General features: G+C 40.9%; 5 protein-coding genes across 17 annotated transcripts; 2 read left to right on the top strand and 3 right to left on the bottom strand.

Moving 5' to 3' along the window:
* Positions 1-99,641: 99,641 nt before the first annotated feature.
* Positions 99,642-109,893, bottom strand: atg4c (autophagy related 4C, cysteine peptidase). Of its 2 annotated transcripts, none has more exons than XM_085436823.1 (10): positions 109,507-109,893; positions 109,021-109,104; positions 108,262-108,486; positions 106,116-106,455; positions 105,246-105,316; positions 103,272-103,474; positions 103,009-103,087; positions 102,161-102,237; positions 101,566-101,685; positions 99,642-101,183 (listed from the first exon to the last, which is right to left on the bottom strand). In XM_085436823.1, the coding sequence occupies exons 1-10, from the start codon at positions 109,580-109,582 to the stop codon at positions 101,016-101,018; spliced, it is 1,443 nt and encodes a 480-aa protein (XP_085292949.1). In that variant the 5' UTR covers positions 109,583-109,893; the 3' UTR covers positions 99,642-101,015. The 2 variants fall into 2 exon arrangements, 1 of the variants encoding a protein (XP_085292949.1); XR_014916003.1 differs by lacking the exon at positions 99,642-101,183 and adding an exon at positions 101,937-102,044 and having other exon boundaries at positions 101,621-101,685.
* A 1,418-nt stretch (positions 109,894-111,311) lies between these two features.
* dock7 (dedicator of cytokinesis 7) lies at positions 111,312-158,250 on the top strand. 7 transcript variants are annotated; one of them, XM_085436927.1, is made up of 52 exons: positions 111,312-111,458; positions 115,597-115,696; positions 117,586-117,761; positions 118,969-119,037; positions 119,142-119,271; positions 119,412-119,624; positions 119,772-119,857; positions 119,963-120,029; positions 120,531-120,680; positions 121,080-121,160; positions 121,420-121,582; positions 122,022-122,164; positions 122,272-122,365; positions 122,484-122,646; positions 131,268-131,385; positions 131,563-131,633; positions 134,264-134,402; positions 134,701-134,802; positions 135,061-135,147; positions 135,905-136,136; positions 136,224-136,388; positions 136,579-136,599; positions 137,883-138,052; positions 139,180-139,272; positions 140,835-140,924; positions 142,189-142,284; positions 142,432-142,572; positions 142,832-142,945; positions 143,227-143,394; positions 143,500-143,639; positions 143,782-143,951; positions 144,201-144,379; positions 144,473-144,655; positions 145,132-145,291; positions 145,565-145,661; positions 146,711-146,728; positions 147,702-147,798; positions 147,909-148,043; positions 148,137-148,289; positions 148,578-148,736; positions 148,895-148,995; positions 149,144-149,336; positions 149,462-149,605; positions 149,694-149,825; positions 151,184-151,198; positions 154,256-154,381; positions 154,473-154,562; positions 154,659-154,895; positions 154,980-155,123; positions 155,225-155,331; positions 155,581-155,748; positions 157,420-158,250. In XM_085436927.1, the coding sequence occupies exons 1-52, from the start codon at positions 111,421-111,423 to the stop codon at positions 157,460-157,462; spliced, it is 6,471 nt and encodes a 2,156-aa protein (XP_085293053.1). In that variant the 5' UTR covers positions 111,312-111,420; the 3' UTR covers positions 157,463-158,250. The 7 variants fall into 7 exon arrangements, with proteins under 7 accessions (XP_085293053.1, XP_085293052.1, XP_085293054.1 ...); XM_085436926.1 differs by having other exon boundaries at positions 154,247-154,381; XM_085436928.1 differs by lacking the exons at positions 136,579-136,599; positions 146,711-146,728 and having other exon boundaries at positions 145,156-145,291.
* On the bottom strand, positions 123,871-127,767 carry angptl3 (angiopoietin-like 3). Its single transcript, XM_085436935.1, has 7 exons — positions 127,113-127,767; positions 126,846-126,956; positions 126,584-126,695; positions 126,365-126,478; positions 126,038-126,133; positions 125,106-125,378; positions 123,871-124,947 (listed from the first exon to the last, which is right to left on the bottom strand). The coding sequence occupies exons 1-7, from the start codon at positions 127,638-127,640 to the stop codon at positions 124,763-124,765; spliced, it is 1,419 nt and encodes a 472-aa protein (XP_085293061.1). The 5' UTR covers positions 127,641-127,767; the 3' UTR covers positions 123,871-124,762.
* Positions 158,251-158,336: 86 nt separating the features above from the next.
* usp1 (ubiquitin specific peptidase 1) lies at positions 158,337-168,246 on the bottom strand. Of its 2 annotated transcripts, none has more exons than XM_085436933.1 (9): positions 167,897-168,246; positions 167,175-167,415; positions 166,702-166,846; positions 163,955-164,056; positions 163,389-163,570; positions 162,213-162,937; positions 161,752-161,910; positions 161,421-161,622; positions 158,337-161,198 (listed from the first exon to the last, which is right to left on the bottom strand). In XM_085436933.1, exons 2-9 carry the CDS (start codon positions 167,345-167,347, stop codon positions 160,400-160,402), a joined length of 2,487 nt encoding a protein of 828 aa, XP_085293059.1. In that variant the 5' UTR covers positions 167,348-167,415; positions 167,897-168,246; the 3' UTR covers positions 158,337-160,399. The 2 variants fall into 2 exon arrangements, with proteins under 2 accessions (XP_085293059.1, XP_085293060.1); XM_085436934.1 differs by having other exon boundaries at positions 166,702-166,843.
* Positions 168,247-171,058: 2,812 nt separating this feature from the next.
* Positions 171,059-265,628, top strand: kank4 (KN motif and ankyrin repeat domains 4). Of its 5 annotated transcripts, XM_085436207.1 has the most exons (15): positions 173,099-173,400; positions 240,096-240,169; positions 240,752-244,255; positions 249,009-249,102; positions 251,727-252,002; positions 254,239-254,323; positions 254,417-254,636; positions 254,756-254,898; positions 255,255-255,455; positions 262,927-263,111; positions 263,206-263,698; positions 264,179-264,304; positions 264,556-264,664; positions 264,770-264,891; positions 265,034-265,628. In XM_085436207.1, the coding sequence occupies exons 2-10, from the start codon at positions 240,151-240,153 to the stop codon at positions 263,065-263,067; spliced, it is 4,683 nt and encodes a 1,560-aa protein (XP_085292333.1). In that variant the 5' UTR covers positions 173,099-173,400; positions 240,096-240,150; the 3' UTR covers positions 263,068-263,111; positions 263,206-263,698; positions 264,179-264,304; positions 264,556-264,664; positions 264,770-264,891; positions 265,034-265,628. The 5 variants fall into 5 exon arrangements, 4 of the variants coding, with proteins under 4 accessions (XP_085292331.1, XP_085292333.1, XP_085292330.1 ...); XM_085436205.1 differs by lacking the exons at positions 173,099-173,400; positions 262,927-263,111; positions 263,206-263,698; ... (2 more) ...; positions 264,770-264,891; positions 265,034-265,628 and adding exons at positions 171,059-171,111; positions 256,913-260,235; XM_085436204.1 differs by lacking the exons at positions 262,927-263,111; positions 263,206-263,698; positions 264,179-264,304; ... (1 more) ...; positions 264,770-264,891; positions 265,034-265,628 and adding an exon at positions 256,913-260,235.
* The last annotated feature ends 22,730 nt before the right edge of the window (positions 265,629-288,358 follow it).

Here is a 288,358-nt window from a genome sequence, read left to right as displayed (position 1 = left end):
TATCATCACAGTAAGTTACTACGCAGCCAAACAGGAAGGTCATGCCTTTATGCTGTGACCTCAGCTCCAGCCCCATAGCAACAAGACATCACTGTAACATCAGTTTCCTCCCAAACATCATTTTGCACTTTCTCAAAATGTTGCCTGGCTGCGACAAAACGATGAGCCTCCGATTGTAGCACGTGGGCGTGCAAAAGGAAGCAAAGTGAGTAAAAGAAGTGTGTGTATTGCTCGTTTTTTCCCCCCAAGTTGGCAATCCTGCTTAGCCTCAGAGATAATGTCTGATAATGGTGGTCTAATGATGCCGGGCTGATTGAATTAGGCCAGAGGTCCAGTGGGTCAGAGCCCTGGAGCCTACGAGTGACTCACCTTCCCCCCGCAGCTCCGCACACACACACACCCTCCTGGGAATGGCAGAGATCGGTGTTTCCCCCCCGGTCCCAGTTTTTACAGCTCAACCAAAATTCTCATGGCGCTAAAATCAATGTTGCCATTGTTGGGGCCAAACGGCACATCCTGACCATGGCCAATGCAAAGAATTCCAAGTGGCAGGGCCTGCTGGCCTGTTGGGCCCTGCAGATTTGATTAGAAGGAGGGCTAACGTTGTTTTTCAAGCCTGTCACATAAAGGGGGTCTTGTTCAGCATCAGGACAATGGAACCTCTAAGTGGCATGTGAAACTGACCCGACTATGTGCAATAATTCAAGCCTTTGATTTGACAAATGTTGTTGTGCCTTCCTCCACATCTGCAAATACCTCCACTTTTCTCTAAATGCTCCTTCCCCCCCGTCTCTTTCTCTCTCTCGTCTCTTTCTCAGCAACAACTGGCTTACACAAGATTTACCTCACCCAATGAAGGGGCAGAAAATCAAAAGAGCAAAAAAAAAAGGACTTTGGTGCAAAAAAGGACTCATTGTGTTGAAGGCAAAATGTTGGGAACGCAGATAAGTTTGGCTGTTTGGCTTTTGTTGTTTGAATTAAAATAAAGGTTTCCTTCTCCGCTGTCACATTGCATTAGCGGCAGCTGCGATGGCTGCTATCAGCCCCGCTTCTGGCTGCAGCTCTGTGTGGAGCGAAGCTGACGGTGTGTGGAAACTAACACAGGCACTGTGCTGTGACCGCGTCACCTGCAATCAGGCCCAGCAGCCAGCTAGATTAATCATGACAGTAGGCAATATTTCCAACATTATTAGAAGAGAAACCTAATATTTTGGGACATCAGGGATCCCGGTGCCGGTGTCCATCAAAGTGAGAGCCTTCATTTAATGCTCCTTGGATGGGTAACCCTGGCACTTAACCCCTTTTAGATATTCCATCTCTCTCCTCTCTTCCTCTGCACACACACACAGACACACACACATGCACAGGCACACACACAAACACATATACAGGCTTATGGCTTATGATGAGGCATCCCTCCCAAACAGAAGTGATGCATTTATTCCCAACACAATTTCTCACTGCCATTACACCATGTTTTTACAAAGCCAAACAAGGAACTGTACACCTATATCTGCCCCGTAACATCAGTCCTATTTGCTGGGGATTGTGCAAAGGGTATGGGGGTTAGTGAAAACAAAATGGACCTGCCACACCTGTGTACATGTGTTATTGTGTTTGCAAGCGAGGGTGTTCGTGCGGCGTGTGCATGTGTGTTTCAGTATCCACTCTGTATTCTTTTCAGGTGTGTGTGTTGTAAGGATTTTTTTTTTTTAGCGGTGTGTCTAGAGGTCCTTATTGCACTTTTTTGTACACCCTTATTCTTTTGTGTGCGTGTGTGTGTGTCCAACTGAGTTTGATTTGATGTGATTGCGTGTGGCATGTAGTGTGTGCAGGTGCTGTGAATCGTAGAGTTCCTAATCGTGACTCATCCCTGCTCTTTTCCCCCATTCCCGGGATGTTTCACCCCTCAGAAGGTCTGTCGATGGACAAGGTGTTTGCATATGGATTAACAAATGCTCAGACTCGGATACAAACACATGCGCACACACTTGTGTGAGATACAAACAAGTCAAAGCGCGATGTGTATCTATATGATGTGGCGTATACACTCGTGTGAGTGTAAGATGTGCTCATACATACATACATCTGGACCTTTTTGGATTTCTTCTTAGAGAACTAAAAACATCACTGAACTAAAGAATAGTGTTTTTCTAAAAGTTGGTACACAAAATGCATACACCCCCCCACCCTCCCACCTCCACCACCCATCTTATTAGATGCTTCAATCACATTACACGCTTATGTACTCCCGTTGAGCAGACGGGGGTTTCTAAGCTGTCATGGGTTTGAGGATGTTCAAATCTAATTTTTCTGAGCACTTTAAGGTCTTCTTATGTGTGTCTGCTTTAAAACTCATTGATAACCTTGGAAGCAGCAGTTAACATGTAGAATCTGCCCTGATTTGTTTTTTTTGTTTTTTTCACAATGGTCCTGGTCCTCTACATTGGTGCTTCAGTCCCGAGGTCCTATAGTTTGCATTTCTAGTTGTCTTTGGGCAACTTAATAAACCCCATTAACTGTGTCCATTGGTACATAAGTGTGTGTGTGTGTGTGTGTGTGTGTGTGTGTGTGTGTGTGTGTGTGTGTGTGTGTGTGTGTGTGTGTGTGCTTGTGTGATAAGAAAAAATAGCATTAGAAAGTCCTGTGTGGATGTGTGGATCAATGGGTAAATGCACTCAAAACATAACGCCGCGTCCTCATCCATAATTACTGTATATAACAGTAAATATGACTTATATAATAATACTCAGTTTAGATGTATTGAGCAGGTATTATGACTTTTATTACATCTATTCTTATCATTAAACGCACTACATTGCATTCAGAGCTGGATATGTTTTCTTCCAGCTTGGCGATGCCTGAACATTTGACCCAAAATAACTTTTCTGTGGTTTCGGTGCACCGGCCAAAACATTCATTCTGGCTAGTTAGGCAAATTGTCCAATTTCATTTCATCCACACCCAAACGCCAACTGCTGGCAGCGTGAAGATAACATTATTTTCCCAAGCAAAAATTGGCACTCATGAATATCCCTACATTGATGAATCATATTTCAATCGTACTTTGCCTCTTTTGCCTCTATCTTTGCAATAGTTAGGATTAGTTTAAAAATAATAAAAACACGTTTTTCATCGATATGAGCAATGCTGCTGAGCCCTTCTACTGGCAGCAGTGCTCACTCACTGACATCCATCCTTTGACCTGCTGTGCTTTCACAGTCTGTATACATACAGTACAGCGAGATGCCGCATCAACAACTGAATGACATATCAATCACATTGATCCAGAGAATCGGTGCTGTTTATTTGCTTGTCAAAGGACTTAATTGGCAATCAATGCATGGTTAGTTTCATTTTCTTCATTGACTGACCACAGCATGTATTTGTGTGTGTGTGTGTGTGTGTGTGTGTGTGTGTGTGTGTGTGTGTGTGTGTGTGTGCATCACACATGGCATTGTCCCCCTCATTTTCAGAGCCTTGTTTAGGGGAGAAGAGGAGAGGGACACAATGTTGTCCTGCTGGCGTGTGCCTGGGCTGTGTTCATCAGGGGGTTTGGGGTGCCTAATACACCATGGCGGTCCTCCATTTGTTTAATTTGTAAGGCTCTGACATCAATTGTTGAGCTTCATTTGCCCTGTCGAAACGTCACACGTCACAGCTAATGGGCCAAGCTGTGCATGTGCAACGTACACATGTGAAGAGGATGTGCATGTGTGTGTGTGTGCATAAACACAGCAGGATGAAAATGTGTGCGAGGGCTGCTGGAGGTGGTTTTTAAATTTATGTGTTAGTTTAGAGCTGCAAATTTCCTTTCAACCTGTGCTCATTTACTGTAAGAGGGCATTCAGTCTAGTACACAATTTTCAGTTCTAAGGTTTTACATACATAATCTGAAGCTCAACAGGTCTTAAAATCAGGTAACTACAACTTCACATAAACTGCAAATTCTATATTACACCATGTCACTTTTTATTTATTTAACAAAAAGTAAGATAAAAAAAAAAAATGGAATAGCACTGTATGAAATTTGCACCCCACAATTCAATAGTCGTAAACCATTTTCAGCAGCACTAACTCGAGGTAATCATTTTCTGTATGGCTTTATAAGTCTCTTGCATTGTTGTGGAGGAATTTTGGCCCACTTTTCTTTACAATGTTGCTTCACTTCATTGAGGTTTGCAGGCATTCGTTTACTGCTCTCTTAAGCTCCCACCACAGCATTTCAATCAGTTTGAGGTCAAGACAACGACTGAGCCCCTGCAACACTTTGATTCTTGCCTTTTTAAGACATTCTGTTGTAGATTTGCTGCTGTTGCTTGGAATCTTTGTCCTTTTGCGTGGTTCAATTTTGACTGAGCTTTAGCTGTCAGACAGATGGCCTCACATTTGGATCTAAAAAAAACTTTGGTATAAAGAGGAGCTCATGGTCAACTCAATATCTGCAAGGTGCCCAGGTCCGACAGCCCAAACAAGCCCACAGCATCAACTCTCAGGATGGCGTGAGGTGCCGATATGCTTTGTTTGGTTTCCCCTAAGTTTGTTCAGATGCAGCACTGCAAATCTAAGCCATGCTCCCATGTTTTTTTTAGAGAGATTTAATTTTTTTTAAAGTTTCTCTGAGCATTGTTTGCGCTGACATTGGGGTAAATTTCCTGGGGCATCCACTTCTGGGAAGATTGGCATCTGTGTTGAATGTTTTCCATTTGTGAATAATTGTTCTCACTGTAGAATGAAGCACAGTGTGTGGAAATGCCCTTACCAGAAACAATTTCTTCTTCAAGATCATTGTTGATGTCTTTCCTCCTAAATGTTCAAGACCTGCAAAACTGATCTGAAGAAGGAATTTGTGCTTTTTGAAGACGATGTGGCATCATGGACACAATTTTTGGACAGCTGCTTCTACAAACAAGCATGTTAGCTAAACCTTTAAAGACTGTGGTTATGGCAAAAATTACAGTAACTCCATCATACTGTAAATCTGTCTGGTAATGATACAAAAGTCCAGTTTTGATTGTGATGACTATGATGCACTTACATGGATTTCACAGGGAAATCTTCTATCAGTCTTTACATTGACAGCATCCCTACACAGAATACATCCTCCACAGTAAATTCCTTCGATTAAAACATTATGCGCAGGTTGGCAAATACAAGAATTTTCCTTTGAAAAGCGTGTATCGACATGATTTGAACGATGCAGATTTATTTTGTATATGACTTACAGGGATTCTGGGTTATATTGGCCAAAAGAACAGATTGTTTGGTCCTGCTGGCTGTTCTGGATGAATTAATTGTGTTTAGCAGGGCTACTCAATGGACCTTCATGAGAACTCACATTTGCACAGATGCTGCGTGTGTGTGCTAATGACCAGTGGTCTGCTTGTTGTTGGAAAAGATGACTTCAGAGTGGTCTGCCACTGTGTGAGTGTTCGTCTGCTGGTCCATTCCTCTCCCCAGGCTGCGGTGACACACACACAAACACACAAACACACACAGACTCTATATTGTCACAAATGAGCATATGCATGCCAGTATTAACACCCACACATACATATACACGCTCACGCACAGGCACACACATATAAATCCGTTAGTCAGACAGTTAAAAGGAAAGCGCAGAGATGGACAAACAGTGCGACTGAATGCCCACGCACCATGGCGATAACCCTGTCGCATGACTCAATTCAGGGAATATGCTCAGTCACATCAAAACACGCTCTTTGTCACCAGACCCCGAAAAACATGTTTGTCATGTTGCCCTCTGAGGGTTATGTGTTCCCCAACTTGCAGGTCCAAGTATAATTATTCGGGACTGAATGATCACCATTCATCCTTTTCTTATGGCACAGCATCGCCCGGAAGTGATCTAAACATGACCGCGGGAACCTATCGCAGAATATTTGAAAGCAAAGCGGGGGAGTTCAGGGGCATAATTCTGTTGAGAACGGCTAATGCATTCACACCCACACAGATTGACTCACCCCGACAATAGAGGCTGTGTTGTCTATTCTAGGCAGCTGGGCAGGATGGTCAAACTTGGAATCCTTTGTAGGACGGAAGAAAAGTCTGTCTTTGTCGCATTTTTACAGAGTGTATTTTACCATACGCCTTTGTATGGCTGGTCAGGCATTCAGCGTTGCAACAAGGCTAAAGAAAGTTTGCATAGATTAGCAGTGTTATTGCAAATGTTGAGCCCACTTACGTGTTAATCAAGCCTTTTTGAACTGAAGGCTGTGTCTGTTTGAAGCAACCTTTTGAGAACTGCGAACAGGCAAACTGCACAAATAACAGTGATGATAGAACCATAATCAAAGAATGACCAATTTGCTTTAAAGGTAGCTTTTACTTCTAGAAATTCAGATCACCCAAACATTACATACACATGCATTTTGAGCTTCTGCAAAGTTTTCAACAGCATTTTGAAACACAGCTGTCACCCAGGAATACCAGGTGCTCAGATCTTATTTGCAGTCATCTTTTCAGTTTTTCTCAAAGGTGTTGGAACAACTAAAGGCCTATCAACTTTTTGCACACTATGCTGGGAAAATAACTTCTTGATGGTCTTGGGTTTGTGCAATGTAATGTTAAAAGTATTATCGTACGGCCTGAATCACACAGTTGGCTGTAGCATTAAGATTCTGTGTAATTAAAACCTGCCCAACTCATTAAAAACCACCCCAAACCATAAACATGGAACACTTTCATGTGAGTGAACATAAACTCGTGGCCATATATTATGTAACATTCAGCAGATGTGAGTACCTGAAAATCCCAGATGTGCTATCATCCCACAAAATGTTAAGTGTTTGCAAAGGGACGTATGAGAAGCTTCTGACCTAAGGAGAGGACAAGGTCATGGGAGCCAGTAGTGCAGCTCACTGCAAGTGTTCAGCTTCCTGTACTTGTCTTCTTTACAACACTGTTCTGTCTGTGCTGTTACTTATTCCTTGTAGGTCAGAAACTCGCCATTTCCTGCTTGTCTTCAATGCAGTAATAGATAGGGAGTATCCTCGCTGCCAATCAAAATGAGCCTTTTGCCCTCGGCTGGGTGGAGATTGTTGCAGTAGCACTGAAGCATCCTGTTTAGTTATTCAATTACCATAAAGGCCTGTTACCTCAAAACAAGTTTATTGAGTTATAAAAAAAAAGAAAAAAAAGAAAAGAACGACCTATTTTACACAAAGAATGCAAAGATTTGTAAAAGTTGAAACCCTGCTTGGTTTGTGACCTTTGAAATATCTTTTTGAACTGTACTGTAGATGTGCTGTTTGTCTGCTTTTGTTTCTTAGTACGCAGGGAAACAGCTTGAACAGTACAACATGGCCTTCGGTGAGAAGACAGAGATGAAGAGGAAAAAGGGAAAATGAAAGAAAAGCAGAGAGTAAAGGCTCAGATAAATTAAATGCTAATATGTCTCTGTAATAGATATGTTTTCCCATGGTGTTCATGCTACAATTTTTCTTCAAATTCGATTAACTTAATCTAATCTTACTCTGAATACCTTACATTTTTCATTGTCTTCTCTGTAATTTCTCCCCACACAAGAAAAGGCCCATGAGGAATGTGTGATTTGAGACTATCTGCGCAGGTGTGTGTGAGCGTGGACCACAGGTGTCTATGCACGCGTTTCAGCATGCGTCTTGATTATGTGTGCGTCTGTTTTCTTCTGTGTGCTTTGTGTTTTGTAAGAGACACAACTGGCTGTCACAATACATTTAGAAGCTCTCATCCAGTAGGAAATGTTTAGTTACTCTGTCAAACCTCTTTGGCACGGGGCCCAAGTTTCAAATTAATGTATAACTCCTATGCACCTTGGTGATTTGTTTTCCAATGGGCTGTTTAAATAAGGACTTAACCAGTGGTATCAATCTGCTAACCAGGCTCACCCGTTTTTAGCATTTACAGCGTCTATCAAGAGTCTCAGCTCGAATCGCATCCGTTCATACTTAGCAACATCATTTTCCACTACCTGCCCCCCGCACGTACAGAGCAACAACAGTTTGACTTTTCTGAAACATGATAATTGTGAAGACTTTATGTGAGTTTGGATTTGGAATAACAGTCTTGAATTAAGTTCGACAAAATGTGTGAGAGAAAGTTGTGTGTGGTCTGCTGCATAGTGTGTACCCGAATAACCCACAAAATATATACACTGACTTCATTCTATAATTATTTCTCTGCCTGCTTACAGATGAGAAGCACATGGCTTTTCCCTGATGTTCTGAAATAGTCCTTGCTCCCTTTCAGCATTATTAAGTTAGAAGTATATGATTTACTATAATATTTTTGGTGCAATACTTCACTGCTCTTGTGACTTTTATTTATGTGACAGAGTGTGGTGCTCCTGATTTTACAGTTAGACATTTTCATGAATAAAGTCGATGCTGTAGTTACCGTTCAAATGGATTGCATTACTCATAACGTTGGTGATGCAACTCGAAAACGTTGGTGTACAGTACTCTTCAAAGGTCTTGAGCTGCACCTCATTTCTTTACATTTTTTTAGGAAAATGCAAAATAAGTACAGTGATACATTGAAACATGAATGGAAATGGAGTATATAAGGGGAAAAAACTGTTTTTACAGTTCTAACAAGCTTGTTGAGGCCTGGACTTTGGAGACGCCAGTCCGTGGCTGATAGCGTTCCACTGTGTTTTTCTCTTTTGAAATTCTTTTACTGCACTGGCAGTGTGTTTAAGATCACTGTCATTGCCAATCAGATGTTTTCTGGATGGTATTTCATGGTGGACTTAAACCTGATGGTACTTTTCTGTGTTTATAATTTCATAATTTTGAGAAGATTGAAACGCCCCAAACTATGACAGAGTCTCATTGTCAATCATTGTCAATTAGCCTTTGTTCAATCCTTTCTTTAATCACCTTTAGCAAGAAATATAGCCTCAAGTCTTTTTGGGAATGAATCAAACCTATATATTTTTTTGCTCCCACTTTTCTTTGCAGAACCTGTCAAGCTTCATCATATTGGATGGGTAGCATCAGTGCAAAGCCATTGTCCAGTCAAGTTCAATCAGGTCCAAGTCTGGGCTCTGGCTGGTCCACTCAAGGACCACTCCTTTGTTGGCTAGGTTCTTAGGGTCATTTTCCTTTTAGAAGATGAACTTTTGCACCAGTCAGAGGTCCAGAGTGTCTCCTGTTCCTGCTGCTAAAACATATTCCCACAGCATGATGCTGCCACCACCATGCTCACCATAGATGGCATTTGCCAGCTGATGAGCGGTGTTTCACCCAGACACGATGTTTGACATTCAGGCTAAATAGTTCATCTTTGTTTCATTAGCTCATTGTGACATTTAATGCTGCAGAAGTTTTTCCATATCCTTTCCGGATCTGTGCCTCGATAAAATCCTGTAAAAGAGTCTTTCAGACTTAATGGCTTGGTTTGTTCTCTGATGTGCACTGTCAACTCTGGGACCTTTGCCTTTCCAAATCATGTCCAATCATGAATTTACCACAGATGAATTTCACTTAAGTTGTAGAAGCATTTCACAGATGCTCACTGGGAAAAGGATGCAACTGAGCTCAACTCTGAATAGCAGGAGCTGTGAATATTTGTGTAGATGTAATATTTCTGTTTTAATTAACTGCAAGAACTTCAAACTTTTTTTCACTTTGTCACTGTGTGTAGAATTTGATGTGAAAAATGAACTGAATCCAATTTCGAATAAGGTTGTAACATGATAAAATGCTGAACAAGTGCTGTGAATACTGATCATTTGCAGTAGTTTTCAGGACCAGGCACTTCATCTTTGGTGTAAAAGAAAAGCAGCTAATATCCAAAGACCTTCAGAAAACCTACAGAATTATTACTCAAGACGTCTTTAAAAAATAACAAGAAAGATGGGAAGCAAAATATGAAGAAATTGAGTTGGCTTAAGACTTTTTGCACAGTACTAGAGTTTGGTCAAACATTTGCCGAAATAGAAAAGCTGTACATACACAAGTATAGGAAGGCATTTAATGTAATTGTAGAATAACTGTTTATCCAGCTGATTATCATTATACAACATCAGCATGTGACCACATCACATCAGCAATTGATGTGATCTTGTATCATGCTGTCATTGCCAATTCTGGTAGTATCTGAATAAAGATTTCCGACTTGACCACAGGCTCCAGTGTGACACGCAACATTTTGTGACATTCAGAAAGTGAAATGCTGGAAAATTATGATTTACTGAAATGCCACACCCACTTTAATTAAATCATCACCCTTCACCTCCAATTTTTATTAATCAGCTGAGCCACAACCCTTGATCATGCAAAGCAAACGTAATTGAAAACCATGCAGTCGTTTACAAGCCTTTTCTTGTCTGTGGTATCCCCTAGAGATGAAGCACAAGGGCTTTTGTGAAGGTACCCAGAAATGAGAAAATAATACCTTTACACGTTCAAGAGGTAGGGAAAATTACATTGATTTACCCCTTCTCCTTGTATAAGTTAAACAGACTTACTTTCCAAAACAGTTAAGTTGGTGAATGACACTTGAAGAACAAGTTTCCCGGAAGGATGAATCTGTGGCGATGAAAAAATATGAAACTTCTTTTTTTTTTTTTTTTAATGGATGAACTAAGCTGCCCAAACAGATGCTAATAACAAATGCAACTTTTTGTGTTGCTCAAAGCGATTGCCTTGCCTGATCTGACATCAGCATGCTTCGTGTTCTCCGGAAATTTCTCCCTAAAATGACTTTTGGCTGCTCATCAGCTCCCCTTTGCCCAAAATTGGCCAGCATGAGACTGCAAGCCTCTCTGTCTTCTCCAGAGATTTCTGCTTCCTGAATTGGTAGCACTTAAAGATGTGATTTCACTTTGAACAGACTTATTTCTTGAGAAAATACCACATATATTGAATTTAATCCTGTATTAAATTTGGCCACATGGGCTGTATAATGATAATCAATTGGATTAGTGTTTGCCTTGTCTCTGATGCTAAAGAAACTGAGAGAAATAGGCCTGATTTGATGCGAGCCTGAAACCCTTGCGGGTTTGTCACATGTCAAAGTATATGAATCAACTTAAATAATTAAATAAGTTCAAGATTAAATTAGTGCTTAGAAATTGAAGAGAAAAGCCTCAATTGTGACACTGCATTTCAGAGCTGGTATACTCAGACTGGAGCCACAAAGACAAATTTAACATCTGAAGCCATTCACATTTGTATCTTTAGAAGTTTTTGCAATGTGCAACTTTTAAACTGCGCACACAGTATTTTCACCATGCAGCTCCCATGTATCCCAGTACTCTCTCTTTGTGCTAATGAAATTGGCTTTTTGCTCTTGAAACCTTCCTCAACTGCGCTTTAGTTATATACTGCGCTTTAGTTATATACTTTTTTCCGTTCCTGGGCATGCAGCAAATCACCAGCCACCTGTTGCAATCACAGTATAGTCCCATCTGGTTGTATTCCAGTCCTCATGTTAACTAATGATGTTTCCACTCCGTTTCCCCATCTAAGTGATTAAGGCTGTCGCCTTTTTAAGCGTGATAATGCTTTGTGTTTTACTTTATTTAATAAAAACATGTCCCACAGAAATAATCATTGGCCATTGTTTGGCCAGCTTTTGATTAGGAGTATTAATGTGGCACGCGTCTTTAAGCAAAGTTTTTAAAAAGTCACTCTGTTCACTACATCCCATCTTGGTGACCCAGACACCAAATATTTGAAGAGTTTTCAGAAAAGAATCACCCTCGGGCTGACTAGGATTTCAGTGTGGACATTAAGCTTAGGGTCAGGCTTTTTTTATAACGAGTAATCCAAACCACGCAGCAGCGTATTAATGACTAACCTCATGTTGTAGATGGTCTCAGCTCAGACATTGTCTTGGATAAAGTTTGGTTTGCTTTCAGTGTTTCTTCGTGCCATGTGATGGTGTTTGTCTCTGTTCATCTGGGACCCTCAAAATGACCTTTTGTTGAGAACAATTTAAACCTCATCCTATGGCTTCAATATGCTAATACATTATTATTAGTCTAACCACTGTTCTGTAGCTAACCACCAGATAGCACATAATTATCTGTCAGCTAGCAGTAACCCTCCAACCATCACTGCTATTTAGTTTTCTGTCTTTGCCTATGTAAGTATGCAGCTGTATATTTACTTTATTGGAAATATTTAAGTCAGAACATAGTATTTTATATTTAAGAAGAAACTAGCTAGCTAGCTTCCTGCTAACTTCTAACCTAACCGCTAAACCTTGCAAACCCTCTTTTGCATGGGTGCTTTGATGTTAAACTTTATTGTCACACCCGGGAAAACAGCCGCAGTTCTCATTGTACTAATGCAGAAGGATTCTGGGCCGTTTCACATTTTGTTTGCAGAGTGTTTGGATAAGGAAATTGCTAATGAAGTCAGACTTGAAAAGAGGATTAGAATAGATTCTTTCACATTTTCTCTTACCAACAAGTTATTAATATCAGTTTTATCACATCAGGTTAAAAATATTGAGAAATGTTGATTTTAGTGTTTGATCAGGCTTGATAAATGGGTTTGGAAACAAGCATGTGGTAAACTGACTTTTGAAACGACCTTTGTTAGCAAACCACAATTTTACCATAAATGTGAAATTTTAATAGAAATTATTGTTTTACCCACTGAGATATTGAATGAATAAAAATTAAGGTGCATTTAAATTACTAGAATTATATTGGCAGTCGAGATAAAAATCAGCATTTTTGTTGTTTTCCTGCTATAATAGGTTAGATTTTTCATATTTCTATAAAGTGTTTTGTATATTATATATTTAAGAAAAATTGATTGAAAAATTGATCTAAGAACTTCACATATCTTAGTTTCAGAGAGAAGAGAACATTCACATTACCTCTTTACCCCCTTTGTAACAAACCCTACCCATCCAGCTGTGCAGAAAAGTTCAAAAAAAGACCCTAACCTAACCTCAAAACAATAAAGGATGTGTGTCTTGTACACCATTGCCATCTTGGTGTGGGTCAAAGTGCTAGCCATCTTTGCTCCCTCTCCTGCAAACAGTTGACACATCATGATGAGTGAAAGGTGTGCAGAGAACCAGGGAGCGGGGGCGGCATGGTGTGAGTGAGGGTACGTGACAGAGAGGTGAAGAGAGAGCTTTGTTTGGGCCTGAGTGTGTTTCGGGGCAGCTTAATTGAAGGATGTTTTAATGCTGTCGCAGGATGGCAGGTTGGAATAATCATAGCTATTTGTTTACGCAGCAGACACCCCAATTGACTTTTAATGGCTGCAGCCTGTGTAGTGTTTCCAAGTGCCCTGGTGGATTTGACTTTCATTATGGGGTGGAACATTCACTCGTCTCTTCTGCTTTTCTCTTTTGGTTTACATGAAGATGTTGGATTCTGCATAACTGATGAGGGAACTTTGAGGTTTGCTGGTTTGAGAGTTTTCCTCTCACACTGCAAGGATGCACAGCAAATGCTGTACGCCTTTCCAAATTCCTACCTTCTGTACATTTTAGAAACTTAAAGATCGCCTTTGTCCTGAGTTTCAGAAGCACTGATCACAGAACGGGTGTTAGCATAATTTAAAAAAGGTTTTCTGAGCTTTGTTTTAGGCTTACTTTCTTTTAATAGATTTTAAACTTCAAAAGGATTTTGCTAAAACAAAATTCTATTACCTGGAAGATCTTCTCTCCATATGTCTACCACCAGTGTTTCCTCCGGTAATTAAAAAATCAAGACATCTACCACTTTGCTAGAGAATGCCGAAGCGCTGACTGTAGGCGATTATTAACATAGCGACTTTAAAAGGGGCCAGTTTGTTCATTGAGGGATAAGTTTTGTCTGACCTTCTCTGTGGCAGGGTCAGGGGTCACATCACTAAATAGGATTTAAAGATGGCCGCTGCTCCTGCTGCTGTCCGTCTTCACTTTAGCCTCCAGGGCAGAAGCTTCCTGTTAGCCAAATTAACAACAAAAGCATCCTTGTTGTCATGCATTATTACTACAAAGCACATTTTAGGACATTCTGAAGTCACTGTGACTAGGGCAGGTCCTGTAATCTGTGGGGAGTCAGTTTAGCTGGAATTGACCCTCTTTTTTTAATCTTACCAATCTCATCCTCAGTTTCTAATGGAGCATTGATCAGCTGTTGGGCGTGAGAGGTGTAAAACAGTACTGTTATCTACTTAATGACCTTATATAGAGGATGCACTTTAAGGCTTTTAATGTACAAAAGCACTGACGTGAGTGTGGATGGGAACAAGACACAATGAGTGTGCGTATTTCTGCAAATTTATCAGCACCCTATGAAACATGCATGCATTGATTGTTGGTTGATTGCAATGAAAACAATAGCCATAATATATGTATATTGTCTAAATTCAACTACAACTATCGCCACACACAACAGCGACCGTTCAGACACAGTCATGCACACACACACACACACACACACACACACACACACACACACACACACACACACACACACACACACACACACACAAAGAGAGAGAGAGAGAGTACTGGATGTTTAATTACATTAATATGCAATATCAGCCATTAGTAGCTCTTTAATTATGAATGGAGATGGAATGACACTACCATTAATATTTAATTAAAGGGCAATAAAGTGTTATTTGGCAGCATTACAAAACTAGACACTAATAAAGGAATCTCTTTAGCCAGTAATCACTGGAGACAGAAGAGCCCCGTCCCTCTTAAAAATTGACTGTGTGAAACAGTAAAAAACACAAAGGGCACGTCAAGGTCAAACGTGTGGCACTTGATCCAAAACAAAGAAGCGTGTCACTGGTTCTTCACATCTTTCCACTGACAAAACACATCAGAATAGCAGAAGGAAAAAGGAAGCAAATTAGGCACCATAGTAATGCTACCATCTCCCACTGCATCCCCAAGAATATTCAGACACCCCCCTCTCATCCACAGCTAAAGCCAGGTCAATAAAGTCATTGAATTGACAGCTTCCTTGGACAACACGAGGTCAGTACACTTTGCTGTTGCATTTTTGCTTTGAACAAGAGCAAGTTTTAATATGTAGGCTACAGAATAATTCTGACAATATAATTATAAATCCTCACAAGAAGTCCCACTGCAGGCAGATTTGTGTCCAACGTTTGCCCAGGCAGGAATGTGTGATGCCAGCAGGAACAACGCATTACTTAGCAGCAGACTCCCATGCAGTGACATTGAGATGCTAAAGCTGTAGCTTGTTTACACAAGTTTCCCCCTTTTCTCCTTTGAGAAGCCACCATTTAGCCAGACAATAGGCACAATGTGGCCCTCATCTGTGAGTGGGCCGGTCTGACAAGGCAAACAGTCAGCTGGGGCACTCTGGTTTGCTCTGGAGTGGATGTTTAGATCAGTGGGACGAAGCATTGTTTTAACCTAGAGGGCCATGATACACATACAAATTTCTGAGGCAATAAAGTGCTAAATCTTGTTTGCCACCATAAAGAACAATGTTGTCATCTGTGTCATCATTTAAAGCTTCTGTTATAGTTTTTAATTTCTCAAATTTGCACACGTATATTTGCAAATTTGAATCGAAATAAAAAGCAAACTTCATCATTTGGATTTCATTTGTTTTCTTTGTGATTTCTAGCTTCACTTTGTCACAGTAAAAGAGACCCACAAGAATTTGAACAGCACTGTAAAACCTTTTGCTGTCATAGTCTGAGCAGGTTTTATCTTCTGTTTTTTTCATGTCTCTCTTTTGTTCTCTCTCTGAGTCTCAGGTGGAGGGCTGGGCAGGCTTGTCCATTGGGCGGAGTCATCACTATTGAGTGATCGGTCAAATTTGGTGGTCACTGAAAAATTGTTTATTTTGCTACCATATACAGGTAAATGTTAAGGAAGATTGACTAGCAAAGAAGAGCAGGATATACATCAGTTCAACTGGAATAAGTTTTATTTATAATATAAAAGAAGATCATGTAAAATGAAATCTGCGGATGCTATCATATAATATTTCCCTTGCTTGTTAGTGCACCTATAAGAGGCTGTGTACATCTCTGAGCTAACTTCTTACAGAGTGCGAGACTGACAAGCAGGCCTCAGCACTCCCTCGGCGTATATTAAGTCCAGCTAATGAGCTGGTCAATGTGACAAGAGGCGGCTGTGATCGATGTCCCCTCTAAATTGATGGGCTCTGCCAACGAAGGACACTGACCCACCGAGAAATGTTGATGAAGTAACCGACTGGAAACTCACACTTCCTCTCGGGCTGCGAGAAGCCCGTGCACAGAATTAGCAGGACATGCGGTTATTTTCACTGCACATGTGCAACATATCATCATCGCTTGCACTTTCATTAACAATTTCCAAAACCTAATGAAAGAGTTAACTATGACATGCAGTGACCACATGATAGAAAAAATCTTTTTAAATGATTTTGATGTGCATTGGAGAATGATGTAAAATGTTATTACATGTCACATCCAAAAATCTGCTGACGTCTGATGTGTATTGCAGATTTCACTGTGTTAGCATTCTTTAAATTTTAATGAGTAATTTGAATGCTGATGTCATGTGAAATTTCACATTTAGGGGTATTAAAATTTGCACTCATAAGCTTATGCTACAAAGCAGATATATTTATTCTTTTGTGACTATCAAATAAAGGTTAGATTATGTTTCTTTAATGGTGTGACACCTGATATGCACTTCAGCTTCTTTCAGCGTCATCTAATTGTGAGCAATGTATGGGTATCTCTGTTTTTGCCCATTTCAGGCCCAGTGAAAGAGACCGGGACCTGAATCTGCATATAGTAATCATCAGAACATTTCCCAGCAGAATATATTTGCATAAGATTATTACTCATTGGCAGTGACCCCGATTAAGGATGAGCCACATTACTAATAGGCTTCTCTTAATGCTAAAATATAAATCCTGGGATATATATCCGCTTTGACATTAATGACTAAATGTTACTTCTCAGCCTTGTCGCAGCGATGATCAAAAGTACTTCACTTCGCTTTTTTTTTAACCCCTCCTCTCTTTAAAATTTCAGTTCTGTCTTCCTTTTCCGACTAATATTGTGGATAAAAGATTTCTGTGTGTCAGGCTTAAAGAGGGGAGATTTTTCAGCTATTCTGGCAGAGAAAGTTTTGATGGCATGAGAGGGAAAGTTGTGCATGAACTTGGAGGGAATGCGATGAATCAAGTATAAAGTATAAAAGCTTCTCTACTACCAACTCAGCACATGCAGGACAACAAGATATTGCAATTGTTTGCTGCGTGTACATTTATACATGCATACATTAATGCCTGAGGAGTCTATCGCTTTCTTCCTGTCTCTGTCTTCTGGCACATTCTCTGTCCCGACGTTAACCAATAAAGATGAAATGTCTTCAAAAAAACAGCCAGTGTCCCAACAGACTTTTTCAGCCGTCCGCAGGTCCTGTTCAGTATGCAGCATGGGCAACAACTCAATTAACCAAAAGCCCCTAGCCATCACAGCAGCAGGCTGCCTCATAATATTTCCTATAATGTTTCATCCAATTTGGAGAGTTTGACGTTTACCCCCTGCAGGACTGCAGCAAGAGACAGTGACTGAAGGCAAGGGGGCACTGAGGTGGTGGTGTGTGCGAATGGTAATGTGGCCTGGAAATCATTGCCCGGGCCTGCAGGTGAGAATGCATCATCACCATTTTTTTAAAATCAACTCTTTCAAAACTTTGCAGGCACTAGAATCTATTTTTCAATTTTTTCGGCATAAACTTAAGTCCTCAAAAGAAAAAAAGAAAAAGTAGAAACAGTGTGGATAGTGTATGCATGAGAGAGTGTGTAAAAAATTATTTTGTGAAATATTGCACACGCTGCAGAAGTAATAGACTGCCGAGAATGGGTGAGGGGGGTGTTTATAGCACTGTGCCATTGGATAAAGATAATGTTTTAGGAGAGTTTCGCAGGGCTAGCAGCCGTAAGATCGTCTGCTCTAAAGCGAGATTTTATTTTTGAGAAGCCCGTGAGCCACTTTAAGACGTCCTATCATTGGCATGACCCTGCTTTTACCTCTCTACCCTCTCCAACAGCCCTCCCCATCTTTCCATCTCTCCTTCTCTCGGGCAGAAGAGGACTCTGCGGCTCCTAAGTGACGACAGGAGAGTCACCCCGGTGGAACTGATGCCCCCGATCAGTGATGGGCTGGAAAAGCATAAAGGCGGAAAAGGAAGGTGAAGGAGGGTTTGGTGGGGGGAGGGGGGGGGAGAACGAGGATAACGCTGATACAGCAATTTCCCTTACCCACAGAGGGAGAGAGCGAGGGCAGTGGGGTAGAGTGAGGGAGGTTGATAGAGAGAGGTGAGGATGGAGAGAAAGACAAGGAAGGGGAGGGGTGGGGAGGGGGTCTCATTTATGATTAAAAGATAGGCCAGATAACCCTGCGAGCCTGACCCATCACTCTCCTTTAAAATGAGGTTCTAATGGCACCTGGGGAGGAAAGGGAGGCTTGGGCATCATTAACCAGAATCTCTGAATCCTTATACCAGGGTGGGATATCTCTTGGAAAAAAAGCGCACCTAGCTTGGAGCACTGGGTATGTGAGAAGCATTTGCACTGCATGCACACTGTCGAGTGTTCAAATTGTGTACATAGTTCACATTGACAAAATCATCAAAATGCCTCAGAGCCATCAAGATAAGAGGAGGATATATGTGTGTGTATGCAACTGGTTAGATGTATATATGTGACACTGCATGTCTGATCTTACTGTCTCTCTGGAACATGTCGCTCCTAATGAGAAGGTGATTAACGGTAATGTGTCTCATTACTTAAAACAGGTTTCATCACGGCACAAAGTGCTGCTAAAGTCACCACTCTGTTCAAATATGGTTTCTTACAGCTGGCGGGCTCAAGTCTGGTCTGCGATTTTCATCCACAAATCGAAAGATTGATTTGAGCCTATGTTCTTCTTTTTTTCTTTCTTCTTTTTTTATTCACAAAATGTGTGAATTAATAGTCTCAAGATGAAACACATCACACAGCTTTTGTTAGTTTTCCATTCTTAATGAAAAAAAAGAAAAAAAGATTTCCTCTTGGACTTCTGCTGCAACACGGGTGTCAAATATAAGGCCCAGGAGCCAAAATCGGCTTGGCAAAGAGATCAGTCTGGCCCACTGGATGGCTTTGTAAAATGTGGAGGACAGGATACATTTTCGGACTTTTGGACTTGGAGTTTTTCTTTTTTTTCCCCCTGCTGATATGACATCTACAGCTGTTCATATAAGGGCAGAGTCATGAAGTACAGCAACAGATTTACTATACCGTGTGGAAAATCTGGAACAGACTGTTGGAATTGCACATCTTTTTTTTTTTTTTTTTTACATCAGGGATTAAATGTGTAGTTAAACTTCTATAGATGGATAGAAAGAGGAGTTTTACTGGTCCAGCCTGCTTAAGGAAAGTGCTAAAAAATGGGTTTGACTTCCCGTTGCCATTAGAATGCAGGAAAAACCCTGCATTCTCTACATTTTTCAACCCATCTTCTCCAGCATTAGGGTCTACCCTGCGTTCTCCACCCTGGTCTAATTATCTTTGGTCCCTCTCCTGCCTGTTAAAAGACAAAAGTGCAGTAGACAGCCCATCTTATGGTCTCTCTTCATAGGAATGCTAACAGTTTGCAACCTGACCCAGTGTCTCTCTGGTGCTACCCAAACAGGGCTGTCCGACTATCCTGAAACCAACACCATGAGTGTTTCCATCACTCATATTGAGATATCAGTGTCTTTATAGTTAGAAATCCTCCATATATTATCAGTGCTTCTCCAGCTGCCATCATAACTCTTGCTTTCCTGGACAACATATCTATCTTATTTTGGAGCTCATATCCACAGAGTGTTTCAGTCTGAAAGAAGACACGGTGCCACAGGAGGGGGCATACTGGATAGATGATGTACAAGACTTTTCATTTCAGCAGCTTGGGAACTTACTGATAAGTCCAATCCCTTTCAGTCCAAACCCACATTGTAATGACCCTAAGTGAAGCCAAATTTGATCAACATAGTTTATTTGCTTTCTTGACATCTGTCACCAAACATTGTGCTTTTACTGGATGCCTATCATGGTACCCTGCATCTTAATATAAGACTTATAAGCCTTTTTTTTCTCTGAAAATGACTTTTTGCTCCTCTTTTGAAATATTTCACGTAACTATAATTCTAAACAAATTATACAGAATTATGAACGATATGAAACTGTCTGCAAACAGAAAATAGACTTTACCAACACCCCAATAACTGATTTCACAAAAGCTAAAGAACATCAGTGTTTTGTTGTTTCAGTGAAATGGCACTAAGGGTTTGTGAATGCTGCAATGTGTATATACAATAGCACAGTGTGGTTAGGTGCCTTGAGAAACATTTGCCTTTGGCAATTACACCAAATTAGCATGACTGCAAAATGTCTACCTAACATCAGGCTCAGTAAACATTATGTGGCACGAGTTGTACAAAGTATATGTTAGTAAAACAAACCAGGTTTACACCTACTCTGAAGAAGCCAGTGTTAAAAAACAAAAATGCTGACAGAGAATAGAAAGCTGTCAAAATGTTCAAAAATATTGTGTTTAGTGACTTCTGTGCTCAGGTTTGCATTAGAACACGGTTTATAGAGCATGTTTGCCATGTTAGACAGTATTTCACATTATCCAAATGAGGGGCAATAGACAGCTTTTTATTGTCTGCAACATTGCATGAAAAGCTGCAAGTAGCAAAAAGACACAAGCCAACCTTTTAACCTTACACTGTACTGGGAATAATCATTTCCTCAGATTACGATGAGTCCATTTTTTTGTTCATGCAAATAGTGAGATAATTTGTTCAGCAGTGGCTGGATTAAGACGTTCAGTCGAGCGTAATATTCTAGGGAATCATCAAAGTAGTTTTTTTTCCTGATATCACACAAGACCACTGTGTGTATAACTTTAGGGTGGATGAAAAGAAAATTCAGAAGTGATAAATAACAGAATCTGTATTGGAAAGGACAAGGAGGACAAACAGTTGCGGAGTAGCAAGGATTGTTTACCCCACATTGTGTGTTTCCATAATGCCCCTCTGGACAGTCTGGTTGTGTGCCTGTTGGGAGGGGAGATGTTGACAGTGGGCAGTGGGGTTGGTGGGGTCCCTTTTAGCACATTCATAAAAGCAGCATTTAGCATTGTCACAACAACTGCTTAGGAAAAGCCAAGCCTCCATTAAACAAGGGCAATGATGCACTACAAAGTTACAGCCCCTCAGCCCCCCCACCACCCGCCCCAATCCGAGTAACTTTCTGCCTGTTGTATACAGCTTGGTACACGGCAGGATGAGAGAGTTTTTCTGAGTGATTTCCAGTGTGAAGTTATGGTGTTGATTAGCGCAGTGACAGCTGCCATGATTAAAATGGCTGATAGTAATAGTGCAGCATTCATGCATTGACAACTTTGCTCTGCATGGCTTTGTGAGTGGTGATGTATGACACCATTAGGGTAACCTCAGGGCCCTGGAGGACACTTATCTTCCTCGTCACGTCCTTCACACTTTCCATTCTCCCTCTAACAAAAGGACGCCTGCTCCCCAGTCTGCATGCTTATGAATTGTGTGTGCACACGAGCTTGTGATACGCATCTGTGTGTCTGCTCGCTGTCCATCTTTGTTAGTGAAAACAAATGCTGTAGAATATTTGGGTGAGCCTGTGTATATTTTTGTTGTTTGTAAAGCTGAGTCAAGGCTTAGGCTTCTGGTACATTACAAACAAGACCTTTATACCAAGCTGTCTTTTCTGTGCTTATGCTGCTCTAAATCCTGATTTATAATCACGCACATACATAGTTTAGTTCCTACGTGTATATTTTCTGAACATAATGGCATAATTTTCTTTCTCCTTGTGAAGTGATTAAAACATTCTATCTTTACCCAGATTATTAAATAATTAAAAAAAGAAAATACCACAATTTCTAGAGAATTGTTTTCCAATTTATCTTCTCAAAAACAATACGAAAGTCTATGTTTAAATAGACAACAGAAAAAACTTTCTTCACTTCTTTGAGGTACATAGTGAGTGCTATCTCAAGGAGATTGTTGCACAGCCAGGCTCAGCTTTTGCACAATGCTAATGAAAATTACATAGCTGAGTCACTAAATATTTTTAAGCTGATGTTCTCGATTTATTATTTTGGAAGGTAACATTTTATTGTAATAATAATATATGACAAAAAATTTAATAGAGACTGTTGTGTGTGTGTTTTTTAACTATTTCTTTTCTACTGGGAGTGCTCAGATCATTGAAAGACCTGGTTGTTTCGTAGAAACAGTGGTAAGATTAACATTAGAACACACAATTTATTATCAAAAGGTACTCAGAACAGCGTCGTTTAAAAGATAAGATAAGATAACCTTTATTAGTCCCACATGTGGGAAATTTGTTTTGTCACAGCAGAAAGTGGACAGTGCAAAGTTATATAGCAAAAATTAGAATATAATAAGAATAATATACTGTACACAACTGTACAGAATAGAATAGAATAAAATAAAATACTATATACAGTAGAATAAAATAGAATAAAATGTACTATAGGATAAAAATAGAATGCCAATGCTATGTACAACTGAGTGAAAATACAACTTTGTCAGAAAAGAGTATTGCACTTAGTCTTATTGCACATGTGTGGGTTTGTGTGTTTGATCAGCTGCAAAAGTCTTTGTTGTGGAGTCTGACAGCAGTGGGGAGGAAAGACCTGCGAAATCTCATTGTAGACTAGAAAGCAAACATCATCTTCACGTGGACATGAAACAGAACTTGTGCTGCGTCCCGTAAACATCGGAAGTTGGATTTCAGTGCTGGGAGCAAAATAGGAGCAAAATAACTCCCAAGCTGAGAAAGAGGATTTGTTTTGCTCCTTAGTTATGCACCCATCACTAGCAGCACAGTGCAGTACTTGTTGTTTTCTGTGTATAAAAAAGCACATTCATGGATGGAGTATAGTCAGAGCTCTACATATGGATTATTCAGCCAGTCAAAAACAGACAAACATGTATAGATGACAAGTTTGTGTTCACGATCATGGATTGTGAACTCGGATTGGTGAGATTCCTCTGACATGAGTGGGCATTCCAGTTTAGATTTCCAACTGGGAATTCAGAAATTCAGTCTTCCAACTTCAGATGGATTGCACCATTGGGCCAGGGTCTTTAAGAGCATTGTGAGTGGGTGTTCGGGGCGCAGCTGGATGGATTGTGGGGTTCCCCTTCTTACTGCTCACCACTGGTCTTTGATGTCTCCCTGACTATGTGGGCACCTCATAATTCTAAGGTGTATAGCTGGATGTTTTGGTGTGGTTGTTTGGAATGACTTGGGACACTTTGGGGGAGGGCTGGAAGGGGCTCTGCTAGGTTCTCGATTGCTGGGACTGTTGCAGTCGGCTGCTAGTTGCCTCTGGTTCTCTGGGGCTTGTACCCTTTGGCCGTGTGGGCTCCATCAACCTTTGCAACCTCTCCTCTGGTTTTCATCAGGATGTGTGGCTACTTGGGTGCGTTGTCGTGGTTTCTCACCCTAATTATCAAGTTAGGGTTCTTGCCCAAGGACACTTCAGATCAGCAGTCTTCCACTTCAACGATTGTGCTCACTTTAACAGATACTAGAATGTTACACAGCTCATGTCTGACAAAGGTGTTACTCCTTTAAACAGGAGCCATAACCAGAAGTCATAAGCCATAAGTTTTATCACAAGAGACAGCATGTCTTAGTGTTTTTGGTCTAAACCACTTGTGAGGCACAACAACAACTTACAAACGGCAAGATAACTATAAACACCTCTTCATGCCCATGGGGCCTGTCTGTCGCGCTGCACTAGGCAAATGTTTGTGAGAACACCTCTGTAAACATGCGCATCCTTGGAGGGGTCAGCCAAGCGGTGGCTGACACCTAACACACCCACGCCACTGATACTGCAGTCATGTCAACGGAAGTGTAAGGCAATACCCAGTTTTCCTAACAAGTTGAACCTCACTAGATTCACCCTGGCATCCCAGGACTCCAAACATATGTCCCCTTCCCACTTCAGAAATACACACACTCTTATTTTTGGCGGCATGCAACCCCTTAATTATTTCAGAGGGCTGAATTTGAGACGATTTGGTTCGTAAGGTTTTGCAGAGGGCACGGAGTCAAGATCCCAAGGAATATCAAGAAAGACGCACCGAAGGCGGCGAGATATTTAAGGCAGAGGGGTGTGGGAGTGGTCGGTAGAGATTTAGAGGATAGACACGTTCGCTCACACAAGCGCCGTCGCATGTACAAACTGCTGTCACTGTCTCTCTTGAGCCCCTCTCTCCTGTCCTCTAGCTGCTACCCTTACCACTGCTGATGAGAAAAACAGACACGAGTGCTAAGCTCTGTCTTTGCCTGGGATTGATAACATTTGTAATTGAGGTGCTTGCTATGGAGTGCCAGCTTCCTCGCTTCTTGGACGGTAGTTTCCAGGTTGTCTCAAGCGCAGAGACGAGGAGGCGATGGGGGCGACGGGAGGAATTTGAATGTGTTAAGAGTGTGCGGTGTCCACACGGCCGTTAGCAAACAAACTCGTGTGGGGAAAGCTAAGATCAAATTCAGTGCCATCTAAAGGCCTGTTCTGTGATTTATGCCAGCCCTTTTTATTTGGGCGAAATTATCCACATTGTTACCGAAGCAGAGAGGGAGAAAAAGACTGTTTGATGAAAGCTGATTACAACAGAGACTTGGACAAACACGGATCCTGTCATAATTAAGCCCACTTATGAAATTATTATGTTTATCAGCGTGTAAACAGTACCCTTAGATGTGTTGACATTAGTGTCAGCATTTGCAAAGGAATGAGTGCATTGCAGCACAAGCCATGCTGACACTGGACTCCAGATCGAGCCATTTTCCGAATGCTTTCAGATACTGTTTTCTCTAAATTGCTTTTACTGATTTCAAAATTTAAATGAAATACATTTATATAAAAAATTAAAGTGCTTAATGCTTGTAGAATATAAAGAAAATATCGATATTATAGATATGTGAAAATGTAGAAGATGTGAAACCTTAATGTTCCCTGTCATGTCACAGTGTGATGGAAGGAAGCTGTGTGTTTCTTATATAATAAGAAAGAGTTATTTCTTTAAAGTGGACACTGAAATAGGTAGCTGGACCAGTTATGATAAACATCGCCATAATAAAAAATACTTATGTTTACATTTTAATAAGCTAAATAAATGCAGACTAAATTAAAAAAGTAAAACAAACTCTGAGATTTTGGAAATAATGAGAATTTTAAAAAAGGACCAGAATAATCTTCATTCAAATTTCGTGTTCATGTCACGCGTGTTATTCGGTTGCAAACACCTGTTGTTTGCCTATGAGGATAGTTGTGCGGTGGTAGAGTGATGTAATGGAACAGCACGAATATAATTAGAGTAATGATGCATGGATATGTAGTCCGATGCCCAAAATTGTGCAATGAAGCTAAACTGGGTTCAGTTGATCTGCCCTGTAAAACAAATTTCTATTATAAACGTAAATCAGTGATATGTTGGCAGGCACGTAGTAAATTTAGTCAATTTAGTTTTTAAGTTCTCTAAACACATTTTCTATCATAAACATTTTAAACCACTCCAACCTGCAATATAACAACACAGTGAACAAGACCATTTTTGTTATTAAATAATCATGTTTAGCAGGGAAAATAGCCATCATGTCTTAATAAGTTCCCCTCAGTCTAATAAACACCAGGAGAATCTCATCAGGGCTAAAACTGCAGATCAATACAGACTGAGAGAGAGTAATAGCTTTCACCTTACAAGACACATATTTCAATTAAGCACAGTTTTCAAGCAGACGTGACATTTTGTTAGTGGTTAAATAACTTCTTCTATGATGAATCACTGATTATTTAAGACAAATTTTGCATAGAGAAGGAAATAGGACCTCCTGATGAAAAAAAGGTAAAATGATATGCAGCTGATTTCATCTTGGTTATGTCCAAGTATCTACATTTATTCCTTACCCAGGATCAAAGTTTAGAAGTAAGTTGTACAAATGACCTACAGAGATTGTGGCTTCCAAATGGCAAGTCTAAAAGGAACAACTCTGATAAATCATAGCGCGAAACATGAGTCCGTGGCTGTTGTCGGAGATTTATCGGCAGCTGTATTTTTCTAGTGTCAACTGATGTTCCATGAGACTTAGCCAGCGTCTTACATTGCTTCCACCCATGCTCACTCCCCACCAACACATACACACACACACACATACTTGCACTGCTCTCTGAAATACACACTACACTTCTCCACTCCATCAACAGCTGCCCAGCATTTAAATTCGAGAGCTATTCCTGTGAGACTGTTAAACACGACAGATTGAGATGAGTGGCAAACCTCTAGTGCTAGCATTAGCCCACTTATCTTATTAGTGGGGCAGCTCTAATACATTTGATACCCCTCCGGCTACTGCTGGTGTGGCCTCAGGGAACCGGCAGCGTCTTCAAAGACCAGATCTGGCGTCCTGGAGCCTCAGCATGCTGAGAGGCATACCACAACCATGTCGGTTTGAATTCAGTCTGCAGTTGCTGCACATCTTACTCTCACTGTATTTTTCCATTGACCAGTCAATGCAAACTATTTGATGAACAAGAATATGCTAAAAATAGACATGTTCTAAGTATTATTATTTTTGGTTCACTTTTAACTTTATATGGCCTAGGTATATCCTCAACATGGCACTTTAACAGAATTTTATTTTTAAGTAATGCTTGTACTGTACTGACAGTGCAGATTGAACCTAGACTAAAGAAATTGAGCTATCACATTATCCCTGGTGGGAAACAGTTGTTTATTTCTCAGTGTGGTGTATTAAGATTTTCACTTGAACCACTTGAAAGACTAATTTCTTCTTTACAATTGCTTTATTCCAGCGCACTATCTTGTGCAATGCCCAAATGCACCCATATTAGTATTGGATTAGTCTTAAATCAATACAAAGCGTACACAGAGTTATTACACTACAAAAAGCAAATTATCTTCGGCTGAGCTCTACAACGAGGTACTTGTATGATAATGTTGCAATAGTTCCTAATAAGATGTTGGACAGATTAGGCCAGAAGGATCATCCTGTAATTAATTTACATTACATCACTGAGAGGATGCAATGTTCATACTGGAGCCTTCTGCTGCATGAATGAGAGCTTAGGCTCACTGACAGCATTTCTCAAACCTTGGCTGGTGACCTCGCCTAATTCTGGTCAGAACACACATAGCAAGAGTGCAGATTGTTTGCACGAGTGTAGGCTGCAAGTTGAGAACTTGTTTCTTTGAGTTAGGTTTATTTACCATTAACTGGTTGATTGTTTTTTAGTCTTGTTATTATGATTAAATTGATGTTATTTTATTAGAAAGGCATTGTTAATCTATGCATTAGCTAAATTTAGCATTTAGAATTTAGGCTAAAGTTACTGTACAGTGCTTAACACATTTATTACACTACCAGTCAAATTGGATGACACAGCTGCCTTAAATTATAATATTGGTTGTGTTGCTTCCGTAGTTGTTAACCCACCAGTATTCACAAGCTCTTTAATAAAAAAAAAATTGTAATATTAAAATATAATAATTGGTGTTATCACAATAATAATAATAATAATAATAATAGAGCACATTATTATTAATATTATTTAATTTAATTTAATTACAGTTATTTAAACTGCTTTCCCAAACAGGAAAAGCAGTTTAAATAATAAATAATATATAATATAAAGATGTGAATTCTGCTTGTTAGTGATCTAATAAATAACAAGCAGAATTCACTTTTCTTTTCTTTTCTTTTTTTTGAAGTTTTGAAGTTTTTAACAGATTTTTTTTTTTTTTTTTTTTTTTGTGGGGGGGTCAGATGCACTGCAAAACCAGCAAAAGTTTGACATTTTCATTGGGAAATAACCAAATCAAAAAGATCAACATAGCTTTTTTTTTTATTAACTGAGGTTTGACCAGAAAATATTAAAAAGTGATCTCATAGAAGAAGAAAAAAGCTTAAGTTGTAATAAAATAGATATATTGCATAGTTAATTGTAGTCTTATTCTTTTATTTTTATTTTATAAATAATAAAGAAATATAAAAAATAGATATAAAATATTATAGCAAACAAATATTATTCACCAGCTTGATTCAAGCATATGTAGAAGAAAAAATGAGCATTGTCAAGATGTATTCAGGTGACATTTTCATATCATTTACACTCGACTGTCAGGAATCCCCTTCTGAAGTGGTGTTATTTAGTAACCTACTTCGTGGTTTTGGTGTGATTGACAAGTAAGTTCTGTAGTGGTAACGATATGGTGTAAAGAAGTCCCTGTGTGTTACTGTAAGCAGCAACACATAAGTCCAACCTTTAGCTGCTAACTGAAAACTGAGCTGAGGAGAGCTGCTTTGAAGATTTGAACCCTGTGCTTACGCATCAAGAGCGCATACAAACACGCGCAGCTACAGCACAGGCAGAGCCACACACAAAGCCATGCAAATATGCTTCAGGTTATTTTTCAGCATCTAGTATAGTATACTACACCTTGACTGCTGCCTCCACTTTAAACCCTCACAACAAAAAAATAAATAAATAGCGATCCCTCTGAGAAAACTTCCTGTTAGTACTTCTGGTGACAGGTGAAAGATAGCCAACTGTCTTCGTTGCCTTTCTTCTGTTTAGTTACTCTGATGGCCCCATACGCACACATACATACATAGTTACACAATCCTCTCCATCAGCACCCTGGAGTGTAGAAATTGCTTACCAAGACTCTTTGCTATTCTTAAAGGAGTCATGTCAACATGTTGGGTGGGCAGACAAGCACTTTACTGCTCACCTGCCTTTCTTTAGCTTCACTCTTTCTTTCTCACACTTTCTTTTCCCCCACTACCTCGCTCTCTCTCTCCTCACCGCACACACAGACACTTGTCACCATAAAACAGGTTGTGTTGTCAAGTTGCCTGTCACCATGCTTGTACCTCTGTGCCATATATGAGCTCTCTCAGCTGTTCCTCACACTTGAACCACAATTAACCCCTGGCATATGTATGCCCATGTGCACGCTCTTGCATGCACATACACACACACACACACTTGCAGACATCTACACATAGTTTGCACTCTCTTTTGCTCTTTCTCACTGCGGCTGCCCTTTCACTCTCAGCTCTCAGGCTACAAGCCAATCCGTGCCAGAGGGTCATTCTCTCTGTCAGTCAGTGTGTAAACCTGTTTTCACACATGTACCACAGCCCAGAACCTTTCCAGATCTTACCCCTCACCTAAACCAGAGAATTATATACGGTCTAAAAATTGTAGACTGTATATAAAAAGATGGATGTACCTACCATGACCTTATCATTGCCTTTTGAGACTCCCTGTTCTAAAGCCATAACTTGTTACATACATTTGGGATACTGACTGGAAATGTGAGCTAAGGCTAGCTAGCTTTGTTAGCAATGTGAATGCACAACTTGTTTGGGACGACAAACAAGCAAAGATTCATGCTAATTAATTATTAAGTATGATGCAAATAAAATCCTAGGATTGAATCCTTGGATGAACTGTTACACAGTGACAGGCTGATTTAAACACTCTGACTTCATTGCATAAGGGTTAGAATTTGGAAATTAATTTAGAATTAATGTTATTAGTGTTAATACAAACCTTATGAGCATGTCTAATCATTTTTTATAGTATTTGTTCAAATGTTGTTATTCATCCTCTTAATGTTGTGTAAGTAAATTATTCTTAACCACATCAGAGTATTTGGGGTTGTTGTTTTTTTGGGGGTTTTTTTGTTCTTCCTGTTTTCTTGGACTTTGATCCAATATATGTATTCAGCAGTTTTTCATAGTGGAATGATTTTTAGTGTTCAGGGCACTACAAATGTGAGGGTGGGGAATAGAGGTGTTAGTTGCTCGGCCTAGGCCCGATATTTTGCACCTACCATATGTTGCCTTTACATTTGCCAACCTCTTTATTAGGAAGCTTGTTAACTACTCATTAACTTAAATATCTAGTCACCCAATCACATGACAGCAACTCAATGCATCAGGCAAATAGACACGGTAAAGATGAAGTTCAAACAGAATGCGGTTTAAGTGACTTTCAATGTGGCACGGTTGCTGGGTGGGGTGGTCTGAGCATTTCAGAAACTGGGATTTTCCCACACAACAGGCTATAGGGTTTACAGGAAACGGTCCAAAAAAGTGAAAATATCCATTCACCTCTATGAGGGAATACGCCAGAGGTCAGAGGAGAATGATCACACTGCTTCAAGCTGATAAGCTGGTCTGATCAGTTTCTTTTATTTCTGTTGCTACAATTGGATTGTGGGGTCAAAACATGAAAGCATGGGTCTATCCTCCCTTGATTCAGTGGTTTAAGGTGGTGATGGTGTCGTGGTCAGAACTTATGGCGTGCACCTCCATTTGTGCGTCTTCCATGTTAGGGTGACAACAGCGATGTTATGTGGGAATTACCTTAGGCTGGGGGAGTTAGCTGACAGAGAGAAACTTGGTGTTTTGAAACTCCATGACACTAAAAGAGGAATTTACTGGAAATTTGTGTATCTGCTTGAGGTAACTGATGTTACACAGCTTTTCCGGCATGAGTGAAAGCCTTGTGCAGTTAAATGGGCAGTGATGAGCGTATTTGTCAACACACACCGTCTCCTGCAGCAACACTTCGTGGCACAGCCAGAGCGCCGTCTAATTAAGCACAATACAGTCACGGAAAACATTAAAATCCCCCTAACTCACTCCATCACCATTTCCAGAGTGATCTGATGGAGATATTACCTAAATGGCTGGCAAGCTGTGGGCTGCTAACTAAATGCTAATATGTGTCAGAGCCTGGGTGAGGATTTATGGCTCACCATCTGCTCACCAGCATACAGTACAATGTTAGCTTTAGATGTTAGCTTTGATCAAGACCACCCTGTTCATTCGTCCTAATCATTCATCTGAGCAGGAATTACACCCAAGTTCTTTCTCTCCTCAACTAATCATGTTCTCAGACTTATGCTCCTCTTCTGAGTCGTAATCAATCTGCATGCCGTGGGATGTATATTTGTTTTAGGGGTTTTTTTTAAGCATATGTGCAAAAATAGTGTTGTTTTTCATTTCAGGCTTTTATTAGGGGGTTTCCTCCAGGGTTCTCCTTAACTTTAGCTACTTTTAATCAGTTTCACTATTCACTACCATAAACCTACGCAAAATGTATTTGACACCAAACTTTGTCTCTGAAAACACTGTTGAAAATGTCATTTGTAGGGCGAATACTTCAGTGAGCTCTGTACTTGTAGCTCAAACACTGTGTGACATTTAATAGAAGCCACATAATGAACTAACCATTCACTAGTGATCTATATGGATCTGTGAGGGAAAATAGTGAACTTTGTGAGGAATTCTATCCAATCCATCTGTCTAAACAAGTTTATTCTAGCATTTGTCTTCCCAAAGAAACCTCCAGGCCCAGAGCATGCCTAATGCCATTTGATGAAACAGTAAAGATTCTCCATATCTTTTCCACAGTAAAAGGCTAATTGCTGGGCTGCAGTCAGATTTACGTCCTCCCCATTCTCATTTATGCACGCGGCATCTGTAAGCCCTTACGCTGCCAGTCTCCAAAGGGGTGTATGTTATGATCCCGTGTCAGCGAAATCAATCCTTATCAATTTTAAAGTTCAGATTTTTATTTCATGGCTTTCAAGGGAGCGCCTCTCAAGCGAAAATGACTATTCCAGCTCTTCTTTTTTTCTGCCCTCACCTCTCTTTCCATCTGAGTCCATATTGATTGTCTGTGTGCGCAGTTCCCCTGCGGTTTTTAGCCCCGTGGCAGCCCCTGGACTGTTGTAAGCAGTTGCCTGAAGACATTGCTGAGTTAAATAATGTTAACTAGAGCCAGTAATCTGTCACAGAACTACTTCCCAGCATTAACAAGCTCTGTCATTCATGTCTGCACAGTGTTAAGGAAGAGACCAACAAAGGTCAGATGTGGCACTAGAGATTATCTTTGTTGAATAAAGTTAAATATATGGATTAATTGCATTCTTTTAAAAATAGACACTCTCTGCATTCTATTTTTCCCATTGTAAATGTTGATGTCACTGATTTTTGATTCTTTTAATCAAAAGTTCAGTTAATACATGTTGTGATGGAATTAGTCTGATTATATTCTTCCAGTGAGAAAGCTAGAAAGCTCAACACAGACAGAGTTTGGGTTTTAACCTGTGCGTGAGTCAAAGTGTGTGCTTGAATAAAAGGGGAAGCTGGGAAGCTGCATATCTGTGTGATTCAGATACTAAAAAAGGATCCTTACTGACAACACAGACACACAAACACAATGAACACGTAGAAAACAATTAAAACATTCTGTCTCATCCCATGCTGAATCACAAAATCCAAGCATGCGATAGACATCAAATGTAACGGCTCATACTGAAACCGCCACCTTGAGCTCCGGTGACCCTCCCTTTACACAATAACAGATCTTTTGGGGAAAAAATGCAAAAGAAGCTAAGTTTACTGTGCCTATAGTGTCTTGACCTGCTTCTATTACAACAATAGAGAAATGGTTTCAGATCAAATCTAAGCGTTTACAGGCAGCCAACAAAGTTTACCTCCTCGGTTTCTTTGACTCTTTTCCTTTTTCAACTTGTGTCAGGTAAACACTGAAGTGCTGAAGATTAGGCAGTAGGGCTGGTGTCCACATTGTGTGTGTCAGAGTCTGTATGTGTGCGTGTATACTGTGCAGGGGAGAGCTGTAAGGCCTCCAAACAGTAAACTAATGGTTCAGCGCTAACTGCCCACTAAGTGGGTGGGACAAGGATGGCCTGACCCTACTGGCCTTCCCACCAGTCCCCTCTAACAGCTTTGGCCTCAGGGTCAGCTCAATTTCCCCACTGCTGAGTGGTCATTACGGAGCACGGCTTTGATAAATGCTCACGGCTGCTGCAGCTCCCGCTGGCTAGAGTCGCTGTTCATCTGCCAGGCGCAGAAATCTCTACTGTGCAGCCATAAAGGCAGAAAGGAGGGGAAAGAAATAGGGAAGCAGAAAGGGCTGAGGAGGAGAGGAGAAAAGAAAAAGGATCAGAAGGGGAAGTGAACCATCAGGAAGTGGATATGGAGAAGAAGACAGTAGCCAAACCCAAACAGGACCTGAATCCCAGTGTTAGGAGCCTCCACGTGTCCAGTGTTGCCTAGCAACGGGATGATCTGAGTCTGCTCCCATTTTCACTCAGCCAGAAAAGGTATAGCAGGAAAGAAAAGAGGCAGTGGGGGTAGTGGAGAAAAAAAACAAATCAGATGAAGATTGTTACAGACCCTAGTGACAGCGGCTATCTCTCTCCCTCTCTCTCTTTTTTCTCTCTTTCTTGTTCTGCCTGAGTGTTGATAAAAGAAACCTCTGAATGTAATCATTTTACATTCCCTCTAATATACTAAATGCTCCAGTGTGCCATAGTTTGACAGCTCAGGGCACCAGACAGATTTGCTCTGCTGATCTTCACGGCCAGTGTGCCATATTCTCAGCACGGCTTCATCTCTGCCAGCGTGACAGTAGCAGTTGGTTCAAAACAATAACACAGGTGCAGTGTAACAATAAAGTATTTTAAAATATCCCCCTGAAGAATAAAGCCTTTCTGATAAGAAAGACGTCACAGAGTTCACCAAATCATTAGTATATCACAGGCTGAGCACTGTTCACTCTCATTGTAATCTAAGGCAGTTTAGGTGTTTGTGAAAGCCAGTCGCTGTCTCCATCTCTTAAAGCTAAAGAGTTTATAAGTCTGTCCGGAAGGGAAAGTTGAAAAGCAGTGGAAAGGACTGCGGTCACTGTGTTTGAAGTCGAAAGGGCCTTGCTTACTCACGCAAGCTTAACTTTAACAGTCGCATTAGGAAAAAATAAAGACAAGCCAAAAAGCTTGCTAGTCACATATTGACTGTTCCACTGCTGCGCCAGCACAAAAACACCCGTCTCGTTCCCATATTGTCAGGATTCTCACCTTGTATGCCCTCGATTAAGGTTCTGAAGATTTAGTTGACAGCCAGACTTGTACAATGCATTGTATATATTGAAAAAGAAAAAGGAAGATAACATATTTTTCCCCCTTTGGTTTTTGTTCCTTTTCTTTAATGAGGAATCAAGCCTGAGGGGATGCCACGTTACAGTCAGGCTACGATTGTTCGAGGTTCATTATGAAAGACAGTGCCATTCCCACTGGAAACATAAACCGCTGAGATGCAAGGCAGGGGGAGTGTTTATGGTGTTCGCTCTGTTTGCCTTTGTCAACCACAAAATAAGGTAGAGTTGATTACACGCAGACAGAAACACACACACTACCATTCACCCTCAACACAATCAGGAGGGTCCTTTCAAGGCCTCATACCACGATGACAGCGAAGCAACCAAGAGGATCTGAACATTGCATACAAACAGTTGATGGAAGGCAGACCAACGGGAAAAAAAACAAATATCTTTATCTTCCTGCCCCTGTCTTTCTTTCTTTCTTTGCTGCTCAAACTCTCCTTTTTCCCTCTAACCACTTTGTTGCTTATGTTTACGCTGGCCTTTCTATCTATTATTGGACTGAGGTGGTTTGTGTTCAGATGGCATTTACCAAAATGCTAACAAAATGTTACTTTTATGTTTTTATGTACACTCCAGTGTTTTGTTAAATCTTTATCCTCTGCTTGCTGGCAACCGTGATGCTACTGTGATTATGATAATGAGGTTAGTTTACTTACTTATATGGAATGAGTCTAAATCCCTTTATTTAAGGTACCTTAAATATGTTATATGCCACCTGCACAGTGGCTAATACCTGTTACAACATTCACAATACCATTTTTTTTGCCCAGTTTTGTTAATTTGCCCGGGGGCGGAATGTCCTGTTTAAAATGGCAAATTTAAACTCATCTGTTACATTTTAGTGCAGATCTTTAGGACATTGTTGATATTTATTTCATTATCTGCTGAATGCATGTTTCAGTGTTTGTGTTTGTGGATGTTTGGAGCCTGAAGAAGGGATTGATGTGGTGCAGCGAGCTAAAGTAGTCTCACACCTCCCCAGCTGCTGTCTCTGAGACAGAACGATGCTCAGTCTGAAATCAAGCTGGAAACACGGATAAGGTTTGGATTTTAAAAATATGCAAGTCTATATACATCCCTCATTGCTTGTTTCCCCTATAAACTGTTCAAAATAGCTGAATTAATGTGCCACCTTTTTTCAACATGACAAACGCACTATGATTATTAGCTGATGACTCTGGAGCAGGGCCACTTCCATACTGCCCCCTCAGGTAATTTGCATATCTTATTTAGTCTAACCACTGCCTCAAACATCAGCCTCAAACATAAAGCAAATAAAAGATCACTCCCTGTAATGATCCTTAGATTCACTTGTGCTTAACACATTTATCAGACCACAAAACAAATGACTACAGAATTCACATTTTACTCAAATTTGTGCCAAATCAGAAATGAATAAAGCATAACATTCAACCACTGAAACTGTAACTACTAAAAGGACTGTTATTTTCCATCTTAATAAAAAAAACAACAATGAGCATCATCATTATTAATATTATTATTGTTGTTTTTATTATTAATTGTAAATTCATGTATAACAACAATAATTAATTTTTAGCAGTAAAATTAGTGTTTTGATTGAAGTGCTTTCACATGCTGGTGGATTAACCATAACATAAAAAATAATTTGGGTAATTACCATTACTGTTAATTTAGTGCAGCTGGATGAAACCCGAATCCTTACACTTGGTGGTGGCCTAATAAATATCTTAAGCACTGTAAATGACTCAAACCTGTATCTAAATCATTAACGGTATAGTTTTAAGGGACAATTTTTTGTATGCACACATGCATCACTGCGGCGCGCGCGGGGGGTGGAAAATCCTGTGCGAAACATCAGAGTTAACTGAGCCTCTTTTTCAATGTGTTTAAAATTTGCTGAAGAAGTCTTTGATGGCATTTTGAACTGAATCTGTTTCCCCATGTCTCGCTCTCTTTCCAACATTCGAGGCATATGGGTAAATAAAAGCCACATGTTCTCTGGTGTTAACACACTTTTTGCACTGTATTTGCAGTTGTGTGTAAATTTACACTGACTCAAACACAAATTAACAACTGCATGGACTCTAAAAACAATCACAGACATGAAAACTAAACCACATGTACCTAAGCATTAGATCATCATCAACGCTGACTAGAGGTAAATTTAGTCCACATGCAACTTTTTTTGTTGTTTTTGTTGTTGTTGTTTTTTAATTAAATGGATTCATATGAGCACGCTGTTGTTTTTGACCTGTTTTTCCCAGGCTGACAAGCATCTTTCGACACAGACTTCCCTCTCCCATCAGTATATTCTTTCCTGTCTTGACACAAATACTTTACTAAACAAACCAGATAAAAAAAATATGCCTACCGTGAGGAACACACTGAAAAGTAAAGTGAAATCTGAGCAAATAAAACACATCACATGGTTTGTCTCGCTATGACTACACATGTACATTTAGAATACCATAAAAACTGTGGAGAAGACAATTTTGGTATATATATATATATATATATATATATATATATAGATAGATAGATAGATAGATAGATAGATAGATAGATAGATAGATAGATAGATAGATAGATAGATAGATAGATAGATAGATAGATAGATAGATAGATAGATAGATAGATAGATTAGTATAATAGCAAAATAATCTGTAACTGCATAAGATTAAATTGTTGTGCCATTACTTTTCCAGGTAAATTCTGACAGGTCAGCGAGCACAAGCAGATATTGTACAACATGCACTCGCACTAACTTCCAGGAAAATAGCAGTATCTCAGTGTGTGTGTCTGCACAGATGTGTGTTTGCAAGTGTAGTTACACTTAGTGAGAGAAACAGAGACTGGGAGGGAGGTGTATGTGTGTGTGTGGTGGTGTGTGCGTGTTTTTGAGGGGGGGCAGAGGCGGGGCTGCGAAGGTAACAGATTGGCTGTGAAATATTGTGGAGTCTGCCAGTTGCACCATGATGTATTGGGAATCACTCGCTCACTAATTACCTTAAATTAACAGTAGAGTTGGGTGTGACAGTTCATGTAACTGTTTTTTCTGCTGCTACAGATGAATGGGCTAGGGGAGTTGATGCCAGAATGCTGTTGACAATCGAATTCTCCTTCATACTCCTCCCAATCAATGCCCCCCTCGCCACTACATTCGAGCAGGGGAGAGACACAGATGGGCCCTTGAACCTGTGACGAGGTTCAAAGATTTCTGTAGCAGTGATTTAACTGTGAGAGTTGCAGTTTGACGATATCTCTGTTTATGAATTACCATCGCTGTCGCTTGAACAGAAGATGGCTCTGTAATCACGTACGATCTACTAGCCAACATTATTTTGGCATGTGCCTGTTGGGAGGAATACTTGCCTCATGTTATCCAAAGCGTCAGCATGTGTGTGTCCCTATGTGTGGGAGTTTACTCCTACTTGTGCATTAATGAGTGTATGTTGGTACTGAATGTTGTGTGAATCTTGTAAGCCTCCGCCAGCATGTTCACTTTCACACCTCCACACATACACAGAGAGAGTACATTATATCTGACTCCCCCCTCTAAGAGAGCTCAGGGAGGATTTGTCGGTCTGTGGAAAGGACCAAGAAAAATGTTTTCTGATAAATTATTCACCGTCCCACAATCCCTTTTTGGCAGAGTGTTGCATTGCACTGTGTGACGCATTACACCTTCAAGTCTCTGTCTCTGTCTCTCTCTCTCTCTCTCTCTTTCTCTGTGTTGCCCTCCTCCATCACTCAGTCACTCTTTCAATGTGCCCTTTTTCTCCCGGCGTCTTCGCTTCCTTATTTCTCTCCCTGCACTTTTTTGTATGCTGCAACGCTGGGCCTCACGCCCCCAGAGAAGGGCCCGGTTCTTGGGCAAGCTGTCGCTGATAATGGCCGCAATTAATAACATGTCATAATCCTGCAGAGAGAGAGAGAGAGCGAGAGAGGGAGACTGAGCATGTGTGTGACAAGCCAACACCAGTGGGAGTGTGTGTTTCAGGGAGAACATCCACTTGTATTTTGTGACTGGATGTCTAAGAACTAGTGAGATGCTTTGGAGACACATACAGCATTAACATGTCTCCTGTATATGCTTTGATTTATTGGATAAGACACATGAATGTGTGTGTGTGTGTGTGTGTGTGTGTGTGTGTGTGTGTGTGTGTGTGTGTGTGTGTGTGTGTGTGTGTGTGACACAGTGAGACAGGAAAAGGGATGAGTTTCACAGCTGCAGGTCTTTAGCACATCTAATGCTTAGTGGACACAGGTGTTGTACACATCTGAGGTCAACCCAGTTCCGTACACGCAGACACATACACACACACATAAAGGCTTCAGAGCTCACTGCCAAGCCACGGGCCAAGTCGCACCATATTGGTACATAGCTGAGCATAGAGCTGGACTGAATAGAAAGGATGGTTTTGGCTTTTCCCTTTGACATTCAGAGTCTGCAGAATTTGCTGATCGAGCATCAACGTACAAAAAGTAATTCAAGAAAGCAGCTTGTAAAAAACAAACAAACAAAAAATGCTGGATTATTAAAATTTGCCAAACATCTGTATGATAGTGGTTACTGTTTTATCCAGTTAAAGGGTCCTTATATCTGAGATGCAGTTTCATACAATTATAAAGATAATGCTACTTCATGAGCAGCTGTTTATTCAGGGCACAGAAGATATTGATTTACTGGGATTAATATAAAGCTGTTGCACCGGTTTAGAGCATCACAGACTGCTCTGATGTCTCTTTTTCAAGGCACTGTGTGCAATCCAAGTCTGAACAGAAGATTATGTTCAAACAACTAAAAATACATTATGCTACCACCAGTCTGTCAGTGTTACTAGTGTGGGATTGTCCTGAAATAGTCAAAATTTATAGAAAAAAAGTGAAAGAAAATGGGTGGATGGATACAATATCATAGTTTGCAGGTAAAACATGGAGCAGTATTTAAACTTCTATATCTTGTTGTTCTATGTATGTGCGGCCATCAAGTCCAGGTGCACAGGCATGCATAGACACTGAATGCCTGTTGTGCTTCCCCACGCCTCGGTGCAAACTGCAGCAAACAGGTGTGACTCTGAATACCCTTCTTTAGCCCATACACACTCAATCATACATATAGATATCTGCATCTGTTTCCTAATGGCACACATGCTTTGTGCCACTTGAGGCATGTAGCTACATAAGCAATTATATAATTGTGTACTCCTAATAAACATCAATACACACTTTTTTTATCATCGTAATTAAAATTATTGCCGTACCCATTATCACGTACTGTAACTTAAGTGTTCAAACATATAGAATAACTTTGTGGCTTTAGTGACCTCTGTCACTGTGGTACTTTTCCAAGCTGGGCACATGTGTGTCCTCTGATGTTGTAGCGTGATAAAATAACTTGTCCAGGAGAGAGGACAGAGTGATAGGGCAGGATCAGAGAACAGGGTGTAACATTCCTTCCTCAGCCTGCACTTGCCCGTCTTGCAAGATCTCGAGACCTCTAAAAGATTAAAAGGAGTCAGCTACTCCGTTGAAAGTTAATATTGAGCATGTCTGCGTGTGGTTATGCTACTGTCTCAGTATTTATAGATCCCAACCTAAATGTGGTTTGGCTAAGGTTACGCGACTTGGTCAAACAAGGCATTTGAATGCGTTCAAGTATGGTGTGGCATTTTAAAACTCCAACTTTTACAAAAAGATAGTGGCGAGAGTGATGTTGTCAGTGTGTTTGGAGCCCATTTTTCTCAAACTCCCATACAAGTCTCAATAAAGGACATCTCCCAGCTTCTAGCTATCTATTACCTGTGTTGTAGGTGGAACTCTCCTCCTCCTTGATTCAGTCCCGTCCGTCATCCCAGCGCACCGCTGTAGTGTTGATTTAGTTTCCTTACCTACGCTACTACAGAAAATCTGCCTGCAAACCCTGGCTGCACCTACCCCAAACAGACAAAGTTTACAAACCTCCAGCAATTTGTACACTCCTATTAGTGGCCAGGGAAGGTGCATTAGTAACTGTCAGCGCGCCCTGCCCGATGCACTGCTCTCATTTGACCCAATTCATTCCAGTGGGTGTGTCTCACTGGCAGTGATATATACCCCCTGTGATTTTACTGATGTATAATCACTCAGCTCTTTCACATCCCACAGTTATCTTTACCTCAATAGGCTGAAGAAACAATGAGAGCGCCATACATAAGCTTTCCCAGAGGCTGGGGCAAAAGGGGATTTGTTGTGGTGTGTGGGTGCATACAGTAGGGGTTACTGCAGAAAAGCGAAGCTGGCTTAAAACAAACTAGCCAGTTGTACACAAAGTGATAGAGCCACTTTTAAGCAGCCAAAATTATAGTCCTATAGTTTCTTTTACCACAACACTATAACTGATTGACTTTGTCCACATTATGTACTTTTTAAAAAATAGCTTGTAAAAAACACGCACACACATCATAAAGTCCACTTTTGAAGTGACATAATTCGCCACAGGTGTCTCTGCTGCACTGTTACTGCTTTGATGTCATCACTGAAAAAAACAGAAAAGAAGACAGATGTAGTTCTACTCCTCCACTCCTTCCAGTGGGATTTTTACTGCACTGAAATATTCAGTTTTCACATGTCGATGGTGTTGGTAACTTGTTGGTAACTTGACCTTTTGAGTATTGCACCTCTGTTTTTGTGCTTTGTGGTAATTTACATTACTGGCATTGACTATGTGTTAATAGACCTCTCTGCATTAAGTCGTACTTGTTATTAATCTCCGTCTCTCTTCCACAGCATGTCTTTATCCTGTCTTCCTTCTCTCACCCCAACCGGTCGCAGCAGATGGCCCCGCCCCTTTCCTGAAATGAAAAAAGTTGCGCTTTGCTGATTTACTTTCATTACTGTCTTCATCAGTATTGGGTTCAAAGATATTTGGATGATATTTGGTTGACCTATCCATCTATCCATTGTCTTCTGTTTATCCAATTCAGGGTCATGGGGTCTGGAGTCTATTCCAGCTTTTAGTACACCCTGAACAGGTTGCCAGCACTGTTGCATGTCTAACGCAGAGAGACACACAACCATTTGCACTCACATTCATACCTAAGGGCAATTTAGATTTACCAGTAAATAACCTAAACCCACTTGCTATGAAGAAGCTGGAGAAAATATAAACTCCAAACAGAAAAGCAAGATGGTGGATTTAAACCCAGGACCTTCTTGCTGTTAGGTAACAGTGCTAACCACAGCTGTTTCTTAACAGAGGAAATAGGTCAAAGCATACACATGTGTAACATGTGTACCTCTTAGACCGATGTCCTTTATTTTTTCATTCACTCGCTGGGCCCACGTCTTCATTTTAGGTTTGACAGCGTTTTAGTAGACAAAGTTGAATAGCTTAAACATGAATTGAGCTGCAGTTTGGGGAAAGCCTGGAAGGGGACTGGCGGCAGCTCCTGGGCCTGGCAGATCCCCGTGTAAACAGAAGGGAAGGTAGAGTGGGGCACGAAAACAAGAACGAACAGCTTGTAGAACTGGGGGATCATACTGGATCAACTGGAAGGAGCGTGTTTGGAAGGTGTGGTCCCGCTCCTGAAATTCAGACACTTTATCTCCAACTATTGCTCACGCTAGTTAAAACTGGACTCTTTAACTAAACCAAAATGTTTTTATATCTAAGATTTTCTCCACATAGATGTAGAAAGAAGCTATTTAGGGTTGCAATGACATGGAAGCAGCAGTCTTAGCTATACCTGTCCCAGTATTTGTTTCTAGCCACATCTATGCTTAAAAGTAATTTTAGCATGGATATGGGAGTACTGGGATAAATGTTCACCGTGCATCTTGGATAGACTTCCCAATTCTGTGGAATTCTGTGTGTTGTGGCAAAAGCGCGTCCCGTTTTCTCCCCAGTGTTCCTGAAAAGCTCCCGTTGTTCCTTTTGCAGCGTGTTTGTAATTCTTATGGCATAGTGGACAGCACCCAGTGTGAGAATTGCATGAGATTCATCTTAGCCTCCTTCCGACCCCAATGCAAAACAACAACCTCTGCCCCTCTGAGCTGTTTCATCCCACACCCTTCATCTGTGCTGCCTCTCTATTGCTCTGCATAGCATAGCATAAATCAAACTATGTGAGATCCGTTCTCTCTTCCAGCTTCCAGAGTCGCACCCCTTCTCCCCGCATTACATTTTATTCACAGATTTAGTGGCATTGTAAATAGACAAACACAAGCAACATCTATCAATAGAACTCGAAGAGAGGGGTCTGTAATCAGAATGCCGAGCCGTTGGCCGACGAGGGCTATCTCCATTTACCTTGGGATAAATCCATTGGTGTGACCAACGCAAGCACGCAGGAGGATCCTGACAAATCACCCAAGTCAGGCCACAGGGCTCCTGGGCCTTATTGGCCTGGCCTTTAAGTGGTCTTCCCCTTCAGCGGAAAGGATGGGCCCTGTCAAGCAGAGGCAGATTAAAAAGCATACAGTGAAAGAAATGATTTGTTATTAAAGAATGCCCTATTGTGAATCTTTAACAGGGGAAAAATGGAGGGTGAGCTGTGGGTCCACTGGAGGCGCTTTCGTGTGTCCCCTTTTCGCTTCCTTCCCGTGTTTTTCCGCTTTCTCTGCGTGTACAGTGTTCTTGTCTGCAAATGTGTCTTGGATAGAGGGATTTTGAGAAAAAGCGGGAGGATATTTGTGTCATGGGGGTGGGTAGTGAGGGGTGAATGGGTTGAGAAATTCTATTACAGTGGTGAGGATGGGTTTAGGAGGTTAAGCACAAGCAGGCATAATGGTTTAGAAAGCAGGAAAATGGTTTGGTATGTGTCTGAGACCATTATCAGGCACGCACTTTGTTACCAACTCTATGGGGCATTTTAGCATTTTATTTTGACAAGACAAGTGCAGTTTCTCACCGATTATTATTTAAAAGTATTTTTTAAAGGCATAAAAACGCCTTTTTTTTCTAACATTTTTTCTTGAACATCTAGTCATGTTTTTTTGCAATGGACCCGATGAATGGAAGAATAGTCGTTACTGTGGTAGTAACAATGGAGAGCCTGTACGATTATATTAGAATTATGCAGTTTGCTTTAATGGGTCATTCAGTTAACCACAACATGTGTTGAGATAAGCGACAAAAACTAGGATTTGCACAAATTCCTTGTCCTCAAGGTGAAAAGTTGTGTGTCAATGTCAGGATTTGAAAGTAATAAAGAATCAGAGGCAACGTTGTTTCCGCTCTCATTCAAAGGCAACTTGAACAGATCATGAGGGAATTTGTGAGATATATGAGGTACCGGTATACTGACAGCGTGGTTAAGAACGGGGCCAGGGCTGAGAGAAAATAAACATTATTTCTCTGTGGTTTACCTGACGTTTGACTTTGAGGGCTGAGATTTAGTGACACTTTTGCGCCAAACACTCTGTAGACACACAGCAGTAAATTATCTGAAGGTTGGGGGGTATGCACAGTCTTGCTAACAGAAAATATTAGGTGCTCTTTTTTCCCCTTGTGCGTGTTTCAGAGTGTGTGAGCATGGGACACTGACAGCAAGAGCGAGACAGCACGTGTGTGCCTGTTGTAGCCATTTCACACCTCAGCGGTGCCCTATTGAAACTCTTCCAATGGACAGGATGCCCGTTAAGTACATTTCATTTGTGTTTGCATCATTTCAGATGAGTAAAATATTTATTAGATGTGAGCAGTAAAAAATCTTTTCACTGGAAAGTTGGCCAGTGACTTTGACACTGGGGACAAAAAGGAGAAAGCCTGTTTCTCCACAGAGCGTTACACCATCTGTGCTCTTCACTTGCCCAAGAATGATTCGAACTCCCCAGAAAACACAAAACTCTTAAAACAAATAGAGCTTCTCACATTTTATTATTACAGTAAAATGGCCTGAGAGGAAATACTTTGTAGTTTTTAGTCCCTGCCCCTTCCAGAAAGTTTGTCATAAAGAAAGAAAACAGACAGAAGAAACAACATTTACTTAAAAATATTCCACCTAAACAGCTTTTCAAAGCTGGACAAACATGTGCTCGTTGAATCAAACTGTTTGCAGATGGAATTCGCAGTTAGGGCCGAGGGCAGTGACGAGAGGAAGAGAGGGGCAAACTATTTGTCATCACTGGGTTACAGAGGGCTCAGCTTTTTATCGGTACCCGAGATGCAAGCGTGGAAACACATAGGTATAAGCGCACAGACGCACATAACTGTGATGTCTCAGGTCATTTCTGATGGTCTCATTCTCAAGCGTACCGTCACATACCTACATGCACTGAGACAACACAGCTGGAGGAAAGGCCAGAGGTTACAGAAGTACCAGAATACAAGTAAACTGAAACTCTAAGACTAGACAAGTACTTTCATTCAGAGGTTCAAAGAGGGGAAACGTGTGCTGAACATAATTATACAGCACTACACGGAAGTTATAGTAGGTGGTTTACATTCATATGGCATCAGCTTCATTCTGCAGCATGGCAAAAACCCAGACATCCAACCTTAATTGTGGAGAATGAACAGTAACGCTGTTCATGTTAAAATACATTAAATCAAAGTTACAAAATGATTTGCATGTCAATGTCAAAGCACCTGACTGTGTGCCCATGTGACACACAGACTACAATCAGTCAGTCAAATACAGATACTCCTTATGTGTAAACGGCACACCTGTTCACAAAATCAGTTGCTTCTATTCCAGTTATTCCAACACCATAAGCAAGACCAAAGAGCTGTCAAAGGACATCAGGGACAAGACTGTAGACCTGCACCAGGCTGGAATGGGCTACAAGACCATCAACAAAAAGCTTGGTGAGGGGGTGGCAACTGATGGTATGATTATTAAGAAATGGAAGAAATATGACAATCGGTCACCCTCAGTGTGGAGTTCCATGCAAGATCTTCCCTCGAGGATCAAGGATGTCCACAAGGAAGCTGTGCAGTTTTGGATCAACCCAAAACTACACGGGAGGAGCTTGTTAATGATCTGAAGACAGTTGAGACCACAGCCTTTAAGAACATCACTGCTAACACACTACATTGTAATAAACCCCTTTGGCCATGAGCTATCGCCTGCTGGTCCAAGTCCCCTGTCCCTGCTTTGGGAACTAGTGGTCTATAGTACTGCATGTCCAGACAGCTGTTTAGCAGTTTAACGGAATGTCTAGGACACATGTTTGCTTTGCAACAATGTTGCATAACTAATTATGCGACCAAAGATGTTAAATTAGTTGTTTTGCCAAGGTGCCCTTGAGCAAGACACATTACACCAGCCTCACACATGGCTGTAGCTGACCTCTGACCTCAATGAAAGGTGAGGACAAGTGCTTGTTTGGAGACCAATAATAACATTATTTACTATTGTGTAATGCTCTTTCTTAAAGAGATGTGATGGTTTAAAAGTAAATTTAGTCAATATTGTAGTTTTTACTTTTATTTTCAACTTCAACAATCGGTGGTTTTGTGGTCTTATCACAATTTTTTTTATCCTACTAAACACATATGTTTACGATAATACAGCAGCTCCTCAATAATTAAGAAAAATCAAACAACCGAAGGAACGTTTATGAGGTAAAATGGGATCTACTTCCCTAACACTCTCTTCATAAACTGAGTAAATTACTTCTAAGCAGACCACTCGCTCTCTGTTTCAGTAACCTCCGAATGGACAAGCGTACGTACTCTCCACGGTTCTGTAAAAAGGTCCATGAAGTGTGATTGAAATTTGCTTTATTACCTTGTATGCAATCCCCATTTTGTGGCCAATCCGGTTTATTTATTGTTTGGCTGAGCAGTGGTATGCCCCCGTCAAGCTCCGGAGGAGATTACCTCTGCAAAAAACTGGAAGAAATAGAAATAGTAGAGGCGAAGGATGAGAGTGGCAGACAATCTTCAGGGACTATTACCCTAATACCCTCCTTCTCCCTCTGTCTCTTGCTCTGTTTTTGCACTTTTACTTCCTTTGTTCTTTGCTGTTCGTTTTTTTTCTCTCTTTTGTACGAGCTTCATTCGAGCACCAACAGACTATGTAGCCTACAGTCTGTCTGCTTTTCCTTTGCTAAGCGTACCTGTCCCCGTCACCTGTCCCTGCCTTTATTATTACACTGGAGGAAAAATCCATGTTAACAAAGTCTCTAATAATAATATTTTACATGCTCCGTTTACTCACATTCCATGAAAATTATTGTCTTTTTGATTGTTTGTTTGTTTGTTTAGTTTTGCAAATGTACACTTTGGTTCTTTTACCACGTTCTGTTTGAGAGAGCTGTGCACAGATTGAGTGATTTCCTGATTGATATAATGAACTTTGCTCCCTTTTCGCTCTTTGGGTGCGCTGAGCTTGGTCACATGACTTTTCATTTATTTGTTTATTTATTTATTTTTCGGGTCAACTGATTGATTGATTTTAAATGTGGTCGGCTTAATTGGAACAATGTGACATATTCAAAATAAATGTGTCTTCCTCAGCGGTTATTTTGGCTTATCTCTTATCTGTAAGTAGAGAGACCAGCACCTCTGAAATTTGGTTTAGGCCTGTTGATTCCATTTGAGGTCTTTGTATGGAGTATTTTTGTTTTGTTTGAGCTTTTTAAACTGAATAGAGCTGGAATATTTGGCTCCCTGTAAAGGCAACTAGTGAGACTGGCAAAGCAGCAGATCCCTATAAAGGATGGCTGTTATCACCCCTAATAAAAAAAAAAAATATTTATGAATTCTTAAGGTTTTTAAGTTGTCAAAGTAAATAGCCAGTTAGTTTTAGATAAATCTGGTCACCATGGCTTTGAGACCTTTCAGTTACTAACACAGTGCATCATGTGATACTAAGTCTTACCTATATCTCTACCTACAGTAGATTTAGTAGAAAATTCCAGTAGGATAAAGACTATTTATCTGCATTTAAGCTTTCAACACTTCACCAAACAACACACTAAAAAAAGAGAAAGGCAGTGGCATTTCCCTGTAGTGATGCCGCACTTACCTCAGACTTATTAGCCCATAAAATCATCATATTTGGTCCCTCTGTGTTTGTTTGATTACATTTTCCTCCACGTCACCGAGAATATGTGAGATGTTATGTTACACCCTATTGATTACCGGTGCTAATTAAAATTTTAATTAAATTTTTTTTTATGGTCAGCATTTCACTTGCGATAATATTACAGAGGAGAGAAAAAAATACGGCAGCCTTCATAAATCTTGTCTTTATTTGCAGTGGCTGGCCATCAACAAATACAACTGTGTACATAAAATTTTACTAACATTGATTTTGAAAATATTAATATTACTTTAAACATGGGAGATGTATTATTCAATTTAGAACCGCAAAGCATAAAGTCCTGGTGCTATAACTCAGTTAATGAACAGGAAAAGTCCATTACAGACCTATCAGTAGACGCATCATCTGATCCACATAAGCGGCAGTGTTACAAGCAGAATCATTTACTTTAAGCTGCACAGAAGACTCCTTTAATAACAGCGGGCGAAGTATTTTGAAAGCAATATAAGGACAGATGAATGGCTGGTTTTTCTTGTGTCTTACGAATACAGAAGACATCGTAAAAACTAAATTTCATTTCTGTCTTGTGCATCTATCATGTAGATTACTGTGTATGATTGCACGGGTATCATTCAACACCCCAGAGTGAGTTAATGTAAAAACTTCTTAGGCTTTAAGCGAAGAAGAAAAATCAAAGTGTGATTTCTTTCTATTTTTTTAATACTTGCCTCTTGCACTCTAATGGAGCTAATTCTGTCCCAGTGTAATTGGTTGATATGATAAATGAATAAACATTTACCGCATCCAATTTGTTGGACAAACTGTTTCTTCAGATTCTGATGCAGCCATGTTTCCTCCTACTCTTTATTAGCTATCACAAGACCAAAAATAAAGCGAGTCTGAACTCTAATTGTGTTGGGAAAATAGTACAAAAGTATGCTCTCTTTATATTGTTGTCAACACAGATGCTTTTATTTCAAAAAGCTGCTGTCGGGAGGAAATTGCCACAAAGCAGGAAATTAAATTACAGGTGAGAGCAAAAAAGAATGAAGAGTCAAAGAAATGTGATGACAGAGACGCATAATTGAGTAAGCGGTAAAAGCAAGGGGGAGACAGGGCTCTGTACTGGCTCATCTGTACCCAGCAGTGTGTGTTAATTAGAGGAATGTGAGTTTTAAATGAAGTGCTGAGTAGCGTGGAGTGGTAATGAACAGAGACTGGCCCGGCACTGGGTAATATGCTGGAGGCCTTATGGTATTTATGACCCAGGGGGCTGTCGGTGCATCCCTGGTCTCCTCGATTCCTTTCAGCCCCAAAACATTACTCTGCTTTATTAGCTCCTTTTTGACCTCTCGGGCTAACCAGCTCTTTACCTTTCTAGATAAATATAAAATAATTTGATTTTACCATCTTCCCTTAATCCTTACACTTTGTCCTTACATACAGGAGTCATGAATATTCTGTATGAAGATGCATGTTTGTTTTAATGCCTTCAAGATACAAACTCTATAAATGGTAAAAGAAAAGATATATATGTAAAAAAAATATTCAAAGCACTTTTGTTTTGTGCTTCTGTTGAAGTGTGAGGAATTTAATGTCACCAACTACACGTAAAAGTGGCTGCAAACAAATTACTTATAAGAGGTGCTTGTGTCTGCCTTATTGTAAAGCCCCTGTTATTTATAATCAGTTACATATAGAAAGACTTAACCTCCAGCACCTTGTGAAGCTGTCTTCTTCCACTTTGGGCTGTGAAAAGAGCCATTCCAATTGGAAGGCGTTCCCAATGGGACAGCACCATGGGGGGATCAATGCCCCCTCTCCCAGCCATCCTTCTCTTCCAAGGGTCTGACTGATGTGACCTGGCATTGTTTTCCAGGAGGATCATTGAGTTGCGTGTTGTTTTAAGGGCTAAGCTCTAACCGAATGGCTCCATTGTATGAGCCATTCTGCCTTTGGCTGCTAACAGCCCAGAGGCAGAGCCAAACAAGATGGACCCATTTTCAGGCTTTATGACAAGCTCAGTGGTGTCCAGCTTTAACGATGCCTTGAGTTACTCAATTACAAACGGTCCTCATTCTAAGATTCCTCTAACTTTTTCACTTATTTGAGTGATAATGTTCATTTTAAAATAGGAATGTTAGTTGTTTTAGTGAAAGCTTGTGATGGTACACCACAGTTTCCTGTAATAGCATTTTTTACCCTCACTAATATAGAATATAATTCTACGACAACACAGTTCAGTCTATTTCAATACCCGCAACCAGCACTTAAAAGGGTTTCCAATGAATGATACTGTACAAAATGAAAAGCAGAATTCAAATGATAATTCAAATCCTATTTAACGATATAAAATTGCAACAAGCAAGTAACAAGATTATGTAAAATTGGGGAAACAACTGAAGGTAAACCATATGTGTACTAAAAGAATCCAGAATGCTCTCTGCACACAAAGGCCACTCTTCAGGCCTTCAGGGGGCAAACATTCAGTGACACTTGTGAAAACTATTATAACACAGTTTGTTGGTACAGCCTCAAATGCAAGTTAAAACTTTACCAGTGCAAAGAAAGAGACACACATATACAAGGTCCCGTAATGTAGCCGCTCTCTCAGGGCCCATGGTGCTTTAAGATGGACTGAGGAAGAGTGGAAAATTGTGGGTACACTCATACAACTAGCATCTGGTCATTGATTCTGAGCCGTATATGCAAATTTACCTTTGCCATGTGCACAAATAATTTTTCAGGTATGACCTTGCTTATTCAGCAAGACAATGATGAACCACATGCTGTTCGTATCACAACAGCATGGCTACATAGGGAGAGAAAAAAAGCCTAGGTGCTAACAGACTGCAACAAACATCAGCAAATAGAAGAATGCACGACAGAAGAAGAATAAAACTCAATGTAAGTAGAAAAATCAAAAACTCACAAACACAACTGAAGTGTTTCTAGGGAGGCTTAACGTGACAGGACAGCTGTGGAAGTGACAGAAACCGAAACATGAGACATATTGCAATGAGACAGGCTAAAAACAAGCAGTGTTGTGATGGGAGAAAAACATGCAGGTAATGTGTGTTTTAATCACATGACTCATATATACTGTAGATACATGTTTGCTATCAGCTACCTACTGTTAGCTTGTCCCTCCCGTAGCTGATCCATCACATTATTGTCTCCCTGAAAACATTTTCGTTGTATTTTGTGAGCTTTTTTTAAATTAGCTTTTTCAATCACACTTTGAAAAGAGAAGGATTACAAATCTGCACTCTTTTGTAGTCTTCATAGCTAGTTTCCTCTATAAAACAAGAATGGAAAAACCTTTGGCTTTTAAAACTGCGGTACAGAGGCGACTCCTTTCCCAAAGTGAAGCGCTTGTTTGAGTTCCAACCTCTGCAACATTATCTTTGGTACAAATTTCAATCTGTTTATACACAGACACACACACAGGGACACGTTAGCTTTTCACACACAAGCTCATATACTGGGACACATACCATAAATTCTCCCTCACACGTACACTTTACATGAACTGTGTCTGATCAGCAATTCTACTAGAGGTGAGTATTGACAGGCTTTGTTATTCATAGCATATTCAAGCTATTATATTCTCTTCTCTGCTGCCATAATGTTGTCAGTGTTGCGGAACATATTGGTAGCTATCATTCGCCAGCTCTTTTTTAAAAATACGTCTTGAGGCGTGACATTATTACCCATGAGCAATAAGGAGCCTTTTCAATGCCCAAACAGGGTCAGTTGTTCTTTTTATGGCCGCCACGCTCTCGGTAAGCGCAGGGGTTCAAAAGGGCATGGCCTCTCTGCCCTCGCAACACGCAGACACCGTCTTTTTATACCTCCTTTAATCGAAACACTGTGTCCTACATCGCAGTTATGCTTTGGGCAAATTAAGGTCGCTATATTGATTTCATATTTGTCATTATACACCAGGCACTCGTGTGCTCACAAATCGTCCTGTTTGCCTTGTCCCTGTAGACATGTATCCCCCTTGTCCTGCAGTATATCATCTTCATAGAGCCATATTTGTACAAGAAGTGCATCGTATCTCCCTTTGTTTTGGTGTAGCAGAGCTTTCCCAGCTTGGGCTGTTGTCACTTTTCAAGGCTTCGTCCTTCCCAGGAGTCACTTAGCGCTATAAAAGAATCTAGTCAGGCGAGTGCTTTAAACATAGATTTGTTGTCTAGTATTTGTCAAAGGTCAACAGCAAACAAGCCCTTCGGTGGCCATTTAACTCTGCCACCGAACTTGTTCTTTTTCTCGCAGCGATTTGTGATTAGGAAATATCTCCAACTTCACTCAGCCACTCAGCTCGGCTCAAAAACAGGTGATTCATAACGGGGCTAAAAGGTCACGTCAAGTGGCATGTTAGTATTTCACTTAAACTTTGATTAAAGATTTTTGGAAAAGATGGGAAAACGACTTAATATCGTTGCGGCCCTCCCCTCTTCTCGCTCCATGCCCAGGGTTCTATATTTTCAGCAGAAATCAATAAGGTGGGAACTGAAGAAACTATTGCTGTGCTCTCTCTGGGAGCACTGATCATTCATTCATCCTCAGCCTCTCTAATGGATCATGGGAGCTCGCAGGGCCATACAAAAACCGACAGAGCTCTCTTATCCCTGCCTTCTTCTTCAACAACACAGAAAAGCAAGTTTCAAAGCAGAAAAACATGTTTTTTAGATTATTTTCATTACTCATTTAAGAATTCAACTAGATCATTCGCGGATTATTTTTAAATATCCCACTGCTGCGTATAGCTGAAGTTTCAGAACTTACACGTGAAAACTTTTAACACTGCTGTGGCTTAAAGTGAGTGCAAATTATTAACCAAGTTTATTTCAGGTTGATGCAGCCTCCTGTCCTGTGGCATGCCGTGGTTAAAATACTTTGGGAAGCCCCTGGCAGATGATCTAGCTTAAAGATGGAAAGTTCAGTCATAATCAGTTAATTATATCTATGCAGAGCTGAATAAGATTATAGGAGAAGCGAGAGAGATTGATGTTCTCAAAATCCCCCTTGTTTTTCTGAATTTCAATATTTTAGCCCTTTTATTTGTAGAAATCTGTAAAATGTGACATACTCACAACTGCAGTACATGTCGACATGTCGCTTTTGGGCGACCTGCCACATCCAAGAGTGTGAGATACAGTATTTCACGATTTTGAGGTCTCGTGTAATGACGGCAATAAGGAGGCACTTAAAGGTCCTTAAGAGTGACTGCCTGTCAGTACCGATGAGGGGAAGTCTCATTTACACTTGTCTTCTATTAGCTTCTATTAGTCTCATTCATTCGTGAGACAATGGTGAGAGACCAACATACTCACCGAACGCTTGAATAAATGCATACAAATAATCGCTGCACTGTAAGCCTCTATGATTTACTGGATTATTCTGCATTCACAGTGGATATTGCACACATGCAAGTTCTCACATTTATCATGTCACATTCAGCACACAAAAGGTCCAACGCCCGAGGCCTGGATAGGCTAAATAGACTCTGTGGCCCTCTCAGGAGTAATAGAGCGATAGAAAGAGAAGAAAAGGGGGGTATTGCCTGCCACCTCCCCAGTAGACTTTCTTTTTCCTTTCACTGCTTGCTACTGTATCTGACCACCGAGAACAAATTTCCAATGGGGCCAGGGGGAGCGGAGGTGTTACGGGACAATTTGTTAGCCGCTTGTTCATTACTGTAATATGAATGTAACTGTACGCGCACTCCAGGGACTTGGGCGCCAGCCACAATTACCGCTGACCCTGATGTAATGGGAAACAAATTTGTGGGAATATTGCCTGCCATTCGTCTTTATTTACACGTGGTAATGAGCCAGTGTGTTAAAGTGTTCTGAGACTGTTCTGGTGGGAGACTTGGCCATCAGGGGAGGAGAAAGAGCAGCAAGATGTGGGGTCAGGATATGCGGAAATGAGGGTAAACAAGTAGGACACAGTGGACTATAGACAGAGGAGACAGCAGGTGTGGACACCACTGCAACCCAGATGAGGAGAGAGCTAGTCAAATATGCAAAACCCCAGAAAGTCTCTCTAACAAAGCTCTATATTTTTTTAATTCTAAACTATTTATTTGAATTAAAGCCAGCGATTCTACATTTCCAGGGAATTATATTGAATTGTACATTGAGCTGATAGAATAGTCTAAAATGAATCAATTGCTCAGCAGCCACACTGCCTATTATCGATCTCGCAGCATGAGATGGATGTGTTCTCCAGAGCGCCCACCTGCTTCCTGTGGATTTGTTTCTTTACTTTTATGATATACTTTTGAAATGTGTTTTTAAGTGTTCAGCTACAGTTACCCTTAACAAACTCAAATGGAGCTTCTTTTTTTTTGTAGCCTGTTGTGAACTCATCAGGCTTCACGACCTTCATCTCTGTGAGGGTTATCTAAAAACATTTTTTTGGCCTCCATCAATCTGAGTAAGAGTTTTTAGATGTATATAATCATATTTTGAGGCAATCAGTGTGCTGGTATATAACACAGAGCATCTCTATAGTCTGCAATAATGAACACACTCCACCCCACAAATGAGCACAACTGAATGAAAGCACACATTTAAGCAAAATATTTTCTTAATTAAAATAAAGCTCATCATCATCGGGCCTTACTTTATTGAAACATTCAGACATCACTGAGGACTAAGTTCCTCCTCATGAGCATAAACCTGTTTGTGAATGAGTCCCTGTAAATATACTGTATGCCCACCCCCACCCCTCTTCTGCACGCTCCAATGCTTTCTGAATAAGCGTCACTAAAGCAGCATTCAGGAGGACATGTTCCTGTCAAAGATGCTAAACCATGCAAGTCGGCGCTCGGGTTCTCTACATGAGTTCCCTGAAATGAGATGTCCGTGGGGATAATAGAACAGCTTGCTTGCAAGCTCTGTGTGGCTCTTTTCATGCCAATTAGACTCTGTGATATAGTCACAGCAAATGCACGGCTAGCACCGGGATGCCCATCTGATCACCGGCTCTGATCGCACAACGTGGAGCTGAACAGAGAGAGAGGAAGAGTTTATGCACAATTTGTTTTTTTTGGTTGAAAAAAATTGCCAAGAAAAATTGAAATGTAAGGTGGGTTTAGGCTAGATTCTCATTGTCTTTATTTTTGCTAAAACAGCGCTCATATCACCCAGCACATCCCGCAATAAGAGCAGATTCACAGTCCTAAATTTCAGCATAAAAAAGACAAATCAGTTATCGCTGCTGTCAGTCTAAACTCCATCACTGAGCTAGATTTTAAGTGAGCGCTTCTCGCATCCTCTTTCAAATACTGCCAGTGTGACTGAAAGGTTGATGATGTTTAGTTTTAATTCTTGCCCCTTACATCTCTCTAGCTCCCTCTACTGTCCCCTCTAACTGCCCCTGAGGTGTTTAATGTGTCACTGAGAACATTAGGCCGTAGACAAAAAATAAAATGGCCTGTAATGGCCCTAATGAAGTGTGACAAGAGCACAGAACATCCCTTGCTGGCACACAGGGCCCCCGAAATTGGATTAGTGATTAACCATGTTGTCCCGCATTGAGTCAAATGGCTGTGGCGACTCAAAAGTGCTCGGCGCCTACTCTTCTGGCCCACCCTGCTGGGAAGGGATGCCCCAGGAAAAGAGAGGAGGGGAGGAGGAGGGGTGAGTGGAGAAATAGGTTGAGCCAAAGAGAGAGAGAGAGAGAGAGAGGGATAGGAGACAAATAGGGAAAGGACTGAAGGAGGGAAAGGAGAGAAGTGCAGTAAGGTGGGAGGGGGGTATCCCCGGGGCACATAGTGGTGCCATGTCTGGAGGCCCCACTGTGCAGTGAAATGAGAAAGGCTCCGTGCACCTGAGAAACCCAGGAGGGGCCTGGGGCAATGGGAGAGCCTGAGCAGGATCCTCCCCTCCCTTCTTCCCTCTTCCATCCTCCTCCACCAAGCCGCTCCTGACATATATCTTGCCACAAGACAAGAGCGCTAGTGCAAATCAAACCCACTACCAATAAATTACCTCTTTCATTCTCCCTTTAGCTCTCTCCCCACCTCCTCCCACCAATGTCCTCCTTTGTGCCTGTTACCCCCGCGTCTTCCTCCCTTCCTTCCTCCCTGCCCGACTCCACTCAACATGCAGCTTCCCATTGCAATATAAACTTGGCTGTCAGAGGGGCAGTTGCGATGTGGCAAACTTGCCATTGTAACGGACAGCTTGACAAATGCAGGGGGGTGGTAGAGCGTCGTGGTCCACATACTATACCTCCTCCCTGTTACCCCCGGTGCACTGAGGAGTAGGAGAGCAGGTGATGCTAGGAAAGGAAGGGCGGAAGGAGATGAGAGGAGAGAAGAGGAGCCAGGGTGAAAAGAGATGTGTAGGGGGAGGGAGGGGGGCAGAGATAGAGAGAGTGACTTTCAGAGGGATAATGAGCCTTTGAACGATGGCTGAAATGTTGCCGTCAACCTGCCCTTCTGCTGCTGGGTAATTAGGTAATCAGTAAAGGCCTAATTATGGGATCAAGGTGCAGGGAAACAATTAGCAGAAAGTATTGCCACATAAAACGGAAATTTACGTTCTGCCAAAGCATGTTTAATTCCTGGATGTGTGTGTGTGCGTGTGTGTGTGTCGTCCTTCCTAAATAACCACATAAAAAAGGACATTTCCCTCGCCTCCTACCTGCCAAGTGAAAAGGTTAATTTTAATGAGCCAGTCGGCATTTGTGAATAAATATGGAAATTTTGTGGGTATATGATTGAATTGAATTTTGAAAAGAACTGTGGAATCTTCTGCTAAATGCATTTAATCGCTGTGTTAAATATCTTGAAATTCTGCATGTGTGTGTGTGTGTGTGTGTGTGTGTGCGTGCGTGTGTGCCCGCCTGCATGACAATTACAGGTTTCTGTGTAAATAGATGTAATGTTAAGTAGCCTCGTTGGTTTGGTAAGTGATTGCAAGTAAATTGTGTTGCAGGGGCCCCCCTCTGACTCAGCCACCCTGTGTGTGCTAGAATTTGGTTAAAGGATGGAGGCTTTGCAAAGACAGAAGGCAGAGAGGGGAAAAAAAGGATCACTCAGTGCGCTCAACAATGCACTGGCAGCCCATACAAACATAAAAAGGGAGAGGAAGAAAGAGAGAGCGCGAGAGACAAAATTGAGCTTAACAGCCTGATTCTTAACTATTATTTATCCATTATGGGGGGAATGGAGCTGAGGCACCGTGCGGGAGAGGATTAGAGAAGATTTGTGGGCTTTGCAAGGCCCTGTCCTCCCATCCGCATCGCTCCAGCTCCCAGGGGCTCCGCAGCCAGCGCCAGCTCAGCTTGTCTGATCATTTATCCATAATTAGAAAATTAATATTTTAGATGGCGCTATGATGAACCCATTATGGTGATGGGCCCCGATATCAATTATAACTTCAATTTCAATTTCACTTACAGCCACGGCAGCAAAATGGCTCCGGGTGGCGGAGTCGAGTGATGGGCTCGGTGCCACGGAGCATGACGAATACAGATCACTGCACATTAGGATGAGCAATTATTTGAACATGTATAAAAACTATTTACAAGCAATGTAATTGACCGGGGTCAGGGGGAGATGCGGGAAAAATGGACAGGTTGACAAATTTTTGTTCCTACCAAACAGAAAAAAAGGAGGGATTTATTAATTTCTTTGCGCCTGTAATTGAATTTTTGAGAGGGGTTTCTTGTTAAGTCTCTCCTGTGGTCCAAGGGCTCATCTCCCACTGTGACCTTACATACATCTAACGCCAAAGACTGTCTGCCCACCCCCCATCCGCACGTGCACACACAGATAGCCCCACACATGAGGGCGGGGAGCAGAAGAAGAAGAATAAAGAAGAAAAACAAGGAAAAAGAGAACTGTAGTGGAAAAGCTTATTCCTACATGTGCCTTAAATACAATGGGAATGCCTGTTAAAGAGGTTGAGCTGTTTATGAAACTAGATAATGCTAAATCATATCTTAAATCTTATTATAAATTTAAAATAGACAAAAATATTTATTAAACTGTATTTATTAACCCTGAGTGACAAGTTAGGCACCTTAACATATATTATTTCTGGCATATGAATAACCATATTATTGACTACTTCTGATTGGATTAAATCAATATAGAGTAGATTAGATTAGATTAGATTAGCATCATTATTGTTTATCTATCAATAATCTACCTTACCTGCATGCATGCGTGTATAACCCAACAAGCATTTTCCCCATATTATCACATTCTTTCATAAATTTCAGGCGTTGTTTTCAAAAACATTTGTGCAAACATGTTTTAGCAAGCCTGTGCTTCTCATAGGGTTGCAGCATAAAGCGAGATTATGATCCATCATTCAGTCCCATCCGAGCATAGCGGAGATATTACTATCTCGCCACTGCTCCAACAAGGTGAGATGAATCCCTGTAACAGCCCTAATCATACACACACTTCATCACCGAGGCTAAACCACTGCACGTTAATTATGTAGACATCACTCAAAATACACCGCTACACTGGGCCCTGCACCTCGGAGAGCTCATTCATCAGCTCTGTGTGCGTGCATGTGTGTGTGTCTCTTGGAAACGGAAAACAAAAGGTCAGTCAGGTGGACATGATTTTAGATAGCGTGCTTGTTCACTTAGTGGTCCATAAGGCATTTTGTTTTGGCTCTCGCGTCTGAAGAAAACAATGTTTTAGATAGCACAGCATAATAATAAGCCCATAAAATCTCCTCGTCTGTTTGACACTAACATTACTCACTTACACTATATCACAAATAGATTCAATTTATTTATTCCTTTAACCAAATATTATAAATATGCTAAATCTGAATGTCAGGGTATTTTTTGGTTGGGAGGTAAAATCAAATTTTGTCCATAAACCACATTATTTTTTATCTGTCATTTTTTATGTTTCCTTATAATTTAATGAGGCCAAACAGTTGTTCAGTGTAACTACTAATCCAAACATAGTTTTGTTTAAAAAAAAAAAGGCAACTGTTTCCTGTTATTAGTCCCGACCCAGGCTTTGAACCCTCCTCTTGCCCTATGGGCCCGGTCCTTGTATGCCTGTTCGACGCCTTGTTTTCCTCATGTCAGTTTAATTGTTCACTGTCAGGGGCAGAGCAGCGGATAACAAGCTTAGCAAATGATGTCTGCTGTTGCTACACATTGATTAATATTTTACATGTTATTATCCTCTGTCCATTACCACAGCAAATTAAACTATAAATCACCCCCTCTGCCGGTGTCACCGGATCATAAATTGTCTCTCCCCTAGCCGCGTGCTGCGCTGTGCCATGCCGTGCAAGGTCTTCTCTTTGGTGAGACAACAAAGTGGGGAAAGTGCCTGTGTTCTTTAGCCTGAGTTATGGACTAGTCACGGTCACCATATACATCAGAGCCGTGAAAAATGAGGAGTTTGTTCTGCTATAAAACAAAAAGAAAAGCAGGCACCCTGCTGTTAAAAGTTTGTACCTGCTAGAAGTGGAAGTAGTTTTTATTAAAGTAGGAAGTGTGCATGGAAGGATAACAGTTACTTTTGTTTGTGAGCGCAAAGTGTTTTAGATGTAAACATAGCAGTTCTGATCTTAGCAGTGCGACTATTGGCTCTGGTTTTGAAATTGATGCAAGCAATTTTAACATTCAAATTTATTTCCAGTATGTTACGGGTTTGTTTGCATTTATTTGTGATACCAGTTTGCTAAAAATCCGCTACAGACATAGAGCATTTTGCTTCAGACGGAGGCGCTGCTGCTGGTTTTAAATGGAAATTCAGATGGAGCTGTAGATAAATATTTTTTCCGTCACTGCTTAGACCCATTTTTCCCTGGATATCATCTAAGATATCAGATGACCTTTCCTTCCTTGTCATTTTTTTTCTCATTTTCCCCACGCCACTGGGAGAGATGCAAAGGTGCTTTACCGGCAGCTGGAAATCAATTTATACAGTCTTGCGTTGCATGTAGGGAGAGATGGAACAGAGCAGGCCCGATATAATGACACGGCCAATTGCATTGTGTTGGGCTGCGGGGGTCAAGTGGGGTCTGAGTGTGCCACGGATGCTGGCTTTGTTCGTACGAGGGGCATTAGGGAGGAATTACACAGTGGGGTCAAATGACCCACACCCGAGGAGGCAGCTAGCACCTTGGGCCCCCTAGCCCCCTCATCATCAGGCTGGGGAGATGAGAGTGACATGGGATGACACTCCAAGAGGAGGGGGTGGAGAAACACTCTCACTAAACACTTCACCTACTGATAGGTGCCATTGACCCTTCCTAAATCTCATCATCGTTGCGCCCAGCGTAGGGGGAGATGGCGTGGGATTTTCTCTGACATCCACTCCTATACCCCCTTTCCCCCCTTTCCCATTCACACTATCAGCTGCTGTCCCTGTCTCTCTTTTACAGGCTCACTCATTTGTATACAGACACATAGCCCTCGATTTATTTATCTGTCTGGCGGATGTAGCGGATGTCCCCTGCTGAAGATGGCAATACTCACAGACTGATCCCCTCTAAAGCCTGCTTAGCATCTCCCTGCAGATACAGTCCCTCAGCGTATTTCAATGATTTATCAATTTATAATGTTTGCTAAGATAGCTTTACCGCGGTGTCCCAGCAGCTCAACAGGCAAAAATGACCACGTGTACCGGAATCGCTTGGAAGTCTAACACAGCCGATCTTGTTCTGTGCATTATCTCGTCTGTCATATTGTTTAAAGAAGTCATAAATGTATTATTAAGATGGTTAATTTGCTTTCACATCAATGAAGGGTGGGGATCTTATAGTTTCCAGGGGGCGCCTGACCCTCTCACAGTCCAATGGAGTGCATAGATCTGGGGTTAAGTCATCTGACCTGGCTGGCTGGTCAGTTGCATGCTTTTCCTCATAATTACTGCACAGACAACAAAACTTTTCCCCCTTTCCCGCTCTTCAATAAACACCAATCCATCCCTCAGACCTGCCATAACCTCTTGGCTTTCAGGCTCTGACATAACCTCTACCTATTGGTCTTGCAGAGTCCATCTGTCAGATTCTCTTTGAGTCATCAAATGAGACACTTTAGCACAAGGTCTGAGTTTGTTTGTTTGTTTTTAAAAAAAAACACACTATGCGCTTTTAGAAAAAGTCGAAATCCCGTTTGGATGTCTTGATATATGACAGCTGCTTGAAAGCATCAGAAAAGTCAAGTCAACTTTATTTGTATAGCACATTTAAACAACATAATATATATCAATATATACACACCTATGTACAAATGCATATATATACACACATTTAGACACATACAGACATGCCTACATCATTCAGTAACGTTAAGCCACAATAAATATAGACAGAACTCAAAAGCCTGTGAAAAATGGCAGGTCTTCAAGAAGAGCTGTTTGATGTGTCGCACAGACCTTTCTTGACTTGTTTTGTAAAAGCTTTATTGAAAATAACTTGTGACCTCTATATCGGCCTTATATATTCAAGCCAGAGCAATTCAGAGCCAAGCAGCTTGTTCTCACTGAGTTGTTTATTCCAGCATAAAGACACACGCATATGTAACTACTGCTGTCCGCCTGATCTAAGGTGCATGCAAAGAAGCTGGGATAAGGCGAAACATGGCTGCCTCAGAGTGAAAAAAAGACACAAAAATGAAAGCTAGATTAACGAGCTAAAAGAAGATAAAACCACAGCAGAAGAGAAGGAGATGAGAGAGTGCAAGCAAATGAGAGAAACATGAAGTAAAAGAAAGAAAGAGCAGAATGGCTCCTGTCAGCTGAGGCCCGCTGCAGTGAAACACTAACTGTAGCGACAGGCTGATGAGTCAGTGTCTCTTTAAATGGCAGCTTGTCGGGCCTTCAGCTCTGAGGTGGGCTGCCGACCTGTCAGGGCCCTCACCACATTAACCAGCTGACCCTATCATCCTTAACATTGCTCCACCGCTCAGCCGTCTGTCACTAACTCTGCCATTTGGCTTTCCAGAGATTTGCCAGAGAGGGCAGGCACAGCCACCTCTTAGTGTTGTTTATTGATTTCTGACCTGCCGCTTAATAGTTTTCCCAGTCCCCCTGAATGGCTTTTGTAAGCAATAGGGTTTGTACATCTCACAGATCAATACCTTTTATATTTACAATAAAATTGAAACGGCTTCTTGGTGGGGCTCCTAGCGCTTCGGCATTTGTCATCCTTCTGCAAGGGAAAACTATGTCATTGTCTGAATTAAAACATTTATTTCTGATTAAGAGAGTGTCCTATCTCATTAATTTTCCCCTTTCCAATACAAGGGGAATGGAATCCTATTGATTTTTGTACTTTTTACACGTCTCCACTACTGGGAAGATAATTGAGAAGTTAGCCAGAATAAATGAAGTTTCTAGTCTTGCAGGGCAGCCAATACCTTGGAAATGTGAGGTGTTTTTGTGGGAGCAGGCCTTTAATTTTGTGCCAGCAGAAGACAGGGGGACTGAACAAATTGGATTAAGGCTGGGGATGGGGTGAGTTTGGGGTTCTGGCAGGTTGGTGGGTGGGTGGCCGCTGGTGTACCAACACTGTGAGTGTGTGTGTTGAGGTGGGGTAAACTTGATATTACAGCAATAATAAGACCGAACACCCACCCCACGCGCGTGCATAAGCACATGCCGGTGTTTACGCCATGAATATGCCCCAGAAAACGCAGATTAAAGCATCTTAAGGCCATTGACGGTACGTTGCCTCCCCCAGCTTATTGTTGAGGTAGAATTGAAAGGCAGTAATCGATGTTTGAACTAGACCTTTTTAACACAGCGGGCTCATTGATTAAGCGTTATCAAATTAATGAGACTGAATTAAGTTGTGGCTGTTTTCTTGTTCAGGGCTGCAGGGAAACCTTATTGTCTGAAGACATTTGAATTTTCTCATACATTTCAAGTTGTTTTCTAATTCGACCAAATATTTACCATGTCGCTCATCTTGAAAGAGTCCAAAGAATTAAGCTGATATTAGTGAATTTGTTAATAATGAAAATGCATGCATTGTTATACGAATTGTTAAGAGGCTTATAAAAATCTTTGTGGATTTGTTTGCATACTGAGAAGGAAAACCTTCTGACAGGGCTTGATGACTTCATATGTAAGCTTTGTTGTTGTTTATGATCTCATAAAACTGTTTTGCGCCCTGTGACAAAGAGAAAGAGAGAAAAGTCACAGGGCTGAAATGTGGTTAAATGTTGCCCGCTCGCTGTGGCATAGCCACTGTGCAGATTTTGAGAAGCAGGGCCGTGTGGTCAGCTCCAGTTTGCACAAGCCCCGTGCAGCTGATATGGGGGTCGTGAGAGGGGTGACTGAACACAGCAATTGGACCTCACAAACACTGAAAGAGGCCAGCGTTGGCCTGCGTCTCATACTGCCTGATCTTGCTTCAGGGACTGAGAGAAAATGTTGTCGGACTCGGAGAGGGCATCGTCCATCATGGCCCCGGTCCGCCTGTCAGCTGCCTGAGTATGGAAGAAAAGAGAAGGTGAAAGAGAGAGAAGAGAGATAGAAGCCCAGGAGTCCACCAAGAAGGCAATTGTAAGGGAAACAGGAGGAGAGCAAGAAAGTGAAAAAAAAAAAAGAGGAAGACAAGGAGACTATAGCCTCTGCAACCACTGACTCACTTGCCTGGCTTTCGGCCACAGAGCCCCCGAGCCGATTCACTCCTTTGCTTCATCCCTCCATTCTTTAGCCACACCAATTTCTGCTCTTTCTTTCCATCAAGTGTGCCCCTCTCTCCCTTCTCCATCACCACATCTTCCCATCTTTCCATCCTTTGGCCCTCTGAAGCCTTACCTCGCTCTTTCCATCCAATGATGCTTCTGTCCTTCCATCCCTCCTTCATGGACAGCTGAATGTGAGGCTGATAGGCTGTGGAGTGAGTGGGGCAGCTGCCAGCGCCCTGCAGCAGAACCATCTCTGACAGGCCACTAATTCAACCAACAGAAGAGAAACCACAACCAAACACTAAGATTATAGGTCCAAAGAGAGGGGAAGAAAAGTTTAGAAAATGTGAAAATGAACTAGGAAAGACAGGCATGGTGGTGGGTTTAAGACCTGAGATCTTACTGTTACTCCAATGATGGACTTTTAATGAAAGTCTGAAAGAGTACAGATGAGAAGATGGATACCTGGGAAATCTGCTGTTCAGTTAAATTCAATACAAGAAGAAGCTCGATTAAATTACAAAGTTAGTGAACAAGCTTCTTTAAAGAGGAATCTAATAATGATTAGATATCTCTTTAAAAAGCATTTTAGTATATACTATGACACTCAAAAATGTATCTCATCCATAACAGTGCTTCTCCTTAAAATAACCCTTTGCTGTTACACTATCTCTTACCGTACACTACTAAATCTCCATTTGCACTATTTGCCTATTTTGCACCACTATGCCTTCTTACTTGAATATTGTATATTGTATATTGCATAGCTTTTTTTTGTTATACGTAAAATTGTATTGTATTTATTTAAATTTTTACTTTTTAATTATTTTATTTGCATTTTTCTAATCACTAGGGTTTGAGAGTAACGCAATTTCTATTCTGTGTATGTCCTGTACATGTGGCAGAATTGACAAATAAAGTTGACTTGACTTGACTTGACTTGACTTATGTCTTTGTGTACATATCAGCTAAAATCATTGGCAGTTTTACCTGAAACTTTATTCTCACGGATTTCCCGATGTATAAATAAAGAAACTATGAGTGACATAAAAACACAGCATGCCTCTTCTGCAATAGGCCAGGCATTAAAAAAACACCACACCACCTCTTTCCATTTGTTTATCTGTATAAACGTACTCATGGCCGGCCAGGAACAGTGTTCAATGAACAGCTTAATTTGTGGATGCATTTCTATGCCTAAAGTAATCTAAGGAGGGATGCAGAAAGGTTGGGTACATTCATCACAAACACAAGCTTAACATAAGTGAAAAATTACAGGATTCCCAATGACCTTCCAACCAATCAGGCCTGGTAATTACACTCATTCATTACAAAGGAAGGGGGAGATGGAAGAATACAGAGATGACCCTTCAGGACAACAAAAATGTTTATAGATGGGAACAAAGAGGAAAATGCTAATAGCGCAGCTATCTGGCTGGATGGCCCTGAGACGATGCAGAATAATAATTTCCTATCACAGGCCAACTATAACCTTTGAGATTTCTACACGAGAATTTCTATTTATATGTCAGCAGCCATTGTTGCTGTAGGATGGAAGCCCGGCATTATACACCTGAAACAGATGATAATATATTCTGTTGTAATAGCATATTATTCCTAATAGAAAACAACCGATGTAGGATTTTAAAATGTGATATTCTGATATATCGCCTGGGATTTTTTTCTTTCAGAGCTCCTTAACTTTTTTTATGTGGAGTTATTTATTTAGTCATTTACTACTTGGATCAGCTGATTGCTCTTTGAGGCATTCCAAACAGGTATGTTACCAACAGGGAAATTGCAGAGTGCCTGCTGGTGGGCAAACGATGTAACGACAACACTCATAACGGGATTGAAGAGACTTTATCCTGTTTCGTCTTTACACGTTTAATTTTCATTAATCGACAGTTTTAAATGACAGTAGCAATGGATCAGCAAATAGCTAATATCAGCCCATACTAGAGCTCAACTGTGTCTGCTCACTTTTTTTAAAGGCTTTGGTTCTGGAAATAAGCTGCAAGGTGACCATAAAGGGGTTTTATTTGGATTTTGTTTTCTTTTTAATAAAGGGAAGTGGGGGGAAAAAATGCAAAGGTACAAGACTGCACACATGATTACTACTCAGCCCAAAACCCATACCCACTGACTTTATTCCTTCTTGAATTTAACTCTTTCATTATGTTAGTATTCTATAATAAATGTTTTGGAGAAAAGAAAATATATGTTGTGTTGTGTCTCTGTGTATTGTGTAGCTTATCCATATAGTTCAGCTCTTGGCTTGTAACTGCAAGCACCATTCAGGGTGTTTCTGAGGTTTCATGTTCACTAAGTGACCTGAAGTTTGCAGGTATTTCCAATGACCTCCACCAATTAGAGTTGTCACTGATTTTGTGGGTAGAGTAGTTATTTTCCCTCAACAATGCACATAAAACATGTTTTTGTTAAAACATGTCATGCTGAATTGTTGTCTCTGCCAAAGCACATACCATCATTCCACAATGTCAGCCCAAAGTAAGTCTGCCTTAGATACAACATCATGACTCATAATCAAAATTCCTATGGAGAATATGAATCTGATTTTTAATTACAGAATCATATTGTTGAGCTTTACATCAGCCAGCCAATAAACTGGCCAGGCTTTAATTATTATATTTTGTATCAATAAACTTACTACTTTGTTTCTGGATTTTTTTCTCAAATAATACCAGAGTTTGTTTTTTTCTTGGTTATTTAGGACACATTAATTAGTTTAAAGCTTTAAAACTCATTCATTAATGTGACTCATCACTCGAGCCAACAATTTTCTCAAAGCATGCATGTCTTTTGAACACATTTTGGTAAAAAAAAAAAAAAAAAAAAGGTCTGGGTTTTTTTATATTTCTTGTAGTAGCATGAGTAAAAATGTGCAGTATCTGTAATTTTGTGATAAAATAGCCTCTTTGCATTGGTTTGAAGATTAAACATAGCGTCAGATGGAGTTCAATTTGGGAAAAATTAGGATTACAGGATTACACCATCACTGCATTCTATGTCAAAATGACACTTTATTAAGCATCAACTTCTTGCTACCTGAGGGATGGCTAGAGTATCTGCACTCGACTAAATAAAGTATGTAATCTTGAAGTAATTGCAGTGTTTCTTGCTCTAGTGGATTATGGTTATGTGTTATGTGTCACTTCCAATTCCCCTTGAACTACATATGCATCCAGCACTCAATAGGTTTTGTGAATTTTGCTTGTATAGCTAAAGCTAAAGCGCCCACAGCATGCTTATTTCCCACGCAGTAACAACATGGAGATTCCTGGCGGACTTTAAATCGAATCACCGTCGTGCATAAATAGCACGACGCTCCGGCGCTGAACTTTTTGATTCATTCCATTTCCCAGACGATGGTAGCTGACTGCTTTTTCTCTGATTATGCAGATGATATTACTTTCTTTTTTCTTTTTCTTTTTTTCCTTTGTTGATATGTGTTTAGGTGTCATTTGCGCCCGATGATGTTCTCATTGCTCAGTTTACCGCGCCCATAATAAGATCACCTGTGGTATGAATACATTTCCCCTACTCTGCTGGTGTATTTGGATTTGCAGGATAAATGAGTTTCTCTCAGCCTCAAAGAGTGAGAGAGACAGAAAGAGCGGGAGCGGGAGAGAGAGAACACATCAAGCACGTTCTTAGATTCACTTTAGAGCTTGACACTTCGGCGCTCGGTCAGTAAATGGCTTTTCTACAGGAGGAGGTGGGATAGGGGTTTGGGTTTGCATATGTGTGTGCGTGTGTGTGTTTTTTTGCATCAACATCTGTGGACTCTTTGAGTCTTTTGGTGTGACTGCAAGACTGTATGTGTATTTTCTCATGTATCAATGTGTGTGTGTGCCAGAGAGAAGCTGAATTTCGCAGCCACATCTACATCCATTCGCCCTCTTTGTATTCCACCCTGCTGCCAAAGCACAGGCCTCAGCTGTCATTATTCCCTGTCCATCCACAGAGAAGTTATAGTTGGCAAAAAACCCATCAGGTGGGCAGGACAACGGATAATTGAGGTGATGATCGGAGCTGTTCAAAGACAATTGATAGTGATGGAGCCAGTGGGAGCGGGGGAGCTGAGCCGGCTGCCCGGGCTCTCAAGGGGGCTCGGGGAGAGCTAGAACAGAATGTGGAATAACACATAGCATAGACGCTGTTGTTTATTATTTTCCTTCTTCACATATAATGAAATATTACACCTTACACCAAATATATTTGTAATTTATTCACTGAGAAATCATGATGGGGTGTTTTTTTCTTGACAACAGCAGAGGAGTATGTAGATGCCCCCGAACCACCTTGTGCTTTATTAATATACCAAATCCCCCTTTTGCCAAGCCTACCTCTATCGCACAGCAACATATTGAACTAGCAGAGAAAGGCATGACCTGAACATCATATTTCCACCTGCTGCAATCCTAGTGACAAGTTGCCAAACTTCAAAATCCCCCAGAAAACCCAGTTAAGGCAAAGCAAGTTGTAAAGGCGTTTTTCATAAGCCGAGGGACAAGGGGGAACAAATGGAGGTTATTACTTTCCTCCTCCATTCCAAATAGCCCCCTACTGTCTGGCTGAAATAGGCCTGGCAGAAAAAATGTCTTAATATCTCACATCCATACCTGACATCATACTCTGGATTTTTCTATTACCCACTGGCATCTTTTTTATTCTTTTTTTTCCTCCATTTTTCTTTGCCCACACGCAAATGTTATCACCCAAATGTCATCAATTGTGTACATATAAAACCAGCCCCATAATGTTAACACATCTACAGATTGGCTAGTTTCAGGAACATGTATCTTTGAAGTCCTTGGATGTCTTTGCTGAAAACTTTAGTCTCTAAACCTGAAGCATGCCGGCTTTACCTGACTTGCATGCAGGTGTCGTGTTTCTAGGAATCGATAGGTGGTTTGACTCCAAGTGTGCAATATCAATAACTCCATCGCACGTATGGTGACACTTCACACACTTAGAAAAAAAAGTCATAGACGCACACATAAATGCACACAACGCTCTTACGTTAAGCAGGCATTGTATCAATAGCTCACTCGGTTGTACGAGGAGGTGCACATGCTGTCACACACTCACGCTGTCACGCAGAGACACTGTATCGATAACTCAATATTTCAGGTGTCAGTCTTGTGTGGCGTGCCATGCCCCCTGAGTGGCGGGAGGAGAAAGGAGGTTGGCAGCAGAGGACAGGGAGGGACACTCCCTGATAAGGCCGTCACGCCTTTCAATACCTCCACTCGGCCTGTCATTAGCTTCTCTGTGAGTGTGTGTGAACCTCTGATTTGAGCTGGCATCGTCAGCAACTATCACTTGTACCTCCCTCCCCCTAATATTTACCACATACACACACCAGAATGAATACATGCATATACGCCTTGTCTTTTCAACATTCTGCAGACTCCACCTTAAAGCTAGCGTATCTAGGAGGACTACCTACACTAAAACCCAACTGCACAATCCTCCACCGGTTCCCGAGTATTGACCCAAGCTGTCACCCTGTCCGGCACCCCTGACCCCACTCAGCGACAGGGGATCTATGATGGGGACGTAGGTTCAAATGATTTTCCTATAGCTTTAGCTGTCCTGTTTTCCCAGTGAGCTGATTGCTAATGGCAACATTAGAAAGGGGCATAATGGAGATTCCAAAAACAATTTGCTCCTTGGATTTGCAAACCCAAACTGTCTGCAGAAGTTACAAAAGGGCGATGAATGATTGATTTGTTTGTCTATCCACATACAGTAATGTTAAAACAAGGGCAAGAAAGTATCAGTTGCTCGAGGACTATGGGATTCTGTAGACGTTAAAGCTTGGAGCATGTGTCTGTATTTTGTTTTGGAGCTGTCCATCTATCCTTCTATTAATCTCAGGAATCCCCTGATAAATTTGGCCTAAAGGTTCACTTGGATTGAGTATTACACAACAAGGATTTACAAGTCAAACATCAAGTTCACTCTGACCTCACAAAACATGTTTTGGCCTCAACTTAAGAACACATAGGCTTATTATAACAACTGCTTAACAGGATAAAGAACAAAGTGATAGTATTTTATATCTAAAAAGTGAAAAATTCTAATTTCCTGACCATTATTAGATTTTAAAACTCAGGAACAAAAGAGGACATGAATGTGTATTACAACCTGAGTATTTGGTGGTCAGCAAAGACAAACAAATACTATTGTGACATAATTACTGGACATTGTGATTCATTCACAATAGAAATGCTTTTATGATCCCAGAGGCATCAAGGTCCCAGGAATCTGGACTGTCTTTTGTCATGCTGTGTCTGCTGTTTACAATCAGAGAAAACACGGAAAACATTTTTTTAAAAAGCACTTTAACTGCTGCAATGAAAAAAAAAAAAGCTGGAACTCTGAAACGGGGTCAAAAATACACCCGAAGAACAATTTTTGCTTTAAAACTCCACCGAAAACAAATGGAACACGCAGAGGCTGAAGCACAAAGCCTGTCTGATGATAATAAAACAGCCACTGCGGTCTTTTATCTTGCACCTTGAGGATTAATGCTAATGTAAGTTTCTCTCTCGGCGCAACCAATAACATCCTGCCAAATATCCTAAAAAAGGATCCCCAGAGCACCCCTGATGCACCTCCATTACAGGCCTTATAATACCTGCCTGAGATATATGTATTTATGTGGCAGGAAATAACATTAGAGTGAATTGCCATAACAACTTTATAAATCAGGCAGGCAGAGGGATGGCAGGTGCAGGAGAGAGAGGGGGAGAGGCAGTGCCAAGGTGGCAGTAATGCTGATGAGAAGAATCTGAGATGGCATTCATCACTTCTGTGGCGCTTGACATAACACTGTCAAGAAAATGGGTTAAACCCTGCTTTGCTGAACTGAAGGCAACACCCTTCCCCAGAACATGGCATTTTCACCACCTGAACAGTGATTCTAAAGACACCAGCATAACCTTTGCTGAACTTACTGGTCCTGCAGGTCGTCCCACTTCCCCATTCATCCAGTCAAACAACGACGTGTTCCCCATTAATCAAAAGTTGCAAACAGACTTCTCTGTGTCATAACTCTCACGATGGGCTTTTCTGTTGATTGATTCCTATACACACATACCGTCTGATTACCATAATGTGTTCTTGTGGTAACAATTCTGGCAGCGGCGGCGGGTAGTGAGGGTGGGGGCTGATGAGGTGGTGATGTTGGTGAGGGGTTTTGGGGGGGTGGGGGGCTGTTTCGAAGCGAGCGAGAAGTAAATAACAAATGGCCCGGACCCCACCTCATCCGGGGTGATTTCAATCCAATGTTCCATCATTGCTAGTGGAGAGAGGCGAGTGTTTGGGGTTTGGGCTATCAATTACAGATATGTGTAGGCAGGCAGACACTATCATTTCACTGATTGTCACCAGTCCACCGCCGTGACATCAGGAAGTGATTCATCAGTCTATTTTCTGTGACATTAGGAGAAAGATGACATGCTAGGGTCTGTGAAATTATGGGGCATCCTGAAAGAAGGGCTCTTTAACATGCTTGGGGGGCAAACACATTCTAATGCAGACATTTAACCTCTCTTCAGCTGCAATTGCTCTTAAATGACTTGGACCATTCATTCATTTTAGCCAAAGAGACTGGCTGCAGATGAAACTATGAGTATTATTTGTTCACCAGCATGTCAGAAAGTTGACAACAGACTGAATCAGTGACACTGAAAACTCTGAAATATATTTCATAGTTTTTCATATTTCATATATTAGTATTAGAGCCAGACTGATATATTGGGTGGGTCGATATATCGGCTGGAATGAGATATTGGACGACATATCTGCATCGGAATCTATAATAAATGGAAATGAATTAAATGAAGACAGGAGAAACACCCTTAAATCACTTTATGAGTGTTAACGCAGCATAGTTCATTCAACTGAGGGAACAACTTCAACAACTTCCCTGTGGGCAAACATGTTGAAACATCACAAAAACAAAAAGCCAAATTGAACACAGCTTGTGACAGTTAAATTATTATTATTGGGTTTTTTAACTACATTGTCATATTATCTTAGTGATGACTCATAAATAACTACACATTTAAAATGTGAGCAGAATTTACGTTTCACAAACAGATTTGTTTCATGTTTCAAAAAATATCGGCAGGTGTTATTAGAGATTTTTAAATCACCAAATATCGGCCTTAAAAAATCCTCCTCCTATGGAGTTATCGTCATCATCATCATTATTATTATTAATATAATTATTATTAATAGTTGTAGTAGTAGTAGTAGTAGTATCATTATTGCAATAATAGTCATTATGATTAGAGCTACTACTAAATGGAACTGTTTTTGTGCAATACAAGCAAAAGTAAGGCACATGCAGAGTAATACTAAAGTTGACAACATATACTGTAATTACAGGGTAATTATAAAAAATTATAGGGTATGAATTCAAAGTAATTAAAGTAATTCCATGGTAATACTGACCAATAATTTTTTTTGAAAAGTCAAATTTAACAAATAAGATGGGACGCACAGGTTTTTATTGACTTTATATTCCCTCCAAAAATGCATAGCTGGCTGAAATTATTTGTCAGCCCTATATTATGAAAAGCAAGGATATCATTTTAATATCCATATTTGCAGATGTTTAAACCTCTGATTTCCACCACCTTGTCATTTACACTTTTAAGTTGCTTTACACAAATGATAGAATAGAATGAACAAGAACAAGGACAGACAGGAGCTCCAAATAACATAATCAGTTTTCCTTATCTGCCACGCTGTCAGTTTTTTTTCTTGATAAATCCACAAAAATGTATGAAAAAATGTAAAATAAATTCCAGAGTGCAAATAGTTAGTTTTTATCCAACCTAAAGCTATCCCCTTTAATATTTATATTGAATAGTCTAATAACCAAGTAGATAAGAACAATGTGATTTGTTCTTTGGCAGACACAGTAATCTTTTCACTGTGGTGAGCCACACAGCTGCACAGACACAAAGGAAACTGAGGAATATGTCCCATGCCTCACCCCTCACAGGTCATCCTTCCTCAGAGATTCATACCAAGTTGGTGGTAAGCACAGATGATACCAGCAGGCCAAACTTTAGTCCTCCCTATTGCAATTGTGTCTGTGAGCAGTGACTCTATCAATCTGCTGGCGGCTGGGAAGATTGCCTAATCCGGTAGCCAAGGGACTCTCATCATCAGTCTGCCTCTTCATTGTATGTGTGTGTGTGTGTGTGTGTTTATGTGAGTTTGTATGTGTGTGACCATCCAGAGCTTCATTGGTGGGAAATGTATGTAGTGCAGTTCTGCTTAACATTATCACCCTCATTTGTAAACACAGTCATCCATCAGGTGCCGGCCCCCCACTTATCCAAACAGATGAAGAAGGTGTATGTTCTTATAATTTGCTCTCATCTCAGAGAGAGACAGAATAATAATAATCTCTCCCTGATGTACAGTTGCCCCCTTTTCCTCCTCCTCCTTTCTTTTTTTCCATCGACTTTCATTCTCTCCTCTTTCTCTCTGGGTTGTGGATGGTGTATTAATGAAGCGGCCTAATTTGACACCCTGCCGCAGTGTAATGGATTAAAATGCAACAGTGCCATCCGTCTGCCAGCCACAAATAAAGCATGCAGTATAAATATTGTAATTCGTACCTATGATAGGAATCATGGTGCCACCTCTCGCCTATGCGATAATAATCTTAACTTGCTGATGTATTGCAGATTAGAAAACTCTGACTATGTGCATGTTTATGTGTGTGTTAGAATTTATGCTTGTTCTGCAAATAATGTCCATAAGTGAATGAACATCCACCTCTTATGGAAATATGGAACTTTTTTGTTTTCTAATCTTCTTCTGCATATCATTTATATTGAGTCATTTAATAAACACGTGCAGCAAAGTGTTTATTTGTCATTAATATTTTATTTACATGTTTATAGAATTCTTTATCAACATTTTTAAAACAATATTACTTAAAATAGGGCTCTCACAGTCTCAGTGTTGTGTGAGATTGTGTATGTTGATGCACAATTTTAATTATTTCACCTTTTTGTGTAGGACACAAGATTTTGATGATTAGTTTGGCAGAGAGTCCTGTTCTAAACACTAAAATAGCCACAAGCACATGCAATGAAATCACACTCGTTGTTGAATGGAAGAGGAAAGCAACATATAAATCTAAAATGAACCCAGAGTGTTTAGAGTGAATAGATTTTTCCACATGGAACAATGTACTTTATGTACATGGGGTTACATTTTTTTAACCAAAGAATACGATGCTTTGTACCACAGTTGTTCATCTTTTGAGTCACTCATTTAACTTGGGGATTTTTCCACGCCTGTTTACTTAGGCAAGTCTTTTCTTTTCTTTTCATCCATCATCTTCATGTTCATCATCATCACCATCCACCCTTTCTCTTTAACAGCAGGTGCCTTGACTTTAACAACTCATCTTTATAAGCCTCTCAGCCTGTCAGCACTTTAGTCACGCTCTTGCAAGGAGCTTTAGTCCTCGCTCCTGATAAGAGCCGAGCCATTGTGCTCCCCAGCTTTGTCTGCTGCCAAACATGGGAGACGCACTGAGATAGTCATCTGTAACAACTTCATGAATGGACATGACACGTGGCGAGCTGCATGGGAAAAAGATCAGGCTGGCAGTTGTGGTTAGAGATGTTGTTGCCATCTGTTCAGATTCCTAGAGACCCTCGGATATTTAGACTACCTTTTTTTTTCAAATTTCAACTTAGAAGCAATTGTAAAATAATTAAAATGTGCGGCATTGCTCTTTCAAAATCCTCAGGTCTTACAGGCTGGGTTTTTTATTGCAGTGTAGTTTGCCTTATTATCTCATAATATTCAATTCTTCTCTCATCATTAATGAATTACTGTTTATTGGACTTATTGAATGGAGTCCTTCACCAGATCTATGGTATTGGTTATGCATGGTGACCTAAAATCAGTCAGCCTCTCAGCAGTATCGTGTCAGACTGTTGTATTCAGGAGTGAACCTCTTGTATAAGCACTCTTGCAAAGAGGGCCTATCCCAACCGATGCTTTCTGAATAGCAAACATCCCAGTTTCTCCATTTGCAATGTAGATGCGCGTGTGTGTTCTCACTCTCTATTGAATTGTTTTCTTAATCGTTTCCTTTGTGCCAAGAAGTAAAGAAAACAGATTGTGTTTGAAGAGCATTGGAAGTGCCAATGACCTCCGGTCACGACAGCAACACTAGGACTGCCAGAACAGCAGATAAAGAGCCAGATGGGTCAGCTGCTCTGTCCTTCCATGATTGCTAGCACCAACATTTTCTTAAAGGAGACAAATTGTGTTTTGTTTCTTGCCTTTTAAAGAATCATTAATCTAGATAAAGAAAGAGCCCAGTGTTTTGATATAATCTTATTTATCAAAGGATTTGAATTCATTAAAGCAGTCTGACATGCTCTGACTGAAGTTTAAATGCATTAATAACACTTGTTTTAATACAACCACTGAGCTTCCCACCCTGTGAGCGCGAGATGTTATTCAAATAGGATCAAGTAGCTTAGTATGCGCTTCTCTTCTCTTAAAAAAATAGTCAAATTCTCAACTTATAAATGTACCAAGTTCTAGACCAATCTAAAGGCCAAAACAGTGTGTGATTGGAAAGTAATCTAATTGCCTTTCAAACCTCCGTGGCACTTTCTATTTATTAAATCTCTTTTATAAATATGTATGCAGTGAAGTCACAACATAATAGGGGCCCTGGTGAAAAACAGGAGGCAGCAATGCAGCTGAAGGATGAGGCACAGGCCCTGCAGAAAAGAATGTTCCCCCAGCAGAAATTGGTTTAATTAATAGGACATTTTACATAATGATTACAGTGTAATTGCACCGACTAGCAGAGTGTCATTAAATATATCCTTGCTCCTTTACAACACCCTCCAGCTAAAAATAATGAGTTACATTGAAAATCACTGTGCAACAGGTTCATAAATAACATTTAAGCCCATACAAGGCAAGTACTTATAAATAATAAATATTTGCCTTTTGTAATTGAAGAAAAAATGACTGCCTTTTTTTTTTTTACACCGCTGCACACTGCTTTGTCCTGTTGCAGCTGTGGAAAGGAGATTTTTCCCATTTTTCCCCCTCTTGTAAGTGCTGAATAATTTATTTGCTGGCTAATAGTCAACACTGTCAACACCCGGTGGTTAAAATATACCTGTGTCCAGATAAATGCGGCAGCAGGCTACAAAGCGATTATTCCCTGCTTCCAGATATTTTGTTGGATGCAGTCCCTGTATACACTGCAGTAAATCACCGACTTCCAATTACCTTCCTCCATAAAATAAGGCACATATTCAAATCAGGCCCCCGAAGAGAGACAGGGACGAGGATAACTGAACCCGTGCCTGGGGGTGCTGACTGAATGTGTGCATTTATAAGGGTGTGTGTATGCGTGTGCATCTGCGTGGAGGGGGCCCAATTTGTTTCACTGTGTAATGCTAATTCCATTTAACTACAGAATGACACTGCTCACGATCCCCTTTAATGGCTCTTTTATTCTGGCTGGGTTTTTATGGGTTTAAAAAGTTGGCTACTGAAATATTTTCATTAGTTGTTCTTCAACAGAAGGGAAAGAGAAAAGTTTCTCCTGAATATTGCCCAAACCAGAATGAATGAGTTATGATCAAGTGCCATGATTGCAGAATTATTAAAGAGGTGGTAATTGTTCTCAGGGGGTTGTTGCGCTGGAAGTGGATCTATCAATCATTTTATCTTGGAGCTTGGTGGATGTTGGCCCTGTTTAAGTCCTTGATGCTGTTAGATAATTATTTTTCATCATCAAAAGTCAGCCTTTTTGGAATAAGTGAAAAAAACACGAGTCACTTTTGAGTTTTTTTCAAGTTTACCAAATTTAGGCTCAAATGGAAACAAAAGTTATAACTAGTAGATTTTGTCTTATGATTAGAGCTGTGAGATTAGCAACAAAATCCAATTTGTTTTCTCTGTATCCTCTATGTGAATGATATGCTGCAGGTATTTGTAAAAATGAAAAAACAAAGATGTGCAGTTTAATTGGTGTGTTCTTGTAGGGTTATGCTTAGGCTTTATGAAGTGTTCAGTAGCTCGCTTTCCATCAGAAAAGCTTTCAGGAATGGTGGTGGCTCAGGAATTTTATATAGCACCCACAGTAACACATGTAATATAGATGGAAGAGTGGGACCGAGCAGGTATATCCGTAGTTCTCTGTACAGACATGCTGTTGCTGATGAGAGAAGAAAGAAAGAGGCACACAAAAGCATGTGTTTATTTTCATCTTCCAGCAAAAAGAAGAGGTTTCCCAGTGATTTAGCCTACCCCTGTTTTCTAATCTTTTAAAGTTAGGTATAAAAGTGCATACTGTTGTGCTTACAAAACACATTAGCTTACTTAATAACTACAGCTTATGTCTAAAAAAGAAATAATAACACATAAAAAATGAATGAAAAAGTCACTGACTTTGAACACTTAAAATATGGTACACTACTTAGAACTTAGGGACACATATTGAAAGTTTTATTTAGCTATGTTAAATAACATACATTTAAAATGTAATATGTAAGGTGTAAGACCATTATTCCCAATGCACTGAAAAGAACCATTTCCCAGGCTTTTCACTTCCAGATATAAACTTCCTGATATGAAGGGTTGTCAGCTGACATTAGCTTGTTTTGAGTGGTCACTGACCAGATATCTTTACCCAGTTTATGTCATTTGATTTCTGCTCTTATAGATAATTATCTCTCACATGGGTGCTTCTCCCTTGGCCTGATTCTGCTGGAGGTATTTTCTATCAAAAAGGGGTTCTTCCTTCCCACAGCTGCCAAGTGCTTGCTTGAGATGAGTGTTGCTGTGAATTGGTGCTGTATAAATAAAACTGAGTTGAATGAAATGAACTCAATTATGTAAAATTACAGCTGTAGTTATGTAGTAAAAACTAGAATTTTTAATTTGGAACAAGACTGCAGTTGCCTGACTGAATGCGCTTAGTTAGATTAAACATTTACATTAAAGCTTCTGGGAATTTATGTAAGTCAACGCAGTGTTTTTTACAGAACCACTTTTCTGTATACGTGAACCTTTTATTTCGACGACCTCCCGCGCGTCTTTTCATTACCAATCACTCTTGTCTCGGTTTCTCACCTCCACATCATGCTATCCTTCTTATTCCTATTGAACTAGCGCAGGGACTCTGATAAATGCCTGCCCAGGTATCATCATCGTACATGCAGATTCCCCTCCGACGTGATTCACTTTTGATCAGCTCCTCTCTACGCTGCTGGATAAAGAACATTTAGGATGCTTTCCTCGCTGCTCACCTCCTTGCCTCTGACTCTAATAAATATCCCGCTTTCACTCCACTCACACACACATACACACACAACTAAAAGTTACAGTTTCTTACCTATATTCTGCAGGAGACGCTATCAATGGATTGTATTTATGCAGAATGCATCAATAACTGGGGAAACTAAGAGGCCTTGTCAGGGATGGGGAGTTGTCACAGGCGCAGGGAAAATGGCGCGCGGTGCTCGTCTGAGCGGCAATCAGCCCATAATCTGAGTATACATCAGGCCTCTGTGACATGGAAATTTCCTGCTCCTCTGATCTCATTTTCAGATGCAGTAATCACAGGAAGAGGCACTCAACCTCACCGAAATGTATAAATAATTTTCATTCAAACATATTAACAGTCAAAATACCAGAATCCATCACGGCATGGGGAGAGCTTCTTAAGAAGCAATCAGGGCCTCTGCATGTGTTCTTTGTCTTTGGCAGCTTAGAGACAGGGCACAGATTACTTGAGCGAGCCCTGTTTTACATAATGGCCTACCCCCTTGGTGCTTTTAAACTTTCCTGCCGATCCATTACGTTTACCGAACCCAGTTCCCTGCCCCTCTTTAATATCATGCTTCCTTGGGAAGAAGATCTGGACAAGGGTTTAAAGACCTTTTTATTAAGGCAGGCATGTGGGCCTCCATCCATCTTCCCCAACCAGCAGACACGTTTATGTTCCATGGACAGGTTATGTACCGCCATCTTAAAGAGCAAAAACTTGCCCTTTTTACTTCATTGAGGGAAAAGGGAATTTTGGAGACAAGCTGGTAGTTTTCAAGGTTATAAGGCCAGATTTGTCTTAAGGAGCCGACTAAAATGCTTCTTGTTGTGTGCCACCTAACCGTGTTGTCTTTTTTTCCCAGCAAATTTAAATGAAAGACAACCGTGAACCTGAATAGAGACCCCCTTTTTCTACCCAACATAGTGTCATAGGTTCAACACATTTATGTCTAAAGCTGTAAAATGGCATAAACCAGGCATAACACCATCTCATTAAAGCAGAGCAAAATATCCCCTTTTTCATGCTAGAGGAGAAAGAGGATGTTAGCGCTATTCACAGGAGGTGAAAATTAAGGCAGTTTGAGCTTGGAAGCCACCCGAGCTTGACAGGACATGGGCTGCAGTTTTATGTCACATCGTTTATCTGCAGTTTATATTTTCTATGACCGCATTGTCTCTTTCAAGAACCTTTGGAAAATACACAAGCTGTAAAAACGGCCACCTTTTTTGTCTGCATTGTACCTCACAAATGCTAATGTTTTTGTAACAGTTGCAGCCTCCTAATGATCCACACGCACTTTTGTGCAAGATATTTCTCTCCAATATTGGTTTAAATGCTTTTTCCTGAGCAGCAGATGTTGGGTCAGTGAAGGTGGAAAAAGGAGGAAAATAGGAGAGTAATGAAACATTCTGAAAATGGCATAAAGCTAGTGAGGGATGCCCTCATCATCAACGATAAAGCATACTGAACCGCGGCAAACACCCATGGATCACAACCCTTTTCATTACAACAGTAAGAGGATCCATACTTTCCATTTCTCACCATCGGCTTTAAACGTTAAAACCAAAACTTTGATGTAAAGTTCTATAATAAAAAGAATAATAATGGTTCTCTGTGTACTTACTGATTAATGGGTTGGATCTTAGCAGTGTGCAGACAGACAAGAGAATATATTTTCAGAATTCTTTCAGGTAGAATTAAACTGAAAGAGAAACACATTTCCTGAGCCTAGTTTTTTGGTAGATAAACGCTAGAGGCCAAAATCTTCCAATTGCACATTTTTAATCATTTGATTATAATTTAATCTAACACACATCATCTGAAGTTATCTAAAGCTTACTAAATATATTTTAAAATTGACTTAATACTTATATATAAATGAATATGATACAGAAAATAATGGTTTCCCTACGTGTGCAAGTAAAATAGAATAACAGTGACAGTATTAACATATAGTTTTTTGCTATAAATGCTCCTATGCTTGGATGTTTATGATGTCAGAGATGTAAGAGGATATCCTAATATGGTCATTACAGGCACAGTTTTCCTTGTGAGAACAGCCCACCTATTGTTCAAGTCCTACGGCAGCCAATGGGAAGAATATTGGAGAGGGAAAGGTGCTAGAAATGCTTGTTTCATAAGGGGAAGAACTGAGGTGCTGAATCAAGGTCTGACATGAGATAAATGAAATTATGAGAAGTGAATCATGCAAAGTGAATCTATTAGAATCCGAGAATTAAAAATATAGAGCTTGTCGTGAGTGCAAAAGATGCTTCTTTAAGTAGTAAGAAACAGGGACTGTGATGGGTGACAATCATCGAAGCCAGAGGCAGAAATTAGTGTAGGCCAACTTTTGCTATTACTATTTAATACGTTTGATTTCTGGAGCTCAGCACTGAATGGAGCACTCCGCCAACAGCAACCCCTAACTGGGCAGAAGGCCCTTATATGCTGATCCTGACGAACCACACTGTGTTTATAACATGTTTCGTAAAAGGAAATAAAGCCATGAAACAATTTTCCATATTATAAATCATAATAAAAACTGCCATCAACACCACCTACATGTACTGCATTGACATTAACACAATATAGCCCTTAAAAAAAGAGCTAAAAACACCTTAAAACACCAAGCAGCTCCTCCACACTATTTCATCTTCAGTCTTTCCTGGAACTTTGAATTTGTGTTCAAAATCCCAGGGACACATTTGCCTCGATGCTTTGGAAAGGACAAAGATGAAAAATGGGTGTGTGAGTACCTCACCGTGATTAGTACTCGTATTTGCAAAAGATTTACCCACATTTTTTTTGCCTCACTAATTCCATTTGTGTGTCTAATATTGTCTTTGTCTTACAGACATTGTCCACCTGCTCATGCATCTGTTTGACAGAATCACAAACAAAATGTTCAACAAATAACCAGTAATACCAAAGAGTTCTCATGTCCAAGTTTGTGCCTCTTAATGTGCAAATGTTTTTGTTTTTGTTTTTTGTTAAAGTGCACAGTGTTAACTAAACATTGCAGAATTGGTAGTCACATTTAAAATGCTAAAATGGTACAAGCCGCTTATTCTCACAAAGTGAACAAGGCTGGCTGTCATATCTGTTTTTCCTTTTCTCTTTCTTCTCTTCCTCTCCTCTCTCTGGCCCTCTAGACTTTAAGGGCAACAAGGAATTATGACTCAGTGGAGTGCAGTGGCAAAGCCCGAGAGATTCATAGACAGTCTCAATGATAAAGTCCAGTTCAGGAAAATCGCTACTAGTGCAATAACAGCAAGAGAGGGTCACAATAAAGTTTAGTTTAATGACAAGAACAAATAACTTTAACATTTGGCTGGGGCGCTGAACTCCTTCTCTAGGATCGCATCTGATATATCAGCAAGCAACTGGCCGTGACTGCTGGGCGATTGTGCTCGCCACTCTGGCACTAGTGATGCATGCGGGGTCTCGTGGCAGGTGTCCATTTTATAAAGTTATTCAGTTGGAAATGTTGGACTCTGGCTGAGGCGTAGGATGGGGCGGAGAGGCCTGGCTAGATTATTGTTACAGCACAGCTGACATCTCCCAGTATCCTCTCTGTGCTGCTACCTGGCCCTGGGACCCTACATAGCTGTTAGCCTCAGAGCATCCCACAGCCAGAGGTGATATCAAGGCTATTTCTGCAGAGCTTGGAGCGACAGGGCCACTTAGACACTAATCGCTGCACAAACGACACAGAGCAAAAGAGGAATTACAGGTGACCAGCTGTTGGTCAGTTTATTCGTCTGTAACTGTCAGCCATTAGAATTATATTAGTTCAATTCATGTTTCACATTAAATGAATTTACAGCTGAAAGTTGTTTTCTTGATTTCCTGATTAATTGTTTAGTCTATAAAATGTACCAGGTACTAGTTAAAATCCAGATTACAAAATCTGAAAGGTTTATGTGGCCTGTTTTATCCAGCCAACGGTCCTAAGACCACAAAATATTCCGATTTTGGGAACATATTTGCTACGTGCAGAAACTAGGCTAAGTTATTGAAATGTTGTGATGCGATTATGAAAACAATTTGCTAATTGTTTCATCTGTTAATAAGCCAACTCTTTTACTTTTAAAATTTAGTTACTTGAGGTAGTAACAAATTAACTAGACATGAGCAGTTTTCTACCATTAATGGGTTTTCAAATTTTTGCTTTGCAAGCTGTTCTGTCTTCTATCAGCTTGTTAACAACAAGTGTATGCATGGGTGCAATGATGAGAAAATTCTATGGATGATAACAATATTTAATTTGCAGTCACAGCAACCTTTGACAGGCTACTTAGCCCCAGTGAGTGATGAGCACTGATGGCCCCGAGGTGTTGCAGCGTGGGTCTGCGGGGCAGCTGCTGGCCTGTGGCTGGATCAGGGGTCCAGACTGGCTGCAATATTGTCAGAACCAGCAGGAGAGGCCATGCATGGACACTGCTTCGCATACTTTAAGTAATATGGCTGGTTGCTAGAAAACATGTCTATGATCAATTTAATCCAAGTATTGGAATGGACAGCAAGCTATCAAAAGTCTTTTTAAGGAACTTTTACCTGAACTCCCTCAGAGGCTATCTCTCTCTATTTGCCCTCTGAAAACCCCCCCTGTGTGCGATATGTTGTCACATTTTTAGTTTACATGGCCTGAAAAGACCCATTTGTGACAGCTATTGTTGAACGCGGGCCTCATATGCAGATCTGCTTGAAGGGCCATTATCCAAAGAGAATGTGGGAGACAAAGTGAAGACAGGCTAGTGACAAATGATCAACCTGATAATAGGCTGTAAGACACACTTACCATGCTAGCAACACGGTGCACAGAACGGACGCGCCCCCTGTCGAAAACAAACAATGTGCTTCCAATCTATCATCGTTGATCCGTGTCATCACTATCCCTCTATGGCCATGCGGGCATCAACATGACAATGCAACATGCAGGGGCGGCATTAGCACGATAGATTATTATCACAGAGAATGTGGCACAAATCTCTTATGAAGCATTATAGCTGGTGTGGAGAGTAGCAAACAAACAGATTGATGTTGTGCTCCCTCTAAGGAGGCAACTTGGCTGAGCAGAGACTGTGTGTGCACGTGTGCCTTTGCATGCATGTGCGCGTGTGTGTTCGTGTGTTAGACGGCATCGCAGGTGAAGTGTTGTGCGAATTATGTACAGGTTGGGCTAATGTCGAGCCCCCGGGTCCTGTTCTGTTGGCAAGCTGATTGGTGATTAGAGATATAATTAAGAGCAGCTTTGACACAGACACAGTCCTCCACCTCCTCAAGCTCCTTTGTCACCCCCCACCCCGAACACACACATACACACTCTGACTAGCCCCAGCCACCCAACCCGCAAAGCCCCCCGGGCCACTTCCCATCGCTGTTTATGGTGCTTCGTCCATTATCCGCCAACAAAAGGAGCCCTCAGCACACAAAAACCCCAGCCAGCTGTGTGCCTGACATGGTGGGGAATACACAGCCGCTCTCTGGCGACAATAAAAAGAAACTTGAGTTTAAACAAAAAAAGTTACACCATATTTGCTCAGACTAACTATGATGAAAGGCAATGAAGACAAGGGATCCTCATGTAGGTATCAATATAAATATTACTGGAAGGTCAATTAATATGTAAATTAACTCCTCCATTTAATTAGCTATTTAACTATTTTCCAAGGCATGGACATATTAAATCATGCTTAAAGACCCCTCTAACTAGCCTCCTGACAATAGTGCCAGGGAGTCGTGGGCTCATAAACTACCGGCTTGACCTATAAAGAGCCCCGAGTCTGCTAATTCCATCTCAGCCTAATTTTATGACTTGCATAAAATAACCATAGTGCAGCTTTGTAGCTGTAAAGAGGATATGGGTAATAAAACGGAGCTGGGGAAAGCATCAGAAATCTCCTCTTCACTAGTGTCCTCATTTATTATTCTATTATTCTTTGCAGGGTACCGGGCTCATGTGAAAGACAAATGACCTTATTATATTAAATAATTTGTGAGGATATTAACCGTTAATCACACATAAACAGCATTTAAAAGGTATTGATTTTCCAGTGCTCTCAACAGCTTGTTAAATTTACGTCCAATAACATGATAATAGATAATCAGGTGAGCGATACTCATTTAGGGGACAGAGGAAGGGTGATGGGTACTGGTGACCGTGACTCTACCATATTTCTTTATTTTGTTCTTTCATGACCTTGCAAAAGGTGTTTGACCTTGAGCTTGTCTCAGCACAGGCCTACGGTAAATGATTGACAGTCAGCAGGGGAGTTCAATTCCAGATAAAAAACTTGTGCTTTTGGCCAAAGTTTCACAGGATGCTTTTGACTTTTAACCAAAATTCTGATAGTAAAAGCATCTGCTTCTCTAAACGTATAGAGAAAAACAAATAAAAAAACAAAACATATACAAAACCATGTAGATAAATAATGTTGCTCTTCTCTACTTTTGTTGAACACAACCATTTCACCTGAATTGAATGTTAAATTTTAACAATTTTATTTTTGACCTCGAATGCTTTAACTTATAGTGTGTATAAGTTGCTGCTAGATGTCAGAACATATTTGAGTCAGCCAAGAAAAAAACAATAACATTAAATCTAGACCGTAGCCTCTAACAGCTGGGCCGGTAAGCACGTTTCTACACTGTTTGTATGAAAAAGAACATTTTTTGTAAACATTACATTTTAACATATTTTAATAATATTAACACTTAGCAATAAATTAGGAAACAAAAAAGGAATATGTGTATAAATATTTTGCAGTATTCTACATTTTTAACCCTGAGAGCAGAGTAACTCTATGTTTTCTTTTTACTGTTTACTTCAGCTGTCAATGCCGGGTGAGAAGTGTGCTTGTCTGTGTACTCTTGAGGAAACTTTAAAATTTAGTGAGAAATTGATGAATTAGTGACATTCGCGTCTGTTCGATGTAAGTGATACAGAGGTGAGTTTTTAAAGATATGCTGAACTTTTCTGAGGGTAAATGCTGGTGTTTTGCCCTGTTAGCCTCTGTTAGCTGCTGTTTATTAGTGAAACTTTCTTTCAAGTTTTGCTAGAAGACATGATTACACACGATTTATGTGTTTATGTTTTTATCTATGTATTCTTGAGCAAAATATTAAATAAAATAAAAAAAAATACCTTTAATCAGTTCATTGTAAAATCTGTTGTTACAGCTATTTTGCTAGCCCAATAATTTTCTCAAGTAATTTCAGTTAAAAGATGCCCAAAAAAAAAATTTCCACTGTGAGGATTTGCTCTTTTTTATGGAAGCCCGTTTCCGCCACTAAATAAAAACAAAAAAGCTAGTATCCATAACTCGAAATTTCGAGAAAAGTAACTCAAAATTTTGAGAAATATAACTCAAAATTTCGAGTTACTTTTCTCAAAATTTCGAGTTACCTCTGCCAATCAAAAATATACGTGAATGAGGTCGCTTTCTTGTTACCCGGAAGCATATGGCGCAGAGGAACGTGAACTCAAAAACGGATCCCAACAAATTGGCGCTTTCGCCATGTGATTCAGCTAATAACACGGGGATTTCATCATTTGTGAAGCCAGGCTGAAAACACTCAGCAATCTGTGCATTCACGACTGGATGTAATACCGGTAGCTTAGCTGTAGCGTTTGTAGCTGAGGGCTTCAGCTTCCGGGTAACAAGGAAATGACGTCATTCACATAGATTACTGATTGGCAGCGCTAACTCGAAATTTCAAGTTACTTTTCTCAAAATTTTGAGTTAATAAATTGAAATTTCGAGAAAATAACTCAAAATTTTGAGTTATGGGTCCTTTTTTTTTTTAGTGGCGGAAACGGGCTTCCATAGTTTTTTACTGTCTTAGTTTTACATGACTGTGAATTTTATCTGAATGCCCCTATCCCTCCTGTGTCGAAGTAATCACAGAGTATGAGTAAAAGGACAAAAAAAATGCAGACAACACGAAACATGTCTAAGGGTGAGTTAAAGCACAAAATTACACATACTGTATGTAACATGTTTTGTCCTGCTGAGCCACAGTGATGACCCTTCTGTACAGACGTATGAGAGGCAACAAACTTGGTCCTAAAAGTTGATAGCTGCTTCTAAAACAGCCCAACACTTCATCAGAGGCATCACTTTGAGTTTGCCACCGTTGACAGCTGTATTCTGATTTCCATGATTACTTTCTGATGTAGCTTTTCCATTCCCCTGCGTCTGTGTGTGTCACAGAGAGAGAGAGAGAGAGACAGACAGTGTGTGTATGTGATTTTTTTGTGTCTCCTGACCGCCTGCAGATACCATTTAGGTTTGAAAAGTCCTCCAAGTTGCTGTTGGGGAAGCTGACTTGCCACAATAATAAATTTGCAGCAGGTAGCAGAGAATAGCGAGTGGCATGCAAATCTGTCTTGGTGTCCCTCTGGGGCCTCGGTGCTCACTGCGGGAGAAAATGAAGCCATGCTGCTCCAAACACTGTCTCTCTTTCTCTCCTAGGCCTAAAGTTAATTTCAGTGGAGAGAGCCAAATAGGGTGTCAACTGGTCTCTTTTCTCCAGCCATATAGGCACACCGGGGCTTGTTCCAGAGATGGATATGTGAGAGGATAGACTCACACTACCTACCTGACACTGGCCCTCTTGATTCATTATGACAGGCCAATCTTTTATTAGCCTGGCCTTCGCATTCAAACCCTATCAAGAAAAAAAAGGGAAGAAGTTGAATTTTCTCTGGATGAATACAGCAGATTTATTATGCAGCGCCTCCTCCCAGCCCCCCCCCACATGGAGGCAGATAATTATTAGCCTCATGTTTTTGACAGATCTGGTTAGCAGGCTGTTATTTGATATCCACGTTAACTGCAGCACCTAGACTGACTGACATAACTACACGTCACAATTAGAGATGGCACGATACCACTTTTTTATGTCCGATACCGATACCGATATCATAAATTTGGATATCTGCCGATACCGATATGAATCCGATATAATGTTTTTTAATCAACAAAACTATTTTTTAAAATATCTTGCTGCATTTTGCAAGTCTGCAAGTTCATACTCAAGTTTAAAACAACAACTACACTAAAGCTATTCTGTTATACCTGTATACAAAAAAAATATTTCATAGTTCAGCAATACTGATCAATCTAATAAACTTAAACCTACACCATCCTCACTATTCTGGTATTTTAAAGAGTACTTAGCGTAAATATTAAGCAACCTAACTAATAGGGTTCCAACTCCCAGCAACAACAAAAATAAATAAATAAAAAATAGGGAACCACCCCTCACGCTCCACCTCATGATGCTTAATCGACGTAATCAACCTTAATTTGATGCAGTGTGGAAAAAAATGCACAGAAATCAATTATTTTTCAAGAAATATTAAATAGATTCAACATCTTTCTTCAACAAAATTGCAGACTGCACAGATGGTACCTTCCCAAAGTAAAAAGTACTATAGCTTACTAGGGTATATATATTAGACTTAATAGTCACTATATACAGTAATTGACTTCTATTCATTTTACATCAAATTAAAACTTTGGGTGTCAGATAATTATTTATTAAAAGCTCGACATTTTAAATGAGAATAAGAAAGAAAAGTATGTCTTTGTGCCCCCTTTTCCCTGTTCATGCCCTATCGGCCCCCCTGGCTAAACTTTGCTAGATCCGCCCCTGCACAGTTACCAGCGTCAGCTACGTAGAAAAAGATCCTCGAGTAGAAAGTAATATTAAATAAATTCTAACAACAGCTGATCAAGCTTAAACGTTCTGCTGTTGTTCAGCCACTGGTTTCCTCTTTCTGGTGCAAAGTGGGCCAAAAGCAAACCAGAGACACGGACTCGCGACAGAAAAGCCGATCAGCTGATCATTAAGCAGTTTCATGATTGAAGTAGCAGCAGGAGAGCGAGAGGCAGTCGCTTGTTAAGATTAACGCAGGAATGCTTTACAAACATTCAGAGATGGACTTACACACTTGCTTTACTTCTCTCGGGATAACTTTGTCGGAGATGCTAGCGAAGCTCCACATGCTATCCAGACCACCGAAAGGTCCCGCATGCCACAGCCGCTCTATCACCTGACCACACTGCTCCGACGTGCTAACGTTCTGAGGTGAGTTACGGCCTGTTGCAAGTTTTGTGAGGTGCTTTCGTGATATTTAATGGATCGGATTACATTTTTTATTTTTCTCCGATATCCGATCCAGTAATTTAGGTCAGTATCGGACCGATACCGATACGTAATATCGGATCGGTCCATCTCTAGTCACAATACCACTTTGCAAATGATTATTTTAAAAGAAATATACAGTGAAGAAACTTCTTTAGTGTCCTCTCTGCGTCCCAGAAGGATGAGACTGAAAATGTACCATTTTACTATTACTAGCAGACATCAGAACAGTAAATGAATGCGAGGCTGGATGGTAGAGTAATTCAATTACTGTGTGGCAGTGCAGACCTAGTTTTATAGCTTGCTCTCTGCACTGTGAACACATCCACAGGTAAATGAACATGGCAGGCAATGGTCATCTCCCCCTGTTGTTATAAGATAGCTGTTAGGCTGCCTCAGTAATAATATAAACCAGGCCTTGGATTCCTGCAATATTTATGAGGCATAAAACAATATTTTAATTTGGTCAAAGGATTCGATTTTTTTTTATGTCTGAGCACGTATGAGCTCATGAAAACTTCATCTCCTATAATTAACAGTCTTATAAAAATGTACTTTTAAAGAGTTTTTCAAGTCAGGACTACACAGTAAATACTCTCAGCCCGATAAATGCATGTAAATGTATTTATAACGTCTCTGCAAGTTTACAGTTTACCCCTTTGTCATATACACAGACAGCCTGTGTATCCACTTCAAACAGTTCCAGAAAAGAACATAATTGATCATCTAAGGGGGACAGCGCTCACAATAAATCGAACTCACCAAAAAAATTTGTGAATCAGCTTTGTGTCCCATCCCAGGCTTTCAAAAGCAATGCTCCTGTTAAATAAGCCCACACTCTATATGACAGCGAGCTGGCTAGCCATAGAGTCTGTACTTGAAGTGCAACTGATTCTGAGGCTTGTCTGTGACGCTTCTGGTGGATGGATGGGCTCTGGTGTTGGGCAACAGGGGTAAACTGTATTGATCCTTATCCAGTCTCGTTTTTGTAAGCAGACGGCTTTTCACGCTGTGTTTGGGTACCTTTTTGATGGCCCTGACAGCTTCTGCAGAATGCTGTCGGAGACTATTTGACAGGCTGGACCAGGTTGGGAGGAGGGGGAATACAGGGAGAAGGACAAGAAGGAGGAGAAGGAGGAATGGAGTGAGGCAAAAAAAGGAAGGTGGAGGGTCACCTCGGTGCAGGTCGGTGACAATCGCTTTATCCTTGGACTCAATTCCCTCTGTTTACAGACCATTTCACAGTCCTTTACCTGTAACATCACTTGTGTCAGTCCCATTAATACCCCCAGATATATAATGGTTGAATTAGCATAATGGCTAAAGCTAGACTCTGGACTGTAAGCACATAGCAAATGTCAACATCTTCTCCTTACTAACCCAATTAGAGGCCATTAAGACGCCTGCTTGGCCGCAAACATCATTGAACTATGCTAAACTCCATCCTTCCAACCATTTTTTAAAATTTATTTTTTATTTTTACAGTCAATTACCTATTTGCACAGAGTCTTGAGACAACTGGTAAATCTTGCAAGACCAATTAAACTAATCTAAATAATGAAAGGTTTCAGAAAATGTTGTTTTCCAATGCACAGACAAATAGTCCCAGTATTATGTAAACGCCTTCAACCTATAGTCTCAAACTCCAAAAAAGTCGATCGATAGATAGATAGATAGATAGATAGATAGATAGATAGATAGATAGATAGATAGATAGATAGATAGATAGATAGAAAGAATGTATTTATCTTCAAAGTAACTTGAACAGGAAGATTAAGAACTATTCAGTGGAAAATTAAGTCTATAAAAGCCTATAAAATAAAGAATCTGCTATTTGGACTCAGTATTTTTTTCTCCTTCTACAAGCTTATAATAATTCTTGGAATTGATTCTCTATTTTTTATTTTGTTCCACTCTAACGACTGCATGATAGTGTTGAGTCTTCCAAAATGACCACATAATTACACTTTAATTTGTGGACTATAGTGAAAAACGTTAGCCTATGAACAGAAGTGCACACTGTACTTCGAGAAGTAGAAAAGTTTTGGGCGGGGCGGGGGGTGGGTTCTCCAGAAACATAAAAATGTAAGATCATGATGTGCTGGAAAATCAATTTCACTCATAAATGCCACTGTTTTGATTACATTCATGCAGCAGATTCTCTCTAGTTCCATAAACAGTAGATTTGTATGCACTGCCTGCGTGATCCGTCCCTATCTTTCTCAAAACTACCTCATAACAAATTGATCATTGCCTGGCATGCGGGTCACTGATGCAGCCACCAGGCCAAGGCTCACGTCTGCATCAGGATGCAGCCCGCTGTCTGCAGCCCCGTTCAGTTCAGCTTCGCAACCAAGCCGCAATGATAAGTCACCCAGCCAGCCAGTATTGATTGGGGGTCCTCGAGCCTTAGACAAAGGCAGGGAAGGAGGTGACTGATTGTGTTTTACAGAGAACATTATCACTCCGCTCAACGCAGGAGGGCCGACAGAATTTCCTCGCCCAAGAAATGGAGACGACCACCCAGCCTGGGAGTATATGACTTGACTCAGTGAAGCGCTAAGTCCAATTTGAAAGCCAAATTGTGAGGCTTAGAACAAAGGAGGGAAAAAGAGAAATGGTCACAGTGCGCGTGGTGATTTTTCTCCCTTTAGCATTGACCAGTCCATACAATGGTACCCATTCTATAAAACCATAAAAGCATTTTAAAAAATTGCATTCCCTACGTGCTCTGCATACTCTTAGTCCACAAAGAGGACTGTGAAACCAGTGTTTGTCCAATTTGTACAAATCTATTTTTTTTTTACTTGTGTTAAGTGCTTAAAGCTTGCTCATTTAGACCTGGACTTTCTCAAGCATAGGCTAAAAGGAGCTTTTACAATAACTTGTTTTTGCAAACAGGATTTAAATAACTCTGTTTGCAGATTAAGTGTGGCGCAGGTTAGGAGCAGCTCAAAAGAAAAGTCATAGGCCTACTACACAGCAGAAGAATACTACTAAACTACTTAGAATATAACTGCTCTAAGATGATGCTGCTTCTTCTCCTCACCTCACCTCTCCTGTCCTGTCCTGTCCTGTCCTCTCCTCTCCTCTCCTCTCCTCTCCTCTCCTCTCCTCTCCTCTCCTCTCCTCTCGATCATCTTCCGCCTAAATAAAGCTTGCACTCTCCCTGAGTAATCAAGGCAAGAGTATCAGGATCTAATTGACTCACACAAGCTCCCTTATCAGCCAGGTGCAATCTGAGGCTGCTGCCGCTTAACAAGGAATTAAACATTTTTCCATGTTGCTGCCAGCACTTTAATTGATTGATGCTAAAAGCTTGGAAAATAAAAGCCTGGTACGTTGTGAGCGTTGTGAGCGGCCCCGCTTTCCAGGTTCCTGCCGGACCCCACAGAGAGACGAGCTCTGGATTAGAAGTGGCAGTTCACATTTTCACCATCAGCCGGCCCTGTCATCTCGGCCCAAGCAAGGATGCGAGTGTAGGTGTGAGCGTGCATTAGTGTGTGTGTGTGTGTGTGTGTGTGTGTGTGTGTGTGTGTGTGTGTGTGTGTGTGTGTGTGTGTGTGTGTGTGTGTGTGTGTGTGTGTGTGTGTGTGCGAGGCATGCGTGTCTGCCACGCACAGAGAGCAGCGCCTGAAAGACACATGTACTTGAAATAAGGGAATCAATAGAACACTTAATGAACAATTAGGAGAACAGCTGTAGGCCTGTCAGACACCCATCTGCACACAGATCTGCTCTGAGAGAGCAAGAGAGAGTGAGGCCTTGCTACAACTCTCAGGCTATTGCTTCAGGGCATGTGCAACCCCCTCCTCTTTAGCCTATCTACATCCATTTACACCTTGCATCGCTCCCTCTGCTCCAAGCTGTTAAAGCCAGGCCCAATTTAGCCAAGCAGACCTCCATCTCCTTCCATCCCTCACCTCACATTAGCAGGAGAAGACGCTAAAGATATGGAAATGGCACAGGACATCCTTCAGGCTCGTGTCAGGGCAGGGGGGATCGATAAATTTGACAATCCATGGCATTTAATTAAAACGGCTGCCGGAAGCTAGGCAGTTTGTTTTTCTGTGTGGGACCCAGCCCGGCGTTTATTGCTCAAATGAATACATAAGTGTATTCATAAGCACCCTGTACATTAAATCCACCTCAGTCTTTGAGATGAGTTCATGGCGGTAGGGTGTGTGTGTGCGTGTGTGTGTGCGCGTGTGTGTGCTCGTGTGGGGGGCTTTTCAACTTTCAATGCTAAACGAGCACCCGGACAGATGAAATTAATATCTCCACCTTCCCCCCCCAGTGACTTTTAACATATTCTTGATGCATAAAGAGATATCCTTCTCAACGAGGGCACTGACAAATGAACGGCGACCATAGTCAGCTCTCCTGATTTGCCTGTCTGTGACAGTGGCGACCTTATGTGCCAGTCAGGACGAAAAATAGTCAACAATAAGCGCGCGCTGACAGAGGTGTTGGATAGATAGGTTCAGCCTTCGTCTGGGTGTCTGACGTTTTTACGTGTAGATCAGCAAGTTATGACTGACAGCTCTTATGGTTAAGCAAGCGCAGGGATCGGAGGACAGCATCAGAGAATCGGCAAAGTCTGATAATTGACCTTGTACAGCCTCTCAGTCGTTCTTTATTAAAACTTCATTTAAAGAAGAACAACCCCGGGTGGCTGCTGCTGAAGACTCTTTATCTCCCACTCCCTCAGCAGCTATAATGGATTACATAGGAATCCATTATGCATTCCACACAAGAAAGAAGTAGGGCCCAAGACCTGCTTAAAACTATATTTTTAGTACTGAAAATTAATGTGTTCACACCAGCCACTGAATCATTTTAAATGTTCTTTTTTAGTATATTAGGTATATGTGTTGAAAAGACCTATATTTCAATGAGGCTGTGGGGCCAGCGGTGTGAGAGTAATGAGTGTGCTAATTTATTCATGATTTTAGCCGTATCATTATCTGTGTTGTTCCTTGTGGTTTTATTGTTTAATAGTATGTGTTGTGTGTTTTCGAGTCTATGAGGTTGTGGAACAAAAGCTCACATAAACTTCTAAACACTTAAAAAGAGACGATCTGTGTGTGTGTATTCTTTTTAAATCGCTGACTCTCTCGTGGCTTTATGCACACCTGCTCTGCACACATCATATGCTCGAGACTATATTTAGGTCAGGATTTTTTTTTTTTTTTAAGACTGTGGTGCATAGAATAACTTTTACATTTATCTGCTTTCATCTGCTCAGTCATATTTCAAAAAGTTCCACAATGCATCTGTAATTTTATTAATTACAGATACATGGTGGCTGTACTGTGCTTTCTGGACCATTTATTAGTGATGTTTACCAGAAAATGTCCAAGAGAAGCCCGTTTCTGCAACTTGGAAAAAAAAATTCTGGTCACCATCTATTTGTTCTTTCTCTACATCATTGTGTCACTTTTATTGATAGTACACTGTAAAATTTGTCCTGTGAAATTTTGCTTTGCTGCTGATTGCAAGCCACAGCAGCCACTGAAAATGATTCAGTGGCTGCTGTGAACACATTAACTTTTTTGAGCTGTTTTTGTAAGACACTGAAGGGTTTGACCGTAGACCTTTGTAATGAAATAATTAGACACATCGCAGTGAGTAAAGCACAGGTTTAATTGATATTAGCTCAGTTCTTTGTCCTGCTAAGCCTTTTCAGTAAGCTAACATGCACAACACTTAAAGTGAAATTAAAATAATAATTATTTTTATTTATAGCCACCTCTCAAAACCCTCAGGGTTACCTTACATCAGCACAGCAATATATAAACATAGACAAATCACAGAACTATAAAAACTGATCAAGGTAACAACAGACTAAAACCTTGTTACATGAAGGATATGCAAGCCCGAACAGATTGGTCTTGAGATGAGAGATCTGCTGGAAGTGCATCCAGAGTTTTGGGACAGAGCAGGTAAAGGCTGCAAGATCAGATTCATATTGGCGGAACAAGGTTGCCAAGGCCTTTGAAGGTGAGAAGGAGGATCTTGAAGGCAACGCTTGGGTGAACTGGAAGCCAATGGAGCTTTTTAAGAACAGGTGTTATTTGTTCATCTGGTTCTGGATATGATCTGGGCAGCTTCTGAACCAACTGAAGTTCATGGAGAAATTTGTGAAGAGAATTAGCTTAATCAGGTGAGTTGTGACAAGAACATTGACAAGTATGGTGGTAATATGAAGGTAAGTTAAGAACAAAGGTGCTTAATATTGCAAAGATGAAGGTAGGCCGATTGGATGTATGTTCCGTAAAGGACAGAGTACTCCTGAGGATTTTGCCCAGAATCTTAACCTGAGAGAAAGGTTTAGCAGAGTTATCAGTAGATAATGAGAAACTGTAGATTTGATGCCAGTAAGAATGAGCTCAATTTTATTACCAGTACGTTGAAGACAATTATGAATAAACCAAACTTTAATTTCATTTAAACAGTCAGAAACAAATGTGGGTGAGAGAGCAACAGGTGCTGGTTCACCGTGTCTATTTCACGCGCATGCAGAAGTGGCAGTAAGTTGCAGTAACAGCAGAGGGAGGAATTTTATTTCAAACCAACATAAAAGTAATCACGGGAAAGTGTTTAAACAGACATCATTAACTCGTTTGCATGTATATACATATTAGCTGCCTAGCTTAATCGTTTTGACGATTAAGGAATGTACTTCAAATGCTTTTTTGCTTACTACTTTTTGGCTTTAAACATATTGTCTCCCCCTGCTGGTAATGCAATTTCTGCACGTATACTTTGCAGTAATATCAGGTTGCATCACCTGCTCGTTCGTTTTGTTAACACTTTATTACACAGCCTGCGACTAAGGGCATACTTCCCCAGTAATTAAATGGATTTGCAATGTATTTTGTATGACATTAGAATGTAATAATATTTACATACAAATGCGTAAAGGTCGGTGCACTAGAATAAGTTGGTATAAGTCAGATTTTTAAAGGAAACAAAGAAATAATTGTAAGTAAGTAAATGCAAGTACCTTTAAGTAGTGCATAAGTCATTTTAAATACTTCATAATTTCATGTAGTGAAAGTAATGTAGTGGAAAAGCTAACAATAATTTCCCATCTTGCACCTTTAGTCCAGTATACTTCCTGGGGCACAGGCTGTTATGGAGTAGCTTAAAGTTGCCAGACTTCTGGGTATTTTACTAGGAATGAGACACACATTGTACTAAAAAAAAATGTTGGCTTGAATAATAGAAAATCCATCGTGCACATCAACGTAATGAATATTAAATAACAATGTGAAAGAAAATAAAAATGTAAAAAAGGCAAGGTAAAGTCACTTCATAATATGGCCGCGAAAATTACAGCGTACATACAAGGTTGGACAGTTTCTTTTGCCACAAATTACTAGGTAATTACACACGATTTAAAATTAGCAATGCAACTTTTGAAATTAAAAAAAGCACTACTTAAATTTACTAACAGTAATTTTTTGTTTGTTAGTTTGTTTCCTGTATAAACTTTTTACCTCCTTCTTCTAATGAAACTACTTTGAGGTATTTGTAAGTAAATATAATTCCATGGTAATTTCAAATAAAATACACTAAAATTCAATTTAATTAGAAGGAAATTACACTCTAAGTGGCCGTATTATATAGTCTTACCTTTTTCTTCTTGTGTACATTGTTGTCAGCTGTTTTACTTTATTTGTCCTTTTATTAGCCTGTAAGTCAGATGCAGCAAAACACAATGAATTTCACCAAGGTGTATTAAAGGTACTAAAGACATTAGGAAACTCACTGAGTGATGTCACCACCCTGAACTTATTGCATCTGACTCTTTCCTCTCTTTCTCGCTCTCTCACTCTCACTCACACCCACAAATGCCCACTCAGCAGACTGCAGCTTTAATATTTGCCTTGGACAATGGTCCACTCATTGTCCACTCAAGAGTTTCAAAATACAGAATGATTATCATGTGTATAATTTTTTACAATTCTAATTTCTGGGGTATTAAAAGGTTAGATTGCACCATTAGGTTGACTGTGAGCACAGGTGCTGATTAAGTTGATTCACTGAGGCAATTACCGCCAGATCCCCTTTAATTACTGTGGGTTTTATTGCAACTGCGTGATAATGGTGCACGGGGCCTGCAGGAGTTTTAGATGGAGATGAGATTGCAAAGTATCACACAAAGACACAAATCTACAGGATGGAGGATGGAGAGTCGCACACATACACGCAACAGGGGTGGGGGGTGGACTGACCTATTCGCCCACAAAAAATGAAGAAAAAAAAGCCCAAAAGGTTAAAAAAAAACACCCTCATTTTGCTTTCTTTCCATTTTTCTCAGGATTCATCACTCTTAGTCACACACATTCACTCTACTGTATGTCATCAAGCAGAGGAGTTGGAGAATACTAACAGAACAAAACTTTAAGGCTACACTGTAGCAGAGACAGATGCTAGCTACAATCCAAAAATCTGGTAGAGCTAAGACAGATGGAGTGTGTGTGTGTGTGTGTGTGCGCGTGTGTGTTATGCACTCCCCTAAATTCATAGCATGTCCTGCCACACACATTTCACACGCACAGACAGCCTGACAACCTCCTAAACTCCACTCCACCCCATTCCACTCGTACACACAACACACTTGCCACCCTGCTCGAAAGAAGCATGCAATAAGAAACAAGTCGACAGCTACACAGCAGGCAATATCCCCTCCCTTCAGCCTTGGTGCCTGTTTCGGATGCATCTGGTTAGTAAAAGCTGACAGAGGGCTGGCCATGCCTCAAAGGAGAGCAGAATGAGGAATTTCGGCGTTCCCCCACATCACCCCTGAGATGCAGGAAACACAGGAGCGCCCCCGCTCCTCCCACCCCGAGCAGCCGCTCACACACAAACACAACTGGTGTACTCCTAAGATGCCCTGTCACCAGGAATGGAAATGGAAAGCGGCACACACATCCGTTATCTAAATGTTAACTCCAGTGCCCTTCTTGTTGTCACAGGCGGGCAAGGTTAGCCAACACTAGGTGAGAAGCTTTGCTTTGGGCCTCTGCCACAGAAACCCTTCCCTGTTGGAAGACAGGCACAGTCTGATACAAAGCCACTGCAGCTTGCTGCAATATCATGTGTACATAGTGTTACTTTGCCTCCATCATGAACACCATGGAGGTGCAGAGAAGCACAGAGAGTATTTCTACGTAGATCTTTTGTGCCACTCACTCAAGTTCTACTTTATTTGTTAATAGTTTAAAGATTTGAAAAGAAGAAATGTGTGAGCTCCTCACCAAGCTTTGTTATTTTCAAATGTTTGAATTTATGTAGTAGATTTATGCAAGCAGATTGTTTTCCCCAAAAGTTCCCTACTGACTTTGTCGCAAAGAAAATTTATGGTGCTAAAAAGGTGTCACTTCAAGGAGTTATGTCAAAAGGATTTACATTTGATTGATTCAAAGCAGAGGACTCCTGCTGACAGAGAGCGCTAAATTTGCCTCTCTACAGTATCTTCGGATGTCATAGTTGCTAAAAGACCCATACCTAAGATTTGCAATATTTGCATTTACTGTGATTTCTATTGTCCTTTTGTTAGATCCATCCATCCATCCATCCATCCATCCATCATGTTTAAAGTGGAAGTGGGATTTATAATAGACTGACAAATAATTACTTAGGTCCATGTAATAATCGATAACCCAGTGTTTATAAGATTAACTTTCTGGCACTGAAATAAGTCAAAATGTGTGCAAAATTACATATTAATAATATCACGACTTTTTTCTTTTGTTTTGCATGCATAAAAGATGTTCTCTTTAATTCATTACTGTAAGTCAGTTTTAAATGATATAGAAAATAGCACTGTTGGTAGGTATGCTTTCACTCTTTGCACTGAGTGAAAGCTGGCTGTTTATGTTGTTTTTAATAATTAATCACTGACAATTTCCGATCTATTTCTGCCGAATTTGCGACATCTAACTAAAATAGAGAACGAACCTTTTTTAAAACCACTTTAGAGCCTCACCAATACAAAAAATATCAGTATTCATAATTACTAAAGCTCTCTACCCCACACGGTAACCAGTTTCTGTAATTTGAACAGTATTATACTGGAATATGCATTATAGCGGAAGATAGTTTGGAATATTTCATACAATTTCTTATGTATGAAAGAAAAACATTCCAAACTGGGAGAATTAAATAACGGTGACAAACATTTGACCTAGTATATAGTTAGGTCATGTTCACGGGGTGGAGTGCTCTTAAAACTTCTGCCCTGTTTGGTGCTGATTAATCACAGCACCAGGACATCTCTTTGGCTTCAGCCCAGAAGAGATGTGTTAGACATGCAGTGCTTCAGCACTTCTCCAGGAGCTCCTGTGAACAGGATAGATTAGGGGTTGAGGGTTTAAGGAGGAGAAGGGCGGAGACAAGTGGACAGTTGCAATGGACAGACTTGTGACTCTGAATACGGTCTGATGCAGCGCAGGCGGTATTTACGCTCTGACGGCTGCGGGAGCCGGGTATATTTAGCCGCCTTGAGATATCGCGCTGAGATGAGATTTCAAAGTGAAGTACCTGTTTGAAGATGCATGGCATTCCACAAGGGTGGGCAAGGGCTACTGGGTATAAATCTAGCACCCCTGCACCTGGCGTTAAGACAGGGAGGGAGTATGACACCTAAGATTTAGAATGTCTAACACACAAGCCGTACATGTGTAAACTACAGATTCATCCATATAAATTTACACACTTACGAATGAAAAGCACCAGACACATCACTTTTCATTATTAATGTCCAGACAGCTACACAGACTGTGGATATTAGAGGTTCACCTGTGTCTTTCCCTCTTTGCTAAATGTAATTCCCATGAACGCTCCCAGTGTCATTCGTCATGGCCTGATTTTGGTTGGAGGACATCCTGGGAAAGTGAAGTTAGAAGGAAAAAAAAGAATGGCGAGCGAGAGACTTAAGATTGCTTACGACACCCACCCAGTACTGTGATCACATGGCCGTCTTGTAATTGGACAGGTTGAGCATTTTACTAACTTTTACGGTTTTGCCAAACTATATCACATCCAATGAACATGAGACAATCTTCTAGTTTATTTAGTCTCGCTTTAATTTTCTTTTGAGGAAATGGTTCAAGAATTTAATGAAAATTGTTTTAACAGCTCATCTTGCAATCATGATCCAGCTTTCTGTTCTCACATCCTAATGTTGGAGTGAGTGCCAAATCTGAAAGGTTTCCTCGTCCCTTGGGTCACTGTAGGACGAGACCTAATCAGGGGTTTACTCTAAAGTCAAGCACGATCTTAAGATATGATACCAATCCCTCTTAAGAGTTTCACACCACAGGTCATTTCCTCCTGCCGATCACACCAAAATAAAATCTTCATGGGGAGTCGCCATGTCTTTGTGTTGACCCCCCAATCCCCCTGACACACACATCCATCCATCTGCGTAACAGAGGAATAACTCATAGACTCCCCTGTTTGTGAGGAATTTGCTCGGCTGCAGATTAGATTTTCAGGAATCTGCAATATGAGTGACACTTTAGACAGCTGTGTTAAACAGTAAGGCACAATGTATGTGATCAGCTTGCTTTGTAAAGCCACCGCTTGCTTATTGCATTTCCCCTGAGCCTCAGGGGAATATTAATCAAATATTCATACGTCCCCTGTAAATACTTGGAGAACACAGTCAGCCCTCAGACCGCTGTGCTCTGCGACACAAATGCTCTTTCATGTCTGTGAAAAAAAAAAAATCCCAAATGTCCCATCATCCCTCCTGCCCATTCAACCCTTCCTCTTCACCGTACAAAGATCTTTTTGCTCTTGCATATTTGATGTTCCTGCTCTGTCCAAACAGTCAGTTGCCCAGCCACTAAAAAAAAAAAAAAGAAACTTGCCACACAGATCAGACAGTGGATCTAAATGATGCCTTTATGCACTTTGCCATTGCTTCAGCATGGCAGAGAACAGATGGATTCTTCTTTCTGTCCCTCCATCCTAACCCTTGCCCTGTCTCCAACACAGAAGGGACAGTTTCCTCCTTAAAAAGCATGCCTCATCATGATACAAGAATTTGTATTGTACAGGAAAACAGTCCGGCATAGCTCAAACTAAAGGGGCAACAGACAGATTATCCATGGTAACAGAGCTTTGCACACAAGGATATTTTCTTTTCCTCCGCAGAGGAACACAATTGCTGCCAGTGTCACTGGGTCACATTTTTTCCGGTTCCTGGTTAATGGGCTGTAGAGATGGTTAGCACGTACGATTAGTTTTAATCTACTACATTTGACTGGGAGAGAAAGGAACTGAATACATTTCAACACACCACTGAGGTTTGCATGTAGCACTGATTTTTTTTTTTTCTCTTTTTGTCCTAGGATGGCTCAGGATTCTTAAAGTGAACAAAAAACAAACTAAACAAAAGAAAGAAAAAAAGATTTCAAGTTTATTTAACTTTTTTTTGCTTGGCAGTGGTTAAACATTGTAATTTTATAAGCCAATTTATCCAAGCAGACAAAGCATGTGTTTAACAGACGGAATACTTCCTTCATCATGTATAGTTACTATGAAACTGTGTCACACCTGGTTCTTACTCACTCAGTGCTGGAGAACAGAATGAAGAAAACTGAAATATGGCAAGGTGCATGGCATGAAATGTTACAAAACCCTCTTTGTATGAAAAATATCTCTCAAAAATGTGGAAATAATGGAGTAAAGTAGTATAACAGTGCTTATAGTGTTGACTTGAATCTCTATTGTCAATCCCAAAAAACTTTTAGCAGCCTCTAGATTACAATTCCCTGAATCAGATTTAAAAGAGTCTTTTTTAACTCTTTGATTCATTTGCTGTTATAAACGTGTCAGCTATAAAGAGGTGATATCCTACAGAGAATCTTATTGTTAACATTACATTTATAACAGATAGTGCTTTGTGCTTTACAGAACATGGCACAGTTAACCCCTTAGCAAATCCTAGTCCCTTTCACTGTGATGCAAGCAGGCAAAAATGCACATAGGCAAGCAAATACACCACACCATGTTGCAAAGACAAAGAAGTTAATTATAAAAAAGATATTAACAGTGTTTTTAAAACACTCCTTCAAAGCATATGCTTCTGCAGTCTGCTGCTGAGATGCTCTTCATTCTTGTTTTTTGGCAGAGATGTTTGAAAGAATTACTTGCTCTGCCCATCTTCATAGACTGCCTAGCTTATACTAATGAAGACATTTACCATACCTGTTAGGCTACTGCTACCTACACTTAAGAGTTCTCTAGTTGCAACCCTATGCTTTTAAAAAATAATCTAACACTGATCTTAGTTTATAATTACTACTTCGACATGGCATTCTCAGTCCTAAATTCACAAAACTGAGGTGTGAACTTGACCTGGCGATCATTATAAGCTTCTGATTTAAGGTGCAAAATCTCAAGTCCTCTGAAATCTGATGAGTTCACAAAATCTCTATCAAAAATATGATAATGGTGTAAAATGAACAGTGCTCTCCCAAATGCTCCCCTTTGCTAAAATACCATTTCAAAACAACACCGAAAAAAAAATGTTGGGTCACTGAATTCAGTAGAGCACAAAAAGATGTTCCAAGGCTTCCTGGCATATTATTCAACATGTTCACATTACCTACAAACATAAGTCTCACCAGTTAATTACAAATTCATCAGTAAAGTGTCCGGGATGCATAAACTGTATTCGTGTAGTTCCATAAACCTTTATATCACTTACATGAGGCTCTGGACTTTAACAAATTAGATTAATCAGAAGAGGACTTTAAAAAAGGGCTGTCAAAGCAGCACAAAGTCTCCGACGGTGGTGACCGTCCTCCGCGGGTCACGGATGAAGGGCCACTCTCTCTTTTCAGGTGTCAGGCCTGCCGACAGGTTGTAATCTCTGCCATGACCTTGCACGAAAGTGAATGCGGGGTATTTCTCCTTCGCTGATGGCTGCAGCAGCTGGAACAATAAAGCAGTGTTTCATGGCTTTGCTTTTAAAGGCTTAAGATAACAAGGCTTAGGATCTTCTTTTCGAAGATGCAAATCACATTCATTTCACTTAAACAGAAAGGTGTTTTTTTTTCTAAATTTGAGGACGGATTTTGGTTTACAACAACAAAACGACTGGTGTGAGAAGTAAGAATTGAGACAGATTTATGGCTAAATGGTGCCACCTGCTGTCCAACTCAGGTTACCTGACGGATATATTTGCCAGGACAGGAAACAATGAATATACAGCAGTATTACAACAACAATAACAGCATGTAAAATAAGGAAAGAAATTGTGAGGAATTGTGTAGAGTCACAGTAACTATCAAGGTATCCTTTGCTGTGGTCTCACCTTAGACAGCTCCTGACTGATCCTCTCGTAGTCTTGAACACTTCTGGAGTAGAAACCAACGGTACAGCTCGGGTCCATCTTGCTGAAAGGCATCTTCTTTGGCGAGGGGCAATGATACGACTAGACAAAGAGAGACAAAATACATGAAAATATTCATCAAGCTGAAGGGCCAGGTGACTGCGGGGCATACATACACACCATGACAGCATCAACACCAAATAAGATGTATTCTGCGTCACATGATGAATGCAATCCTATTTATCTGCTGTCACAGCATCTGAAATTTAACACCTTGTCACACTGTATACCACGGCGTGCAAAAAGCATAAAACAAAGTTTCGGCACAGTGCTGTGTGCCGATTTGTACTTACGGGCCCTGAAATATTAAGGCTCACGGCGGCCGAGCCCGTATTTGCCGTATTTCTCTTAAGTGGCAGCTTCAGTTATCCGAGCAGCAAATAAATCAGCAGATGGGGACTCTGTAATTGGACCGAGTGCTGCTTTAAGATTCATACCCTTAAGTACTAACAGCAACTATTAAATTCACATTACCGGGCCCCCCCCAAGTCAGCTCGTCTGTGTAATTTCACATTACCTGAAGAGGGAAATCGCTGGTGCTGACATCCACAAAAGACTGACAGTAATGAGGGTCCATGTAAATCAAGCTGTCATCTGCAAGGACAAAACAAAAGACAAGTTATTCAAAAACATCCGATTATTACAAAAATGCGTTTCTCCCCCAATTTCTATGCAGAGCAGCTCAAAGTCACCACGCTTAGCCTACTGTTAGGCTTGTGGTGCGTCAAATATGCCTCCCAGAAGGTTGTTGCTTTTTAATATCCACCGGGGTGGATTAAATTCTACATAATCAGATGCGTTTGTACAAGCCCATCCTTTACACCCACAAAAAGAGGTTGTCATTTAATTTTTGTGTGGGGGAATTACTTTTACAAACACACAATTATATTCGACCATTTGCATATGATAAATGCCGCGCCGAGGTGCGCCTTGGCAGGGAGAATGTATTGCTTGTCATTTAGACATCATCCACCACTGTATTTCAAATTGGTAAAATGTAAATGCGTAAATATTGACTGCCAAGATGTACAACTGAAGGTTCCTCCTGGCTCCTGAAGGTGATGAAGAGTGGCTCACTTTGGGGCTCAGATGAAATTTAATGCATGCCTCCTATGGAAATCAATTACGGCTCACAACTTGGGAGGTTTACTTGTGATAAATGGGCAAGGCTTTGATGGGTCAGAGAGAATAAAGTAAGCCCTGCTTCACTTGCTTCCATCTCCACTCCTCTCCGTTTTCCTCGCGCAAACAGGAATACATTAACTCACTTTGTCTCTTCACATAAGAAGGGTATATTATGCAAAGTAATTTGCTATTCGCACCAACCTCTCTGTGCGTCTTCTTTCCCTCGTTTCCATTACTAACCTTGAAATCCCACGAAGTAGCAGGCCTGTTTGGGCTTCCCTCCGATGATGCCTATGCAGTACTCCAGACTCAAAATGCTCTAAATGGACACAGAAGGACAGAACGGAGATGCGCGGTTAAGTTTCCCACCATCCCAGTGGCAAAATCCAGTTATTTTGACTTTCTTTAATCTCCAAACATCTTCGTTCTTATTAATATGAATCTAATATTTGTTTTGTAGGGTTTTTGTTTTTTAACCACTCAAATCTAGATGCATTTTTCACCTTTGCAAAGTCAAAATACTCTGGGTTTGTCTTCTCCCCTCCGAGCCTAACAGGGACGAGGATGATTACAGCTCGGCTCTCCGGTAAGGTGGAAGCATGCACTGGATGGTCGTTCTGTGGCAGAGTAGGGGCGTCTGGTGTCTCATCAGAGGTCCGCTCTGCTCTCGGTGCCCTGTGGCAATCGACGACATCAGCGCTATATACTACAAAGGATCAATAACACATAAGGTCAGATCGAGGTCATTCAGTCTGCTGTGTTTTTCACCAAAATCTATTTGGATGAACAGTCAGCAGTAAGTAGTTGGTAAACATTGTTTTTTGTCACATTCCTGTTTTCTTTTTTTAATTAAAAAAAAAAAGTTTTTGTTTTTTTAAATAAAAAAAACAAACAAACAAACCCCAAAACAAAAACAGTTTTGCCACAGAATGGTGACCTTATACAGTTATGCCACTATACTGAATTTAAAAAGGAGGGTGGCTTTTGCTTTTTCTCTTATGGTAAAGTCTCTGCCTTAGAAAGATCATTTTGTTATTTGATTATGACTTTGACTATACAACTAAACAAAACTTTTTCTTTTAAAGGGTAAACCGTGTACCATCTTCTCTTGTTATGATATCGCCCCCTGCTGCTGCCACAGTAGAGCTCATTACTTTCAAAGTAGCGTCCACGTGTTGTAGATACTTTATTTACATTCATGTAACCAGGGGAACTACATGATGGGAGAGATACTCAAAGATCACATCATCACTGTAGCTAAACTACTATCTATCAGGGGCTGGTCAGATTTTGTGGTTAAGAACACTGAGCACCTCTTTAGCCTTTTTAAAATCTACTCTACAGGCCTCAGTGCAGCATGTTAAATGTTAAAATTCATGACAGTATAGTTAAAGACTGAACAAGTATGACTGGTTTGGAAGGGTTGTCAGGTAGAAAGCCTCTTTTTTTTTTTTCTAAAAAGAGGCAGCATGGCTCCGGTTTGCGGACTCGCTCCTGAACAAACTATTTGTTTGTTCAGGTGCGTCTGTCCATTTGACAGACGAGACCAAACAGAAGGTGTCTGACCATCATGCATAACTCCACTTTTTCACAGATGACTTCTATACTATGGTCTCACGGTATGGTTTCATTTGTCAAGTGTTCATTTGAGACTATGCTTAAGGAATTTTAAGATCTTCAAAGGATCAGGTAATTTTTATGTCATGACACATACAATCTTAGAAGTAAAAATGGTTGTGCTTTCTTTATCACATGACTTTCACTTGTGTGTGTGTGTGTATATGTATATGTATATATATATATATATATATATATATATATATATATATATAATGCTAATCTGCTAATTGTGCTAGTTAGCATGTGGCACTTATTAAGTCTGGTGCATGCTAGTGTGTGCTATGGTAATTTTTTAAATCCCTTTTTTACTTAATAATAACTAAAAATAGTAGCAATAATTTTTTTTTTTAATTACTCAAACTATGAACCAGAAAAAAAATCTACTGTATTAACGAGACTGTGAATTTAAAGAGCTGTTTTATCTGTGGAATAAACTGATTGTTTAATATCTCATTCTCAAGAAAATATTTTTTAAAATGGCAAAGTTAAAAATGCTCAAGGTAATGTTCCTGGATTTCACTTTCTGTCCATATGAAACAAGAGAGGATACACAAATTCTCATAGTATGAAAAGCAGGAAACAGTCAAAGTTTGCATTTAGATAAATACATCACCAATAACTGTCTGTCTTTGACTTTAGAATCAGCTCTCAAGTTATTGAGGTTAAGAAGAGCCCGGAGTAGGAGGTTATAGTTTTGGAATGGATGTGTTTGTTGGGTAATAGACACAGCGAGACTACTGTCACTGCTTTACGCAGCTCCGATCTCACGGCAGCAAAAAGATGGCGGAAAACGCAAGGTCCGCCTGGGCGCTGTGCCCAGTCTCCTGTTTTATCAACAGCAGGCTCATCTTTCATACCTGTGCAGTCTTGGGAGACATAGGCAGTTATACACGCCAAACCAGGGTCCATCGCTTCCTCGACAGCTTTCCTAAGAGAAAGAGAAGGAAGACAAGAAGAAGAAGAAGCAGAGAGGAAATGGATGAGAAATGGAAGTTTGTATCTGGAGGTTATGCTAACCCGACATCGAGGCTTTGTTCATCATCACATTGCAAAGTTAAATAGCAAGAGATGGGTGTTTTAAACAAGTTAAAATATAAGAAGATATTTCCAGATAATTACACAGTTGTTGATAGACACATATGGTCACTAGATTGTATACATTATAATTATTTCATGATGATTAATAAAAAATTAAGTCTCCATCATTTAATGTAAACATGGTTGCATTAGATGATGATTCATTGGCACAAATGAATTTTGTGGAACAGCTATGCGGAGGCTTTATAATGGGTATAATGGGTATAATGATTTTAATACAGGCAATTTACATATGCACAATTAAACATACCTTAAGCAGGTTATTATTTTTGTTTTTTTATTTTTCAGCAGTACAAATGTTTTGGTGTAGTCTCCCTCCTCGGGCTAAAATGATTTACTGACCTCAAGAAAATGTTTTTTTTGTTGAATTACTTTTATTTTATGAAAAATTTTTTTTATGTCAAGACAAAGATGCATTTGTACATTTTCTTTCCTGTTACATGTTTTAAATCGTAGATATATATATAAAAAAAAAAAAAAGGCTAACATGGCAACTAATATAAACTTTAATCAGTAACAAAACCCTGTTATTTTTGTCCTAAACAAAACTAAACCATCACATAGTCATGATTAAATCAATCAAATCAAATGGAAACAATTGTAAGTTCAGGCCAAAACGTTAAACCTACTTGAGGATGTGTGCCACCACAGCTGGTCCGTACCAGTCCCCGGCCTGTTTTCCCATTGTCAGGCCTAAGCGGACGAGTCTGTGGAGGCCCAGTGGAGTCGAAGGGCTATCTCCAAACCAAGACACCAGAGTGCGGTGGTACATTTCCTTTAAATGTGCATCTGCCTCCTCTGCAGATCCAAGGGAAAGTGCTTGGGCCTGTGGTGATGAGTTACGTACAGAGGGTCCAGGAGCACCTTGCAGGGAAGCCTCCAGAGAGGCCACCAGACGTTTGGCTGCAGTTGTAGTCCACGTCTCTGTGTCTAAAGGCTGGAGTGTCAGTGCTTCTGACCAAGTCCAGTCTTTGGACAAATATAACATGTGAGCAACAATTAACATTTCCTCTGTGAACACAAATGCTACTTAAGTTTGTTTGGAAAAAAAATCTCAGAATATTTAAATTCCAAGTTCTGTAGACTGATAGAAATTTTTCAGCATTTACCAAAATCTCAGCAAAGTGGAGGGACCTTTGTGGCTTGGGGCTTTATTGCTGCCTCAGAACCTTGACGCCTTGCAGCCATTGAGAGAACAATGACAGCAAAACTGTATCAAGGATTTTCCAGGAGACTATCATCAGGAATCGTTAGACGATGCTACATGGCAATGACCCAAACCACACAAAGAGTTTAACGGAGACAATTTTTTCGCAAGCAGCTACAGCGAACGTCTAATGGTGCCAGTTGCTGATAAGAGAAGCTCTAAAAGCTACTAAATTCAAGAGATTGCTTACTTTTCCAACCCCTACTGGGGTTTCTCTGCAATCTCTCAAAAGCAGGGTAAAATAAACTACAAAATGTTACTTCAAAGGTGTTACATAAGTAATCTGCACCATTCTAGCAGGACAGAAAATAGTTAGAGAATTCATACACGACACAGTACTTGCAGTGCAAGGACAGGCTGTAGGTTTTTAAAGCCTGATATGAGAAGTAGAAAATAATAGAGTCAACTCCTTTGACCAACTCTTTATGAGGATCTTTGAACCTGATCATTCAACATATCAAACTTCCATTTAGAACATTAAGAACAAAAAGTCATTCAGACCTTGAAATTAAAGGTTTTTGCCCTAAAGACTCTGAACCATGTGTGCTTCTGTAAAGGAATAGGTGTCATTCTGTTCAATTACAAGTTTGAGTGTCCCAGTATTTCATTTTAACTGTGCCTCAGCCTTACAAACAGGGAGGGAGCTGAAGGCGGGGAGAATGGGAGTGGCCCAGTCCATAAAATGGACCAGAATAGAGTCTAAGGCATTAACTAAATGACCTTGATTCAAAGTGAATCAAAGCGAAAATTGATCAATAAATATCCTAAAGTGGCCATTAGTCATTTTATAGAGAAATATTTCATTAGTGACATATTTTAGATTTGACAGAAGAACAAGTTTTAAATATTGTTTTCTAAATGACTGCTTTAAACCGGCAGTCATTCATTATGTAGACTAGAGCTGTTGAGAGACAATGGATCTTACAAAGATATTAAGAGTTCGCTCATTTGGATGCCTTGGACCAACTAAAAACTTACGAATTAAGGAAACTCTTCAAACGAGTTTTTCAAAAATAAGCATTAAACAAAAAATAAATTTAAGCTTAATTAAAGTGACAAAATATGTTATCTCACAGTTGATGTCTTTGGAAAACAAAGAGAAACACTCAGCAGTTTACACTGCAGAGATCTTAGGAGAATAGAGTTTGTCTGAAACACAAACAGGTGAAAACACCAGACTAGTACACCTAAACTGCCAGGGCTGTCATCGGGTGAGACATCAGGTACATGGTGCACAAGGTCACAAGCCTATCTCATGGATAACACATTCACACCTACAGTCAATTTAGAATCACCAATTATCCTAACATGCCTGTCTTTGTACTGTGGGAGGAACCCACACATGGACAGGGAGAACATGCTCCACACAGAAAAGCCCCACATAGCCAATGGATTCAAAGGCAGGTGCGCTAACCACTGCAACACTGTGCCACTTGGGACCAAAGACATTTGGACAATGAACTAATTTGAATATTTAAACTTAGAATGATATATGATTTTTATTTTTCATAGATCTTGTTGTAAGGGGTTATACTGTAGCACAGCTGCAGTACCATCATTTTCCTCACCTCTTCCCAAGAAGTGCAACATAAGTCCTTGAGCCAGCATCATCTGACCAGCCCTCAGCATGCAGCCCCAGCCACAGTCAGAGGTCAGCATGCTGCCTGGCAGAGGGGAAAACTCTTCCCTGTAGGTGAGCCAGACACGGGATGCAAAATCCCTCCGGAAAGCATCCACATCCCCCATAACAAGGTCCTCAACAGAGGCTTCAGTAGGACTCTCTTCATCTGTGGCTAAAAAAAGATAAAAAGGGATTTGCAGTTACTTTTTAATTGTGTCAATTATAATAAAATGATCATTTTAACTTTCTTATTGCCATTTCTTACTTGTGGCTCATACTAATTGGCGTAACTGCTTAGCGCAATTTATCTACAAATTCAATGGATGGATCAAAGACACAATCCTGCTATTTCACTAACCACAGATATGAGAATGATCTAAACAATATCTACTTAGATGTTGATTCGTAAAAATTACACAAGTTAATAATGGTGCTTAAGTTATTTGTTACATACTGTACGTACATATATACTGTATACAATTTTTTTCAATAAAGTTGGGTGCTGGGTCAAGTGTACATAAAATAATTAAAAGTGAGCCTATAATTGTGTGGGGTATAATGATGTGTGATTCTGTTTTTTGTTTTTGTTTCTCACAGTTTCCCATCTTTTGGGGAACCAGTATTGTCTGTGACTTTGTTATTACAGGGAATTCAATCAGCATAAAAGTGTCCATTTATTTATGTACCTGCATGTGTTCATGCATACCTTCAGCCTTAAAATGGTAACATTTTCCCAGAAGCAGCACGGGAGAATTTCTACTGAATGACGTCTTTGGTTTGAGAGCCCAACCTAAGACAGAGTAAACAGACAATATGTCACAGCTTCATCGATGGCGAGATTTAACTGACACACCTATCCTAGGAAACTAATCAGTAAGTGTACTGGGTCAGTTCCGTGACTCCTGACTTCTTGTTAATAAGACGGAGAGCGTTCGCCATTGGACAAAAGTAGGCCAGTAGAGGGAAAACATACAATACAATGTGGAAAAGTTTGATGAAGAACTATTTTAAGGAGTGACTAAGCAGCATAAGACTGTGTGAGTGCGTGTTCTGTTGTACAGAACATGGACAAGTCAAAGCAACACATCAGTGACGCGTGCATTGAAAACAAAGCAGGCACTCAGGGCTAAACATTGGTGTGTGTGTGTGTGTGTGTGTGTGTGTGTGTGTAAGCCTGCAGCCAATTACTTACTGTACTTCACATTGTGCCACACGGACAAGAACTTTGTCTTCAATTTTTCCACCTCGTCGCTCCCTTTATTCTCCATTTGAAACAGTGAGGGAGGAAACCCATTCCCATTCAGCCTACAACCATTTTACGTGACGGACACACAGTGTTAACTAACTATGACTTCGAGGTACAAAAATGACATGACATTAAAGCTTGCAGTGAGAACATCGCTTCATTTTAGTTTCCTCCATCCGTTCGTGTTTCCCTCACAGACGCGTTGCAGCTCCGTGTTGAAACATGTCAAAAAGATCATTTAAAACACAGTTTGTCGTCCAGTAGTTGCGATATGAACTCACACTCCAAACACGAACGCCAATATTTACATTTTGAGGAAGTAGAAACAGTGAAGTCAGGTGATCTCGCGGTGCTTCCGCTGGGAAGAAGTAGTAAAACCGGTGAGGGTTAGCCTGAAAAATAAATCCAGACAACCCGACAGGGCGGCGTTAAAAGCGGTTTCCCATTATTAACTGCCTTTAACTCCACTCTGCTTTGTTTGGGTAGTTCTTTTAATAAGAACAAGCGCTCTCTGTCGTACAAATGGGCAGGGCGTGGTATAAAAAATATTTTAATCACATCGCAACAACGGCTGATGTTCATTTTCATCGTATTTATTTATTCATTCAGTCCTTTATTTTTTATGGATCTAGTGTACCGTTACAGTAATATACAGTAGAGACTTAACCTATCAATGTTATACAGTTATCCTGATAATATTCATTTTTCTCTTTCTCTTACAGAAATTCGACTATTTAGTTTAACTCCTATTACTGTTGACACTTGTTAAGTCTTAACAGTGTTAAGACGGTTGCGACTTAATTATTTTAATAATGTTGACAAATGGTTCTCTAAATTTGCGTGTTTGATTTTACTACAGCGTACTGCAGTCTATTTAAACATTTACTGTAAACCGATTTTCAGGAAATAAAAACTTTATTGAAATTGTCATTTTTAAAAAACAAAAACTTTATTCTATTATTTCACAAAACCTGAAGACAACATTACTCAGTGGCTTCTAAAGTAATCCGTATAAAAGAAGAAGATGATAAAATGTAGTCTCTTTTCTTTTGAATGTGTTTCATTTGCATTATCTACAATTGACAAAGTCTTTATGCTATTTGTTTTCATTTCTACGGTATTATGATTATTGTTTAAGGTTGTTAAGGACGACAATGAAGTAGTTCTTTTTTCATATATATATTTTATTCTCAGTTATGTCGCACAAACTTCCAGCAAACTTCCAGTCCTTTTAAAAAAATACTCCTTTGTTTAACTCATGCATACAAATCGGCATACAAAGTAACTTTTACTCAAGTATCAAATGTTGAAGTTTAGTACAAATGTGAAGCACTATACATCAATATTTTACTTCTACTTATTTCTACTCCAATATATATTGAGAAACAAATATTTTAACTTACAACTTAATTTATAAATTATTATTATCCATTAACAAATACTGCTGCTTTACCCGTGAAGACAAAAAATGCAAGTAAAAATATTTGACATGTATAATCATGCAAAATTGACATATTTCAGCTTCTTATAGGTCCTGCACCTGGTTTTACTATAATTTCGTGATAACTGCTTTTCCCGATAATTCTCAAGTGTCTTTAGTTTTGAAAGATGTTCATGTTCGCTATTCATTAATAGTATTTTATCCGTAATCCTTCTTAACCCACCAGAGTTCTTTTTGAAATGAGAATGCGCAAGTACTTTTCATTGGGTGTGTTCTGTGGCACAGCGTTACGTTCATTACGGTAATGATCCATTCTCCTGTTTTCCCGTTTTTCCCTGTGGTCGTATTGAGTGGAAAACGGAGTCTGCCTGCTGCCTGCCTGCCTGGGAATTTGCTTAAGCACATCAGCGGCCACTGCCATGGCTGAACGCCGCGCCTTCGCCCAAAAAATTAGCAGGTAAAGACTTAACATACCGCAACGTGCTCGCAAAATGCCCACCGAGGACTTCCATGTAGGTCGCCCTCAGACCAATGCTGAGGGAACCCTATGAAGGAGGCCCAGCCGCCAGCGCAGCCTTGCTGCTCTGAGCTAGCCGCTTGTTAGCTGTGACTGCAAAGATGCTCAGACCCACCCAGACAGACAGCGACACTGCTAGCTGCTACTGTCCTTTACCAGTGAATACTAACAAAGGGGTGATATCATATTTATGTATGTCTCCGGGGTGGAGAGGAAACAGACTTTCAATAATTATAATTACCGAAATGAACGTAGCTACTGTAAATTGATAACCGTTAATTTTGGACAAGTAGCTATCTCGCTTACAGTAGCTAACGATGGGCAGCTAGGTACTACTGGCACTGGGAGAGATGTGCCTGAACTTTGTTATGTTTAAAGATTTACCTAACTGAAACGAGATTGCACATTTATTACTTGGAACAAAAGCCTCCCTCCGCTGATATCAAATACTGATATTATAATCTCTTCCCCGCCCCTCAGACAGATCAAAGTAATCTCTTTAACAAAGGGCTTTGTGCAAGCTGTCAAATGCCATCTTCCCAGTCAGTGTTCAGATAGCTGTACAGTACAGATCAACATAGACGTATTTAATCACTGTTATTGCTGATCAATTAATGTCCGAACAATGAAGGCGTTTTAAAAATTGTTGAGCAAGTATATGCATGCGTGCCTGCTGGTTGGCCTGTTCTCTATGTGGTGCTGTTAGATGAGATAAGAATTTACATCTCTCTGGAGAGCGTTTCACTGTGATCCACAGTGAAGGGAAAGATGATTACATAAGACCACAGACATGCTCCTGAGTGTTGTCTATTTTAAAATCGATAATCTATTTGAAGCAAATGTGTTTTCATTATTGAACTGTAGTAAGTTCACTATCATCTTGACATTTTCCCGTAGAAGTTGTTTATGTCCCGACTGAAAGAATATGAATCTACCATATATTAACTTTCCATCGTATTATTGGGACTTCACATTATTATTAAATTACTGACAGGATGATTCTGAGATGCCTTTTGGATGGCATGCACATGAGCATGCAGAGTAATATAAGTCGCGGCCCTCATTAAGAAACCTGTGGCATTTAATGACATTTTTCTGGCTCAGTTTAAGTAGACAAAGTAGATTTGTTATTGAATTTGGCTGCTTTATATTGCAGTTGTGATATTATATCTGTATTATGGGCATAACAGGCCTCAATAAAATTTGAAATGGTTCCCTGTTAATCTTCTCACAGCCTGTTGGAATGCTTTTTAACATGCTAAAATTATTCACGTAACAAAGGACAAGAGTTCTCTGCTGAACTTGTTTAGCTACACTCTTTCTTTTTAATGAAAGCTATTATCACATATTTTTTGGCCTTTTGAAAGGGTACAGTGAAGAGTGACAGGAAAGCAGAGGTAGAGAGAGAGGGGAAGACAGGCGGCAAAGAGCTGTGGGTCGGATTCGAATCGAGGCTTGCCACTCTCAGCCACGGGCATACGGTTGCCTGCTCATCCCAGCGACCTAAACCGGTGCCCGCTATCACATATTTTAAGTCAAATTTCCTCCTACTCAGAAGGCACAGTCCTGCCTCAGGATTGTTAAGCTATGATTCTTCTTTTGCTTCCACTTTCTATTTTGCGCCTGGGAAGAGAAGTTGTTGTTTTTACCATCTTTGTCAGATATCCTGTTTGCTTAATCAAGTTATTCCTCTGTGCAGTGACCAGTGCTAAGTAAAGGTCTGGCAGGAGGGCTCGGGGAGCAGTGTGGAATGTGTTTGTCAGTGCAGCCTTGTGCTTTTTCCCCAGCTGTGACAGCACGGCTCTGCAGAGACCTCCTGATCTCTCCCACAGAACATAATCTTGTTCATCTTAAGCTGGAAAGTTGGATCATGCTGCTTTTGTTTTGTTTTCCTGCTTAAAATGATAACTGTGACATTTTGTTTGTAGTCTTGTCTGATGCTCATGCATTACAGGAGTGGAGATGATCTTAGCCGATTTAGAAAATCGGAAAGGGATGTGACTTTTGTAATGATCTCACAGACTCAATCACAAGTGATCTGTACTCACAATTGCTGTAATTATGGGCCAGAGTCTAAAGTCACCTTCAAGCTAGTCGTTATGATACAACTTTTAAAATGAGAGTGGAGAGAAACAGACACATTAGAGAGTTTGTTGCTTATGAGGAAAAATATTACAAAAAAACATCATAACACTGCATTAGCAGTGTAACATAACCTTGGCCCTTTAGTTTGTAGCTTTTTTCCTTGGCTTTAATTTGTTTGTGTCGCTTTGGGCCTCTTGCTGCATTGTTTTTCTGTTCAAGGCAAAAATCTTTAAGTGGTTTTGGTGGTTGCTGTGATTTAAAGGACCTTCGAATGTGCGTGGCTACAGCCACAATTGAAGACTGAGAGCTTTGTGCTGACCACTGGGGTCCAGGGATTTTTTTTTAAATTATTTTTTTTCTGCTGTGTATTGGTGTAATACACGATGCTGTCTGAGCTAACACAGTGAAGCTCAGCAGAGACAGAAGGAGAGTTAAAATACAAAAAAATGTGATCCTCTGTGTTTGTTAGTTTTACATATCCCAGTGAGTTGCTTGAAGTAGCAACTGCATTTAGGTAGTTAGTTGGACATAGCCAAAATCCTTCAGCATGCCTTTTAAAAAAAATCTTTGTATGTTATGAGATAACCCAAATGATTCAATAAAAAAGCCTACATTTTTAGCTTCTCAAGGAATTTAAAGTAAATAAATATGCCATTTTTGCAATCATGCAGTTTTTTGGGTTTTTTTTTAATTCACCAAACTTTGACTTTTGTCAGTACTCCATATCATTGACTGAGACAAATATCATACTGGATACTATAGTTAATCTTGTGTTACATAGCTGATATAGTGGTACCAGTGTTGTTAGTGTAAATTTTTATATACTGGAGGCAGAGCGAAGTATGTTTTCCACATAAATACGACTGGTGCTAGAATTGCATTATGAAATTGAGAAAAAGATAATGCAATCTTATTACCTAATGTTGTATAGGGGAAATAATATTTTGTGATAGATCCAACCCTCTTTATTGCACTTCGACCGCGTGGGACATTTTTTTTTAATGTAGAGCACTGACTGTACCAGGGACAGTCACATACCATACATTACTGGAAAGGTCTCACTGTACAATAAACCTTTGTTGTTGTTTCTGGGACAGTCCCAGCAAAAACCTCTGAAAGGATATAAATACATTCACCACATAGTGTCATATTTGAGATTACTACTTATAATACTTCTGTGGTTGTAGCGCTGTATTTTCCCAGTGCAACCACTGTTGTTCACAGTTTTGGATGAATCAGAGCTTGCACACGAGTTCAAATGTAGCTTCTGTCATTCATCTTGGCATTATTTTGCCAAGATGGGTTAAATTGGTGGGTTAAATTTATGGGTTATTCCACTAAATCTACAATAATCCATTTCATATGTTGGAGAATATGAAAATATTCATGCTTTGTAGTTACATCACTGTCCTTGGATGTTTTTTTTATTCTTAAGCTGTATACATAGTTGAAGCTATTCGCTTGTGGCACATCACTTTGAAATTGCCGTCTGGTTGCTTGTGGACATTGCAGGGTTCGGTTGCCCAGCTGACCTTCTAATGATTTTAGTAGCAGGTCATATGTCAATCAGTGGTATTTTTCACTTTCATTAGGAGTCTCTTCAGTTGCTTGCCTGAAAGTTTATCACAGGTCTTGCCCACTTCATGCTGCTAGCAGTTATTTTGCCCATAGTTGCTTGAAGTTACCAAATATCATTCGCTTTCTGTAATCTCTGGCTGTCACGTTGCTGTGAATTGCTTGCAGTGTGTATGCAGCTTTACACAGACACATTTCCATCACTGGTTTGTTCTGTTGTTCTGTTTTAATCACACCAGTACTGGGATCCGTCATTCATGGCCGTCATTCGTCCATACTGTGAGAAATATACTGGGATGGTCTTAATATGATTCTAAATACTAATAAGCCTGCAATATCCACTTAATGGATGTCTAGAGAGACTTTTTGCACAAGCTGACTTATTTCTTGTCCTCTCTACCTGTTACTCTGTTTGCAGGACTGTGGCAGCAGAGGTTAGGAAACAGATAGCTGGACAGTATGGAGGCTCCCCACAGCTCTTCAAAAACCTCAACGTCGGAACAACAACAAGTAACACAGTGAGTAGTCTGAAAGGCCGCTGATCATTCATTGTGTTTACATGTAAACAGTTGTAGTAGTTGGTTTTCTTCAAATGAGATCGATGTTTTCTCTAATTGGGGTCAGGGGTGTTTTGCTTTGGGTTTTTGGTACATGTGAAAAGCTGCACAACTGTCTAGCAGAGTGCCATGAGGGATAACTATTGATTGTCCTGTTCACCACATTAAGCCTTTTTACACAGACATTTGAAGGTGTTGGTGCAGCTCCATCATTATTATCCCTTTCTGTTTTGTATCGTTATTGTTCTGACTTTGAGCTTTGAGCGTGACAATCGTTGATTGTAGAAAAGATTAGCAGGTAAGGCATGATAATATTACAATGGTAGTATTGATGTATAAACTGTTGTGCCTTCAATTCCACAACAAGGTCATGGTATCTAAAATCACATGCTGTAGGCAGTATCATGCTACCTTTATTTGGCTTAGCATCTGTGTAAAAATGGCTCATGTTTGTTAAAGGAGTAGTGTCAATTGACCCTGAGTACTCCTGAGCCGAAACACCAACACGTGGTCCCACCTTCACTACTTAATTAGGCTGCATTTGGTCTCTAATTAAAACTGTGAAAGATATTCATGTTCAAATTCCTCAAGAGGAAGAAGAACAAACATGCATGCACACACCCACACACAGACAAACACAGACAGACCCTTAAAATGAAGCTGCTAAAACAGATTCTCCCTGGGTTCCACTTGTAGAAGCAGGCAAACGCTGCGTCCACACTAGCACATTTTCATTTCAGAATGTTTCAGAAGAGTCTTCATCCACATTAAAATGCTGAAAAGCATATGACACCACTTTTCACATAAAATGTTAACATAGAAACAGAGGACTGGTTGCTTAGCTATAGAAAATATTATGGTGGAAGAATACAATAAGAACAGCACTAACAGAAAGACCAGCGAGTTGTTTGTTTTTGCTAGGACGAATGGCAAGGTGGAATCTCAGAATTAATAAGCATAAAAGCTTCTAGCTTAGACAACAATGTTAGCAACACATGTGCAAATCAGAGAAGCAGACAAAGTGACTTATAATTAGCATATAAAGTAATTCTAGAGTTGATTATATTATCAGACATTTGAAACTGAAATGGAGTTGGAAGCCCTTTCAGGCAAGATATCTGTTTTAGAGGCCCTGAATGGTGTAGAGATGCGGGCATTAGAAAGAAACCCAAGTAGAGGATGCAGCCATAAGTTTTATTCAGATATATAGTGATTGGCTTATTTTGCATTGCTTTGCAGTTAACTGTAGGTCTGTGTTAGCTCCGGTTGTGTATATTTTTATCAACTCCTTCGTATGTCCATCACCAGTATTCTTTGCTTCTACAGGTCGTTGCTTTTCATCGCCACAAGTTACAAAATGAATTTCATTGACATACACGGTGTGTGGTTACCACATTACTGCTAGTATCCTCCCCTGTGTCAGCGCAGTAAGACCCATGATGTCATTAGCCTGTGATAATCTGGCTGCTTGTATCAGCTTTGAGGATATTCTCAAATCCCACACGGGTCATTCTTACAACTGATTTTTTTTTTATTATGAAATTAACAATGATCTGAAATCTAAAACAGTTCCCCTAACAGAATTGACATAAGTCACCTCGTATTTTAGATCTATTATTGCAGAACATGGTGCTCTATAATAGAGTGACAAATAACACCAGCTCTCCCTTTTTTCTCAATAACTGCATTTGTGAGGCATTTGCTTAAAAGTAGAGGCGATTTTATTAAGACATTTGTAGACAAAGAAAAAAAAGTAGCCGAGCTGTACTGACGTGTATGCCCTTAACAGCTACTTAACTTCTCCCATCCCTCTGATTTTCTCCCTGTCACACTTGCTCATCGCCCACCAGGTTCCGCTCACGGAGGCGGTGGAGCCGGTGGATTTTGAGGAGTACCTTATCACTCACCCTCCCATCGTTGAGTCAGGTCCCCTGAGAGATCTGATTGAGTTTCCCCCAGATGACATTGAGGTCATCTACACACCCAGGGAGTGTCGCACAGTGGTACAAGCTGTCCCTGAAGACGGGTAAGGCTGCCGTGGAAGAAAGATGTGGAGTGTTCTTTGTTGTTTTTTTTCTTTTCTTTTCTTCATTTAATAGCATCTGGAATTTAATGTGTTGATCTCGAGAGACTAGTAATTGTTTGTAATGCAAATAATTTGTGTTAAATGTACAAACAAATGAGCAATAAAAGACTGTAATATATAGTGGAGATTGAATAATTTAGATAAAGTTGAGAGCACATATTTCAAATTAATGTGAAATCGCAGATTTTAATGAGGAATAGTGATCTTGGTTCCATATTTCATTTTCCAAAAACAATTATCATTTACTCAACGGCAATATATTTATATGTCAAGGCACTGTCCTTAAATCATTTGCTACATTTGTATGAGGCTGCGTTATCTTACTATATCTTATTAAATGTAGTAAGATAAGCTTACCTACAGTTTAATAGAGGTGCAAAAATTAAGAATGGAAGTCAAATGCCTGTATATTAGATGTGTATGTAAACTGTTTGGTTACTAAGTTAATGAGCGCCTTGGAATCCTTCAAGCTACAGTGGGGCAAAAAAGTATTTAGTCAGCCACCGATTGTGCAAGTTCCCCCACTTAAAATGATGACAGAGGTCAGTAATTTGCACCAGAGGTACACTTCAACTGTGAGAGACAGAATGTGAAAAAAAAATCCATGAATCCACATGGTAGGATTTGTAAAGAATTTATTTGTAAATCAGGGTGGAAAATAAGTATTTGGTCAATAACAAAAATACAACTCAATACTTTGTAACATAACCTTTGTTGGCAATAACAGAGGTCAAACGTTTACTATAGGTCATTACCAGGTTTGCACACACAGTAGCTGGTATTTTGGCCCATTCCTCCATGCAGATCTTCTCGAGAGCAGTGATGTTTTGGGGCTGTTGCCGAGCAACACGGACTTTCAACTCCCACCACAGGTGGGGGAACTTGCACAATTGGTGGCTGACTAAATACTTTTTTGCCCCACTGTATGTGGGCTTAATGTCTTTACTTAATGTACTGCTGGCTCTTAGTATTTCAGAAGAGATGGCAGAAGCATTACAAGTGTGCTTCAGCGTGTGATATACCAGAAAGATGTATTTATTTCAACACATTTAATGGTCTGCCATCCATATCAGTAAGCCTGCATTTAGAGTCTGACTCTGCTGTTAAAATAATGTTTGTTTGGTTGATTATGTTTGTCTGGCTGCAGGGACACTGATCCTCATGTTAGAGACTGCGTCAGATCCTACACAGAAGACTGGGCAGTCGTCAATAGAAAGTAAGGCTTCACCATGTGAAAATATTCTTAAAATACACATAATAATCCTGAAATAATATTAGTAAATGAATTAAAGTGTTCTAAGTAATGGCTTGTTCCTTCAGATATCATAAGCTTGGTACTGGCTTTAATCCCAACACTCTGGACAAGCAGAAGGAGCGCCAGAAAGGCCTCCCCAAACAGGTGTTTGAAGCTGATGAGATGCCAGACAGCAGCAGTTACCAGGATGACCAGGTATCCTTTTTTTTTCATTAGGAAAATAATTAACCTGAATGATGTGTGTTAATTTCAGATTGACAATATCAAGATACAGGTTTAAAACAGTCCCACAGTGTATATGCTAGTCTGTCTTTTTTGCATTGGTTGTATTGCAGGATGACTTGAAGCGACGGTCAATGTCTATCGATGACACTCCGAGGGGTAGCTGGGCCTGTAGCATTTTTGACTTGAAGAATTCCCTCCCCGATGCCCTGCTTCCTCACCTCCTTGACCGTGCCCCCAATGAGGAGATTGACCGGCATAACGAAGACCAGCGCAAGGCCAACCGCCACCGTGAACTCTTTGCTCTGCACCCCGCCCTCGATGAGGTACAGTAAGCACCTTTCCATATCCTTAAAACCTTTTCTGCTAGTCTCCATTAAATTTATAGTTTAAACAGTTTTACATAACTGATAAAATTATTGTGCAATTCAGTCTTTTTTTTTTTAACCCCACACGTTTGTGTGAATGTGTAGGAGGAGCCCGTTGAGCGCCACTGTGTGCCTGAAGTACCTAAAGAACACTTTGGACAGAGGCTACTCGTCAAGTGCTTGTCCTTGAAGTAAGTGGTAGACGGCCTTTTTCAGAAAAGAAAAAAACGCCATGTAGCTCTTTTATTTAACTGCTGCTTTCTGCTGATCCACTCCTTTTTCTCTCCACCTTGAAGGTTTGAGATCGAAATTGAACCCATATTTGCTAGTTTGGCCTTATATGATGTCAAGGAAAAGAAAAAGGTAAGCTGTTATGCTTTACTCAGTGCCTCCTCAGCTCTGAGTTGTTGGGTCACTTCTGCAAACCGTTAAAATCGTTGGGAGGCCAAACGAATTTGATGAGTGGGCTATTAAATTTTATGTTGTGGGCCTGTTATGTTTTTGGGAATGCCGTTAAATCATACTCTGGAACTATGTATATATCTGAACAACCTTATCTAGTGCCGCTTCTTTCTGTTCCCTTTTAGCTAACAAACACTAGAGGGTAGCAGATGCCTTGATAAGTAGATCTCTCATATATAATGCCGCTTCACGGCTCCATAAATTTCTCTGGTGGCTTATTCATCACTGAGATGTTAACATGTTTGCCAGCCTCCACGAGCAAGAAGCCATGCTTTAGTAATAGAGTCATCAGAAATTACAATTAAATAATAATAGTTGTGATGGCGTAGTGCTATGATTACATTTAACAGGTGTTTTGGTCAAATAATAATTATCCGTGTGTCTGTTTCATGTGTCCTTCAGATATCAGAAAACTTTTTCTTTGACCTAAACTCTGAGCAGACAAAAGCGATGCTGCGTCCTCACATTCAGACAGCAGCCATCTCCACGCTGGCTCGCTCTGCCATATTCTCCATTACCTACCCCTCCCAGGATGTCTTCCTAGTCATCAAGGTGAAACAGTCATGCTAGAATTTCATCTCTCTTGTCAACTTTTGTTTTGTAATACGTAAAAGAGTACTAATAGCGGGTTTCCCTGAATGTTAGATATCCATGATTATGCAATGCCATCAGTATAAGGGTACTTGAGGCTTCATGTTTCTCTTACAGAAATGTCTTTGAATAAATTACAAGTAAAACCTTGACTTATTGTCCCTCTTTGATAGCACCAGAATACATTACATCAACCAAAACAAACACTGGACAGTTTTTCATTGCAGTGTTTGACTTAGTATGAAAGATAAAGCTTAATTGAAGAAACCTGCTGTCCTTTCACAATTTGACACCCATCTTCTGACCTGTTTCACTGCACGTGAGTGTAGTTACTGAAGGCTGTGTTTGCTTTGTCAACAGCTGGAAAAAGTACTGCAGCAGGGTGATATTGGAGAGTGCGCAGAGCCCTATATGGTCTTCAAAGAGTCAGACGCTGCCAAGGTACAATGAGAGTGAATTAAATGATGAATACCACAAAAGCTCAGTCTCAGATGTATTTCAGTTATATGTGATGTCATAATAAATGTTTTTATTCATTACTGTTTCTGCAACTGCAAGTACTCATTTAAAAGTACATTCCTTTTCATGGTCATCTCCTAATTTTGTTGCAGTGAATAAAAATTAAAACAAAAAGAATTCTGATTCATTGTTAATGTACCACAAACCCTGTATTTACGTTAACATTTCTATTTTTTTATAGAACAAGGAGAAGCTGGAGAAGCTTCGAGGCCAGTCAGAGCAGTTCTGCCAACGTCTGGGGCGCTACCGAATGCCCTTTGCGTGGACCGCCATCCATCTAATGAACATTGTTAACAGTGCAGGCAGCCTGGAGAGAGATACAGAGCTAGAGATGAGCCTCTCAGGTCTAACCATCTTCTTTTAATGCAAGCTTTCTAACTGTAATTGTAGACGTTGACCATGTATCTCAGAATGATATCAAAAGTTCCAGTGAGTAGGAAAAAAAACATGGCAGTGTTTTTTATGCCCACTTTCCATGTCACACATGGTCTAGTTGAAGAGACCATAACAGACATGGCAGTCATGCATTAGGTGCATGGACATTTCAGTAAATTGGCGTGCTTTAGAAACAAACAGGGCAACATCATATTGATCCCTGCTGTGTTATTTTTACTGTGACCCTTGGTGTTTGACTACCCTTTGACCTTAGAGGTTATCTTTGATGCTGACTGGTGGCGACAGCCTTCTGTTGCTATGGCAGATTAGAACAATGTCTGCATGTTCAGAGTGGAAAATAAATGTGGGCTTTAAAATGTTGAGTTTGTTTTTGTTGTATCTTTTTAGAGAGGAAAGGCTCATGGTCTGAACGGAGGAACTCGAGCATTATGGGAAGGCGTTCTCTGGAGAGAACCACAAGTGGAGATGAATCATGTAGCCTGACAGGTTTTAGACCTGCAACACTTACCATCACCAACTTCTTTAAACAGGTCCATGTGAATGTGGTTGCTCACACGATAGTAGATTATTAGTATTAGATTACTTTTCCTTCCCTTTGTCATTTTCTCATGGTTTTTTATTCTACATGTTATTTTAGGAGGGAGACAGACTTAGTGATGAAGATTTGTATAAGTTCTTAGCTGATATGAGAAGACCGTCTTCAGTGCTGAGGAGACTCAGACCTATCACAGGTACTTAAAAGTGGAATTTATGCTTTCCTTTGACTGTCCTGATTTGAAATCTGAAAATGATTCTTTGCTCTTTAACACTCCTTTCCCCTTCCTCTGACTACTCACACACTCACCACAGCCCAGTTGAAGCTGGACATTTCTCCAGCTCCGGAGAACCCCCACTACTGCTTGACCCCTGACCTCCTGCAGGTTAAGCCTTACCCAGACAGCAGGGTGCGTCCCACCAGGGAGATCCTTGAGTTTCCTGCCAGGGACGTCTATGTGCCGAACACCATATACAGGTACAGAAAAAAACATCTGTAGTGAATGAATAATGTCTTAATGGTTGTTTATTTGTCTGTTTGACATCGAGATTACACAAAAAATGAATTTCAAACCAGTTTGTACTTAACTCAACATCTAAATACTACTTCACTCTTTAGCTCACTGGTTAAAAAATGTATTTTATTGATGGATGTGTTTATTGAGACCTGCAGTGTCTACAAGGCTGTGAGTCAACTCGCAGTCAAAAAGTGTGTTTTTATTTTAATATCTTTTCTGATTGTCCTCAATCTTAGCCTCTGACATTTGCCCTTTATTCAGTAATAATTTTAAAGACCAAAACTAATGCTGAAATTAATCAAAAATGAAGTAAAACTTAACATTTAGTCTATCCTAACCCATTGTATTTTTGTATTACTGTGAGAACTATGCTCATTTCTACATTTGAATGTGATGTAGGCAGGTTTGATGTATGGATGGGTGTGTGAATGTGAGGGTGTTCAACATTTGTTTGTATTGTACTATAAAAAATTTCAATAAAAATATATGGAAAAAAAAAACCTTAACATTTTCAAACAATAAAAACTGAAGTGAAACAAGAAATTCCAATCTGGAAACTAATTGAAGCTAAAGTGAATTAAAAACAAAAAAGGGTTATTTAAGGGTTAAAATAAATTAATAATAATTATTAATAATAATAATTAATAATAATTAGAAAATATGAAACAGCGTTGACAGGATTTATATTACTGTGCAGTATAAACTATGTAAGGAGTACTTAAAAAAATTACACCTGCCATTTTTTCTGTTGTGTTCCATCCAGAACATTTTATGTTAGCATACAATGTTGTACTGCTGAAAACTTCAAGGGATTACATGAAGTATGAATTTACTATTGTTACATGAGTCTATATCAGTAAAGATTTTCAGTTTGTTCTTTTTTTTTCTTTGAGCAGTATATTTTGATAGACCAATATTAGGTGATTACATCCAGACGTTACCAGACAGGTGCTGACAGGGCCTGACTGTCTGCAGATGCAATTGGCCTGTGACTGATAGTTAGCCGAACTGAGTTAAGTGGAGTGGTTTTATTCCTTAGATCTCATTTTCATTAGTGTGTCAACCTTTCAACATGTCCTCTTTACTTATTTAACTCCATTTGGTTCAAGACAAAATCAAACAAAGAAATAGTACCATAGTTTTGTTTTGTTTTTATACAGGTAGATTTATTTTTGGCCTCATAAATATGATTTTAGCACACTAAGCTGCTTCTCACAGTGATGTGTTAGTATGAAAACCTTTACAGTACAGTTGGTTATTTTGTAATAATGAGCAAAAGTCAATATGACTCAATAATGTAGGAAACACACAGAAATTATCATTTTCTAGCGGTACCTGCATAAATCATATCATATCATAGTTTAAATACAGAATAAAAAAAAATATAAAAGAATAAGAAAAAGAAAAATCAGTGCGCTGTCTAAAGCTTTCTAGTTTGTAGTGGACTTTTTTCAGAAGCAGGAGATGATCTTTTTACCTTGACTTGCATAACTTGCATGCTTTATGTAGTAATCTGTTGGTATTTGTCCCTTTAGCCACTTTGAACATGTAGTTCTTCCAAACATACTTTAAAATACCTTGTTTTGTTGTTGTCATAAATGTATCCAAGTTCACCTTAATGGTTGTTAAGCAGTGTGGGTTTCAAAATTGTAGTCTATTCTCAGAAACCTCATTTGCTGTTATATCACTGCAATGTATTGCTTTGCAATCAATTCTGAATTAGGTTGCTGATGTGGATCAATATGTCTGTTTTGCAAGCGATGACAAATGTTGCATAATGACAGTTCTACTTACTGTCCTTGTCTGATCAGACACAGTAGGTTAACAACCTGTGTGCCACGGTGCAACAGGTCGGCATTTGCTGACGTCTGACATTTTTTTGTTCTGCTATCTGGTGGTGAGCACTAACCAATGGCCGAATAATGTTAGGGAGGAATCTGCTCAATGATGTGGGTGAATTAAGACTGGACATATGGAAGGCCTGTGTTATGTCACTTCCCCCTCCTGTTGAACTTTTTGGATGTCCGTGTATTGGGAAAAAAGCCAATAGTATTATATAGTGTGTGGACAGGGGGCTCAGTTGGAGATATCAGCAGTTGAAGCTTGTCGAATGGAGATTTTGGTCATCTTGAGTGAGTAGGAAGAGCCTGTGGTTGGCCTCCAGTGAATGCCCTTCCTCCTCATCAAGCGCCCCTTTGGTCTCAGCCACACATGCCTTGCATTAAGGTTGGTTTCACCGCAAGCATTGAGCCACCAGCCACCTGCCAGGGAGTCAAGATAGGAAATTATATCAGCATATATCAGTCTTAGCTATGTGATTTTGTCTTGTTTAGGAAAAAAATGTCTTCATCAGAGATAATTATTTATTTTATTACTATGGTGGAGAAACATTCCAAGATACTGTGACTTGGGATTGTACCTGTGGAGCTGCGTGCACAGTTGGAGTTTTGGTTGCTGTCTGTGTTTCTGTCTTTTGTGGCAAATCTCATGCCGGTGCAGTTGGCCATGGTATCAGGCAGGTCACCTGAGAAATGGCTGACACGTAGACTATAGTCCTTGGAGGGACCTTCCAGTGAGAAGCGGTATTCAGCCCAGTGTTTTTCCTCCTTCCAGTCCTCCAAATCAACGCGAAGGATGTAAACACCTTCCTGTGTAATGCTGTGAATCTTTTTTAGGCCCAGCCAGAAGTCCTCTGTGTGACAAATCAAATTTATTTTGTTTATTTGTAGGAAAAACAAATCTCAGAAACTCTGAAGTCTCAGTTCATCTTATAATGGTTTGAAAATTGTAATTAACTTCCAGCAGACTTTGGGTCAACCAGGTATTAAAAGCATGCTGTTAGTAGCATGTGGGTTGTAATCATTAGGCAGGTAGCTGTGAAAGAAGGTTGAAACTCATCTTTTGCAGATGAAGAGCCTTTTTGTTGTAAATGGGTTATGAGTGCTTGTATGAGCATACCAAGTGCTGTAGGGAAGGCTGCCAAACTGGCTGTGTGCTCGGATAATACAGGAAGTCGTTCAGGGCTGATATCTGACAATTATTGTTTCCTGTGACCAAGGCTATAGGGAGCACTTACAAATGCTCCTGCAACCAAGACACTGCTGACACAATAGATTTTCTACTTTAATAGAAAATATTTAGGAACTGTTCTGATCAGTTGATTATGGCTTTTTCTTTATATTGTGTCATCCCCTATGGTTTTCTGCTACTTTCAGTATATATTTTTTTCCTGAATATGCCATGACATTTGTGAAAAATGAATGTTTATTACGAGTAAAGACTGTCATTTTTTCTGTTAATTCTAAAAATAGAATATTTTATTTAAAAATTTAAACCATAAAGTGTACTCACTTTCTAGATCTCCAAAACCTTTTTCGTACTTTTCCCATGTCTGATCAAAATCCACCGAACCATCAACCCTGCGCTGGATGACTGTTGAACCCCCTTCTGTAAAAGAATAAAGAAATATTTCAGGGAATGTAAAAGTTTTGTCATAAATAATGTGAGTAGGTTATCAACTTTTTTTTTCTTTTCTTTTCTTTTTTTTTTTTTTTTGCTCTTTCCTCAGTCATTGTAGAAATCATAAATGCCAGTGTGTTATCTAAAAAATGTCAGTGCTTGTGAATGCAGAAATGGTATTTGGACGTCTTTGATGAGAACTCAAGATTGCTTACCCACCTGAACTCATTTCACAGAAAACATTGAACGGCTCTGATTGGTTTGGTTTGATAACGTAGACACCACTATTTGTTTCTCCTTTGTTAAACACGTCAGTGCAGTCCATGGGAAAATCTGAAAAAAATAACAGTGTAGAAAAGCCAAATTAATTCCTTAACTCTACTTTTATTTAAGTAAGTTTGGCATTTAGAAAGATATTTGAGTATATTAAGTAATTACCACTTGTTTCCAGGCCAGTTGAGTTTCCTTTCAGATATTCAAACATATCAAGAGTTTCGTAGTCAGAGTCCATTAGTTTATCAGCTGTATCTTGAAAACTCTCATAGCTGAGCTGCAGGAGATGCAAGTGAGTCACTCATTTTAAATAGTTTTATATATAGTTTAAACAGAATGTGCATTGGTAATGAAACAAATTAGATTCTCAGTGATTTCAGATATTTTCCCTTGAAAGGCAAAATATAATGATTTCTACTACAAGTACCTTTTCCTCCAGGTTTTTAATCTTTATTTTCTGGTAGTCCAGCTGATCATGTTGCTCCTTCACAGCTTTCAGAAGATTGCCAATTGTTTTATCTTGAGCTTCAATCACTTCCTAAAAAATATAATACTCAGTTAACTCAGTTTGTAAAATGCAGTTAAATCTGTTTAGTGGACAAACGCTGCACAAACACAGCTTATCTGCTCCTTATTCAGCGAGCATATCTTGACTGACTTGTGTTGTAAAGTTTTAGCTGCTGAAGCATCTTACCTTGAGAGATGTGATTTCACTAAGCTGATCGGCAGGGACCATGCTCTGCGACAAGCCCTTCAGTCTTTCTTCAAGGTTCCCCACCTTGCTCTGCAGTTGTGTGCGCTCCTGCAGAATGTTGTTGATCTTCGAGTTGATTTCCAGTGACAAATTCTTGATCTCCTCATTGTTGGCCTTCAAATAGCTAGTGGTCTTCTTGAGCTCTTCCTCTTCCTCTTTAATCTCCGATGTGACGACTGAGAGCTGGTAAAAAGAGCGGTCAAAAATATTGAGCTTTTGGAAGATGTCGTTGATCTGTGCCTTGGTCTTGTGGACGAACTCTCGTAAACTCTGGCCTAACTGGAGGAGGCCGTTTGCTAGTAGGCGAACATCGTCCAGCATGGCAAAGCGAGACCTGGGTTCGGGTTGGATCGGTGCTATGGTGGAAGCCTGGGAAGGCAGGGTTGGGTGTTCTTGTCTCCCCGAGGCTTCCAGGGGGGCAGCTACGGTTGAACTGGTTAGCACCAGCAACAGGAAAAATACCTTCATGATGATTTTTCTATTCCAGTCCTAGAACCCTGCTTTAGCTTTACTCGTGTTCTCCTCTACACTCTTCTCTCTGCTGCCTCTGCTGCTAAGCTAGACTTGTTTGCTGCTAAAGCAATACGAGAATGTCGAGCTGCCTCGTGTTATATACTGCCCTCTCAGTAAAGGCGGGGGGATTAGCTGATCATTAATCCCTACTATGTTTTTAGCCATGTACCCCACCTCCTCCCAAATCCCCCTTGACCCGTCCTTCTTCTGAACAAACAAATCACAGCAGTGTGCGAACGACATGTGTCTACCCCCCCCCCCCCCCCCCCACACACACACACACACATACACGCACTCACACACTCGCATACACACACACTAACCATTTAACCCCAATCCCCTCTCCATACCACACCCTACCCTGCTCTCCAGCACTTTAGCTGATCAGCAGAAAGCCAACAATGACCACTGCTGTTTTGATGGATCGTCAGCCTGATCAATCTCAAACCTTATAACCCTGCACTCACTGGGCTCTGATTGATAATGCTGTGTGTAATTAATGCTCCTGGGTTTGATTTAGCATCCTGCTGAATCAGCCTCACACCAGACACACACACACTCTCTCTCTCGCTCTCTTGCTCTTCTTTCTCTTTTTGTCTGGAGATGGGATTGAGTCTGTCATCTGTGCCAGGTTTGAGCTCCTGGGTATGAATGATTTCAGAGAGTTTGGATATTATGCACTCATCATCACAGTTTTATTGCTCACTCATTTTGTCCCTTCAGATATGTCATGGCCTGTTTTTGTGTGTGGGATATACTGAGTTTTCTGATTAGCTTGCAGCTTTTAATGAATCATTCCTGTGCACTAGGATCACTCGTAAAAAACAAAAACAAAAAACAGTTTTATAGGCTTGCAGTGGAAGTAAAATATGCTGACCTTCAACTGTGGTGGATGGTGGAACTAATCAGTAAAAATGTTTTGGTGTAATATTTAACTGGAATATAAATGTTGTAATTTTGTCATAGTAACACATTGCTGCATTTAAAAAAATAAAGCAAATAGTTAAACGCTTGAAATTGTCCATAAAAACAAGTTTTTAGTTTTGTTTCTTTATTTTCTTAATTAGCGTTAGCTTAAACTGTTAAATTTACAGTTACTATGCATTAAAATACCACACAGTCGTTATAATGAGCTTGCTAGTAATTTGTGGTTTTAAGGATTTAGTAGCTCAGGTTGGAGTGATTCCTGGTCTTTTATATGAAAAGGGGAGGAAACAAACTTGGTAAGGAAAAGAAGGACTGAGTAAATGGGCCAGAAATTTACTTTATTGGCATAAAGTTCCTAACAATATTTAGCTCTCTAGACTCCATTCCAGTACAGTGATTATTGTTTTGACTAACTTGAAGATACTTGAGAGTTAACATGTAACCTCTCATGCTGGAGTTCATTTAACTGCAGACGGCACATCCTCGAATTTTTGTGTTGATAGTCAGCGGACTTATACCCAGACAGGCATCCATAAAGTTGTTTCACTTCTTTCTCGTACTGCATCTATTTGATAACTTGTTGGAATGTCCAAAGACGCCTATTACTGTGACTCAGGCAGATCTCAAACATGCTAGCTTAATGTTTTGATGTCAGAGACATCTGATTTCAAATTCTCACTCAAGGGATGTAGAAACATATTTTCATGTCCTTGAATATCTCACTATATGTTGGCTGGTGGGTAGGACACCACTCTTCTGTACTGGTTAATTAGCAGGTTGGGGTATTTGTGACTAAGTGGAAATTGTCTCCATGTAATGCATTTAAAGAAATGCACTTTTTAATGTTAAAACATAGATTTTTGTTAGCTTAAAAATAAATTTAAAATGGGTCTAAAAAAGTAACTCTGAATTCTTACCTTAACAAGTCTAGAACAATTATTTCACTGCATTATTGTACTACATTATCAGTCTTGAAGAATATATGAAAAATCCTTCAGAACATTGTGTGACAAAGGTAATGTTTTGGACTTGTGGAGTGTAATCTACCTCTACCAGGTCACATAGATCAAGAAGCACTTGAGAATCCTACTAAATTAATAATTCAGTTTTTAATACTCTATAATTACTCGTACTGGGAAATTTTTCCAACAACATCTAATCTGTTTATTAGAAAGCTAATGTTTTATTTAGAGCTGATAAACGGTGCCAGTTTTCCCTTATGGAGCCCCTCATCTCAAAATAGTAACTGTGCCTAAGTGCCATCTACATTGTAAAGTTTGCTTTCACATGTGTACTTATTAACTGAAGTTGAATCGGATGAGGTGAAGTGACCAATCAGGAATGCTTCCATTTGTGCTTTTATGGGTATTTCAGCTCTGCCACAGTAATGTCATCTTGGGGTCTATTTCAGTTCAGCAGCATGCTTCAGAACAGCCATGACAATTACTAGGACATGCTAGATGGATGTTAACAGAGGAAAAGATGGATTCGATTTTTAATCATTAGACAAAGATTCCCACGATTCCTTGTCACTTGTGGTTCCAGCTGCGGTCTCTGTGGGGTTATCCCCCACAGAATCGACTACGTCATTGCGGTTTGTCAGCTGATCCCAGGTTGCTTTACACTTCCTATTCTGGGGCTTCCTCCTCCTTCCCAACAGTTCAGTAACGAGTATACCACACACATTTTGGCAACAATGAATGGGATTGTGAAGTAAAACAAGAGATTGACCAGGTGCCTTTTATCTCATGTATATGAATTAATTGCAAAAAACGTCCAGTGTAAACCAAAGTAGTCTGGCTTATAGGGAGACTTACTTCACATGGAAGCAATTCTTGTGAAGTGGCAGTTGATAAAATTGGAAAAATAGCATCTCAAATTCGGAAAATTTTCCCCAGGGCCCTCAGCCGTTTATTCTCCACACATTATTCTGGTTTCCTTCTTTGCACGAAATTACGGACGATAATGCCACGCTCTCAGTACCCATCTTAAAATATTAGAAATCATTGCAGATAGTTAATATCCTTTTGTAGTGATTTATACAGTTCCCATTCCCCTCTTATCTAACCCATTCTGAAAAGTAAAGTCTATTTGCAATGGTTACCTTTCATGGTTACTGACAGGCCAAGCCTCCCTTAAGTACCAGTCAGAATAGGTTTAGCTGCTGTGGGAGCCTTGCCCCTTTTAATTGATCAGTTCGTGGAAACTGATGTAACAGTGTTAGGTAAGTAGGTCAAGCACTTTCAGAGACACTTGGTTATTAGAGTTAAAGGTCATTAATCCTCTTTACGTAGTCAAATGATATGGCCCTCCTTTTGGATTATTTTTCAAATCTGTATTTGAAAATGTGCTACGCAGTATTATAAAATTTGCTGAGGTGTATTAAAGTTACCACTTTATAATAGTTTACCTTGTGATGATGAGTAACACTGCTGCTTCCTAGATGTATTTTAAGGCCTGGAAAATGTAAACAATATGAATCTGTATGTTAAACGTCTCAGTTGCAAAAAGATTTTGATATAAAAGTAAATTGCTCTAAGGTTTGTGTTATGCTTCTTTACTGTGTTATTCCTGTCTTTTAATTCCAGTGTGGTTGAATCTCTGATGTGCATTCTTTTTCCTTTGTGTCTGTGCTCTTGAACATATATTTTTCAGAAATCTGCTATATGTGAACCCTCAGAGTCTGAACTTTGCCAACCGCCAAGGCTCCGCCCGCAACATCACTGTGAAAGTGCAATTTATGAACGGAGAAGATCCAAGCAATGCAATGCCGGTACACAATGATTTTCCAAAACATGAAGATTGTTGTTTTTGAATCTTAGTCAAGCTATGAATGTAATATCTGTCAGACCTTTTAGTGTCTTGGCAACTTTTATTATGCAGTTGGTAATAATTAAAAGATACATTTTTCATTATCTGATTTATTGTAAAACTGTTGTTTATTCCTCAGGTAATATTTGGGAAGTCAAGTTGTGCTGATTTCTACAAAGAGGCCTACACTGCAGTGGTGTACCACAACAGGTGTGTTTTGGTTAGGGATGGGTATCGTTTAGGTTTTATCCGATACCGGTGCCAAATCGGTACTTTTGAAACTGTGCCGGTGCTCAAACCGGTGCTTAAAGAATGGAGAACACAAAATTGGTCCAAAAACCTCTCATGTTCAGCTGTTTTTTTGTAAAAAGATAACAATGTTAGCCTTTTCTGCAGCTATAGAGGATTTATGGCATCACTCTTGGCTGGAAGCAGTGCTTAAACAATGAAAAAAAACCACTAACTTTGTCCAAAAACCTCTCATGTTTAGCTGTTTTCCACTTTTTCTTTGATCATTTTAGCCTTTTTGGCCAGGGTGAAGGGAGTATCTGCCATCAAACAAGAAGACAGCCTCATGTAACTACGACAATGTTTGCTAGTTCACCTTACATGCATTAATGTAATAACGTGGTTAGCCTACTCAACGTAAATTACACACGAACAACATTAAGCTACTCACGCAGAGAAGAACGGCTGCTGCTGCATCATCATCCGTCATCATTTCTGCTACACTGGCAGGGCTAGGGGCCAGGACTCTCCTCTTTGGGGTTTTTGGGGGATATTGCTAACTCCGGGTCCGATAACAGGCAACCCACGCACAGTAGATGTGCTCGGTGTGAGGTCTCGCAGCAAGCTATCATACGGCGCATTTCTCAGCTTTTAAAAAAAACGCTATGCGTCACCAGCTGTTTCATCGGATTTGAGGTGTTACCTCCTTTGACAGTATCACAGTATCAGCTTAAAGCACTTGTTGCAGGCTGCGGAGTTTGCATATTTTGCTGTGAAGTACAGCCAGACTTTTGACCGCTTCGCCTTGGTCATTTTTAATCTGTAGCTCTGCTCTAAAAGAACGCACGTACCTGGACCCGCCTCCTATCCTCGGAAACGTAAAATGATTGGCTAGAAGTGTATCACAGCTCAGGAAAAAAAAAGCACCGAAATAAAGCACCGAAATGTGTGCTGCTTTTCGGTCTGGTTACTACCGTTTATGCACCGGACACCGGTACCCATCCCTAGTTTTGGTTGAAATAAGCTACATAGTGTGCTGTTTCAAACGCATTGTCAAAAATCAACTCTACTCAGAAAAATCAGGAAAAAGGATGTTAACCTTGATCTGTATCAAAATGAGAGAAAAACATATCCTAAAAGACAAAACACAAGCAGATCAGGTAAAACATCCTCATTGTTTAGAGGACAAAAATCAAGCGTTTGGGAGAAAAAAAACCCCCACTGCAAACCAAGGAATATATAGAATAGCATTTATTATTTACCAAAGTTGTAAAGAGCCTTCTTGCTGTGAGGTGACGGTGCTGATCACTGCACCAGCATGCCAGCTTACAAAGGCCAGAAATTTAAATCACCACTACTTCAACATCACTGTAAAGTCTGTGCTTGTCCTACATTCAGTGCTATTTTTTTTAGAACTGGGTTAAGTTCATTTTTAGATGGTTTCAAGTGGTGTTCATTTTAATAACTAGTGTAAATTGTTGACAGTGCCTTTGTTGTTATTTATATCTGAGTGACAGTGGCACTTTGACTAGGAATTTGCTTCAAAAGAAGAAATGTCAATACAGTTTGCATTTCGCTTAGAACTAGCAAAAAATATTTTACCATGTATATCTCTAAAAATAAGAAATGCCATAAGAAAGAACTTCTTTCTCCATCTTGAATTTGCTGTTGGTTTTAATGGAGGTTGCCCTGCCAATAACCTACAATCATTTCCAATAAAAGTTTCTCCTAATGCTGTTTTTGCTCCAGGATTTTTCCTGTTCTGGTCCAGAACCAAACTGTTTCTTCCCATGAGAAATCAGTTGCCTTCTATGACCCTTTTAAGCAGTTTGGGTTGTTTCCATCCTTGAAGCTATCTTAGTAGATCTGTTGATGGGCTTACTATAGCTGTGGTTGTTTGTTTCTGAATGTTTCCTCCTGAGGGACTTGTAAGAATTCAGCTGAAGTGAATAATAATGTGTTTATATAATTTCTTTGTTTTTAGATCACTTGACCTGCTTTACTTGAGACAAATATTCCCAAGTTAAAAATTGAGGGTGGAAATGGAATATGTTTAGGTCAATTGATATAAATATTTGTAATTGTGGGGGTGAAAATGGAGCACATAAGCCTGTTAAGCCAGTTTATAAAACAACAGGCCTAATGTATTCAATATTCTTTGCAATTAACTCTCTAAAAGCCTTCTGGGAAAGCATTGAGAAAAGCCTTTGCATATTTTCTGACTGACGTGTGCTCCCTTCAGTAACATATACTGATCACCAGTATTGAAGAGGTCTTAACCAGTGAGCAGGCAGTTAGTAGAACAGCGCACTTGCACATTTGATACAGCTAAGAAACTCTTCTACTGTTCTCTATGCCTAAGTTGTGCTTGTACAGTGTGTTCAGACAGTGGAAGATCTATAGTTATAGTGGCTGTAGCCGGAACCATCAGCCAAGTGAAGCAACATCGAGATAGCGGCCTGAACTGTATGATATGCTTACACAGTTTAATCGATTGAGTGCAAGCCACTCAAAAGAGATTAGTTCTCAATTATCTGACTCTAAATGATCAGTTTGTGATACTCATGAAATTCTTTTTTTTTTTTGTTTGTTTTTTTTACTAATTGATGTAGATCTCCGGACTTTCATGACGAGATTAAGATCAAACTGCCCGCCTCTCTGTCAGACCACCACCACATTCTTTTCACCTTTTACCATGTCAGCTGCCAGCAGAAGCAGAACACACCACTGGAGACCCCTGTGGGATACACGGTAAAATCATGTGATAATGCACGTGTGTATAATTTCAAATTTGTGCTCTGTTCTTTCATAGCTGTGAATTTAGACACACCCACTTCAAACCCCATTTGCAAAAAGACACAAATGAAAGAAATTTAACTGAAAATAGCACAAGTACAACATATGGAAGGGTGAAAAAAAGATTCATTTATTTAGCGAGATGTTTACACAGCCTATAAATCTTTTTCAAAACAGTCACTCACATTCTCCTAGTGAATTTAGAAGATGTATGTGTATTGTTTATCATTTATCTCTCTTTTTTTGTGTGCAGTGGATTCCCATGTTGCAGAACGGGCGTCTGCGAACGGGACACTTCTGTCTGCCCGTGTCTCTGGAAAAACCACCACAGTCCTACTCTGTTCTCTCCCCAGATGTAAGATGCATTTTTTAAGCTTATATTGAATGAAACAAGCATAATGCAGAGAGATGAGCTAAAGGAGAACTTCTAATGTTTCTATATTAAATATAACTAGTGTTCTATATATGGGATTCCCAGGATGCACTTCAGAAATCATTAGTATATAATACTGCATTATCACAAGCAAATCAGATAACCTGGCCCTTCCTTTCATTGTTTCTCTCTGTTATGTAAGGGCCACTCGGATTTACTCTCCCGTTATTGTACCTTCAGGTCCCTCTCCCGGGCATGAAGTGGGTAGACAACCACCGAGGAGTATTCAATGTAGAAGTGGTCGCTGTTTCAACCATCCACACACAGGTAATAGTACTAAGCACAACGGCTTCACAGTAGCTACAGTAGTTTTGTGCATTTTTCAGATTCATTAGTTAAATTATGTCCTAGAATGTAAAACCTTAGAATAGCAACATAACCTGTTATTTTGAAACAAAGATGGACAGATTTATTATTGTAATGTGACTCAAAATATTTCACTTAACGTTAATAGAAAAACATTATTTTCACACCTAAACTGTAATTCTTTCCCAGCACCAGTTTATTAGGTAGTGACTCTTACCTTACCAGTAATTTACTGAGGCCTACTCCATCTCTGATTTGACTGTGGTGTTGGGAGGGGCTTGACCATGGCTTCTAGGAACCCAGCTGGGACTAATGTGCTCATAAATCACTGTTCTTGGCACAGATTAGACTTGTTGGATTCTCCTGTGTACTTGTAGCAATGTTCGGCTTGCGGTTTTTACTCGGGGAGCCAACTTGCTGGTTTAGCAAAGAATACAGAGGAATAGATCCAAGCTTACTTTTGTTGACTTTCTTCCCCTTTAGCTTTTTCATCCTTGTACGCAATTGTGTTTTCTAATTCTTGCCCTCTTCTTCTCTTGGTATTTTTTTTCTATCCATTAATCTTTGTCACATTTCTTTCTTCCTTTATCTCCTTTTTACGTGATTTTCTCTGTTTGCCACTTCCACATTATGGTACTGACATTTGTTTTTGCCAAAAAACTTTCTCTCTCTTATTAACCTCATCTCTACCCCCATTCCTCCAACTCTCCATCATTAGGACCAGTACCTGGATAAGTTCTTTGCGTTGGTGCATGCCCTGGATGAGCACATGTTCCCAGTAAGGATAGGAGACATGCGAATCATGGAGAACAACCTGGAAACTGAGCTCAAGTCCAGCATTGCAGCACTAAACTCATCCCAACTTGAACCAATAGTTCGATTCCTTCACCTTCTACTTGACAAGTTGGTGTTGCTGGTAGTGCGCCCGCCCGTCATTGCTGGACAGATAGGTATGATAAAGGCCTGCAACAGATAAAAACGAAAGGCTACACTTGTAATTATGTTAACTAGCAGAAAGCTCTTCTTTTTGTCTTTAGTGAATCTTGGGCAAGCATGTTTCGAGGTGATGGCCTCCATAGTGAACCGGCTTCATAAGTACCTGGACACCAACCAGGACATGCATGGCCGCAACAGCCTGCTGTCTTCATACATCCACTATGTCTTCCGCTTGCCCAGCACCGACCCCAACTCACCCTCGCCAGGTACAGTGACTACAGTGTCCTCCCATTTTTCTTTATCCTGAATCTTCTTCTATTTTCTCCTTTTAAGTTAACCCCTTTCAACCCTTAACTCATCAAATCTTCCTGCCATAATTTTCTTTATCTATTTCTTTTCATCTTTTACTATTTTTTTCCTCCCACATCCATTTTGTCTTCTACCTGCTCAACACAGACACCAACTCATCCTTAACAGGTAGATATGGCCAGCGTCTGTACATCACAACAGATTTAGCCTTTGGATAAAAGTTACAGTTGTTTTTTTGGTGTATTGACTAGGGATGGGTATCGTTTAGGTTTTATCCGATACCAGTACCAAACCGGTACTTTTGAAACGGTGCCGGTGCTTAAACGGTGCTCGAACCGGTGCTTAAAGAATGGAGAACACAAAATTGGTCCAAAAACCTCTCATGTTCAGCTGTTTTTTTTGTAAAAAGATAACAATGTTAGCCTTTTCTGCAGCTATGGGGCATATAAGGTATCACTCTTGGCTGGAAGCAGTGCTTAAACAATGAAAAAAAACACAAACTTTGTCCAAAAACCTCTCATGTTTAACTGTTTTCCACTTTTTCTTTGATCATTTTAGCCTTTTTGGCCAGGGTGAAGGGAGTATCTGCCATCAAACAAGAAGACAGCCTCATGTAACTACGACAATGTTTGCTAGTTCACCTTACATGCATTAATGTAATAACGTGGTTAGCCTACTCAACGTAAATTACACACGAACAACATTAAGCTACTCACGCAGAGAAGAACAGCTGCTGCTGCATCATCATCCGTCATCATTTCTGCTACACTGGCAGGGCTAGGGGCCAGGACTCTATTCTTCGGGTTTTTGGGGGATGTTGCTAACTCCGGGTCCGATAACAGGCACCACACCCGCAGTAGATGCGCTCGGTGTGAGGTCTCGCAGCAAGCTATCAAATACGGTGCATTTCTCGGCTTTAACAAAATTCTATGCGTCGCCAGGTGTTTCCTCAGATTCGAGAAGTTACCTCCTTTGCACAGTATCAGCTTAAAGCACTTGTTGCAGGCTGCTGAGTTTGCATCTTTTGCTGTGAAGTACAGCCAGACTTGGACCGCTTCGCCTTGGGCATTTTTAACCTGTAGCTCTGCTCTAAAAGAACGTACGTACCTGGGCCCGCCTACTACGCTTGCAAAGGTAAAATGATTGGCTGGAATCCAAAGTGTATGACATTTCAGGAAAAAATAAAGCACCGAAATGTGCGCTGCTTTTCGGTCTGGTTACTACCGTTTATGTCATGGCACCGGATACCGGTACCCATCCCTAGTATTGGCTTGTATTTGGTATATACAGGTTTTTGGGGTTTTTTGCAGTGGCTTTTGTTGTTAAGCCATCCACTGCCAGAAGTGTTAATAAACTACTCTGAAATGATGGGTTAATTACTGGATAGTTAGGTGCAGTGGCTCATCGAAGTCCTATTTTCCTCATTTTCTTTTTGTTGTGTGTCACCAAAGGCCCAGGAGGGTTGGGAGGTTCGGTTCACTATGCCACCATGGCTCGCTCAGCTGTTCGACCAGCCAGCCTTAACCTCAACCGCTCCCGTAGTCTTAGCAACAGTAACCCCGACATCTCCGGTACGCCCACCTCTCCTGACGATGAGGTCCGCTCCATCATTGGCAGCAAGGTAAGGTCTTCAAGTCATACACGACCCTTTCTCTGAGTGGTCATTCAGTTTTCTGTTAAATCTTTAACGAAGCACTAAAATTCTTACATGTGGTCCAAATGTGGCCTGAACGCACGCTCATATTTTTGGGAGCACTTTGCTCTAAATTTGGCTCATACATACTCCATGTGGATGTCAGATACTGTAGTTAATTATTTAACACTGTTGTAATGTAGGAGCTCTTGCTCTGTGATGTATTTTTAGACAGACTCGTGTAAGGTATTTGTACTGAATATGTGTATCTTAAACCACACAAGGTAGAGGCCTCCCTCTGCACAGTGACCCACAGTTTTATCAACATGTAAACTGCATGAGCGTTGTGCAAACACAAGCTTGAACATCTTATCTCTCCAACCGTTGTACGAGCAACCTGTCACACACATATACTCACTCACTCACATGCTATGCACAAATAATGCTTATTATGCATTGTGAAAAATGTACGTTGTATTTAGTTTAAAGTCAAATCAGTCAAGATTAAATATTGTTTCAATAGCCATGTCTTTTCTGAGGACTCTAACAGTAGTATAGTCTCTTCAGTCTTTTTTTGATTTCTTTGTTCCTTTTTATTTCATTTTATTCTTTTAATTGAGGTCATGTATTTTGTCTCATATAATTTGGGAGTTCCCACTTCAAACTTTTTTTTCATATAACCCCCTCAAAAAACCCAACAAATACGTGAACAGTGACTGAATGATGTAATGTGCCTTTCTAATGGTCTTGCTATATTTGTAACCATGACATGATGGATGCAGCCCCTTTTTTTGATGAGTTTCCTTTTGCTGCTAATACTTAACTAAACCATTCTTCTCTTGTCTCTTAGGGAGGGGTAGTTGTTGTTGGGGTGGGGGTTTAACGCAGAGAAGGAAAGGGAGAGAGAGAACCTTTGTGCTTTGCTCCTATGTGGTGATGATTTTTAATTTACTGACAGCTAACCGTTTTGAGGCCCTTGGCATCGTCCAGCTGTCCTGACCTCTGAACCTCTTTAACTTGTCATTATTCCTTCCCTCCTCCTTCTCCCCCCCGTGCTGCTCGCTTGTTCCCTTGCTTCCTGCCTGCCTTGTGTCCTTTGACCCTGGCCCCCCTAGGGCTTAGACCGATCCAACTCGTGGGTGAACACCATGGGCTCTAAGAGTGCCCCCTGGGGATCCAGCCCTGGGTCCGCTCCAGAAACCATGCAGGTGGTTTTATGAATGCCCCGTCCTCCACTTTGCCTCACGACAAAAACAACCTACACTTAAGGGATACTGAGATATTTGGAGTTTTGGCTTAGTTGTGTGCTTTGCTGGAATCATTAATAGCGAGGCATATCGGGTATATCAGTGCTTATCCATTCTAAGGTTTTTCATTTTTGTGTCTTTTTATTTTGTCATGCTCACACCTTTCATTAATATTTTCAGCCTATCCTTCAAGCTCTTTGCAGTGGTTTTAAGTGACCTGGCTGTGATGCGGACCACATTTTGCTTTTTTAAAAATTCAAAGTACACATATTTCTAAACCACACACAAAGTGGCTAGTATCAAAGACTCTAAAGACAAAGACATAAAAGACCAAAACTTCAGAATATTACAGTATTCTGTTATACCTCAAGTCACAACCCTCCCATTAATCCCATACGTGGGAGTCACAGCCGCCTCCATGACCCTCCAGTCATGTTAGTCTTAGGTGTCAGCCCTCTTTGCGAATCACATCTAACACATCTCTTTTTTTCTCTGTATCTGCATTAAAAGTAGCCAAAATTAAGATGTATCCAAATATAGGCCAGAGCAATCCATGGTAGCAGTTTCTCAGATATTGTTGACCTCTCTTCTGGGTTTACTGTGATCAGTCATTGCTAGCCTAAATCCAACACAATCTTTCAGAGAATAATTGGGTTGGTAGAGAAAACGAGAGTTGTGTTAGAATTCCATCAGCAGACTAGTCGTTCTTTTTTTATGCTTTTTTTTTATTATTTATCTCCCCCCCCCCTTAAAAAAAATCCCTCTTTCCCTCTATGGATTTCCTCTGCTCTCAGCTAGTTAACCTGCATGACCCTCTCCTAACACCCCTCATTTCAACCACAGTTCATTTATTTCTGGAGCATGGTATATCTGTGAGTGTGACTGTGCATCTACGTGTGTGGTCTTTGTCTGCCTCAATTTCCATCTTAATGTGATCTTAAGTCCTCTGTCATTTTAATTTGTCATAACATATTAATTTATACAAATATAAAAATAAATGGGCATATTGTAGCCATAGAATCACACCTAGCTTACCACAGTAAATGTGCATAGACTGGCAGAGCACATTCATAATAAGCATTTAGCATAGGATGTTGTCCAGCTACCTGCAATAAAACCATCTCTGAGGTCTTGTATTTACCTGGAGGGATGCAGAATGGCTCATTATTAAGCAATGGCTACAGTGTTGCACAAAAGCATTATTAATGTTGAGACTACATTTGATTGCACTTTTGTGTAGCCATTTTGCATCTCTACCATAAGATGCTCAAACTATTGATGTATCAGCTGTTTTAGATTATGGGTACAATGCTTTTCAAGTGCTGTGGCCCTGTCCTGTGTCTGTTGTTTTGTGTCTTCATGTATGAAAATGTCCAACAGATCACAAAAGTGTGTGTGTGTGAGGGGGCTGTGTTACTCAGCACGCACGTTTTGCCTGTGTGCTGAGGAAGAAGGTGCAACCCCACTCTCTCGTTGCTCCTCCACTAACCTTGCTGTCACCGTTCCATTCATCCCACTCATAGGCCATGGAGCGCTGTGGCAATCGCATGTCTTCGCACACTGAGAGCGCCAGTTTCTTGCAAACTTTAACAGGACGGTTGCCCACAAAAAAGGTAGAGCCACTTGCACTGGGGGAGGAGCCGACCCCCAGCCACCTCTTGTCCTCCTCCTCCTCACCTGTCTTGTCTGTGGATGTGTGCCTCTGGATTGATTGATGTCGTATTTGGTTGTTGTGGAGTCTTGTTGAATGCTGTATGTCACCGATCTGCCTCTTGTTCTCAATATGAGGATATTTTGATGTGATGTGAATGTTGGTTGTAATCTGGCTAACACTGACTATTGGAAAGTCTTTTTTTATTGTCCACCGCTCAGTCACAGAGTGCAAATTGTATCTGGTTTTCATTTAAAAAAATCTGATACTGTTTGACTTTCAGTCAGGTGCTATGTTACCATAGGACATACTTACCAGTAAACATACAGACAGGTGGGCGGGTATGTTTAGTGTCGTATCGGGACAAAGTTCATAATTTTCACTTAGGTTGAAAAAATTCAATTTATAATAGAATTTTTAAGCAGGTGTAGTTTACTTGGTGTTTTATACCAAGCTGTGTGTCTGCTATAACAACCTTAAACTCTTTAATAAAATAATTCTTTCCAGTAGGCAGTACAATACAGGTTTAAAATGATGTATTTAAGACTTACCAGTCTGATGAAAAGTCAGTATGTTAGCCAGACTTGTGGTGGATTTTAGTGTTGCATAAAATACACACAACTCGAAAAATGTTATTTTTGCATAATAAGACGACCAAATGTAAAAAAATTAATTAATTAATTAATTAAAAAATGTTGTTCTTTGTAAAACTAGAATTATTTTTCTGTCTTTAAAAGAGAGAAATGTATTTTAGTCATATACATTAGGTCGCACTACAAAATACTGCAGTTTCCATGGTGAAAGGAGTGCATCATTTGTTAAAAGCAAAAATGTTGCACACGTCTATAACAGTTTTTTTTTTTATTAATATCTAACTGTCTGCAATGAAGTTCATTTTCAGCTTTGGAGGAGCAGAAGCTTTACTGGGCTGTCTTGTTCTTTCATATAGAGAATCTAGTACGCGTTCTTATTTGTTCTATATTCCTGGTCACAACAGTTGATACCTGCTAGCAGGTTATGTCTGTAGCCAATCTAAAACTTCTTTTATGTCATAACCCATGAAAATAAATACATTTTGAGATCTATCTGACCAGGCGAACTAAGTATAGATTATGCTTGGTTACTTTTTCTGGTGCCTCACATTATCTCTGTCTGGCTGTACTGCTTTCCCTTTCCCTCTCTGTCCATCCCTCTTTCTTTGTCTCCGTTTTGATTTTCTGACTCAGCTCTTCCATGAAGAGTTGGCTCTCCAGTGGGTGGTGAGCAGTGGAAGTGTACGTGAGGGTGCTCTGCAACAGGCCTGGTTTTTCTTTGAACTCATGGTAAGAAAACAAAATCTGGATAAAGTGTAACACATGTGGGTCTGTCTGACATTGTTCTTTTTGTGTAAAAATAAAAAATAATATTAATAATGATAATAAAACTTGCCAACAGCTTATGTTTTAACCCAATGAACACCTTTACCTCAGGTGAAGAGTATTACCCACCACCTTTACTTCACTGACCGCTTAGAGTCACCCAGGAAGAACCGTTTCCCAGAACGCTTCATGGACGACATCACAGCTCTGGTCAGCACCATCGCTGGTGACATTGTCTCTCGCTTCCAAAAGGTAAATAATGACCCAGTTCTGTGTCTTGAGGTGTTTGTAAGAGGCTTGTCAGTTTGGATTGGAACAGGAATTTGCAGGATTGTTATATATGGGAAAGTTGGAAAAAGGAATCTTATGAGTTGTTAAAACTGTAAAAGAAGTTGTATGTTCATATATTTTTGTCATTTCTGGACATTATTTTGTGGCATATTAAGTTTTGGGGTGTAATTTCCAAGGCATGCCCGTGACATGTATAAAGCATGTTTTCTCATCCGTTCAGGATCTGGAGCTGGTGGAGAGGCTGAACATGAGCCTGGCCTTCTTTCTCAATGACTTGCTGTCAGTTATGGACCGAGGTTTTGTCTTCAGCCTGATTAGGGCATACTGGAAACAGGTAAATGAGTTTGTTTTTCTCGGTCTTTTGGTTTTTAATTTTTAAATTGCCATGGCTGTCAGGATCAGTATGACTGGAAAAAAGCCAGGTGAGTGCCGAAATTTCTGATTAGGCCTTCATTAAACTATTTAAAGCGTGGATCTCCTTTTTGTGCATTTCAGCTTTATTTACAGCACTATAACAGCCTAATATGTGATGACATTTCAACACTTTCCTTTACTGCACATGCTCCATTTTTGTTTGTAATATGTAAATGAGTATTTTCTGTTACCTTTTTCTAGGTGTCCACAAAGCTTTATGCTTTACAGAACCCAACCCTGGAGTCTTTGCGGCTTGATTTCTTAAGGATTGTTTGCAGTCATGAACACTACGTCACCCTCAACCTGCCCTGCAGCCTGCTCACACCACCTGCCTCTCCTTCTCCCTCTGTGTCCTCAGCAACATCGCAGGTCAATTTTTACTCTTAAAAGGCTGAAACTCTGAAAATTTCAGCGTACAGATGTTAGATTTATGTACAGTCCAACACTATTAATAGTGTCTCTTATCTCTCACAGAGCTCTGGCTTCTCCACACACGTCCAGGACCAAAAGATAGCCAACATGTTTGAGCTGTCTGTCCCCTTCAGAGAACAGCATTATCTGGCTGGACTGGTACTGTCTGAACTGTCAGTAATACTGGACCCAGACAATGAGGGGTGAGAAGATGTTTTAATTAAGAAAGATTCTAAATGTGAATGTGTTTTATTGTCTGAATCTTCCCGTGATTGAGCTAAAACATTCCATTTCGTTTCCTTTTAAATTTGTTTTGCTTCTTCTCTTTCGTATTGTGTGCTGTAGGATGTTCGGTCTGCATAAGAAAGTAGTGAGCGTTGTTCACAACCTCCTTTCCAGCCACGACTCTGATCCTCGCTATGCCGACCCTGAAGTCAAGGCCCGTGTTGCTATGCTTTACCTGCCTCTTATCAGCATTGTCATGGAGGCACTGCCTCAACTCCACGATTTTACAGGTACAGGTGACATTTTTAGTATGAAGCAGCTTAAGAGTTAGCAATGTACGAATCTTTTGATTACTTTTTTGATTTTTTTTTTTAAACCTTTACATTAGTTTAAATATTTTCTCAGGTCTTCTTTCAATTTTGTCAAGATAATTTCCTTGTCAAAACACAAATGTATTATCTTCCTCAGTTTTTATCTTTGTCTGCTGTCTCATGTCTGATTATTTGGCAACTTATGTTCTTTCCTTTTTGTTTTATTAGAGTCACATAATCAGTGGGGTCGACCGGGCGGCCCTCAGGGGGCAGCTGTTGGCACCAGCGGAGAAGAGACAGAGGGAGAAGGTAACAGCATGATCAGTCAGACTGTCGCCATGGCAATAGCAGGCACCTCAACCGCATCTCCGATGTCCCGACCGAGCAGCTTCTTGCTCAACTCGCAGGTAAGACACAGTGACTGTATCAATTTATCTGCAGTTAATGGAAATATCTCAGTGCCGTGTGCTGCTTCCTCCTTTTGTGTTCTCGCATTCCAGGCGAGTCGTCAGCACGGGAGCTTCTCGGCCGAGTCCAGTCGGAGCCTGCTGATCTGTCTGCTGTGGGTGCTAAAGAATGCTGATGAGCTCGTGTTACAGAAATGGTTCACAGACCTGTCAGTGTCCCAGCTCAACCGCCTTCTGGATCTCCTCTACCTCTGCGTCTCCTGCTTTGAATACAAGGTAACATCAACAATCACTGCCTAACAGTTTGAGCTAATTAAGCATTAATTACCCACCTGAGAGCGCACTGCATACTGGGGGAATCTACATTGTGGGTTACGTCCACCTCTTCTGTTTATTTTCTATATTAAAATTGGGGGCGCTCATGCGCCTGGATAATATTTCTGATTGAAACTTGGTGAAACTACAAAACTAAACTTTTGCATGTGCTCTAGTACTAACTTAACTAAAAATATTTTCACATTTACCATCTAACTTTACATTTCTTTTCAAAAGGTTCTATAATTATCTATTTCCTTCTGTGTGTTTCAAGCTCTTTATGCTATGCTGTGTGTTGGTTGTTTGCTGTGCTGTGCTTGCATATTTGCTTTTCATGCTACTAACCCGCTTTGCTTGCTTGGTGCTTCGCTGCAAGTAACTTCCCTGCTGTGTGTGTTCTCTGTCCGTCCATTCACCCTCTACCTCATGGATACAAGGCCCATGTTGTGTTCACCATGCAGGGGAAGAAGGCGTTTGAACGCATGAACAGCCTAACCTTTAAGAAATCCAAAGATATGAAGGCCAAGCTGGAGGAAGCCATACTGGGCAGCATTGGGGCCAGACAGGAAATGGTGCGACGCAGCCGGGGGCAGCTAGGTGAGATTTAAACTTCAGGCACACTCACACAGTTGCAGGTAGGAAGAAATAAATGCTGAGAAGCAAAATTTAAGGATTACACCAACACAATAATCAGTGTATTCTGCTTTTTTCCTGGACACAGGTGCATGCATACATACGTCTATTTAGCTGTGCCTTTTGAAAGTACTGTAAATATAGCTACAGCCAGTTTGTCACGTTTTTTGTGTGCAGGGAGCCTCTTTCATCACTGTTTAAAAAAGAAATGGTAAATAATGTTTCCCCATCATCTAGAGCGGAGTCCATCTGGCAGTGCTTTTGGCAGCCAGGAAAACCTTCGATGGAGAAAAGACATGACCCACTGGAGACAAAACAGCGAAAAGATGGACAAGTATGGTCTTTTGAACTGTTGAAGGGCATTTTTCTGATTACTGTTTCATGCACAAAAAAACACAACAGTTTTTTAATAATCTAAAGAGCTTGCAAAGAAAAGCGACTGGACTTCTTTAAGTTTCTTAAAGACATTCACCTCTCAGAAGTTTCTTCAGTTCTAAGACCAAATGGTGGAGAGTCCAAGGTATTTAAGCCCTAGTGGGAGTCTCCATAGTCTCCACTGCCTCGGTTGTAGGTATGCAATTGAAGAGTGAGACCACATCAAAGGACACAAGAGGTCCAGTCGCTTTTCTTTCCAAGCTTCTTAGATTACCATGACCTGGATGACTGAGGAACTACACATACATGTTTTTTAATGGCATTGTGGAACTTTATTCTCTTAGGGGCACATGCACGAGTCAGGTCTGTTTCCAATTGCATTTTAAATTTACATAAAATAGGCAGAAGTTGAACTAAAAAGCTGGTCCCATTTCTCAGTAATGCTGCAAATAAAGCACTTAAGAGAAAGACACTCTAACAAGGTAAAGGACTTAAAGTTCAAAATGAACCTCAGGTAGTGGAAAACCATGAGATGGAAATGGTTTTTCTTTCATGTATGAAAAGAATCTCAAAGATTTCTCATCAGTCCAGATTTAAAGTTTGGCTTCATGGTCATATTCATTTTTTGTGGCACCACTCCATTATTGCATCTTTATTTTGATTTAACAGTAAATTGTTTACTTATACCCTTTACAGGATGCCACTGCCAAGGTTTGGACAATGTACACAGTGGATTTTAAGCAATCAATATGTGATTGCAGTGCAGACTTTTAGCTAAAGTATCTCTATCTCTTATCTAAAAGTATCTCTATAACGCGGGAGCTTAAAGCTTGAAGGTTTTGCATCTTTTTGCCAATATTTTTTGTCCAATGATGACAAAAAATATAGCATTATGTCTTTTTGTTTTACTGTTTTAATTTTAATTCCTGTTCTTTTATCATTTCTGCTCCAGCATTTGTCTTCTGTTAATTTCCATTTGTTCTCTCATGTCACTGTGTGTTAATGTAGGAGTCACAGATCAGTCAGGTATTGTATGGTCCACATTTGCTGTGTGCTCCTTTAAATTCCTCCCTGCTTTAGTGCCTCTTTTAAGGTGTACTGCCATGCATGTGGGAAGTCCGACAGGTGAAGTGGATGCAGACTGAACTGATTAGCTTGTATTTGATTCTTAGCTTTCACCAAGTCATGAACAATTTTTTGAATTAACATAATTTTGAGTGAGATACTTTAACACTTTAGCAACTAATGCAATCAGTGATTTGTTCACATTCATTTCCTTTCCATTTTAACTTAAGTTCACACATGCACATCAGAGCACCAAGAGAGTCCCCCTGATCCTGACCCTGACCCTCAAATCCCTTGTCCCATCAGTCCCTCTGTCCTGGTAACAACAAACTCTGCATTGGGGTTGGTAGTGGTTGCAGTGGGCCTGTTCTGCTTTTTAACCAGTGTGCTTGTTTTTCTGGGGTCCTGACTGATGTTGCTCCCTGGTTGATGTTGCCGGGGGGGAAGTCAAATGTGGCAAAAGCTTTTTTTCTTATCGGTCACCTATTCAGTTCTGTATTGTTTCAGTTCAATCACAGGCATTTTAGGACATGTAGACTAACAAAATAAAAGTCACTGCGTTCTTCTTGTAGATCAGGAATAATGGGTTGCTTTTTTCTAACTTTAAATTATGCCAGTCTTTTAATGCCTTTCATATTTCCTCTAAGAAAAGAGCAGATAGGTTTAGGCTAACTGTCTCTCAGTGTAGGGCTTTCTTTGATTTTGCCAGAAAAAAACCAAATAGCGTAAACATACTGTTTTGTGTTTTAGACACAGCTGGCTGAGCATCCACACCACACATAACATGTTTTTCCTCTAAATTTTCTTCATTGTTCATGATTCTGTGCAGTGGATTAATGTGGTGACTGGAAGCTCATGCAGCGCTCAGTGGCACATCATCAACACCGCAATGTATGAGTTCAGTTTGTGACGGCGTCGTCTTGTGTCTGTGCAGGACGAGAGCAGAGCTGGAACATGAAGCTCTTATTGATGGTAATCTCGCAACAGAGGCCAATTTAATAATACTTGATACTCTGGAGATTATTGTACAGGTATGTAAGCGAAGAAGACGTATCCACACTAAATGGAAACAGGCATATATTCCCAGTCAGGCTGTGTTCAGAGGCCTATTACAGCTGCTTATAAGTCCTTTTCCCTCCAGACGGCATCAGTAACGGAATCCAAGGAGAGTATCCTGGGTGGAGTGCTGAAGGTGCTGCTCCACAGCATGGCCTGCAACCAGAGCGCCCTCTACCTTCAGCATTGTTTTGCCACACAGAGGGCCCTGGTATCTAAGGTTAGACTACTGGGCTTTCTTTATGTGTGAAGCATGCTTATTTCATCTTCCAGGCTTACATAGTAATAAATACTTCTCTCTCTGCCTGTGTAGTTTCCCGAACTACTCTTTGAGGAAGAAACAGAGCAGTGTGCTGATCTGTGTCTGCGACTGCTGAGGAGCTGCAGCAGCAGCATAAGCACGATCAGATCCCATGCCAGTGCTTCCCTCTACCTCCTCATGAGGCAAAACTTTGAGATTGGCAATGTAAGTACAGAGGTGATGGGTTGAACAAGTTAGAGCTGTGGAATGTGGCTGTACTATAACAAATAACATATTTGTTAACTTTAATTCACCTGGTTTATCTGAATACCAAACTGTGCAGTCATAGCAAACTTTAGTTCAGTTACTGATGTATGCATTATTGAAAGCAGACTTTGTGCTAATATCTTTTTAGAAATTATATGTATAGTGCTTCCTTCTCTCTTCATATGTCGGCAGAAAGCCAACAGCTTTGATAACATGTGTGTTTTTTCTTTTTGCTTGAACTTTTAGAACTTTGCAAGAGTAAAGATGCAGGTGACAATGTCTCTTTCCTCGCTGGTTGGAACATCTCAGAATTTCAATGAGGAGTTCCTCCGTCGCTCTCTAAAGACCATCCTTACCTATGCAGAGGAGGATCTGGAGCTGAGGGAGACCACGTTCCCAGATCAGGTACTGGGTTCGCTATTTAGTTGTTTTCCATCACTGCTCGAAAAGGGAAAATATCCAGATTGCTGCTGATGTGATTCTCTGGACCTTTTACTTTGCAAACATGTCATCATCCCGGAGAAGGAGCTTCTTTATCCTGAGCCGTATTTTCTTGCTTTCAGGTTCAGGACCTTGTTTTTAATCTGCACATGATCCTGTCTGACACAGTGAAGATGAAGGAACACCAGGAAGATCCTGAGATGTTGATAGATCTCATGTACAGGTGCAAAACCCATGTGCAATGGAGCGATTTCTTTTGATTACTTAAAAGAGCATTTATTCATTGTAGTTGGTTAGTTAGTCAATATCTGGTTGTGGGTGTGATTTCCTGTGTGGTCTGTGTGTGCATTTGCATTTTTGTCCACTTAAAGGATTGCGAAAGGTTACCAGACATCTCCAGACTTGCGGCTGACGTGGCTCCAGAACATGGCTGGAAAGCACTCTGAGAGAAACAACCATGCTGAGGCTGCTCAGTGTCTGGTGCACAGTGCTGCCTTAGTGGCAGAATACCTAAGTATGCTGGAGGACCGCAAATATCTTCCTGTAGGCTGTGTCACCTTTCAGGTAGGAGCATTCCTGTGGTATTGTTTGTGCACATGTCTCTCCTCTACAGAAACACATTTCTTACAATGACTGTGCATGCACCATAACCTTCATTTGTTTTTAATATGTGTGGTTATGTGCTCTAGAATATTTCTTCAAATGTGCTGGAGGAATCTGCAGTCTCTGATGATGTAGTGTCACCAGACGAGGAGGGAATCTGTTCAGGGAAATATTTCACTGAGATCGGTCTCGTGGGTCTCCTAGAGCAGGCTGCTGCCTCTTTTTCCATGGTGAGAGATGGAAACATGAACCGATGCTTATTTCTTTGTTTTGTGTTTTTTACCTGCTATTATTTAAAATAATTGTTCATCCTTCCAGGCCGGCATGTATGAGGCTGTGAATGAGGTTTATAAGGTACTGATCCCGATTCACGAAGCCAACAGGGACGCAAAGAAACTAGCCACCATACATGGTAAACTACAGGAAGCCTTTGGCAAAATTGTTCATCAGGTAAACACACACACAAAGTAGACTACTTCTTCAAATCACAACTCCCAACAGTTTGTGGTGCCAAGCTGACACTGAATTTATGCAATTAAATTCTAAGATTAATTTTTTTATATCTCAGTGTGACCTAGATTTATTGTTTTCATTGTCTAACTTCCGCTATGAGAAGATTACATTTGGGATACACAAGGTTACTTCTGTTTTCTTTTTTTCTTATGTAAATCCACCAAAGCTGTTTTTATAAATAAATTCCAGACAGTGTCAGGAGAATCGGGTCAGGAAATTGTCTGGAGCAGTCCATGTCAGATACCTTATCACTGCTGGAAATACTCCATTTGTTTTTGTTTTATTTTATGTGGCACAATGCCTGGGTAGAGGGTGCAGGAGGCAGGGCTTAAAGGAATTCTCCAGAAAGTCATGGGCTCTCTTCAAACATAGTTTTAATTGGACATTCATAGACTTTGTTCTATGGAGCCAGCAGGGCAAAAATCGTTTCATATTTATAATGCATGCTTTGCATTCTCACATGTGGCTCATGCAAAAAATTGCTTGAGTGAACACAATTTAAGACGTGTGCGGTTGAATTAGAGTTAAGTAATTACGGTATAGTATCAAGATCAGCACTTACAATGAAAAGGAGAAATTTTTTTTGTCACTGTCATATGAATATATGCACAAGTACACTTTTCTCACACAGATTAACTGTCATGTTAAACAGCCAGTGTAGATGTATCAAGGCCAATTAACAAAAAAGGATGTTAGGAGCAAAGCTTCTTATCTGCAGGACTTTCAAAATGTACATACATCAGTCTCGATATGAGTCACTACACAGAAAAACAATGGATTCCAGTTAATGTTGCGTACACACCAGTTGTCACAGACACAGCTTTGCATGATCTTATCAGTTGGCAGTTAAATCCTAGTATATTTATTTATGCCTGATACCCACCATGCTTTACTTTTCTGTGAAGTATGAACTTAAGCATGCATGACATTTTGGATTCCAGCTGTGTTTTTTTTATTTGTATTTTTTGTTAAAGGCCAGTTGTGTGGATTGTGTGACACAGACGGGTTACAGTCATCTGGTGTGCAGAGCAACTGCTCTTGCAAAGCAGACTTTTTCATAGTGACAAAAACATTCATGTGTAAAGAAAGCATCCCTGTTTTTCTGTTTGTTTGTTTTTTAAAGAATATTTCTGTCACACGCTCTGTTCTCCAGCTCGACAACTTAGTAACCTGGATTCGTTTCAAAGCGTTCATTCTCCTTATTGTAACATCCTTTGTATGTGTGTGTGTGTGCGCGTGTCGGAGGGCGTATGCGTCTTGTCGTTCACATGTCCTGTATTCTCTTTGTTACGCAGAGTACTGGCTGGGAGGTAGGTGACTAAACAGCTCCTGCTTGGCCCTGCTCATGTGGTTTATCTTTTTGTATTTTCTTTTTATTTACTCTCATCTTTTTATTTGCTAGCTGTTGGCATTCTTCTTCTTTGTTACATACATCCAAATCCATTAACATCTGCAGACAACATCAACTGTCTGCCCCTTTACCCGCTGGGGACGCTCGCTGTCTAAGCAACAACACCCTTCACCGTTTTCCTCTCTCCTCACTCTTCTTACACTGCAAGAGGAGCTTGTGTTTGTGTCTTTTTTATTTTATTTTATTCTTTACATGTGACAGTGTTGACAGGCTGTGCATGGGAGCCATGGTGTGTGACACTAATGACAAAAGTCTCAGCGAATGCATCACCTGCACAATCCACCGTTTTACCCCCTCCATTCCTCATCTTCTATGTGTCTGCTGGGTGTGTCGGTGGGCACACACACGCGCGTCAGCTGTCACACTTCATCTCATCTTCAACCACAGGGCTCGATTTCAGTGCACTGTTTTGACATGAAAGGTGTCTGTTAGCCATCCCGCTGTAGCCGTGGGGTCATTCTTGCCACACACAATTAAATGAGCCTTTTAACACGCAAGGTGCTGCAGACTTTGGGTCGAGGCTGGAACCAAATTCTCCAAAGGCAGTTTGTTTTCTAAGAGGGTTCAACTCACAGTAATCTCAGGATTACTTGATTTATCCCTTTTGATTTTGATTGGTTGTTATTCTTGCCCTTTCTTTTAATAGTTTAAACTAAATCGACCCCTGACTTTTGTTTCATGCATTCTGTCCCTTTGTTAACAGTATTAACCTCTGAGTTCTCATGGTCTATTGCATGAATTGGACAGAGCACAGGAAGCGCACTGAGCGTGCATGGTGTGTTTCCGAGGGTTGTGGATTATTTGTTTTTTTTTCCCCTCACTTTTGTTTTTTTAAATTCTTCGCTGTCTGCCTTTGCATGATCTGGATCCTCCACAATGAGTTTCTGTTCTTTCTCACAATCAGTGGAGATATTTTTACTGTTGTGTGTTAGTTTGTGTTGTTTTTAAAATTCTCTGGAGGAACCCAATCCTGATTAAAATTTGTTCTGTTTTTTTTTTCCTTTTTGATTTCCCTGGTTGCCGACCCTTCCTTCTTTACTTAATTGTGTCTTGTGGTAAGTTTCTTAGTTTACAGGGTTTCCTTAATTACTGTTTAAAAACATTTTCAAATCAGTGGTTTAACTAGCAATACATGACTTGTATCTTTTTTTGATATTCCCTTAAGTTACCCTGATGCTTTATCTAAACATCTTGTGCATCAAGTTGTGTAGCATTTGCCTCAGATTTTCACATCATTTTCCTTTTTCCTGCCATACACGCACTTACACACTGGGCACTCATGGTGTACCTGCTGATTGATCTTGGGGCTTCCCTTTGGATGTTTCTTTCCAAGTAGAGGTCTAAGCAAAAAAAAAAAATTGGAGTTGATGGATGTTTTTCCTGTCAACAACTTCCAAAGACGTAACGGGGTGTTTGAGGTTGAAGTAGTTTTTGCCTTGTTTTGTTTCACAAACGTTTTCCCCTCCCGCTCCGTCTTTCTTTCTTTTTTTTGTTATCTGTCTGTTTGTGACTTTAAGGCTTCTATTTAGAAAACTTTGGTGCTGCTTTGATCTGTGAACTTGAGCTGTTTTTATTCTTAACATGGGAAAAAATTGCACACATGAAGAACACAAGCACTTACAAGCTGGGTGCAAAGGAGATGTCGAGTTCATGTTGACAACAATAGATACATTTCAGACACTGCGGGGTGTTTTTCCTGGCTTAGATTGGGATTTTTCACAAAAGCACATTAAGGCAATTCATCTGCATTCCTCGTATTTGTTATAATTATATAGATTTTCCAGTGATTTCTGACCATTTTATAAACCCAAATGTCTACTGTGTTTACTTACAGTGGACCTTGTGTGTTTCTTTATTTTTGGCTTGTATACTGTTATAATAATATTTAAACAGGACCAAACTGTCAAATAATGAGAAGCTAATAATATGAAAGTAATTCCTATGACCCAAAGGTCAGGGTTCAGATTTTTTTTTTCTATGCTGGCAGCTGCAGCACAGAAGCCCCACCCACATACTTTTCAAACCTTCTGATTGCAAGAATGCAGTCAGTCAGAAGAAAGTTTGCTTGAAAAGAGAGGGCTTGAAAGGAAAAGAGCTAAACCTGGCACTTTTTTCTTGCTGATGTTTGACCTAGTTTGCTTGGTACTTTTAGCCTGACTAATCTATTAGCAGGCCAGTATCATCGCCCGATATTAGCTATTTGACAGTCGGTATTTGTATTTTAAATAACTGCTTGGTGAAAAAGAAAAATGTAAAGAAGAGATGGAAGAAACACTCTTCTATTTTATATTGCATAGTTTGTCCACCAGAGGGCACTGTGCAACTTCCCAGAGTCGGGTAGAGAGCAAACAAGTAAATAAGCAACTACATATAACAAATTGTGTAGTTATTTATTTTATGGGATTTTTCTTTCTTTCAGACACATGAAACAGTCGATATATCAGAAGGTCAGATGTTTAAATGACAAAATATCAATATTTGTTTCGGCTTTAAAAATACTTGCTACCTGCCTGAGTTCTGTCAGGTCCTTAACTGCGGTGGAAAAGCTGCTGAACAACCTTTTTTTTTTTTTTTTTTTTAAAAACAAAAAGAAAACAGGTTGTTGAAATCACATACTTTCTGTCTGAACCTTCAGTACACTCACATACAGCTTTTAGAACAGAACCAACAGATTTAATCACATACTGCATGAAACTTCTAATAGTTGTTGTTATATATGTAGCTATATAGCTACATATATATCAGATTGTAGGCATACCATTTCTTTCAGTGAACTATAATCTTTTTCTGTCATCTTTGCCTCTGTGAAGAGAGCTGTAAAATCTAATAAAGTAAAAATACACAAATGCTTACTGTTCCACAGTATATCACAGTATGCTGTAGCAGGGTGATGGTGTTCTGCCTCGTTTTTTAACCCATTCATCAATGTTTCCCTCTGCCTGTTCAGGATGGAAAGAGAATGTTTGGTACTTACTTCAGAGTTGGATTTTATGGTACGAAGTTTGGCGACTTGGATGAGCAAGAGTTTGTGTACAAAGAGCCTGCCATCACAAAGCTGGCTGAAATCTCTCACAGGCTAGAGGTAAACTATGCTGTGCTCGCGTTCTCTCTCTATGAGTCTAATTGTTTTCTGTGAAAGAGTAAAATGTTCTGTTCTTTGTCTTTTCTGGTAGGGTTTCTATGGCGAGCGATTTGGAGAGGACCAGGTAGAAGTCATTAAGGACTCCAACCCTGTGGACAAGTGCAAGCTGGACCCAAATAAGGTTTAGTGTTGATAAATGAGATGAACATATGTTAAACGGATGGAAATGGTCTTAGCTAAAAAAAAAAAAACAACCCAAAAACATTTGTCCCTCTAGGCATTCATCCAGATCACATACGTGGAGCCGTACTTTGACACTTACGAAATGAAAGACCGCATCACATACTTTGACAAGAACTACAACTTGAGACGTTTCGTCTACTGCACTCCTTTCACCCTGGATGGGCGAGCACACGGGGACCTGCACGAACAGTTCAAACGCAAGACCATCCTCACCACCTCCCACGCCTTCCCGTACATCAAGACACGGATCAACATCATCCACAAAGAGGAAGTAGGTCTACAGTCTGCCTGCTCTTCACAGGCAAATTCCACAAATGTTCAGCCTTTTCATGCAACCACTCTGTCACTCTTCCAGATTATATCCACACCGATAGAAGTGGCAATAGAGGACATGCAGAAAAAGACTCAGGAGTTGGCATTTGCCACCCACCAGGACCCTGCCGATGCCAAGATGCTGCAGATGGTCCTTCAGGGATCAGTAGGCACAACTGTAAACCAGGTAAGGTTTTGAATTTTTAGCATGCAACAACTGTTAGTTACAGCACTACTGATTCACAAAGCTGAAAGCTGATGTTTATGAGATTGTTCTGTTTTTCCAAGGGTCCTTTGGAGGTAGCTCAAGTGTTCCTGTCGGAGATCCCCAGTGACCCAAAATTGTACAGACACCACAATAAGCTTCGGCTCTGCTTTAAAGACTTCACCAAAAGGTATGGATTGTCCTTCCTCTAGGCAGAAGTTGAAACCTTCTCCTCTCACCCTGTACAAGCTGTAAAAATGATACGATACCACTGATGGTTGCTGTGTTGCTATATAACCAGACTATAGCACCCAAGTGCTATAAGTTTTCACTTCACTCACCAAATTAGTTTAGACTTTCAGTCGATCATTTTATTTGAAACAGAGAACACGTGCTGCGTATTTACATAACAGTATCGCACTATATTTCCCTGTCTAAGGTGTGAGGATGCCCTACGCAAAAACAAGAGCCTGATTGGTCCAGACCAGAAGGAGTACCAGAGGGAGCTGGAGAGGAATTATCACCGGCTGAAGGAGGCACTGCAGCCTCTCATCAACAGGAAGATCCCCCAGCTTTATAAGCCTGTACTGCAGGTCAACTCGCACAGGTAGGGCCAAGCAGGCTTTCTCTCCATGTGTATGAACGATGTGAGTGAGAGTAGAGATTAATTTCTTGGTTGTTAAGTTAAATCAGTCTTTTTAAAAAAAATTGTTTTGCTTTTGTTTTGTTTTGTTTTTGCTTCTGTAAAAACGATGCAGCAAACGGACAGCTTGACAAGGTAGTTTGGACTTCTCGGAGTACGTTTTGTGTTGTGTTTTTGTTTTTGTTTTTTCGTTTGCATGTTTCTCACTGTTCAGGTTAGAGGGAAATGCTTTCAGTTTTAATTCTAAAATTAAAAATGAATTGGATTTGTAAATGTTTAAGGATACATCATACTTTTTTTCGTGCAACTTTATTTATCAGTTAAGAATTTACCTGTTGTATGAAGGGAACAACCAAGCCACACACAGACTTAGTAAAATCCGAATGAATGCAATTACCTTTTATTTATAAAGCACCAATTCACAACAAGTTGCCTAAAGGCACTTTATATTGTAAGGAAGAGACCCCACAGAACATCATTTTTTCAGTGTGTCCGTTCATTTTATAAATTAGTTATATTTTTTTTATCAAGGATGTCGAGCATTTGTGATTTTGTTTACAGATTTACAGATAAAAGGTGTACTGATGGAAATATACGTATATGCTTTTCAGGGCTTTAAAATTGCAGCAGCCAAAATTAGCTGCAGTTTGGCTGGGCAACTTCTTTATGTTGCCATTGGACACAAAAAAGGCTCAAGAGCACGGCGTATTATAAATTCTAAAAAACGGTGGATTTATCGAGAGGACACCGAAGTTGTCTCTCTAGTGATTCCACAGCAGTACAAGAGCATCATCTGTTGACGTAACGAGGTATAACCTCCGTACGTAAACATAACAGTGTTAGAATAGTGAACAATAATAAACAAAAACAAGGGGCAGTTTGTTCTGACAAAATTAAACATGTAGCATTTTCAAATCTACTGCAAATACTTTGAACAATCACAGGCAGTGGGCTACAGATCAAATACTACATGACATAACTCAATCATCTCCAGTCGGAAAAAACGTGTATTCCCTGATTCATTGGCAAGGGGGTCTAGCTGTTGCTGAGTGAAATTGGTTGCACTAAAAACAACTGCAGGTTGTTGCAAGCCGTCTGTGGTTTTTCATTTAAGACGCAGATGCTATTTACTCTCAGAGCTGTAGTAAATCTTGAAATAGTGCAGCGCAAACTGGAAAACGGCTAGGAACTGCCACCAATCACTTGCCAAACAGTTGCAGAATATACAACCAGTGGTTACCTGGCAGTCACTGACCACGCCCCAAGGCCTTGGTTAATGGGACATTCAAAATTAAGTCCACAGTGACTGACAGCAAAGTCTAGCAACTACAGCAACCAGAGAATACATAGTTTTCCCTCACAATATGTTGCCTGGTGGTTACTCTAGGCCTGTGAGATTGGGGTCAGCATTGATTTGTAGCATGTATGAAGCATGTGTTATATGCTTGTGCTCGTCTTGTGAGAAGGTAGAGCTACAGGAGGTCAGCTATTTTCACATACTAGGCTTTTCTAGATTTCTTCCTACTGCAGCTTTAACATTTCAGGTCAGCTTCTCGTGACAGCTCAAAATTCTTAGTATTTTATTTCTTTTCTTTTTTTTGTCCTCGTTAACATCTTTTTGTTTTTAATTTGCAGAGATTCCTTCAGCAGAATGAGTCTTCGCAAGCTTGACATTTGAAGATGAAGAGAACTACACACAAGCGCACCTGTACACCTACACAAACACTTAACCGAAACTGCAATATTAATTTATTCTCCAGTGTAAATAGGAGTGTCTCTTGAAAGTTGGTCAGTGTTTGGAAAAAAGCGTGTTTAAACAAAAGGTTGAAAAGACTTGCAGCTTGGTACGTCATTCCAGTGTCTTAATTTGTTTACAGACAAACTGTTACACAATCAGCGCAGCAAACAAGTGGAACTTCAAATTAAAGAGATACCTTGGCATTTAGAATTTCTTTTTGCTAGTCATTTCAGTAGGTAACAAGTGCTTATACTGTCCCCATGCTACCTTAAAATAACAAAAAACAAAGCTCATGTCAGCACTCACTCTTGGAACCAGTAGAAATGGCTGCAAGCTATGAAGAATGCTCCAGAGTTCTGTATTTCAGTAAAGTGCCAAAAAAAACCACCCTTTTTTTCTGCCAAATTCTTACAATTTTAAAAGTCAAGGTGTCTTTTTAATTATGTACGATGTGTCAAAAAAATCTGTACTCAATTTTCATGTGTGCACTTTTTTTTTTTAATGGTGTAGCATTGCATTTTACAACTTGAAAGTTTATGTAATGCAAAATGGGAGAGAAACCTTAAAACATGCAAAAAAATTGTACCAGTATTTATCATGATGCTTTATTATTGTTTTTAGTTGAGGCGCCAATGTTTTAAACTTAGGTACTTTAAACCTCATTGTATAATTTTATGTAGTTTTGTTTTATTTTAAATATTTTACTAAATAAATATTTTAATGTTCAAGTGGTCTGATGTGATGTTTCTCTGTTATTATGGACTTTGAGGTAAGTCGGCCAGAAACTAAGACGACAAAAAGCATGAAGCTGGTGTGAAGGTAAAAACTTTATTGCTTTCACTCTGAAACCCCGCTATGCCACTTCCGCATAATGAGAACTGGAATGGTACAGTTAAAAAGGACACAACACAGTAAGGGTGCTTTTAACCAAGCATTTCACTTTAAATAATAAACTCATCTTTGAAAGACAGGTGAAAAGGGTTTGTAATACTTAGAAAGACAGCTCATCAGACCCAAGTAAATCTCTGAAACCATCACTAGACCTGAGATGAACAAAGTTACCTTTACTGAGTTTTTAAAGCTCAATTGATGCAACCCCCCCCCCAAAAAAAATCTATCATCTGCTATGCATGACTAATCAATAAATTGTCACAAAAGACTCAGTCCATCATAAACAGGAAACTTACCTTACCACATCAAGTTAAAATGTTTTGTGTCTAGGCTGTTAGATCAGATATGGAGCATATTAATGCAAAAGAGGAAAATCTATTTTTTTCTTCAACTATAGTATCTTAAATCTGTCATGAGACAAAACTTGATATTACATAGGTTTAATCAGAGGGATGGTGATTTGTTTTAATAGATCAAAATATAGATATGTATATACATCTCTAAATATAGATATAGACATACATATAGATTTCAAAACCAGCAATATGCAAGTACAAAACTGAATATTCGCTGCTTGAGAACTTCCATCAGTCCGGTTTTAGTCTTAACTTTGTTATTTTATCTCTAATGAACTTTAAAAACTGTTCTCTCTCTTTTAAAAGAAGAATGGAGGTAGGTCATAAGCTAAATCATGGTCTCAGTGGGCAGTTTTTCCTCCCCATAATAACCATGAACTGTATATAATGATATTTATACTGTGCTTTTTGACCCTCCTTGCAGCATAAAACTGAACTACAGCTTAAGGAGTTTTAAATTAGAGATTCAGATCTTAAAATCCTGACTAGTGCAAACATCTCACTTGACAGTTGTACACTACATTAGAGACTGACTGTTTTCAGACCGATATTTGGTCATTTAAAAGTCTCATATTCTAATATTTATTTCAGATACACAAAACAAACAATTCTCTAACATTTGTTATATGTAGTTAATTATTGTTTATGCTCCACCCGATTCTGTTCAATGAGCCTTTCACATTTGTGGCATCCCAATCACGAGCTGCCACAGAGAATCTGCAGCACGCCCTCTGGTGGTCAGACTATACAGATATCAATCGTGCTCACATTAAATCGGTTGGGCTCTATAGTAAAATATCAAACAAGCAGTTTTCCATAACATTGTAAAATGTATATTATAAAAACCTGATAGTTCACTGATAAAATCAAATTGCGTCCTTCACTCTGACAAATCTGACATCTGAGCCTGAAACTGTTGACTGCATAAACTAGTGTCAACGAAGCATGTAGAAACTTTTTAATTATTATTAGACAGCTGAGTGTTTGTTGTAAATATCTGTTGTAACTAAATGAGTTTCTGAGAATCTGTCGGTTTCACTGTATAAATGACATCAGTTTGAGGCTTCAGATATACAGCTAAATTGTACAGGTTTCTATATAAAAACCCTCACAAAACAAGGGATCAGTTGATGAGAAAAGCTTCAGGGTAAAAGCTTTTCTGATAAACTGAAAAAAATAACATGAGAACATTTTCAAATTCAAACAGAATACAGACTGCTGCGCCCAGGGGGGGAAGTCAGTTTTCAACATTTTTACTTAATTCAATTTTAGTTCAACGTGCTTTGCCATTTTGTAAAAAACAAACAATACAAAGTCAACATTGAAGAAAGACCAAAAAAACAAAAATACACAACCAATCATCCCTAACGTTCAAAAAAAACAAACAAAACAAACTTTGACCCCAACTGGGCGTTTCTGTTTAGAGTACCTGCACATGAGTGGATGAGAAGGCGGAAGCGCCTTGATCCCACCGTGGGGCTGTTGCAGGTTTAGTTTTCCTTGGCTGAAAAGTCACTTCAGTTTCAGTGTAAATGTGGCAGCCACAGTGTGTCTGGCACTGTTTGAAGTATTGCAAAAACTCCATCTGTCTTTTGCCTGGGAGCTCAGTTTCCTGTAAGGTCTGTCTATTTCAGTGTCCAGGTTCAGGCATCCTTCTGTAGAACAGCAGGTAAGGGGTTGATGAGCAGCACGTCTCAGGAGAACAGGCTCGCAGGAAGTCCTCCTCCTCAAACAAACGCACCTCAGAGTCATCAAACAGCAGCCATTTCCCTTCATATTCCAAGAGGCTATTTAAAGCCTTCTGCTCTTTGGTCTCTGTGCTGCCACAGGAAGCCTGCGATGTCTCCTCTACTGCCTCGGGCTCTTTTTTAAGTCCAGCTTCAGTGTTTTGGCTCAAAATGTTGATGGTTTTTCTCCTATTACAACCCTCCGTCGAACCACTGCTAGCTGCTTTCTCTGTGTGTTTACTGCTGCTGTTCCCGAGGTCATAGCTGGACACACTCCTCTGGCCTCCCAAGAGTCCGACACCCCCCTCTGACAGCTTTTTGCTCCCTGATTTGCTGCTTGCCAAACTCTCGCGCCGCTGTCCTCTCGTACTCAGGCTGAAAGACACCTCTCCATCATCGTAGTCCAGCACCGTCTCCTTCACCAGAGCACCTTCTTTGTCTTCCTTCACCTCGTCCTCCTCCTCCTTCTCTTCAGTTTTTGTGTCCTGCAGCCAGATCTTCACATCTGTTAAATCAGACATTCGGATGTAGGCAGTGTAGTGGCCACTGCTGATGGTCACACCACTATGCATGACGACAGCAAACAGCTGATAGTTTTGACCTTTAGTGGATGAGGACTGGGTACACCACTCCTCAAGGGATAAGGTCAAAGGAGTCTGTAAGGGAGTGTTCACTTTAGAAAGACCAGCATATGGGTCCAGTCTGGGAAGAGAGAACAATACAGATATAAGAGTACATTTAGAAACTAGAGATCAAAGCAGTAAAAACTCTACAGCAAAGGACTGATTCTATTTCTCCATGATGAGAATCTTTTAAGTCTAAGCATGTGGTACAGCGATCACTTTTTCAAACACTAGCTCAAATTCATTCCAGTAGAGTTTGTGTAGTGCGGCAGTGTGATAACTGAGACTTCAGTGGACTCACTCTAAACCGTTGGCAGAGAAGCGCTTTAGGTGAATAGTGATGACTTCAGGAGTCTTGTCAAACAGCAGACTCCTCTCGGCCTCTGTGTAGTGATGGCAGGTCTCACAGAAGTATTTATCCTCCCCAAAAATGCGCTCCACCGAAGCGAACTGAGATATGGCCCATTTCAGAGTCTTCAGCTCTGGTTTAGGGTCTGGTGAGACTGAAAAAACCCCCCAAAAAAACAAGATTTTTAAGATAAAAAGGGGGAAAATAAAACCCACACCCACAAAAAACAAAAAAAACCCTCCATAACTACTATTTTACAACTAATAGTTGTAAAAATTCTCACCCTCAGAGAGGTCATCGGGGCTGCTGGGCTGGTCATCAAGCACAGGGACACTGATGTCCTGGAAGTCCTCTCTCCTCTCTGTGAAGCTCTCACACTCCAGACATCGAGTCCTCAGAACCAGCCGACCTTGGAACAAACGCTCCATGAGGCTCAGGCCCGCTGAACGAACATAAAATCCACAGTTAGTAACATCTAGAACTCCATAAATAAATGTAGGCTCCTAATGCACGTCAAAGTACAAATTAAAAGTTAAAGTGAATGACCAAACATTTAGTCTGTCCCAACTTTTCTGCTTTTTTTGGGATGCTTATTCATTTAAATTCATTAATTGTGATATGGGGGCAAAAGGCAGGAGATCAGTTAGGCTTGGGGCTTAAGAGGTTAAAGTGAGTCATTTCTTTCTCAACTAAACGTTTTCTTCATAATCGCTGCCTCTTACGATGATCGCAGGTCACACGTACCTTGATGTTTAGGAGCCTTGCTGTGTTCGGATGCATTTTGGCTGGGTGGCTCTTGAAGGTTTTTCTCACTTTCGTCGTGCGTCACTCCATTTTCCTGCTCTGTTTTGTTTTGGTTCTTCACAGTTGTGCAGCTGATCTTTCCCACGCTGCGGAACTTGGAGAAAATACTTGGCTGCTTTCCAGACGGCCTCAGGCAGCTCAACTTAGCTCTCTTCTTCCTCTTCCCATCTGCCTCTTTACACGTCTTCTCACCTTTCCCCTCATCGTCGCTTCCTCCTTCCCCATTTGGTTTCTTCGTCTCTTCCTCACCTGCCGCCTCCTCTCCACCTTTATTCTTGCTGCTGTCCATGGTGATTTCACTGGAGGACTTCCTTTTGGAGCGAGTAAGGGGTCTATTTCTACTCAGGTTTTCCTCTGCAGAATCTGATTTCTTAGACTTCAGGGATTTGGATTTTTTCTTGGCATTCCCCACTTCTGTGTCGCTCTTTCTTTTCCCAGCAACTTGACCATCCTCTTCCGTGGAAGCTTTGGATTCTGCGCCAGAGCCGCCGGACCCCAAATCGAGACCATTCTCGAGTTTAACTTCCGACACATCCTCCTCCTCGCCTTCTACTTTCAGCTCTTTCCTGATAGTATCACAGGCTTCCTGGATATATCCCAGGATGCACTGCAGAACTTCCTGAGCATCATGCTGGAGATAACCTTCGTACATGGGGTTCAGCTGCCTGCGACACAAAACCACAAACTTGTGTCAAACTGACAGAAAATGGCAATTTTAATGAAAGTGTTCAAAAACACAAAAGTGCCAATCTGGAGTTTAAACATGTCAGCATGCTTACTTTAAAAATGATTCGTAACCAACTCATCAGCTTGAGCTATGACTGAGCATTAATGATGACAAGTTTTTACCTTTTAAACAGCATAATAATGATCAAAGCTCCACATTCATGATCCTACATGTGCATCTAACTGCAACTAAGTGTTTAATCAATGTTATATGCACGTATACAATGTGACAATATTTGGGTGTTTAGTAACATTTAATATTCGAAAGCCATTAAGTCATCGTGCTAGAAAAAAGACAGCGTGGGAACAAACTGGTTACCTAGCAACACAAGCGTATGATCTAATAAGCAACTGGGTTACAAATATTTATTGAAACTGCCAAATCTTTACCTGAGCGTGTGCAGAATTTTGCGCGGTGGTGTGGCTAGCTCTCCATCGGTGAAGCTGTCAGGATTAAGCAGGAAGCTAGACTGCAGCTGCTCCACTGCAGTTATCAAAGTGTTGAAGCTCCCAAGAAGCTCGATGTGAGCTGGCAGAGCCTCCGACACACCGTCTGACTGCTGACAGTGTGGCTGTAGGAAAATGACACAGAGTAAAAAGGTTACTGAAATATGCTTTCGTAGCTCAGAAGACAGACACCCTCCTTTAATGCTGCTGCTTTTTTCAAAACTGTATATTTTACAATAGGAATACAGTGCACTGTGTCATAACTCTTTGAGATGAAGGCTACTGGACTTGTTTTTGGTTCATGAAGGTTTTCACCTCTTGTCCAAAAGGCTTCTTCAGTTCTGAAAACTTATGGGGAGTCCCACATAATTAACTTCAAGCTCTGAAGACTAGAGTGCACTATATTGTTCAACAACTTTAAAAAGAAGCATGCAACATCTCCCATCAGAGGAGTTAATAAGTGCTAAACTTTGGACCCACACTGTGGCTGTGATTTATTATGCACGTACCTCTTCGCTTTTCTCAGTTTCTTCCTTGGGTTTCTCCTTCTGGATGGAGAGATCGTGAAGCTTCTTTATGCCTTCTCTGAAGCCTGGGCAGTAATAAAGAACCTGCAGATGCAATCAGACATCAACACATCATTATTGTGATTTTAAACTGGATGTGATAACAAGTAATCCACACAAGTGGAAAACTCAAAGCATCTTCAAGTAATCAGGTTGTTAAATGCTGGTGATATTATGATGACACAAATAAGCGCGAAAAACGTGTCCATGACCTTCACAGTCATTTGTGCTTCAGTACTTAAAGTCCAACAGTAATTCCCATTAACCCAGTAATGGTCACAGTGAAATATAATTTCCTTTACCGGCTCAACATAATAGCAAAAATCTGTTAAAAATGACTGTCCAAATATGAAGCTAAACCGTTCTGTTTTAGTCATTAGACACACAGCTTCTTGCTTTCGCATGTTGGATGCACTTCAGAATTATTCTAATAATTACAATAAGCTCTTTAGTCATCCAAAGTAAGGTTAAAAAAAGTCCTGTTTAGAAACCTTAAAAAAAAAAAAAGGATGGAGAGAAAAAGAATCTGGTTCTATACTATTCCTAACTGTGATTACAATAGACCCTGTGCACAAGAAAATGCTAACTTCCTGGTTTGAGACCAGATGTAGGGTTGTACATTTCCGGTAGCTTTACTTTGCGGTCAATCACTACTGCGAAGATATACTCCAAAATCATGTCCAAAACTCAAAAACGGAAAGATCGCGTTACGTTACAAAGAGCAGAAGGTGGGAACACTCACCACTGTTGTGTCATAAAAAAATCTAATGATCAATTTTGACGTTTAAAGAGTTTAGATCGATCAGTTGTTTACATCACTCAACACAAGCAGAACTGCATTACAAAATCAGAAGACACATCATCCACATTCAGAAGCATCTCTGTATAGTGACTGGTCTTATGATTTAAACAGGCAAATGTTCAGCATTCAAACTACAGGTGAAGAATAGTCAAACCAGATGTTTCCCCCGTTATGTCGATATCAGCTAGTCAAGCACACACCTACACAGCATGTTAACAAACCGTGAAAAAAAGCCACACAAAAAATGAATGATTGCTGGTAAGGGTTTCTGTACATTAGTATTTACGAAGGGTATGTTGTGACTTCCCTTCAAAATTACAGTGGTCCTTCGCTTTAACGCAGTTCACCTTTTCACCTCGCTGTTTCTCCTCTGTGACGTCTCTCCTGTACAGTACAGAATCGATAGCTAGCAGAGTGACTCTGAAGTGCAGTACTGTATGTCGATGAAATGTTCTGCACCGTCAAAAAATAAAATTGGCTACTTGATTTCACCTATCGCTGGTTATTTTTAGAACATAACACCCGCAATAAACGAGGGACCTCTGTTTACAGATACTGAGAAATATAAAATTTGAATCCCTTTTCTCTTTTGCTCTGAGAAGCGGGGGAAAAAATATAGACAAGTCGATGAACATCATTTACAGATATATTGGGTAAATGCCCAAGACATCTATAGAAATGTAAATCACCGCTTGATTCATTCATTTGCTTAACTTGTTTTGGACCGTAAACAAGGCGCGAATAGGACACCGGAAACAAAGCTCCCCAAAGGAGTTTCCGCACCAGAAGTAGCATATGCTAACGTGCATATAGTCTATTAAAGCAGATAAGTGCTACTGTAATTACATATCTTCTATTAAAGCAGTGAGTACATGAAATCCTGCTCACTAAACTAACTCCATACTTCAGAAAAGTGATGTGCCATCACTTGATTCCATTAGCAACTAGTATTTAAGTGAAAACGTTGTGCTTAATTTATGCTCCTGAGATTTTGTCTGTTTCCAGAGATATTTACCTACAGAGATAGGTTTTTAACCACCAGAAATGTGCTGATTGGTTGCCAAGTGGGCCAGAACAGGGAAAGGAGTTAAAAAAATAAAATAAAATAAAATAAAAAAATGTATGATCAGTACAGTCAGAGGTTGCAGTGAACACTGTACATTGTTTACAACACTCAGTAGTAGCCTACAGACCGGTTGAACCACTTTTTTTTAAGCACTGCCTCCATTTGACTACAGACGCTCTCTGCAGGTAGGACAGTCCAAAGCTCCCCACAGACTGCCATCACACTAATAATAATAATAATAATAATAATAATAATAATAGGATTTATATAGCGCTTTTCAAGGCACCCAAAGCGCTTTACAATGCCACTATTCATTCACTCTCACATTCACACACTGGTGGAGGCAAGCTACGGTTGTAGCCACAGCTGCCCTGGGGCAGACTGACAGAAGCGAGGCTGCCATATCGCGCCATCGGCCCCTCTGGGCAACACCAGTAGGCGGTAGGGTAAAGTGTCTTGCCCAAGGACACGACCAGGACAGAGAGGCCAGGGATCGAACCGGCGACCTTCCGGTTACAGATGCGCTTCCCAACCCCCTGAGCCACGGTCGCCGCAGAACCACAATTTCCCCATCAGAAAATGTAACATTCCCGGCATCACAACAACATCCACTTCTGAGTGGGATAACACAGGTGAACAGGTTTGAGGATTCAATGCAACTTAAATCGCACAAGAACAAACCACACACACTGTGAAGTGTCTGTGCAGTTTTCAACTTTTCCTTCAGTATATTTAAACCCATCCTACCATTTGTACTAAAACACTGGAACAAGTGACATCTATTAATGCTGGAAATTAACTCCATCTGTGGTAATGGCTCACCTGTAAGATGCTGTTCAAATAGCAGGTATTGCCCAGATTGTTGAGCCCCACGAACGGCACCAAGTTCTCTCTCTTCTCGCAGGACAGGAGGAGGCTGGGCGAGGAAGGACACTGAGAAGGCCCCGGGACCACCTGATCACAGCTGCTGATCAGTTAAGAAGGAAGCAAACAGAAAGTCAGCAGCTAATAAATTGAATTTCACAAATGACATCCACCATCACACACACACTGTTTTAAAATGATTACACTGAGATTAATGTTGAAGTGTAACCCCAGCTTGATTGAGATGAAGCCTACTATTAAAATCTAAGGTATCACTCATCCACACGTGCATTATCCTGCCCTCACAACAACAGTGGAATTCCCATAACTATCTGAATGTAACTGTGGGAAAACGAGTGCTTCGGGCTGCCCAAAACAAATCAGTCTAGAAAACTATTTGTGTTTGACGCACACTGGTAGCAGAGACCTACCTTGCCTCAGGCTCCTCTGGCTCACATGTTTTGGGTTCTTCTGTCTGAGGTTCCGAGAAATCCAGAGCCCGCTTGGTTTCCTTCTTCTGGAAGAACTTCAGAGAGAGTTTACTCTTCTTCACTGGGCTCCCCGGAGCCGCTGATACCACACTTTCACCCTGCAGACCTGGCATCTTTCCTCCCGGTACCTTGAGGGCGATTTTTCTTTTAAATTCCTACTGAGACGCAACAGCGCACCTCACTGGTGAAAAATGGAAACACACAATGTAATTTCAGCGGGCGCCATCAGAGTTCAACGAGAACGAACGTAGCTGCGCACTTAAGTTCACGGTCCGCTATTGTGTAGCTACACACGGACAGGTCCAGTCCAATCAATCACACACTTCTCAATAATACAGTCGAACCGGTTATTGACCGTACCACGCATTATGTAACATGTTAGCTGGCTAACGCTAACTTAAAGGTAGTACTTTGTTTCAGTCCTACCCACAAACAACCGCTCTAGCACGGCTTACGTTAGCAACTGTTTTCGCTTTAAATTACAGGGTAGCAACAAATAACTTGCTGTTTTTGAGCACGTTGCGCACATCACAGCGACAAACTGGCTCGAGAAGGTGCGGTGAAGAAGTGGGAGGAGAAAACAGAAAGCACGCCGTTTGAAACTGTTCACGGCCAAAAAGGACTTCTTTGAAATCCCAGCTGAGTCGAGAAAGAAAACTTACCCGAATGCTTCATTCCAGTTTAAGTTTGATATTTTCCATTAAACATCCCGTCTCGAAATTATTTACGGAGTGTTTAACAATTCAGACGGTGCAACAGAAGTTGGCGCTTTTTCCTGCTTGAAGATTCGCTGGCCGCTACATCGCCGGCAACGCTCGGATATCGCGTCAAAACATCCGGCCAGAATGTTTAAAAAAAACGGTCACGACTAAGCTTGAAAATCATCAGGTGTTGCCGAACATTTGGAAATGCGCGTATAACTCTGGGAAATTCTATACCTGAAAAGATTTACATGCCAGATTTCAGGCTAATGTTAAGACAACTATTTCGGCTAGGCCCAACCGGCCAGCTCCAAGCGCCATTCTTGTAGTCCTTTCTCCAGCTCCTTCAAAATAAAAGTCGAGCTAAACTTGAACAGTCATTTCTCATGTCTCACCTTTTTTCCTTTTTGAAGTACTAAGATTTTAAATACAGGACATTAAAAAATTGCTTTCATGAAATGAATGTAATAAAAAGTATACAACTCATCAAGGCTTCCATGGAAGCCAAGGGCCACAGAGGTTTCAAATTTCAAGTTGAGACAAGCTGAAGCTGGTCTGTTGTATAAGAGGTATAATTTGGGAGACTGCACTATATATTTCTTGAATCCTCTTCACACTTTATATATCTGACCCAACAAAAAAATTGCGATTTACAGAACAACGGTTAACATAGAATCGGATGTTTATATAGACAATATAAAATCATTAAGTAAAAACCAATGAGTATGAACAAAAGTGGGTCCAACAGCAAAAGAAAAAGAAAAAAAGATTATTAATTACCTGAAAAAAAAAACCCCACGAGACTATAATAGTATAGTTATATAACAGTAAGTTATGAATTATGCTCAGTCATCCAGGTAAGAAAATCCCACAAAGTTGAATCTGTTGATCTGGAGGTACGTTTCAGTGGGAAAAACGTTTCATTTTCCATCAAAGTGACGTTTTCAGCTGACTGCAGGTTTCCCCAGCATTATAAGCAGTTCATTTGCATGATGACTGAAAACACCCACTAATGACTAACAATAGGCCGTTGATCAATGATCACTGAACCACTGATGCCCAATGACTGCAATCACAACACTTTAAGATAAGATAAGATAAGATAAGATAAGATAAGATAAGATAACCTTTATTAGTCCCACACGTGGGAAATTTGTTTTGTCACAGCAGGAAGTGGACAGTGCAAAAGTTATGAGGCAAAAATTAGAATACAATAAGAATAAATACAGTACACAACTGTACAGAATAGAATAAAATAAAATACTATATACAGTAGAATAAAATAAAATAAATATACAATAAGATAAAAATAGAATACAAATACAAATACTATATACAACTGAGTAAAAATACAACGATGACAGAAAGGATTGTTGCACTTAGTATTATTGCATATGTATGGATGTGTGTGCTTGATCAGTTAAAGTCTTTATTATGGAGTCTGACAGCAGTGGGGAGGAAAGACCTGCGAAATCTCTCCGTCCCACACCGTGGGTGCCGCAGTCTCCCACTGAAGGAGCTGCTCAGTGCTGTCACAGTCTGCTGCATGGGGTGGGAGATGTTGTCCATCAGGGATGACAGCTTAGCCGCCGTTCTCCTGTCACTCACCACCTCCACTGGGTCCAGAGGGCATCCTAGAACAGAGCTGGCCCTTCGGATCACCCTGTTCAGTCTCTTCCTGTCCCCAGCAGAGATGCTGCCGCCCCAGCAGACCACGCCATAAAAGATAGCAGAAGCCACAACAGAGTCATAGAATTTCTTCAGGAGTGGGCCCTCCACTCCAAACGACCTGAGTCTCCGCAGCAGGTACAGCCTGCTCTGCCCTTTCCTGTAGAGGGCGTCTGAGTTATGAGTCCAGTCCAGTCTATTGTTCAGATGAACACCAAGGTACCTGTAGCTGTCCACAGCCTCAATGTCCATACCTTGGATGGTGAAGATGGTGAATGATGTATTCTTAGGCTAATACAGGGCAGGGAAGCTGAAGGATTCCTGGTTATCCCAGACCATTATGGACATGGAGGCAAGGAGGTCATTTACATGAAAAGGGAATGACCATCTCTGAAGCAAGGACAGGGCCTTACTTCACCATTTTACAGCGCTGTTTGTGGCTATTCTCCAATTCTCTGTGAATGGTACTCATGCCACTGATGAATGGTCATGGCAGTTTGCATATTAACGCTCATAAAACTGAACTCTGGGCCTATCGGCTGTTGTGCTGTGCTCTCGTTAATGATATCAAGTCATTGTGAGACAGAACCAAAATCCTGTCACAAGGTAGAAGCTGCAATAAAAAGTGACTTTCATATATATAAGAGTCACTTTCAAGCAGGTAAAAAGTGTCTGACATTAAAAATGCCCTTTTCCAAGAGAGATCTGGAAAGCAGAAATTGCAGCAAGTTTAACATCCCAGTTCTATAAAGATATTCTAAGTGGCTAAAAAGGAATGGATTGATTATAATGTAATTACAATAATCGAGTCAAAGATACTTGCAGACAGGCATTTTTTTTAATGTTATACAGCGACTACAGTCTATTAACAATATAAGCAAAGCTATTACGCATAAAAAACATATAGAATTGAACCAGATCTGACCTTTTTTGACGGTTGATCACTTTTTGGCACAACAGAGGAAATCTGTAGTTAGGAAATCACTGCCACCAGACAACCGGGGTTGATTTTCTGGGATTAAGTGAGTTAGTTTAGCTTGAGTGGGGATGAGATTTTTGCACGTACCATTTAAAGTCGTAGATAACAAACCAAGAAAGTGTCCTACTAAAATCCTAGGCAAGAACATGGCAACCACCGACTTTCATTAGCCAGTTCTTCTTTTATTTTGAAAAAAGTAAACGGAAGTTCATAGTTTGCAGCTGTTAAAATGAAACTATTTTTTTTGTGGAAGCAAAGTATATTTGTGGACTTTTGTTTAATAACGAAGCTTGTCCCACACCAGCTGTTCATAATTATATTTAAGGAATCCATTTACATGTATACATAATACATAAACAGGGAGCGAAACCAAAACGCTTATTGTACAGGCACTTCCCACTTTGCACCAACAGGGGGCGACATTATCCAGCCGAACGGAGGTCGATCTGTCCAGCAGTATCATTCCCTCCTTCACCGGAGCATCTCATCGTTTGACAGTCTCCGAGGCTATCCCTCCGCGACTGTGACGGTAAGACACTGTTTACGTTTCCCCTGCTTGCAGCGTTAATTGATAAACCTAAATCTGCCCGAATAGCCGGGCCGCGAGTGCGTCTAGTTTAATCTTCTTTACAGCTTATTTGTATCAGTTGCACTGTTTTGCTTTTACAGTATTATGGAGTGCTTTGGCTGGCGTGTTTTTTTGGGTTGTTTTTTTTTTACGATATAGAGAGGATCGCATCACCTTAAAACCGCACAGACATGGTGTTTCGTTTCATCCATGCACGTAGTCAGTGCAGGCATTTGTCAGTACGACGCTATGAAGGCTGGACGATCCGCTGCTGCTGCTGTTGTTACAGCTGCTGCTGCTGCTGAAGAGTGGTTGCTTGGTCAGCAGCAACGTACCGATGGACACTGAGCTGCTGTGCCTCAGCTTCCAGAAAACCTCAGTGGCTTTCACGCTGATGGTGGAGGGATGTTGCTGTGAGGATGCTGATGCAGTAGTGGATGGGAGTACTTTAGGGGTGCTAAGACTTCCTGTGGGACTGTAGATGATGATGCCATCGCCATCCTTCAGTCTGATGGCTCAAAATACTCTTCAGTCTCCAGCTCTGAGGTAGCTTTAATAGCAAACCTCTTAATTAACTTACTGTAGCCTACCAGAGTCTCACACTTCACTTAAAGTGGGTTCAGTTTATCCTAAATCACTCTTGTGGTGTGACTTCATTACAGATCAAACAAGCAGCTAGTGATCTCTTTAGATTACAGAAGGAGGGCCGGGGAGGGGAGGTGTTGGATATGCTTTCTCTCTCACTCACCATTTAAATCCTAACCAGGAGACTCACATTCAGGAGGATTAGTGTGTTTCCCTTCTCTCATCACCTCCTTATAACAGAATTTTATAAAGAGGGCATTGCCAGGTCACCCACGTGTCAAGCTGCTGTATGCTGAAGGGTCAAATGTACGCAGGGCTTTATTTCCGGTATTTCAGACGCTGAATGCGATAACTGGAGAGATCTGTGCAGTGAAACGTTGGTGGCAATACTCTCTCTCACCGGAGAGACTTTCCATTTTTAGAAGGCATAAAAAAATGACTCGAGGAACAATGCTAAGGACAAAAAGCTTCTCTTTTACCTGGATGTGACACATTCAGGTACTGTTTATGAACCAAGTTTACAAGAACTTGAGCAATGAGGTGCTTGAATTATGCAAGTGGCCTTTATCAAGGTTGGCCTTGTCCCACGAGGCCCAAAGCTCTAGTGGCTGGAGCGGTACAGGTGGGTGGTGTGGCGGGCTTAAAGCCCATGAGACAAAACAGCCCCCCTCCTCCAGCCTCCAGCCTGGTTCTCTCTCAAGAACTGAGCACTGGTAGGAAAATGAAAGCATGCTGAACGACAGGCAGTGGTGAACTCCAAGAATGAGAAGCATGTCCAAGTCTGCTACACTTGTGTGCACACATGTACTCAGAAATGCGATGAAAAACAGAGACTTTTCTTTCAGCTTAGAGCAGTTGGAACAAAGAAAAACTGGAGCGCGATCTGAAAAAAGCAAAAACACAAGCATAAGTGAACAGCTACGCTTCTCACTTTTCACGTGTTTTGCATCCTGTCTGAGAGGGTTTTATAAGGATAAGCAGAAGAGAATGGATGGATATGTAAATCTGCTACACTATGACTATAACTGTTAACATCAACACTTTATTTCTCACACAGAAAGTAGTTTAATCTGTAAGCATGTCAGTGAAAGTAAGTTAAAGCTACCCTTTATAAGTATGCATGTGTGCATAACTCTGCATGGATGGATATTTGCATATATCAGATCTGATCAGAGCTCAGGCTGCACATAGGATCCCTCTCTCTCTCTCTCTCTCTCTCTCTCGCTCTCTCTCTCTCTCTGTGTATACTTGTGAGCATCTGAGCGAATCCCGTTTGATGTATGCCGAGGAGGTGGGTGTATCCAGCCCAGCCGCTCTGATGTTGGGAGGCAATAACTTCCATCCTACTCAGTCTGCTCTCTACTCTCACTGCTCTCCTGTTTCAGCCAGTCTGTCTGCCTCCTAGCGTAGTACTCTGCTTTCACTCACCATTATTCATCGCCATCTAAGGATATATATATATATTTACACAAACCCACAGAGGCAGACGGAGCACCTTCCTAACGGACCCGAGACTTTGCATTTGGCTGATAGAGATATAAAATATACACCACCCTGCAAAGACATAAAAGTGGGGCTCGATAGCAGTTCTTCTTAAACTGACATTTGTTGTTCCCCGCTACTACATTTTTTCCATCACAAAGGATTTCACAAGCAGCTGCTGAGGTAAGGGAAAGATAGATTTCTCTCCGTTTGACTGTTTTTCACGTGCATTTGTCCCCTGGTGCATCCTGGTCTTCCAGGTTCGGTGCTTGGCAACTTGAGAACACGTTTTTTTAGCATGTTGTGTTTGATCAACTGATTATATTTATTCTGGGCTTCTCTCTGAGCTTATGGATCTCTTAGTGTCTGTGTTGTAATCAGATGAAGCAGTCCGGGCATGCACATACATCTGTGCTAACAAATGATATCTCTTTGTTTATCATTACTCCTCCTACCTGCTGATTCTTCCTCTGAAGTGTTTTGTTAGCAAGGACAAGCATCAGTAAAACTCACTGCTGCTCCAGCTAACCTCTTTCAGCTGGAGCCTGACATGTGCACATATGTGTGGGGTTACAATATAAGCACGCTGTGGTGAAGTGCTGTAACTAGTCAGTGGCCGGTCAGAAGGAGTAAAAGCGAAGGATGGTTGTTGTTCGGAGTGATCATATATGCAACTTCTGCTTGGTTGCCTCTGCATTCAGTGTGCCTCTCTTTGCTTTTCCCTTCCCTGCCCTCTCCCTCCCTCTCTCTGCTCTCTTATGGTCTGCTTGTATTCACAGTCTTGGTCACTGCTCTGCTTGCCTGCCACAGACCATTGGCCATGGTTGGATGGCTAACCGCAGCTACACAACATTAAAAAGGCAAAAAGTTCCTATTTCGCGGGGCATGTTTGCAGGGTACCACTTTGTGTGTGTATGTGTGTGCTATATGCTGCATTTACTGACTTTTGGATTTCTACTCCGTCGCTCAGGTGAAAGGGCACGCGGTTGTTAGCACATAACACACATTGTCCTCAGAGATACAGCTGACCTGCATTTAGTCCTTGCGTGTGTATGTGTGCGTGTTCTGTGTTTGTGTTTGTGTGTGTCAGTGTGATTTCCTTGGAGGTTCAGAGAGGTGAGTCATACCAGCTCAGAGGCTGGTGGCTGTAAGAGTCATTCGGTGTAACGATGCCTTGATGTGCGATTTGCAAATTGACACTGTCTGATGGAACCGTGTATCTGTGAAATGCCAACTTTTCAGGAAATGAAAGCAAGCAGAACTGCCTTTTTAAGCTCAGTCGTCATTCATTTTTAAGGCTTTCTAGTACAGCTGGAAGCAGTTTTGTCATCTCAAGTCTAACAGAACTTTCTCCACACAGAGGGGTTTGTAGTGTTTTCAAGCTAGCCGAGAGACTGCTAAATAACATTAAAAAAAATCCAAATGTTGAATATCTAAGACATAAAATAAAAGCATGCATATTTAACATAAACAAAACAAATACTAACAGCACACAGAACATGTTTTGTTGATATCTATAACCCGCAGTCGGATCATAGCAGCGTGGTTCTTTGATTGGGAGTGTCTGCTGAAATTCTTCAACAGCTATTTGTTGGATTCCCATGAAAACTCAGACAGACATCTATGGTACCCTGAGGAAGAATCCTGCTGGCTTTGATGATCGCCAGAGTTTCCCTATGAGGCTGTTGTGAAGCTGTGTAAAATGTAAATATAAACAAAATGCAATAATCTGCAAAACTCATAAACTCTGAGCCATTTTTGCCTCTGTAGCATCTATTTTTTTAACAGCAGTTTGTAAATGTCTGTGCTGCTGTTTAATATAAATATACAAAACCTTCCCTGAAACTGACAACATCAGGATGGGAGCATGTGTTGATCTTAAACCTCACATTTTCATGTAACCTTCAGCACTGATGGTGCCCATGTTTTCCAAAAAGAATTTCACATTTTGATTCATCTGGCCACAGAGCAGTTTTCTACTTTTTCACAGTCCATGTTAAATGACCTTTGGTCCAGAGGAGACTGTGACCTTTCCGGCCACTTGTGACTTCTACTTCTTTGCATGACAGAGGTTTAGCCTGCATGTGTGAATGGCACCATAAACTGTGTTTGCATGATCACAGAATCATGCCCGTGTTTAATGCTGTGTCACCCGAAGGCCCGAAGATCACAGGCATCCAGTATTGATTTTCAGCCTTGGCCTTTATGAAGATATTCATATTATGTACCCTAGATGATGAGAATCATGCTTACATTGATAAACATGATTCTGAAATTGTTTCGTAATGTGAAGATTGATGAGTCTCTGTCCATCTTTGCTTCTGATACACGCTGCCTCATTTTATATCCAATCATATTACTGACCTGTTGCCAGTTTAGAATCAGAATCAGAAAGGGTTTTATTGCCAAATGTTGAGCAGGTTTACAACATTAGGAAATTGCTGCGGTACTTAGTGCAAAACATACTATCAGATAACGCTTAAATAAACATAAAAATACAGATTGTGTCCAGGGGGAGAAGGGTCAGCTGTGATCTGAGCTGCACGCCCCAGTGTCCTGGAGGTGTACAGGTCCTGCAGAGATGGGAGTCTGCAGCCAATCACCTTCTCAGCAGTGCGCACAACACGCTGCAGTCTCTGTTTGTCCCTGATAGTGGCTGGAGCCACTATCAGGGACATCCCCACGGTGATGGAGGAGGTGAGGATGGACTCGATGATTGCGGTGTAGAATTGCATCATCGTCCGTGTTGGCAGGTTGAATTTCTTCAGCTGCCTCAGGAAGTACATCCTCTGCTGGGCTTTCTTGATGACGGAGGTGATGGTGGGCTCCCACTTCAGGTCCTGGGTGATGGTGGTACCCAGGAAGCGGAATGAGTCCACAGAGGTGATGGGGGTGTCAGTCAGGATGATGGGGGGGAGTGGGGCTGTGTGCTTCCTGAAGTCCAGAATAATCTCCACTGTCTTCTGGGCATTCAGCACCAGGTTGTTGTGGCTGCACCAGGACACCAGACATTCAACCTCCCTCCTGTAGGCAGACTCGTCCCCGTCCGAGATGAGTCCAATAACGGTGGTGTCATCTGCAAACTTGATTAGCTTGACAGACTGGTGGGTGGAGGTGCAGCAGTTGGTGTACAGGGAGAAGAGCAGAGGAGAAAGAACACAGCCCTGAGGGGAGCCGGTGCTGATGGTCCGGGAGTCCGAGACATTCTTTCCCAGCCTCACATGCTGCTTCCTGTCCGTCAGGAAGTCAGTGATCCACCGGCAGATGGGATCAGGCACATTCATCTGGGAAAGCTTGCCTTGGAGATGGTCTGGAAGGATGGTGTTGAAGGCAGAGCTGAAGTCCACAAACAGGATCTTGGCGTAGGTTCCTGGGGAGTCCAGATGCTGCAGGTTGAAGTGTAGAGCCATGTTGATGGCGTCGTCTACAGACCTGTTGGCTCTGTATGCAAACTGCAGGGGGTCCAGGAGGGGGGCCGTGAGAGTCTTGAGGTAGGAGAGAACCAGGCGCTCAAATGACTTCATGACCACAGATGTCAGAGCCACGGGTCTGTAGTCATTTAATCCAGTGATCCTTGGTTTCTTGGGGACAGGGATTATGGTAGAGGACTTGAAGCAGGCAATTCCTGCCGTGAGGAGTTGAAAATGCCAGAAAACACTGGGGCCAGCTCGTTTGCACAGTGTCTGAGGGTGGCAGGTGACACACCGTCTGGGCCAGGAGCTTTTCGAGCATTCAGACTCTTAACTGCTTCCTCACATCTGCTTCATGAATATGAAGGGTATTAACTCAGTTAGCTGCAAAATGTTCCTCTAGCTTAGGTCTACTTCATTTGCCGGTCTTTTCTCACCACCTTTTCAACTTTTTTGAGACGTGTCACTGCCATCAAATACCAAACAAGATAATATTTTTCATATAAAAGCAAAATGTATCCGTTTAAACATTTGATATGTTTTCTGTGTTCTACTGTGGATAAAATATGGTTCCAGGAGATCTCAAAATCTGTACACTCTGTTTTTATTTACACGTTGCACAGCATCTCAAACTTTTTGGAATTGGGGTCGTACATTTACATTTTCTGGGGTGAACTAAAAACAGCTTGAAGGGTAAACTGGCCAAGTTTGGTCTTACAGTGGAAACCAGACGCATTAGAGACCAAGCCGTAGGTAGAACTGTAAAGGAAGGCCTCAGCAGCTTAATCTGATGGAAAGTCTATTGAAGCACTAAAGCAGACACACACACACACACACACACACACACACACACACACACACACACACACACACACACACACACACACACACACACACACACACACAGAGAGAGACCCTGAGCCCACCCAGAATGTGTAGCCACTTCAGTGAGCATTTAGCATTGCTGCTCTTATGCAGAGCAAACACATGGAACCGTGAACAAAATCATGCTATGCTTTTCTTTCCTCAGCAACCCTGTCGTGTTGTCTGGGTCTGTGTACGTGATGGTCGTGATGATAATTATTTCAGTTTATTATTCTGAAGATAGCTTCCAAACGAAGAAGCAGCTCAAAATACTTCACACAGCACACGACACGAATCCCTCACAGCGTCATCGCAGTGATGTGTGTGCGGGTCTGGTGTGTGTAGAGCAGCGCATGGTGGGAGTGGAGTGTGCGTGAAGTTAGCGGGTGCCAGTAGATACCAGTCTGTGCCCTGGCTGTGTGCCCGGTGCTCCCATGTGGTTTATGTTCTCCAGAATTTCACATCCAAGTTCAAGTTCAAATTTTATTTGCCACATGCAGTGGCAGGTTGCCCTGCAGTGGAATGAACCCGCCCCCCGACCATACACACACAACACAGACATCACATGAGGATACAAGTCAGAGAACGGTAGCATTACAGAAAAAACACTGAAATGTACACTATAATGGGAAAGTACAAGAGGAAAAAAAGAGGCCTCTACTCATGCTGGGCTATAGGAGGACAGCATGAGAACAGGAAACAAAAAACTGACCAGTGACCAGCAACAGGGTTGGGTAGGGGATAAGGAGTAATCCCAGGCAACACAGCAGCCATTCTGCCACTGGGCCGACTCTCCAGCGTGGGCCCAGACCTGCCTTGTGTTCCATTGACTTTTCCGAAGACTTCACCAAACCCATAAATGTCTTTGTTGGCCCACACAGCGTGTGCGTGTTTGTGTACAAATGTGTGCATCAAGTTGATTGCTTAAAAGGATAAGGGTGTCTAATTTCATACTGTAGCAAACAATGCAATGCAAAGACAAAACAGAGCCAGGAACAAAAACAAAAAGAATCAGTTTGTGTGAGCTGTCAAAAACACTTCCTTTTATGCGTGTTTGAGGTTAAGCCAATGCAGGGGGGCACAAAGTTGATTTTTTTATGTCCACAGTATTCAAAGTGTTTAAAAAAAATGTGCTTTCATCAAACAAGTGGCAGAGTTGTGGGTAAGGAGCTTTAGGGCTTCTTAGCACTGCTGTGGGAGGGAGAGGGACTCCTAAGCAGTCAAAGAAGCCAAAAACCCCTTGCTGAGAATACACACTGATACAGTACACAAGCACTAAGAGTTAGAACGCACACACACATGCACCAGCTGAATGAACGCCCAGGGACAGCACTACTAATCTCATTCTCTGTTGACATACTATTCCTCAGCTGTGCCACGCTTTCTGAGCGCTCTCTCGCAGCGTGTTGATATCCTGACGCTGGAGGTGTATTCCCTGCTATCAGAGTCAGCAGAAGGTAAAGTTCACAAAGGGCCAGAGGTGTGTGTATACTCTGTGCCCTCAGCATTTCTGATCTGCAAACCACAGCTGTGCACAGACTGCACTATTTTACAAAACAATAACTCTTTGCAAAAGTTTAGATGAGTTAGCACTTCAGCTGCCTTTAGTAGCAGAGTTCATCTGGAGTGCTGCTGTGAACAGATTAAGAACAAATGCATTAAAAATTCAGACGTGCTCATAAAAAAAAAGAGAAAAGAGAAAAAAAAGGATTTGAAAGTACAAATAAAATGAAAAATGTGCAACTTTATCAACTTTGAAAATGGAGACTTTTGTAGAAGTCAGCACTTTGGCCGCAGACGTTCACGAATTGGCTGAGGTGGATCCAGACCATTTTTGGACACAAGCCAGCCATGAAGTCAGCGCCAAGGTAGGCAGATTTCTTTCTTTGCCCTGAAAGCACGTTTTGTGCTTAAAGGCATGTTTGCTGGTGTAGATCTGTGAGCAGTCTAACTACAGACTGAAACAATTTGCTCTATCAGTGTGGGTCTTTTGGTAAACTAATTGAAGCCGTTCAGATCAGTGTTATTCGTATCAACGTCTGTTTACAGGCGCGACTCATTGGTCACCATCACTCCATCACAGAGTATCACATCCCTGGATAAATCCACCATTAGCTGTTTTATGCTTTGCTGGGATATTGTGCAGATGCAGATTATTAGCGATTAAAGTCTGGTATTTGTATTTCCAGTGCAACTCCCTCCACACATTGAAGAGCCTCTTTTTGGTGATCAAGGCAATCTGCAACAGATTCAGTGCTTTGCAGAAAGCTGGTGATTCATCAGACATCTAACGTTTATGCTTTGCTTTCTTTTGTGCTGACAGTCATACCTGACCACCCCTTCCTATGCATGTTGTGACAGTAGCTGTGTTAAAGAGCCTGCTTTTAACTTTCCTTGTTTGATTCCTTTCTCTGTTTCTTCTTTTATATCTGTGTCATGGTGATGTCAGTTTCAAACTGAGATCTGAAAGGGTTTCAAGCTGTTGTTAAAATTTAAATAACATTATTCCTAAGATGATCTTTTTTTTGTAATATAATCTTTTCATAGATATATGGCAACAGGAATTAGTCCAGTCCTGGAAAAACAATGGGTTATGCGAGTATTGTTACTGAGCTTCACAATGGTGTGTGTGTTTTTGTAGAGTTTCCATGGTGGATGCCTGAGTGGGTGAGTTTAGCTGGACAGGGGTCACTGAGGTGGGCTGCAGTTCTTTGCTGAGTGGGACTGTGGAGATCAGAGGAACAATACAGCAAGGCTTGTTCTTGTTCTTTGGTTTTCGGGGTGAGTGGGGGACACTGGCCCTGGTTTTCATTTTTCAGCAAGACGACACATTCAAAGCGTTTCACGGCACCGCTGTCCTCCACCCACCTCACCAAATACTTACCCATATTTTTAATTGTGCTGTATTTGCTAGTACGGACTGCGAACAAGCCCGGGGATAAGGTTTCTAATGTTATCAGAAAGGAAACAGAAGTTTTCAAGTCATTACAACACAGCTGGCAGCAATAAGAGCTTTCTAAACAAAATACCTTATAATGTTATAATATTATAAGTAAATGCTTAAAGCGATTATCAAACTTAGGCACTTGCATTTTAGATTCACCCCCTCAGACGTTGATGATGTACTTACCTTGTGATAAAAAGTGAAAAAACATACAGATGGATTTTCAGGTAAAGATTCAAGGTTCAAACCAGCAGGACATTTCTCAAGGACCAACAATGGCTTTGTCCATCCTTACATTGTTCCCTCCCTTAAGTATCCCCACCACTGATTCTTAATGGATTCCTGGCATTGACAGGCAGGAAAAAACAGAGTCTGTCGTGAGTGGAGTCAAGACTGCTGAAGGGAACGTGGGACTTCCTTAATGGAAATTTCATTGCCAAATACTGTGTTTTAATTGGCTGGATGCAGGAGGCAGGAACTTCCTGTTGGAGTGTTGTTAGAAGTAACCACTCCCTGTGAAAGGCCAAGGTTTTGTGTATGCATGACTTTATGCTCATGTGTGTTCTAATCAAGGAATAATGTTTTGTTGTTCAGAATATTTACTTATAAGATGTGTGGATGCACTGTGAAGTTCTTGGGAGGATTGTGTTTTTGGTGTGCACAGTAGACACTGAGATAGAGCAAAGCTTTCCATCCACTGAAGTTCAGCTGCTATTATCACGTGACACACTCTACTCTCTGAAACATGAATTGGCCTTTGATTGCATTGCATAATTTGCAGTACAGTGCTCTAGTGAAGCTGTCTGTGCAGCGCATGCACTGCTTTACCACTCAGTTTGCAATTACTGATGCCACCACATTAACCTGTAATTGGCCAGATGTGTAAAAGGGGCATGAAAGTGTGTGGCATTACTGGCATTTGCATGTTTTATATAAATGCCTTTTATACAAACCTTTTCCTTTGATTTGTATAAAAGCAGTTGCATTTACCTGTGTATGGGCAATGCTTACAAGCAAGTACCGTATATTTAAAGCTTGCTCTGAACCTTTCGAGCATGTCATGGATCTCAGTCCCACCCAATCAGCCACCTGAAGGCTGTGATTATATGTTTTCCTCAAATAGAAGTTCATTGCCGTCACTTCACAGCCTTCACTGTGCTGCACTTAATGTATGCTTACATTGAGTGATGCGACCAGTGTTTAGACTTCAATTATCAGCTGTCTGTATACTCTGCATCCACAAGTTTGTTCCATGTGAGCTTGCTAACTGAATTACATTGACTCCTACTGCTCTTGCTGACAGCATGAATGATGATGAGGGATTATGGGCAAACCACAGCTATGCAGTAGAAGAGTATATGGAAGGATACGGTTGTGGTCAAAAGTTTACATGCACTCATCATGGGCATAAATTTGATGGTAATTCTTGGCTTTTAATGATATCTTTGAACCATTCTTTTTACAAGGTGGAATAACTGTACAGCATACATCCCCACGGGATCAAAAGTATATATATATATATACAGCCTGACTAATATCTGGTTACCTTAGCAAGTTATAATTCTGTCTGGATATTTGGCAAATATTTGAATTGGTAGGTTGCATTTAAATTCGTTGGTTTTCTGACATCTTCCTAGCTTTTATGCGTAGTCCACAAATTTTCAAGAAAGGTTGAGAATGGGGCCTCGGTAAGGCCATTCCAAAAACTTTGTCCAAAACCAATTTTGAGTTGTGTTTGGGATCATTGTCACACACCAGAAACGCCTAATTTCAACCATCTAGCTGTTGTGTTCAGGTGAAGTTGAAGATTTTGTAGGTAGTCCCCATCCTTCATTATTCCATCCACTTTGTACAATGTACCAGCACACCTAACAGCAAAACTGCTTGACCGTTGGTACAGTTGGTACCAACTGGTTCTTAGGTTTGAATGGCTAACCTTCCATCTCTGAACATGCCATTGTGGCTAAGTAGCTCAATGTTTCTGTTTCTAAACATCCTAACCAGTTTCCTCTCATCTGACAGTGACAATTTGGATCGTCTTCCAGACCTTGGCACACATACAGTTGTTTAAACCGATGATCCTGGACTCTGTATTTTTTTTTATAAATAGCCGATTAAACCCTGATGAGTGTACGGAAACTTCTAACCACAACTGCACATGATTTGAATATGTGGAAGAGTATCAGAGTTTAATTTTTCCTTAGAAGATTGCAAAGTTAACTGTTGGCTGGTTCTTACATATTGCACATTCTACCCAATCGCTCAAAGTGCTTTATACAACATGCCTCATTCACCCATTCATACAAGCTATTTTTTCTATGCTTAAGTGCTTTCTGTGTAACATTCACACCCAGCCACACTCCAATGGATTCATCGGAGAGCAACTTGAGGTTAGCATCTTGCCCAGGGATATTTGGCATTCAGACTGGAGCAGCCAGGGATTCAACCACCAGCTTCCCAATTAGTAGATGACCTGTTCTACCTCCTGAGCTACAGTCACTGTGTTCATGGTTAGCTACTTTTCAAGCTCAGTATCTTTGGATTATGGACAGTTATTTGGGGAGAAAAAAAAATGAGATCCTGGAGAAAAAACAAATTTTCAAACACACACCACTGTTGCAGGCACTTTAAACCAGGCACAACTGGTATCTTCCATTTGCATAACTGCAGTGGCAGCAGACCCATGCTTCCTGTTGGCAAGAAACAGCAGCAGCAGCAGCGTGGCACTGCAGATGTCAGAGACATGTCAGTCTTCTTGTTATTTCTCAGAGTATGCGTTTGATGAATAGATCCACATCTAAGATATCTCCCTCTTTGTTACACATTATATATAGATTCCATTCATTTAAAGGTTATCTGCATTTGTGTTCTCCTGCTGCTTGTGTCTTCCACCATGCCTGCAGGTGTGTGGGCTTTTAAGTCAGTTTTTCTTTGTTTTGTCACAGAAGTTTCTGAATGTGAACGTGCAACGCCTCCAAGTGTTTGAGAGTACGCTTCTGTGAACCTTTGAGAACCGAGCGATGGTTTTTATGTCTGTCTTGTGCTCGAAATCCCCAACACTACTCTCAGGACAACCACAACACATGCTTTCTCTATCTAACGACTCATTTTTCTAATGAAAATTTTATGCCTCTTGTCTGCAAGCCAAAGAGAAAATTGTCCTTATGCCTTTTCCACCCTCTCTGTTCTCCATCTTCTTGTTCTAGCTATGCCCCACACACTGGCACACACGTACAGATTACAGATGCAGGCTCACCTCATGTTGTGTCTAATGTACATATCGCTTTCCCCTGGCGTTAAAAACTGACACGTTTGAGGTTATAGGAGTAAAGATGAAAGGCATAGATGAAACAAAGATGGGATAAAGAAGAAGTGAGATGATGGGTAGCAGGTGAGATTGAAGAGTTTTTCTGTGTAAAAGAATCCAACGTGTGTGTGTGTGTGTGTGTGTGTGTGTGTGTGTGTGTGTGTGTGTGTGTTCAGAACAGTTGTTTGATGTTCTTCCCACCTTCACATCCCATAATAAGTTACATGAAACTTTGGAATGCAGATCAACAGATGAATGCTTTGGTGCTGCATGCACTGTATGTGAGTTTATGGTTGTGTATGAACGTGTGAAATCACACTGCTGATGTATGTAGTGTTAATTTACACACACGCATGCATAAGCCATGAGATGTTAGAGGTGTGTTTGTGTGCGTTCATTGCGGTCAGAAAATTTCTCGTGTGAGTTTGTCGGTTTTGCAGGGTGTTTGTCCTCATTGGAGCTGCTGCATGAGTGGGATTTAATGAGCCTCAACCTTGGCCATCTCCCCCACCTTTGAGTGTGCGTTTGTGCGTTTCAGCTCCTATCAGCATTTTGCCAGAACTGCTAAAACACTTATTTCCCCCAGTCACAAAACAAGCGGATACTTTTGTTCAAAAAGTGTTTACTCAGCGTTCTCTTCTCACATAGCATTGAATGTTTGGGCCAAATGTGTCCCCACGTCTGAAGTTTTTCTGGTGGCCACATTTGACCTTGATTGACTGTGTTGACTCAAAGTAATCCAGCTTCTGGGGCTTGACCACAGGTTCACCTGTTATAGACCAGCTGTCAGGTGTTTTGTCACATTTAGGCACACCTTCCATGACCCAGGTCAAGTCTGGCTCGTGGTTTTTGGGACACATCTGGCTCACGCGTACATGCCAAAACGTCATATTAGGGCAAAATGTGTCTGCTAGTCATGGATAGCATCATTTTAGCCACAATACAAGAGCTCCCCCTGTATTCCCACTGAATTTTGAGAAAATCAAGATTGCATACAACTTATAAAATTTAATTTAACTCTCAGGGGCGACAAAAAATACTTAGTAAATAAAAAATGGCAAAAAAAGACCATTTAAAATTTCCATATACGCGATCAATCAATGGAAAAAAATGTGTGTTAGAGGCAAACATGGCTTCATGTATACACAGGTCGAATAGCCTGTCACATTAGCTCAGAAATAGTGGCAGTTCATAGTGAGTAACACTTTGATTCGGTGACAGGCGGCAGGATCAGGCTAACAAACACAGCAGACTTGGCAGGCAGAACATCAACAGCTGGCAGGCAACAGGTAAGAGGCAGGGAAATCGAAGCTTTAGATCAAAGGAAACCTGCTGCTGTAGTAACATTAGGCTTATCAGATATGTGTAGAAAACTGTGCTGGGAATTCTTAAGCTGCCGCTCGATGTTTGCCTTTCACAAATGTATAGATCTGCTTCTGATGAAGCACTCCCTTTCCAAGCACTGTGGAAAAAGAGGGGAAATTTAAAGGACGCGGCTGGAGTATCATTTACTGCCCTCAGTATCCCCAAATTCAACTAATGCCCCTGATATGTGGAACCTCAGCACAGACTTCAAAAAGCAAGTCAGCAGTGTGTGGCGAGGGGGAGCGGGGAAGGCACAGGTGTCACTGTGACACAATCAGGCAAGATTGCAGCACTTGAACAGGCACACCCGCCATGAATAACTCTAATCAGCAGGACTGCATCCGCAAGGGCCTTTTCTGACTGTCACTCAGGGCCAAGTGTTTGAAGCCACTTTTCATTTTTAAAGCCAGCTCCTCCAAATATACTTAGCAGTAGAGATTGAATCCAAATGACATCCTTTAAAAAATGTTTTGGCAGCAAACAAAATCAAAGGATAAAGGGATTAAGGACAGGCTAAAATTAGGGGTTAGTTAAACAGCTCTTCATGAAAGCAAATAGGTTGCCAGCAACAAATAATTACAGCTTTAATTCACTATTCGAAAGGGAAATTATTTTATTAAGCTGCAAGACAAAAATAGTGATCTGCAAGAGCGCGTTGGCGCACTCGTAGCCGTGGATGCTCAGGCACAAACCGGGCCAACTGCAGTTAGAAAGATATGAAGATCTAAAGTTCACAGACAGCTCTCTGATGAGCTGTGTGTGAACATTAGCTGTGATTATGAACAAATGATGGCCGTCACTGTGGTTTAACTGTACAGGAACAACAAAGATTCAGCCACAAAGTCACACCAAAAAGTTTGTATGGATCACATAATCTCCATAGATCTGTACAGTATAAATTCAAATTTTCCTGACATCTCACAATGTGATGCTCACTGAAACTGTAAGCATTCATTTTCCAGTGTCTTGGTAAAAAACAAAGAAATAGAAACTGAAATTCCAATTTCACTTCACCAAATCCCCCAAAACTCTCTATAAACATTCAAAAGTTTGACTAGCTGTCGTTTTCCATTTTCTTACGGCCTGCGGAATGCCAGAAGTTGCTGACACGGTGCCATTATCTCCCTGTTCTCCCCGGTGACTAAAATCCACACAGACAGCATAGCCAATCAGATAACAGATAGCCCCTGATTTCAAATCAGCGCCGCACGCCTTTCATCCTGCTGCTAGAAAGCATTTTGCTTGACAGATAGGTTCCTGCCGAGTGTTTACTGTAAGCAGCATGTGAAAAACGGACATAATGAGAAAGGAGACGGGGGGGGGCAGACGTATGATGTATGATATGGTGCTCCTGTTGAAGATGCAGAAACAATGAGGGGAGGGGAGGAAAGAGCAAGAAAGTAGAGGAATGGTGGAGAAAAATAGAAAGCATAGAGTGAATAGGATGAGGAAGAGGTGATGAGACGTGGGAGACAAAATCCGTCTTTCAGCTCTCCTCCCATGTCAGCTGGAAGAAGCTGGGTGGAGAGATGTTAAAGGAATGAATGGGTAAAAAAAAAAGAGTGAGAGAGATTGTCATTACTGCATTCCAGAGGCCATGTTTACCCGTATCTCTGACTGCCTGTATGTATGCCTCCAAATCAGATATTTCCATCAGTCAGCCATGGGTTCCTGAAACACTGAGGTAGCTCATTTTTTTTCCCATTTTTATCCAGCAAATCAGATCAGAGAGATAAAGGAAGGGAAGCAGGCCAAAAGACAGACTGGGGATAGACAGAGGAAGCAGATGAGAAGGCGCCAGTGACGGTTGAAAAGAGGAGGGAGAGGGAGAGGAGAATCTGCATCTTTGATATATTTGACTTCTTTAATGAGTGTTCGGGTCTCACCAGCATACTACTCGATGATGTGCCTTTCGTCACTCCACTGTCGTATTTCCTCTGTGACATTAATGAAACCCTCATCCGAGCCCGGTACCAAACCTCAGAGTAAATTGGTTTCCTCGCCACTATGATCACTGGTTGCACCGCATATTTGGAATGGATGGAGAAGACCTTCCTGTTCAAATTAAGCAGCTTGGCCAGCTGTCAGTGTGAATTAGTGTAACCATAAAATGGAATAAATGTTTCAGACTTTCATGAGCAGGGTGCAGACTGACAACCTGTAGTGTACTTGTCCAGAGAGAGGCATGGAGAATTTGCAGTTGTCCTGCACATCGTTATGCGCTTCACAAATATATGCAGTGAGCATCTGATATTTAATATTTTTTTTTATATTAGCATTTCAAGTTGCTACAATTATGTTGCATTACTACTGTTAGACTTTGTGTCTACTATTTGCCACAGTTAGCCAAATGTATGTTTCTCTAAGCACCATTTACTCAACACCAGTATTGGGGTTGTTAGAATAGTAATGTATTACATGTTACTTGTTACTTTTCTCAAAATTAATGCAGTACCTTACTTAATTTCTCTCTCTCTACTTGTTACATTACTTTCTCTTTTCTCAGTACAATGAGTAAAGCCCAAATGCTATAAACGTGAATGCCATAGTGATTCTATATAAAAACCGTGAACAGGTAGAGATGGAGGCTGTGAGCCTGACTGCTCATCACTGAAGTTCTGGTTCTGGCTGCTGGGCTGGGGTCTGCTTACACTCAGCTTTTATGTAATTTGGGGTTCTTGGCTCGCTTTGTGTTAGCATGTTGTCTGTGCAGATTCTTGCTGAAGTTTTGTTAGTAGTTTAAGTAGTATGCAGCTGTTTCTGTCCTGGATGCAGTTTGCTTTTATTTTTATTGCACAATGATAAAGCGCAATGTCCATATTCCTGTTCCCCGCGTTATTAATATATTCTTCCTACTAACTTTTAATTTTGTAATAAAGAGTGTTAGAAAAAAATATTAGAAGGATTTGAGTTTTATTAATGTTCGTTTGAGAGTAAAATCTTGTGAAAAAAGTCAAACTTCTACTTTGCCTTTAATCTCTTTTTTTTATGTGGTCCTAATATTCTGTCATGGTCCTTTACAAGCAAGTCAAAGTATCACTGTGACTTACATTTATGATTAAATACAACAACATTTCTAAGTACATCTTCAGAGAGCTAAGCATGGTTTTACTCATTAGGCTGGTTTTGCAGTGCCATATGGAGATTTTTGGATGTGACGGACACAGCGTTGCGTTGGCACCTACTCCAGCACTTTGGGACTAAAGGAAAAATCACTGTGAGGTTAAAAAGGCAAAATGCTTTTAGAGTTTGAAAAATTAATTTAACAATAACCTTCCCTCATACATAATTAAGGCTGGAAATCAACAATTATTTTACAAAACAACACAGATTTTAAACCAAAGATATAATTAGACATATCTCTAGATAGACTTGCATTATACATTTGACATATTAGCATCAAAACTGGAAAAAACATTACAGTTATAGAACAGATGCTACTACTATCATCGCAGTTTGTGTGGCCATGCAGTTTCCCAGTAGACTGCTATAGTTGACACATGCTTTTCCAGCCTGCATCATGGCACAAAAGGAAACCAAGAGTGACCCACTGACGCTTTGTTTTTCTGTGTCATGATGCGAGCACTGTGCATTGTCTGCAGCTGACTAAGCCTCTTCAAATCTCTCATTGCAGTGCAGCACTTTGGCCACAACCCAGAGCCCCAGATTTAGCCCTAACCATTTCAACTGGGACACGCGTGCCAACTGTGGTTTAGTATGGAGAGAAGTAACTAGCCTGAATAATGAACCCAATTTGCCACCAGGAACGAGCAGATGGGTAATATTTAGCCTGTCTCTTCAGTCCGGTCCTGATGCGTCTTTATCTGAGCGTCTTGCCGTGTGTTTGTTTACTGTGTAAAGATAGAGGCTGTCTAGATAACCTGCACATCTCTATTTTTTATCTGCCCGTAGATTTATGGTTAACCTGTATCTTCTGTATATGCGTCGGTGTACACTATGCATGGGCTTGCACTCATCTGCCTTCTTTATCGACATTGAAAACATGATCCTCCTTCCCTCCCTCATCCTCCCTCTGAGCTTTAATACCATGCAGACACACACAGATAAACACACATGCATACACAAATGGATGGAGAAAGGTCTGATGAAAAAAGCACAATATTTTTCTCTCTCTTCCTGGCTCTTGGGTTATTTTTATCTTGAATGCTCGTAAGCTCGTAAGTCTTTCTTTTTACGCACCCCTCAGTGGCTTCTATCTTCCTTTCACATCGCGTGCTCTCTTTCTCCCTCTGCTTCTTTGCTCTTTCTCTCCATCCATTCATTAGGGCTGTGTGAGAGTGAAGCTGCCAGTGAGGAGATGAAAGACTCCAGAGTGGGGTTTTTATCACAGATACACATAAACACATAGGCTGTCCTACTAGTGCAGCGTGCATGCGCACTGAAATGAATGCATGCGTTTAGGTTTGCTTCTCCGGCATTCTGCCAGTGTTTTTTTTTTTTTTTTAATTCAAACACATCGCCCTGGTGCTGCTGGGTCATTCGTCAGATTCCAAACCAATTCTGTCTGTTGGTGTGCACCTCAAAAATAACCAGGATAAGTCAGTTACCAGAAAACCGTGACAGTGAATTTTAGATTTATTTTTTAAAAAGAGTATGTGTGCCTCCCTCTGATCTCCCTGTGGGTGAGTATGCAGTTACATGCATTTAGCTTGTTGGAAATAAAGGCTCTGCATTTCGTTCTGTCACACACAAATACACAATGCCGATATTATTAGAGCTTCAACTTACAAATATTTTCAGTTGTGGTAATGTGGTTAAGTCCAAATTCCAAAAACAATTAACTTACACTGATACGAAACAAAGAAAAACAAGCAGGAAACTCTATTATCGGAATATTTCAAGTCAGGAAATGTTTGACCTTTTTATGAATGACTTTTTATTCACAATCAATTATTTTTAATAGGTGATTAATTGATCAAGTGCGTTACATTGCTACATCACCTTGTCTATAATTAAATTGCCTCTCATGACTTTAATGAAACATTTTGAACACAATGAAGGCAAATGTTGTTTTTACGTTTTGTTTTGTTTTTTACATTAAACTACATTGCAGCATTTAATTTGCCCCACAATGTGGAAATCTTGTCTTTTGTCATCTTGTATGAATTGTTGGTGGATTGGATCCAGTGTTGCTCAGCTGGGTCCTGACGTTTCCATGCGGAAGCCCAGCTGATGCTTGACATACAGCTTTATGGGGTGTTTAACATGGTGGTGAATGGGAAGGGGATAAGCTGACAGGCAGAAAGAGCCCCCCTTTGATGGGATTAGTACAGTGGCAGACAGGGACTAGTACTTTAGATTGATTAAAGTGTAATCCCGATGGATAATCATGCCTCCTAATGTGGCATGTGTGGCCAGCATCCTTCTGCAGCCCCCCATCTATATTCACAACAATATCTAAATCTCATTTGCACTCTCTGAGCTGTCACTCTGTCTGTCTTATTCATTTTTTACATTCCTTATTATGGTGTTTCTTGAATTTTGGTTCTTGATAAAGGTCAGGAGGAAGGGAGATGAGATGGCAAAGATAGGAAGTGAACACTGGCTGTGACGTCCTCCATCACTCAGCTTAGAGGATTTAAAGTACGGTATCTATCTTTACTCTACTTCAGTCTTCTGCTTTTGCGTGTGTTTTGGTCGACACAGAAGAGTTAGTGACTCCCTCACTGGGATAAATGCGCTTCTACTAGGAAAATAAAGCTTCACATATCGGAACCATGTCAATTGTAATGAGCTGTGCAAGGGACAAGTGAAAGAAAATGAAATAAAGAGGAAAAAATGTCACATACCACTCCACACACATGTCGATCACTGTAAATAACATGGACAAAAATATATATAATAAATAAATGAAATGCTAAAAACTTTAAGGTAAATGTATATGTATAATTTTTTCTGAACCTATTCGAGCTGAAAAATGAAAATCTGCTACATATTATTGAACTGGTTTGCAAAGTGGAGCCCAGCATGGTTCCACGCTTTAAACTTGGTTCTTGAATCAGAACTTTTGTGTCTGTCTTTATTCTTTGTGTGTTTGGCTGTCTCAGATTTCTACAAATTCAGACTCGGACATCTACAAATTTTAGCTTTAGCTCAGAGTTCACGTTTGACCCATCTAACCGATTCGCATAGAAATGCTAGATGAATTTCATGTGTTTGCTGTTAATCTAGAGATTTAGTTGTCTTGCCACAGACCTCTAAACTGCTTGCACACGTCTCATATCGCCAGATTATCAGATTAGACTGATTTTTGAAATTTATTAAAGAATTAAGCAGGTTCTAAGATTGTAGCTGTTAAATCCAGCTTAACAGCATAGATGTTGGAACCTTCATTCAGTTAAAAAAAAGCAGATTGGGTATTTTATTAACTTTCCAGCTGTGTCTGGTTTCTCAAATGTGAGGAAATGTGCCCGAGAACTCAGGAACAGAAGTCCTGCTGTTGTTGTTCTATAACATTACAATGAGCACACTGGTTTCTTTACAGTTGTAATAAGAATGACCGTTGAATGCTGAATTATGAAAGCCCTAATTATGAATGACATTCTGGAAAAAAGTATAGCCACATGTGAATTAATAATAGACTTAAAAAAGCCCCAAGACACAATAAATGACCATTTTACTATACAGCTCAAAATGTGCCTTTCATGTGCCTTCTGTTAGCACTGCCAGAGAGAGCTGGGAATTTCTATTAACTACAGTCACAGAAAATTCTGTCCATTTTTTTCCAGGCATCATTCCCAGTATGTGATTAATGGGAACACTGTGCATAGAGGGCACTGACAGTATGTAAGAGAGTGGTTACGCAGGCATTATCGTGATGGGGAAGAAAAGCTGTAAGCTCTGCAGAGTCTCTGTGTGATAGCAGGGAATTGGAAGTTGTCTGCAGCCCAGAAAAGGAGGAATGCTATATATATTTAACAAATCCCCAGTCTGGATGAATTTGTCTTATTTGTATGTGATATTTGTTAATTTGTTATGAGATTAAAATGTTATTACATTTTGTTTATTGGGTTTTTTCGAGCTGGTGGGGGGGTGTATTTGGCATGTTTGTCGTCTATAAAAACTACCTTGTTTATTCATACTCTCAACTATTTATTGTGCCATTTTGGGGTATTGTGAGAAAAAAGAGGCAACACAGGCATTTGTAACAAATTGGATAGTGGGGGAATAAGAAGAACAAAGAACGGTTGCACATTAGCAATTAGGAGGGGAAAAGAAAGCCTGAAAAATAATGACTCTTAGGCAACCGCGTTACAACAGTCAGGCTATTTGTTTCAGCTTCACACAGCAATCACACAAACATACTGGGCAATTTTGCAGACTTGGTCATGTTAATCCCTCCCCCTGGTTCATTTTTCTCACTTGCGCAAGCTGTACATTTTTTCTCCTTTCTTTTTTGCTCAGTGATTTCATTATATCAATGCAACTCAAGTAGTGACATCCTATCCTGGCAGACAAAGAAGGGAACAGGGAAGGAAATCAATTTTGAGAGAATAGAGAGATAAGATCCCCACTGTTATGTGGTGAGATGAGAGAACAGAGATGTGGTTGACACGAATCCTGCAGCTAGTCATAATAAAACCTTGCAGGGTTTTTTTTTATGTTGTATGTAACTGACAGAATTATTGACCCATATGTTTCAATCTAAGAAAAGCATGTGAAGCCAAAAGAGCTAAAGCTAATCATTTGCTTTTTAACATGTTAGTTGTAATCAGGGTTACTCTTGGTAAGCTAACTGCATATCTAATCTCTAACTGAGCACCAAAAACCCTGTTTGCTATAGGGCGTATTCACACACATTCATAGTACATTCTCCTTATGCCTTTGATTTCTTTCAGTTAAGTGTTTTGCCAAATGACACTTCAACATGCGGTCATCGGAAGAACCAGGGATCAAACCACTAACCTCATGATTGGTAGACCGCCAGCTGAAGCTGTTCTCACAATCAGAAATTACACAGTATTATTACTAGGAAGCTGATAGATTAAATACAGTCTAACGGCTGATTCAACTGCACTGGACTTCTCATATCCACTGACGTTGAGTAATATCTGGGGCTACAGTGCATGTGTGAAAATGGCTTAAGCCATCTGTACTGTATGTTTCTGACCATCTGCTCTCTCTACAGTGGTCGAAATGTCAATGCTTTTGATGGCAAGGTGACCAGATTAAACATTTTGACTTCTCCCACATTGCTTAGTGCGTGACGTGTACAAATTAGTCACCAAGTAACAGATGGTTACTAAGTAACTGACACTAAGTAACAGCAGTAGATATGTTATTGGTTTGCCAATCCATTACATCCTGTTCTATATTTGAAATATAGGAAACTGCTGACTTGACTTTGATTGATTCTGGGAAATAGTGACAACGTGATAGACTGGTGACTTGTCCACACTGCCACCGCCTCCCATTGGGAAAAAGCCCAAGCCCAGTGACCTTAAACAGCATGAAAGGGTGTGGATGATGGATGAGTGGATGGATCGATGTGTTATATTGCCGTACATCCTATTACCCGTGTGCCAAATAGAACAGCTGTATAGCAGATTAATGTTGCTCCCATTTCTCCATCAGTTATGCTTAATCATCTTTTTATGGTTCTGCATTTTTTAAGAGGGGTAGCATGTTGTATGTTGACCTTAGCAACTCATTTTGGCCTTCGCTCCCAACCAAAAAGCTAGCAAAAACAAAACACAACAATGGATGAACTGCTTAAAACTGGTCATCTGAAGCAAGTCAGTCCCTTTAGAAGTGTTAAAATTTCCAAATAATCAGCATGGTCAATGGACAGGTTCTTGTGTATATACCGTACTTTCTGGACAATAGAGCGCACCTGTATATAAGCCGCATCCGCTCTATTTAAAAAAAAAAAAAAAAAAAAAGATATACAAGCCGCACCCAGCTATAAGCCGCAGATATCTATGATGAAAAAATAGATATTTACTGCATGTACAGAACAATCTTGTAGTGCAAATGTACAAGTATGTACCTGAACAGATTCTTTCCGAACAATGCCTTTTAACACGGCAGCAACTTTGCTGATTAAAACGTAACAGAACCAAGAGAAAATAACCGCTATTTATTTACCTCCATTTTTCCTGTATTTGAAACCACATGTCACTTTAATCATCTTCGCTGAAACCCATGAAGTCGTCTTCTTCAGTGTCGGAGTTGAACAGGCTCAGAAGCGCTTCATCACATCTGTCTCCATCAGTCTCGCTCTCCGTGTCACTGTCATCCTCCGGTGAAGTTGGCTCTGAAGGTGCGCCGCTCTCTTCGCGCAGCAGTCCAGCCTTTCGGAACCCATTGGTGATGGTGGATTCTTTCACAGCACTCCACGCTGTTAGGATCCACTGACAGACATCAGAAAAGGATGCTTTTCGCATGCGGCCAGTTTTTGTGAATGACTTTTCACCGCTTGTCATCCAAGTCTCCCACTCAACCCGTAGTGCAGCTTTAAATGCCCGATTTACACTGATGTCAAGTGGCTGCAAAAACTTTGTTGTACCTCCAGGAATCACAGCTGGAATGGAGTTTGTTTTCTTGATCGCTGCTTTCACAGAATCTGTGATGTGGGCCCTCATGCTATCCAAAACAAGCAGTGCTTTTTTCCGGTGAAAAAATCCTCCCGGGCGCTTCCCATAGCACTCCGTTAACCATTCCTTCATTAGACCTTCTATCATCCACCCTTTGGTGTTAACTTTGACCACTATGCCTTTCGGGAGTTGTTCTTTCGGCATAGTTATGCGCTTAAAAATCACCATTGGTTGAAGTTTTTGTCCGGATGCCGTGCATGCCAGAACGCAGGTGAAGTGCGTCCTCTCATGGCCTGTTGTTTTCAACAACACGGATGATGCACCTGTCTTGTTAACGGTCCTGGTCAGAGGCAGATCAAATGTTAAAGGTACTTCATCCATATTGATTATGTCGTCTGGTCCGATGGAGTTTTCTTGTATCTTTTTTTCAACGAATTTGTGGAAGTTTTCAACTTTTTCCTGATAGTCAGGGGGGAGTTGCTGACAGAGAGTGGTCCGTGCCCTGACGGACAGGTTTTTACGTTTCATAAATCTGAAACACCATGACGGCCCACCTTTGAAATCTTTAATATTCATTTCGCGGGCGATTGTTTTGGCTTTCAGTCGGATCTGTACAGTGGATACACCTCGGCCACCTGCTCTCAGTGTCTTCACCCATTCCTCCAGGACATTTTCAAGTTCAGGCCACCTGCTTTTATGTCCTCTGAAAGCTTTTCTCGACTTTTGGCATTGCATGAGCTCTTCCCGCTGCCGCCTCCAACGTCTCACCATAGACTCATTGACGCTAAGCTTGCGTGCAGCAGCGCGGTTTCCCTCCTGGATAGCAAGATCGATGGCCTTCAACTTAAAACTTGCATCATACGAACTTCTTCGTGTGGTTTCCATGATGAAGGGGCGAGGATTTGAAAATAATTACCAGTTGGTAATTTGTTGTGCGTGTTCTATCTGCTAAAGAAAAAGTAGTGTATTCTTCTTTGCATTGATTTTTCATCTATCTTGTTTTTTATTCTAATTCTGGTTAGAGTCCCCCTAGTGGTGGAAGAAAAATCCACAGAATAGCTGCATCTTTGTATAAGCCTCATGGCTCAAAACCTAGGGAAAAAGTAGCGGCTTATGGTCCAGAAAGTACGGTAAGTCAAAACACTTCATCACGACCCATTCACCCAAGCACTTTTTTTCTATTTCTAAGTGCTTTCTATCTAATGTTCACCCAAGCACTCACGCAGTGAAGGCATTAGGAACAGCTCTGAGTTTAGTATCTTGCCGAAGGATACTTTGGCACACAGACTGGAGCAGCCAGGGACTGAACAATCAACCTTCCAATAAGCAGATGACCTGCTCCACCTCCTGAGCCCATGACCCCAATGGAAAACAAGCATTCTTCCAGCCTAGTTCAAAGTAAAACCATATAAGAGGTGATTTTGTTTGTAACTCACCCTTTTGGATTGTGTAAAGAGTAAAAATTAGGAACGTGGATGCATCTTAATGCTGTCTGCTTGCCCTCACCTGTGTAACTTTAACTTTAGCTTTAGCTTTAAAATCACCATCCAGCAGTGTTTATATGTACGCAACATGGGACTTATTCACCTCTTCTGATGTTTTATAAACATCAGCTGCAACTTTACAGTAACCATCAAAATAGGTTCTTAGATGGTAGCATTATCGCTCATTTAACAGCTACTTAGCTATCAGTTTACCATTTATTAATGATGTTTGCTATAGTAAAAACACCCTGTCATTTGCAGTCTGCAGGCTCTCAAACATATTAATAGATTAGCTTGGGTCTAATATTTCATGCCATTGTAAATTAAATAATGGTTCAGAAAAATAATTGGAAGATATTGCTCGGGGCGTTTAGGAGGCAGTGGGCATTTATCTTTGTTTGGCATTTTATAAGCTGACTGATCTATCAATTAGCTTCTTGCTGTTCAGCCCGATTAAAATGTGGTTAATGTGACACTGCAGCTATTTTTGGCGATAACTCATTCAAGTGTGTTTGATTTCTGCCCCTTGCGATTTGAAATTCAGCTTTTTTTTATTCTTATGTTCCCCTCGCTTCTTCGCTTCTTACCAAGTGTGAAGATCCGGTAAAGCTGCCGAACACTGTGCCCATCCCCCAAAGTCTAATAAGTTTTTATTAGTTTGCAGTGCTGTTATTTTGTAGTTACTTTTTCAACCTTAACAGACAGGTTGACATCCAGCGCATGTATTTCCCAGGTCAGTTGTCCAAAGCTGGGGGGGTTGGGGGTCACGCTTTTGTTGCCACACATGTGATAGGAGGAAAAAAAGGAGCTGAGGCAGAAAGCAGAAACAAGTCATAGGAATCAAAGCCATGCTTGCACTCATCACTCTGAAGCTAAGAGAGGAGAGGCAGGAACAAACATGGCTTTATTCCATTTACTGAAGAAAGAGATAAAGGTGGTGTGTGTGTGTGTGTGTGTGTGTGTGTGTGTGTGTGTGTGTGTGTGTGTGTGTGTGTGTGTGTGTGTGTGTGTATGTACAGCTATGGCCCTTTGAAGTGCTAGGGAATCCCACTGAGGTGACCAGCTCCCAGAATCCTTTGTCCGGCCTGTTTCCTGTAAGTGGTTTCATATGATCAGAAGCTTTCTGCTGCCCTCTGACAAACAGAAACCATGGAGAACATAATTCAATTCAATTCGTTTCAATTCAATTCAATTCAATTCAATTCAATTTTATTTATATAGCGCCAAATCACAACAAAAGTTGCCTCAAGGCGACATAGTTGTCAAACGTAAATGAACTGTGGGTCACTGCTGGCACTGTCATCTCATTGGATGGTTCAAGCAGTACAAAAAACAAACAGGAAATGTTTTCGAAAATTCTGTGTGTTTTTTTTTTCATGTTAATATACGGGCCGCAAATAGGGGTGACGTGGGCCGCAAGTGGCCCCCGGGCCTTGAGTCTGATCTACAATATACACCTATGGTTATAATACAGCAGGTACTGTATTATAAAGCAATGACCTTAATTGACAACTGCTTTTCAACTAAGAACTGAAGCCCCGGCAGCACCAGCACATTTGTCCCTGTATCACAGCGTAATGAGCTGTGGTTTTACAGACATATTTATGGAAACTATGGAGATAAAAAAAATATATCATATGTTCAATAAGACCCTCCCCTGGATTATGGATTTAAAATTGATTTCATATCCTGCTTTATTTTTTTTCACCTATTTAGACTTTTCTTCTGCACTCGTGGATCCCGGGAATGACTTTAAATATATTCCAAATAAAATGAAATCATTAGTGGGAGATCAAGAGATTTTGCCCATTTGAATTATCTTGATCTTTGGCAGTACAATGTAATGTGGGGCAAAACTGTGCTCCTAGCCAGCACAGAGGGTTGCCTAAACACAGCCAGGATTTCACAGAACATGCATGGCCAGTTCTTTTCCCATTTGAGTGCCTTCTGCTACTCCCCATATTGGAAAACAGGATTCAAGTAAGACTTCTTTTTTTTCTATTCACCCCCTATGCTGATTTTTATTTTCTCTTTATTTTACCTCGGTGTACAATTTTTATATTTGTGTGCTTCCTCACATCCATTTCCATCTTCTTTAATGTGCATCTTTTATAAACATCAGAACTGCCTCTGAGCACTGTGTGTGTGTGTGCTGTGAGTCAGTCAGCTAGCCAGCTAGCCTCTTGTTTTCGGGTCCTCTGCTCTGCCCAAACAAAGTCTGTGTTTCTAAATGAGCTCCCTTCAGGCCAAACTATTTTGTGTTTTCTCTATTTGGGTGTTCTGGCCGCGGCTGTGTGTGAGTGCGCAGTTGAATGACCCAGTGCCCATCTGTCCTTATCTGACTGTGGCACTACTTTTATAGCCTGTTACTGTCTTAAACTGTGGTTCGATTAGCAGCTACTAGATTATGGTTCCAGTGAAAACCTGACTGCACTTTAAGTGACTCATAAAAGTCAGTTTCACCTTTTCGATATCAACAGTTCTTGTCCCTTCCTACAGATCCCCGTGCAGGTATCTGTTTTATAGACATAAAAAGTGGTTGAATCCCAGCCCACAATTTTGTAAAGAGTTTCAAGTTCCATCCAGAGAGAAATTGAGTTCATCGTCTGGTGTAAATGTGCTGTTATTTTGCCATCTGTAACAGCGTTTGTCTGTATGTGTATCACTTTGAAATCTCCTCCCTTCGTCCTGCAGTGAACCTACGAACACACACATTTCATCTCACCAGAGTGCAGTTTGAGTCTATTTCAAGAAGATGGTAATTTGGGAAGCTCTGGAAACAAAACAATGCTGGAAGAGTAGTCTTTTTACTCTGTCTGCTCTCTCTCTCTTTTGGCTGACTAATGTGAGAGCAGAGACTGGAGGAGGCTGCTGTCTTTTACTTCAAATGGAGAAAAATACGGTATGTGGAGCACTGTGGGATTTATTAAACTTCAAAAGATGGAGCACAAAGTGTTTTCCGCAGCCTTCAAAATATGTATCTTTGCATTCACATTCTGGGTCCATCATGTGCAACTTTTGTTTCCACTAACCTTTAACCTCTGCACTTTGAGCTTGAACTTCCTGTGCTTTGTGACTGCACTTTCTGCTGTGTGTATTCTCGGGTGATTAATATGCGTGCCGGGTGTGCATGCTGTATGTACTCATGTGTTTATTTTCCAGTAGAACAGATCTATATTTATCCTGACAGTAATCAGACACTGCAAACAGTCAACTTTTCTTTTTTCTTTTCTTTTTTTTTTTTGCTTTTACTGTCTGTTTCCTACTTCTGTCTATCTGGTTATGTGTGTGCAACTTTACCAGATTCGTCCTTTTCATGAAGTAAAACTAAGTGTTTGGTCTCATCTGGTACTGGGCCAGTAAATTTTGACCTGATGCTGCTGTTTACAGTCTAATTTAGACTTCAAAACATTTTACTAAAAGCCAAAAATCTTAACGTCACTGTCTGGTGACGGTGTCTAGGTTGCCAGATCCTGGCAACCTAGACACCAGATCCTGGTGATCTGGCAACCTAGAGTAGGTTGCCAGATCACCAGGAGTAGGACTGGGCGATATGACCCAAAATTCATATCTCAATATTCTTTAGCTGGATGGCGATATACGATATATATCTCGATATTTTTTAAAGCCATAAAGTAAGAACAAACAGAGAGTTCTTAGTCAAATCTGTGTCCCAAATCTCACATAGACACTTTTATTATCATACAGCGTAGATGTAGGAGGAAAAATTATTCAGAAATAAATTATCAGCATTTATTAAGTAATAATGCTCCATAAATAAAATAAATGATGTTGTTTTTGTGCATAACAAAAAGCTCACAATTGTGCAGTCAAAAAAACTAAAAAGACGCTGAGCATAAAAACAAAGACAGACAGATTTCGCTGCTCTGTTCTACTGCATGACTGACAGCCTGGAGTTTGAAATCCTCTTTGTAACCGTGTCTCTTAACAGGTGCCATTTGTGGTCCTTATATGCACACAGTACGGTAATATTACATTGAAGCAGAATATACGTATCACTCCGCGAGGCTCCTCGGTAGCCGTAATGCTCCAACAATCCATCAAGCAGTCCAGCTTCGTAGCTTACCAAAGTCGTACCAAAACATTTTTTGAAAGGTTTCTGAGCGCTGTTTACCACATAAAATCAGTCAGTAAGCACAACCAGAATTCATACATAAGGCGCACTGTTAGCCTGGTTAGCTCCTTAATGCGTTGACGCTGTCCAGCCCCACGCACGGGGCGATGCGCGGTAACTCGTTAACAGAGATTTGCCCCGTTAATGCAGTTATGGCATTAACGTCACGCTGCAACACTAAAATAGTAATCTCCAAATGTTTTCTTTTTACCGACCAGCTCCTCTTTGATAGCTGCCGTGTCCATCTTGTCGTTGCCTGCAGGTGAAGCGATGGCAGAGGGGGAGTTCAGTGAAGGAGAGAGGCGAGGCCGAGTAATGCAGCGTAGAGACAAAAGTGGACGAAAGAGAGGCAAACTTGCGGCTCCACAAGTATAGTTATAACGTAACATAGACTATATCGATATAAACGATATTGTCACATCTCATATCTCGTATAAAAATATATCGATATATTTAAAAACTCGATATATCGCCCAGTCCTAACCAGGAGCATGAATTTGTTTTTAAAATGTAAAAACAAATCTGTTGGATACCTACAGATTTAGAAGAATACCCAACAATTAACAAAAGGCTCAATGAGCCTGCAGCCAAGGGGTCGGTAAACTGACAGCAGTGCTTGTTTCACCCTGCTCATCACAGTGTATATTGATTTAGAAATATATCCTAATGCCCTTTTAATAATATATTATAATGATTTCATCCATGCCACCCAACATGACTGATGCATGAAATGCATCCTTACGGGCATCTTTAAATGCTCGTATGTGAATGTTGCAGTCACATGACCGCGGCAGTGAATAATTAAGCAGGAATCCCAGAGCGGAAATGGTATCAATCCGTCTCTTTATGTGTATGTACGTGATTGTGTGTGTGTGTGTGTGTGTGTGTGTGTGTGTGTGTGTGTGTGTGTGTGTGTGTGTGTGTGTGTGTGTGTGAGAGAGAGAGAGCGAGAGTAAAAGAGAATGAAAGTGACCTTGGGAATCCTCTTCTTGTAGGAAAAAGTGGAGGGGTGGGTGGATGGGGGTTTAAGGAGAGGAGTGGGAGGCAGATTTCATTTGATATCATTGCTTTGCTCAGGGAATACTCCCTCCTTCTTCTCTCATGTCGGCTATCTGTGTTTCATTCTTTGGTTTTATAGCAGAATAAAAGCTGCCCTTGGAATCAATGCCTTGGCTCTTCATATCCATTACATGGAATTCACACAGGATCTGCTTAGGGACCATGGAATAATTTTATGTTATTGACTATCAGAGTGTCTGACCTCTGCGAAACCTCAAGCAAGGATTAAGCTGAGACTAGGGCACCTTGTCTAGCCTGTTACGAGCTCCTCCCCACATGTGTATTATTGCTGTTTACACCAATTAGTTAAATATTTCAAGGAGACTTTAGAACTTTCCAAAATTTTTAATAAGTCAGAGTTATGTGTGGACTTCTGCCAGTCGTCCCACACACTGGTGTTAAGAAGGCACTGATCCATGTTCCCATTCTCATCATGTACCTGTGACAGGAAGATCAATTGGCTAGAAGCTAAGCCAGCCTGAACACAATTCATTTGGACTTCTCTGTGCTACAGGTGCACCGTGTGCTTATTGCTACACATTGACATACCTAAACAATAGCGCTGATTGTATGCCCAATTTTTTTTAATTCCAACCGAAATCATTATAAACAATCCAACAGCTTAAGAAAAGTTTAACTTGAAACCTGCTATTTTTAGAAAGAGGAGAAGTATACATGGCTGCATGGTGGTGCAGCAGTTTGCACTGTCACCTCACATCAGGAGGGCCCTGGCTTTGAATCTGTCAGCCACCACATGGGGCCTTTGCCTGCTTTGTATGTTCCCCATGTGTTTGTATAGGTTCTGGGTATTCCAGCTTTTTCCTCACCGAACAAACATGTTAGGCTTTCAGTAGTTCTAAAGTCATCATAGTATGAATGAAACGGTGGATTTATTTTAATAACATGGTCTGGTGTCTGCCTTGTAGTAGACAGGTGACCTGTGTGGAGTCTACCCTTCCTTTCGCACAAAAAGAACAGCAGGAATGGGCTCCAACCCAATAGATGAGTGATTAAGAAGCAAACATGTCCATGTATTTACATCAATACAGAAGACATGCACAGGAATAACACAGGCAGCAAGCTATTCAGTAACTTACATGGTGCAATTGTTCATCTGATCATTTCATGAAAAAACATCTTCCTGAAACCAACTAAAATTTCAATAATTTCAACTTTTAACAAAGTACTCGGCTCCAAACACTACTTATAGAATTAAATAGATGTGAATGATTTAACTGCTTGTATGTGGTAGAAGAGGAAACAAGCTGGGCTTTAAAGTACAAAAGACTATATGAGAAGGGAAAAAATGAAAAAAAAGATCAGAGAGAGGGGAAAGCAGCAGGCACAGAAGGAGACAGACCGAAGACAATAAGATTGGACTGACGGTGTGAGCTGACAGAGCCTGCAAGCTGTGGGTCAGAATGTTTCTTGTTTTCAATTTTTGTGTCTGCTGGAGGTTTTATTTAATATGATATCTTGGACCCTTTTTTTTTGCTTCTTATCTTTAAAAGCAAGGAACAATTTCATGTACAACCACCAACAGATCCACTTTTATGATCCATAAACACAGGTATTTTCATATCATTCAGGCTGATTAGACATTCATATAGGTTGAGATTGGAAAGACCAATGCTAATACAGTATGTAGTGGTCACTAGGTCTGTATTATTGAATACATCTCAGTAGACGGATTAAATTTTACCAAAAAATGTGATTGAAAAATCTGTGATTGAAATGAAATTTGAACTCTAACTTTGACCATTTCCCAACCCCGTGGAGCGTATTGGGCAAAAATCTATACAAACTGTGAGAAAAAATAAAAGTAAACACCCGATGACAGCAAAACTTTTGAAAAAACAAACTTCTGTGTTTGGCAGCACAGAAAGAATAAATCATTTGGCAACAGTTAAAGTGAAATGTGCGAAAGTCGTTCCAAAACACATTTCACTAGATCCAAAGCTATTTCTTCTTGTTTTCTATCCAGAAACAAACTCAGTTATAACAAAAAGGACAAACGCTAATTAACCCGGTGTTTTAAATGGCAAAAAAGTTTTGGAAAATAAAAAAGAAGCTTTGTGAGCTTTGTAAAAGAGTTTGAACTGATTATATTCAATTCAATTTTATTTATATAGCGCCAAATCACAACAAAAGTCGCCTCAAGGCGGGGTGAGAGAAGGAATATATATATTATTATATAATTCCACTTACATCTAAACACTTACTACTCAGTTATTATCCAACATGCATAAACAAAAACTCATTTTCAGGTGCTTCAGCATTAATCCAATTTCATAGTTTTTTCTTTGTTTCATGAGATGTGGAATAAGGACACAAAACCAGACAGGAATTGGTAAAACGATTTAGGTTGAACAAAAGTGCAAGAGGGCAGTCATCTCTAAATTCAAAACTTAAAGAGAATGCAGGGAGAAACAAAGGCAAACAAACATACACCGGGACCATGATGAGGGGAAGGATGGGACTATTTATACACACGTGGTAATCAAAGAAGTGGAAACACCTGGAGGAACAAGACACAGGCGAGGTTAATCCCACAGGTGAAGACATTCAATGACAATGAGGAAAAAAAGAGGAAGTAAAACTAAATGTAAGATATGACAGGAAACTGACTACAAAAATGAAACAGGAAGTGAGTAACAATAACTGAAAACTGGGAAGAAGACACAGGGAAAAGGTAAGAGGATTAATTAAATAACAAATACAAAGTAGAAATAAAGTATAGACAGGACTTAAGGCTCGCGATGCTCAAGAGTAAGTAAAAATTGAAACTTAAACCCTAACAAAACTAAAAACCAAATGCAAACTCAAAACCTTGGGACCAGAGATATTGGACTTTCTGACAAATAGACCCCAGCAGGTCAGACTGGGCAACAACATTTCCTCGGTCATCATTCTGCCCCAAGGCTGTCTGTTGAACACCTTCCTCTATTCCTGCTCTCTCAAGTTTGCAGATGATACCATAGTGTGCTGGTATCATCTGCAATGAAGAAACAGCCTATAGGGGGATGTGGGGCACCTGGTTGTGTTGTACACTGACATGGACCTGCTCCTTAACACTTTTAAGACCAAAGAGCTTGTAGTGGACTACAGGAAAAAGGAAGGTGGTACAGACATGCCCGTTCACATCAATGGGTTGGCAGTTGCTTACCATCATCCACATCTCTGAGGACCTCACATGTTTCCCACATCTGGTGTTAGCAAAAGATTAAAGCTGTTGAAATAGACATTTAAAAAAAATCTTCCATTAACTGTTCAAACTACATGTTTTTGCAACTGCACATACTCCTCAATAGTACATTATATAGTTCATTGTTTTTGACGGGTTTATAAATGACTGCAGCATTACTGAAGTCAGACCTGATAAAGACTGATGGCTAATGAGGCACTAAAAGCTCATTTCTGTATTTTTTCTTTTATAGAATTGATGGTGTTTTTCTCACTTTTATACTTAAATGCAAAATGTATAGCTGGTGTATGACTTCTTATTCCAGCTTTATCATTTCACTCTCTGTGCTTTTTGATAACCTCATCAATCATCCTGATCTTAATGTTGTTTCTTTCTTGTATTATGTAAATCTTTCTGCCACTGGGCTGATATTTGTTTGTGTTTTTCCAGGCTGTAACTAATATTCTTAAGGAATGAAGGAGTAAAGTTACACATCTGCTGTCCATCCATCATCACTTTTTGTCCCAAACTAAGATGACAGATGGCAGGCTGTTGCCTTCACCTTTTCTTTTTTAAAATCTTTTAATCTTCTAACATGCCTAAATATTAACACTTTAAACCAGAAATTTATACCATATCAACAAATACAAGATACGAGAAAGCTCTGATGCAGTTAGAACCCAGTGACCAGCACTTTATCTCAGTTTGGCAAGATGCAAAAATGATGGATCATGCCAAAGTCGGAACTCCGTGGAAAATCCATTTTCCCTTGAGAAAACATTTTCTTATTTGTATTATCATATTTCACGCTTTATGACACAATGTGACTGAAATGTTGTATTTTGAGATTTTTGATTTTGCTCGTGGCAAAGCAAAAACGGTCTGATGATTAAAATAGCTGGAGTTAACGAGGTGAGAAAAAATAGTACTGCAAAGCCAGAGTTAGGTGGTACAGAGCTCCAAAGTAGGTTTTTTTTTCTGCTCATTAGGATAAAGTAAGAAGAAGAGAGGAGTAAAACTTGAGTTGGTTTGCCTTAATGTTCTTCTTCTTTAGCCACTCCTTTGTTGCCTTGGTGGTATGTTTCAGGTCGTTGTCATCCTGAAAGACCAATCCATGACCCATTTTCAGTGTTGTGGCTGAGGAAAGGAAGTTTTCCATCCAAGATTTTACAGTGCACAGACCCAACCATTCACCTGTAGCAGAAAAACAGCCCCAAAGCATAATTTTTCCATCTCTGTTCTTGATTGTGGAGTTTGTGTACTTTGGGTCATACTCAACAATTCTGTTTGGCCTGTTTTTGATTGATTGCACCAGCAGCTGTCAGCTTCTCACCAAGTTTCTTGATGATAGCCTTGTAGCCCATTACGGCCTTGTGCAGGTCTGCAATCTTGTCCCTGACGTCCTTTGACAGTTCTTTGGTTTTACCCATGTTGGTGAAGAGGTTGGATTGGAAGAAAATGATTCTATGGACAGGTGTGCTTTATACACATAACAGATGAGATCAGGAATATCTGTAATTGCTTGCTTGATTGATTGAGTGACTATAATCTGTCTGCCACATGAGCACAAAAACTGTCTGTGGGAGCCAGAAATCTGGTTGTACGGAATCAAATACTTATTTCACCCAGTGACATGCAAACTAAATCATAACTTTAATCAACTTGTTTCAATGTATGTGTTCATTTCTTTGTAAGTGATCAAACCTATAAATTCAGCAGGAGATCAAATCATTATTTCCCCCATTGTATATCTCCTACACAACATTAAACCCACCTCCATAATATCAGGGCATAGACAAGGGACCTTACACTTTCTTTCAAACAGATTTCTTAACCCTTTAAAGCCGGTCGGAGCGGACACGCTCCATTTTGCGTAACTATTTTTAAATCTTGGTGGCACTGCAACCACGTAAGCTAGCGCAATAATTTTTTTGCATATTTTTTTTGCATATGAAACCGGAGGAGTTGTACTTACATCTTATGCCATCAGCTTGTCCTCGGTCACAGTTTCCTTCCACATATAGCTTTGCAAAAACTGCATAAAAAGCACTTGCAGCAACAAAAACATAATATTCCAGAAACACGCTTTGCCGATCCGATCAGCTGTTCGTAACACTTCCTACGTCCATCAGCGTGAACTATCGCATGTCCGGCATGACCTGCCCGAAACCGGAAGTGACGTCATTTTGCGGAAATGTAGTTTTTTACCATGGTGGCCTCATGAGCCTATACTTGTGTTTTTAAAAGTTATGTTTGACTTTATGACTTTCTGTGTCGTTTCTGGGATGCTGAGGACTCATATTGCACTGCTGGAAATATTTTATTTTGATGCATATGCTGTTATTTTGCAAATTTGCACTATAATATATTTTTTCGTTTTTCCTGCAGTATATGAAAATTGGTGTATCTCAAAAATAAGACTATGAAGACACTTAAAATAAATTTCCTTTGGTGGGAAACTAGTTTGTGCAACTTTTTTGTATTTACAGTTTTGAGGGATAAGCCTCTTAAATTTCTCTAACTAGAAATATATGTTAAAAAAACAAAAACGATTTTAAATTTTTTTGTAGTTTATTGCACTTTTTTGCAATTTATGTAATTAATGGTAAATGGCCTGTATTTGTATAGCGCTTTTCTAGTCCCTAAGGACCCCAAAGCACTTTACACAACCATTCATCCACCCATTCACACACACATTCATACACTGGTGATGGCAGCTACATTATAGCCACAGCCGCCCTGGGGCGCACTGACAGAGGCGAGGCTGCCGGACACTGGCGCCACCGGGCCCTCTGACCATTAATTACTATGCACTTAATGCAGACATATTATTAAAATTTGGGCTATAGTGGTTGTATTTATGTATAGCAACTTGAAATGCTCCAAAAATGGCTCCACAGCATGTAAAAATATACTATAAGCTCTGGCGGACTTGGTTCTATGGTAGGTCTTAAAGGGTTAAGGGGTGGCCACAGCAGATCGTCTGCCTCCATTTCACCCTCTCCCTTCCTACTTCCTCTGTCACCCCAACCCTCCTCATGTCCTCCTTCAGTACATCCATGAACCTTTTGTGTGGTTTTCCTCTTTTCCTTGTTCCTGGCAGCTCCATACGCAACATCTTTTGTACAGTACTTATCCCTCCTCTGCACACGTCAAAACCATCTCGGCCTTCCCTCTCTAATGTTGTTTCCAAACCTGCTCAGCCTGAGCTGTCCCTCTGATATACTCATTACTAATCTTGTTTCTCCTGGTAACTCCTAATGAAACGTTTTATCTACAACTATGCTACCACCAGCTCTGCCTCCTTTTGTTAGTATCAACATCTCCAAACCATACATCGTAGCAGGTCTCACTATCATAAAGTAAACCTTCTCTTTTATTCTTGCTGCTATCCTTCTGTCACAAGTCAGCCTTGACACAAGCCCTTTTGCTTGAAATCAGGTCCTTTTATTCTCATAATTTACAAAAGTGGAGGGATAGTAAAAAAAAAATTAAATTGTAAAAAAGTTGTAACCTTGAAAGAAACCATTGTGATCCAGCACAAAATGCTAAAGCCTGACATCAGCATCAGATAAACTGTGGGATGCATTTTTGCTAAAGGCAAAGAAGTGACATTTAGTTTTTTACACTGAAAAGGATTTTAGAATTGCTCTTCTGAACCAGAATGGTTACAGCAAGTAAAGCATGTTTGTTTTCAGCCCAGTTTAATTGGTGTTATTATTTCCCAATAAATTTTACAGCTGCCATGTTGGGTGCGGTCTCAGTCACTGTAGTGCTCTGAATGTGTTATAGCTCTGATATTGCATTTCTTATTTTTCAGCGGGACACTCAGAACAGAACTGGAAGGAATTTAAAAAATTTTCACCCAGGATTTTCATCTGGATCTGTTGGAGTCTGTCATGTTCCTAACAGTTCACAAATCTGCTTTTATCCGATCACATTTCATGTAGTGAACTTTATCTAACAGGATAGGCTGGCCCGTTCGTGACCGGAGAGATGGCGAGCCATTGTCTCAGACCCTCGTATCTGCTGTGAAATATTTGCTTTGGCATCGGAACACTGGGAGTGTTGGCAGTTTTCCAAATAAACATAAGATGTCTTTACTACAGCATTGTGTCTCACTTCCACTCCACCCTTCTGCATGTATTTAAGAAGGGATAAAGCCTCTTTTTTTTGTCACTAAGAGGAATCCCAGTTCGCCCCCATGGTACTGCAGAGATAGACGGCTTCTATCAGACAGGGAGAGACAGAATGAGGCGAGTTGAGCGGGGGTTTAGCTACTGAGAAGCAGGTACCCCTGTAGGACACATTGTTTTGATAGATTTGGGGTTGATGATATTTTGGGATTCAGCTGCAGGGGACTGTGAGGTGAAATGATGTCCCCATTGTTCGACTGTGTCTCAGATCCTCCACATCTGTGAGTGTATTCCTCTTATTTGTGTACTTGCTGTGTGTTCTCAAGCTGCTGTTTGTTTTGGCTTATGGTGATGTGCAATTTCTTCTTTTTTTTTGAAAACCAGTATCCAGCCAGTCTTACGCAGCTAACACAGAGACAGACAGATGGATGGTGCAGCATTTTAAAATTGAGTAGCTACATTTTGCTGCAGGGCTGAATGAGGGTTGGTCAGAACCCACTGAAAGCGCTTACAGCGCAAGATCAAAAGCACTTAGAAAAACTTTAGTTAATTAAAGCGATTGCACGGACGTGATTAGAAAGACAAAAGTTAAGAAAGAAGCAGCACATCGCTCACAGAAATTAATAATGTAATAAAAAAAAGTGTGTTCAAAAGTCCCTTTGAGATGCTCTGGAAAATACCAAATATACCATGCTGTCACCCTGCCATTATCTCAGTTGGCAGTGAGAGGGGGAAGAAAATTAAAAGCTCTGCTGTCAAAATGAGTCCAATCTGTGCATTACAGGCACGGCCAATAATCAGCATCCCCTCATCTCCATCCTGTCAGTCTGTCATTTTATTTCTTCTTTTCCCTGTTTAGTATGTGGTTTCATTTCCCCTCTGCGCTGTGATGAATGTCTGTTCTCTTTGAACTGTGTTTGCACTCTCTGTTTCAGTTTGATCTCGAGAATAAGTTCAGTGAACAAGCACTTGCACCATTAACTCATGTCCCATAAATGTGTACTTCTGGTGTAGAGTAGTTGATACACCATTGGAGGGTGAGTAACTGTGGAAGATGATTCCTCTGCCACTTCAGCACCATAGAAAACAGGTAGAGAAAATCTACTCTCTGCTAGGGTTGGACGACTGGACAAATATATCGATGATAGGCCGAGCCCATCGGCAATCGTTTTTACGACTTATTTATTTATTTGCCCATGAGTAAGTTTGCTAATAATGATAGAACTAATAAAATAAGTCAACAGAAAAAATAATAATAGCACTGTTTTAACAGCACCCTCTTTCATCTGCGAGCAAATGCCCCCTCCTCAGAGTGCGCCCAAATGGTTGTTGATGGAGCTGCAGAAGCTGGTGATAGCCTAGCATACTCAGCCAGATGGTGGACACGTACATGCTCATGCAAGTTAGTTGTGTTTGGGTACTTTGCTCGCACTATACGTCTGCACAAGCGGCACACCGCTTTGGTTACATCCTTAGGTTTACCTCTTTCATCCCAAATGGGCAACTTTATATTTTTTTTTAGTGCTGTCAGCGTTAACGCACCGTCATCATGACTAACGCGATTAACAGCTAACCCGTCTGGAGCGTAGACTGAGTCGAAATCCCTGAAATGTCTCTGTCAACACATTTCGGGCAGTTTGTCCAAAGTTTGTTCATTCTGCGCTCCAGATGGGTTGAGCGAAAAAAGCGTTAAAAATTGTAATTGTGATGACCGCGTTAACGCTGACAGCCCAAATTTTTGGGGGAAATTAGTTCATCCATGTTTGGACTTCTGTGTTGTAAACGCCCAAATCAGTCCGTGCATGATTACATTGCTCCACCCATCAAAAAGTCTGTGCATGCGCGTACTGCATGCGCGTTGGACTGACAATTGTCGGTTGGAAAATTTTTACATATCGCCCAACCCTACTCTCTACTACTATACTCTACTGTAAATGCTACTAAAGCCTTCCAAAAAGTGTTAATGTATCTGAAACTACAATCTAGCAGAGACAGATTGACCCCAAATGTCTGTAAATGTCTGGGAGGAAAGGTACTTCTGGTTAGCTAAAGTTAGCTCTGCTGCTAACTTAAGGATTCATCAACTGATTCATCATCAAGGATTCATCAACTACCGGAACTACCAGACCCCCGTCATCAACGAGTGCCCAGTGGAGAGAGTGGACAGCTTCAAATACCTCGGAGTTCACATCACGCAGGACCTGTCATGGTCCTGTCACATCAACACCGTGGTGAAAAAGGCCCGTCAGCGTCTCTACCACCTCAGACGCTTGAGAGACTTCCAACTGCCCTCCAAGGTGCTCAGGAACTTTTACTCGTGCACCATAGAGAGCATCCTGGCGGGAAACATCTTAACGTGGTTCGGGAACAGCACCATGCAGGACAGACGAGCTCTACAGAGGGTTGTGCGGTCAGCTGAGCGCACCATCCGCTCCGAGCTCCCTGACCTGCACTCAATCTACAGCAGGCGGTGCCGGACCAAGGCCAGGAAGATCGTGAAGGACCTCAGCCATCCCAACAACAGACTGTTCTCTCTGCTGAGGTCAGGAAAGCGATTCCGCTCCCTGAAGACCAACACAGAGAGACTGAGGAGGAGCTTCTTCCCGCAGGCGATACGGTCTCTCAATCACACCACCACACAGTACTGACCCACACATATGGTTCTTACACACACACTGGACTTCCTGGACATTGTTTTTGCACACATTGTTTTTTTGCACAACACTGGTCACTATATTCTTCATTTCCGGTTAATACTTGTACAGCTGCTGTTATTGTGTATATATTTATTTATATTTAGGTTTCTTTATACATTCTTATATAGTTCTATATTGTGTATTTTGTTGTACAGTTATTTTATTTTCAACTTTAATTTATATATTTTATCTTATTCCTTCCCAGTTAAATTTACCCTTCATTCTAATTTGTGTTGTACAGTTATTTCATTTTTAACCTTAATTTATATTTTATTCCTTCTTAGTTAAATGTACCCTTTTTAATTTTTCATATTTATTTCCTATCTTATTCATAGCCTTTTCCTTTTTTGTTTTCTTTAGGTCACGAGCAGTTGTCCAAGCATTTCACTACATATCGTACTGTGTATGACTGTGTACGTGACAAATAAAATTTGAATTTGAATTTGAACTGCTGTTTGTGTGCATCTACGCAGCCCTTTGTCTACAGAGAAGGATTATGGCATATGAAAACTTTGAAGGCTATAAAGACACTTACATAAACTCCTCCAAAAAAGTGAGTGTATTGCTGATTGGTGGTAACGCTTTGGGCAAAATGCTGCTTGGAAGTTGTCTTGAACAAGAAAGGGAACCATAATGGGGCATACCGTAGAGTAAGAAGCCTGACAATGGCTGCAGTGGATGGATTTAATCATTTTCACTCCACCCCTAAGAAGTTCTTTGCCTGTGTTGATTTCGACTGTGTAATTATTGTTGGGGATTTTAACATCCATGTGGACAACCCTCAGGACAAAGGGACTAAAGACCTGAGTAACACTCTGGGCAACTTTGGGCTGACTCAGCATGTAACAGAGGCCACACATAATAGAGGACACACTCTCGACCTACTGATCTCCAAGAGCCTGAGCATTTCAAACATTACTGTGTCTGATGTGGGCTTATCTGATCATTACTGTGTTTTCTTTGAAAGTAAAATCTCAGCCCACACAAATATATCAACAGCAGTGATCACAAAATGGTGTATAACTGAAGACAGTAGTGAGATCTTTAACCAGGTCTTCCCATTAACACCTGACCTGTCCAAAGGCTCAGTCAATGAGCTCGTCAATAGCTTCAATGCAAAAATGTTAAATGTAATGGATACAATTGCTCCCATTAAGGTGAAGGTTATCTCTGGAAGGAAAAAGTCTCCATGGAGAAACTCCACACTAGTGAAAAATGAAAAAAGAGAGTGTAGGAAAGCTGAGCGCAGATGGAGAAAAACAAACCTCCAGGTTCATTATGACATCTATAAAGAGAAACTTCACAATTATAATTTACAACTGAGGAATGCAAGAAGGTCCTACTTCTCTGACATCATCACTAAAAACAGCCATAATGCTCGGGTCTTATTTTCTACAGTTGACAGGCTAACAAACCCTCCTGTGCCAGTGGCAGCTGAACTTCATTCGACCATGGCCTGCAATGACTTTGCCAAATTCTTCACAGACAAAATCCAAAAGATTAGACAAGCAGTTGGTACATCAACAGCAGATCCAGGATATGTACTGTGTCCACCGAAAAACTGTTTAAACACCATCAAACAGTTTCACCCAATTAACAGCAAAGACCTGGAGGAGATCTTAGGTCAACTGAACTCCTCCTCTTGCTGTTTAGATGTCCTGCCAACAAGTTTTTTCAAAAAGGTCTCAAAGACTTTAGAGTCAGACCTGTTACAGATCGTCAACTTTTCCTTAATGTCAGGTGTGTGAGCAGTTTCTCAACAGCTCAATTACTTCTTAAAACAGAATAACTGCTATGATGCCTTCCAGTCAGGTTTTAGACAGAACCACAGCACTGAAACTGCTCTGACAAAAGTGTTTAATGACATATGTCTGAACACAGACAGTGGAAAAATGTCAGTCCTAGTTTTACTGGATCTCAGTGCAGCATTTGATACAGTTGACCACAACATATTACTCAAACGACTGGAGAACTGGGCAGGTCTTTCAGGAACTGTACTAAACTGGTTCAAAACATACTTAGAAAACAGGAAATACTTTGTATCAATAGGTAACTTCACATCCGAGCAGACAAGTATCACATGTGGAGTTCCCCAAGGTTCCATCTTGGGACCCCTTCTGTTTAACATCTACATGCTCCCACTGGCACAGATTATAAAGAACAACAAAATAAACTACCACAGCTATGCAGATGACACACAAATATATATCACAATGTCACCAGGAGACCGAGGCCCTGTACAGGCTCTTGGTAAATGCATTGAGGAAATTAATGACTGGTTGTGCCACAATTTTCTCCAACTAAACAAAAACAAAACTGAAGTAATAGTCTTTGGCGCCAAAGAAAAACGATTACAGGTCACCAGAGAACTTCAATCTATACATCTAAAAACCACAAACCAGGCGAGAAATTTGGGTGTAGTGATGGATGCAGACCTAAACTTAGAAAAACACATTAAGACAATAACAAAGTCAGCTTACTATCACCTCAAGAATATATCAAGGATAAAAGATCTGATGTCTCAACAGGACCTGGAAAAACTAGTCCATGCATTCATCTTTAGTAGGCTTGATTACTGTAACAGCATCTTTACAGGTCTACCTAAAAAATCAGTCAGACAACTACAGCTCATTCAGAACTCTGCTGCTCGAGTCCTCACTAAGACCAAAAAAGTGGACCACATCAGTCCAGCTCTGAGGTCTTTACACTGGCTGCCTGTCCGTCAGAGGATAGACTTTAAAGTTCTGATGCTGGTCTATAAAGCTCTGAATGGTTTAGGACCAAAATACATCAGTGACCTCCTGACCCAGTATGAACCTTCCAGATCCCTCAGGTCATCTGGATCCGGTCTTTTATCAGTTCCCACAGTCAGAACCAGACACGGAGAAGCTGCATTCAGCTTTTATGCTCCTTATATCTAGAACAAACTCCCAGAAAGCCTCAGATCAGCTGAAACACTCAGTTTATTTAAATCCAGGTTGAAGACTCACCTATTCTCAGCTGCATTTGAATAAAGCACCAAATCCACACTTTTAAGCTTAAATTTCAAAACTTACACTAACTACTGATCTTATCTATTTCTGATTTTATCTGTTTTGATTTTATATACTGTTTTGTTTGTTTGTTAAGCTTAAATTTCAAAACTTACATTAACTACTGATTTTATCTACTGTTCTGATTTTATCTGTTTTGATTTTATATACTGTTTTGTTTGTTTGTTTGTTTGTTTGTTTGTTTGTTAAGTGGGTTTAGAGCTCTGGGTAGCTCCCCAGCTGGGTCTAGACTGGGTCTAGAGAGTATTTTAAATTCAGGGAATTTAAAATAGAAAGTAGCTCGTCCACAGAAGGACTGGTAGCTCCCCTTACGATAAGGGTTCAGATCGCGCGAACAGGTGTGGGATTAGAGCTCTGGGTAGCTCCCCAACTGGGTCTAGACTGGGTCTAGAGAGTATTTTAAATTCAGGGAATTTAAAATAGAAAGTAGCTCGTCCACAGAAGGACTGGTAGCTCCCCTTACGATAAGGGTTCAGATCACGCGAACAGGTGTGAAATGTGTGTGTTTAGTTAGTTTGTTTGTTTGCTTGTTTTAATCTATTTTAAATCATGCTTTTTATTTGTTTTTGTTTCTAATGTCTCTGTAAAGCACTTTGAATCACCTTGTTGTTGAATTGTGCTATACAAATAAATTTGCCTTGCCTTGCCTTGCCTATTATGACTTCTGTCTTCTCAGCTGTGTGGTGGCCCTTGTTCAAAACTCGTGTAGAATAGCTTGCTGTAGCTTTTTGTGCAGTCCTTCTGCCTGCAGCGTTCAGCTGTACGTAGTGTGCTTCCCTATGTGGCAATCAGAGATGGGCAGTAACGCGTTACTTGTAACGTGTTACTGTAATCTGATTACTTTTTTCAAGTAACGAGTAAAGTAAGGGATTACTATTGCAAAATCGGTAATTAGATTACCGTTACTTTCCCGTAGGAACGCTGCGTTACTGCGTTACTAAAACCGTGATTTTTTTGCGAGAATGTCTCATGACAGTGACGTAAGCGAGTGCGCTGTTGGTGACAACAGCTGTGTGCAGATCAACAATGGATTGTGGGAGAGAGTATGAGCGTGCAGCGTTTAAAGCGTGGAAGTACTGACCTTACTTTGAGTTTGATTCCATAAAAAGTGACAAAAACATTAGCGTCCGTTGTGCGTGGGAAGAAAACTTTTTACAGCGAAAAAAACCCCTAAACTTCCAAGCAAGCACTGAGTGCGCAACGACGTAATGGGAAATTCACAGAGAAACTCGCAGATCCTTCAACTGACCGCGGCACACCTGCACCAGGGTAAACCTCCGCCTACCCCCAGTCCTGCTTTACAGGTGAAAATAGAGCAACAGGACCGCTGAGTCTTTGACTTTATTTATTTTCTGCTGTATTTTACTTGCATCTATTTGAAAGAGTGAGTGTAAACACAAAAAATATTTTATTTTATGTGCTGGAATGTGCAGAAAATATGTTTAAATGTTAAACTAATTTATTCAAGTCAGAGAATGTTGCATATAATTAAATTTTTGCTTGATGCATAAAGTTAAAAGATTACAACTGATAAAACAAGTTTTAAAAAGAGACTTTTCCATTTGATTACATTTTGTATGATGGATTATGCAGAAAAAGTAGAATTGGGCTGAAAGATCTATCGCTTTATCACCTCTTCAGGTTGTAAATCGTGTTATTAAAAAGTAACTAAGTAACTAAGTAATTAATTACTTTTGAAAATAAGTAATCAGTAAAGTAATGGGATTACTTTTTGGGGGAAGTACTCAGTAATTAGTTACTGATTACTTTTTTCAAGTAACTTGACCAACACTGGTGGCAATACATGTAATGCTAAAAGAGAAGAAAAGCATAGAAAGAAATACAGGTGGAGAAAGAATGAGGTCAAAGAAATAGAAGGGTTCGGCGCTGACTCACTGTTTCATAGCTGTTGGCAGCTGTTTCTCAACAATGCCAATAAACAAAAACCTCTCCTCTTGTTTGCACTTCATCTTCCAGATTAGTCTGACATTCGGGCTTTTTAAGATGGGGAACCATGGAGAGTGTCAGGAAAGATAAGAGAGCGGGTATGACACGCGAAAAAGGGCTATGAGCCAGGCGTGAACCCATGAAGTACATGGTAGAAAGCTCAAAACGAGGTTAGTCACCAGCACTGCCCCCCTTTGACGCTCTTGTATTTTTTTCTCCTCTCCTCTCAGCGATTTAAAAAAAAAACAGCGAGTGGGAGTAAAATGCCCGAGTTCACGTTTTCATTTGTGTGTAACTGGAACCATACCAGAAATAAAATCCCACAAAAGACATTTTATTTACCCAAAGAAATTACTCCCATTGTTATCAGCAATTATGCAAATCCCCAAAGTCATCCCAACATGTGGCCTCAGTTTTTTTTTTAAATAGAACATTTTGTTTGAATTATAGAGATTTATGTACACACTATCTCATGGTTTTTCCCTTTTTAACTCAAAGGAAAACATTACATTCACACAAAGGACTCCCTCAGGGCGGATAAAAATGGCTCTGCTTTGTGTGAGCACTATTCAGTGGTCTGAAGCAGGAGATGCAGTCTGTGAGATATGTTGTACAAAATTATGTTTGTCTTTATGATCATTTGGCCTCATTACTGTGCGATTAAGTGCAACACCTTGAAGCCTTTTGATGGCGATCATAATGTTTAGTTGTCCTATCTGTAAAATCTTAGGACGTCATAGATACTCTTACAGAAAGAAGACCAAACGAATGGATTTAACCCCTTTAGCATCAACACACCTCTGACCCACACATAACCCACATACCCCCTACCCCATTTTCACTTATGTAAGGGGAGATTCCTGGGAACTGTTCAGACAAGTTCGCAACCCCGTGTAGCTTCCCATCAGACTCAACAACAAATTGCATGTGGTGAGAGAGCTGACGCAGCCTCCTGGCTAACACCGCTGTTTTCTACATGTGCAGTGTGGCACAGAGTGAGCTCAGATGTGCTCGGCTGCAGATGGACAGTGTAGGTGCTGTGGTGTGTGGCATGGTTCATGTAACATACCTATACATATCGCCATATTACTTACCCAGAGATTAAAAGTATACTTTTAATCTCTGTGGATTTCAGTGAGAGCAACATTATTCGGGGCAAGTTTGCAAGCTTTTTTAAGCTTTATTAGAAATTTTTATGTAATAGAAAAATCTTGTTGTCACAAAATAGTCTTACAGCAGTAGTTGTTATAATGGAAGCAGAGGGGCATTTGTTTATCCAGCAACAATAGCCATACTGGGAGGAGGGTTAAGTGGATGGAGGATTTTCACCTGAGCAACAGCTTAGCAAGTCTGTAAAGCTCATTCTGCACAAACCTTACTGTAGTGTCAAGAAAAATTGATTTAGAACAGTTTTGGAAGGCACAGGGAAATTGTGTCCCATTATTAGGGGTGTCAGACTAAGACAAAAAAAGCCTAATTAGGTTTAATGTGCCGCTCTAGACAGCATGGGCAAACAACATATTTTGCTATTTGCTTTGGAGGACTTGCTGCAGATCAGCCTGCCAGATCATTTCCCAGATCTCTGCAACATTTAAAGCACTAACAGGTGAAGTGAATCATCTTGTTTCAATGTAACATGCTGCTGGCGTTCATATGGTTGTTACTTTTTTCATGCACCACCCACTTATATTGATGCAGACCTAACACATTCCCCATTGCAATGGCATGCATTTAAGGAATGCCGCTTCAGCATGATGATGAGTGCCGTAATCGGAGAGTGCATCCTGCCACGCCATAAATTAGTGGCTCTATGACCATGACCTGACCTGGCTTCTTAACTCCCCTGATCCCGGTTGAATTGAGCACACCGCTGGAAATGCTGAAACCAAGACAACCCAGAGGTCCGCCATCCGTGCCCCGGATGGGTCAGAGCTCTTTTGGCATTAGGAAGTGTGCATTTTTGTTTTGTAATTGAGACTCCAGAGTCATTATTCTGTATTTTTAGGCTGATAACATCACTGCAAAGCATTTTCCAAAGCATATGTTCCTAGATTGATTTCCTACTTTCCCAGCATCTGTTGGTTTCTGTCCATCTCACAGTGTGGTGAAAATCAACATGGAAAGACTTGAAACAGGCTTTGATTTATTTCTGAAAATAAATCTAAATGTAGACTGAGACTGATTTGCTGTTATACAATCACCATGTGTAATATTGTCTACAGCACAGACTGTTTTCATCTCTGCTGCAGGTTCAGTCTTAACTGCTTTCATGTGTTTTCATACATAACCTACACCTTTCCCGTGATAGGCAGGAGGTTCAGATACACCGGCTGTCAGTTCTAGTTATTGTTTAAGTTTTTGTGGCTTTGATGCTGATTCATGGGCAGGAATACCTATGGCTAGATACCAAGAAGGAGAAAAACAACACACACTGTGCTTCTACAGTGAAACACAGATAAATAAACACATAAACTACTGTATAAATGGTCTTCCTCCATGCTCCCTTTGTGCTCTTTAGATATGGTTTCTTCTATGTTATGCTAATTAGTGATATTAGAAAGCAGAATTTAGTTTGTATATTCCTTCACCCACACAGGTCAGCAGAGTTCAGGCCTTTAGAAGAGACTGTCTGTGGGAAGCAATCAGCTTATTGCTCGGCCATACTTCACCCACACTCGATGATAAATCTGTGTTTCTTTCTCTCTTTTTTTTGTCGGTTTGTGCTTTTTCTTTTTGCCTTTTTCACACTTTTATGCAGATTTTCTCCATCCTTTCAAATCGGAAAACTATCTCAAAAAGTCAGAGAGTGACACGAGTTTTTTTTTTTTTTTCAAGGCAGGGAGGCATTTGACAAGAAACTAATGCTGAAGTTACACTGTTGTCAGCAATCACCAGAGAGTGCCTCCTCGGAAATCAATGAACACTGGACATGTAGCGAGCGAGCTGATGGAAACATGCGAGCTCATAAACTGATAAACATCGTGTATTGGATTGAATGGCAAACAAATAAAAAAAAGAAGTGATTTAGGTGATTTGTGCTTCATTGATTCAAATGAAAGCGTAATAAAATGAATTTAAATGAGGCTTTCATGCTCACTTACACTTAAAGTAACACAGTAAAAGGATTGGAAGCCTTTTAAAGTGAATTTAATCCAAAAATAAAGTTTCGGTGCTGGCCTGTATTGCACTTTTTCCCAGCTCATTTTAGTTGTTTAAATTTCACAGTGAGAAACAGTTAAAAGCAGTTGACATGCACTGGTCCGACCTCAGCACATGTGCATACGCTTCCCCAATTTATTTGTTCTAATGAAGTCTCTCCCGGACAGCTAGAGAGGATTATTGATTTAGCAGAAATTGTGGATTGTAGTAACTCTTTTGAGGCTCTTGTGAGAGCGTAAAATAAATGGGCAAACCATGGAAATGTGCTCTCGTAGCATACAAAGAAAAGCATCTGGCAAATCTAAATGAATCTGAAATAACAGAAATGTAGAGCTGGACTATTTTACAAATGACAGCTTTCAGTACTCAACCTGTTGTTGACACTGTTTGCTGACATAGTAACATAGCAACCATATCTACATGAAATGCATGCAGTATTTTTCAGTTTTACTCCTCAGCCATAAAAGGCTGATGGAGTATTGTCGTCACCCCGCCGGGCGGGCAGCAACTGGCTTCAAATTAATACCACAGGTGTATCTACTGAAAATCTCAGGCGAGTTCGAATCTCACTGAGCTTGACCTCAAGGTCAAGAACAGAGGTCAAGCTTTCTGAAATTCTTGTGAATGCAATAACTCAAGAAGGAAGTCATCTATGATTTTCAAATTGATACATCGACTAAAAATCTTGGATGAGTTTGAATCTCAGTGACCTCGACCTAAAAGTCAAAGTAAGTTTTCTGAAAATCTTGTGAATGCGATAACGTGAGAACAAAGCAATGTAGGTTTTTGAAAGGGATACCGTGGGTGTGTGTACATGCAGGCTGAGGGGTAGCACTGGCGGCTGTCGGTAGTTTTTGTATTCTCTCGGCAATCTCACCATATTTAATTGGAAAGTCAAGAAAAGAGTGATAGTTATTGATTTTAATCTGCAGTCTTCATTTTGTAGCACTCTGTCTCTCTCATACACACACAATGTTCAAGATAGCTCAGATCGTTTCCACTTGAGCAGTGACGTCCGCTCTGTGGTCAGTTCTGTTACAACATATAAACAGTCTTTTCCCTGCCTAATGGCCTTATCAGAAACTGGCCTTCCTCAGGATGTCTATCTGCTAACCATAGCCCAGCAATACAAACACACACTTGTTTAGAGTGGAAAGTCCTGGTCATTATTAACGTATTCTGGTTATGATTTCGATGCTCGTTTCACTGTTTTTCCTATTTTAAAACCATCTTAGTCATGAGTATTTGCTGCTACTCTTGAACAGACAGAATTTGCCCAGGCATTGCTTCAACTTTTTAATAAGAGTTAAAAACAAGCTGCATGAAGGGGATTCAGCCTGGAACTGATTACATTATTGCAGCTACTTAATTTGCAGTGGTTGCATCCCTACCTGTCGGTACAACGCTACACTCACTCTTGGTGTTCTTGTCTGTGTCTTTTGATGTGAGATAGATGGAGAGATTCTGATTTAATGCTCAGTCGGTGGGCATAATGTCAAGAGTGGTGCTTTATTTCACTCTTGAATGATTTTTGTCAAGATTTTGACATTTTTAGCATTAATGAATTCAGCATTTGCTGCCTCTCTACACTCCTCCTTGGAATACACAAAGTAACAGAGGCTCGCCAAAAATATACTGTTCAGAAACATTAAAGTAGAGCATTGAGTCAGTTAAACTTCTGGGATATAGATCTGGTCAGTAAAGTAGCAGAGGGGGTTGTTAATCAGTTTTAGCTAATTTGGTGTTAATGAAATTAACAACAGGTGCAACAAGGAGGCCACTAACAAGTTTTCCCTGCTTATCTTTTCTGTTTTTCACTAGTTTTGCATTTGGCTAGGGCCAATGTCACTACTTGTAGCATGATGCAATACCTGGACCCTGCAGAGGTTGCTCAGGTAGTTCAATTCCTCCAGGATGGAACATCAATATGTGCCGTTGCCAGAAGGTTTGCTGTGTCTCTCAGCACAGTCTCAAGAGCATGGAGGAGATTTGGGGAAACAGGCAGTTACTTGGAGAGCTGGACAGGGCCGTAGTAACTCATCAGCAGGACCAGTATCTGCTCCTTTGTGCAAGGAGGAACGGGATGAGCTATAAAAAATGACCACAGCGGGCCACTAGTGTTAATATGTTAACGTTTATGACCAAACAATCAGAAACAAACTTCATGAGTGTGGACTCAGGGACTAATGTCATCTAGTGGACCCTTTGCCCGATACCATGGAGCCTGAATGGCATTTGCCATTATGCTGCCTGTAACATCATTGAGCGTGACTTGTTTGGTGTTGTGTTCGGGGAGACATATCCATACAGGAACACACAGACGTCTACAGGATAGGCATCTGCAGCCTGACTGCCATTAAATATCGGAAGGAAATCCTTGGACCCATTGTCAGACACTACGCTGGTGAAGTGGATGCTGGATTCCTCCTGGAACTAGCCTCTTGTGACGAGAGTATGCAGGCAGTTCCTGCAGGATGAAGGAATTGATACCATTGATTGCTCCCCGGCTCGCCTGACTGAAATCCAATAGAACCTATATATTTATTTATTTTGAAACATGATGTTTCAATCCATTCAGTGCCACCCGGTTACACGTAGGACTGTCCGGTAGCTCATTGATGCCCTGGTCCAGATCTGGGAGGAGATCCCCCAGGACATCATCAGTAATCTCATGAGGAGCATGACCCAACATTGTGGCCATGCATACAAGCACATGGGGGCCAAACAAACTACTGAGTTGCGGCAATTAAATTTCCACAAAATGGACTAGCCTGATACATAATTTTGTTCATTTGGATTTTCAGGGTGAATTCAGCCATCTGTTGGTTAAAAATGTTCATTTCTATCAAGAGTTGTGTCATCCTCTAATTCCTAAAAAATCATGCAGCATGATTTATTTATTTTTTTCAAATAAGAGGTTTTCAGCATAAGAGGTCTGATTTTTAGTGTTTTATCTGTTCCTTTAGTTTATTTGAGGAGTGTATGACAAGTAAGGGGCTAAAAAGCGGGCTAGTAGAATCTCCCAGCAGCACTTCTCAAAGTGTTTATCTTGGGTGTTATTCTTGTCTGTGTCTACATGTGTGATTTCCATGAAAGAATGAGAAAACAAGAACAATGAAAACAAAGCACACATTCTTTTTGGTGGGGGTCACGGCCTTTAATATCATCAGCTGGTGCTGCAAGGTTAGTCTAGACTATATATGGACCGGACCTTCAGACTGTGTGCACACTGAAGCAGTGATGTATGGCTTCAATTATGCATACACACGACATGCATTTCAAACACTGGAAAAGCGATGCGACTATAAATTAAAATCAGTTTGAAAGTTCTGGTGAGCCAACATATTTGCTAAATACTGTAAATCGTTCTTGCTTGAATAATGTGGAATAATGCAAGTCTACCCATGACTCACAGATGCAAAATAATATTTATTATATATTAGGAAAGCAAGGCCTTGTGAAAAGGAAGATTAACTGGATGAAAACTCCCCCAACAAAACAAATGAGTCTGAAATTTGTTTTTAATAAATCGTACTTTGCTGCCAAGTTACATTTCATAATTGTGAAATTTGACTATGAACTATTTTCCTACATGTCATCTTCCCAGTTTAATGTATAAAACTGACTCATATTTCCAGACCCTGGTGCGAAAGCACAGTATACGAATAAAAACTGAAAACTTTGTGAGTAAATGACGTTTTAGTTTATTTTGAGAAGAAAACTTTTATTTCCAGAAGGCTCAAAGCTGCTGGAAGTGGTTTGAGAACTGTGAGCTTTGCCAGTAAAAACAGTTTTTGGTTTTTCACACTTGAACCCACTCAGACACACGCATACACATACTGCAGACGACACTTGCGTGGATAATTGTGTGTTGCAAGACTTGGCATAAAGCCCAGGCTGCCAGTTTGCTAAAACTGTAACAATATTATACAAAATTATTTTGCGAGACATAGCAGACATTTAAACTGATTAGCAGGAATGCTCCTAACAGTATAATCTAAATATTTTAATTGCTGTTCCCAGAACTGCGATGATGAAAAAAAATGTATGCCAAGTCAAAATATTTGACTTTGTGATCCAATCAGAGGTGAGCTGAAGGCTTGCATGAGTCTTAGGTAATAGTGAGTTATGAATTCAGTGCCTGGTGGTGACCACTAAACATTAGTTGTAACTACAGGCTGCATGTAACAAATACTTTTGTTTGCAGACTTTTTATCTTTGCAACTCCCACCGTTGTGAAAACATTCAGTATATGACTCGAAGCTGTTATTCTGAACAGTGGAGTGCAGCAGTTAAAGCATTTTTATGTTCTCACACTTACACACAGCCACACGTATTTAAAAACATACATTTGCAGAATCCTGGGGTGTCAGGCTTTACACAATGCTGCCTTGTGTTGTTTTAAAATTTTAACTGCGTGTTTTTACCTCAGCTGGAACACCGAGACTGTTGATATACAAAAGACTTTGTCACAAATGCCCTACTCGTGAATGTTGGCCAGTTGAATTACTATGGTTATTATGGTTCATACAGTTCAATTCAATTCAGATCACTTCAGTAGCAAATTGTAACAAAAGTTACCTTTATATTCTAAGGTTAAGACATTAATATAATACAGAGAAAAACACAACAATCAAATGCTATGAGCAACCACTTGGTGACAATGGGGAGAAAAAACTCAATTTTAACAGGAAGCTCCGGGCTCAGGGAGGAGCAGCCATCTGCCGCGACAAGTTGCAGGTGAGAGGAAGAAGACAGAACCAAAAACACACTGTGGAAGAGAGCCAGAGATTAATATGCTCAGCTGATCATGGAAAGCCCCCCCTTAGGGAGCCCAAGTATGTACTATAAGGTTTTTAATATAAGATGGGGTCATCAAAGGAGCTTGCAAAGAAAAGCGTCTGGACTTCTTTAAGTTGCTTGAAGAAAATCAGGATGAAAGTCTCAGCCACGCTCTCCAGTGCCAAAGTCCCTCCATCCAACCTCACAATACAGGAAAAGAAGGCCGTCGCTTCCCTGAGCAAAGACCACAACATCACTGTTTTACCAGCTGATAAGGGAAGATGCACCGTGGTCCTAAACACTACAGATTACCATACAAAGATCACTACTCTCCTCAGTGAAAACAATACCTACGAAGCCCTAAAGCGAGACCCCACAAGCAGCTACAAAAAGAAAGTTATAGCTTGCCTTCAAGACTTTGAAAAGGACAAAATTATTGACCGCCTTACATATCACTGCCTTTACCCAGGGGATGCCATACCCTGCATCTATGGACTTCCTAAAATCCACAAGGAAGCTGTCCCACTCAGACCCATAGTCAGTAGCATAAACTCAGCCACTTATAACATTGCTAAACACCTTGCTACCATCCTTGCTCCTCTCGTGGGGAACACCCCACACCACATCAAGAACTCCACCGACTTCACCGACAAGGTCCAGAAACTTACCCTGGATCCAGATGAAACCATGGTGTCCTTTGATGTAGTCTCTCTCTTCACTTGCATACCCACCACGGAGGCCGTGGAGGCTGTCAGAAAACGACTACAAGAAGACAGCTCCTTGGAAGACAGGACCAACTTCACACCCAATCAGATCTGCACACTGTTAGACCTCTGCCTCACCACTACATATTTCAAGTACAACGAAGGCTTTTACAGACAAAAACATGGCTGTGCCATGGGCTCCCCCATGTGACCTATTGTAGCCAACCTTTACATGGAGGAAGTGGAAAGGAAGGCTCTTGGCTCTTTCAAAGGAAGAGTACCCAGCCACTGGTACAGATATGTGGACGACACCTGGGTCAAAATCAAGACACAAGAAGTGGAATCCTTCACTGCGCACATTAACGCTGTGGATAAAAACATCAGGTTCACCAGGGAAGACACAAAGGACAACTGTTTGCCTTTCCTGGACTGCGCTGTGCACATTGAAGAGAACGGCAACCTCAACATCGAAGTTTACCGGAAGCCCACACACACGGACCAGTACCTCCTCTTTGACTCCCATCACCCTCTGGAACACAAACTTGGAGTAATTAGGACCCTACACCACCGGGCAGAACATGTTCCCTCTAAGCCTGAAGGGAAAAAGAAGGAACACACACATGTAAAGGAAGCACTCAAAACGTGCGGCTATCCTAAATGGGCGTTCTTAAAGTCAGCAAAGAGGCACAGAAAAGAAGACCAGACACCAGCGAGGGAGGATAAGAAAGACAGACGCAACAACATTGTCATCCCCTATGTAGCCGGTGTATCAGAGAAACTCAGGAGAGTTTTCTCCAAGCATGACATCCCGGTGTATTTCAGACCCAGCAACACGCTCAGACAGAAACTGGTTCACCCGAAAGACAAAACGCCAAAACACAGACTTAACAATGTGATGTATGCTGTACAGTGCAGCGAGGAATGCTCAGACCTCTACATTGGAGAGACCAAACAGCCACTTCACAAGCGCATGGCACAACATAGAAGAGCCACCTCCACAGGACAAGACTCAGCAGTCCATCTGCATCTTAAGGATAAAGGACACTCTTTCGAGGATGCCAATGTTCACATTTTGGACAGAGAGGACAGATGGTTTGAAAGAGGAGTGAAAGAAGCATCTATGTCCACTGTGAGCGACCATCTTTGAACAGAGGCGGGGGTTTACGACACCAACTCTCTGCCATCTATAATCCAGTTTTGAGATCCCAGACGCCTTAACGCCCACTCACATCCTGGGCCATCTGACCTCAGGAATTCGCATGATAAGGTGGGGCCAGGTTTCACAATGAACACACCCGAAACTCTGGCTGATTGGGACCCACGCCCAGTTTCACACCTTGGCTCAGGCGATTAGAGGATCATCAGGGGGTCCTTTTGTCCCTCTGTGGGGGGTTACTCCCACTAGGTTTATATCTGGGACTCTCCACCATTTGACCTTAGAACTGAAGAAGCTTCTCGGATGAGAGGTGAAACGTCTTCAAGCAACTTAAAGAAGTCCAGACGCTTTTCTTTGCAAGCTCCTTTGACTACGATGACCTGGATGACTGAGAACCTTCACAGACATAAGATGGGGTCTGATTATTTAAGACCTTATACATGAAGAGAAGGGCATGAACCACGTGAAAGTCATTACTGAGGGTGCTGCACATAGCCACATCTTGATTTCCTGCTGCTCTTAAATTGTGCATGAATGCAATATTAAGTTATTTGAACCTCTCTTGAGGCAACAGCTCACTCCACAAACTTTGCCTGCACTTAAAAGTTACATTTTTCTTTTGTTTTAACACAAGAGGAACCAAGATGGACAGACAACATCACTGCAACATATAATGAAAAGACAGGGAAGGAGTGATTCCTCGAGAAGTCCTTAGGGTCTGAGGTGGGATCTGATACCGCCTGACAGGAGAGGTTCATGTGATTGGGAAGGGAGAAGTTTAACCCCCTAGGCTGCATCACACCCTCTTTCAGTCCGCTGCTTTAGATGAAAGGATGTGAGCTGATAGGGTGCAGTGTGTTAGACATATATCGAGAGGGATTTAGCCACAGAAACTGTGAATATTGTCTGAGTTCATGTTTGACAAAGGTTCCTTGTGCAAGTCAACACCCTTAATAGGTTTTAAAAAAACAGGCTTTTTTCCTTCCCACTGTCACCAAGTGCTTAATAATAAGAAAATAAGCAATAAGAAAGTAATATATGATGAATAGTTTATATAATTGATGATAAATATGATGGATGATGCTTATTTAATGAGGATACCTAGAAGAGCTTCATTTTAGCTTTGAAGTTTTATCACCAAGCTAACGGCAGAGTTGAGGTGGATCACAGAAAAATGTTTTGACCACTGTGACTCTATTTTAGAAACAGGTACAGGTAGGCTTAACGCACCGCTACAAGCCTGACTGCTCATCACTGCTTTTGTCACCTGCTGAAAATCAAGCTTTGGCTGCTCAGCTGGAAAGTAATATTGATTTCTCCACTCCTGAGAAGGTGCACACTTTAGCCTCCTCACTCCGTACTAGCTGAAGTCAGCTCATTGTTACAGAAGTGCACAGTAAAAGGTCACCTTATTTTACTGAGTTACAAAAACAATGTAATCTGATTACTTTGCACACATTATGCCCAGCACTGCTCATATGACATGCTGGATATTTTTTTCTTTCTTTGCATGCTGTGATGTCGAGCAGCTCTCGAGTAGAAGTTTGCACACGTGTAGAGAGGAATTAGCATTGTTGGACTGAGGAATCAGTGCAGGAGTGAGATAAGAGATAGGACCCATTAGCCTGGGCAGTTAGCCTATTTAAAGGCAGTTAATTATTTACCTCATTTACACTATAGAGTCAACCGGGCTGGGTTTACTCATTAGACTGCTTTCTGTTATTGAGCCAGACTGAGATAACTTGGGGTTTACTTGATAAATTTCACAGATATGATAGTCTGGAGCACCTTGAAAGTAGTGTGATCCAGTCTCATGTGGCAGCACTGTGGAGGGGGTAATTTTGAGTCCTCCAGTAAATATTACAGTGTTACACAGCGTGTGATCGTTGCAGGGTTAGACCTTTTAGCCCAGAGGCAGTACACACAGACACTACTGCACATGCACACAGCCCAGAACTAAGCATGTACACGCAACAGTAGGTGCATGAATGAACACACACTTGTACTTAAAAAGAGGTGCATAAATTAAAAACCAGACAAGACTCCTCTGTTGTTCTGTTGTTATCTGTTCAAATCATGAGCTTTATAAGCTTCCATTTCTATGCATGCTTGGAAGTTGCTGTGCTGGTGGTTCATTACCATACACTTGTGTGTCTGTATGTGTTTTTGTTCGTGTGTTTTCTGTTGAGCCCATTTGTCTATTAGGGTGTTATTTTTGTTTTTTTCTGGGCCAGTTGGTTGCACCAAGGAGGCTGGTGAATCTATCAGACTGAGACAACTGATCTTCTCTTCTCTTCTCTTCTCTTCTCTTCTCTTCTCTTCTCTTCTCTTCTCTTCTCTTCTCTTCTCTACCTCTGGCACCATATGCCAACACATCCCCTCTTTCCCACCCATCCTCCCCTCCTCTTTTTCAGTTTTTTTCTCGTTTTTTCTCTGCTGATATTAAGAGAGACAGGGTCAGTAGCATTCACAGAAACAGGAAGGACAGGAGGTAAGAAGAGCTACATGGCAGGTGAGAGAAAAAATTCCCCCTGTGAATTAACTCTGTTTTTCTTGCCACTCTTCATTTTTTCCCCTCAGCTTTCATGTCTCATGAACAATTTGCCATCATTCACCGTTGTTTGCTCTGCTTTTTTCTGTTCGCCTTACCTTCCTCCTCCTCCCTGCTCTATTTTTACAGTCTAGAACATAGGTCACATGTGCAGGAGCCTCGGATGTGTGAGAAAGAAAGTGTGGAAAAGGGAAAGGGGTGTATGTACAGGATGTGCACGAGTAATGGAGAGAGGGTAGTATTGTTCTGGTCGGACAATGTTCGCACTCCCCCACACAGCTTTGGCAGCGATATATTTGCTGGGGATGTAAGAGGCAGCGCACAATAATGCATTAAAACAAACACAGTAAAATAAGAGATGACATACTCAACTTATGTGTGTTTTTTTTCCGTACATGCAAAGGGAAGCAAAGCTGGAAGTTTTGCCTCATGCTATGCTAAGAGCGATAGAGTGTGAATTTATAAGTGTTGATTTCTTTGCACAGACCTCCTGCTTGTTCTGCAGAATGTGCTGCTGTACCAAGCTGAATTGCTTTCCTGCACTTATATTCTGCTGGCTTCAAGCCGTCCTCTCTGGCAGAATTATGTGCTTGCATGCACGTTTCCATGTGCTTCTGTGCACAGATCACTTACTTCATGATTGCTTTACTTTGTTAGAGTTTCCTGTTTTTATGCAAATCTGTATGTGTGTTTACTTGTGTGTGTTTGTGCGTGCGCGTGCCTTCTGTGTTTCTGTGTAAGTAGAAAGCCATAATTAATGAGCAAGGGGACCCTGTTTTTTTTAAACTCATGTTAACACTCACAGAAACACATCTCAGACCGCTTACGCTGTCACTTCCGTAGTTTATGCATGTTACGCATACATTCTGTATGTGTGCGTGTTTGAGAAAGACTTGCTTTTACCTGTCAAAGAGGACGTAACTTCACGGATGTGTAACTGAGTCTCTGCTGTTTGTCATGTTTCCCTCCTTTTTATCTTTGACCATCTAAGCCTTTCAAATCCAGACTGCATAACCTTAGACATTCCTAATCCCATCTGTCTTTCTGACAGATGTCACAGATTTATTCTGTTTTCTGCATGTTTCTCTAGTTTCTACCCTTTTTTGTCAGCATCGTTTCACCGACTGTTGACACATCAATAGTCAGATGACCCAAATGCTAATTAGCTTCACCACTGTTATTACACCCATGAGGGGAAGTAACCATAATGCTAACATATCTCAAACTAGAATGAATAATAGATGGTACGGCACCTCCTTTATCGCTAATGAAAGCATGCAGCTGTTCCTCATGGAATGCCACTACAGAACATGAGGAAAAGACAAGCTCCTTTCACTATGTCTATGGAGGCATACAGAGCTCATGCAATAAGAGACAGAAGAGATGCAGAGATAGAAGAGATAAAAGGCAGTTGCAGCGAAGGCGTGGCGTAAGCGTTATCTGTCCTTTGACAGACACCGCAGAATCAGGACAGGGGTGGTTGCACGAGGTCGTGTCCACGCTATTACTGATAAAACACTGCACTTACTCTGTCAGCCCCTCACCCATTCTGTATTTGAAAACAGCTAATTATGTTGTAGACTGGTGTCATAAGACTGAGTAAAAATGGAAAATTTGTTTGAGGGCCTTAATAACATTTATTACCAACTATTAAAGGGCAGATGTAATTACTTAAGCAGGACATATTGCCTCAGTGGACAGATGGGCTACAGTATCTGGAAAACATTCATTACATTTAGAAAGGGTTACATATGAGTGGAGCTGTGTCCATGGCAGTTCTACTGAATGTCCTTTGTCCTTTCTTTAAATGTGCAGGCTTTTGTTATTTTCTCTGTTGAAACTCATTTTAAAATACGTGATGTAATAGGCACATGTGAAATGTAAAAATTAGGCCGGAGGTCAAATCTGGCATGGAAACGTTGATATTTACAATCCCGATATACTAATCTCATGTCCTAAATGCTTCTAACAAAGGCAGTAGATTTTAAGCATAGTTTTAAAGATAACAGATATTTCAGAAAGGTTTGACTTTATTTGACCTTGAAGAAGAATCTCCATATATTATTCCTTATATGCCCATTTGTAGTCAGTACAAACACTGGAAGTAAGAAACATAGTTTTAAACAGGTCTGTATAGCAATATTATCACTTTGACCTTCAGATCTATTTACTGACTTTGAAGGAGAGGTCAGAGGTCAAATGTTACACAATATTCTAAATCTTTATATGGTACTTTCTATATGTTGACACCACATACACACCACACTTATCAGAATCATAGTTTCTAAGTCATAAGGCTTTTTGTCCATTTTTGATCAATAAATCATTAAACTGAGCTTGAAGACCTTGGTGGATGAAAGGCAAATTCTAATGGATTTTTATTTAACATGACCCCACGCTACCCCTCTACAAAGTTTTTTTTATCAGAATTCATACAAAACACCACATATGAGCGGGCGGAGAGCGGTATGGGGTCTTCACACCTCTGTTCACCCCTGGGCTGGGAGAGTGAGTTGGCTGTCTGGTCGGGGTCTGGGATGCAGGGAGGCCCAGAATCCCAGGAAATATGTCCTGAGTCTGGGGGCGGTGCCTGGCACCCATGGTTCAGTCGGGCCCCTTCCGGAGGTTGGAGGGCCCTCAGTCCGCTCTAGCGTAGCAGGTTGCTGGCGGAGCCTATGGGCACGTCGCCGCAGCCCTCTGTGGCTTCTGCAACGTGGCTGCTGGGTGACCCCACCGTTTTGGGCTCTCCTCAGCTCTTTTCTAGGAGGGTGGTGCTGCTGCCCCTCCAGTGGTCCTCCATGGGCTCTCATGATCTGGGGGGCATCTATATCTGGGGCCTGGATCTGATGGATCCACTTGGGAAAATAAATCTGCTCAGCATTTTTCTTGGCCTTCAGACAATAATTCTGACTGCTCCAGTGCTGAATGGGACAGGCAAAAAAGAATTCATACAAAACTTTTTGAGCTATTGTGTTTACAGACACAATGACATGCAGGTATGCACACTCGCAAAAACATAACACCCTTGGTGGAGGTAAAGACAACATTTATTGTGTTGCATTGTAGAGTAGACGCATTTATTGCTGAATGGTGAACTAAATCTTAAAGCTTTGTCTTGTTGACGTGCAGTGTGTATTTATTTCATTGTTATAAATTGTTTAAACCACTGCACAGTTACCCACTGAAATCTCAGTGTGAAAATGACAACCACGGCTTTTGCTAAGTGAATATCCACGCAGTGCCACTTCCCCACAGTTTCTATTTTTTTCTGAAATAACTTTATTAGAGTGTAAGTTAAGCAATTTGTGTGGTTTTCAGGAAACCTCATGATCAGATATATTAAGACTAAGACTCCTTGGAATTTATTTTTACTTTACTTGCATGTTAGAAAACAGCAAGGCAGAAATATTTGGCAAGTCAGAAAGCTTGGAGTTCTCCTGAATGGTCTTTGTGAATCATCAGTACAATACTTGGGGTCTGCAGTATTCCTTTTTAAACAAAGTTCTTTGTGTGGCGTCCTAAAACTGGCAAGTGCATAAAAAAAAACATTGCTTTGTGCCTTTTGGTCTTTTTATATAAGGACCAATTTTTATTGTTGGCCTTGAGCTTAGAAAGATGTTTTTTCCCCCTTCATTCTGTGAATAACTGATAAGAGAGACGTTGTAAGGACTTTGCTGATAACCAGCCAACAACTGGAGGTAACTAGTGAACTCACTATTGTACAGACATCTGATTATTACAGCTACATTAAACTTCATGCTCTTTTCAAAGACGGATTCTTATTAAACCGTCCAATAAAGGCCATATCCTGAATTTGCAGTTCTTCCACAGAAAAAAACGTCACTTTTAACTGACCTATAATAGCTTGCTCACTGCAACCCTGTGGGAAAATTTTGCCACTGTTTAATGAAGCCCATAGACAGAAGTTCCCTCTTTCATTTTCTCTCTGGAGTTGAAAGCCAGATGTTGTTTAGCACGAGGGGAACAATCTGGCCCCTGATGAATGCAGACGCTGTTAGACTAAACTTGACTGGATCATACAGGATTAGGACTGAAGATGAACTAGAATAGACCTAAAGGTCTGGGGTGAAGTAAATTAATGATAAATTGGACCAGAAGATGTAATACAGCAGGACCTTTTTCTTGTAATGCACTATACATAGACAGAGATAATCTTAGACTGGGGTGGGATGGCCCAGACTCTACTCAAATAGCTCTTGTAGAGCAGAGAGAGATTGATCTGTTTCTGCAGAACACAGACAGACTAAGCTCTGCAATATCAGATAAATGTCCCCCCAATTCACTCCTTGTATTCTGGATGCTAACAGCATTCTTTGTGCTGCGTGAGCCTAAACTTTCCAGTTCCCAGTTGACTTGTCGGTAAATTTTACCAGTTTTCACACTTTGTTGCACAGTAGCAACAAAGTCATTATGCAAAAACTGTTATCTGCACCTGCAATTCACGAGATTGAACTAATTGCACCGTCAGCTGCGTCCTTCACTCACATTTGTATCAAAGGGGATGCATCTGTAATGTGACACAGATGAGCACATCAGATTGACACCCCCCCCCCCCCCCCCCCCCCAAAAAAAAATGTCTTGATGCATGCTCAATCATCCATATGTAAATCCCCAAAAGTTGATTCTGGTCTTTGATCAATGATCAGTGGTTGTTGATTAATGGTCATGATAATTTGCATATTAATGACCTCTCAGCCCATTGTTCATTCAGTGGTGCTTGCTTCAGTTAATGTGCAAATGTACTGTTTATAAGATTGGGGAAACCTGCAGTCAGCTGAGACTGAAGAAGTCACTTGGATGAGTGACAAAATGTTTCTCCCATTGAAAACGCTACGTCCAAATGAACAGAATCAACCTTTTGGGACCAACTGAAAAAGTCACAAACCTGATGACAGCTCTCATAGCAGCGAGGTGAACACTGGCTGACTGCAGAGGCTAAAACATCCAGCAGAGAGGAGTCTCAGTGAGACAACGATGCCAGTTATCAAGCTAAAGTGAAGTGAGCTGTGATTATACCAGAGTAATTAAAGTGGCATCCAAATATGGCTGCAAATTCAGCTCTGGCTGTCCCCACCATGGGTTTCTACCTCTGACTTTATATTTGTTGAAACTGCACTCTGGCAGTCTTGTGCTGTCATAAGCTTTTACCAGCTGTAGTTTGCATATTCACATCTTTATGCGTATCCCTGTGTTTCTCTGCACATGTGCTCCTCCTCAAATGTGTTTTTATCTCGGGCTGAGAGTTGGCACATTAAGCTGGACGCTCCTGCTTGGATTCTCAGGGCAGTACAAGGGTAAACAGAGATAGCTGTTTCCATGCATGTCGGTCCTGTGATAAGACCTTGGGACCTGTGTTACTGTTGCTCAGCCTGCCTGTTATTCTTTAATCTGCTGCTGCGTGCAGTTTCTTTAATGTCACTTTCACACAGCTGATGAACACTTGTGTTTGAAGTGCCAGCTGCAGTCAGTGCACAATGCTTCAGAGTATATGAGAGATTGTAGTGAATTCATGGGTAATTTCTTTTTTATGAGATAAAGTTTGAAACAGAAAATGAGAGAAGGGATGCTGGGACAGCCAGGAGAGCGGGAAAAATGAGAGCGAAACCGCTCTGCTTGCACGAGATACGAGTACATCTGCCACTCCCATCTCTGCCTCTTTTTCACTTTCCCGCCCACTTTTCTCCCTCTCCCATCCGCCCACCTCTAGCCTCCCTCTCGCTCTCTCCAATCTCATTTCCTGCTGTTCTGTCTTCTATCCAGTCCTGCTGTGTGTCAGTGTATCCGACTAATTCAATCTCCAGTACACAGGCTCTCCAGTGTAATGACCCATGACATTCAATTAATGCTTCTTGGTAGGTTAAGTCACCAGTAATTGTATGTGTGTTTGCCTGATGTGCATGTGTGAATCCCTGAGTCGGTGCTGTGTGTATAATCTGGCAAGGGTGACAGCCAGGGTACACGCATTTGATGCCTTCGCATAAAGTAAAAAAACACATTTTAAAAAAACTCAATGAATAAATAAATGTTGGTGTTGATCTCGTGGTCTGTGCAAAAGAAAAAAAAAGAACAGTTATCTTAGTGTGGTTGTGGTTTCTATACTGATGACATATGAAAACCCACAGCTGTCACTACGGGCTTATTTACTGTACTGTCATTACTCTTCGCATTATCACCATCGCTGCCTCTCGACCAGCTGTCACACTTATAGGATTGGTGTCAAGAGACTGTGGCACGTCCTTTAAGGGGGTTACGTGCGTCTGAGAGACACGGAGTAACAAACACAGTCACTCAACCTGACACACACGTGAACCTACATGGTGAAGGCAGAGCTAGCAAACACACACACACACACACACACACACACACACACACACACACACACACACACACACACACACACACAAAAAAATAAACACTGACAAAGAGAGTGGCTAAATTGGTGCTGATACACACAAACAGTTTTGAACACTCACACCCGTGGCCTCCTTTTAGCTTGGCGTGGCCTCTAGCAGATACTTTCAATTTGGATTAGCATAGCCTTTTGGAGCTTTCAGCTCATACTCATTATGACTGTAATCCAGTGTGTATTGTGCATCATCAGTGTCACCGTGGGCTTTCAGTATTTAATTACTAGTCTAACCTGGGTAATCTTCTAGTTATGCTGAAATAACAGTGCATGCAATTTAGAAACATATGCATTTAACACTATAGACTGATTGTTATGTCTTATCATTTATGCTAATCATCCACAGTACACTGCTTAATGTAACACGATCCTTCTGTTGCTCTGAGACCTTCATTAAACACACACACACATTAGGAATGACTTTAATTAAAAGAGGAAACTTTAAACAAAAGTCCTGTAACTTCCACATTAGGGAAGGTCAGGAAGAATGTCTCATTTGGGAAAACCATAGCAGTTCTTCCCCACCCACCCCACATTTACCCTGCTCATCCCATCTTGTCAAACCTATCTGTCATTTCGAAGCTTTTGTTTTTCTTCTCTCTCTTGTCCCTGCTCCATTTTCCCCCATTCTACCTCTGTCTTCGGTAATGATCTAATTAAGGCGGGTCTTGTTGCCTGCCCACTGTGTGTAATTGCCACTGGGGTGTGCCTGTACTTCGCTCTGCAATTACCAGCATCATTCTTTTGCTCCCGAATCAGCTAATTAAGCCTTATGGACAGCGAGGTGATTGTAGCCGCATTGAGTGTCACGAGGAGTCAGGAATGCCCGTTCTCTTGTCTCACTCCTGGGACACACAGAAATAGTGGATTTGCAGTGGTTGCCATGGTAGCCATCGCCCTGTCAGATCGTGTGCAGCGACTGTCAGTCAGATGATCGGTGTTTCTCTTTGTGTGTCTGTGTTTAACTGTTCATCTGTAACTGAGACAACAACTTTGCTCTAGGTCACCTCTTCTTTTCATTATTAAGGTTCAGTCTGCACAGGAGGGGACAGGAGGCCAAACAGAGCTTGTCACAGCTCCTGTTTAGGTCCCTGGGTGGACTGGCTGTCATTTTGATTGATTATATTGCCATCTCATGGTAATGCTTGCCTTGCAGTATGTCCTCACTCGGCACTGCCTGACACATTTTTCCCACAAACTAGACCACGAACTTACTTCAAAATAATCTCAGCACTTTGTGGTACAAACATTTGATTTAATTTGGTGCATGGTTGCTTGAAAATGTGATCAAAAATGACAAGTGGTTAGTCAGTAGTGAGATTCTTCATCCGGGTGACTTTTTTTTTTTAATGTTCTCATCCACACGTCAAAGAAGTCATCACAAATGGGGAAACTACCTCTTAGAAGACAGCGTTTCTATGTTCCCACTAGACTTTTATCTTCTTTGAATCTAAATACAGCATCAAAACAAGAAAAATGGCTTTCACTGTTGCACCGTTGCATCCATCGAATCAGCTGTCTGCAGTGACTTGAAACTGAGTGCTAGAGGTATTATAGAATACAGAGCATCAGTGAGGAGTGTAAAACACTCATCTGTAGTATTCATATACTACATATATGGTTGTGGAACTCCTAAAAATAATGAAAATGCTAATTTAAGCCTCTTAGCTACCTTAGGTGTCGACGTTTGAACTCCAGTGCTTATTAAAGCACAGCCTCGGGCACTTATGTGCTATATGTCTCATACATAGCAGGTATCCTCTACAGTGCCATAAATTTGCATGGAAATTGCGTGAATAATGTGTGCCTATTTTCTAAATAGCCTTAGAGCTGATATTTGGCTGCTCATGCAGCTGCTCGTGTTCATTTAATATGGATTTGAACTGTGCAACTCACTCAAAGTTGGGCAAATTGCCGTTATTTTTACTGTGAGTATTGGATATTTTATTAGAAGCTTTTAGTCCTTAAAAGTTTTGACTCCACATTCTGAATTCTTTTCCCTCTCACATAGGTCTACTGTGCAATAAACTAATTGTAAAAAAAAAATGTCATAGCAGCTCTGGTTTATTGGCTTCTCCATGTGGAACAAATTATGCAAACATTTGTGAGCTTGTCCTCGGTTGTGCTGACCTAAGTGGAGCCTAAAGGCTGACGAAAGGCGAGTTTAAGCTAATGGGTACAGCGGCACTGCAATTAACTGCAATGTGCTACTAATTTTTGCTTTTTCTTGGCAGACCTAAATGTTTTTCGTCTTCAGTGGGGTACCCAAGACTGTACAATACTGTAGACTTTAGAGGGACTTTAGACAGACTTTAGAGGGAAAACCAGCACACCGCAGACCACGGCCTCTCTGTGTGAGGATCTAAACGTATTCTACGCTAGATTCGACACAGCGAACACCATGAGACCGGACAGTGTGCACACCGCGGATGACGTCAGTGCGCACACTGTGTCTGAGGAGGATGTGCGGAGATGCTTCAGGAAGGTGAACGCACGCAAAGCTACTGGTCCGGACGGGATTCCCGGCCGCGTCCTCAAGTCATGCGTGGCTCAGCTGGCTGGAGTGTTCACGCACATCTTCAACCTTTCCCTCTCTCTGTCTGTAGTCCCAGCCTGCTTCAAAATGGCCACCATCGTCCCTGTACCCAAATCCTCCACCATCTCCTCATTGAACGACTGGCGACCTGTAGCCCTGACCCCCATCGTAAGCAAATGCTTCGAGAAGCTGGTCAGGGACTTCATCTGCTCTGCACTACCCGACTCACTGGACCCTCTACAGTTCGCATACCGCCACAACAGGTCCACTGATGATGCCATAGCCCTGACACTACACACTGCCCTGTCACACCTGGAGAAGAGAGACACGTATGTGAGGATGCTGTTTGTAGATTACAGCTCAGCATTCAATACCATCGTTCCCTCGAAGCTGGACAGGAAACTGCAGGATCTAGGACTGAGCAGCTCCCTCTGCAGCTGGATCCTTAGCTTCCTGTCTGACAGACGCCAAGTGGTCAGACTGGGCAGCATCACCTCATCCCCCGTCACACTGAACACTGGTGCTCCACAGGGGTGTGTACTGAGCCCTCTCCTGTACTCACTCTACACCTACGACTGCACAGCCACTAACAGCTCCAACATCATTGTGAAGTTTGCGGACGACACTACAGTGGTGGGTCTTATCACCAATGGTGATGAGACAGCTTACAGGGAGGAGGTCAGCGCCCTGACCCACTGGTGTCAAGACAACCATCTCACCCTCAACGTCGCAAAGACAAAGGAGTTGATAGTGGACTTCCGGAGGTGCAGAGAAGTACACACCCCCATCACCATCAACGGCGCTGCTGTGGAGAGAGTGAGCAGCTTCCGGTTCCTTGGTGTACATCTGGCTGAGGATCTTACATGGTCAGTACACACAAACAAAACAGTGAAGAAGGCGCAGCAGCGCCTCTTCTTTCTCAGGAGACTGAAAAGATTCGGCATGAGCCCCCGCATCCTCAGGACCTTCTATCACTGTGCCATTGAGAGCATCCTCACTGGATGCATCACCACCTGGTATGGCAACAGCACCGCCTACAACTGCAAAGCTCTCCAGCGAGTAGTGCGGTGCTCTGAACGGATAATTGGAGGTGAGCTTCCCTCCCTCCAAGACATCTACAGGAAACGGTGCCTGAGGAAAGCGGGGAGGATCATAAAGGACTCCAGTCACCCCAGCCATAAACTGTTCAGACTACTTCCATCAGGAAGGAGGTTCTGCAGCATCCGGTCCCGTACCAGCAGACTGAGAGACAGCTTTTTCCATCAGGCCATCAGACTGCTGAACACTTCATAGACACCTCAGCTTCACTACTGGAACTTTAACATTATGCACTCCATACTGTACAGTAACGCCACTGTTTTGCACATGTCTCAACTCTGTATATTTTATTTTATATATTTTATTTATTGTTTACTCTATTTAATTTGTAAAATATGTGTACACACACACACACACACACACACACACACGTAGAAAAATATTTAGTATACACATCCAGAAATGCATATACTATTATATATTGTACATATATTTATTAGTTTCAGATGTAGCCATTCTTGTATTTTGCTTGTTTACATTATTGTATTTTGCACAACTCTGTTGCTTGTGAAGCTCGCACACAAGAATTTCACTCACATGTGCTGTACCAATGTACCTGCACATGTGATGTGACAATAAAAGTGATTTGATTTGATTTGATTTGTATGTGACTGCATATTTATTTTTAAACATACAATGTGCATCCATTTATCATTTTCCTAATAAAAATAAACTAATGAGGCACAGTAGTTCAATTCAGTTTTATTTAGATAGCACCAAATCAGTTGCTTCAAGGTGTTTTCTATTTTAAGGTGAAGATCCTGCAATAATAGAGAGAAACCCCAAAAATCAGGGGATCCCCATGAGCAAGCACCTGGCGACTGTGGAAAGGAAAAAACCCCTTTTGACAATATGAAATCTTCAGCATAACCAGGCTCAGGGAGGCGCAGCCATCCAACCTTAGAGTGAGGGGAGGAAGACAAGATAACAGATACACTGTGGAGAGCCAGAGTTGAAATATAACAGTCGTGTGTATTAAGTCTGCCTGTTTTATATATAAAAAATATATCTCTAAGAAATTGTTTTGTCTTATTTTGGTGGCTTCACTAAATCAGTGAAAACATATTACAAGAATCTTGGAAAGCAATAACTTCACTGTGAAAAATTTTCTGGTCCTTTATCTGCAGGGCTCACATGCTTTTGTCTTGGTTTGTTTTGTTTGATTTAACAGAACTGCCATTTTCTTGATATTGAAAAAAGTCCAAAGGCATGATGTAAATGCCATAAATTTACTCTTGCAGAATTTGGTTCTATTTGCATAATATTAGTGGGCGATATTTCAGTTTCTCATGTTTCTCTCTCATTTCTGCTTTTTTTCTCCCAGGCTGTTAGCTCCTACTCTAGCAAACACAAGTAGATGACTGAGAACTCGGCCTCCCATGATGGACAAGAAAAGTGGTGAGTGTCGCCAAGCCTGTAGTTAAACAAGCAATCCTCTGTGCTTCTAACATGTGCAGCAACCTTTTTTAACAACTGTGAGAAGCTTAATAAGTCAGACTCTATTTTTTGCTTTTATTCCAATATATAATCTAGTTCATGACATAAAAGGTGACATTTTTATCTCGCTGTTCCTTTCATGTGGCCAAAAACAGCTATGGGCTTATTTCCTTCAGGTGATAACCACCCCATCTCATACTGCATTCATAAGTTGACACAGCATGAGCAGCATTTTACATGCTGATTAGTTTGTTTTGGCGCAATCACTGCATGATAATTACTTCCCAGTAAGTGATCGGGTTTTACATAATGAAGCACTGTGTGTTCGGCACAGTACAGCCTGCTTGCACGAGGGGGTGAAAAGAATTAATAATGCTGATGATGTGTGATTTGGTTCATGTTCTTATTGTAAACTAATTGCACATGTTTAGTTCTTTCATATCGGATACTACAGTATTACTATGACTAGTCACTGAAGTATGAAAATAAGCACCAACTAATGACTTATTTCATTAATGAATCATTTGATGTTAATTCTTACAGCCAATGGCTTTCAGTCCAAGGCCAGTGAGGGTGGTGTTCAAAGGAAGCAGCTGCCCTACTCAGTGGAGACTCCCTATGGCTTCCACCTGGATCTTGATTTCCTCAAGTATGTTGATGATATTGAAAAAGGCAACACAATCAAAAGGGTCCACATTCAGCGCAGGGTAAAGGGCCCACCTAAATTCAGCACTCTGCCCAGAAATTTTAGTCTTCCTGGGCATGGAGTAAGGCCTCCCCCAAAGGAAAAGGACAGTACTTGGTCTGGGACGTCTACCCTGGGTCCCAAGCCTAAATCACGAGTGACAGAGGTTCAACAGATCTTTGACTTTCGAGCAAATGAAGGCGTGATTTCCAGCCAGAGCTGCAGGGGGACCACAAGTCAAGGAACTGGCTATGTTTCAACTAAACCCAAAGATGAAGTAGGCGCGGGGGCTCGCGGTGCTGAAGACAAAACTGGGGGGATTCAGATTCAGAGTCGTCCAAATCTGCTCAGAGCATCGAGCATGCCCATCACGCTACAGCAGCGTAAGAGTTCAGATTCAAGCAGTCCTGACCGTACCGTGGGAACACCAGAAAACGGCTCAACAGAGAACATGTTCCGGGCTTCACCAGACGTAACAGAAAGACGCTGTGTTCCCCAAGATCGAGCAGGTCTTCACCAGCAGATTACTGTTGCACTGAAGCGGGTCAGAGAGCTCGAGGAACAGGTCAAAACCATCCCAGAACTGAAAGCTCAGATCTGCTCTTTGAGGGAGGAGCGGGAGCAGCTGCTTCTTCAGCTACAAGCACAAGCCAAGGCCCAGGCTTCCAAATTATCTGCTACAGTACCAACAGGTTACGATTCTAGGACAAATAATCAATCGCAAGGACAGAGACCTTCACAGGAGATGAAGTTAGTCCTAAAGACTCAACCCACTGGACGTTTAGAAGACACAAGTCTTGGGCCATCAAACCAAGCTGCAGGGAAGGAGAAACAAGGTGAGACAGAGAAAACTAACGTGTTACTATCTGAAGTGGAGAGCTTGGCACAAGGAAAAAGTAGCATGTCCTCAGCACAAGAAGTGGAGAGACAATCACTGCAGCTGGACATACTTGAAAAACAAAAAGAAACAGAGAGTCCACTGGGACAGACAGTGCAAAAACTGCCACGAGACATTTCAGGGGAGGAATTACTATCTATCACAGTGGCTTTAAAAGAAACAGAGACTGCAGCAAAAGAAGGAAAACCAAAGGATCCAGATGATATGCAGAAGTTGCAGGAGAAGCTAACAGTACTAGAGACTAAACTTATTCAGGCTAGCCAGGAGCTAGAGAGCACTAATGCTCTTTTGAAACAGCAAATAGAGGAGAACAAGCTAAAAGAGGAGAGAATACTACAACTGAGTGAGGGAACGAGAGTGGAGGTTTGCACCGCACATGAACGTCCAAGAAGAGAGAGCATTGACACAGGGACAGTGACAGAAAGGATAGATTTTACCCACCAAGAAACAGAGACAGAATCGCCTGGTACTGTAGATCAGGGGACAGACACTGAAAAAATCTGCATTGAAGTGTGCATACCAAAACAAGAGACTAAAAGTACAGATCAAGGACCAGTGACGGGAAAAGCTGACACGCATGACCAGGAGACAGAGATGGAGGCGGCGATAACAGCGACAAGTCCACCGAGGCCCAGAGCCAACAGCATGGAACGAGGCACACTAACCGAGAGCATCATCACCCTGGATCAGATGACCGAGACCCCCGTGGCCGAAAGGGTAAACCAAGTCACAGAAACAGAAGGCGAGATGGTGACGGACCATCCTCACAGACCGAGGGCCAGCAGTGTTGACAGAGGGACAGAGACAGAAAGGGTGGGCACTGTGGACAGAGTGACAGAGACAGAGGTAGCCCAGAGAGCAGACCAGCAGACTGAGACAGAGATGGAGAGACGTCATGACAACAACCCAGCCAGAGGTGTAGAAGCAGAGAGTCAAGTGAGTGAGAACACAGGCAGCCAAAGAGACGAAGTCGTGGTGAGCGAAAGAACAGAAGACAGGGAAACATACGAAAGAATTCAAAGAGAGAGTGAACGTTTAGTTGCTGAGGTTTTATCAGAAAGCTCAGCGGCAGCTGTAGAAAGCATAAAAACTTTAGATGTTGTTAGGAAGAATGAAGAGTGCGCCAGTTTGGCTGCTAAAGCAGAAGAAAATAAGATTAAAGTGAGTTCCGAACAAGATGACTCAGAAACAAAAGAAATTACAGAAGTGGTTGAAACAAGACCAGCTGCCCTACAGAGAAGAGACCAGCTGCCCTACAGAGAAGAGACTACAGAGAAGAAAGAAACAGGAGCCGGGGAGGTTATGTCTGCAGCAGTCAAAGAAACTGTAGCCGCTGACACTGTTGCAGTAACTGAGGGGAATTCAGCTGTGAAGACAGCAGCTCCTGTAAGACCACAAAGAGGCAGGAAACCCTCAGTGGAGCAAACTCAGCCGTCACCTCCTCAACTTCAGGTGGTGCCTGTGCGTCCTCGTAGGGGATCCAGTGAAACTCAGACCCAGCCGCAGACGAAAACCCAGCCCCAGGTGCAGGAACAGAGTGCAGCTCAGCTTGAAGCTCGGTCCCCAGAACAGCTCTCTGAAACACAGGTAAAACATCAAACACCGTCTGTGCCTCAGGTTGAGGACCACACTATAGCAAAGAAACCTCCTGGAGGGTCTGGAGAGAAGCAGTCTGAATCTCGACTTCAGTCTGAGACTCAGGCCTTGTCTCCGGGCTCTAGTGAAGTCCAAGTCAGGCCTAAATCAATACAAGCGCAATCTCAAACTTCTGTACCTTGGCGGGACTCAAAAGAGCTGAAAGCACCGCAGAGGGTGTCTGGTGCATCACACACTCCTAGACGGGGATCGGGAGAAGCCCAGACCCAACCACCTCGCCAAGCGTCAAGCGATGCTCAAACTCAACCTCAGGGTTCACGTAGAAGCTCCAGTGAGGCTCAGGCCTCTCCGAAAGATGCCAGTGAGACACAGTCACTGCGCAGAGGCTCCAGTGAAGCAGCTCAGCGCCGTGGCTCCAGTGAAGCAGCTCAGCGCCGTGGCTCAAGCGAAGCCCAGGGTTCACGTCGCGACACCGGGGAGGCCCAGCCTCCTCGAAGAGGCTCCAGCGAATCACCAACATCGCCTGCAGCTTTGGGTCAAGTTGTAACTCGGATAACGGGGCTGCTAGGAGAGCAGTGGGCACATCTCGGAAGCAGCTCTGGCACTCAGCAAACAGCCAGCCAGCAGGAGAGCGCGAGCACACAGAAAAAGACGACAGGGAAAAGAGCAGAGGCTGGAAAGGCAACGTCAGCCAAGCCAGCGGGGAAAGCAGCCCCAGCAGCAGCAGCGACAGGGAAACCAGCGGGGAAACCTGGTACTTCCAAAATGAGCTCCATTCAGAGCCAACTGGTCAGCTCCCTCAGTGTCCTCTCTGCCTTCTACTCCCCAAGCCAGAAAGCGGCTGCTGCCAGCAAACAGCAAGAACAAGGTAGGCCCGTGGTTCATCTGTCTGATAGCTGCTCACCTATTTGTATTAGCTAAAGCCATTTCTCTCTTATAGTCACTGAATAAATCCTTTCAAGGAGCATAATGATGCATTATCCATGCCGCTTCATTACAACATGTCCCTTATGATCTATAATTGTCATGAAGTATTATAAATGTGTACAGCTCATTAGCCTGAAACATTGACTTCTCTCCCTAAAAAGAACTCCTGCAGAAACAGCCAAACATTTTCAGTGTGGTTAGACAAATATCCATGGTTTCACTTGTATAGGCGCATCTTAGCCCTGCAAACTCTTACAAATGGTGCGTTCACAGCACAGATTTTTTTCATTGCAACTTGAAACCACACTGCTCCCATTCAATTACTGGGAACATTATACTCAAGTTGATATGCTGTCAAATTATCACTTCTCCTGCTTCTATGAATAGTACTGTACTACAAAAGTACTACAAAAGTTTTAGTGTGCCTTAGTCATGAAATTAGATGCTGTAATAGGATCGCGATAGAAATAAATGACATTGCTTAACTTATTTTAAGGTTAATATCTTGAAATTGATGTGCCTTTTCTTTCTGGAGAGCGCAGGCATTGTTAATATAAGACATATTACGCAGAGCACAAAATACACTGAGCACTGTTGCTACAGTAAATGTCAGTTTTACTCTGAAATGCAGAGTGGAGGAGGGATGAGGGATGGGGAGCTGGGAATAGGCATTTTTTTCTGTAATATACAAGAGTGGAAAAAAACACACATTACTAAAAACTGTCAAAATGACATGGTTCAGTGACCTTCAAGAGCACACGTACACATTTCTTGTTCCCCACAATATATGCAAAGACAGAATCACACGGCAAAGTTCACACGTGTGGTTAAGCATCTGTTTACAGTACACAGTCGAATGGATCCTTAAGCACCGGTCCTCACACATATATCAAACAGATGACGCCTCTCTCTTCCCTCCCCTGATATGTCTCTCCTGTTTCTGGTCATGGTACTCACTCGCTCAACTATCACACACATATTTTATTTTCAAAGTTCATCTACAGTTCAGTGCCGGGAGCACAGTGTGGTACAGGAGTGTTTTTAAGTCAGGTTTGAGATGTGCGTATTTCAGACCCATTTCTGAGGTGCCTATGGCTGATGTGAAGTTTCCCAGTGTGGCCTTTTAAACGTCTTATCATCTTCTGTGTGTGTTAAAAAGAAACGCCTACTGCTGCATTGAGGAATTCACTCATTCTAGTCAATCTGTGCCTTGAGTGAAATATCTCTGACAAAGCGAAGGAGGGTTAAATCACACAACTAATTTATTTATTAGGAATTAGGAAAAGGATATTTTTATATTTCAAGTATGTTTCTAACCCTCCTCTCCATTTTGCTCTCCTGGGAGGTACTAGATCTAAAAGCATCATTCTTCTTAGATGGTGGTCCCTGGGAATTTTTTTTAAACTGGTATTTTTTGGCTCAAAGCTACGGTCTTGTGTCCTTACATAAAACATTACAGATACTCTGCACCATGTCTGCTGTCACGCACAACTGAGACAGCTATACTGGGCTCACAGCCAAAGGGAGTCAGCATAAGAGCCCACACAGAATCAATTCCTGGGCAGTTACATACATAAATGGGCCTGGCAGAGTCAAGGTTGGATGTTGTCAATAAGGTGTATAGTCTTGACCTGTATATATTTCCATGGAGAATACTTCGAGGCCTTAGTGTGTACTTGGAAAGTTAAATCTAATTAAAAACTGAAGTATGTGCTTTAGATTTCAGTTCAGCAGTCTTAATTGTTGTCTTTGTATAGAGTATAGCAAATGGGGCTCTAGCTTTTCTGTTCTGTGTTAACACAAGCTTTCCACATCATTTGATTGGCTGTACTTACTCGTTGTTTTTTCCCCAATATCTTCCAGGCTCAAAATCACTGACATTCACATACAGACACAAGAGCACACAGAAACAAGCAGACAGACATACAGTGGGGCAAAAAAGTATTTAGTCAGCCACCGATTGTGCAAGTTCCCACACTTAAAATGATGACAGAGGTCAGTAATTTGCACCAGAGGTACACTTCAACTGTGAGAGACAGAATGTGAAAAAAAAAATCCATGAATCCACATGGTAGGATTTGTAAAGAATTTATTCGTAAATCAGGGTGGAAAATAAGTATTTGGTCAATAACAAAAATACAACTCAATACTTTGTAACATAACCTTTGTTGGCAATAACAGAGGTCAAACGTTTACTATAGGTCTTTACCAGGTTTGCACACACAGTAGCTGGTATTTTGGCCCATTCCTCCATGTAGATCTTCTCGAGAGCAGTGATGTTTTGGGGCTGTCGCCGAGCAACACGGACTTTCAACTCCCGCCACAGATTTTCTATGGGGTTGAGGTCTGGAGACTGGCTAGGCCACTCCAGGACTTTCAAATGCTTCTTACGGAGCCACTCCTTTGTTGCCCGGGCGGTGTGTTTTGGATCATTGTCATGTTGGAAGACCCAGCCTCGTTTCATCTTCAAAGTTCTCACTGATGGAAGGAGGTTTTGGCTCAAAATCTCACGATACATGGCCCCATTCATTCTGTCCTTAACACGGATCAGTCGTCCTGTCCCCTTGGCAGAAAAACAGCCCCATAGCATGATGTTTCCACCCCCATGCTTCACAGTAGGTATGGTGTTCTTGGGATGCAACTCAGTATTCTTCTTCTTCCAAACACGACGAGTTGAGTTTATACCAAAAAGTTCTACTTTGGTTTCATCTGACCACATGACATTCTCCCAATCCTCTGCTGTATCATCCATGTGCTCTCTGGCAAACTTCAGACGGGCCTGGACATGCACTGGCTTCAGCAGCGGAACACGTCTGGCACTGCGGGATTTGATTCCCTGCCGTTGTAGTGTGTTACTGATGGTGACCTTTGTTACTTTGGTCCCAGCTCTCTGCAGGTCATTCACCAGGTCCCCCCGTGTGGTTCTGGAATCTTTGCTCACCGTTCTCATGATCATTTTGACCCCACGGGATGAGATCTTGCGTGGAGCCCCAGATCGAGGGAGATTATTAGTGGTCTTGTATGTCTTCCATTTTCTGATGATTGCTCCCACAGTTGATTTTTTCACACCAAGCTGCTTGCCTATTGTAGATTCACTCTTCCCAGTCTGGTGCAGGTCTACAATACTTTTCCTGGTGTCCTTCGAAAGCTCTTTGGTCTTGGCCATGGCGGAGTTTGGAGTCTGACTGTTTGAGGCTGTGGACAGGTGTCTTTTATACAGATGATGAGTTCAAACAGGTGCCATTCATACAGGTAACGAGTGGGGGACAGAAAAGCTTCTTACAGAAGACGTTACAGGTCTGTGAGAGCCAGAGATTTTCCTTGTTTGAGGTGACCAAATACTTATTTTCCACCCTAATTTACGAATAAATTCTTTATAAATCCTACCATGTGAATTCATGGATTTTTTTTTCACATTCTGTCTCTCACAGTTGAAGTGTACCTCTGGTGCAAATTACTGACCTCTGTCATCATTTTAAGTGGGGGAACTTGCACAATCGGTGGCTGACTAAATACTTTTTTGCCCCACTGTACTTATAACACTAGCCCAAAGAAATACAGTCGCCGTTTGCAAATTGTTGTTGTCTGTTACCTAATGAGATAAAAGTCAATAACAATGTAGATGTAAGTGTACTATGTGCAAATGTAAATATAAACAAAATACAATGATTTACAAATCTCACCAACCCATATTTTATTCATAATGGGATGTAGAAACCATATCAAATGAAACATTATTAGCTCATTTTGAATTTGATAGCAGTAACGTGTCAAAAAAGTTCAGGTAGGTGCAACAAATGGCTGGAAAAGTAAGTGGTACTAAAAAAAAGAGCTAGAGGAGCATTTTGGGACTAAAGTTTATAATAAACTTGTGTGTAACATGATTGGGTATAAAAAAAAGAACATCGCAGAGAGGCAACATTTAACCAGTTTGCAAAAAAATTGCATCTATAAATTGGAGAATGATTTCAGAATAATGTTCCTCAATGCTATATTGCAAAGACATCATCTACAGTGCATAATATTATCAAAAGATTCTGCAAATTTGGAGAAATCTCTGCGCGCACGGGACAAGGCTCAAAATATTGGTTGCTTGATGCTTGTGATTGAGGTGGCAGACCTTTAAAAACAGGCATGATTCTGTCATGGAAATCAGTGCATGGGCTCAGGGACACTTCTAGAAATCTTTGTGAACACAGTTCATGAAGCCATACGCAAATGTAGGTTAAAACTTAAGAAAGCTGTGAACATGAATCAGAAACGTCACCATCTTCTCTGGGCCAAAGGTCATTTAAAATGTAATGAGGAAAAGTGGAAAACTGTTCTGTAGTCAGATGATTTAAAATGTGAAATAAAGGATACCGCCTCCTCCGTACTAAAGAAGAAATGGACCTTTGGGCTCATTATCAGTACTTAGCTCAAAAACCTGCATCACTGATGTTATGGGGCTGTATTTATTCTAACCATAAGCCTGTAAAGGTGACAGATCTTAAAACACTGAGACACTGTGATGTCCTCTGACTCATATCACACTGTTTAGTTGTGAGGATGTTTCAAATAACTTGAACTTGAACACACACACAAAATATACATGCACACACCCAAATTCCACAGAAACCCTATTAATTTTTACTTTCCTCATTTTTATTTTTCATCTTCTCCTCTGCCTCTCGCTCTGTCCTCCTCTTCACTAGGTCTCAAATCCATCATGAAGAAAAATGGTGGAGCAGGCAAGCAGGGGAACAAGGGAGCCAAGAAAAACCTGAAGTTTGTGGGGGTGAATGGAGGGTAAAATCTTCTTTTTAGTCATCGTCCAATCTCTTTGTGATTTATATCTTTGTGTGGGCTGAAATGTGTTTTGTGCACTTATATTTTCATGCTTTTGTCAGTCTTCATCCTTATAGGAAAAATAATGTGTTGCCACTTCTGATTAATGTAAAAAATCCCCTTTTATCTTGATTTAGTTCATTAAAAGTATTTGTTATTAGGTTTGATGTGTTACTGTATGCAAAGGGGCTTCAAGTTTGATGGATTACCCACAAATGTATTTTTCAATGTTGTGGTTAATCCACATAACCACACATTATGTGAAAAAATTCAGAAAGAGCAAAAGATACAGGATTGTCTGAGAAATTTGATTTGATGTTATTTGATTTCTTCTTCTTTGTGTGTAGAAATCCACAGGCGACAGTTTGGATTTTCATGCACCTGTATTTCAGGCTACATGAGGTCCATTCGTAACAAACACTCTTTTCATTCAAGACAAAAAACTGTCTGTGCAGCAGTGTTAATCTTTTGTCATTTAGCCATGTATGCGTCAGCTTTGTCACTGTTTTAAACTTGGATATTAAGCTGTACTTCAGACATCTGCTTCTTGCTGTTTGTCAGGCTCACTAAAGACACGTTGTCCTGAATCTGACCTTGCTGCTGCTTCTGCTGGTGTGCTAATATGCCTGCATTAATGTGTGTTTAGATTATGTGATATGCATGCATAGTTTCTGTTGATGGCACCTAGGTGATTGTGCTAGCGTGCTTATGTCAGCATTTGCTGATGCTGGTTGAAGTGTGTGTGTGTGTTTATGAATTTAAAGTATGGGGATGGCAGTGGTTCTCAATTTTTTTCTGGCGTTGCTCACACAGTGCAATTTTCTGTTATTAAATCTAAGGAAGGAATTGTATTTTAGTGAAATAAAACTCAAGAGCAGTTCAGTAATTCAGTTAAGTGGTTTTTCTGTCTCAATTATATAACTTCACTATACTTAAATGTTTTTCAGGCTTTATTGACCTGAAAAATTCTTCATAAAGAATATCTTTACGGTGTCATCTTTAAGATGCTTTGCAGACTTTGTTGTGCTGCTGCTCAAGTGGTTAGCTGCTAGTGGAGTGAGAGGCTTCTTGTCTAAGCTGCTGTGCTGGTATCAGTAATATTGCAAAGGGGTATTTAATGTGTTAGCAATTTTTAGCATCGATTAGCATCCGCGTATCCTGTTCTTTAAACAACTAAACTAACTTTATCTAAACTACTGGAAAAGGGAAAAAAGTACCACTGTGTTTTCAAAGTTTTGTTATTGAGAAGATAAGTATTGGTTCTGGTGATTTACCTACTAATGAGGTAGACAATCACAAAGCAGGAAAAGCAGGAAAACTACAAGATATGAGAAAACTAAGCTTCAAAGTAAAATTTGGGCACAAAGACTTGCTATAAAGTTGCATTTGTTCTTAGGTCATGCTTACAGCATGATTTCATATCCTGTTGTGGTCGTTTACAGTATTTCTCATCACTTACGTAAAAAGTTTCTGTTTTAAATTCCTGGCTATTTTAATCTCCTGCATATGACGGAAATGGCTGCCATGCATAACATTTGTTTTATTCCCGTGTTCCTGCTCTTACATTCCTGGGCTTCACTGTTTTATGACCTGCTCACCTTTGCAGTGTTTTTGCAGACTGTTGTGGTGTAGTCCATTCCTTCCTCCCTTCAACACAATGATCTGTAAACATACCCACATTCAGAAGAACACGTAACAGATTTTTTATGGTATTGCAAGAATCTATTCCTTATAAACTTGGACTAATATGTTTAATAAATTAGATTATATAAAACTTTTTGACATCTAGTGTACATCTCTTTTGGTTTCGTTTCAACCTCTATAAATATTTGACCATTTCCATCTTCCGCCCACCCAATCCTGAAATATGCAGATGTTATTTATAATGAGGCAAACAGGTCAGGCAACAATATTTTCTCTGACTATCTTTAGGCTTCTGCCCACAGCAGGAAGTGGTCTGCTGTTCATACTTCTTCTCTTTGTATAGTCTAACCTATCTCTGCTCTCCCTTGAGCTCCTCTGGAATCTCGAGAATGCTGTGGCCCCTGAACGTCTCTTGTGGTGTCTCAGTTTGTCTCTGTGTGTCTACAAGAAGTCTGAATCAGTGGTATTCAGTATAACCTTATCTGATCACTGGCCTTACAGAGGTGACTTGATGATGCGCCCCAGTAATCACACTTATATACATGCTACTCCAGCAGCCTCCGCAGCATATCGTTAGCCTTTTCTCAACGAACAAGGTTGTATGTTGTTCAAGGCTGCTTATGTTTGTGCTCAAACATGTCTGTGGCTTTTTATGTATGTTTAAATTATGTTTATGTTAGGATATGAGGGCAAGGCTGCACAAGGCAAACATCTTTTTCATCTCACTTGTGAAGTCTAGAGGGGAATAACCTGTTAGTATTTATCCTGTCTTGCCTGGTGCTGACTTAACATTGACTTAATATTAGTTTTACCTGCTTAGACATTTCCTTAGTGATGCTGCTAGTGCTGTACAAACTTAGCTTTAGCTTGTGGAATGATTTGAATGAGTTCTGTGGAGCTGTTATAGAATCTGCCGTCATCTTTATTATGTTCTCTTTAAGATATGAGACGACATCCAGTGAAGAGTCCAGTGGAGATGAGAAGTCAAAGGTGGAGGTAGAAGAGGAAGATAGCTCAGAACCAGAAGTGGAGAAGGAGCCTGAGAAGGAGCCTGAGAAGGAGCCTGAGAAGCAGCCAGAGGAGGGAGCAGAAGCCCAGAGAAAAGATGCAGAGGTCCCAACTGAGGGAGGAGGTGCTGTGGCTAAAGAGAAGGAGACTGAAAGAGGTCTGCTGGATCCAGAAAGTAGCCAGGAGCTCCTGGAAGAGCAGGCTGGAGGGTGAGACCGACAGCAGAGCTTAAATTATAATCTTCGGTTACCGTGTTGCACTTTATGTGTTTCTCATAAATGTAACTGAGGATTGGGTCTGCTATGATACCAAATGGTTTCTCCATGAACTGCTTTTTGGTATTATTTTACAAATATAGAACAAAAATAACCACATTTGCAGAATTTGCTAGAAGCAGTGTTGGGTTGTTACTCAAAAAAGTTGTTGCACTTGTTACTTGTTACACTACTCATTACTTTTTTGCAATGACCAGAAACAAATTGGCACTTAATTACCAGTTATAGAAACCTCAGTCTACAGTTCCACAAACCAGCAAATATACTTATGTTAAGGACACAATACATAGGATCATTCTTTTACTATTTATGAGCACAAAACCATCAACACAAAGCAAAAATGAAAACCAGCCAAAAAGGCTTTAAAGCAATCAACAGAGTAATTCTACTGTACAAACACATACAGCGAAAAACTGAGGCTTAAAGCTGCTTTTGTTACTTGTTGAAGTTCAGGCTCTGGCTGCAGGACTGGGGTCAGCATGCATTTAGCTTATATCATATAAATATCACTTTGGGTTTTTCATTACCTTTGCTGACATATCTGTGCAGAGCCAAGCTTTTGTTATCCTTGTTATGCTCCTGTTTTTGCCCTGGAGGCAGTTTGCACTTCACCATTGTACACTTAAATGCCCATATCTCCACTCCTGAAGAGCTCTAGACTGCTCCACAAGTTTTCTCCCCCTACACGCAAACTTAAATTAGCTGATTTTAGTGCAAGTTTTTCACTTTATTTCCCTCATTTTATGACTACAGCCAGCATAAATATATTGATGGATCAAGCTTAGATTTTTTCTGGTTTATGCTACTTAGTTATCACAGGCACTGTGAACGGTACAATATTACCTTTACACCCTGAAAGAAAAAACAAATTCACAACTTATCAATTAACAAAGCAGTTGCCAGTAAATCAAGCTATATAGAGGTTTGTTGGCCATTATAAAAAGAGCCGTGCTATATTAAATGGTATCTTTATCTTTAAATGATTAATCTTTAAATTGACAACGCTGTATTAAACATTTATTTCGACACCGACAGCAATACGTAACCTTTTAAAAAAGCTATCAACACCTTGATCAAACTACTGAAGGCTCAGATTCAAACTGTTAAACTTCTGAATTTATATCGCTGGTAAATACTTAATTTTAAACACAAGATGGTTTTTAGTGTTAAATGTTACTAAATATTTATGTGTGTAAATTCTCTAAATAGAGACTGCATTCTCTGCTCACAGGTACAAATATTGGAACAGTCATTCGTATGCAGCCTTATCTGATATAGTTGGTATAGGACAGGCGCTGAATAATGCTTCATGCATGCACTGGAGGCATTACATTGGGACTTTGACTTACATGCATGGGAATTCAGTTAATACACACTCATGCTTTTTTAAATCTTGTGCACATTCATCGCCATAAATGTGTCTGTAATATATATACACACTAAACTGACATTTCAATTCAATTCAGTTTTATTTATATAGCGCCAAATCACAACAACAGTCACATCAAGGCGCTTTATATTGCACAGTAGATCGTACAATAATAAAATGGCAACATTTGTCGCCACAAGTACACTGTAAGCTTCACACAAGCACACACATATTCCAACTTGCAACTAAACTCCTTGATTAAGGGTGCTCAATAGTCACACAGACGTACTTTGTTCTAGGACAAAGCAAATAACTAGCAGTGTTGTCTTCCCTGTCATTGACTGATCACTTATCAGTCTCAGGTATGCAGACAGGGCTGATGGCCATGGGCCCAGGCAGTGAGGAGAAAGCAGGACTTATATTAACTCATCATTCAGCACCTGTCTGATCATTTCTGTGGGTACGTGCAGGATGTGCTTCTATATGTGTATAGGTGTTATAGCTGGAAAGCTAGTACAGGTCACATTGTGACCCACTCAGGCTTGATGCTCAGTTTGCGTGATGGTTTGAGCGCTCTCTGGATATTAATGGGTAGTGAATCAGAGCAAACTGTAACTGTTGAGGTTTGCGTGTGCTATCAATGTGTCAGACTGTTGAGTGATGTGAGTAAGCCATGGAGGCGTGCAAGCCATTTTTTCTTGTATTTTCTTGTTATCATTTCTGACAGAATTTAGACATGAACCACAGAAGCTGGCTTGGCCATACTTAATCCCTGCTGTGTTGTATGGTTTTGGTTTTCAGGGGAAAAGTCGACAAGGGGTTTATAGATGCATGCCTTTATGTAAAGGACCGCATGGAGGAGGTTTCATCCCCAGATAAAGAAATGGTAAGGATTTCTTTGATTGGACTTAATAAAATCGAACCCCGCTTCACTATGGTAAGTTTTTGTTTTTCCATTGTTTTCTGTCTCTCTCCTCAGCGCCAGGTTTTAGTGGTGCTCTACCAGGAGTGGTTCAGAGTCTCCAGTCAAAAGGACTCGCAGGCAGATACTGTCAGATTATACCTGCGACAAGTGGGGATGACCACACCCACTCTCCTGCCATATGTTGTTAACTTGACAGACGGCAATGGGAATATGGCTCTTCACTACAGCGTGTCACACTCCAACTTCCCTGTGGTCAAACTGCTGCTGGATACCGGTGAGACGGAAAGGCACACAGAACGACAAATCCAACTAAAAAACTAAAAGATTATAACTGTGGAAACGTTTTGTTTCTCATCTCTTTTACTCACTCCATCACTTTCTGTGTACATTCAGGCCTGTGTGAAACAGACAATCTCAATAAGGCAGGCTATACTCCAGTGATGCTGGCTGCTCTGACGGCTGCTGAGAGCCCCGATGATCTTGAAGTGGCACAGCAACTGTTGAAAGTGGGAGATGTCAACGCACGCTCCAGACAGGTGTGTATACAGACGGCAGTTGCACTTAGACGCTGGATGAACTAAAAATAAAACGGATATCAAACAGTTTGGTGTGTTGTACAAATAAAATAAAATAGAAAAAGGAAGTAAATACATGTCCTCAACTGCAAGACATCCTTTAGTGGAAACCATACAGGAATCATGAAAAGGACTGCAGAAGCAAATCAAGGTCACCAGAACGAATATTTATGGATGTTTGTATAAGAAGTTAATGTACTATTTAACTCGTCACTTTCTCTCTCTGTCTCTCTGCATGTAAGATATACATATCTTCCCATCATTCCTGCCCTCTCACTGTTTAATTCTAATCTCTGTTTTTCTCACTCTTTTTCTAGGCGGGCCAGACAGCACTCATGCTTGCGGTGAGCCATGGCCGCGTTGCCATGGTGAAGCTGCTCCTGAGCTGCGGCGCGGATGTAAATGCCCAGGACCGCGAGGGCTCGACGGCCCTGATGTGTGCCAGCGAGCACGGGCACACGCACATCGCTCGCCTGCTGCTGGAGACAGGTCGCTGTGATACCAGCCTCAAAGATAAGGTATAGCTTTAGGTTGTGCAGTTAAAATCAGGCCATTTAGTGGCTTGTTGTAAACTTGTAGATGTTTTACTTCTCGTTTATTAGACTTTCAGCAATTAATTTCAGCACGTAATTCTTCGCTGTTCGCATTCGACTAATGGTCACATGGCTTTTACCACCTGGTTCGCTCAAAAATGGAGACTGTGGGCTCTCAGTAAGGTTATAGGGATATGGGAACTGATGGCTGGCCCACACAAAGTAGATTGATTGTTCAGCCTGGTGCATTGATTTCTCCAGTTTGTAGATTCCCCAGTCAGAGAGTGATCACATCATGGCCGGTGCTTTACGCTGCCGAAGCACTTCTGTAATGAGAGCAGTCCTAGAAACACAGAGGCAAATGGACTGGCTGCGTTAAATGGAGAGCAAAGACACTTAGTGTCCTGTGGCAAAAAAAGGATGGATGCAGGTGTGGAGGTGAGTCTTTGTAAATGCCACAGGAAGAGTAGCAACAGTGTTGCAACAAACACCGTGCTGCATCTTACCCCAAAACAACATTAAAAGTAGGCACCGTATGTGATACAGAACATTTATGCTCATGTCTCAGGATGTGGCCTAATAGAATTAAAAGAAGGAGGAAAAAACACAAAGGTAATCTGCAAAAATATTCTTGCAGAATCCTGACATTGCAGATCTGTCAGCTGTATCATTTGACTGACGTCTTGGCATCAAGCGCATTTCTCAAACTGTAAGATGTGCTTGCAAGTGATTGCATTCTGAAGAGCATTTGTAGCAGCGGGTTGGGGAGATTGTTATCCGTAAGGACGCAAGCACCGATAAGCATTCTTATTTCTGATAATTGCTGGTAGAGCGCGACTTGAGTGCTTGCCATAAATCCTCGCACGGTACATAATTACAGCACAAGCCCGACAGCGTTTATTTATTTTACTTTGCTGCATTAAAAAAAAAACAACATTATTGTAATCTGTGCATATTAATTTTTAAAAATATGCTTGCAAGAAAATAAAGATGATCAAATAAGTAAGTAGGTGACAGTGGCAGTGATTAGATATTTGAGTGCATTTTCAAGAGATCAATCACATACTGGTCACAGTGTGTCATCCCTGTCGCTACTTTATCATATTGCCTGTGCAATAAGTAACAACACAAGATGAAAATACACAAAAAAATACTCTAAATTTTCTTACATATGTTTCATAAGCAAAATGCAAGGTTTACTTGTATTAAGCTTAACATCAATACAAAACATCCCAGGCTTAAAACCTTTATTATTTCAGAGACAATTGCTGTAGGATGTAAAAAGGGTTTATTAGTATACAGAGTCAGGGCAGGTTCAGCATGCACCATACTCCTGATGTTCAGTTACTAGAGAATATGTTTAGCCCAAAACAACACTGCCACTGTGTGGTTCAAAAAAGTCACTGCAGTGTTTTGAAACGTCTGTTTTCCCCCCCACCCAGAACGGTCAGACGGCTCTGTTGGTGGCAGAAGGAGCCTCTCAACAAGACATAATTGACCTTCTGAAGGCCAACGCTGAGGTCCAAACCTCTGAGTCCACAAGCACCGCAGACCTCCTCTGAGTCAGAGTTCTCCAAACCATCCCAGCTCGCCATTCAACCGCTCAACTGCTCTGTTTCCGTTAACCGTGGCCGCCAACGTGGGGAGAAAACACTGAAATAAACACACGGTGGTACCGCACACATCATAAGACGTGGCAGAAGCTTTTCTTCCACGTCTATGCCAGTAATGCTGGTGGGTGTCGATGGATATGCTGCATCAACCGCTCAGGTCCACTGCTGAGGGTCCCGACAGCCTGATGAGAAGACGTTTCCACAGTGTCATGTGTGACTGACGGGATGTTAAGTAGGACACAGGGTGAGACTATAAAGCAGGACAACACATTGGGCGGCCTAGCAAGTGGACAGAGAGAGCCTCTGAACTGCTGCTTCCTATCATCAGCTAACTCTTAAAGCAAAATACTAAGCACATGACCTACCTTTGCAAATATAGAATATGAAATAATACATTATTTCTATTTTTTTCCCTTTCATGACATTGAAATCAGTCTTTACGTATTTGGACATAAGCCATTATTGAGGACATACTTTATGTAGAATAGATTATAATCACAAAAACTGTATTTTCTACTGCACTTTTTTTTTTAAATTGTTGATGTGTTTCGTAAATAGTCCTCTATAATATTGGTGTCCAGATGAAATTATATATCTCCGAAAAGCATTCATTAGGAATTTAAATAACAGAATATAACTTATAACAGAATATATTTGACATTCAGTGTATCGTTTTTGCCGTACTACCCATCGCTTTTCACATGTGGGACATGGGTGCTCATCAGCTGTGTGTTAATGAGAAACAAATCCTTTCTGTGGGACATTAAACTATTTTTTATAACCACAACATGACCAGGCTGAAGAAAGACAACGCTCTTCTGTTATGAAGATTGTACTGCATGCCAATACGTTTACTCCCCCTACTGGCTGTCTTATAGTACTAAACAGCAGTATGTTGTAGTACTGTCTGTTCTCATAGCGACTCTCTCTTTCTCTGCATCTCCCGCCTTCAGTTCAAATATATTGTATGCCTTGTTCGCCTACTCGTTTTAAAATCAAACCATGTATGCAACTGCTACAAAATGCACAATGAATGTCAGGCTGGCTGTGACACATTCCAGGAAATTAATGTAGCAAGTTTAAATACACTGGCATGGGCTTTACGACTAACAGACACAGACTGTCAGTGGATGTGGCAGACATTGGAATGAGTCTGGTTATATATATTACGCGTGGCGAGACACATCGTCTCGTCCTTGCTTTCGTGAGGTCTCATTTCATAAACGGTAAGACAACATGGTAAATCTGACCCGAGGTTTGGGTTGAAGGTAGGGCTGGGACTTGGGTTTGCGTTTTAAGAAGCAATAGCAATTGAATACTACCTTACTGTCAGTCATAAAGTAGGTCGAGTGAGTGACCTTGGTCGAGCCTTAATCAGAAAACACAAGACATAAGATGTTTTCCACAGTGTTGATGTTTTTGTACCGCAAACCTACGTTCGTATTCCCGAGCTAATATGAAGCAGGAGTAGCGGTCTTTAAAATAAAGTTTACAGTTTCCCACTCAGTGACCGCTGCTGATGTCAAACAGTCCCGTATGTTTACAGTTAAATGAAATGCTGAAATGATACAACAGAATGGCATAAAATGATCTGTAATATAACATTATTATTATTATTATTAATTTTAGATAATTCATGTAGTTCATGGACTGCAAAGGAAATAGGGGGAGTAAGCCTAAATTAGAAAAGAAAATTGATAGGCAAATCGATCAAGTTCATTGTAAGCCTCTCTTTTCACCTGATTATGATCATATTTATGACTACTCTGATCTTTGTTCTCTTTTTTAAAGAGTTGGAGGTGGGATTTAAAGGGGAATACCACTTACTACTTTAACAACTGCCATATATGTGACCTATGACCATGATCCAGTCTGAATTTACAAAAGAAAAAAAGCTACACTCCAAACAGCTAACAAAAGGAAACGCTGAACATTTTTCTAGCATACAGACAAATCAAACCTATCAGCTGTTATTATCATTTATTAATAAAACTGGATTAGCAGTTGAATATTTGTGGCCATAGTGATACATCATGTCATTGGAATACATTACCATTTTGTCTTAATTGGTATTAATTTGGGGGGTTTTTTGCAGTGGGGTTTGTCATTCTAGTTAATGTGTTCGGACACAAATATAAAAATATGTAGACTGACCATGACGCAGGACTCATTTTAAATGAAGTATATTATATAGATCTATATACTTTGACTTATATAGTACATTTACACAAGAAAATACCTTTTTTCACACTGACTTAGTAATCAGATAAGTATTTGTGGGGGCTCACAAAGTAGCACAGGTTCTCTCCACAACGACGCTGCATTCACACAACATCAGTAAATCTCAATGTTAACTCTGTGCAGCGCATCTGATCATCACTGACTGTCTGTGTATGAAGGAACAAAAATAAGAGTCTGTACAGCCGTAGCTTCCTGCATTGCAGACGGCCAAAGGATGATCGGGAGGGCGCTGCGAGAATTATCTGGTGAATCTGGTCTTCCGTGCCTGCGTATAAGTCTCTATGAAAATCTATATGTTTAATCCCCTGTGACCCAGATATTATAAGGTTTCACATGAGCACCAAAGAATTGAAACCAAATCTGTTTCACACGGGACTAAATATGTATGTTATCTGTTCCTGTAAATCCAGCCAAATATATGTATATGTACATACAGTATTGTGAAAAGTATATAACAAGTATTGTCTGACAGTTTGCTCTAAGATTACAGTATTTATTCCAAATGCTATATTTTTTATCGTATAATATACCTATGTATGCATGGACAAATATTCAAGTGATACAGCTCAATGGGAATTTTGAATGACTGAAAACTGTACTGAGTATACCCTGATGATGTGATCATTTAACTTATCTTTCATCGGTTGGGTGGTTATAGTACATAGTGTGATTTGACGAGGTTGTGGACTGTCATGTGTCCTTTAATGCTACTCTTGACATTTCAGATCTGACACTGACTTAAGCTATGAGAGCAACGTCTCCCTTGTTTGAATATCAAAGTGGAAATCCGAGCCGACGTACATGACAGAGTCAAATGTAAAAAGTTGTACCTCTCTGTAAGATTCCTTGTACAACAGGCTTGTATGTTACAAACCAGAGAATTAATTCTAAATAAATAAATGATAAACTCATGTTGTCGCATATGATTTTTTCTTTTTTAAATCAACCACAAAGCTGTGACAGACATGATTAATTACACATTCGGGCCATTCAGGCAAAAGTATACAAAAACAGTTTCTGTCGGAAGATGTGAAAAAGTAAGTACATCCCAATGAAAACAGTTTTTGTCTCATGTATTTTAACCAAACCAGTGAGAAGTGCTGAAAACTGCAGTGGCTTGAGTCTGGCTCCAAAATTAAGTATACCTTATGGATAAAATGATAAAATGCCCAACTTCAGGTGCTGGAATGGCTCAGTGGGTTGAGCAGGCTCAACTTTCTAATCTTGTTTAGTCTTTACCTCACAATATAAACCCTGAGGTCACTGTTTTTGTGAATTAGTTCCATATAAATAACATAAAATACATTTATAACTCTGGAAACATCCCACTGATAAAATGTGATATAAACATATCACATAAAATGTTACAGTCATGCAGCCCCGTGTGCACCCTGTGATACATGAGCTTGCAGAATTACTTTTAGCAGCAATAACTTGAAGCAGTTGTTTTCTGTATGGCTTTAACAGTCTCTCACATCACTGTTGAGGAACCATTCTTCTTTTGCACTCTTGCTTCAGTTCATTGAAGTTTGAGGGTATTCATTCATGCTCAGCTCTCTTTAAGTTTCCACCACAGCCTTTCAATCGAGTTGAGATTTGAACTTTGACTGAGCCATTGCAGCACTTTGATTCTTTTTATGCCGCTGTGTTTGGGTCCTGTTGCATGACCCAGTTTGTGCCAAGCTTCAGCTGTCAGACAGATGGCCTCACATTTGATTCCAGAATACTTTGGTTTACAGGAGTTTATGGTCAACTTAATGACTGCAAAGTACCCACATCCTGGTTCTGACAAACAAGCTCAAATCATCACCATTCCACCACCATGCTTGAAAGTTGATATGAGGTGTGCTGTAATTTTCACCAAACAAATCTCCACTTCGGTCCGGTCTTTCCAAAGGACATTGTTCAAGAAGTCTTGCAATATATTCAGATATTTATTTTCCATAACAAAGCTGTCTTGTTATGTTATTTTTAGAAAGAACACACTTTCTCTTGTCAACCCTTCCAAACAAGCTATATTTGTTCAGCCTTTCTCTGATTATACTCTCATGAACTCTAATGTGCCTGTAGAGTCTGAGATGTAACTCTTGGGAGTTTTGCAATTTTATCTGAGCATTCAATGGTCTGAGCTTGGAGTGAATTTGCTGGGACATCCACTCCTGGAAAGATTATGGCATTCTGTTAAGGCACACCTGAATGCTTCAAGCCAGCTAACTGATCAAAACTTATATAGCTTCAGTGCATCTGTAATAAATATGTGCAAGTTTCAGTGCTTCGTTTAAACTGTATGATACTTATACTGACCCAGGGTCAGTGTAAAATACAATCCTAGCTGTGTGAACAAAGCCTGGCTTCTTTAATCCTGCATGACAAACCTCAGGATGCAGGCTATTATTACTCTTTCCTGCTGGCACACCTGTCACACCTGAGAGTCAGCTAGAAACTTACAGTGACGTGGACATCATGCAAAGACTGCCAGACTCTGTAATACTGCAAATGATCAGTGACTCAGGTTAACACTAAACTTTAAACGGTACCTCTGTGTCTCTGTGTGCTGAACATTTAGGATTGAGTCAGGCTGCATGAGCTGAAGCTCTTATTTGTATATATCAGTATTTTTTTATTCAGGTGTGGGGAAAATACGTAACACTGCAGTGAAGCGATGCACCAGATTAATCCCTGGCCAAAGGTATCGTACTTAAATCAGACTACTGATCCAGCCACATCAGCCTTTTGTGAGGTCTGTTTAAAGTTGACTAAAAGTGAACTGCAGGTTCCTGAGAGGTGGACTGTGAGCACAGAAACACATCTACACACAGCTGCAGCAAACTTACATTAATTTTAAATAGATTTGTTACTCTGGTGTCTGTCTCTGTGTTAGTCCTCTGACAGACTGGTGACCTGTCCAGGTGTGCTCTACCTATGACTACTGGGACAGGCTCTAGCCTCTGTAATAGAAATTTTCTGTTATTCTCATTTAAAGTATTTAAGTGCTTATGCATATGCTTAGTTGTGACACTGTTACTGTTCAGTGAAAGTTTCTAAAACTAGATTAACTTACTTCAGCGTCAGCAGTTTGAGAGAACAACTCCCTTTACAGGTGCTGATAAGGCCACAAAACAGCATAACCATTGATCCGTTGAAGTGTGGTAGGATCCGTTTGTAACTTCCTCCCTCTTCCTTGGAATGCATAAAGGAGCAGGAGCACCACTTCTGTGGCAGCGCTGACATGACTGAACTGTGATGTTTGATGTGTGTTGGCGCAGTAATAAATAGCTTGAGCACAGCTCTTTCTGTGTTGCAGACTTTATTTAAAAAATTCCACAACACCTCCCACTGTGAACCTGAATTGAATATTCAGAAGACATTTGTTTAAATAGTTCTACAAATCGGAGCTGTTGGTGTGTCCTTGGATTGTGTGGTAATAATATTAGAGCCTGCAATCTTTCTTACTGAATCTCTACTATGAGTCATGTTACCTGAGATTAATTCTATGTTTACCTGTCAGCCTGGACGAATGTGCTGTGTGAAGGAAATTAAATTAAATCAGATCTGAACTGCTGCTACTTTTTGTTATTTTAATTCTCTTCTCTGTTTTCCAGAACAGTTCTCCACAGTCGCTGTCCACATGGGTCAGTGGGACCAAGAAGCACTCTGCTAATGTGTGGACTCTGACCAGCAACATCCAGCAGGACCCAGACAGCGTTTTCTATCTCCCAGCTGGAGTTTTTGTTTGTCTGTGACTGGAGAGTCAGATTTTTGTTGAGCTTCACACTTGCAGACCTAAGTCAGTTTGCAGAGATCCCTCCCACCCTGGCTTTTATGTCCTAGATTTCTTCTCTGAAACAGTAATATTTAAGTGACTGCTGCTTGTACCACAGGTTAATACACTCTACTGATCCCTGATAGGAGAATCATCAATTTTGGCAACAAAGAAGCCTGGTGGATGTTTGTTTACAGTCTGATGATGGGACATCATGCTCTGCATCGTCAAAGTTTGCCTCCTCATTATTATTCATACCCAGTAATGTGAAGTATGCTTATATCTACTATAACTGAACCAACCTGGTGCTCTTCATTTATGGAGGCTGTTGAGTCTGAATGTTGGATGTTGTGTATCTCGTGTTCTCTGGGTTTTGTTGTCCTCAGTCTTTTCGCAGGATCAGAAAACAAAACCAGGAGGCGCGTAAATGTTTCTTCTCCATGATGTTTCTTCAAATGTTTCTTCTGGATGATGATAAGACTATGACACAGGATGCCACCTTTGGTCTTATGGTGAAGCAAAGCTCAGGAAGAAGTGGGATTAAATGGTACCCACATGTGTGCTGCTGAGAAGGATGTACAGGGGCACCTGCAGCCAAATCCAAGCCTCAGGTTAGTTGTAGTTGCAGAACGCTATAGGACTGAGACAGCTGAGGCATCAAATGTTTGATTAAACGGATGAAAAAGAGAAGTTTCTTCCCTATAATTATCACTTCTTAAAATCTGTAGCAACTTCAAGTCTGTCAGCATGCTGAGCATGCTCAGAATGTGACAATATATTTTTGTTCAATATTTAATTTCTTTTAGTTGCAATTGTTAAATGAAAAAAATATATATATCCTTATAATTTAGCAAACTAATTTATCAAAAAAATATACATATATCTGTATTAGTTTTAGTAAATTAATTTGACACCTGTATTGAAAATACCATATTGTATTCATACAGAATCAGTTTGGTATCATTGTTTGTCTGTTCACTGATTGTTGAAGCTAAGAGCTACTTTGATCTGTTTAGATCTAAAGTATCCTAAGTTGAGCTCTGATGTTTCTTCACCCCTGTGTGTGATATGAGATTCCTACATGCTGGCAGAGCGGCAGTTTGTGCTCACAGATGGTGACGGTGTGGAGAGACGGTGGTGTTTCCTCAGAAGAACCAGCAGAGTCACTCGCTGACTGATGCTCATCTGCACTGCACAGAGGAAATCAACTGACCGAGGTTTGTCCAGTGACGTGTTATGAATGTATATTTGTTTTATGCTTACAGATGTGTTTTTCTTGACAGAGGCTCTGCAGAGGTTAGACAAAGCAGAGAAAACATGTGCTTTACATTTTACTGTGATTTATTGAGATATTTGTTGCCTGATGTTCAGCAGGAATGGAGAAATAGAATCAAAGGGAGATGTTTTTGATGTTTTTGTAATGATGTAAGTAAATCTTCAATATTATTTATTTGCTTGGTTATATTAGGAGTGTTTCTGAGTGAGGGGGAGAGGAGTCATCATCCAGGTAAAGTGACGTAGATCAGTGGATACACTTGTCTCCCCTTTAAAGGAGACGATCCAAGTCATCCTTAAATGTTAGTGCTTTCAAATACACAAACATTTTTAAAGGACAAAAATGAACATCCAACTTTGAGTGTAATACAAAATAAATCTTTGCATGTGTGTTTTCAAACTCTCAGATGGGCAGCATATCAGTCTTGGACTGTCTAACCTGCCGGAGCAGCACTGAATGACCACCACACATGAGCATGTTCCTGCAACATTCAGCATCTGATCCTTCATCTGTGTGCTTCTGCTTTTGGTAAGTAGAGTTACCCAACTCCAGTAACTCTAAACACATGCCATCCATTTCTGACGGCCTGGTTACTTCCTGTCAGTTACTTTAGAAACCATGTGGTCACCTGACCTAACACTGTTTCTTCTTCTTCCCCTTAATGTTCAAGTGTCACATGTCAAACAGCTGGAGAGGAAACTACACCAGCGTACTGGGATGTTTCAGCAACACGTGCCAGATGCTGTTCCTTCATGGTGACATCACCAGAGACAGCCCCACCCACCTGGGGACCTCGCCATTGATCATGATGATTATAATGATGACAGCGAGCGGAACTAAGACTGTAAAAATCCACGACCAGAATTTTTCTTTCTAATTATTAATGAATACTGAGAGCCTCTTTCTGTGTTTTGTATGTTTTGGGGTTGTTTTTTTTACCTCATTTGTTACTAACAAAGTTCACCAAACTCACACAGTTTACATTCTGTATGTTTCCATCTTTACCAGCCACACTCTAATTGCATTTAAGAAAATAATCCTTAGAAATTGTCATTTTTCTCTTTTGTAATTGATGATAATTCAGTGAATATACTGCACTGCTTCCTTCTATTGCGTCACACATTGCTTTAAGTTTTTCAGTGTCCAGTTATTTTTTACTGCTGTTTGAATTCTCTGTATGTTTGACCCTGTAGACTGTTTGATGGACTGCTTGTCTGCCTGTTTGTAACCGCCGCCTGTTTTTTAATAAAGATTTGGATTTCTGACTTCAACACAGCCTCTGCGTGTCCTCCCTTTGTGTCCTCTTCCTCTGTGAACGTGTTGCATGTGTCACAGATTCATTTTATCAACAGCTTTCCCACAGTGAGTTGCATCAGCATTCATTCACAGCACATTTCAGAAGGATTCAGATTAATACAGTGATCTTATAGTCAGAATGATCCTGACAGAGTGCCACTGTAAACTCATTCATCAGGTAAACTTTAAAGTTCAGTATTTCAAAGCAGGAGTTATGAAGACTTATACTGGCATTAGAACTAATAATATGTACTTACAAAGTCAAAGTTTTTTAATTATGCTAGAATATTGGAAGACAATCAACTTTGTGTTTTCCGCATATTAATTATTCTGAAATAGAGACGTGACCCTAACTGTACAGAAGCACTAAACAACTGACAATCTAAAAGACATCATTGGCCCGAGCTGTCATGCACAGTGAGTCTGATCCTTTGCTGTGAGAGTCTGACAAGCATGTTTCTGGTCAGTTTGGAACAAATAATATCACAATGTTGATCTTTTTTTCAATATTCCTTCTCTTTTACAACATAAACTGTGATCAAAGGTACTTATGTTCACAGCATGTAATAATACTGACAGTCCAGGGCATTGTGGTCTGTTGAGCTAGGGTTAGGGTTAGCAATTCAGACATATGTAATCAATATTAAACGTCTCTGACGTGGGCCACTGTCCACAGTGTTGGGAAATCCATACCAGGCTGGAATGAGTCAAGGTAGGTGAGCATCCACGAGAAGACACAGCAGATGCATCCTACTAATACTGACAGGACCAGGAGACTCCAGAAACTGAGCATCTTCTCTTCAGTGCCATCCTCGCCTGTCACCCTCTCTGCCCGCAGCTGAGTATGGAGTAGATAAGGGCGCAGAGAAACCCTTATTACTAATTTGTATTATAATTCAATTTTCATGAAATATTCATATTCAGTATTGGTCCTTTTATATTAATAACCACGTATCCACCCAGGCTCATGGTGGGGCAGGGCTCTGTCCTGGGATTACAGTGGCGTGTCCAGCGGGGTGGCCTGGGGGGGCACAGGCCACCCCCCCAACCAGACTGGCCACCCCAGGTGCCACCCCAAAGGCAAAACAATAAAATTCAATCAAATATCAAATGTCCGATTATGTTTTCACGGTGAAGCTCAGATATCCGAGTGTAAGTGAATGCAGCATCGGCTTCTGCGCTATGCGCTTCACGTTAGCAAAGGTAGGAGAGCCAAGCACGAAAGACGGCACTGCAGGAAACAATTTTTCGGTGAAAGAAAATGAGGACAGAATCAGTGGCGTGTCTAGAAAATTTTTGTTGGGGGGGCCAGGTAGGGGCACAGATTTGGAGAAGGGTGGCAGATGTAATTGGCAGATAAAGTTTAAAAAAATTCTACCAACCGTTAACCATAATTCAATAATCCTGTAAACCTAATAACCGAATGCGCTTTTAACTCTTATTAGAATGAGATTTTAACCACCACGGTGCAAAGTTTTTAGATACTGCGTTGATAAAGTACCAGAGATACAATCAGTGCTTTGTCAGTGTTTACTCAGCATTCAAGGACAGCAATATTTGCATAGTATTTTTACTGACATATAGTGCACATATGTTTTGGGCAAAAACATTTTTGAATAAATAAGAACATTTGTAACAAACAATTGACAAATTAGCCAGTTCCAATGTAAAACTTTATCTGCCTGTTAAAAAAAGAAGATAATCTTCTCACAAACTGGTGTTTGATTTTGAAACAGGAAAAAAGTGGGGAAACAACTGAAAAGACTAACATTTGAATAAAACCTGAAAGCAAGTAAATACTTTCTATGCTGCCTTATGGTAAACTTTGGTAATATTGATGTATAAAGAGCAACACTGGCTGATGATGAAATACAGTCAGCTGGCATGGTGACACTGCCAGTATTAACCTGCAGGGCTGGACTGGGACAGAAAATCGGGCATTTTGACTACAGACCGGCCCACCAGGTAGTAAAGCCATAAAGACTTTGAATGAAAACAAATGCTGTTGTTGTGACAGTCCCATATGGAAAAGAAATAGTAAAAACTTACATGATTTACTCATGAAAGTGGCCACTTTCTCATTACTTTCATATATTGTTTTAGTATCCAAAACATACAAGATTCATTATATAATCTTTCAAGGGATCTTATATCTGTTTTTACTCTTGTATGCTTTTCATACAAGTTTCACACAAGACAGATACAAACTTTATAAGATTTATTTATATCTTTTCCATATGCACACTGTCTTGTTGGTATATGTATGATTTCTATACATTTTACGTCAGATAAAAACTTTGGTTGTAAGATTTAGATAATTATTTAATAAAAGCTAGTCATTTTAAATGAGAATAAGAAAGAAAAGTATTTCTTTGTGCCCACCTCTCCCTGTTAATGCCCTACCTGGCCCCCTGGCAAAACTTTCCTAGATCCGCCCCTGCACAGTTACCAGCTGTCAGCTACCTAAAAAAGGATCCTGGTGTTATTTGTCTCTCAGAAACAGTTCATAACTTCAACTTATTCATGTCACCTAAAAGGTAAACCTGTTTCTCCATCACCTGTTCAGCTCTGATGATTCAGTAAGGACATCTCCTGGTTTCATCTTCATGTTTCCCTCTCACCACATATCCAAACCGACATCATGACCAGCAGCTTTACAGCTGTTGCTCCAGCCAACATCAGCTGATACTAGAAATTAATATTAAATAAATTCTAACAACAGCTGATCAAGCTTAAACGTGCTGCTGTTGTTTAGCGCGACATCCGCTGGTTTCCTCTTTCTGGCACAAAGTGGGCGATAAACAAGAGAGAAAAGCCGATCAGCTGATCATTGATCAGTTTCATGATTGAAGTAGCAACAGGAGAGGCAGGGAGAGAATGAGAGAAGAGGCAGCTGTGCAGCGTAAAGACAGAACAAATCCAGCTTTGTGTCTTTTTCCATTCTAGCTAAAGGAAGCTTTAAAGCTTTAAGGAGTCGTTGGCAAGTCTACTAACTAAGATAAGATAAGATAAGATAAGATAAGATAAGATAACCTTTATTAGTCCCACACGTGGGAAATTTGTTTTGTCACAGCAGGAAGTGGACAGTGCAAAAGTTATGAGGCAAAAATTAGAATACAATAAGAATAAATACAGTACACAACTGTACAGAATAGAATAAAATAAAATACTATATACAGTAGAATAAAATAAAATAAATATACAATAAGATAAAAATAGAATACAAATACAAATACTATATACAACTGAGTAAAAATACAACGATGACAGAAAGGATTATTGCACTTAGTATTATTGCACATGTGTGGATGTGTGTGTTTGTTCAGTTAAAGTCTTTATTATGGAGTCTGACAGCAGTGGGGAGGAAAGACCTGCGAAATCTCTCCGTCCCACACCGTGGGTGCCGCAGTCTCCCACTGAAGGAGCTGCTCAGTGCTGTCACAGTCTGCTGCATGGGGTGGGAGATGTTGTCCATCAGGGATGACAGCTTAGCCGCCGTTCTCCTGTCACTCACCACCTCCACTGGGTCCAGAGGGCATCCTAGAACAGAGCTGGCCCTTCGGATCACCCTGTTCAGTCTCTTCCTGTCCCCAGCAGAGATGCTGCCGCCCCAGCAGACCACGCCATAAAAGATAGCAGAAGCCACAACAGAGTCATAGAATTTCTTCAGGAGTGGGCCCTCCACTCCAAACGACCTGAGTCTCCGCAGCAGGTACAGCCTGCTCTGCCCTTTCCTGTAGAGGGCGTCTGAGTTATGAGTCCAGTCCAGTCTATTGTTCAGATGAACACCAAGGTACCTGTAGCTGTCCACAGCCTCAATGTCCATACCCTGGATGTTCAGTGGTTGCAGTGGAGAATGCTTGTGCCTGCGGAAGTCTACCACCAGTTCCTTGGTTTTACTGGCGTTGATCTGGAGGTAGTTCAGCTGGCACCAGTCCACAAAGTCTTGGGTCAGACCTCTGTACTCCTTGTCGTCCCCATCAGTGATGAGGCCGACTATTGCAGAGTCATCAGAGAACTTCTGCAGGAAGCACTGGGTGGAATTGTGGGAGAAGTCTGCAGTGTAGATGGTGAAGAGGAACGGAGCCAGAACCATTCCCTGTGGGGCCCCCGTACTGCAGACGACCCTGTCCGACACACAGCCCTGAGTCCTCACATACTGTGGTCGGTCGGTGAGGTAGTCCAGGATCCAGGTAGTGAGGTGATGGTCCACTCCAGAGTTCACCAGCTTGTCCTTTAGAACCGAGGGAAGAATGGTGTTGAAGGCACTGGAGAAATCAAAGAACATGATTCTCACAGTGCTTCCAGCGGTCTCCAGGTGAGCGAGGGAACGATGTAGGAGGTGAATGACGGCATCATCCGCTCCAATGCAGGCTGGTAGGCAAACTGAAGTGGGTCCAGTGATGAGCTTATTAGGCGCCGAAGCTGAGCCAGGACCAACCGCTCCAGGGTCTTCATCAGGTGGGATGTCAGAGCCACCGGCCTGTAGCTGTTGAGGTCCTTGGGGCGTGAAGTCTTTGGCACTGGTACAACACAGGAGGTTTTCCAGAGCTGTGGGACTCTTCCCAACCTCAGGCTCAGGTTGAAGAGGTGCTCCATCACCCCACACAGTTGGTCCGCGCAGGACCTGACGACCCTCGAGCTGATGCCATCTGGACCCGCTGCCTTCTTGCCATTAATCCTCCTCAGTTCCCTCCTAACCTGGGTGGTTGAGAGAGACAGGCTGGAGCCTTGTGTTGAGTGTGTATTGGATGCTGTTGTTGGGGGTGGGGGGGGAGTGAGCAGGGTGAATAGAGGAGGTGTGAAGTGTCTGAGGTGGAACAGCAGCAGTGGGGGTGGGTGAGTCTGCAGCCGATGTTGCAGACTGCCTCATGGCTGAGTCAAATCTGTTGAAGAAATGATTCAGTTCAATCTTATGAATAAAAAAAAGTTCACTATCAGTAACATCATAGCACCCACCCAGCTGTATAAAAACTCTGTCAAGCTGGCTAGAACGCAGTATGAGTTATTGCAACTGACAGTAAAAAGTCAGCATAACGAAAATAAACTCCACCTAAACTTGGTTTATATCCGACCCAGATAGACTGCAGGTCATAACTTCTTACCTGAAGTTCAGTTCACCTGACACTCGGCGGCTGCCTCGAGGCTCTCCTCCTGCCTCCCCTTCCCTCATCCACCTGTTGCCTCTGTGGAAGCCCCGCCATAGCGCCATAGCCACCACCAAACAACTGAGTTATTTTTACACATCGACCTGCATCTGGCCAATCCACCACCTCTCATTGTTCATGCCATTACAAAAAATAAAAAATAAAAATAAGTCACTGGGCATATGCTCAGGGTATACTTACTCAGAGTTTGCACTAAACCGGCTTCCTGAAATAGGGCCCTGGGCCGGCTTCCTGAAATAGGGCCCTGGGCCCTGTTTCAGGAAGCCGGTTTAGTGCAAACTCTGAGTAAGTATACCCTGAGTTAACGAAAACTCTGGGTTTTCGGTTTCACAAAGCGAGTTTAGATTAATTCTGAGTGAGTTACTATGACGACACACTCCGTGAAGCTAACCTGCCCCCTAGCAGGTTTACTTCAACTAACCCTGACCTTCTCCGCCTCTTTGTCAGAAACCTGACTGTAGGAAGTGTCAGACATGGCGTGTTCCTTCAGGTCAGTAGAAGTGTCAGTAGATGTTGAAGCCCAAATTCTCCACAGAGCTCTCCGCCGGGAGAGAGTGATTAGAGCGCGTTTGGACATTTTATCATTTCCTGATGATTTTCTGTGTGAACGTTACCGTTTTTCAGCACAATCTATAATTGATTTGAATAACATCCTCAGGCCTAATATTGCTCATGTGACACATCGCGGACATTCTCTCAGTTCTGTACATATTATTTGTATTGCACTTCGGTTTTTTGCAAACGGGAGCTTTCTGTATAATATTGGTGACGCTGAGCACGTTTCCAAGGCTACCGTCTGTCGGGCAGTCAGGAATGTTACAGTTGCACTGAAACGTCTCCTGTACTCGTTTGTGGTGTTCCCCGGTCATAGACCCACAAGATTTATCAAAGAGGGATGCCACCCTTCTCCAAATCTGTGCCCCTACCTGGCCCCCCCAACAAAAATTTTCTAGACACGCCACTGTATATATACCCGTCTAGCGGTTAATTGCATAAGTGCATGGAGGCAGGACCTCACAGCAGAAGCATACTCCATAATGTGTTGTACATTATCATATGTATATTATATGTAATGTGGTATTTTTCAATTATTGTATTTACCAACATCAAGAAGTCACAAGCAAAGAAAGACCACACAATGGTGCATGTTTAAACAAGAAGAGTTTACTGGTCAAAATTATTTATTAAACAAATAAACCACATTTTTTTAACCACCAAAAAATACACGTTCAAAGCAACACAACGGCGGCCCAATATCAGACAGAATTCCACTCTGTACAGTGGGCAATCTTAATGAAGCAGTTGGTTCTATTTTGTGGATTCAAGCGGCTCTTCATATTTTTGGCCACCAGATGTCACCAGAGAGGACTGTGTTGAAAAGCTTCGAGTAACGAACCGTTTTTCAATACAAGCTTCAGTGCTTCAGAAAGCTTCATTTGGCCATCACTAACACAAAGCAAACTGAGAATCAAACAGAAAAGACTCAACACAGAAAAAGCCCTCACAGATTGAAAACCTCCACCAATCCAGCTCACTGTCTGTGCAGTATTGTCAGGCTCCTGGGTCTGAGCGACCCAGGGACCCTGAGCAGTTATGAACTAGTATTACAATATATGTGTTTTGGAATTGCTGTCCCTCGTTCTCCCTGCTTGTAGATATATGTGTGTGGATGCAGGTGTTTCTGTAAGCACTGTTTACAGGCATGTTCAGGCCTGGTGGGTGTGGCCCTGGGAGGTGGTTTGCCACACCTAAAGACCGTGACACACCTGTAGCTGATCAAGCCTCGTCGGAGGAGCTACTTGAGAGTGTGGTGGAGCTTTCTCTGACGTGGGATTATTGTGTGGCTTCATGTTAGTCTCTCGACCAGTTCCTAGTTTAAAGTCTGCTGCATTATGGTGTGTTTGACGGCTGCCTCTCTCTTATGTTCCCAGGAGTAGCGGGGAGACGAGAGGACAGCGAGCACGGGGTGCTCATCACGGAGAAGCGGAGACAGAAACACTAGCACTGGGAAGAGGACACGTCACGGGAGTCGGGAGAGCACGGGGATTTATTGTCATGTTTTTCCATCACTGTAAATAAACGCACTGCTAAGCACACAGAACTCTGGCTGATTGGGACCCACACCCAGTTTCACACCTTGGCTCAGGCGATTAGAGGATCATCAGGGGGTCCTTTTGTCCCTTTGTGGGGGGATACTCCCACTAGGTTTATATCTGGGACTCTCCACCATTTGACCTTAGAACTGAAGAAGCTTCTCGGATGAGAGGTGAAACGTCTTCAAGTAACTTAAAGAAGTCCAGACGCTTTTCTTTGCAAGCTCCTTTGACTAAACACACAGAGCTCCGCGCCTGGGTCCTCCTTCCCTACCACTTAAACCCCCGCGGAGCCATCATTTTGCGTTTCTACCTTTAAAAGCCGGAGAGCAGTCAAATGCTGGAAGTGGAAGCTAAATTGGCTAGTCATTCATATGTATATTAGGTTGTTACCTAGGAATTTTGGAGGGAGGGGAGTGGGGGTGTGTGAGCTAAAAGCTGTGAACTTCCCTTTTGTGTTTCATCTTGATGCATTCTCAATCATCCAGGGAAATAAATCTCCAAAAGTCACCAACTTGGAGTGTTTCAGTTTGCCATCTTAGGGAGAAATCAACACACATGGGTGTATGTCCTTTGTTGCTGAGATTTATTGATAAAAACAGTACAAAAAACCAACCATTTGTACACATATTTACAAATAATAATAAAAAGCGAGTGAGTACATTACAACATTTTCAGCAATCACTCACAATCCTGGCATCCATCACATCCACGCCACACTTTGTTTTGTTGTAAAGGGTGACAGTGTTTGGCTTCCTTTTGGTAGTGTTATCAGTCTGAACCACGCTGTGCATGCTGCTTGACCTTCCCATTGCTCACAATTTGAATTTGTTCACACTGCAGATGAGGAGACTGCTTCTCCACCGAAAAAGAGAGCTTGTTTGGGGACTGAGACAGCGAAAGATGGCACAGTGTGGCGTGAAGAACAGGTGGGGACCTGTCTCCCTTTCACCCCAATAGAAGGTTTTCCGTCTAAGAAGTTCTTGCGCAAGTGAAAGCGATGTGAAAAAATTGTCCGTGGTAACATTTCTGCCCTTGTCTAGGAATGATTCCATCAGCCTCATTACTACATTTTCAGAAAGTCTCTCCCCAGTGGGACGATTAGGGTCCTTGCCAAGATATGGGAAGACATTGCAAATGTACTTGGATTTTAGGTCACAAGCCACCCAAAACTTGATCCCAAACTTGTCAGGTTTACTTGCAATATAGTGCAGGAAACGAGTCTTTGATGGGAAAAGCTGTTCATCAACGGTGATATGTAGATCAGGGTTGTAGCACGTGATGCAGTTGGTGACAAATGATCCCCACACACTGGAAATTGCAGCGAACTTGTCAGTCTTTGCTCGATCACAGCGGGTGGATTTGTCATCAAAGCGTAGGTGTTGCATGATGTCTTGGAAGCGGTTTCGTGCCATAGTTCCAATTATCTGTGGGTTTCCCAGGTTTGCTGACCAGCAGTCATTTACAGATGGAACCCTGTAAACCACCCGCAAGATGACAATTGCAATAAATGCCATTAGTTCAGGGAGGTCCATGAACCAATGAACATGCTCCGTTTGCTGTGCATGTTGAATAGTCCATTCTTGAATGCTATGAAGCATGTCAAGAGTGATGAAACACAGGAAGCTCTGAAGGCGACTCGAGATACTTCTCCTGGCCTTAGCCGTTGGCTCTCCATCTGCAGCGTACGCTTCTATTGGGGTGAAAGGGAGACAGGTCCCCACCTGTTCTTCACGCCGCACTGTGCCATCTTTCGCTGTCTCAGTCCCCAAACAAGCTCTCTTTTTCGGTGGAGAAGTAGTCTCCTCATCTGCAGTGTGAACAAATTCAAATTGTGAGCAATGGGAAGGTCAAGCAGCATGCACAGCGTGGTTCAGACTGATAACACTACCAAAAGGAAGCCAAACACTGTCACCCTTTACAACAAAACAAAGTGTGGCGTGGATGTGATGGATGCCAGGATTGTGAGTGATTGCTGAAAATGTTGTAATGTACTCACTCGCTTTTTATTATTATTTGTAAATATGTGTACAAATGGTTGGTTTTTTGTACTGTTTTTATCAATAAATCTCAGCAACAAAGGAAATACACCCATGTGTGTTGATTTCTCCCTAAGATGGCAAACTGAAACACTCCAAGTTGGTGACTTTTGGAGATTTATGTCCCTGGATGATTGAGAATGCATCAAGATGAAACACAGAAGGGAAGTTCACAGCTTTTAGCAGCTCCCCCACCCCCTCAATCACACACCCCCACTCCCCTCCCTCCAGAATTCCTAGGTAACAACCTAATATACATATCTTCCACTTCCAGCATTTGACTGCTCTCCGGCTTTTAAAGGTAGAACGGTAGAAGCCTGGGACTCCAGGTGCTACACCCCCACAGTTTGCCCTGCCAAACCGTGACAAGTATTTACTTTTAATATTGTATATTATATAATATTGTATTTTGTATCATCACAACACAGCTGTATGTGATATAAAGAGGGAGATGACACACAGGCTGCATTTAAATAAAATAAAATAAAGAAACCCAAATAGTATAAACAGTTGTCAGCATATCAGTATTCAGCCATGGCTGAATGCTATATATTGCGCCTGGCCTGCTCAGGTGTGCTGCAGCTACTCCCAGAAAGAGACACAGGCAATTATGAAGATAATCTATAATCATCTGGTCTAGATGACTTACCTATTTGCTCTTCCCATGGTTTGGTTTTTCAGCCCATTTAACTTTTTATGGGCTGAAAAAAATATTTTCAATCAACTGAGAAAACAGCTCCAACACTTTTGTTGCTATTTAACTAAAATATGTATCTGTTCGTGATTTAAAAATAATAATTGAACAGTGCATAAAAACTTTAAAATAGGATTTTTAAGATATGCATATTTTAGTGGTACACCCATTCTTATTTTTTCCCCCTTTTTCCCGAAACACAATGTGCTCATATTCCCGTCTGTTTTTCGAATGTAGGGGCTCAGCACCAACAGCGTTGGACTGTGAAATAAAAGCAGTGGCCAGCAGATGGCGGTATAACCCCACAGTACACTCACACAGGACGAAGAAGAGCAAGCTGAGACGTTCATTTCCCAGTGTTTCATCGCTCAGCCACAAACAGTTTTTCTTATTGATCTCTTAAAGATAATTTGCATCTCATTTTTCAAAAATATGATTGGCTTTTTTAATTAATTAATTAATTTGGTGTTCGATGTCTGAATTAGTTAGCTTTCTTATGACCTTCATGATTGAAAATTACGTCATATTTCCCTTGCAGTTTTAGTGTTAGCATAGTATTATTACTACCTGCTGCCCACACCTTATGTTTGTGAGGTGCAGCCAATCAGAGGAAAATGTTGGATGGTTTTAGACAGTGGACAACATCAGGGGCTTCACAAATGATTTGAAGAAGCTAAATAATGAATATGTTTTAACTGTGTGTTACATCCTGTGAGGCTGTGGGAGTGTGTGGGCGTGGTGTTGTCTTCTCCCTCTCCTCCTCCTTCTTTCTTGCCCCTCCCCTTGTCTCTCTCTGCCCCTGCCTTCTCCTTTAGGACACACCTGCTGCTCATCTGCCCTCGTTTACCACCAATTACCCTCAGAGGTGATATAAGCTGGAGAAGAGCAGTGTGGAGGTGTGGGAGAGGCTTCTGGTGGAGTTCTTTTGTGCTGGTCAGTGTGTGATATTGGTTTAGGTATGGAAAAAGGTCTGCTGTGTGTGACCAGCCCCACCGTGTGTGGCTCTTTGTGAGTAGTTCTTAGCTGAGTGGTGTTTTCCCTTAAGTGACGGCGACCTCCATTAGTTTGTTTGGCCTGCTTGGGTATTGTTACTAGCAGTGTTGCTGTCTTTTTCTGTTGAAGCCTTGTTGTTTTCTTTTGTCGAAGTGGTCACTATCTCTTTGGGTTGACCTGTCTGATTTATCATTAAAGCAGCGGTGCTGTCTCTTTTTGTTGTTACTATTTATATGATTGTTGAATTAATTGATTATAATAAAGATATATTTTGTGTTAACTACCTCTGCCTGGTGTTCTTTTTGTTTCACCCGGCTCCAACTGTTACTGTCCCCCACCTTCTTTGCCTAGCTTTCATGTGGGGACGTAACAAAGTGGGGGCTCATCCGAGATCGGAATGAAAGGAATTGAGTTTATTACGAGTGTGAACAGGTGTTTGTGTGTTGTGTGAGGGTCATTTGACTAGCTGCTGCTCTCCCCGGCTAGCACAGGGAGTGTCTAGCTGAGCATTTGCTCTTTCAATTCAATTTTATTTATATAGCGCCAAATCACAACAAAAGTCGCCTCAAGGCGCTTCATAGATACAGAGAAAACCCCAACAATCATATGGCCCCCTATGAGCAAGCACTTTGGCGACAGTGGGAAGGAAAAACTCCCTTTTAACAGGAAGAAACCTCCGGCAGAACCAGGCTCAGGGAGGGGCGGCCATCTGCTGCGACCGGTTGGGGTGAGAGAAGGAAGACAGGATAAAAGACATGCTGTGGAAGAGAGACAGAGGTTAATAACAGATATGATTCAATGCAGAGTGGTCTATTAATACATAGTGAGTGAGAAAGGTGACTGGAAAGGAAAAACTCAATGCATCATGGGAATCCCCCGGCAGCCTACGTCTATTGCAGCATAACTAAGGGAGGATTCAGGATCACCTGGTCCAGCCCTAACTATATGCTTTAGCAAAAAGGAAAGTTTTAAGCCTAATCTTGAAAGTAGAGATAGTGTCTGTCTCCCGAATCCAAACTGGAAGCTGGTTCCACAGAAGAGGGGCCTGAAAACTGAAGGCTCTGCCTCCCATTCTACTTTTAAATACTCTAGGAACAACAAGTAGGCCTGCAGAGCGAGAGCGAAGTGCTCTAATAGGGTGATATGGTACTACAAGGTCATTAAGATAAGATGGGGCCTGATTATTTAAGACCTTGTATGTGAGGAGCAGGATTTTGAATTCAATTCTGGATTTAACAGGAAGCCAATGAAGGGAAGCCAAAACAGGAGAAATATGCTCTCTCTTTCTAGTCCCTGTCAGGACTCTTGCTGCAGCATTTTGGATTAGTTGAAGGCTTTTCAGCGAGTTTTTTGGACATCCTGATAATGAGTTACAGTAGTCAAGCCTGGAAGTAATAAATGCATGAACTAGTTTTTCAGCGTCACTCTGAGACAGGATATTTCTAATTTTAGAGATGTTGCGCAAATGGAAGAAAGCAGTCTTACATATTTGTTTAATATGTGCATTGAAGGACATGTCCTGGTCAAAAATGACTCCAAGGTTCCTCACCGCGTTACTGGAGGCCAAGGTAATGCCATCCAGAGTAAGAATCTGATTAGATACCATATTTCTAAGATTTTCAGGGCCGAGTACAATAACCTCAGTTTTATCTGAATTAAGAAGCAGAAAGTTAGCGGCCATCCAGGTCTTTATGTCTTTAAGACATTCCTGCAGTCTAACTAATTGGTGTGTGTTATCTGGCTTCATGGACAGATAGAGCTGGGTGTCATCGGCATAACAGTGAAAATGTATGCTATGTCTTCTAATGATGCTGCCTAAGGGAAGCATGTATAATGTAAACAGAATTGGTCCTAGCACTGAACCCTGTGGAATAATTAACCTCAGTGTGTGAAGAGGACTCTCCATTTACATGCACAAATTGGAGTCTATTAGATAGATATGATACAAACCACTGCAGTGCAGTACCTGTAATACCTACAGCATGTTCTAATCGCTCTAATAGGATATTATGGTCAACAGTATCGAACGCTGCACTGAGGTCTAGCAGGACAAGCACAGAGATGAGTCCACTGTCAGAGGCCATAAGATCATTTGTAACCTTCACTAAAGCTGTTTCTGTGCTGTGATGAGCTCTGAAACCTGACTGAAACTCTTCAAATAAACCATTCCTCTGCAGATGATCTGTTAGCTGTTTGACAACTACTCTTTCAAGGATTTTTGATATGAAAGGAAGGTTGGAGATTGGCCTATAATTAGCTAAGCCTGCTGGGTCTAGAGATGGCTTTTTGAGTAAAGGTTTAACTACAGCCAGCTTGAAGGCCTGTGGTACATAGCCGATTATTAGAGATAGGTTGATCATATTTAAGATCGAAGAATTAATTAATGGCAGGACTTCTTTGAGCAGTTTTGTAGGAATGGGGTCTAAAAGACACGTTGAAGGTTTGGGGGAAGTAATTATTGAAGTTAACTCAGAAAGATCAATTGGAGAAAAAGAGTCTAACTTAACATCAATGGTACTAAGAGTAGCTGTAGATAATATTACATCTGTGGGATGATTACTGGTAATTTTTTCTCTAATGATAAAAATTTTATTTGTGAAGAAGTTCATGAAGTCATTACTAGTTAACGTTAAAGGGATGGTTGGCTCAAAAGAGCTCTGACTTTTTGTCAGCCTGGCTACAGAGCTGAAGAGAAACCTGGGGTTGTTCTTATTTTCTTCAATCAGTGATGAATAGTAAGATGTTCTGGCTTTGCGGAGGGCTTTCTTATAAAGCAGCAAACTTTTTCTCCAGGCTAAATGATGATCCTCTAAATTTGTGACACGCCATTTCCTCTCCAGATTACGAGTCATCTGCTTTAGGCTACGTGTTTGAGAATTATACCACGGAGTCAGGTACTTCTGATTAGAGACCTTAGTTTTCACAGGAGCTACAGTATCCAGAGTCGTACGTAGTGAGGAGGTGAAATTATTAACAAGATAATCGACCTCTGTTGGGGTAGCGTTCAGATAGCTGCTCTGCTCTGTGTTGGTACAGGGCATTGAAGATGATAACAGTGGGTGGATTATATTCTTAAACTTAGTTACAGCGCTTTCAGAAAGACATCTACTTTGATAAAATCTACTCTCCACCGCTGTGTAATCAATTATTGTAAATGTAAATGTTATCAGGAAATGATCAGACAGGAGAGGGTTTTTAGGAAACACTGTTAAATGTTCAGTTTCTATGCCATATGTTAAAACAAGATCTAGAGCAGGGGTGCCCAATCCCAGTCCTCGAGAGCTACCGTCCTGCAGCTTTTAGATGCATCCCTACTCCAACACAGCTGAATCAAATGGTTTGGTTACCTCTTCAGCATGCCATCGTGTTTGGCAAAGGCCTGATAACAAGCCATTCATTTGATTCAGCTGTGTTGGAGTAGGGATGCATCTAAAAGCTGCAGGATAGTAGCTCTCGAGGACTGGGATTGGGCAGCCCTGATCTAGAGTGTGATTAAAGTGGTGGGTGGGTTCTTTTACATTTTGAGAGAAGCCAATTGAGTCTAATAACAGATTAAATGCCATGTTGAGGCTGTCATTTTTAGCATCTACATGGATGTTAAAATCACCCACAATAATTATTTTATCTGAGCTCAGAACTAAATTAGATATAAAGTCTGAGAAATCAGACAGAAACTCTGTGTAAGGCCCAGGTGGACGATAGATGATAACAAGTAAGACTGGTTTCTGAGTTTCACAGCTGGGGTGGAGAATGTTTCAAATGAATTAAAAGTCTGTCTTGGTCTTTCATTAATTAACAGGCTGGTGTGAAAAATTGGCCTGTGCTTCGAGGTTTCTGGTAGTTAGAATGACTCGGGGGTGTTGATTCATTTAAACTAACATAATCATCCTGCTGCAACCAGGTTTCTGTAAGGCAGAGTAAATCAATTTGTTGATCAATTATTAAGTCATGTACTAACAGAGACTTGGAGGAGAGAGACCTAATATTTAATAATCCACATTTCACTGTTTTACTCTTTGGTTCAGATGTGGATACTTTATTGTTCTTTCTTTGTAATTGTTTATGTTTAAGTTGTTTGTTGCTGGTTTTTAGTTTGTTTTTTGTCTGTTTGGGAGCTGACACAGTCTCTATGGAGATGGGTTTTTGGGGGGGTAGCAGAAGGAGAGAAGCTGCAGAGAGGCGTGTAAGACTGCAACTCTGCTTCCTGGTCCCAACTCTGGATAGTCATATTTTGGGGGGTTTAATAAATTTGTCCATATTTCTAGAAATGAGAGCTGCTCCATCCAAAGTGGGATGGATGCCATCTCTCCTAACAAGACCAGGTTTCCTCCAGAAGGTTTGCCAATTATCTATGAAGCCCACATCGTTTCTGGGACACCACTCAGACAGCCAGCAATTTAAGGAGAACATGCGGCTAAACATGTCACTCCTGGTCTGATTGGGGAGGGGACCAGAGAAAACTACAGAGTCTGACATTGTTTTAGCAAAGTTGCACACCGATTCAATATTGATTTTAGTGACCTCCGATTGGCGTAACCGGGTGTCATTACTGCCGACGTGAATTATGATTTTACTGAATTTACGTTTACCCTTAGCCAGCAGTTTTAAATTTCCTTCAATGTCGCCTGCTCTGGCCCCTGGAAGACAATTGACTATGGTTGCCGGTGTCTCTAGCTTCACATGTCTGAGAACAGAATCACCAATTACCAGAGTTTGACCCCCGGCGGGTGTGTCACCGAGTGGGGAAAAACGGTTAGGCACATGAACGGGTTGGTGGTGTACCTGGGGCTTCTGTTTAGGACTATGCTTCCTCCTCACCGTGACCCAGCCGCCCTCTTTCCCCAGCTGCTTGGGGTCTGCCGGGGAACAGCTAGCGGGGCCTATGCTATCTTCGGCTGCACCAGCTACAGGGGCCTGGCTAGCTACAGGTGAATGAAGGGTGCGAAGCCGAGTCTCCAATTCAGTAATCCTGGCCTCCAGAGCTGCAAATATGCTACATTTGTTACAGATATCATTACTGCTAAAGGAGGCCGAGGAGTAACTAAACATCTGACACAATGAGCAAGAAAGTGCAGGAGGGACAGGTGAAGTAGCCATGGTGCTAACGAGTCGGCTACGAGCTAAGCTAAGCTAGCGAAACAGTTATTAGACTGTGAGTGAATACTTTGGCTATAAATTAGGTAGTGAGTACACAGAAAGTGTGCTTCGGATGAAGCACGTGAAAATTATACTATGAAAGAAGAATGTATTTAAAAGTTGTTAATTAAATTGCTAAGCAAATAAGCTACTCAGAAACACCACTGTGTTTGAGCAGGAACAGGAAGTGATACTCTACCGCAGAGCGCTTCCTTCGGACATTCGTTTTTTTGTTTTGCCTTTGTTATTTTCGGAGCAAACCCGGGTGGGGATTAATTCTCTGAGGGTAGGCTTTTCGGTGCCTTTGACACTTGATGATTTGCCTTTAAAGTGGCCTCGAGCCTGGTACGCTCCAGAAGCTAGGTCAGGCTAAATTCTGAGTAGGCAGGACTGGGGGGAGTGTGGGCAGAAATTTAGTTAATGGTTGACTTGACACAACACATTTTATTTTGCCTGTTTTTGGTTCTGTGGTGAAGGTGTTGTGTGGCCCTTTAGTGGTTAGCTTGTGTTTTGCAGGTTGTTTTGAGTTTTCATGGCCACTTTTGATATTTCTGGGTTTACGGCAGAGCCGTCGCTTGCCCTGCTGGATGTTTGTAGGAAGAGGGATCCACATGAGGTGGCAACATATTACGGGATCAGTGTCTCCACTGGTCTACGCAAAGCGGAGCTGAAGGCCGCTCTGGTGTCTGGGTTGTTGGAGAAGGTGGTTGTAAGGCGAGAACCCCCGAGCGCACCTGGTCCGGCTGGACAGGTGCGCTCCTTCCTGGATTTCGCGAGGGAAAAGAGTGTCCTCTTTGACCGATGGTGTATGGCCTGTAAAGCTGCAGACCTAGTTTCGGTACGGGAGTTAATTCTCATTGAGGAATTAAAAAACTGCATCTCCGAGCGATGGCAGTATATCTGAACGAACAGAAGGTCTCCACGTTGCAGCAGGCCGCGACACTGGCTGACGAGTTCGCACTCGTCCATGTTAAGCATGAGCGATGCGACACACTAGTGAAGGCTAGTGGTGAGCAAGACACAAGGGGAGAGGTACCTGTGCCTCGTCCCAGGTCAGACCGGAAATGTTTCTACTGTTTTAAATCTGGCGCTTCAATAGCAGACTGTGAGGCCTACAGGCGAAGACAGCCAGCTTTAACACCACGTAAGCCAAAAGGGATAGGGCTGATTAAAATCACTTCTCCTGTTAGCAGACCCCTTAGCACTGAAACTCCTGATGAATGTTTTAAACCCTTCATTTTCAAAGGAACGGTGTCACTCTCTGGTGAGCCTGAAGATGAGCGTACTGTGACCATTTTACGTGACACAGGTGGCTCACAGTCCCTCATACTGGCCAGTGCACTTGCCTTTGATGAAAAGACTGCCAGCGGCACTGATGTTGTTGTTAGAGGCGTTGGAATGACTTATGTGCCTGCCCCCCTCCATCGAATTTGGGTGCAGAGTGACCTAGTAAGTGGTATTTTTCCTGTAGCTGTGTGTCCTTGCTTCCCAATTGATGGTGTGGATTTCATAATGGGCAATGACATTGCAGGCGGGAAGGTTTATCCTACCCCAGAGGTCACAAAGACTCCTGACCCAAGTCCTTTGTCAGATGTTTTAAGCCGGCAGCACCCGGATGTATTTCCTGTAGGTGTTCTTACCCGGTCACACGCCCATCGGCAGGGAGAAGTGGTTGACTTGTCAGAGTCAGTGGTCGGCTCTATTTTGGAAAAGGATGTGATGCCCTCCGAGGAGGAGGTGGGTCCTGACGCCAAGGAACTGGCTCAAGAAGTAGCTGAGCCTGCTCCTGAACCCGCAGCCCCCCTCTCCTCACACGGGAGGCCCTTATTATCGCTCAGAAAGAGTACCCGTCGTTAGCCAAATGTTTTGCTGCCATAGATGAGAGTGATTGTCCGACAGGAGACAGGAAGCAGACGTTTGTTGTTTGTGATGGATTGTTAATGCGCAGGTGGACCTCAAGTCCAGGGGAGGACTGGAGTGTAGCCCAACAAATAGTGGTCCCGGCTAGTTTGCGTCAGCACGTGCTACAATTAGCCCATGACCATTCATGGTCAGGACATTTGGGGATAACTAAAACATATCACCGTATTCTGCAGCACTTCTTCTGGCCGGCAATGAAGGAAGATGTTGCGAAGTATTGTAATACTTGTCATACGTGTCAACTGGTGGGCAAACCAAACTGTGCCCCCCGCCCCACTATGTCCAATACCTGCTGTTGGTGAGCCATTTGAACACGTTTTGGTCGATTGTGTTGGTCCGTTGCCAAGAACACGGGCAGGTAATCAGTTTTTATTGACCATAATGTGCTTGTCCACGCGGTTCCCCGAAGCAATTCCTCTTCAGAGGATCACCACTGCAAACATTACTAAGGCGCTAATCAAGTTTTTTATCACCTTTGGTCTCCCAAAAACAGTGCAAACAGACCAGGGAACTAACTTCTTATCCCGAGCATTTAAACAGACTTTAATCTCTCTTGGTATTTCTCATTCTGTGTCCAGTGCTTATCACCCAGAGTCGCAGGGCCTGCTGTGTGTGACCAGCCCCACCGTGCGTGGCTCTTTGTGAGTAGTTCTTAGCTGAGTGGTGTTTTCCCTTAAGTGACGGCGGCCTCCATTAGTTTGTTTGGCCTGCCTGGGTATTGTTACTAGCAGCGTTGCTGTCTTTTTCCGTTGAAGCCTTGTTGTTTTCTTTTGTCGAAGTGGTCACTATCTCTTTGGGTTGACCTGTCTGATTTATCATTAAAGCAGCGGTGCTGTCTCCTTTTGTTGTTACTATTTATATGATTGTTGAGTTAATTGATTATAATAAAGATATATTTTGTGTTAACTACCTCTGCCTGGTGTTCTTTTTGTTTCACCCGGATCCAACTGTTACTGTCCCCCACCCTCTTCGCCTAGCTTTCATGTGGGGACGTAACAAAGTGAATGATGCAAAGCTACTTTAATAGAGTCTAGAAATAAATAAAGGAATAGCCATGACTGTTAAAACTAATATTCACATCGGAACTTCAGCTGCAGCATTATTACAGCACAGCAACAGTGCAGTAGATGCGCTGTTTATAACAGGCAACACAAATTTCTGATATTAATCCTGTGCATCCGTCAGAGTAAGATCAGCTGATGATTTTGATGGGACAAAATGTCAAATGCTTCAGGATATTCCACAGCAATCAGTCTCCTCTGAAGAGCAGAGTTCTTTTCTTCCACTTGTGGAAGCAAACATAATGAACAATTAGGAGTGCCAATCATCGGATAACCTTGATGATAAGCCATGTTAACCACTTGATTTCCTCAGGGGCAACGCCTGTGTGAAAACACCTGCTATCAATCAGCATTGTATTCTTCTTTTCTTTAAAAAAAAAAAAAATTCCTTTGTTCGCGCTGTTGCCTGAGATTACTGTAGACTCGGTTTTCCCTCGTCTTTGATTCCATTAATGCTGTAAATGTTCTCCCTTATTGATTCGTTAGATTATCAAGTCACTCTAGGCAAAACATTTTTATGAAAAATACAGCTATTATAATCACTCTATATTACAAGTGAGGGCACAGTACAGAAAATGATCTAATTTGTACTAATGGAGGAAGCAGTGTGCTCTTTTAAAGTGTCGGTTTCATGGATATTAAAAGAAATGAAAATCAAACAAGTGATAAACTCATTTAAAGTGCATTTCCCTTCGATGGCTTAATGTTGACATTAAAACAAGGCAGCTACAAAGCATAATAAATTAAAGACTGACTTTCAAACCCTAAAAGCTCTTTATTTCATCTTCTTTACCGTTCACATTCACCCAGATACAGCTGCAGCAAACAAACAATGAGACAGCAAGTGAATAAAGCTGAGCTGGACCGACTATTATATGCTAGTGTAAAAATTACATCAAATCTATTGCTATTAGTTTTCTTATCATACCAACAATTGACACATGAAAAAAAAATCACATCAATAAAAATACTTAGTTGGGTTGATTTGATTACATCAGGCTGGAGATTGGTTTTTACAGGAGACAAATGGCTGTTTTACAAACAGAGAGGCGGGGAGTGATGAAGCTTTTAACTGTAGTGGATGATGTACTGTTGTGTTTGAGTTGTTCCGCTTGCAATCATTTTACACAAACATCTTTTGCCCGTGTGCACAAATATACGCACAATAGTCCACGATTTTAAAGAACATTATATTAATTTAGTTTCATTTCCTGCTGACTTATTCTAACCCTAACCCTAGCATAACCATAACATCACCCTTAATCCCGTCCCCATACATCAATCCGTCCATCCATCCTCTTCCGGTTGTCTGGGACCTGGTCTTAGACTAGCAGCCTAAGCAGAGAAGTCCAGACCTTCCTTTCCCCAGGCTAACGGAGCGACGTAATCTCTCCAGCATGTCCTAGGTCTGCCCTGGAGCCTCCTCCTGGTGGGACATGCCCAGAACATCTCACCCAGGAGGTGCCTAGGAGGCATCCTACTCAGAAGCCCAAACTACCTCAAGTGGCTTCTTTTGATGTGGAGGAGCAGTGGCTCTAATCTAAGCCGCCATTGAATGACTGAACTCATCACCCTATCTCTAGGGGACATACTGCATTGTGCCATATGTCCATATTTTAACACCTGCTAAAGATTAGATCAGTGGTTCTCAAACTTTTCACGACGAGTACCACCTCATAAAATATATGGCTCTTAATGTACCACCCTTATGACCGACATTAAAGTACAGTAGTATAGGCCTGTTTAACAACATATAGTTTATATGAGGCAATTTTATTTCTTATATAAATGTTATCTATTTTAACTGTCATAAACAGGATGTGACAAGTTATAATAATAACAATTGTACTGCACTAAAACATTCACAGCAGGTGGGAAATCTGGTCTTTAAGTGGTGACGTATGAACAAACTACTCTGTGTTTATTAAGGCTGTTGTGTTTTTTTAATGCTTTGTATCTTGTTCTAGTTAATCTAAACAAGAAAATAAAAAAGGCATTGATCACTGTCACCCTCTCTCGGTTTTTATTACCACTTTTCATTTTAAAACTCAGTTTTTCAAACATTACGATGTAACTACAGCCCAGCCCATGCAGCAGTAAGTTAATGACTAACCTCATATTGTGGATGGATCTCAGTTGTTCTCCTGACTGAAGTTTGGTCCGTTTACAGCATCCTGCGATTGCATTTATCCCTAAGCCTTGGGAACCCTCACGTTAACGTTTACTGAGTGGAAAAGTTAGTGTTCATCCTCCAGCTTCACTGTGTTTATGTTATGCTAACATAGCTGTGTAGCTAGCCACCACATTGCACATCATTATATACCAGCTAGCCCAACTCCAGTAACCCTACAAACGTCACTGCTGTTTAGTTTTCCGTCTTAATTTATGTTGGAAGTGATAGCAGAGCTGTACATTTTAATTTTTCATAAAAAAAAAAGTTCCCTCAGTCAGAACATGGTATATTATTTAATCTGGAGACTTCCCGCGTACCACTAGAAGGAGCCCAAGTACCACCAGTGGTACGCGTACCACAGTTTGTGAACCACTGGAGTAGTAATAAAGGATAATAAAGGATAATGAATAAAAACAATCATCAGCAACTATTTAGAGGTCTGTGGATTGCAAAGATAAGGCTTAAGAGAAAAACCTTTGTTATCAGGATCTGAACCTCCTCGCCTTTCCCAGCAGGCAAAAAATAATAATTAGATTAATTTTTCACAATTATGCAAAATATAATATCTGTAGGACAAAAGGATAAAATATTAGCTTTGTTCTTTTTATGTACCCCCATCTTACACATGCGCTTGTTCCTGCTGCTGACTGCGGGTGTGCACCACAGATCACATTTAGGAGGAGGATAAGCCCCTCACAGAGAGTGAAGAGTGAGCCCATTACAGACATCGCTGTGTAGAGTAAGGATGCCCTCAAACTCAACTCACACAGAGGCCCCTTACCAGCCAATTAAACTGATGTACAATGTTCATATTTGTGTGTGTGTGCACCCTCACACATGCAAATGCTCTCTAAGAGGCTGTTTTTTTTTCCTTTCTTTTTTAAATTTCAAATGTGAATCTGTCGCATGGACAGGACAAGAGGAAGAGAGGAACAACAAGGGAGGCACATAGTGAATGCACACACATAAAGCGAACATGCAAGTGCTCCTAATCTGAATTGCAGATGTTTTTTGTGGCCTCTCTGTCTGCCAGCACCATAATGATGAGCCGTCCTCGTTAGAGACTTTTAGCTGTAATTATCTGGTAATGGCACTTAGCCCATCAACTCCTCCTCTCGCGTGTCCCACTGCAGGCACGGTAGCTCTCTCTTCTCTCTCTCTCTCTCTCACACACACACACACACACACACACACACACACACACACACACACACACACACACACACACACACACACACACACGCACACTCACATTCACACTCAGACAGAAACACACATACTTGCATGTAGTTAGACAGAGAGACACATGTACACATCCAGCTGGGAGGACATCCATGAACACAGAGATGGAAAAGACAAATACTGAGAGCTGCACAAGCGGTTAATCAGAAATCCACAAATACAATCACAAAAAACACACAC

The sequence above is a fragment of the Copadichromis virginalis genome, linkage group LG17 (genome assembly GCF_057382275.1).
Source record: "Copadichromis virginalis isolate Kocher_CV1m ecotype Utaka linkage group LG17, C_Virginalis_male_GT1.1, whole genome shotgun sequence".
Taxonomy (NCBI): Eukaryota; Metazoa; Chordata; class Actinopteri; order Cichliformes; family Cichlidae; genus Copadichromis; species Copadichromis virginalis.
The sequence above is the reverse complement of the archived record's forward strand: the minus strand, read 5'-3'. Positions and strand labels throughout refer to the sequence as shown.

What these genes read in the sequence shown, in the direction of transcription:
- atg4c (XM_085436823.1), bottom strand. Translation starts at nt 109,582, where the DNA reads ATGGAGAATAAAGGGAGCGACGAGGTGGAAAAATTGAAGACAAAGTTC. An exon ending in CTACTTCGTGGGATTTCAAG is followed by an intron (nt 102,238 to 103,008) that starts GTTAGTAATGGA and finishes TTGTCCTTGCAG; the next exon opens with ATGACAGCTTGATTTACATG. An exon ending in CCAGCGATTTCCCTCTTCAG is followed by an intron (nt 101,686 to 102,160) that starts GTAATGTGAAAT and finishes CTCTTTGTCTAG; the next exon opens with TCGTATCATTGCCCCTCGCC.
- dock7 (XM_085436926.1), top strand. Translation starts at nt 111,421, where the DNA reads ATGGCTGAACGCCGCGCCTTCGCCCAAAAAATTAGCAG. An exon ending in GCAGTTACCAGGATGACCAG is followed by an intron (nt 119,272 to 119,411) that starts GTATCCTTTTTT and finishes GTTGTATTGCAG; the next exon opens with GATGACTTGAAGCGACGGTC. An exon ending in CTGGACCCAGACAATGAGGG is followed by an intron (nt 143,640 to 143,781) that starts GTGAGAAGATGT and finishes TGTGTGCTGTAG; the next exon opens with GATGTTCGGTCTGCATAAGA.
- angptl3 (XM_085436935.1), bottom strand. Translation starts at nt 127,640, where the DNA reads ATGAAGGTATTTTTCCTGTTGCTGGTGCTAACCAGTTCAACCGTAGCT. An exon ending in GTGAAATCACATCTCTCAAG is followed by an intron (nt 126,957 to 127,112) that starts GTAAGATGCTTC and finishes TATATTTTTTAG; the next exon opens with GAAGTGATTGAAGCTCAAGA. An exon ending in AACTGGCCTGGAAACAAGTG is followed by an intron (nt 126,479 to 126,583) that starts GTAATTACTTAA and finishes TATTTTTTTCAG; the next exon opens with ATTTTCCCATGGACTGCACT.
- usp1 (XM_085436933.1), bottom strand. Translation starts at nt 167,347, where the DNA reads ATGCCAGGTCTGCAGGGTGAAAGTGTGGTATCAGCGGCTCCGGGGAGC. An exon ending in CCCCGATGACCTCTCTGAGG is followed by an intron (nt 161,623 to 161,751) that starts GTGAGAATTTTT and finishes GGGTTTTTTCAG; the next exon opens with TCTCACCAGACCCTAAACCA. An exon ending in TTCTCTGCCAACGGTTTAGA is followed by an intron (nt 161,199 to 161,420) that starts GTGAGTCCACTG and finishes CTCTCTTCCCAG; the next exon opens with ACTGGACCCATATGCTGGTC.
- kank4 (XM_085436207.1), top strand. An exon ending in CTGGAAGAGCAGGCTGGAGG is followed by an intron (nt 252,003 to 254,238) that starts GTGAGACCGACA and finishes TTTGGTTTTCAG; the next exon opens with GGGAAAAGTCGACAAGGGGT. An exon ending in ATACCAGCCTCAAAGATAAG is followed by an intron (nt 255,456 to 262,926) that starts GTATAGCTTTAG and finishes TCTGTTTTCCAG; the next exon opens with AACAGTTCTCCACAGTCGCT.